Source organism: Molossus molossus, unplaced genomic scaffold, assembly GCF_014108415.1.
Source record: "Molossus molossus isolate mMolMol1 unplaced genomic scaffold, mMolMol1.p scaffold_m16_p_19, whole genome shotgun sequence".
NCBI lineage: Eukaryota > Metazoa > Chordata > Mammalia > Chiroptera > Molossidae > Molossus > Molossus molossus.
The window spans coordinates 9,868,930-10,134,903 of NW_023425354.1; the positions used below are offsets into that span (position 1 = coordinate 9,868,930).

Here is a 265,974-nt window from a genome sequence, read left to right on the forward strand (position 1 = left end):
TCCTGGGAGGGGAAACGAGAGATTTAGACAAACCTTGGAGGGTGGCATCTGACTGGCCAGTCTTGCCTCTAGTCCCACCCCAACCCCATCCGCACTTATTACCTGACTTCCACACAGTTTTCCCCTTGACCTTGAGAGGACAGGGGAAATGTGTTTAGATAACCTCCTTTTGAGTTAGGAATACTGTTCCCTGAATTGAACCCAGACAAAGAGTGCACTCGGGGAGCATGACCCCAGCGATCGGGGAGAATGGAAGTCACAAGACTTGTGGTGGCTTCATGCCCAAGTCCTTTGCCAGGCCAGAAAAATGCAGATCAGTTCACCACATAATTATTGCACATGTAACACTGTTCAACGTCTGACTTCTTCATCCACTGGCCATGACATGGCAGAAGCCAAAAAGTTTCTCTGAAACTGGAGGCCAGTTAAAATTTAATTCCAGAGGAAAAGAAGGAGGTGGTTCCAGAAACCCTACAAATGCTGTCACCGTACCCAGCTGAATAAAGCAGCTGCAGTTGCAGTCTCACCGTCCTGAAAACAGTCCCCTTCTGGTATTTTCCTTCTCCGTGCTTTGCTGTTTTTGTCCCGCGCATGAACAATCTCTAACCCATCCCAGTGTGCTACAGAAACCAAGAAGTAAGCATATTTCTTGCAAAAACATTTCACGCTGTTCTGGGGCTGGCTGTTCTAAGCAAGTTTAATTTATTTAAGCCATACAATAACCCAATGGAGAAGGTTCTATTGCTATCTTCATTTATAGATGAGGGCCCGGCAAAGGCCACAAGAATCACCCCCTGAACCACACACAGGTGGGAAGAACTCTGGTCTGAACCCACCCGTCACAGTTTATCTGAGGGTCTGGACTCCAGCCATGGGAGGAGGTGAAGAGGACTGACATGCGTGGGAAGCTGGACAAGCAGCTTAAGGCAAAGATGTATTTTCCTGAACACCCAGGAGGGTGGGGCTGCCTCCTCAGTCCAACTGAGGAGCCAGGAGGTCACACTCCCCCTCCCTCTCTCTCAAAAGGAAAATGGGGTGGGGAGTATACATTACCTCACAGTATAGGGAGAGAACCCAACTTGCGACCTCCGGTGATTCATTTGGGCGGACCACTTGCACACTATGCTCAATGCAAAAGTTCAGAGTGGGGTCATCAGGGGGGCCCCTCCCTCCTCCAGGGCAAGAAAAATTTCCTCTTTGTAAAGCGCAGGCACCGCTGGAATCAAACTCCAACCAAACAGGAAGTCACCAATATTCTAGGTAAAACTGGTGCCTGATTCTTCAAGGTCAAACTTTTTCATCCACTAAGTGGGAGTTTCCTAAGCGCCTAGTTCGTGCAGCGCACGCACGTGGCACCTAGTTGGATGTTCTGGATCTAGTGTGTGCCCTGTGGGAAGAAACAGAGAGAAAAGACCACACACACACACACACACACACACACTGGCCAACCTTACAGGAGAAAGGCTTTAAGGGAGCTTTTTTAAAATAAATAAATAAATAAATAGATAAATAAATAGATAAATAAATAAATAAAGGAAGAAAGGAAAAGGGGGAAAGGTTTTATACACGCACACAGCTTGAGTCCCCCAAAGCGACTGGGCTGAACCCTGGGCAGGGAACGGGGGAAGCCTGGGGCGAGGGGGGATGGGCGCGAGGGGAGGGTTGGGCGACAAGGTGGAAGGGCAGAGCCGGCAGGGGAGTCGGAGTTGGCTGGCCAGCCGCGCCAGAGGCAGGTGCCAGCAGAGAGGGCGGGGTGCGGGCGCCCGGCCAGGCGCGGGAGGCCGGCGCTACCTCTGCCTCTGGGAGTCGGGCGCAGACGAGCTCGGCCGGACGAGCTGGGGGCACGGGCGTCCCCCGCCGCCCGCAGAAGGAGCCGCGGGAACAGTCGCAGCAGCCGCCCGAAGACAGCATCCTCCGGAGACGCCCCAGGCTGGGCGGTCGCCGTGCTCCTCCTAGAGGCGAGCACCGCCGCCCGCGCCTGGCGCTCCTGCCCGCTTGGCCCGCCGCCGCCCGCCGCAGGGACAGCCACACCAGCGCCCCCAGCCCTTCACCTGCCGCAGGCTCCCGGCGGGAGGGCGAGGGGAGAAGGTGCCAGGAACAGGGGCCCGGAAGACACCACCCCCTGGTCTCCACTCTGCACAGAGAAGGAACGTCCGCCAGCACCGCGAGACCCCGCGGTCCCTGCACCCTGCTCCCAAGTTCGAGAGCGACACCCCTCCAAAGCGGAGCCATCCCGTGCGGTGAGCACTCAGGCCCCATCGACCCCGCCGGCCCCGGGAACTGCAGGCGGCCTCTGCGCCCAGTGTCCCCCGTGCCCCGGAGTCGCCGGCGCGCCCGGCGGGGCCATGCCCGGGCTGCGCCGGGACCGCCTGCTGACCCTGCTGCTGCTGGGCGCGCTGCTCTCCGCCGACCTCTACTTCCACCTCTGGCCCCAGGTGCAGCGCCAGCTGCGGCCCCGGGAGCGCCCGCGGAGCTGCCCGTGCGCCCGCCGCGCCTCCCTGCCGGCCCCGGACTCCGCAGCCGCCTCGGACCCCCGCACGGCCGCGCACAACTTTTCCCGAGCCCGGCCGGGGACGGAGCGGGATCCCGGCGGCCGCAGGGCCCCCAGCTCCAAGCTGCAGGCCCTCTTCGCCCACCCTCTGTACAACGTCCCGGAAGAGCCGCCCGTCCTCGGGCCAGAAGACTTGCTCTTGACCGGCCAGGAGGCGCTGCGGTACTACCGGAGGAAGGTGGCCCGCTGGAACAGGTGAGGACCCCGCCGGGCCTCCCCGCACCCCTCCCCCAGCCTTGGCCCTGGGCTCTGTATGTGTTCCCCACCCAGACCCCACCAGCTGCTGCGGACCTCAGCGTTCAGCCCCCAGTAGATCTCAGTGCAAAAAAAGAAAAAAAAAGTTTCTATGCAGCCGCACAGCCAAGAAACATTCCCAGCCCCTCCCCCTTGAGCTGCCTCTGGCTCGCTCCTTAGCCCAACGTCGGTCCCCTGGGCCATTTCCGCCCTCTTTCTTCTTGTCCTGTTGTGGAAAGTCGCTGTTGGACTTCGGTTTTCCAGAATGAGGTTTCCAAAGAGCATTCCAGGGCGGGTTCGAATTCAGCACTCCGCTCTTTGGGCGGCCGGAGTGCAAGGCTACTCCCTGCAAACCCAGCTCTAACCTCTCCCGACTCTGCCCCTGAGAGGTCAGCCGGGGCAGGAAGCAGGCCGTCAGTCCCCTGAAAAGGTCGCCGCTCTGTTTCATTGAAAACCGGGTTTGTCCCTTCCTGGTGATTTGGGTTGACTTCGATCTGAGGCTTGATGCTTTCACAGAGGAAATAAAAATCTACCTGGGAGGTTTTTTGTAACCCAAAGCAAAACGTAGAGGAGAAAGACACCAAACATATTTAGGACACATGTAAGAAGGATGTTTCCGTAAAAGGGCCAAGGGGAGGGGTGGTGTCGGAGAAGGGGACACCGTCAATGCTGAGACCCCCAGCGCATGGCCGAAAGCTGTCATGTGAGTGAGGACTCTGTCTTGAAGTATAGACTTGTCTAAATATCACTCACATCCACAGTTCACTTTTACACCACACCCATCAATTTTCTTAATACAAGAGATTTCAAAATGAGATGTCATCGGGTAAACAGTCCCCCGGGAGCACGGGAGAACATAAATTGTAGTGCTAGCCCAGTCTCACTGTTTGCTCATTATTCTGGCGTGCTAAGACTGGCTGGGGGAGAAAAACCTCCAGAAATTAAAAAGGGCATTATTAGCTGAAATCACTGTGGTGGATTTCAACTGCAACTCTATGGCTGTTGATTTTCTATTACTAAGACAGTGGTTCTCAATTCCATCCCCAATTGTGTGGGGAAAAAAAATGGCAACTTGTGATGGCTTCTTGGACGTTGCCACTTTCAACATTACCTTTACTGCATCAGTAACACGGGAGTCTGGATCCGGGAACTAGGAACTACCGCCCTTAGAAGATTATCAATGTGTCTATTGCAGGTTTAAGAATGAGGGACTATGGGCAGAGTCCCTTGCTTTTGAAAATGTAGATCAGGTCCTGGTTGGTTTGGCTCAATGGTTAGAGTGTCGGCCCGCGGACCTGAGAGACCTGGGTTCGGTTCCCGCTAAGGGCACGTACCTCGGTTGTGGTTTGTCCCAGCCCTGGTTGAAGTCGTGTGGGTGGCATGACACATCACATCACTGTGTCTCTCTCACATCGATGTTTCTCTTTCTCTTCTTCTCGCTCTCTTCCTCCCACTCTGAAGATGAATGCAAAAATGTCCTCGGGTAAGGATAAAAAGAAAAAGTAGATGAGCATTCACTTAGTCCTGTTGCTGGGCCTGAAACTTCCCCATGTTGCTTTGGTCCTGAAGAAATCCTAGAGGAATATTTTGGCGGAATATTTTGGCAGCAAAGCAAAACTCTTTCTCAGCAACCTGTCCTGCCCTCGCTACTGAGCTTGGTTTCTGCACCATGAGATGTCACCAAAGCACATTTCCTGATCAGAAATTATCTTGAGCATTTCAACGCCGGGGGGGGGGGGGGCTGTAATAAGAGGGAATGGAGTCGTTTTGTGTGGTTGGTTGAATGTGTCACTGTTGTGATATTTAGTCATGACTTCCTTCTAATGTTTGAGGTCACAAGGGAGATTTGTGGGCAGTAACAGAGTGGTCAGCGGCAGGAGGGTCCAGTGAAGCTGGGTGTCAAAGGCAGAGGATGTTCTCCCGGCTCCCGACCCAGAAGGGATATTCGAAAGCACACGCCTTTCACAAAGGGAGCCCAGAGGACTCATTAGGCGGGTGAGCCTGAATCACCCTCGGAGCTCTATTGTGAGCCAGCGCCCTGACCGTAGGCGGCCTGTGGGGACGCTGGCCAGTGCAGCCTCCAGACCTCGGCGCAGACAAATGATGAGACCAGACAGCGGAGGAAGGAACGGGAACGGCCTTGCTAATTGTTTAGCTCTTACAGACACGGCCTCCTCATTGGAGCCGCAACCCAGCCAGTACTTAAACACCGGGGATTGATAGACATATGTGGGTGCCACCGTGCCAATAATTACCTAACGTTAACTGCTATCCAAAACAATCGTATCAGCAAACCGCCTGCCAACCAGGAGAGGCGCAGGTAGTGAAATAAGCCAAATCAGCATTCTTCTCCACTTACAGAAGAGACCATTAGTCTGAGTGTTTTTTTGTTTTTTTTTTTTCCTTAACCATCACACTAATAACTAATGGTATGAAGCCGGAAATTACCTTTCTATAACTTGAGCTCATCACCTGTGGGAGATAGGTAATTTCCTGTCTTTGGCCTCCAGACATTCCTTTTGGATTTCACACCATGGAAGGTGGAGCTTATACATTGTTTTGAATATTTTAGGTTCTCAATCAATATTTGCCTTCGGCCGCCAATAATTAGTGAGGTTGGAAGGGAAAAGTCACACGATGTGTGGGGCGGGCTATCCACGTGCTGTCTGACCCTCGGGCTTTGGAAAAACCTCCTCAACCCCCTGTCCTTCCTTCCTTCCTCTGTTTCCTCCTGAAAATGTAACTAAACTCTGCACAATGTAGGTTAAAAATGTAATCGGGGGAAGTGTTTCTGCCAAGTCATCGGCCACTGATCACAGGGAGAGAGCCAGCGCCGGGCTCCACCAGGCGTGGTGACACCTGTCTGGAATAGTGAAGAGGAGAGGGGCTCAGGGAGCGAGGGAAGCGTAGTCCTCACCGTTTCAGGCCATAAACCAACCAGCCGATGAAGCCTCTTCCTTTCAGAGTCATGATCGGAGGCAGGGTAACCTGGAGCGCCGGTAACCGTTCATGTTGTTACTGTCCTTGCATCTTTAGAGGCTGAGCTTTGGATTTCTTCCCTGCCCACAAACTGCCCAAGCCAGAAGACATTTGTCCTTTGACATGTCAAAGCTGGTTGGCTCGGCCTGGCCTTCTGCCCACATATCTTTGGTTGGTTTCTCTGGTCTTGACAGGCAAGACCAGACCGGGTCACGCCTCACTGGTGTAGAGACTCCAGCAGCTACAACAGAAACAAGAGTTTCCTACTCTCTGCCTTTCTTTCTCGACATCTTCCTTGGACACCAGGAAAGTGACACGTCCCACAGTTATAGACTCGGCATCTCTCAGAAGTGTGTGCCCATGGCTGTTTCCCCAGCCTCGGAGGCTCCTGACATCCCCCTCCCCCCAGCTCCTTGCTGTCACCATCTCATCCTGAGTCTGTCTTTGAAAATCACAGCAAACAGACTGGGCAGCTTTTCAAAAGAGATGTTTGTTCAAGGGGAGTAAGTTGGTCCGAGTTTTTCTGGGTGGTGGGGAGCTCGGAGAAGATCCAGAGGTTGAGGCAGATACAAGAGAGGGGGACAAAGAGCCAGGAGAGAGGAAGGAGCACTCAGCTAGAAATGAGAATGGCCTCGTCTAGGTGTTTTTGAAAGAAAAGCTTCTTCCCATCGTGGCACCCACGGGATGAAAAATACAATCTTTTTATTCTCACCCCCACTTTTTTTTTTTATCTCTTTCCTGTTTACCTCATGCTGGCCCCAGCCCGTTTAGAACATGGATTTATTGGGAGCCGGTAGTTCAACCCACAGAAAGGATAAACGTCCAGGTGCTTACTGATGGGGGTGGCCACTGGCCTTTCCCCAGAGTCAGCAGGGCCTTGGCCCCGTAGTCTGATTCTTCCGCAAGTGACGTCAGGCTCAGACAGGGAACAGCCTCTTCAGCCTGAGATGGACCCCGCCAGGACCTATGTGCGGTTGGCAGAGGGAGCGGGGTCCTGACGCCCATCTCTCACTCCCCTCAATTAGCTCTTTCTTGGCTGGCTCAGGAAAAGCTATTCTTTCAGTGGTTTCTGAATCCCTGCACCTGTAGCTGGAGGAAACTTCTTCACTCTTCCTAAGTCTCTGAGCAAATGGTTTCTAAGAGAGCCAGTCCAGACACCCCTGCTCCGTCACCCTGAAGCCCAGCCTCACCACCATTGCCACAGCAAAATCAAGAAGGGTGTCAGTGCAGCCCTGGCCGGTTTGGCTCAGCGGTTAGAGCATCGGCCTGTGGTCCAGAGAGACCCGCGTTCGGTTCCCACTAAGGGCACGTACCTCGGTTGCAGTTTGTCCCCGGCCCTGGTTGGTCGTGCGGGTGGCAGCCACTCGATGTGTCCCTTTCACGTCAATGTTTCTCTCTCTCTCTTCCTCTCTCTCCCTCACACTCTATCTAAACAAAAAAATGGAAAAATGTCCTCAGGTGAGGATAAAATAAAAAAAAGAAGGGTGTCAGTGTTGTTCATCCAAGGAAGACAGGCACTTCCTGTTTCCAGTTATATAGTGAAGAAGCCCCTCAGCCGAGAACTGAGGGTGTGCTTTAGCTGATTCGTTGTTCCCAACCCCTCACTCTCTCCTCTCACCCCAGCAAGTTCTCATCAATCCTGAAAACTCAACCGCCTAACTCTCTGCATGCAAATCTCTACTCAAAACATGCTGAGGATGTGCTAAGTACTTTATTTCACCTCCGTTTGCTAACTTAGGCCGCACTACTTCCCTAGAAGTAGGTGGGAGGGGTGGACAGAATTCCAGGATGGTCCCCTGGACCCCGGCGTACACACACCTTCTCCTGAGTCTTCAGTCAAATGCCCATCCGGGTACTGCCGTAAAGGGCAGCTGACCTTGGGACAGGGAGACTGTCCAGATGCGCATGACCTAGCCACATGAGCCCATTAGAGGCAGAGTTCTCTCCAGATGATTGAGGAAGAGGACCTCAAAGATTCAAAGCACAATAAGGATTTGCTGACTTCAAGGTCAAGGGGGCCACATGACAAGGGAGACGAGTGACCTTTAGGGGCTAAGATTGGCCTCCAGCTGACAGGCAGCAAGGAAACAGGGACCCCAGCCCCTCACCCACAAGGAGCTGAATTCTGCCAACCACAGGAATGGGCTTGGGAGCAGACGGTGCCCCCGAGCCTCGAACTCCTAGCTGGCAGCTTCACGGCAGCCTCAGCCTGCACAGAGGACGGAGCCACACCGCTGGCCTCCTGACCTACGACTCTGAGCTGCTGCGTGGGTGCTGTTTTAAGCCACTAGGTTTGTGGCGATTTGTTACACAGCAATCGAAAACAAACACAGTACTGATGTTTACTTCATTTTATAGAGGAAACTCGGGACACGGAGGTTATATAACTTGCCTTCTAAAGTCAGGCAGCAAGCAAACCACAGGCAGGCTTTGTACCCAGAAGGTCTGGCTCCGAAATCCATGCTGTAACCAGCGGCTCCACCACCCAGCCTCCTTTGATATCCACAGGCCCTCACTCTTCCTCTCTGGACCGGCTGTTCCGACGTCCTCCACCCACCCTCGCCCCTCCCTGACGGGACGCACCCTCTCCATATAAAACCATATTGCTTTTTATGACTGTGCACTGTCCGGCTTTATGGCAGCTGTCTGGAGCCTCAGGTGACAATAAATAGCCACTTCTCCCAGCATGAAAATCCCCAGCTCGCCTGTGGTCCCACTAATACATCTGTTTCATGCTTTCCCATAGGGGAGAGCCAGAGTAAATATCTGCGGAACACGTAATCGGGGACAGATGACATCAGGATTTTGGGGGGCTGTGAGTCAATGGCCTGTTACCTCCTATGACAAAAAGTCTTGAATAAAAACAGTCCCAGCTATAAAATCACCCCACCTATAACTTGTCTGCTCCTCCCTATAAACGTCTAAGGCAAAACCGCCTTCCTGAGCTGGTCTAACATCTGAATCTGCGGTTCTCTCCCTATTGCAATAGTCTAAAAAAAATACCCCGAAGGAAAGTTGAGAAGGTGCCGTTTGCCAACACGAGGGAATTTCCTCAGCTTCCTGAGCTTTCGGAGAAAGGGCAGCCAAGATGTCTCGCCTTCAAGAAAAGTGGGAACGCAGAGCCCCTGACTTAGCCAGAGCAATCCCTGCCCTGCCCATGGGCAGGTGCTGACCCGGGTGTCTCTTGAGATTATTCATCAAGCTGGAGGCGGGCGAGCCCAGTGGATTCTGCTGCGGCAGGGTTGCCGCTGGCCGAAAGCCGAGCGGGGATAGCGTTTTCAAGAGCCGCGGCGGCGGTGAGGCAGAAGTCACCGGGCAGAAGAGCATCTGTGTTCCTGCTATTACAGGCGGGCACACACACAGGAGCCTCATGAAAACCACAGTACGGGGGCGAAAAGCCGAGTTCTTTCTGTGGCCTGTCGCTTGGCAGGCTGTCCTAGGTGGACATGTGACGTCAGGACAGATGCAGATGCTGGCATCCAGAACGCTCAACCCCCGGAGCCCGACCTTGGAGGCCAAGCACTGGAGACAGCCAACATAATTTGGCTTGAGCAAGACGCAGAGTTAAACAGCAAAGGGCCTCTTTGATTGGATTCACTAGCAACAAACCACATAAATTTGGGAAGCCACAGGAAACAGCAAATAGTAGAGGGCCGTAGCTCTTCAGAAGCCAAGAACCTGCAATAAAATTCAGCAAAATATGGAGAGTTAAAGAGAAACCTAAGGAGTGTTGGCACAAGGGCACGTGGCCTGGAAGCCAGGCCGTCGAGTACAAGGCGGCCGGGGAAGGGATGGGATTTGAGAACACTTGGGCGAGGTCGGCAGGTTAGAGAAGAGTGCTGCGGCAGAAGGAAGTCAGAGTTGTTCGCCCTGGGAAGTCAAGCGCAACTCTCCCCAAGGAAGCTTGTCTTCGCGTGGGCGCCCGGGTCAAGCTCCGCAGGACGGGAGTAAACACTGTTGATGGTGGGAACCAAAGTGGAGTCCGTAGGGAGGGACAGACCTTCTCTCCTGGCCCGTTCAAGTGTCCCACCGGGTCTCATTTGCATTCAAATGGGATTTTTATTTCTCTGATTCACTTTCTTCCGTGGCTGAATAGTTACCAATCCTGTAGGGAAGGTGCATGTATCCGCACACCCAGCTCAGCTCATGTTTTTTCACTGAGTGAAGAGTTCTGCACAACCCATAGCCATGTATTTATACCTTCTGTGCTCCTCTGAGCACTCAGAGATACTAGAGAAAGTCATATCAACCAAGCACAAGTCCAGAAGCCAATCAAGCCCTGTTGTTTCATTGCAGGGTGTGTGTGTGTGTGTGTGTTTATCCTCACCCGAGGACATTTTTGCATCTGTCTTCAGAGAGAGCATCTTCAAATAGAGCGGGGAGGGAGAGAGTGAGGAAGAGAGAGGGAGAAACATCGATGTGAAAGAGACACATCAAGTGGTTGCCACCCACATGACCCCAACCGGGGCTGGGAACAAGCCGCAACCAAGGTACATGCCCTTAGCAGAACAGAAGCCTGGACTCTCCCCGGTCCATGGGCGGACACTCTAACCACTGAGCCAAACCAGCCAGGGCTCATTGTAGGGTTTTTTTTAAATGGGGTCATTGGAAAAAAATGGGCAGAGGAACTAAATAGACACCTCTCCAAACAGGACATACAAATGGCTAAGAAACATGAAGAAATGCTCAACATCACTAATCATCAGAGAGATGCAAATTAAAACAACAATGAGGTATCACCTCACACCTGTCAGAATGGCCGCCATCAACAAATCATCAAACAACAAGTGTTGGCGAGGGTGTAGAGAAAAGGGGACTCTAGTACACTGCTGGTGGAAATGCAGACTGGTGCAGCCACTATGGAAAACAATATGGTGTTACCTCAAAAAATTAAAAATTGATCTTCCATTTGACCCAGTGATCCCACTTCTAGGAATATACCCTAAGAAGCCTAAAACACCAATCAGGAAGAATATATGTACCCCCATGTTCATAGCAGCACTATTTACAATAGTTAAGATCTGGAAACAGCCCAAGTGTCTATCAGTAGATGAATGGATAAGAAAGCAGTGGTACATATACACAATGGAGTACTACGCAGCTGTAAGAAAGAAAGATCTCTTATCCTTTGAGACTACATGTAGGGACCTGGAAAGTATCCTCCTAAGTGAAACAAGCCAAACAGAGAAAGACAAGTTTCATATGATCTCACTTATTTGTGGAATATAATGAACATAACAGTCTGAGGAATGGGGTAGTCCCAGAGACGTGGAAGTGGGGTACAGACTGACAATCCCCTAAAGAGGGGGGTGGTCGGGGAGAGATAAACCACAGAACTTATATGCATGTGTGCATGAACAGTGGACATGGACTACAAACTGGGGAAAGGGCAGGGAGGGAGGGGGAGGGGGGAATCAGTGGGGGAAAAAGGAGAAACATCTGTAACAAAAATTAATTAATTAAAAAAATATAATAAAAAAAACAAATAAATAAATGGGGTCATTGGAGCCCACTTAGTTCAAATGATGAGGTCTCTATTTCCCTTAAATTTCATGCAAAGTTTGCATCCTGCACCTGTCTGTTTTCCTAGACATAGTTCATTATTTTTGCAAAATGTTGCCCACATTCATCAGGATACTTTGGTTTCACGTGACAGAAACCCAAGTCAAACTTGAACACAAGCGGGAAGAGGAAATGTAGAGACTCGAGAAACCGAAACTCAGTAAGGGCAGCTGTGTCTACCCTCCTTCGTTCCTGGGCCTTAATCCCCTCCTGCGGTTTCAAATCCAACAGCCCTGGGACCACAGCCCTTAAAGGGCTTCTCTGATTTCCAAAAAGAAAGACGCTTTACAAAGATGCTGATTGGCCGGGTCTGGGAACACAGCCAGGCTATAGAGGGCTATGATTGGCCCAGCTTGAGGCCGATGCCAACACCTCAACCAATCACTGACACCAAGGAGGCATAGTCATGGGAAACTCACCGGTCAGTTCTCCAGTCAGACCACGTGGCTCAGTGTGGAGAGCAGCAGGTCCCCCAAAACCTGACTGAATGCCCAAAACTGCTGTGACCAGAGAGATGCTGGCAAGTTTCTCAATGTATGCTTGTCACAGTGTCTCCTATAGCTACTGTTCTAAAGTTTTAATAAGACTTTTTCTAAACATGTTCATTCATAACAAATTCCTAACGCGCAGATTTTTTTATACCGACCATTAAAACCCTCCCGAGACGATAAGAATATTTATTTGGGCTTTCTCTGAAACCCACCTTACTTTCTTTGTGGGAGCTTAAAGAAGAAATTGATGTAAACCCAGCTCACTCATGGCCTCATGTCTCTCTCTCCTGAAAAGAGATTCCTGTTGCAGCCACAATGCCTGCGTTTTAATCCCGAGCATCGCACTTACCTCCTTCAGGACTGTGTTCTCCTTCCTGAAATTAAGGGGCGGGTCTGTGGTCCCGGAAGCCCTCGGACGCTCTGGTTTTCAAGCCTTGCCCATCTTCAACCAGAATTTCTTCTTCAAAGCCTGTTGGAGTGAAAATGCAGGACATTTGCCAAGTGGGCTTCGTGGATTTACAGGGTTCTGGGAGGTGCGTCATGTGTTGTGCAAATGGTTGACTATTTTCATCATGAAAAGTGTACCCTAAGGTTGTGCTGTACATGGTAGCACAATGAGCCTACCACGTATAACTGATGTGGACAGACGGCTGCTCCTCCTGCCCTTGTTTAATTGAAGAGCATCCTGGGATTGCAATCCCAAACGCTTATGTGTGCTTATCAGGATTGTTTATACTATGCCACCAAAACAATGCAGAAATTAATTAGGAACAGAAATAAAACCATTCCTGTCTTCCCTAACCCCTGGTTTGAAATGCTTGAGTGCACGGCCTGGCCACTTTGGCTCAGTAGTTGGAGTGTTGGCCTGTGGACCAGAGAGTCTTGGGTTCGGTTCCCAAGGGGCATGTACTAAAAAAAAAAAAAAAAAAAAAAAAAAAAAATGCTTGAGTTCATAATCCTAATATCCCTCTTGTTCTTATTGATTAGCTTTTAAAAAATGATTTTATGTATTTTACCATCTAAATGAGATTTATAGGAATAAATTACAAATTTTACCTATTTTATACATTGGGATTCTGTGTAAGATTTCTTTTGAAAAGAAGATTCCACTTCTGGGGGGGGTACTAATTTGGAATATATGGAAATAGAGTAAAATCCTTTTATTTCTTTCTTTCTTTAAAATTGATGTACCTGGCCCTGGCCTGTTTGGCTCAGCGGTTAGAGTGTCAGCCCGCGGACCAAAGAGTCTTGGGTTCAATTCCAGACATGGGCACGTACCTCATTTGCAGTTCAGTCCCTGGCCCTGGTCGAGGTCATGCAGAAGGCAACCAATCGATGTGTCTCTCTCACATCAGTGTTTTTCTCTCTCTCTCCCTCTCCCTCCCACTCTATCTGAAGATAAATGGAAAAGTATCCTCGGGTGAGGATTTAAAAAATAATAAAATAAAACTAAAAAATAATAAAATAAAACTGACGTGCCTACAACCCAAGCCTCCTTCTTCCCTTTCCCCCCACCCCCGGCTTTATCAGCAGCGAGAGCATGGCGACCACCTGCTCTGCTCCCATCCCGTGGCTTTATCAGTCTGGCCCATTGAGCACAAGAGAACATCATTTAGGCCCTGAGTACCGTTTACATTTGCTGCTTAACAAATCACTCCCAAACTTGATGACTTAAAACAAGAACCATCTACTTCGCCCGTGATTCTGCAGGTCAGCAACTTGGGCTGGGCTCAGCTGAGCGGTTCTTCTGGTGACTGATGGGCTCATTCAGGCAACTGGTCAGCTGTGGCCTGAGCTCTGCTGATCTGGGCTGTACTCCCTCCCGTGGGCTCCCAATATATGGGTTTAAGGCCTTGGCTGAGATGATGACCTCAGCTCCACCTGGTCTCTCATCCCCCAGTTGGCTAATCTGTTGTGTTCATATGGTGGCGGCAGGTTACAAAGAAAGAGTGGAAGTGTGCACAGCCCCTTGAGGTCCTGGCCAGAACCTGCTTAATGTCACTTCTGCCACACTATTGGCCAAAATAGATCAAAGGCCATCTGGGGAGATTCAGGTATTATGGCGAGTGAAGAGGAGTGGTTTGCACAACTTAGCGCTATTCTACCAAACAGAAGCTAGGGAAGTCCCTTATGCTGGTGAGTTGTTGGGCAGGGGGCAAGCAGCCGTTAGTGGTAAGAGCCCTCCCTATCGGCCAATGAGAACAAATCTAATGTAATCCTTCACAGGTCTAACAAAGCTGTTATGGACTGAATTGTGTTCCCACAAAATTCCTACACTGAAATTCTAACCCACAGTACATCTCAGATTGTGTCTGTATTTGGACAAAGGGCCTTTAGAGAGGGAATTAAGATAATGAGGTCATAAGGATGGGGCCCTAATCCAACAGGACTGGTGTGTTTATAAGGAGAAGGAGAGACACCAGGGATGTGTATGCCACGTGAGGACGGAGTGGGAAGACAGCCACCTGCAAGCCACGGAGAGAGACTTCGAACTTACCAACAGCTTGATCTTGGACTTTCAGCCTCTAGAACTGTGAGAAACAAACTTCTGTTGTTTAGCCGCTCAGTCGGAGGTGTTTTGTTATGGCAGCCCGAGCAGACTAATACAGAGGCAAAGCTGTCTCTGACTGTCTCCCTCCTCCCGATGTGGTCCTTCCCGTTCCAAGAAGGCTCTGGCGCTCCTGCATCAAGCTTCCTCGGCCTCCCTAATTCCCAGACAGGACAGCCCCAATCCCCTCGGAGGGCCAAGGATTTAGCTCTTCATGTATTCTCTTTTTAATCTGTTTGCGGATAGACTTTAAGCTACTCCCTTCTTCTGGAGATGCTCTCTGAGGTCAAAAGGTGAAGATTGGTTCTTTGCCTCTCGTTGCATTCCTCCTGGAAGAGCCCACACCCGAATCCATGTGCCACTCTCTGACTAGGTCTTACTCAACTCTGGGCCACAGCGGTGACTCTGTGAGGTCAGGATGGGGTAGGGACTCGGTTAGCCCGGAGTGAACACAAGTCGTCTATTGCAACATGGCATGAGAGCCGTTCCGGGAGGAGGAAGTGATTGTATTTCAACCAGAAGGGAAATGAGTTTGTGTCGGGAAATCAGCCCATTTGGCAAAATCTCACTGACATCTTGGTCCAGGCCCCGCTTTCTCAACAGCAGACAGATGCGCTGTTCGGGCTCCACCGCACCACCACTCTGGTCTTCGAGGAGGCTCCGCAATCATCTGAACAAGCCTTTGGCAGAGCATCACTTGCTGCGCAGCCTCTGTGGGAAAGCAGGGAAGATCCAGGTCGGAAACTCCGGCTGGTAGTTCCTCCCGTTCACTTACTACATCGCCACCCCCGCCTCGTGGGCCTCCACCTCCTCCCCTGGGGGTCCGAGGGACGATCTACTCCCAGGCCTTGAGGGGACTCCAGTAAGATCATACGTGGAAAGAATCCCCCAAATAATGAGCTCTACACAAATGCAAGGCATTCGTAGCATTAAAAAGACAGATCCTACATTCAATGAGTATCGCAGAGCTGTGTGTCCCTGCCCGTCGCTGCTGGTTGGGGCCATGTGACCAGCTCTAGTCAAGGGGATGTTTGAAGTGACCTACGTCACCTCCTGGCCGAAGCATGAGAGAGCCAGCACTTCACCAGTGTCTCCCTTTTCTGCTCTGGTGACTATGCTGGGCTCTGGGTATGTCCCTCGAGCTGAGACCCTGAGCTGCTCAGCAGGACCCTACTGACCTTCACGGACAGGTGGCGTGAATGAGAGAGAAAAGGCCGTGGTTGTGGTAAGCCATTGAGATTTCAGGATTAAGTTGTTACTCTAGCAGGACCCGAATTCACTCCGCCAGCTCAAGTGTAGAAGAAATATGACATTGATTTTTATTTCTAAAATTAAACCCAATGAGATGTACGCCCCTTTTCCGTGAGGAGGGTTGGGAATTGATCTCAGTCATCGCTGGGGCTCCTTTCCCCAAATCCCTTAGTGTTGGGGGAGTGTCCTTAGGGTCTTGGGTAGCAGAACATTTTAGGAGGACCCTCTCTCGACCTGCCGTCACCTGGTCTCGTGCAGGTGGTGGCACTGTTGTTTCTATGCCAACCTCGAGCTCAGGATTAGGATTATGGCTGAAATACACCTTCCCAGAAACAGCTCAGCCATTTCCCGCCACCGTGGCTCACCTCCAGGCCAGACACACGCCCTCAAACCAACTTTCCTCTCCTAGTCTGAGGGTATTTGCATACTTCCCCCAAAGTTTGTGCTTCCGTAGGCACTTCCTACTGTCTGTCAAACCCTTAGCTTTCCAGAAATGATAAAAATAAAAGAAAGCCAGAGAAGGAGCAGGATGACCTGTCTAAACGTCTGCTTGGTCCGGGATCCTGAACACCCTCAGAGACAAAGACACAAACGCCCACTACCTCCTTAGAAGAGGGGTGCGTGAAATTCTGCAGGAACAGAAAACACATTCATATCTCCATAAATTATCCTGCCCCATGGGTGACTGCACACGCCGAGGAGGAAAACAGGCCAAGATCTGCAGTCCTTCCATTTGCAAATCAGATGGCAAAATCACACCATGCAAATGAGCACTAACTCATGCGCCAAGGACTTGAAAGAATTTCATCTATGGGTGGGCCACCAGGAAATTGGCCTGCGGACCATGAAAACATGTGCCCCCCGCCTAACGACCTGTTGTAACCCCATACTCTCAGCTCAGATCTCCTTCAGATGTCCCTGCCTCTGCAACAGGCAGTAGGGCAAAGTTCAAACACTTTCAAAAATAAATTCTGGTAAACCCTTGATTATTAAAGGACCCAGGGTGTAGGTTTTTAAAGCTCCTCCTTTTTCTTGGTCCACTCTGAGTACTGCTGTTTTCTGCACTTGGGAAAATGATATAAGAGAAAGAGGACACACATGGTCAGTGTCATTTGCTAACAGTGTGTGTGTGTGTGTATGTGTGTGTGTGTGTGTGTGTGTGTGTGTATTTCACGACTGCACAGTTGGAGGATGAAAAGAACCAAAATTATGGCATTTAAGTGGATCGATATCACATCATTTGCAAGTAACATGTGTGTTTTAGATTTTATCAAGATGCTTGTTAGGTTGTTCTGACAATGAAATGCGTGTGACTCACATTTGTTTTTTCAAACAATTAAACAACATTTACAATGTTTGCTGTGCTGAAGATATAGAAAGAGCTTAGGAGGCCCCGGGGAAGGCGCTATGCTATCTATGGACAATATTAACTTGCTCCGATTCCAGAACCCATCGTAGCCACCTTTCAGGTCAGCCATCAGAGCATCAGTTACTTTATTTGCTCCCGGTCCTGTGGCTCCAGCCCCGGGTTTCTGTGCCTCAGCAGACGCGGGCCAGATACTTTTCCGTTGTGCGAGGCTCTCCTGTACAGAGGGGGGTGTTTAGCGGAATCTCTTAGTACTCCCCCCACTGACGATGACGCAAAAATGTCTCTAAATGTCGTGACCCCTGAGGGGTGAAGTTGCCCTAAATTGAGTACCTCTGGCTACACCAGGGAGGCAGTTGTCCTGGGGGAAAAAATAGTCTGCAGCTGTGGGACCCGTACTGTATGAATCATCACATCACAATTAGGTTGAGGGGCTTCTTGGTCCAGGGCTAGTATTTAGTGTTTCCCAAAATGTATTGTATATGACACAGAATCTAGGGTGTGTCGACAGGGGCTATGTAAAAGGAGGGTTTACAAATGCTCTCTGAGCAAGAGGCCTGACTGCAGGACTTCTCAGAGCCTTTACTGCCATTACGTAACTGTGAGTCTCCAAGAGGGTCTACCGTTGGCAGCTCTTTCCAGATTTATTTGTGTACAACCAGTGATGATTGTTAATCGTCTTTGGTGCTCAGCTCTATGCCCAGGAATGGAACTGGGAAACTTGGCCCAGCTAGAAGGTATCTGCTAATTCCCTGCCTTAACTCTGGGGGACCCGTCGACCAAGAGCGTTCTTGTCTTCTTCTCCAAGTGTCCAAGCTACTCACGTCTTCAGCTATTGATCTGGAAGTTGTTTTGAAGATACAGAAGCAGGTGTCTCAGAGGTCAGTCCCAGCTCTTGGGATGTCTCTCCTCGCTTGCAGTAGGTCTCTAGCTCATTCTGTCAGGACATCCAACATCAACAAGGTCTGCAAAATGGGCACGTCTAGCCATTTGGATAAGACCATGAAAAAAAGATCACACATTTTGGGTCACGGGGATCTAAGGTTTCCCATTTTGTCTCACATTTCTGTGTCAGGTAAGCAAATCACTTTATCCCCAAAGCCCCAACTACGCGTGCTAACGTCTTCTGTGCTACCCCCCACCCAGTGTCTGAAAGATGTCTACGACGATGCTCTCCCTACCCGGATCAAGCTTCCTGGTTGCATTTATGGGCTTGCAGATCCCTTGCTGGGGTGGGGGTGGGGTGGAGCCTGGGACATCATGGGGGAGCCTCGGCTCAGGGCTGCAGTGTGAGGAGCCAGAGCGTGGTAAAGGGACCACTGATGAAGAGCTGGGCCTCAGAAGCCAATTGGCCAAATTCAAGTCACTGTTCTGCAGCTGCGACTCACCAGCCAGGTGACCTTGATCTAGCTCGAGACAGTTTCCTAACTGTGTCAGTCTGCCCATCTGTACAATGGGGCTGGCATTCAGGGCTCACCCAGATAATCCAGGACCATCACGCCATCTCCGGATCCCTAACATATTCCTTCAGCAAGTTCCTTTGCTCATCTAAGGAAACAGCCACATTTCCAGGATTAGGGTGTGGGTATCTGAGGCCCTTACTCGGTCTGCCGCAGGGCCGTCCTGAGGAATGCAGTCTCGAGCTCTTGCTTCTACCCTGGAAAACAGACTCGGGTGACGAGGAAATTAAACAGTAGTTGCAAATAATTCTTCACAGTCCTCCTTCCCCACCCGCATTAGGCACAGAAACGCCAATATAAATGGAATCCCAGAAATCATGGTGATAATACTAATTCACATAAACAACTATTACATTCATTTAATCCACCAAAACCCCATAAGGTGGGCACATTTATTATCCCTGCCTTTCCGATGGAGTGGAGCACAGAGTGGTTAGATACCTTGCCTGAGGTCACACAGCTGTAAGGGGCAGAGCCAGGATTCAGGATGAGGGAACTGTCTCTCCTCCCTCCTCTCTCTCTGGATTTGCAAACTCATCACTGAGAGTGACTCTGAGTTGCTGACACAGCAGCCTTGCCTCTTACCCCTAAAAGTCGAGCTCTGGTCCTGGAGCTGACGAAGCAGAGACTCCTTTAGGGCTGAAAGATGGACTTCAGAGGGTGAACTTCTGTCTTAGGAAGTGAAATGAGGAGCAATTAGGGCCCTCACTTTGGGGTCTTCCAGATCCCAGGGCACGGAGATAAAAGCAGACGAGGAGGCAGGTGGCAGGAAGGGGTGGCACAGGGGACATGCCCTTTGAGGCCTTGGGATGGAGGGGCAGGGGACGTCGTCAGCATTCTGTGGCCTGTTTATGATGAGCCACAGGATTTTAGTGGTGAGCCAGCCAGTTTGCTGAAGGTGCATTTGGGGGAGAGTTGGTCACCCCACATAATTCTGCAGTGAGCACACGCCACCAGCAGACACTCAGAGCTTGGTCTTGGAAATAAAGTACAATGGGATGGTGAACAGAAAATCCACGTGCAATAGCCCGTGTCGTTGTTGGCCTCAGTCACGTCCACACGGTCTGTCGTTCCGACATTCTCATACTCGGGTGCTGGCCAGGGGAGCCAAGAGGGTCCCCTAGATAAAGCTAAAACAGTGGGCCTGTAGGTGACAACCTGGTACTCAGTAGGTATTTCTGGGCTGTGGATTGCACAACCCACAGGCATATTCATCATGAAACTGGTGAGGCTTCAGCCCAGGGTCCGTCCCTTCCCCTGTGGGTGCAGAGAGCTGTAGGGTGGGGTCAGGGGGAGTAGCTGGGGCAGGGGCTGCAGGGAAGGGCTGGGCAGGTCACAGTCAAGACGTCCATGCACATTAAGTAGGAAATCTCAGCCGAGACGGGCCTAAATCGTCAAGGCACTAGTAATCTGTTAACGTGTTTTCTCATTCTAAATAAATAGTCACACTCATGCCTAATTCTGTATTCATAGCTTTGTACTCCTTTTCTTAAAAATGGCTCCCCAAATTGTGTAAGCACCGTGCCCCACAAAACCTGGATCCTTCTTGGTCACAGGAGAAATAAGACATTGCAAGGGGGGATTATCCCGTCTGGCCGGTGCGGCTCAGTGGTTGAGCGTCGACCTAGCACCAAGAGGTCACTGGTTTGATTCTCGGTCAGGACACATGCGCAGGTTGTGGGCCCGATCCTCAGTGGGGGGCATGCAGGAGGCGGCCAGTTGATGTTCTCTCTCATCGATGTTTCTATCTCCCTCTCCCTCTCCCTTCTTCTCTCTCTATAATCAATGAAGGAAAAAAAAAGTTATAACAAAAAAACAAAAACAAAGGGGGATTATTCCAAACACATCACCACCATGATAAAAACAACGCAGAAATATTCTCTCTGAGACGAATGCCAGAGAAAGAATGTTGAAACGGACCAAATGGATGCACAGATTTCCTTCGAAAGCCCGTCCCATAGAAGTGCACTAGCTTGTTTTTGAATTTTCTTTATAACAGAGTGCTTTTGACCAGCCTTATGAGTTCCAGTGATCAGGAGCACGGGGCCCAAACCTCCCCGAACCCTCTGAGTCACAGTGGTCCCCCCTCTCCGCTATGCTTATTTGCTAAGCCTAGCTAATTAACACCGCACCCCCGTGGCTCCGCCCTGGGAGCCCAGAAGGAACTGGGGCGCGGGTTGTCCATCTCCACATGCCCTCAGCTCCCCACGTCCCAGGACGAGGATCCAAGCCCCCACGTAGCCCACCAGGAGCCGCCGAGGCTTCCCACGCCTCCCCGGGCCAGCAGACACCCCTCCTATGTCCCAAGGCCAAGCCTGAACATTCAGAGGGTGGAAAACAGCACTTCTCTCTAACGCCTCGACTATAACTTGGTTCCCGCTTAGTTGGCACATGGGGAGACCGCAGACAAGCTACAGCAGGACCCCAGGCCCCTTGGGTGATCCTGCACCTTGCAGACAAGCGAAGCCATGACAGTGGTGGTGTCTAACGCAATAGCGTGACATGGATGTCATGTCCTTGCTTATTGGACTTTCCAAGGGGCTTTGCTCTGGCCTGCAAAGCTGGTTGTTCCTGGTTACCCACTACAACCATGTTTTTGGAAACCTATCCTCCACCCAGTCTCTGGTCTTCATAAACACTAATAATAATAACTAACAGCAGTAACCATGCTTGGATGCCTACTTTGTGGTTGGGTGTTTCTACACTTAGTTCCTGTGACACAATGAGGCAGCTGTCAGTATCCCCATTTTCCACACAGGTAAACTGAGGCTCAGGGGGTCAAATTACTTTTTTGATGGCCATGCCCTGTCCTCAGTCCTCTCGTCTGCAAATTGGAGATAAGATGTAGCTCGTGGGGTGGTTGTAGGCTCCCATGAGGTATGTGTACGGCCCGATGCCCAAGGTCATGCTGCTGGTAAGAGGCAGGACCGGGCCTTTGGAACGCCAAGGTCCGTGTCCTTACCCACTGCCCACGCCCGATGAGCTCTCGCTCCACTTCATGGAGCTCAGTCACACCTGGGTGCTGCTCACCTCACTTCCTCAGGGATAGGGCTTGGTCACCGCCATCACTGGCACCCAAAACAGGCCTCGTGTTCTGCTGCTGTATTTATTCTTTATCTGGGAGAGTCAGTAAGATAGTCATGCTGGGGATGGGGCATTTGAGATGGCCCTTGTAGGAGTTCTGTAGGTGAAGGCTGAAGACCTAGACACATCCTAAGAAAAATAGTAGGGCTGTCTAGAAATGGAACAAACAAACTAGTAGCGCGTCTAGTTTAGTCTGGAACTGAAACAAGGGTTCGAGTGGGCACTGAATGATAATGACGATTATTGAGAGAGACATCTGTCATGTGGACTCACGTGGGCCTAGGAAGTGGTTTTGTTTGTTTACGGAAAAAGAAGTCCCTAACGATTGTGGACGAAGTCCAGGGTCCTGATGGAACCCAGGGGACAGATGAGATGGCCGGGCTTCGTGCCTCCGTGGTGTGTGGGCCGTGTCCAGCGGGATGTGACACATGTCCCCAAACCGGTTCACATGTGAGACAGATCAGAAATGGGAGGGAGGCCATGACACCACCCCCCCAGTTTGTGACAGGCTCTGGGAAGGGCAGAAGAACAAACCACGTGTCCTCACCCAACAGTAAACGTGACCCCTGAAAGAGCAACTTGTCCTCATCCAGAAGTGACCCCCAACTCGCCACATTTGTTTTTAGATTTGGATGCAGTGACCCCAACCGCTGCCGTAGCTGGGCTCCGTCAACAATCAGCCGCACTCAGGGGACCGCTGCCCCCCCCTCCCCTTCTCCCCTGAACAGCGGTTTCTCTTTCTCCTGCCGCTCTGTGCAGGGCGAGGAACTTAGCCCAGGACTTGGCCATCTTTCCATGAGACTCCCCAGAGTTCAGCAATCACAGTTGCAGCCTCAAAGCAGCCTCGGGAACTAGAGCCTGGCTCGACTATTTTTTCAAATAAAAATAAATGTTAATCTAGTTTTGTTTTTTTAAATCTGGCAGGAGGCCTACTGACCTAGTCAACCATTCGCCCTTTCCCTTGATTGTCATAAAGCCCCAGTCCTGAAGCAGTCGAAAATGTGTCACTTTAAATAAGTGTATCCATTATTCAAGCCTCCCCCACCCCAAGCCGAAGGCTGCAGGGGCCTCCGCTCCCGGGAGGGAAGTCTCAGCTCTTAAAACGCCCCAAGACCTGAACAAAGGAAAGGTATTGGCTCAAAAATGAAAACTCCCAAATCAAAATAAATTAATATGTACTTCAGTGTTTACAAGACCATGAGTCAGTGTTGACTCATTTATAGTACCACATTTTTTTTTTAAAGTTGTCTTCGCCCTGGCCAGTTTGGCTCAGCGGTTAGAGCGTCGGCCTGCGGTCCGGAGAGACCCGGGTTCGGTTCCTGCTAAGGCACGTACTTCGGTTGCAGTTTGTCCCCGGCCCTGGTTGGTCGTGCGGGTGGCAGCCACACGATGTGTCCCTTCACGTCGATGTTTCTCTCTCTCTCTCTCCCTTCCTCTCTCTCCCTCCCACTCTATCTGTACAAAAAATGGAAAAATATCCTCGGGTGAGGATAAAAAAAAAAAAAAAAAAGTTGTCTTCTATTGATTTTTTTAGGGAGAGAGAGAGATAGAAACATCAATGTGAGAGAGAAACATCGATCGGCTGCCTCCTGCACACCCCCTACTAGGGATGGAGCCTGCACCCTGGCATGTGCCCTGACCGGGAATCAAACCAGGACCTCTCAGTCCATGGGACGACGCTCATCCACTGAGCCACACCGGCCGGGCTTACTGAGGGATCCTCACTCCGTTTTCTTCATTCTCACCAGTGACCTCCTCTCCCCTATCTCCTGACTCCTCAGGGCAGAAAATAGTGGGAAATACAGACACGGGCTTTTTCGAGGGAAGTGCACACAGGAAGCCTCCTGAGGTCCCAGATTATGTGAGGCCTCTGATTTCGCTTCTAACCATCTGCCCTTTTCCTTCACAAGATTTGCCACGGTTGGCCGGCCGGTGTGGCTCAGTGGTTGAGCATCGACCCCTGCACCAAGAGGTCACCGGCTCAATTCCTGGTCGGGACACCTGCCCAGGTCGTGGGCCCGATCCCCAGAGGGGGCATGCAGGAGGCGGCCAATCGATGTTCTCTCTCAACTATGCTTCTATCTCTCCCTCTCCCTTCCTCTCTCTCTCAAATCAATAAAGAAAATTTAAAATAAATAAATAAATGACTTCTTCCCCATTCAAGTTTAAAAAAAAAAAAGCTTTGCCACGGTTTGTATTAGGCGTGGTGTCTGGTGTACGGTATTGTGTTCATTGCTGGGAGCTCCGTTCACCAGACGGTAAGCTCTCTGAGGGCAAGGAAGGCCCAGCTCCTGTTGGATGAATGGGGAGACCCGGCCAGGTATTTTGGGGGGTCTTTGCATTCTTGTTTCTCTGATTTTAACAACAGCAGTCCCCTGCTCTTTCAGACGACACAAGATGTACAAAGAGCAGCTGAACCTCACGTCCCTGGACCCCCCGCTGCAGCTCCGACTCGAGGCCAGCTGGGTCCAGTTCCACCTGGGCATCAGCCGCCACGGGCTGTACCCCCGGTCCAGCGGCGTCGTCAGCAAGCTCCTCCGCGACATGCGCCACTTCCCCACCATCAGCGCCGGTGAGGCTCCTGCAGGCAGGCCGGGCACCCCGCCCCGGGCTCTGGGTGAGACAGGGAAGGGCCCTCTGACTCCTGACACACAGAAGGCGAACCGAGAAAAAGGTCGCGGACATTGACCTTTGCCCTTTGAAAGCGCTCTTACAACCGTGCTCTTATCGCAACCGTGCAGGGGGGTGTGGGGGGCTCTGTCCGCCTCCGGAGAGACCCCCAGCCGTTGGCGAGTGCTGCCTTTCAGCCCACCGACTCTCCTCCACGATGACTTTGTGACGTGGACATCACCACTGTCGTTTTACTGATGGGGGGGCTGAGACGCAGAGAGGTTGACCAACTTGGCCAGGGACCAGTGCTGGCGCTGGGATCCGAGCACAGGCCTGCTGTCTCCAGCTCTGTGCTGCCAAGCACTGCGACAGTCTCAGCGACAAGTGTCCATTGAAGGGCCAGCGAGCATGGGGCCGGGGATGGGGCAGGGCAAGAGACCACCACCACCCGGGGCGCCAGGAGATGCCCCATTGAATGGGCCAGGGCCCCAGGCTGCCTCGCTGTCGCCTCTCGCGGTGGAACCAGAGTTCGGGGCCCCAGTTGTTGGCTGCCCAAGGCCCGGCTGAACGTTCTCCCTGCCCTTCTCCTCCACAGATTACAGTCAGGACGAGAAAGCCTTGCTTGGGGCGTGTGACTGCTCCCAGAGTAAGTGACCCGGCCCTGCCTCCACCCAGCCTCCAGGGTCACAGCTGTGTGAACCCCAGGACCTGGCAGCAATGGGAGGGGCCCACCAGCCCCTCCACGGGGTCCCGGTTGGGAGGAAGGGGCACGACTCTCTCTGCCTAATCTCTGAAGACTCGGCATTTCTCCCCACCCACCCACGCGACAGCAAAGTCCTCTGCTGGTCAGCGTGTGGCCCAGGACAGCACCATGGCATTATTGAGGAGCCTGTTAGAAATGCAGAACCTCAGCCCCCCTCTGATTTCCTGAATCAGAATCTGAATTTTAACAAAATCCTCAAGGGATTGGAGCGCGTTTCAAATTTAAGGAGCCGTCGAAGGGACAGTGGCTGTCTACCCCGGCTCACGTCAGGGCCTCCCGGGGAGCACCCGAAGGTGCAGAGGCCCAGCCCCACCCCAGGTGTCCAATCTGCTGCATAGGATGAGGCCTGAGCACCAGCATTTTCAAACTGTTCCCGGTGATTCTCATGCAGCCGAGGTTGAGACCCCCTCTCTGGGGTCAGCGATTAATAGAATCAAAATAACAGGCATGAGACGCAGCACAGGCCCCTCCCGGGATGTCACAAATTACGTGCAGTGGTGCCTGGACCTTACACAGCCCTCAGAGTGGCCAGGCTTGGCCTGGACACCAAAGCCCCCAGACCAGTCACCGCCGGCCACAAGCAGCCCCATCCGGTCACCTCAATACCGAAATACACATCAGACACATTCACGTGTGTCAGGATGTGTTAAAAGGTTTGAAAGACGAAGGTTTGCGGGGCCCGGGACCTCTCTTTCCTTGAACGCCTGCCCTTTGCCGTGTCATAGAGCATCGTGGTGAGGGAGACATTGTCCCCACCCTCACAGGCTCACAGCAGGGCCAGGACACCCCGCGTCAGGGTCCCGGGAGGCACCTAGGGGCCGTGTCACGGGCCCTGTCCCGGGCCCGGCGCAGCCTTCACCAGGAAGACGCGGAGATAAACTACTAATGCGAGGCAGCAGACGGCAGAGTCAGAACCGTAAGGTGGCGGAGCACCGAGCAGGCCGTTCTGCGGAGGGAGACATCCCTGGGCTGTCCCGTGTGCCTTTTCCCATCGGCAGACGAGGTCTGGCCCTGGACCCCGCTCCACGGCCCGCGGGCTCTGAAAAGCAAATTCGAGTCTTGAGGGAAAGAAGAGAAGAAATGGGTCGGGTTCCGTGCATGAGCAAAGGCTCCAGCCCTGAGCTCCGACCCAGAAGCCTGGTTAACTCAGCCTGTTCCCCCCACAGTTGTGAAACCGAGTGGGGTCCACCTCAAGCTGGTGCTGCGGTTCTCCGACTTCGGGAAGGCCATGTTCAAACCCATGAGGTAAGTGCTGCCTCCCTGACCTCCGTACCCAGCCTCGGCACCCGGGGGTTCTCACCCCAAATCAGTCAGAGGGGTCTACCACCTCCAAGCCGTTATCTGACTGTTTCGGGCAATCTGCCCAAACATGGAACTGGTTTTGGTGATAATAATTAAAAATAGTAAGAGCTAGTCCTTACCAGGTCTCTGCTAGGATCTATGCTACACAGGTTATTTACATGACTGTCTTTGGATCATCAATAATCTTATAAGCCAGGTACCGTGAAAATATCCATTTTATAAAGGACAACACTGGGGTTTGGAGAAGCCAGCTCGCCCCAACCTCCCAGCTGCCGACAGTGGGGCAGGATTCAAACCCTGCAGCTGGGCTGCTCAGTTCGCACCCTACCGCTAGGATCGATCCCCACCTGTCTCCAGGCCCTCAAAGCCATCCCAGAGCCCTACATACTGAGAATTCTCTCGGTTGAAAGACTAGGCAGCGAAAAGGGCCACTGTGAAGTCAGCGATACTTTTAAATCAGTTTCTATTTTATTTATAACAGCAGCAAAGACATGCCTTTAACGTTCTGTAGCACGTGGGTGAAATAATATGTATCCAGCTCTAGCCGCTGTTGCTCAGTGGTTAGAGCATCAAAGGGTCACAGGTTCGATTCCCGGTCAAAGGCATGAACTTGGGTTGCAGAGTCGATCCCCAGTCCTGGTCGGGGTTCATGCAGGAGGCAACCAATCTTTCTTCCTCTCTTTCTCTCCCTATCCCTCCTTCCCTTCCACTCTATCTAAAATCAATGGAAAAATATCCTCCAGTGGGGATTAACAACAACAAAAAAGAAATGCATTCGAGTTAAAGACATATATAGGCCCATATCCTCTACCCCAGTCTCTCCCTCAGCCCCCTGGCTGGCCCACTCTTATGACCCAGCTCAGGTTCCTGTGAGGAGACTAGGCACTTCGGTTATTCCTCCCTGTCACCTTAAGACCCAGAACCTTTCTGTCCCTCAAAGCTCGGTCATGTAAATTGCTAGAGCGCTTTTGCTTTAACAAAGTCCTGTCTTGCATCCTGTCTCTCTTCATCCTTGGCATCTGGGTCTCTGCCACCCTGGTTTTGCTGGCCAGAACCCTCTCGTCTGTTTATATCTGTGCAAGTTTATATCCATTTATATCTGTGTTTCTTCCCTCTCAACTACTGGGTTTTGTAAAGAATCAGTCGCTATCACCAAAGCTTCTTAAGTAGACTTGGTGTTGGGGGTGCCAACAAGACGGTGTCTTGCAAGAAGCTTGGTTCCTCTCCCCGTGCCGGTCTCCCAGCCACCGGCCATTCCCGACACGCACTCACTGACATCACAGAAGCTGTTTTCCCTTCCCTCTGGCCATACTCACCAGCTGTCTTCTCAGGCTCGCCCCGACGTCCGCATCCAGGGCACGGTTCCTTCCTTCTTTTCAGACAGCAGCGGGATGAGGAGACGCCCGAGGACTTCTTCTACTTCATTGACTTCCAGAGGCACAATGCTGAGATCGCGGCTTTCCACCTGGACAGGTAGGGTCTGGCCCCGTGGAGCTGGACGGCTGGGGCCACTCCCAAGAGGGGAAGCTGGGCAGACACTCAGCTGGGACCTCCCAGGAATGTCTTCCTTCTGGCTCTTTATCTTCTTCATGAACCTCAGTGATGCCTTCAAACACTTCAAACAAGTGATGCCTTCAAACACAAGTTCACCCGGCCCCATGGATTGAGAAACCAACCTTGCCAGGCTGCCCACGCTGCCATCTTGGGCATGACATGGCCCTTTGCTCTAGCTTCTGGGTCTGAAAACGGGGAGAATACACCCACTCCCACTTATCCACGGAGCCTTCAGGTTGTGACATTAAAAGGTGAAAGCCACTCCTGAACTTCCTAGCTCCTGGTCCTTGCGACTCACACGCTCCTCCGGGGAGCTCGTCAGAAACGCAGAATCTCAGCCTCGCCCTGGACCGCCTGACACAGAGCCCGCGTTGGAAAAAGATCCCGGGCAACTCATCGCACATTGAAATATGAGAAGCTCTGACCTAGAACCCAGCTAGGATGGTGGACGGTTTGCCCAGGAGGCTTGGTAGAATGAGGATTCCTGTTCCACCCCCCTTCCCCCACCCCTTCGGTTTGCCCTGGGCACCGTCAGCTCAGCACTGCAGACCCCCCGCCGCTGGGAGTGGTCAGAAATACCAGCCCACTTCTAACGGGCTAACTCCCCGACCGTCCCTCAGATCTGAGCAGGGCTCCCTCTCTTGCAGGATCCTGGACTTCCGACGTGTGCCACCAACAGTGGGGAGGCTAGTCAACGTCACCAAGGAAATCCTAGAGGTCACCAAGAATGAAATCCTGCAGAGCGTTTTCTTCGTCTCTCCAGGTAGAGGACTGGCCAAAGCTATCTTCTGGGTCTCAGAACACGGGAGGCCAGCGTGGCCGCCGTTACAATCAGCGGTGGTCTGTCCTACCAGTAGCCACATCTGTGACTGGGATGGGTGTACACCGCCATCCGACACTCCCACCCTGGTCCACCCGAGCGCCACACAAAAGGAACTAGGGATGAGGAAAGGTCATACATGAGACGCTAACTAGCCTAGGTGGGTACCCAACTACAACGCCAGCCTCCCTGGAATCAGGTGTTGTCCAGACACTGAACACTAACCACGTGGATACGAGGTGGTGGGGCTGGGTCCCACACCTTCTGTGCTCCGAGACATTTGAAGGTCGGTGCTCAGGACGCTCGGTTCGACAGCATTCAGCACCTAGAAAAGGCACATTTCCTTCTCCTGCCTTTCCCCCAGCTGCGCTCCCTCCCAGGGGGTTTCTTGGGGCAGGAAGTCTGCTCCAAAGCCCTTCTCTTAACCTCCTCCCCCACCCATCCTCAGCCAGCAACGTGTGCTTCTTCGCCAAGTGCCCGTACATGTGCAAGACCGAGTACGCTGTCTGCGGCAACCCCCACCTGCTGGAGGGCTCCCTCTCCGCCTTCCTGCCGTCCCTCAACCTGGCCCCCAGGCTGTCGGTGCCCAACCCCTGGATCCGCTCCTACTCGCTGGCGGGAAGAGAGGAGTGAGTTGCCTCCCTGGCCACATGGCTGTGTACGTTCGTCCCTGAGCGTGACCGCAGTCCTACACCAAGGGCTTGTGTCTGTCCTGACCCCAGAAGCTACCCGTCTCCCTTGGCTGCATCTCATATAGATCCTGAGACCAGCTGGCTTGTGTCCATTCCCTCCCCTTAGTTGTCTCTTCAGTTATAAAGAGGCTACTACCCAATGCTAGGTGTTAGGGTTACAGACGTGAAGGACGCAGGCCCCCCTGGAGAAGCTCCGCGGTCTAGCTGGGTGGTCAGAGAAGTGGCCAGATTATGAAAACGCAGTACGGCACCTGCTGTGACTGAGCAGCCCAGGAGCCCGCAGGAGACACGGCCCCCAGCAAGCCGTGCAGGGCCCGTTGTCGATTCCCGGGCTCAGGCACACTCCCTGCACGCAGTAGGTCCGCAGTCCGTGTTAGCTGACGGAAGGGTGGGGGTGAGCCGCAGGGCCCAGGGGCTTGGTGAGAGGAGCTGCAGAGGGGGCAGGGCAGGGACACGGCCAGGCTTCCCCTCTGCCTGTCACCTCTGCCTGGTGTGGTGTCCTGGCCGGCAGCACGGTGCCCAGCACAGCGATGCTCAGGAAACACCCTGAAAGGACCCAGAACCTTCTCGCCCATGGCATCTGCATCCTTCCATGTCTTTGCCCGGGGTCCACCTGCAGGCACCCGGCTACCATCTGCATGCCCAGGGCAGGATCAGGGAGGCAGGGACTTGGGAGGAGGGGAGAGGTGTGAGGAGGGCCCCCAACACCTTGCCATCTTGGCTCTTCCAGCCCCAGGACTGGTTCTCCCCCTCAGGTGGGAGGTCAATCCTCTTTACTGCGACACGGTGAAGCAGATCTACCCCTACAACAGCAGCACGCGGCTGCTCAATGTCATCGACATGGCCATCTTCGACTTCCTGATCGGTAGGTGGCACGCCCAGGGCTCCTGGCAGAGGCCCTGCTGCTGGTCCGGGATTCCCCCACCTCGGGCACCCCCACCCCGCCCAGGGCCTCAGAAGCAGCGGAGGCCCCAAAGGGACCTCCCTCCTGAGGGGGACATCACTGCGAAGGCAGGGATAAGCCTGCAAGCCAGGCCCCAGTGGGCCTCAGGCTTGAGGCCATTGATCCCCTTGACTCCGTGAGGGAAACCAGGCAGGAAAGGAGGTGCACACTGAATGGGTAGAAGAAAGGCCTTGGGAAGGGGCTGGTCATCCACCTTCACGTCCCTTGGGGACGTGAGTTATGAAGGCGGCCAGCACACACGTGCGCAGACCTGAAGGCCTGCAGCCCCCCCCCCCCCCCTTGGAGAAGCTGATCCGTGCTGGCTTACTACAGCGGGCCCCAGTTGAGGAGCTCAGGCAAGGAAAGCCAACATCGGGGTGGTGCTCACGTCCCAGGCCTGGGGTGCGGGGAGAAACAGCGAAAGCCTTAGATTTGCAGAGTCCACACTAGGGTCTGGTGGCTAGTTTAGCTTCCTTATCCCTCGGCAAAGTCCCTAATTACCCTGGGGAAATGACAGCTTGGGGCCTTGGGTTCAGACTGATGTCTTAACAGCTAACAGGCCTCCAGACACTGGAGAGAAAACAGGTCAGGAGCACTGCCTCCTGGCCTGTGGGCTCTGGCTCCAGTGCCTCCCTCCTTTACAGGAAATATGGACCGTCACCATTATGAGATGTTCACCAAATTTGGGGATGATGGGTTCCTCATTCACCTTGACAACGCCAGAGGGTAAGTGTCACACCGCTCTCCCCACCCAGCCGTACCCCTTGCAGCTGCTCAGGGGAACCCCGAGAAATGAGGGGCTCTGTGGTCACGTTCCCTGTCTCCTTGCCCTACTTGTTTTGCTCCTTTTTTCTCTTGATCTTTGCTAAGTCCCTTTGTTTCTCTTCTACCCGAAGAGCACCAGTGAAATAGACTGGAGTTTTCCCTACTTTTCACTGGAGGACTCACTCCTAGAGGCAGAGTGCGTGCCTCATCCCCCTCTGCAGTCGGTGAACAAATGAATGGATGAATGACTGCTTGGTTTTGACATTTTTGGACAGAGGTTTTTCTGATGTGATTGAGGACAGGGGCTGGGAGGGCAGCTGCCATGATCCCGGGCATTTTACCCCAAGCTGTGCTTCAGTTCAGAAAGCTGAGACAGAAGAGGGCACACACTGGGAGGGAGCTGCTGCTTGCCACCCACGGCCTGTTTACTCCCCTAGGTTTGGACGACACTCCCATGACGAGATGTCCATCCTCTCTCCACTCTCCCAGTGCTGCAGGTGAGCTCGCACTTCAAGGGCAGGTCACAACCGTGACACCTCATCCTGCCTGCAGCCAAGTTCTGAGGCACTTACTCCGCTTCCATGGGTCTAGGACATGCGTGGGTAGAAAGACAGGTATTACCGATGACAGAATTTCCCCCAGCGACATCTCAGATCCTTTCATCTTTCAGCAAGGGATGAATTAGGGTATCCCCCTTTTTTTTTTTTTTTTAAATCTTTCAATCACTAACTTTAATCTTTAGCCCACTCAGATAATCATCACCCTTTGTCAGAGCCTGTCTCTGATATGACTAACCAGACTCATAAAAGCTCATAAATATTACTACTTGATCTCCATCTAAGGAAAGTACTGACTCCAGTCCCATGAACCCAAGTCAGATGGGAAGGAAGTACAGTGATACCTCGGTTCTCGAACATAATTCGTTCCAGGAGGACGGTCGAGAACCGAATTGTTCGAGAACCGAAGCAATGAAACCAATAGGAAAGCGTGACTCCACAAAGCGTGACTCTCTCTCTGCACTCACACTGATGACGCAAGCAAGGCGCGCTGGGCCGAATGAACGCCATTCGGCTCATCTCGGAAGTTCGAGTTCCAAATATTTGTTCGGATTCCGAGACAAAAGTTTCTCGAATCTCCATTTGGTCGAAAACCGAGGCGTTCGAGAACCGAGGTATCACTGTACTAACACCTCTGCCTGGCCACCATTTCTCGAGAGAATCTCTAACCTACTCCCGCTCCTCTCTGGTCTCCCAGGCTTGTGAAAGGGTCAGCTGCTCCGCTGCAGCTAGAGTTTGTTAGAAATACGGGACCCACCCCTAGGAAAGTCATCTCCTTCATTTTCAGCCGGAAAACTCAAAATGACGCCTCCGTTTTCCCCGGCCGCCTCTTGGGTTAGTTTAGACAATTCCCTTCCCCTCCTCCTGACACGGGCAAGCAGTTTACGAGAAAAGGTGGACAGTCGGGCTGCTTCTGAGTCCAAGTCAGATTCCATGTGAACTAAAAATCCTACAGTCAGGTCACAAGGTCGGTCCATCCCTCCATTTGAGAATCTCACATCGAGAAGTACTGTCAAGGTGCCAAGAAACAGCTTGGAGGCCAGCAGTACCCAGAGCTTGTGAGATGGCAAACGTCATCATTTCACTACTAGAAACCTCACGTGGCTTTAGGTCTCCTCGCAGTCAGGAGCACTTGATTCCAGCGTCGCTCTGTGGCGTTAGTCACTGGAGTAAACAGCTCAGCAGGCCTTTGACCAAAAGGACTGAAAACCATTGGGTCATCTTTTCTCCGTTCCTTTTTTGCCTGGTTTTCATTAAAAAGTGCTCGAGAAGACCCTGGGGGAGAGGCTAAACACATCAGCTACAGCAGCCTTTTGTGGGGAAGTTAGTTCAGCAAAGTTCTTTCCACATTTTCTTATTTGGTTCCTGTGACTGTGTTCTTCCAGGATAAAGAAGAAAACACTTCTACACCTGCAGCTGCTGGCCCAGGCCGACTACAGACTCAGCGACGTGATGCGGGAGTCCCTGCGGGAGGACCAGCTCACCCCGATCCTCACCGAGCCCCACCTCCTTGCCCTGGATCGGAGACTCCAAATCATCCTAAGGACAGTGGAGGGGTGCATAGAGGCCCACGGGGAGCAGAGTGTCATAGCCAATGGCCCCGCCGAACGGTCGGCCCCGGACTCTGGCCAGGCTAACTTGCCAAGGTAGGGGCGGGACGAGTCCAACGGCAGGAACGACACCTGGCGCCAGCGGCGGCCTCGGGCGCGGCCCTCTGCGTCCTCACGCAAAACAGATGGGCATCGGGAAGGTTCAAAGGAGCCGAAAAAGTGGGGTCCACGGCCTTTCCCCCTCGGCGCCGCCTCGCGAGTGGACTGCCTCGCGCCCCTCGCCCAGCATCACGGCTTCATCAAAGCCACGGACCACCTCCTGAGCCGACTGGGAAATCTGGATAAATCTGGGCCCAGGTCAGGCTTGACAGGTTTGGAGCCTTGATCCCGGAGAAGTATTAATTGTTACAGAAAAAATAAAGGACATCGAGTGGACACCTACCTGACTTCCAGATCTTTATTGTATCTACAGGGGAATCCCCGATCCACATAAAACATCTGGCACAGCACAGGCAAACAAAAAATCTAAAACTGGTAACTCAAATTGGCCCAAAGTAGACCTCCCGCTTTCTACTTATATTCCCGTCACTGCGGCCCAATCCGAGGACAGTGATTACCACTGACCGGTCCTCTGAAGTAATTTCTAAGAAACGTTACTACATGAGGTGAAAATAGCAGGGGTCTGCCCAGGATATCAGAAAAGGGATGTTTCAACCTCAAGACTATTTAAATATCCACTGAAATACCACCAAGCATGCCCAAATGAGCCTCCAACAACAGGAGGAATTTCCATGAAGGGCAACAAGGGTGGTCTCGGAGGGGGACGACCCAGGGCTGGGCCCAGCAGGTGCCCGAGGCAGGAGAGAGCCGGGGCCGAGCACTCACCAACCACCACCTTCCCCAAGATCGAGGCACTGTCCCCCCGTCCCAAGCGTAGCTAGGCCACCTGGAGAGGCCGGCACACTAGATGCCCTTCTCCTCCGCGGCTTCTCAAAAAGGGCTATGTCTGAAGTTCCCTTTGCAAACCTCCCTCAAAGGTGGGTGTATCGGGGATTCCGTCTCCCCTGCCTCCTCCTCACTGGCTTGCTGACATCTGAAACTCCTGGAATAGGAGGCTGATTCTTACCCGTAAGTCATGAGTGAAAACACAGGCCAGGAGAGGGTTCATGCTCTAGTGATTAGTCAGCAAGGAAAAACTCCCAAGTACACCAACTCACAGACAAAGGCCACAAGAGCCCAAATATAATACGAGTGTGAGAAGGGTAGAGAATACTGGTCATTAAGAGGGTTGCAAGGGCAAGACGGGAGATGTCATCCAAGACTTTCGCAATGTGTCCAAAGACAACCCCTAACACAAACAACAAGGGCTTTTCTGACCCAGCCTGACCCCCCGCCCGAGCCTGGTCTCCGTCACTGGCACCCCGAGCTCGCACCATGTGAGAGAAGGCACACCCGTTCCCCACCCTCCTGACCACGGTGGAACCCCTACTCCCAATGCACAGAAGAAAATTATGCTGAGATTAACAAAAATCACACAACTCAATGATTTAAATCGATCCCAAAGTGTTCTTCCTACTGTAATACAGAAACCCAACAGAATCTCACCCAATTTATAAAATTGTATTTACTTTAAAAAAAAAAACAACTCAGCTCTTTACTAGAGGAACCTTAATCGGTCTTGTGCAGCCCAGGGCTTCCCACTTCATGAACCGTTTGCCGCGCAGGCCAGTAATCCCTCTCGGAGGCGGGACCAAGGAGTTACACGCGCAACGGAGAGGACTGCTCAAGCCAAGACACTCGAGTCACCCGGTGGCCAGGACTTGAAGGTGGCAAGTGACCCCCGCTGGTTTGCCAACAGAGAGAGAACTGAATTTGACCACAATGTGGAGAGAACCTACATACCTAGTTATTCCCATATCTTAAGCATCCCGTGTTTGCAGTAACAACAAAATCAAGACTCTATCCTTCAACAGAAATAGCAGAAACAAGACTGTCTTAGAGCTATCAAGTTCTCCTAACATGCTCATTCTGGACCATTGTTCAACTTCCCGAGACATGAAACTCCTGCCTCTACATAAAAGCAGTTCTTGTCACCGACAGCGGACTTGAAAGTGGAAGGGAATTCTACCCCCGTCCCTTGGCGGAGAAAGGGCGTTTGGAGGTGGACACTGTATCCTTCCCAAAAGTCAGGAGGACATTTGAAGACTAAAAAATAGGGTTGATTCCCTTCCTTGGGGTAGTTTTATGGTCTAGGGCAGCGGTTCTCAACCTGTGGGTCGCGACCCCTTTGGGGGTCGAAAGACCCTTTCACAGGGGTCGCCTAAGACGTAACAGTAGCAAAATTAGTTATGAAGTAGCAACGAAAATAATTTTATGGTTGGGGGTCACCACCACATGAGGACCTGTATTAAAGGGTGGCGGCATCAGGAAGGTTGAGAAGCACTGGTCTAGGGGAAGTCACCACAAGTTCTAAACTAACGGTCACTGAGCCATTTGCTCCCAGAGGAAATACGAGGGTTCAGGTTCCATTTTTGGCAACCAGTCAACACATAACATTGCTCTGTGTGTTCAGGTGCGTTAAAGAAACCTCAGGATACATGGTTGATTCGTGAACGTTGAACACCAACAGCACTGTCTGTAACTCCTGCCCGAAAGCGGCTTATCTGATACTTATGTTCTCCCTCCGGCACACCACACATCCTGCTTGCCCTCAGAAATGCTGGCCAGCACTTTAGTACTACACTTGGGGGCCACTTTAAATAGTGAAATCACCAACAGAAAGCACAAAAATGCACAAAAAAGGTAGAATTAAACAGACCACGGGAAGGACATCCCATTATAGTACGAGAGCCAAACAAAAGGCAGAGCGCCGCCCGGTTCCCCCTGCCCTGGGCACACCCATCCTGGGAGACTCACCCTTCACCACCTACGTCTGGAGATGACTGAAAGGCTGTGAGCACTGATTCTGGGGGTTACAAATACATCTTAACAAGTAGGCAAATACGCAAAATTCGCAAATACAGTATCGCTGAGCATCAACCGTGACTCACTTGGAGATTAACAAAGATGACAAAAATGCTCTCCATCTAGTGGTGACTGTTAACATCACACCATGAGCTAAATTGGCAGAACTTGCACAAAACGAAAAAATTATCCTCTGGCTGGGGTCAACTCACGATGGAAGAGTCAAGTCACAGCCCTGACTTATGTCAGTAAGCAAATTCTAACTTTATCGATACACAACACTGATTTCTACGTAAAAGTTCCACAGGGTAAGAAGAGAGATTTATGACGCCCCCTTTTAAATTCTTTTTCCAGCCTTTACGAATAACTGTCACGACAGCTACTTGGGGGATGTATTAAATGGTGACCTAGCCACTGCTGCTCAAGGTTGTTTTACAAAAAGGGTTCAGCTACTGTAGTTTGTGGTTGGAGATACAACAGTATTAAGAAAACTGACATGCTACTTCAATTTTAAAATGTTGGTATTTAAGTCATTAAAAAATAATTGCGCATGAGCTGATGTTTTAGAGAATTAAACTATAACCATCAGTTAATCTAGGAACATTTTTTAAAATTTTGTTTTTATTGATTTTAGAGAGGAAGGTGAGGGAGAAACCTGGGTTGGCTGCCCCCTGCACACCCCCGAGGATCGAGCCAGCAACCCAGGCATAGCTCCTGACCAGGAATCAAACCAGCATTTGGTGCACAGGGCAACGCTCAGCAGAGCCACACCAGCTGGGGCAACCTAGAAACATTTTTAGTTGTATTCTGTTGTAATTCTAAAGCTTCCGACACCAGGGAGCTGAGGGAAGGGGTTACTCAATATGGACGAGATGTTACAGAACCGTGCAAATTAAAGGGTGGTCTGCAATACAACCATCTCCACCTCATTGGACATAAAGAAATACTGATATACAATGAGAACAACTTAATTCTCTCACTCCTCAGAAATCTGCCAAGTAGACATGAGAAATAAGACTTTATATATGCAAAATATATAAACATACCTCAATATCTAAGTGTTTATTACATTTAAACCAAAGAGTATGCTGATCCAGAAATAATGTTTCCCTGCTAAGTCTGGGAAAGTTCTAAAGCCAGAGAACCAGTCCTCAATAAAAAGAAAATCTTCAGCTTCTGATTTAATCTTTTCCTTCCACTACTCTGTGAACAGATCTGCTATATCTCAATTACCCTTTAAGCAAGGTTTTCAGATTCATTCTTTGACAAACTAACTTGGGAACCATTAAGATCAAACATATGCCTCTTTCCAAACACTCATCCCGTAATTCACTTTTGATTTTCATTCTTGCCCACCAGGGAGAGAGGGGCAGGGAGAAAAGAAGAAAAGGACAAAGAGAAGAAAAACGGATTCATTTAAGAATTTAAATTATTTAATCTTTTTTTATTACTTGACCTACCGTTAAGACAATCTACAACAAAAAGAATAGAGTATATTAGCACACACAGTATAATCAGACTAGTAACCAGGAAACAATACAAAATGGTCCTTTGGCCATCTATGCTTTCTAGAGCAACAGATCTGAGAAATTCATTTACCAAGCCCAGAAGTGACTTCTAAAGTCCTGATTATCAACTAAGACAAATTACGCCAATCATGATATCTCACATATACTCAGATTGCACAAAGATAAAGCTTTAAATGTGATAATTCTTAAATTTAGACTTAAAATTCCTTAGATTAAAAACTACAAAAGGGAGTAAACAGCAAGCCAAATGATTTAAGAGCAAAACTCATTTAGGAAGCATTATATGTATCTAAATATACACGAACATGAGTATACACATACATGAAACTGCAATTTATGGCATTGTAAATACAGTTTTGGCATTTAAACAAAGATCAAATCAAGCTTTATGCTAATAAGAACATAATTTTTATTTTTAATTTTTTAAATATAAAAAGAGTAGCTAAACACAATGTATAGATCAGAAAATCCTCATTTAATATAGATTATTTTGAAACATAAAAAATTTGTAATAAGGTAGCTTTCTATCCCACACTAAAATGTAAATAAAACCTCTTTCCCAGATTTATACTCCAAACTTAGTAACAACCTAAAAACTGTTCAAATCTATGAAAAAAAATCTACCATGACCAATTTAAATGACCTGGGAAAGGATAGGAGAGGGGATTAATAATCAGAGTCAGTTGCATACAAATGGAAAAATGCTTGCAGTCACTCCCAAATATAACCCTACATTACATATAAATCACAATAAAAATAAAAGTGCCTACATTACAGAACTGTGAGATTTTGTTTTAAAAAAATAACATAATAAAAATAAACTGTTGGGTATCATTGGTGCACATGGAATAATGTAACACATAAGGTTGATAAGGCTGGAAAATACTGAAATACAGTTAAGACTCAAACACAAGCTTACTTTAAAAAAACAAGCACGTCTGCCAGAGAAACAAATGCTAGATGGGACAGCAGCACTTTTCAGCAGGATGGCCTTTTAGACCAGTTTGAAGCAACACAGACACATCCTACCCACCCCTAACCCACCATAAACTCTAGTTTGATGTAAAAAGGAGGGGAAAAGGTCAAACCAAAGTAAAAAACTTCTTCCCAAATCTCTTGCCCCAATGAATTTAGTGGGGCAAAGTTCCCAACAATGAACTCGGTCCAACTGGCGTTTCTCCCTTTAGCAACATCACCTCCATTTTTCGGTTATGATGTTTGCTCCATATATTCTATCTATTCCCAGCAAATCCAATCTCCTGGAATCAGTGTTTAATGAGCATAGGAGATTATCCTGGAGTCATTGAAAGATGTGTACTAACCAAAAGCTCTAAGTTAACAACCAAGAGTGTCGACCTCAAATTCTCACTCTCACGTCAGCATCTGATGATGAATATTTGGCACTGGCTGGATAAAGGTTTATTCAGAATTTGTGAGCTGAGGCAGATGTAGTTAAATCATAATCCATATTTGCACTCTACGATTTTGTTTCCAACTCAAAAGGCAGGTATGGAGAGCCACACCTAAATGTATTTCAGAACCGGAAACAGTAACAAGATATAAGCAATACCAAACAAATTAGCTTTGACAAACAAAAATTCTGATTAAAAAAAAAAAAATTACCATAACAGATCTTACCCTTCTGATAAGTAGCAAAAATGGGCATTTTCCCACCCTTAACCTAGTGTAAATACAGGCAGATATCTTGTCTAAGATTCTTCTATATCCATTTCTCCTAATCCTTAGAGCTTAATGAGAAATCATTTATTCTGTAAAGAAATACAGCAAATATGGCCACAGTCTACAATATGCTTATGATAACTGGGAAATTATGTCACTTAAAAAAAAAAATCTTGCACTGTTACATCATTACTTTGTGGTAATTCATTTGGTGCAGGGATCTGCCCTCACCAAAATGCACGGCACGTACTGCCCAGGTTGAATGCTAACACCGCACAAAGAGAAGCAGTAACAGCAAAGTCTCCATAGAACTCTCTATTTTACTGTGTATCGGCATTCAGTTAATGCTCCAAATTAAAAACGGTGCAATAAAAGCAACTTTAATATAAACAGACAAGAAGCTGCGATGCCAGTGGCCACGTGGTGTTGCAAACAGGGAAAATAAAGCAGTGTGCAAGAGTGAGGCATGGACTGGGGAGGGGAGAGAAGGGAGGCACAGGAGGCAGAGTTCAGACAGACAGTGACACGAAACTGTTGTACTGCTGGATGTTCCGTTTGAGGATATCTGAGCACGGGCCAAGAACACGTTCAAATCTAGGTCGGTCCAGCTTAACGCACTTCAAAGGGCCACGAGCCACCACGGTGGCCGCACGGGGACGATTCATCAGTAGTGCTATTTCACCTGGAGAAGGAAGAAACAGGAATAAGAGGAGGCTAGCTTCTATGGGAAACATTTTCTCAGAGGTATGCTTCTGGGAAAGAGAAAACATATATGTATTTCTCTTAATAACCTAGTACAGGCCACATCTGTACTTAAAAAACCAACTGATAGATCAGACGATCAATAACTTCATTATTAACTGAGTAAAGGTCAAAATCTCACACTAGTTCTCTGAAAGGCAAATAAGATTGCAATTAAAAAATAAAATTCAGCCCTGGCCGGTTTGGCACAGCGGTTGGAGCGTCGGCCTGCGGTACTGAGAGACCCGGGTTCGGTTCCCGCTAAGGGCATGTACCTCGGTTGCAGTTTGTCCCCGGCCCTGGTTGGTCGTGCGGGTGGCAGCCACTCGATGTGTCCCTTCACATCGATGTTTCTCTCTCTCTCTCTTCCTCTCTCTCCCTCACGCTCTATCTGAACAAAAAATGGAAAAATGTCCTCGGGTGAGGATAAAAAAATAAAATAAAATAAAATAAAATTCAGAAGAAAAGACAAATCATGAGACTGCAATGTCACACCTTTAAAGGTGACTTAAAGAAACTTTGTATTTATTGCAAGGAATTCTACATACCAAAATAATCAGAAGGCCCCAATCTTCCAACTTCAACAAACTCTTCCTTTTCTGACCTACGTTGTAGCACAGCAGCTGACCCCTATAAGAAAAGCACCAAAAAGCCAAACAAATACTTTCAAATGTAGGGTGGCATTTTGATAAAATATGCAATTTTTGCTACTCTGGGGGGAAAAAAAGGATTGCACAGTTATTTCAAATCCTCTGTGTTCATATGATAAAAGCTGACTTAAAAGAGTAACTGGATGAGCTTAATTCCTATTTACCCAGCAGCACACTAGTATAGGAGGCCCTTCTCATCAAGCTAAGGTACTTGGGTAACTTGAAGGGTTCACACAGGTTAGCAAGCTTGGGGTGGGGGGGCAGAATCCAAGCTTGCTACCTATTTTCATAGCTAAATTTCATAGGAATAACACACCAATTCATTCAGTGTCCACGGCTGCTTTCGCACTATGACAATCAAGTTGAGTCTTCATGACAGAAACTCTAAGGCTCACAAAGCTAAAGCACTTACCATATGGCCCTTCACAGAAAGAGTCCCTTGATCCCCCCCCACACACACACTACATCCCCAGATTAAATAAAACCAAATAGCATCTACTGAGCACATTTATAGAAAATCTGCCTTTTGGATCTAATTGTCAGTCAAGAGTATCTGCTATATATTTCATGGACTATGAAGATATAAAACAGTAACTTTTAGCATTGAAACCCTTGCCTTTGATCCTTGGTTGCCAAATAGCTCAAACACATGATTTTAATAAAAATGGTGCAGAACCTTTAGAGTTTGTTATGCTAAATAGTTTGTTTGGTCGCATAAGTAGGATTAATTTCAGTAGGTCAGAATTTGGCTATTACTTCATGAATAACCCTTCTAAATTCTGACTCAAATACATTTCAAATGTGGTGGTCTGACAGAAAACCAACAACAGCGTTTCAAAGTAAAAGGTAATTTTTAAGTAAAACCGTCAGGTATTCTGAAATCTCAGGGTGTGAATCAGAACGACCCTGTCTCCGAGAGTGCCCACCTCCCTCAGTGTCAGTGCAGAGCTCTCACCTCCAGAATAATGAAGAACTCATCCCCTGGCTCTCCCTGCACCACGATCTTCTGCCCGTCTTCAAACTGGACCGGTTCCAGTGCATCGGCTACCGTGAGACGTTCCCACTTGTCCAAAGATTCTGAAAAGCAAGAATCAAAAGAATTTCTCCACATTATTTGGTGTTGCTAAAAATTTCAAAACAAAAAATATAAAGAAAATCAACCACAGAACCATGCCTATTCAATTATTTGAGTAGCATCTCAGATTAAACATAGAGTGTGTCTTCAATTACCTCTAGTCTCAGCAAGACCCTCCTGTTACTCACAGATACCCCTACAGCCTTACTTCAGCAACCCAGTGGCCAGGTTAATTTAGACCAACTACCCAATGGTAAAGAAATAAAAAATGTAATCATTACATATTCCTAAAAGCTTCCACCAATGCAAATCAAACCTGCAATTACAGACCCCAAAAGAGTGTCCCTCTACATTATTCCAGAGGTTCATAGAAATAATTTCTCTATTTAAGTCCTCAGTTGCATTAATTTATCAAACAAGTAAGAACTAGAAAATAGTTTCGCCTTTGGAAAAAAAGTTAACACCCAACATACTAAGCAAATGTAACCATTTCAGAGAGGACAAATTAGAGGGGGGAAATCAACTGACTGTAACATAAGAAGAGAAGACATCTCCCTTACAAACACTGCCATTTACCTTCTCTGTGAAGAACAGGCTCAACAATACATACACATAGCTCCAAAATGTCAACAAAACTTCCAGCATTTTTTCACAGAAAGCAAATGACACCTCATCTTTCTAGAGGAAATGCACTCTTGGAAATACTCACTTTCCTTAACCAATAAACTCACTGATGGAGTAAAAGACATAAGTCACAGGAGGAATGACTGTAAATGTCCACAGTCAGGACACCTTTAGCCTTTCTGTCTCTCTCTCCAGGAGAAGATGAGTAGCACATTAATTCCAGAAAGCCTTCCCTGATTCAATAATTTCGAATGGAGAGGTTTGGCACATACTAGTAAATTAAACACACTTTGAAATCACTTCTAACTTAGTCAAACTTGAACTCTGTATTCCATGTTTTACATTACTATTGGCAAAAACAGAACTGACAACTACAGTTTTTATGAAATACAACAAATTCTGTTTAAGTACTGCTAACACTTCAGTTTAATAATTCTCCATACAATCTTTCAAAACTCACCTAAAATAGACACTTTACTAAGAAACTCCTCATACATCTTCCGCTTTCTCAGAGTGCTTCCCTAAAAAAAAAAAAAAAAAAGTAATAAACATGATATGTCAAAAAAAAATGTGTAATTGCCAAATAATGCTGTGGAACAATAAATATTAAGTTTCAAGTAAATTAAAAAAGAGAAAGAAATCGCAGCTTATTGCTGCTGCTTCTTGATACATGATTATTTTTCTTCGTGTTGAAGCTGGTAAGCCCCTCTCCCTCTTTAGCTCAACAAAAAGCTCTTGGCAACTTGTCCCTAAAAGGAACACCAAGTAAATGGCCAAAGACAGTTCCTCACACCACCAATTAGTGACAAGCAAAAAAAGCAAATGATCAATTCTCAAAAACAAAAACAAAAAAACCCAACCAATATATGTGACTATAGCGGAATATATTTCCAGTTCAGGGTCTTTCCCCATAACCCCACCCTCCACGGAAGAAAATAAACTGCTACCACTTACAGCCCATCCACCCCAAAAACTGCCATAGCCCCAAACTTAACCAAGTTATCTTATCTGCAAAGTTTGTTAATTATATGTAGGGGGGGAAGGGGGAACACATAGTCCCCTATAATAGACATTCCTTACACAATAGCCTTGGCAATTTATGTACTTATAAATATTGACATACATACATACATATCCATCCCCCTAATACAGAAAATTTTCAAAGTATATCTAACTGTACATAGTCAATAGCCAGACAGGCACTACACAGATTTAGAAAACCATTCAAGATGACTAATGCCATCAGTTGGGACTTAAACATCCAAAGATACTCCATAACTTTGTTACAAAGTTCTCAAAAAGTCTGACAATGTCAGCAGAATGTTCCAATGATTTTATTATTTTGTTTATTCCTTTAGTGAGCAGGAACATGACATCTGCATTACCGATAACCCACTTTCAGTTTAGGAAAGCTAATTACTTCAAAATGTCCTTAAAAAAAACACTATGCACTTAGAAGCAGCACCTATCAGACTATCTGTGATGTGTAAAGATTAGGTAAGTAAAGATGTGCCTATCAGCAAATAGAGTTCCAAACATGCACTGACCATTATGTATATACATTTGTTTCCCATGTTATTCCTGGCCAAATTTTTGTTCTAAAAGATCACTGTCTCAAATGGTACAATGAATAATGCTATAGTGAGCTTAATGCAAAGCATTCAATCATTAAAAGTAACATTCTCATTTTAATTTGGTGATATTATTCCATTTAAACATTAGTTACATAGACAGGTAATCTAAATCACACTCCAAAAACCATGGTATTACCATAAGGATTCTTCTATAGCTGTCTCGGTCAATACCCCACAATTTCACATTTGTCTTAGCTTTGACAGTGGCTGCTCGAGGTGTTCCATAAATCAAAGCAAGTTCTCCAAAACTTCCTCCTTCCCCAACACTGGTTGCCCATTCATTGTTGACATAGACCTAAAATGCAAATGACAAAGAATTATTTTTTCTACATACACAAACACCAAAGTATTAAAAACCCACAAACCTTTTTCAGGGGTCAGAATCCTGAACTTTGTTTTAAAATAGGATACACTATGTTTTCAGTATACAGCATAGCAAAATACTTAATTTCTAACAACGAGGTAAGTTCAGAGTGTCTGTAATTTACCTGGTTTAATCGTAAGTAAAGGTACTCTGTACTGATGATCAGGGCAAAAAGGTGAACTAGCATTAATAAAAACCATACATATTACAGAGTAGTGTGCTAAGCACTGTACTAAGAGGTATCTTACTTGCCTAAGGCACTGAATTTTCTAATAATCCTATGAGAACAATGCCATTAGTATTCCCATTTCGTTTGTAAACAAAATTTACAGATCAAGAAAGTTGTACCACATCTCATAACTAATGACTGGGTCCAGAATCTCCCTTACACTCATCTTACTCCAGCACCCAGCACGGCTTAACCATCACTCCAGCAAAAGTTCTGAACTGCATGTCTATCTAAGGAAAATTATCTTTAAAAAGTTTCTCTGTCATTAAAATATTTGGCAAAGGTACTGACGGAATTTGGCATACAGGGCTCTAACAGCCCTTCAAAAACTCTCAGAAGCAATATATAGCAATACATTGACTCTTAAGATTATCAACATATTTTTGCTCTTATTAAATCTTACATCCATCTCTCCTTGATCAATCACATAGAAGTTATCCCCTTCATCACCTAGAGGAGAGAAGAGTAAAAAAATTAGAAGAATTTTACAAATTATAAAAACACAAAAGAAACTATCAAATTAATGTAAAATAATAAACTTATTTATAGTGCTGCTATTAGAGAAAACTGTATGTTATAAATTAACACAATTTTTCAGGGGAAAAAAGTCCAGCAATATATTTTTAAAATCATAAAATTGATCAAATTTTCAGTCATCTCATGATAGAAAAAACCTCTAAAAAACAACTTAAAAAGCAACCATATATGTGTACAAAAACATTAACTGCCTATCATTCTATACCAACAACAAAACAAGCACCAAACCAAATACTAAGTAACAAAACATCAGATTATCACAAATGGGAAAATACATGGATTATAAAGACCCATGAAAAGATCGAGAGTAGGTAAGAAAGGCAAAGGAGATGGAGCGACTCAAAAGATTAGATCCATGTTAGTATATGTGGGCAAAAAAAGTAAGAATCAATGAAGGTATAAAATCTCATGAATAGATGAGCTACATGACGAAGAATATAGTTTTGCTTACTATCTACTTTATTTTATTTTACAAGTGGTTAGTAATATAAAGGATATATGAGATGCATGAGATATGTAATTCTGAAATTTCATACATTCAAATTAAAATGCAGAAATACCCTTTAACAGTTACTATAAATAAAATTGTATCAGGTGGTAGGGAAATATTAGTCCCTTAGGGAAAGTGTGCCTTTTAGCTCAGCTGATTTTAATTCTCAAAAGAAACAGAAAAATTCAGTAGTGTAACACAAGGAAATTGGCTAGCTAAAAGAGGAAAACAAACTTCAATATTAAAAAATCCTAGCCTCATCTCCTCCCCCAGAATAATACTGCACGCCACAAAGCACCAGCCCTTACCTTGCTGAATAACAGTCTCTCCAGCAATAAAGGAAAGTGGAAACATGGCATCAAAAATGTCACTGCAAGGGACAAAAGGCCTCGTATTACATTTCATGTACCTCTTCTATGGATTTCAAATATTAACCTTAAAATTCAAGCGCCTATATTTTCAGCAGGGATTGTCATCAGGTGAGCAATGAGCATTAAAATGTGCAACAATGATGACTAGTTTGGGACCACAGTTGTACAGGAAAACTGTAACGAAGAACTTGTACGTACCTTCTCTCATTATCATCAAGATGTGAAAACAGCACATTCTTTTCAATGGCCTTGGCTAAAGCAGCCATTGTCTTGTAATCTTTTGGTATGACCTAGAAAAAGAACAGGTCAAATGACGATTGCATAAACCAAAAACATTTCATGCTTGCAACCCGCATGTCAATAAAATGACAAGCTACATTATGGTATTTAAACAAGACTGCTTTGAGTTAAATATTTTCACCATAACACACATATACTACCTTTGATCAACAAAGTACTCAACAAATATTGACTCATTAATCCCCTTGCCTACAGCCAGACTGGTATTTAAAGGCTGGTATTTGGTTCCCAGTGACCAACTAAAGAAACAAACCAAAAAACACCTTGACCAAGGTCACTATTCTAAGGCAAAATGAACGTTATAGTCATTATTTATTTATTTTTTTAATTTTTTATCCTCACCCGAGGACATTTTTGCATTTATCTTCAGATAAGAGCAGGAGGGGGGGAGAACATCGATGTGAGAGAAACACATCAACTGGTTGTCACCCACACGACCCCAACCAGGTCCAGGGATAAACTGCAACCGAGGTACGTGCCCTTAGTGGGAATCAAACCCGAAACTCTCTGGTCCACAGGTCGACGCTCTAATCGCTGAGCCTAACCGGCCAGGGCTATGACAGTAATTTTTTAAACTGTGATTGTGTACTATTAGTTCCACAAGCCTCTTGCCAGGAAAATTCTCTTCCCCCTTCAAGCTAATAGTATAACCTGAAATGGCAGCTGGCTTTTAAGGAAGACTCAATTAGGATGAAGCTTATGCGGTAAAAGGTTAAAAGCCACAACATGAACTAAAGGATGTCAAAAAATTAACACCATGATTCAAGAGAAAAAGTAGTACCACCTCCTTCTACTGCAAGACAACATCAGGGAAAAGAAAGCTCCCAAAATGCAATTATTCACTGTTTTATAATGACTCTTAGTCACTGTCTCTGATGCATGTTATCCCAGAAATCTATTCCCCAGTACCCAAGAACTATACAGGATGGAGCACAATCTACCATACTTGTGGTTTACTATTCAAAACCATGCACACATTCATCAAAGGAAACTAGAAAACTACCATGTGGGTCCTGAAATCACTGCCCCAAATATTGAGACCTCAAAACTACCTACCTTTCTAACATATGATGCAGCATCTTCCTCCGTGTAGACTTCAGCACTGATAGCACCTCGTCGCCTCCGGCCTTTAACCACTGGGTTGGGTGGAGGAGGAGAGATTTCATCCTCCCTTGAATCTCCACGAGTGTTTGCTTTCTGCATATTCTGAATCTGTTTGGCCTCCTCCTGAAAAAAATTATACATTTATATATATATATTTATTTATATTTTTATCCTCACTCGACATTTTTCCATCTTTTTTTTGTTCAAGTAGAGTGGGAGGGAGAGAGAGGGAGAGAGAGAGAGAGAGAAACATCGACGTGAAAGGGACACATCGAGTGGCTGCCACCCACACAACCAACCAGGGCTGAGGACAAACTGCAACCGAGGTACGTGCCCTTAGCAGGAACCGAACCTGGGTCTCTCTGGACCTTAGGCCGACTCTCTAATCGCTGAGCCAAACCGGCAAGGGCAAAATTATACATTTATAAAATGCGACCTTTCAGGATGTCAAGTCGGTATTCTCATATTTCAGTAAGTTACTTCAAATCTCTTCCTCTATTCCCAATGTAAAAGTTAAGGGGAAAAAACCAATTCCAAACGGGAAAAAAATGCACTAGAGTTTGAAAAGAAATATTCTGAAAGGACTGTTTCTCAGATAATAAATGATTAATTAACAAAAGCCATCAGTACAAGGACACATAACATGCAAGTAAAAAATCAGACACTCGCTCTGGCCGGTTTGGCTCAGCGGTTACAGCATCGGCCTGCGGTCCTGAGAGGCCCAGGTTCGGTTCCCGCTGGGGGCACGTACCTCGGTTGCAGTTTGTCCCCGGCCCTGGTCGGTTGTGCGGGTGGCAGCCACTCGATGTGTTCCTTTCACATCGATGTTTCTCTCTCTCTCTCTCTGTTCCTCTCTCTCCCTCCCACTCTACCTGAACAAAAAAATGGGAGAGTGTTCTCGGGTGAGGATTAAAAAAAAAAAAAATCAGACACTCATTATAATAACACTGACATGGATTTGTCACACACACACAACAGCAATAAACTGCAAAACAAAATCCTGGGGAATTAGGTTTTTAGAATGTTATTGCAGATAGCAGGAGACTTTCCCCTCTCCCCAAAAGAAATGTACTCAGGAACAGCAAAGTGATCCAAGAATGTCTAGATTACTGAGTTACTTCATACATTCAATAAGCATTCTCTAGATCTGCACGGCAAGTGTAAGTTAGGCAAGAGAAATATAAAAACCAACAGAGGAGGGTCCTGAGCCCATGGAATTCATTTCTAACTGGAGTCTCAGAAAAAAAAACAAGTAATAAAATGATGTGATGGTAGTCCTGGCCCGTTTGGCTCAACAGTTAGAGCGTCGGCCCGCGGACCAGAGAGTCCTGGGTTCGGTTCCCACTAAGGGCGGCACGTACCTCGGTTGCAGTCTGTCCCCGGCCCTGGTTGGAGTCGTGTGGGTGGCAGCTACTCGATGTGTCTCTCTCACGTCAATGTTTCTCTCTCTCTCTTCCTCCTTATCTCCCTCCCACTCTATCTGAAGATACATGCAAAAATATCCTCAGGTAAGGATGAAAAAAAAAAAGATGTGATGAAACCAAGAATTTAAATTAGATCAGCTCTAACAATCTCCCAGTAGAGCTACAAGCATTCTTTATTATCACCAGTGTTTATACTTGAAGTTAAATTTTTAAAAAGTTTACCTTTTAAAAAATCTTGTTAAACTAATTCATATAAAAACTGAGATGAACTATTTAACATTCTTATTTATCAAACCTAGAGCCTTAAAAAGAAATTCCTCAGGTCTGCAGCAAAGAATGAGTTTATTATTATGCCTGATATAAACTGAGAATGAAAAAACAAGAATGTGTTATCCACTATTTTTTCATTGGACTCATTCTCTATTATTTTTGTATACCATCTTTCAAATTCAAAATGAAATTATTAGCATTTACTGATTTCAGAAAATTTTTTGATAAAAATGAAATTGAGATGCCTACTTTTCTGTTTTCTTGTATGGTACTTGGCCCTGATTTTGGCATCAAGACAAATGTGAGATATATAAACTCAACAAAAAAGTCCAGAACAATGACCACCAAGGTAGTAATAATGTTCATTTCTATTAGCAGAATTATGCCTTATTTTTATATTTTCTTTTTTGGAGGGATGGGGTTTATTTTTCTCATTTCTCTGGATTTTCTAATCTCAACTAAGAAAACACAAAATAGGAATAACATATAACAAAGATTTAATTCATTCGTATATTTGATTACAAATGTGTTTACTTCTTAACCAAATAACCCAGTCACTCTATTGCTATAAATTTATTCTAAGATATGCATATATGTGAAATGACATATATAAAGTTATTTATTGTACCATTGTTTTTAGTAGTAAAACACTGGAAACAACCAAATGGTCACTAATGGAATGATTTTACATAAATTATAGTACATCAACACAATGAAATACCACACATGTGTTTGAAAAGAATAAGCAGCTCTTTTACATATGAATTTGTCTATTAATGTCCACATGCCTATGGAACAATGGCTGCATTCAAGGAAGACAACAGAGAGAAGACTTTTTATTGTTACACCCTTTTGTACCTGCAGAATTTTGAATCACGCAAATATGTAACCAATTGTTTAAAAATACATTTTTTGAAAACTCATTTCATTTTCATTCTGGTAACTGCAATAACCAGTAAGGTTTTCCAATTCCCTATTAACACAGAACTATAAAACTCAAGTCTCCCCAAAGTTTAAAGTTTAAGAGTATAAATAAAAGCACAAATTCCACCCCTTAAATTTGTCACTGGAATTTTACAAAAACTTCACAAATAACATCTCATTTGCAATTGTAGTCTAACTGAATTTTAAAGATAATTTTGAGGTACCAAAAGCATTTTGATTTTAACCATGTTTCATGGGTTCTCATCTTTAATAGCAATCAGATACAACCGAATCTTGATGACTCAGAGCCATTATCACAATCGATTTCTAATTATCCTTGTTCCTGCTATTGTCATTCTGTCGGTCTCTTGGAGCTTCACTTTTTTCATATATTAAAACAACACTCCCCACTCCCCAATACTCCCAGACTACTTACTGGTTAATACCATTACATTCTACTGTTTTATGATCATATTCTGTCCCGACCACTTAACGTTTTCACAATTGTTTGTTCCTTCCTTCCCTTGCCAGTCCATTCTTCCCTGTAGGTAAAGCAGCCACCCCACTGACTCGGGGCTTGACCCTATGACTTGCTTTGATATGTCATACCACGTCCGCTTGTATGGTCTGGCTCTGCCCCCTCGAGCTTCTGCCCCCTCTCTGCCTTGAAAGCAGCATACTCTAATAATGGCTGCTTCTTCCACTCAGCCCCAGAGTAAGACATGTGGAATCAAGAAGACAAGATGTGCTGAGCCCAGGAAGAGCTGCATATGACGGAGAAATAGAAAAGGTTGTTTGTATAAACCACTAAAATTTGAGGGTTATATTGCTGCTGCAACAAAAACTATTACACTGTATAATCATAACCAAGTGACTTAATCACTTAGTTTTACCGGCTACCTCTGTAAAATGGTGATAATCACCTACCTCACACATCTGAAATGAGCATGTATATATGTAAAGTGCTTGACATAGTATTTGGCACACAGGAGACACTCAATGGTCATAGCTATTAAAATTCCTCTGATCAGCGTCGGCCTGCGGTCTGGAGAGACCCGGGTTCGGTTCCCGCTAAGGGCACGTACTTCGGTTGCAGTTTGTCCCCGGCCCTGGTTGGTCGTGCGGGTGGCAGCCACTCGATGTGTCCCTTCACGTCGATGTTTCTCTCTCTCTGTTCCCCTCTCTCCCTCCCACTCTACCTGAACAAAAAATGGAAAAATGTCCTCGGGTGAGGATAAAAATAAATAAATAAATAAATAAAATAAAATAAAATAAAATTCCTCTGATCAGGCAGGCAAGGTTCCAATATGTACATAAAAGGGGACTCAAATTCCAGATGATGGTCTGAAGTAAAACACAGAAGCTTTCGATGGACCGTCTGTGCAAGTTTTTGGCGCACTGAATAGTTGAGGTTTCCAGAAACATGATCCTTAGTTAACAATGGGAAGATTTTCAGACATATAAACCTAACACCCAATGTATACAATAATTGATCTGTTATAAAATTTAAAATATACTTACTTAAATGTCCTGGCTAAAGAAATGTATGCAAGTGAACAAAGACCCTTGCATTAGAGGAAAAGTTTATTAAGCTGCAACCTTCATTAAGAGGTAAAGAAGCCAACATATATTAAATCTAAAAATCACATCAGCAAAGAAACTAATAGTGATTTTTGTGCCTTCCCCCTTGATAGTGCTTAATCAGTGCTATGGTGTGTACAGGCTGTGAAACTAGCACCACACATTCGACACCCTATAAAAATACGTAATGTCTCACCAACTTCACCCCTCATTTGATGGTTTCTATTGATGTACAAAGAAAAGAGGAATCACACTTTACAGTGACCCATTTCAGAACCAGATCTCCAGGAATGCACTTTACTGCAAAACAGAAACACCCATTCGCAGCCTGGCTCTAAAGTATTTCACTATTTGAAAACAGCTTTAAAAAGAGAAAAGCATGCCCTGGCGGTGGCTCAGTTGGCTGGAGCGCCATCCCATACACCAAAAGGTTCCAGGTTTGATTCCTGGTCAGAACACATACCTAGGTTTCGGGTTCAATCCCCGGTCAAGGCACATACAGGAAGCAACCAACTGATGTTTCTCTCTCACATTGACGTCTCCCTCTCTCTTTCCCTCTCCCTCACTCTCCAAAACAAAAAATCAATAAAAATATATCTTCAAGTGAAGATTTAAAAAAACCAGCCCGTGCCCTGGCCGGTTTGGCTCAGCGGTTAGAGTGTCCGCCTGTGGTCCAGAGAGACCTGGGTTTTGTTCCCGCTAAGGGCACATACCTCGGTTGCAGTTTGTCCCCAGCCCTGGTTGGTGGTGCGGGTGGCAGCCACTCGATGTGTCCTTTTCACAGCAATGTTTCTCTCTCTCTTCCTCTCTCTCCCTCCCATTCTACCTGAACAAAAAAATGGGAAAATGTCCTCAGGTGAGGAGGAAAAAAAAAAAACCAGCCCGGCCGGTGTAAAGGTCACCGGTTCAATTCCCAGTCAGGGCATATACCCAGGTTGTGGGCCCAACGCCCAGTGAGGGTCATGCAGGAGGCTGCCAATAGATGTTCTCTCTCACTGATGTTTCTATCTCTCTCTCCCTCTCTAAAAAGAAAAAAAAATTAATAAAGAAAAAAAAAAAAACAACAGACTTTCTACTACAATTCTAATTCATAGGGACTGTTGTTATTTTTAATTGTTCTAAATATGGTACTAAACACCACCTTTTACAAACAGTTTTTGGTTTTTTTTTGCATTTTATCTTGAGATATAGAGTGGGAGGGAGAGAAGGAGAAAGAGAGAGATAGAAACATCAATGTGATAGAGACACATCAAGTGGTTGCCCACCCGCACGACCCCAACCGGGGCCAGGGACAAAGTGCAACTGAGGCACATGCCCTTAGCGGGAACCGAACCTGGGTCTCTCAGGTTCCCGGGCTGATACTCTAACCGCTGAGCCAAATAGGCCAGGGCAACAAACAGCTTTTAAGAAAACAGTAGAAGATGCCTGCGCACTGAACCACCCAAACATTTTTAAAATCTTAATGTAAACAGATTCTTTTTTTTTTAATCTTACCCGACGACATTTTTCCATTTTTTGTTCAGATGAGGGGGGGGGAGAGAGAAACATCGATGTGAAAGGGATACATCGAGTGGCTGCCTACCGCACAACCCAACCAGGACTGGGGACAAACTGCAACCAAGGTACGTGCCCTTAGCGGAAACCGAACCCGTGTCTCTCTAGACCGCAGGTCGAAGTTCTAATAGACGCTCTAACCACTGAGCAAACCAGCCAGGGCTAAACAGATTCTTTTACTAACAAATTATGCTAATTAAGAAACTGTCCAAATCAATGGGATATATTACAAATATTTCCATTATACAATTTAGATAATAATCATATACCTAAGATGCCTCTTAATTTGTTCATAATCATTATCAAGCATATCAAAACTTCAAAATGCATAACCTGTAAATTTATCTCACAAATTTACAGCAGCAAATCAAACTACTCAAAACATTTAGCAATCCAAACTTTCTCATTCATCATTTCTTGAGGGAAATGATTAAAGCATTGTCTTTGATGCAAAATTATCATTTTGCTTAGGGATTATGCTTTGGTCACAGGTATACACACAGTGAGGATGAAAAACAAAGAATAAAATCTAGTTTAACTTTTTTAAAGAGGAAATGAATCTTGACCAAAACTGCAAATAAAATACAATTTTGGCAACCATCAACCTTGATCTCTGCTCCAGACAAATTCATCTGAGACATATTCTATAAAAAAATGGACTTCACTAATTCTTAAGTTCTGCTACATCATCACAAGCTAGACTCCAAAGTTTCATTACCTTGGTTTTAAAAAGTGGGATAAGGCTTATTAAGTTTACTTGCTTTGCCGAGGAAGAGAAAAACATGAACTGCTTTCAAGTACTTTAGAATTCCTCATTCTCATCAACTGTCTCTAGCCAGTTATTTTATTTAGCCAGTTTTCTGTATTAATTAAAATAGTAACAAGCTTGGAAACCCTATGCCAAATAAACAGCACACAGGTTTGTTTTCTGATAAAGCCCACTGATTGCAAAGTTAAAAATTACAAATGCCTTAACTGCATTTCTCTTTTGAAATTCTATTTTAGACTTATTTGGTCAGAATTCCTTTTCTTCCAAAAGATACAAATTGGCGACATTCTACAGCATGACATGTAACAATTGTCAGGGTCATCTCATCATCTCCCCACATTTATTTTTACCTTCTCCAACCTCTCGAAGTATTCCCTGAGGAATGCCATGGGTCTCTCGGGTCGAGCAGTGCACAACTGCACAATGGAATCCTTCAGCAGGGCCTGAATGTTGTGCTTCTGCACGTAGAGCTCACATTCCCGGAGGCTACGCTCCTCCTCAGTGGCCGCAGAGCTGCCAGATGCCATGGTTCTCGTTTTCTACAAGGCGAAAAACATACATATGCTGTGTAAACTATAAAGAGCAAATGTCAGTTTGGCCTCTAACTTAACATATTCATTAGGACTGATTCACAGGGGTTTTTTTTCTCCTTCTCCCTAAGTACATTTCTTATTTAAGGAAGGAGGGAGCTAATGGATAAGATGTGTAGAGAAATAGCATTCTTCCAAAGAAGTGTTTCATTGGGCTTCTGCTACAGGTTCTAGACTCTTCAGGTAGCAACAGAAAGAGGCCATAACCTCAGCTCCAGGGAAGAAGTTATGAGCCACTATCCCCTGCTGAGGAGTCAGGCCCTAAGGGAATTTCATTCAGTTCTCCCCCTGCAAAAAAAAAATCATGATGACGTGGGTAGTGGGTAAATGGTAAACAGGACAGAGAATTACAAAGGCACACAAATAGGCTCTAAGTAAAAGCAAGTAAGCACAATGAACAGCTGACATTCCCTATGGAAACTCCTATCCCAAGGGTCTGTCCTAATGTCACCCAGCAAACCACTGGGGCAAAGGATCTGATTAGCCAACTACTAGTGTAATAAAAAAAAATTTAAAAGAACCCCAGATGAGTTTCATAAGCAAACTTTTATTCCAAATTCTTTTACCAAATTCCAGCCCTAAATGATAACACATTTAAACCCATTGGTAAGAGGGAATATCCTTAATAGAAAAAAGAAAAAAATCTTACCAAGTAAACTATAAAAGATTTGGACAGGAAAATGTCAAAACATTTTCTTTATCTGGTCAGGAAAATATTAAAATACATTAAATTTTAAATTTACATGAAAATTCAATAAATAAATTGCATTTAAAGGATTTTAGAGGATTCAGACGATCTCAATGTGAAGTAAAATAGAGCTATAACAGGCAGCTAACCCTACTTTGGAATTAAAAGCTTAGTAATTTAACAAGAGTCATAAACTGGTTTCCTTCTAATTCCGAATTACTAAATAATTAAGATTAGAAGATAAGTGGTCTGCTCTGAAAATAAAATCAATACTAATCAGACTTCTCCAAATATAATACACACAAAACTAATGAGATAAAACTGTACGTGTAAAAGCAGAAAGAAATACTAGAATAAAGAGCTGAAGTGCTACACTCTTATTCGTGTTGCTTTGGCAACTTTCCTACGGGTCAATAAAAAGCAGACTAATTATTAGACTGAGAAAAAGTATGCAGCTCCCTGACAACATACATTAAAGGCCCAAGATAAAGAATCAAGCTGCTACTTTAGAAATAAAGTTAAAAAAAAAAAAGATAATTTTCTTGAGGATGGATTTATATCACTTTTTCAGGTCAATCATTTGAACTGAGAATACCCTTCAGCAGAATTTTATGCACTTCTGATAATACCGAAGGCTACCAAGAACAATGATAAATCAGGTAATTTATGCTTCAAAACATTCAGACATTTTTTTCAGGAATATCAATACAGGTATTCAACTGACCAAAGAAATCATTCAAAGATTAAAGAGAACTGGGTCTAAGGCATGAAACCGCTTTTTGTGGGAAACAAAGTAATGTATTAAAAAGACAGAAAGCAGACGCTGGTAATAAGGTAGCGCATTAACCAAAATGCCCCAAGATAATGTAGTCACCACGTGAACCCCTGAATATCTGAATTTCATGGCCTTACTATTTCTAATCGAACATACTTAGATTGATTCTGTACTTGTACTTAGTCTGAAGAGCCCAACAATTTAACTTCTCCCTCCAAAAATTATTTACTGTCTTAAATGGTTCCCTGCATTGTCTCTACACTCAGGTTCTTTCGTTTGGACACCCAGTTTCAAAGGGGATGACAGGCTAGGAAATATTTCGGACGCTTGGAGAAGCTCTTGCTGATTCAGGCTGCACCCCCTCGGACCCCGGAGCCGGCTGGAGAAAGTGCTAGCTCCCTTCCCTCTGCTGAAAAGACCGGTCCTCTGGGGATCGCTCGAGTCCTTAGGTCGTTTGGCACCACACCTACACAGAGCTGCAGAGGTTAATAGGAAACGCGTATTTTCGAGAGAAAGGGCAGGAGAGTGCCCTTCACTGCACTTAGGCCACAGTCCTGGCCACGAAGTGAAGAGAGGCGGCAGATCCTTCATCCCGCTCTAGTCGGAGGCCACCGTGGTGGCGAGGCGGCCGCGGGGGGGGGGGGGGGCGGGAAAGGGAGGGAGGTGAAAGGGGACAAAAGGAAATTTAGAAGCCAGGCTAAAATCGTGAGGTGGGGGGGTGGGGGGGTGCTCCTGGCAAGGAGGAAAAGCTGGAGAAAACCGGGAGACAGTAAGGAGGAAAAGAACTACCGGGTCCCCGAGATCAGCCAGAAACGCCGATGCCGGTAAAAACCGCGCTGTTGTCCTTCAGGAAACGAGGGAAGGCCAGGGTGGAGGCCGCGGCGCGCGGGGGCGGCGGCAGCGGGGCGCGAGGGAGGCGCAGGGCCGGTGAAGGCCGCGGAGGGCCGGGGGCCTGGGCAAGGCGAGTGGGGGGAGCGCGCGGCCGGGGGTGGGGGGCGGGGCGGCCGGGCAGCCCGGCCCCGGAGCGGACGTTCCCGCGGCCGGCGGCCCCGGAGCTGCAGCACTGGGGTCGGAGACGCGGCCCCGGGCGTGAGGCCTGCGGGAAGGTGCCCGCCTGGGCCGGGGAGGGGCAGGGGGTGCGGCCGTCCCCCTGCAGGTCGCTCCCCGTGACGCCATCTTGGATCGGTCCAGCGCCCCCAGACGGGCGGCGGGGCGGCGAAGCTCGCCGCCCCGGGGCCCCTCGCCGACCGCACTCACCTGGGGACGGCAGGAGGCGAGCGCCGGACTGCGGCTGCGAGTCTGCGACCTGCTGAGCTCTCTCCGCGCTTCCCTCCCAGCCCGGATCCACTCTGCGATAGCGGCTCCGCGGCGGCTCCACCGGAAACGACCCGGCCGCAGCCAATCACCGCTCGGCTGCTGACGTCAATGCGCCTCGCTCTGGCCAGAGCCGTCGCCTTGACAACCGTAAAGGCGCAGCGGCCCCACTTTTTCTGCCGCCCCTCCCTGAAGGACCCCGGCCCTTCCTCACCCTCGAATCGTCCTCCTTCTACTCTTCTTGCCATCTTACCTCCTCCTATCCGCAGCCCTTCCTAACTCCCGCCTCCTCTCCTTTTCCCACTCTTTCCGGCCCGCCGCTCTCCTCCTGTTCACCTGGCCCTCCTTACCTGCTCCCCTCTGGATGCCTCGGGTCCCCTTTCCTCTTCCTTCCGCGCTTCACTCCCTCTCCGCGAGGCTTTCGGGGCTCCCTTCTCTCCTCCTCTTCTCTCTCTCCTCCCCACTCTCACTCCGGTCTCCCGCGCCGCCTCGGCCTTTTCTCCCTCCACTCACCCCCACCCCCAACCCCCGGCCCACGTGGGCGTCTCGGATGACAGGTGGGCGACTCCGCCCCGTGGCCCCTGCAGGGGGAGCACGCGGGGCCCTGGCGGGTAGATTCGTGCGGTTTCCAGGCCCGGAGGAGGCGGTGGCCCCCGCGGATGTGCGGCAGCTGCACCGCAGGCCGAGCGCGAGCGGATGCCCGGGATGCGCACGCCCGACCGCGCATCCTGTGCCCCGCCAGTGCGTGCGGGCCTCCGGGCCCCGGCCCGCCATCCGGTCCAGGAAACCTGAGCCCTGCCTAGTGTCTGCTTGGCAGATCGGGCTGCTCTCCCCTCCGGGGGTGCTGTCGTCAGTGGAGGCCACACCGTCCCCATGGGCACAAGACACTGGAAAGGATTTTGTCAGGGTCCAAGATTGGCCGGAGTCCTTCTAGAACCTGAAATACCCCCCATCATCACGCCCAAGCCTGCATGGTGAGAAGAACAAAGCGTGCAGATTGGCACAAACGTTCTGTGACCACACAGACAATCTCAGCTCTCCGCAAAAACTGCACTAATGGAGGATGATTGGGGGAGGAGGAATGATTTGACTCCTTTTGCCACTTATTTTTCTATCAGAGTATCTGCCCGTGGAGGAAGGGCGAACAGGGGACAGTTTCAGGTATATACAGTCGGTACATGAATACAGAAGGCCCTTGAGGTACACATATCCTTGTGTCTGACTGGTACCTGTACTAGCATGGTATATGGCTCAAGGACTGTATGTGCAAATATAATGGATTTGAAACGTAATACATAAACTATCTCGCTAATATCTTTATATTACTCCAAGTTGAAATGGTAATATTTTGAATCTATTAGGTTCAATATGATTAAAATTAACTGCACCTTTCCCTTTGCTTTTTTAATGTAGCTGTTAGAAAACTTTAATTGCATATATGGCTGGTTATACTTCTGTTGGACAGCACTGATCTGGGAGGCCAACTGCTCCCCTAACTCCACACGGCTATAATAAGAGTCCTGCTCGTCCGGATATTTTATTTAGTTATGATTCTCCCCTGCTTTCTGATGCAGGAAGCATAGAAACATCAGAAAAACCGATTATGCCTATAGGGGGGCACTTGTAAGAGGGACATTCCTCCCCCCACAACCCCATACCCCCCACATGTAGACCATTGGCCTTTCGCCAAGGGTAGGCGGAATGGGGGATTAAAGACAGAACCTCAGTCATATAGGATTTCACCCTTGTCAGTACAAAGAAGAGCTAATAAACTGAACCCTGAGCTGGCAAGCAGGAGAGGGAATTCGATAGCATTGAGCAGGCCTGGTCCTGTTCTGAGAAGAAAACAGTTTGGTCAGATAAATCTGAGTTTGGTTTTAGGCTCTGCCATCTCCGGTAATTGACTTAATCTCCATGAGCCTCAGTTTCCTCAATCTTAAAAGGATAAGCAGGGCTGTGTTACAATTAACTAGTCAGGAAAATAATGGCCAACACGTACATAGCACTTACTATGTTGCTGGCACTGTTCTAAGTGCTTCACACATAATAATTAATTTAATCCTCATAATAACTGTGACGTAGGCATTATCATTACTGTTATTGTTGCAGAAGGAAAAGGAGGCATGGAAGAGTTGTGACGTGCCCAAGGCTGCACAGGCAGTGGGCTTAGTCACACTCCTTTGCAGCATATATATAAATAAAGTGCCAGCACAGTGTGGGGTACATAAATAAATGTTAGGTTGCTTCCCACATTTCCTCCCCCTTCCCATAGAACTACGCCAACCACAAGGTTGAGACAGAGCGGTACTGTGTCCCACCATTTGCATTACCTTCCTAAGACAGTCAAGACACTTAGAATAAGGAAACACACAGCTGATGACATTGAACTGAGTAGGTTGAGTGACAGCTGCTTCCTTGCTAAGGCCCCATGTGTGTCCCCACTCAGCTGCATTCAGGCGCCAGTCCAGCCACGGGCCATTTCCTGTGTCCATCGTGCTCAGCCTTGTTCTAGCTGCCAAATCCTCATATGCTGAGGCTTTAGAAGCCAGAGAGGGACATGGGCAGTCAATAGCTGAGCCGGGGAAGAGTTCATGGAGACAGCTGTTCTGAAACACCAAACAGCCTCGGTGGCTCCCAAATGGTGCGAACGCTCCCTCAGTGCCACTGTCGTGAGAGTAAGAACTTGTAAGTTGCATTTCAGAAGGGATCATTGTTCCACTGTCGTTTCTGTGGCCTCCCCTTCTCCAGAGGCCTCCTGCCCTTGACTCCAAGGTCTGTCGGCCTGTCCTTTGGCATGTGTCCTTGGAAAGCTCAACAAAGTAAGTTTCTAGAGTATTGGGGGTGTAAGTACATTTTTCTCTTTAAAACAAAATTCCTTAATTGCTGTCACAATGTTTGTGAAACAATAGCAAACAATTTGAATAACAAACAAACGCATTTAATAAGAAGTAGAACTAAGAAACAAAACACTAAAGGAGGGAATACTTTGGTGGCCTCTTTTCTTAGTGTTTCTTTCTTTTTTAAAAAAAAATCCTCACCCAAGGATAGTTTTCCATTTATCTTCAAATAGAGTGGGAGGGAGGGAGAGAGAGAATCATTGATGTGAGAGAGGCACATCGATTGGCTGCCTCCTGCATGACCCTGACCAGGGTCGGGGACTGAATCGAAATCTAGGTACATCCCGTTGACCAGAATCAGACCCACAACTCTTCGGTCTGAGGGCTGACACTCTAACCACTGAGCCAAACCGGACAGAGCTCTTAGTGTTTCCTATGCTTAAAGTTTCCATTGGCCAGGGACAGGTCCACATGTTTGACATTTCCAAGGGGAACTTTTCAGACTCTCAGCACCTATTTGTGGTGTTCAGTGGAGCTGAGGATTTATGCTTCCGCTGGAACCCAAGGTGTGGCTTCAAACTTAACTCCATTCCAGCGAGGATGCAAATGCCAACAGTCTTTCTCCTTTTCTCCCTGGCAAATGCTTATCTAAACAGAGAATGGGTGTTTATCTTGAGCGTAATTGAAAATACCAACCACAAAACCCGAAGAATGGCCATCCTGAGTCTAATAGTAAAGAGATTTCCAAGTAAAAATATCTTCATCCAAAACATGTCTTCATCCAAAATAGCATATGTAAATCCACAATGTTCAACAAGAGAGACAGAGAGTACTCTTAATGTTGCAGAGCAACATAACCAATGGAGTGTGTGTGTGTGTGTGTGTGTGTATACAAGAAAGAAAGAAACTGATGTTAAGAAATTGGCTCCTATGACTAGGGACCCTGGCGAGGCTGAATCTGCAGGGCACACCAGCCAACTAGAAACCCAGGGAAGAGTTGATGTTGCTACTTTGAGTCCTAATGAGGTCTAGAGGCAGAGCCCTTCCTCAGGGAACCTCAGTCTTTTCTTAAGGCCTTCACCTGATTGGGGGAGACCTATCCACATCATGGAGGGCACTCTGCTTTACCCAAAGTCTACTGATTAAAGGTTAATCACATCTAAAAAATACCTTCTCAACAACATCTAGACTAGTGTCTGACCAAAAACTGGGGACCATGACCTAGCCAAGTTGACACAGAAAAGTAGTTAACACTACCATGAATCAAGTTGAGCCCAGATATTTGTATGAATCTCCTCTAGAGATTCTTCCTCTGAATATCAATTTTCTATGCCTATACGATTTCCAAGTATACTACGGCTTTAAAAAATAGTGATTGGTCTGTCACCCGTACAGACCTTTTGAGTGTGTTGACTAAGGTCAGGAACTTTCTTTGATTCTGTCAAATTGACAAAGTCAACAAATCTTATTAATGTACCTCTGTTAGCACTTAACTGGCCATGTATCTAGACTTATTCCAGGAAATCAATCCTCTCTCTCTCTCTCTCTCTCTCTCTCTCTCTCTCTCTCTCTTCCCTCACAGATCTTGAAGCCCATACACGCATAGACACCAGGTTCAAAAGCCTTTAAAGATGTTTCCCGAGCCTCTCCCCAGCAGGTGCTAGGTGTCAGGGGTGCTGACATGAAGAGCTGTGTCCCTACCCTCAAAAACTCACAGTTTCAAAGGGTATGTTTTTATTGATTTTACAGAGAGAAAGGGAGAGAGAGAGAAACATTGATATGAGAGAGAAACATCAATTGCTTGCCTCTCATACATGCCCTGACCAGAAATTGAAACCACAACCTTTTTGGTGTACGGGACGACACTCCAACCAACCAAGTCACCCAGCCAGGGCTCTCATAGACCCTTCCTATCCTTGAATCTCCTTGATACAGTCCAATTCCCTGTCCCAGCATTCCCCTGCTCCTCCTCATTTTCCTGCCACCCATCAAATCTTCAGCCCTCATCAGGTATATAAGGTGTTAGCACCTTAGGCAAAGCACAGATTCCTGAAACACTCCCATAATGTGAGACTGTCCTGAGACAGGAGGGTGTGTATTGTTGGTTACCAGCTAAAGTGGCATCACCAAGTGGGAAATAGTAGAAACACCCTAAGAGTCACTCCAGCTTTGAAATTATGCGGTTGGAAATGATGTCATCTTATTTCAGATCTGCATCATTCTAATGCACACATGTTTGGTCTACAGTGTTCCTTGAGTTGACTAGGGCAGTCATCCATCCATTAAATAACAGTTTAATGGTGACCTACTTCACCAGGAACTGTAATCGTTCCTACAAGAGAGCCGCACACAGTCCCAGGTCTCTAGAGGAACACAGAACAATATATACATGGGGGAGGGAGAGTGGAGAGTAGTCAGGGATGACTTCCCAGAGGAGGTGGCATCTCGGCTGAGATAAGAATGAGGAAGAGCTGGGGGTATGAGTGGGGATGGACACTTTTCAGAGAGAAGAAACTATGCAAAACACCCAGAGGTAACCGGGAACAGGCTGCAGGCAGGGCATTTGGGAAACTGCAAATAATTCAGCCATGTGGAACCAGATACTGGGTGAGGAACTAGCAGAAGATGAGTCTGGAGAGCTGGTGACGATAAGGCTAACACACATGTGAAGTGCTTACTCTGTGCCAAGGACTGTTCTCCTGTGTTACATGTTAACTCAGTTTTATACATTAACTCACCAGAACCTTCTGAGGTAAGTGCTAGTGTTATTCCCATTTTACAGATGAGGAGTCTGAGGCATAGAGAAGTTTGATAACTTGCCCAAGGCAGCCCAGCTGGTGTGGTTCAGTGGTTGAGCATCGACTCATGCACCAAGAGGTCACCGGTTTGATTCCTGGTCAGGGCACATGCCCAGGTTGTGGGCCCGATCCCCAGTGGGGGGCATGGAGGAGGCAGCCAATCGATGTTCTCTCTCATCGTTGTTTATATCTCTCTCTCCCTCTCCCTTCCTCTCTCTCTAAAATTAATAAAGAAAAAAAATTTTTTAAATAAATAGATAACTTGCCCAAGTCATATAGCTAGGAAGAGGCAGATCTAGGGTGTCAACCAGGCCCTTGAACCCAGCTAATGATCTTGAGCTTCCATCTGAGAACAGGTGAAACCCTTCAAGGAGGGGAGCGACCTGATCCGGGTGTGCTTTAGAAAGATTATAGGGTGCCAACGTGTTCTCCGATGCCAACAACAAGACAGAAACCAAGGATGTTTGGGGTTAACACTCAGAGTTGACACCAACAGACATCAGAGCCAGTCCCGGAAGCAAGGGGGCAGCCGCAGGGGATGGAACTAGGGTCGTTGCCAGGTTTCCAAGAACTGCATGGGGAGCTGCCAGGACCCCCACTGAGGCTGCAGGAGCAAGGGGTACCGAGAGTGCACCTGCTGGCCCAGGGCTGTGTCTTCAGGGCAGAAACAGCCACCAGCCTGCGGAGACTCCCTGCCCAGTGCCTGACACCGACTTATCTTTTCAGACTTATCTTCTTGCTTTCATCCCAGATCCTCACCCAACTTGAACCTGTTTTGTTATTTATACCCACACATGTTCTCAAAGGGACTGAAGTAGCATTACAATAAATGAGCCTATAATACAACTATATTAAGCCCTGGCTGGTTAGTGGTTAGAGTGTCTGCCCATGGATCAAAGGGTCACGGGTTTGATTCCTAATCAAGGGCACATACTTGGGTTGCAGGTTCAATCCTTGACCCCGGGGTCAGGGTCGTGTGGGAGGCAACCAATCGATATGTCTCTCTCACATCAGTATTTCTCTCTCTCTCTCTCTCTCCTTTCTTTCCACTCTATCTAAAAATCAGTGGAAAAATCCTCAGGTGAGGATGAACAACAACAAAAAACTATATTAAAATGTGAATGAGGATAAACATTAAGATCAGAAAAAACATAAATGAGAGCGGAAATCAGGCGAGCTCTGCAGGGGGAGGACGTGGAAACACACACTGCCGGAGCTAAGCTCCAGTTTTACTCCCAGCTTCCAGTGCAAGCGGAAGGGGGACGCAGTCACTGACGTTGTTGTTATTGATAGCGCTCATCTGTCGAGAAAACGTCGGTGGCCCTTGGTGAGTCAAGCTCACAGGTTTTCAAACTGGACTGCTCTCCAGTCCCTGAACCGCCTCCACTTCCCCAACACCACACCTTGGTCTAGGACACTATGTCCTCCTCGCTTACACGCATGTAGCTATCCGTCAAAATCCTGCCCAAATGTCCAAGTCCAGCCTAGGAAATTTGGCACCCGTGAAGATGTCTCTTTCCTCCCTGATCAGATGCTCTTCCCCCACCTAGTTGCCTGCCTTGTTTTTACTTCTTTTCTAGCGCCCTTCACATTCTGATACGTGTTGTCATTCGGTGTGTATATGTGTCATCTCACTGAGGCAGGACAGCCTCGTGGTTGCCGTGACAGCTCTGGAGTCGGTCTACCTGGCTCCCACCTTTGGCACTCACTAGCTGCGTGACCCTAGGTGAGTCAATCTCTCTCAGCCTCGGTTTTCTCTTCTGTAAAATGGGAGCGGTAGGAGCATCACCCTTGTTCCCGGCACAGTTCCTGGCACATGGTACAATGATCACATCCCTCTCAGTCTCTCCCAGTCAGCTTCTCTTCTCCTCGCACGGAGCTGCCCAGTGAGGGAGCCACTGGTCACAGGTAGCCCTTTCAATGGAAATCAATGATAAGTACATAAAGCGTAAGTCAGTTCCCCAGTGGCAGTGGCTCATTTCAAGTGCCACACGTGGCTAGTGGCTACCCTCTCAGATAGCTCAGCTAGGAAGCGTTTCCATGACCACAAACGCTCTATGAGTCTAGAGCAAGAATCAGCACACCTTGTCTGTCAAGGGCCAAGTAGTAATAATTTTAGATTTTGCAGCCATATGGGAAAATGCAAAAGAGAAAATTAAAATCACCCACAGTCCCACCACCCAGAAACTATCACATCACATGGTGGAAAAAGTCCTTTGAGTATTTCTGATGCTCGGTCTTTTCAGACTCTCCATGTATTTTTGTACTTTTCCACCAACGGGCTTGAAATAGGAAATCGACATTGTTCATGCCGACTGCATGTTGACGCGGTGCCATGGAGTCCGTGCAGACAGTTCGGCGGGGAGACAGACTGGGCTGCTCTTGCTGTGATGGAGGCAGCGACCCCTTCGAGGGGAGCAGGGAAGGGAGGGCTCGCCTATTCCAGGAGCTTCCCCCTCACTTCCTTTTTCAGTATGGACAACCCAACTTTTAAAAACATTATAGCCCTGGCCGGTTTGGCTCAGCAGTTGGAGCGTCAGCCCACGGACCAGAGAGTCCGGGGTTCGGTTCCCACTAAGGGCACGTACCTCAGTTGCAGTCTGTCCCCGGCCCCAGTTGGGGTCGTGTGGGAGGCAGCCACTCGATGTGTCTCTCTCACATCGATGTTTCTCTCTCTCTCTTCCCCCCTCTCTCCCTCCCACTCTATCTGAAGATAAATGCAAAAATGTCCTCAGGTAGGATTAAAAAGAAAAGAAAAGAAAAAAAAAAACATTATAAAGCCCTGGCCAGGTTCCGTGCTGTCTGCGCACCAGGCCTCACGTTTAAGGGTGACACTTTTGCACTCGCTTCAGCAGCATACTAAGGTTGGAACGATACAGAGATTAGCATGGCCCCTGCGCAAGGATGACTCGCAAATTCGTGAAGCGTTCCAGATTTTTCTCTCCCTCCCTCCCGCTCTGTCTGAACAAAGAGTGGAAAAATGTCCTCGAGTGAGGATAAAAAAAAAAAAGAAAAAAGGAGTGACACTTTCTAGAACACTGCCGGAGAGGGCGACGATGTTGGAGCAGCACAAGCCGGCTCCTCGAGCTTCTGCTGAGGAAGGACCGGCATGCGCTCCTCTTGAACTTCATGGTCCGAGCGGAGCACAGGCGACCAGGCTGTGATGGGGCAGAGAAGCCTGGAAGCGGCCGATGAGCCCGTGACGTGGCCACGGTCAGACGCGCATCTCAGCCCTTCTACTCTCCGCTCACTCATTTCCACAGCTACACCGACACTCTTTTTTTTAATCCTCACCCGAGGACACTTTTCCATTTTTTTGTTCAGATAGAGTGGAAGGGAGAGACAGGGAGAGAGAGAGAGAGAGAGAGAGAGAGAGAGGAGGGAGAGAGAGAGAGAGAGAAACATCAACGTGAAAGGGACACACCGAGTGGCTGCCACCCACACAACCCAACCAGGGCTGGGGACAAACTGCACTCGAGGTACGTGCCCTCAGCGGGAGCCGAACCCGGGTCTCTCCGGACCGCAGGCCGACGCTCCAACCGCTGAGCCAAACCAGCCAGGGCTACACTGACATTCTTTTTTCTGTTGTTCAGATAGAGCGGGAGGGAGAGAGAGAGAGAGACAGAGACAAAGAGAGAGACAGAGACAGAGAGAAACATCGACGTGAAAGGGACACATCGAGTGGTTGCCACCCACATGACCCCAACTGGGGCCGGGGACAAACTGCAACCGAGCTACGTGCCCCCAGCAGGAACCGAACCCTGGTCTCTCTGGACCACAGGCTGATGCTCCAACCGCTGAACCAAACTGGTCAGGGCCACACCGACATTCTTGCTGGTGCTTGAGCAACCCAGGGCCGCCTCGCACTCAGGATACGCTGTTCCCTTTGCCTGAAACACTCACTGCCTTCCCCAGACAGCCTCCAATAGTACCCACCATGCTCCCACGTACCACATATTCTAATTCTTTTACTAGTTCATTCTCTCTCTCTGACACACACACACACATACACAAATATAAGCTTCATGAGAGCAAGGTTTTCCTTTTGCTCACTGCTGTGCCTCCAACACCTAGAACAGTGTCTGGCACACACACACAAAAAAGGTGTAAAAATGATCTCTGAATGAGTCAGCAATGAATGAGTAAACGCTAGAAAGAGGATTAGCCAGTAGAAAGTCACGAAATGTTGACGAAAACAAACTATACGCCTCTCACTATTTAGCACAGTGTGTGGCTATATACATTTTGATCGACTAATTGGGTAGCTTTCATTTGAAAACTCCAGAATGGAAAAATGTACCTGAAGGCAAAGTTTATTTCCCAGCCTCGAATTATAGGTAGTTTTAGTTACTTACATTTTTCTGATTTGTATTAATAAAACGATATTTTGAGCTCTCACCTCGTGCCAGCCACAACCATATGTCTGCGAATGTCTGCGAAAGCATCCGCCCTGGGAGGTAAGTAGCATCAGGAGAGCCATTAGCTCAGGTGACTGAGGTGCATTCGATGGGTGAGTTTTGCAAGGTAACAGCTAGACAGCAATGGAGCCAGATTCCAAAGTCAAGGTTCCAGAACAAAAGGTCAGCTCATTCCAGAGGGAGCATTATTTATTTCTACAACATTACGAGGAAAGGATAAAGCTTACTTAACAGAAGAAAAAAAGAAGGAGAAGAAAGAGGAAGAGGGAGAAGGGGAGGGGGAGGAAGAGAAGGGGAGGAAGAGAAGGGGAGAAGGAGGAGAGGAAGAGAAATAAAAATCTCCCGGTACTCGAGAACTGGAATCCCCTGACACTGTAACAGACTCCAGCCCATTGGTTTTCATCAGACAATCCCTCAGAAAGCCATTGTGCTCTCAGGATGCCATAATCGCGCAGGCATTCAAAATAAATCTCTTGGGGTCCCCTCTGCCTGGTCTGATGTCAGTCTGACTAAGGTGAAACTGATGCCAAGTTGGCTGCTTCCTGACAGACCCCTTCTTTCCTTGTGATCGATCAACAGGTCACTGAACCCTCAAATGTGGTACAGACCGTCGGACTTGATCACTGAGTTTAAAGTATGTTTCTTTAGAATCAATGGAATCAATACAATTTTTTTTTTTAATGAAGAAAATATCATTCTTCAGCCTTGGCAAGATTAATCAGAATGTTTCTTCCTTTATTCACCACAACCCCTTGTCTCCAAAAAGCATTGGCTGCAAAAATGAAGTTTCTACTTCTGTGATTCGGCATCAGCAGCATTTTGCAAACACGGGGAGAGAGGTAGGAGAGTTTGGAAGGTCCTCTTTCCAGAATAGAAGATCAAAGTGTCGAAATAACAAGCAGTCGCTAAAAGAGAAATATTTTTAGAAGCCTTACCTAACTACAAATAACAGATGCTTCCCTGGCTGGTTTGGCTTAGCAGTTAAGAGCGCCGGCCCTCGGATCAAACAGTCACGGGTTCGATTTGGGTCAAGGGCACATATCTGGTTGGGGTCATGCAGGAAGCAGCCAATCAATGTGTCTCTCTCACATCAGTGTTTCTCTCTCTCTCTTTCTCTCCTTTTCTCTCTCTCTCATTCTCTCTCCCTCCCTTCCTCCTTCCCACTCTGTCTGAAAATAAATGGAAAAATATCCCTGGGTGAGAATTTAAAAAAAAAAAAAAAAAGAACAGATGCCTTCTCCTTTTTGCCTTGCCCTCTCCTGTTTGCAAAGCAAACCTACAGCTGTGTTATTACAATCCAATCCAAGGACTTGGATTAACTCCAAGGTCTAAGATAATTCCTTGTATGGCAACAGCCGGTGTATAGGTCACTCAGCATCCAACCCGTCGTTGAATGGTCTCCCACTCTCCGTCTCTGTTGAGCTTAATTTAATTCTAGACAGATAGTCCTGTGTGCACAAACCACTGCTTTTTTTAAGGATTTTTCCAAGATGATTTGATGGGTGAAATCATCTAATTAGCAGAAAGGCAGTCCACAATCTGCTCTTGAATTCAGCAAATCCTAGAAGTCCAGGGTGTTCTTTGAGTCCTTGGTAAAACACACGTCTGTGATGTCTTTATGTATTTCTAGGTATTCCAATAGACTGCTAATTTGTTAGCGTCTTGCTCTCGGGGTTGAAAATGAATTTATTTTAAAGTAAATGGAGCAAATATAACTTTGACTTGAACAACGAAAGTTAACACTGTCCAGTGAATCACCACATTGATCTTCATGACAAATCCATTGTCTGAATGTGCATGGTCCCCAGGATCTAAGACTTCACCTGGGCCCTCCTTGCTTTCCCCATCATAATGAAGGACACTGTTCTGTCTGTCAGCCCTTTCTGGCTAAGTTGATGAGTTTCCGAAACTGACCTCAGTCTGATAAAGGGCGTCTATGAAAAAACCTATAGTAAATGCTCAATAAACATCAACCATTATTATATTTGTACAGAAGTTCTGAATTGTACGCAGTCAAAACTGTCAGCCTGTTTCCTCAGGGCATCGTCTTGCTGACTGCCACACATCTTTCAACATGAGGCTCAAACATCTGCTCCTTGAAGACCTCTCTGCTCCCCTGGCAGGCTGTACCTCACCCGTCGGAGCACACAGCACCTGCTACACTGCTGTGAACCGCTTCCTGGTCTGTCTCTGCCTCTCCACGCCATCGTAAACCCTAACGGTCCAGTTTTCCCTCCTCAACACCCAGAGCGGAGCCGAGCACACGCTGAACACTCAATACACTTCCGTCTCCTTTGCCTTAATCTGCATGGCTCAGCTTAAGTTCTACCCGTCCAAGAAGCTTTTCTTGTTAACACAACCCTCCCCCTGGGTTTTCCTCCCAGCTTTCTTGAGATATGATTGACAAATGAAAAATTGTATATAGTTAAGTTATACAAGGTGGTGTTTGGATAGGAGTATACCTTAGGCAATAATTACCGCAGGCAAGCTAATTAACATAGCCATCACTTCACATAGTTACCGTGTGTGTGTATGTGTGTGTGCGCACGTTGCCATTGGTTTTAAATGTCCAGTCATCTTTGATCGCAGTATCTAGCACATATTAGGTGCTTACGTAATAGAACGTGAATAAATGAATGCATGACTGGGTGGATGGGTAGCTGTCATGCTGGAGTTCCAGTCAAAATTACAGCTAAATGATAGAACAATCGACCTGGGGAACCACCTGAAGACCAGCTGAACAGAACTCCTACAACTAAGGATAGAAGGACAAGGTCACATGGAAACTGAATCTCACCTTAAAAAAAAAAAAAAAACAAGAGGGAAATTCCTGGCTATCATCACCTGGAAATTTGGTTTTAATGTAACAGTGCTTTTCATGCGTATCTGAGCTTTCAAGGAGGAGAAGGGAACCTTAGCAGCCAAAAGCGCTGCACAGGCAAACAGGGCAGATAAAAGCACAAACGAAGGGGGTGGGAAACCAGACTTGCAAGGGGGCGAGCCCACGCTGGAACTGGGTGGGGGCGGCGTGGCTCTGGGGCCTGGTGGGTGAGGGAGGCTTGGATGTTATTGCCACATAGACGGGACGGACCTACGAGATGGGGGTCAAAGCTAAGACCCGCATAAAGCCAAGATCTTTGAAGCGGCACCAGCATGGTAACCCCGAGTCCTGGGCAGAGTAGAAACTCTCCCCTGAGAAACTGGAACCCTGTAGAGCAAGTGGGTTTAAGCTTCAAATGTATAGCTGCTGGGTCGTCTGGGAACCCTTGAACTGATAACTCAACCTTTTAATAGCCCAGGATGCTGACATCTCTGCGGGACAAACTGGTACAGCCACTGTGGAAAGGAGCAGGGAGGGTCCTTGAAAAATTAAAAATAGAACCACACTATGATCCAGCAATTCCACTTCTGGGTATTTATCTGAAGAAAACAAAATCACTAACTCAGGATATCTGCACTTTCGTGTTCCACTGCAACATTATTCACAATAGCCAAGACGCAAAAGCAACCTAGTGTCCATCCATGGATGAATGAATAAAGAAAATGTGAGACACACACACACACACACACACACACACACACGAATATGATTCAGCCATAAAAAGGGAAATTGTGCCATTTGCAATGATACAGAGGGACCTTGAGGGCACTATGCTAAGTGAAATAGACAGAGAAAGACAAATATCCTATAAACCTCGCTTATATGTGGAATCTTAAAAAAAGAAAGAAAAAGAAAAATCAATGAATTAATGAATACAGAGAACAGGTTGGTGGTTGCCAGAGGCAGAGGGTGAAATGGGTGAAGGGGGAAAAGGTATAACCTTCCAGTTATAAAATCAGCCCTGGCACATAATATAAGACAGCAGGGTGAGTATAGTTAATAACACTATATCGCGTATTTGAAAGTTGATAAGAGATTAGATCTTAAAAGTTCGCATCACACGTGAAACTATGTGGAGTTGGATGTTAACTAGACTTATTGTGGTGGTAATTTTGCATACAAATAACACATCTTTATGGTGTATACCTAAAGCTAACATAATGTTATCTGTCAATTATATCTCAAAAGAAAAAAAAAAGGTACTGTACACCTGAAATGACACTGAAAAGTTGAAAGCAAAAAATGGGAGAAGATGCCCGTTTGGGCTCAGCGGTTGGACTCTAACCGTTAGAGCGTCGGCCTGCGGACCAGAGAGGCCCAGGTTCGGTTCCCACTAAGACACGAACCTTGGTTGTAGCTTGTCCCTGGCCCCAGTTGGGGTCGTGTGGGTGGCAACCAGTCAATGTGTCTCTCTCACATCGATGTTTCTCTCTCTCTCTTCCCCACTCTCTCCCTCTCACTCTATCTGAAGATAAGTGCAAAAAAAAATGTCCTTGGGTGAGGATAAAAGAAAAAAAGGGAGAAGATACATTAGGTAAACACCAGCCAAAGGAAAGCTAGAGCTGGGCAGTGCCCTCAGCAGCCCCCCAGATCTGTCTTTTGCTTCCCCAATGTTTGGACAGAACAGACATGGGGTCACCCGTTTTCCCAGCCTCCGGCCCAACTTCCTGTCCAGCCGCCGCCTGTGGAACCATCCCAGCCATCCTCAGCCTCCGAGGCCAGCCAACCCGTTTTGAGCTTAACTGCTTATTGCCAAGCAACCGTGAGCTCCCAGATTCGTCAGAACTGTTCCCCCCAGGTGGAGGCCGCTGTCAACTGCCTGGTCACCCTGCATCTGCGGCCTCCCGCACCGGCCTCTCTCGGGCTTCTGTTTCCCCCACGTGCTGCAGCTCTGCAGGCCGCTTCTTCCGAGAGTTGCAGAGAAGCTGGAGCACAGAGCATCTCTTGAAGATGCAAGACCAGCGTGCGGCCGCGCCCTCCCCAGGCTGTGCGGAAGCCATCCCCCATGGGTGGGGTAAAACTCAGGACACCTCGGAAGCCTCCTGGTCCCAGAGAAGAACGTGAGCCAGGCCCTTTGGCACCTGCGTGCCCTGGGTTCTGCCCACACAGGTCCCCATCTCTGTGACTTCCTGGATTGCCGCTTCCTGGACGAGTGGGTGAAACCCATCAAGAAGATGGGCCACCACCTGACCCCCTCCGCAGGCTGGGCTGGGTGAGCATCTCTTTGAAAGGCTCACCCTCAAGCACCACTGGGAGCCTTTGGAGCCCAGAGGCCTTTGATCCCCCCTTCGTGTCCCCCTGGTGTCCGGCTTCTGCCTGAGCCTCTCCCCCAAACCACTAGGCAGCCTTTTTACCACCCTGGAGCCCTTTCTCATGCCTGGGACCAAATGGAAACAATAATGCTTTTTGCAGCAAGAGAGAGAGAGAGAGACAGCTCTAGCAATATTAATGTTGGACATAAAACAGTATTTAAGACAAAAGAGTATTAGGAATAAAGAGAGCTATTATATAACAATAAAAGAGCAATATCCTGGGAGACATAAAATCTCTGTACTCGTACAACCACATGGCCTGAAAATACACGATGCAGTGTGACAAAGACCCAAATAAATAAACTGGCAAGAAGCACATCAGATGCACACGGGGCAACCAGAAACGCCACTGAAGGGCCCAGAAGATCTGGACAATGGAAAGTCATATCATTGTTCAGGGACATCCTAACAGTGCTGATGTCCCCTAAGAAAATCTACAAATTGAGCTCGTAACAGACACACCGTTTTGTATTTTTGTATTATGCTTTGTCTGAGTTTGTTCTTGCCGTGTTTCTGCAATACATAGGCTATTTACCAGAAGTTTTGAGTAGATGCTTCCCATGAAGTGAAGGACGTTCCTTTCTATCCCCAGCTGGCTGAGGATTTTTATCATGAATGAATTTGAAATTCATCAATCCATTAATGTGTTAAAATTGCATTCAATATATTCATTTGCCAATGCTAACCCATCCTTTTATAATGGAAATCAAGCCCATTTATATTTCATATATCTTTTTTAAAAGACATTTTTAAATGTTTTATTTACTTACTTAAGCAGATAGGAAAACTCGGTTTCCTGATCTCGAAAGTTGGTGTTCTGTGGTTTTTATTCGATGAGCTGATGGAGAAACCCCGCTGGGGAGCTGCACGCAGGCGGCCACCTGACTTCCTGACCATTCATCACAGGACCGGAGGCGGCCCTGCCCGCTGCCAGCCTTCTCACTATGTGTGACATCAGGCAGCCGGAGATCAGACAGGCCCTGGGGCACGGCTGTCCGAGTCACCCGGCCCTCGGGTCCTTCTGCACACGCACGGGATGTCCAGCGCAGGAAATAGCCTTCCGTTGGCATCCTCTTCGTGCGTGAGGAGGCATGCCTCGTCTTTTTAAAGACGACCACAAACATGACAGCTGACTCCCTACCTCTCCAAACCTTTAGCCCAGCAAAAAAAGCAGAGTGGATCTAGCTTCATGCTCCAAGTTGGGAACTTTACCAGGCTTCACTTTTTTCCGCCGAATTGAAGATGCTAAACTATAAAGAGCTATGCATAATATAAAACAAATATAAAAATATAGTTGATGGTTTTGGAAAGATGAGCGAGAATCAAAACATCGCCAATGAACAACTGAGTGCTGAAACTGTAAGGCAGCGTGCGTTTCTTTCCCAAAGTGTTCCTTTTCTTGTTAACAGATGTGTAATTGAACAAGTAATACATGCCCGTGTTTAAAACACCAAACAGTGGCAAATTATGCAAATAAAGAGTAAGCTCCCTCCCACTCCATTCCCCCTCATCTCCAAGCCTTTGGGAATGACAAGAAACCTGGAAATCACTATTTGCGGTTTCTCCCCATCTTTCCAGAATCAACAGTGCACATCCAAGAGACACTTGATTGGTGTATTGATAGATCGGCAGCTAAATCAATAATTCTGTCTCTTCATACTAAGCAGTTCTGTGTAACTGCAAATTTAAGTTTAAATGTACATCCGTACAGTTGTATCCTCAAAATAATCCTTCTGGAAATTAGAGATGATTTATAGTCTGGCATTTGCTGGGAGGAGCCGACGCCTTCTATCATGTTGATTAAGAATAAAGTTACTGCCCTGGCCGGTTTGGCTCAGCGGTTGGAGTGTCCGCCTGAGGTCTGGAGAGACCCGGGTTTGGTTCCCGCTAAGGGCACGTACCTCGGTTGCAGTTTGTCCCCGGCCCTGGTTGGTCGTGCAGGTGGCAGCCACTCGATGTGTCCCTTCACATCGATGTTTCCCTCTCTCTCTCTTCCTCTCTCTCCCTCCCACTCTATCTGTACAAAAAATGGAAAAAAGTCCTCGGGTGAGGATAAAAAAAAAAAAAAAAGAATAAAGTTACTGCCCAGCCGTTGTGGTTCAGCAGTTGAGTGTCAACCCATGCACCAAACAGGTTGCTGGTTCAATTCCCAGTTAAGGCACATGCCCAGGTTGTGGGCCAGATCCGCAGTAGGGGCATACAGGAGGCGGCCAATTGATGTTCTCTCTCATCAATGTTTCTCTCTCTCTCTCTCTCTCCCCTCCCCCTTTCTCTCTAAAATCAATAAAGAAAATTTTTTTTAACAGAATAAAGTTACTACGAGTATAAAATTGAATGACCTCATAAATGTATCTGTAGAAAAGTGAACTAGAACAACCCAATGATCAATCAAGATATCACATCCACAAATTATTGTTATATAAATTATGATCTCTAAGTGGTGTGTGTATTTTGTTTTTTTGATTTTTGCAGTGTGTACATTTATGCTGATACTTGTGTATTCCTCTCATCCCCATTGGGTTATATAGTAATAAACGGTTTTTAAGGAACATAGCTTTACATTTGAGTGCCTTGAACAGCACGCTTTCCTGCTTTTGCAACGAAGGGCCCCGCACTTCCGTTTGGACTGGACCCTGCTTTGCTAGGTTTACCTGCAAATTACGTCGCAGGGCCTGGTGGGAAGATTTGTTGGGCAGGAAGACTCACAGGCTCCCGATGGGCCTGGGCAGAGACAGCAGTAAAGTTCCTGGCAGTCTGGCTGCGTCCCCTAGCATGTGGGCAGGAAAGATGTGAACACAGAGCCTAGTGCCTGCTTCTTCCCCGCAGGTAGCAGGGGGCAAGGTGAGGATCCCGAGCGCGGGAGGGGCAGGAGTCAGTGGGAGCCATCTCCAAGGGGCGCCGCCACCTCCAGTGCTGCAGAGGGAAGAGGCCGTGGGCGGGCCCCGGGGGAGGACGCTGAGCAGCAGCCACAAGAGGTCACCCGCATCAAGAACCGGGCAGGGCGGCGGGCCCATGGGAGACCACAGATGGGACCCAGGAGAGTGGCAGTCTTTGCAGACACTTGGGGAGCTGCCCTACTGGGACCCTGTGAGGGAAGAAAGAACTGCAAGTGGGATCCCATCTCCGGGCCCCAACTCAGGAGAAGACAGGATGGAGGGGGCGGGGGAGGAGTGGGAAGAAGGGCTCAGAGGTGTTGAATTGGCTTTGAGAGGGATGTTTTCTACTCTCCAGGACTTGGAAGCGTAGGGGATGTGCCCATACCATAATCTCTGTGACGACGCTTACAGGAAAATAAGCAGTCTCCTGTTAGCCTCTGCACTGAGTTCATGTAAGAAACCAGTCCACACCCACACCTTCTAATAGAGAGCACCAACGGAGCTGCCTCGTGTTTCAGTGACTGAGCAGTGTCACTTCTACAGAGGTTCCACGACGAATGTGACCTGTCCTCTATCGATGTTTTGTTCCTTGTCAATCTTTTGCTGTCGGTGTGTTGCTTTCTGAATCGGGGCGGGGAGGGAGAAGCATTGATTTGTTCTGTTTGTTTGCTTTTAATTTTCATAAGTTTATTTGAGCCAAACTGAGGACATACGCTGGGGAGCCAGATCACAAATGCTCCAGAGAATGTCCCCCTTTTCCCTCCACTGACTCCCTCCACCTTCCCCTCCCCCCCCCAGGCCTCCAAGGCACTATTGTCTGTGTCCATTGGTTGTGCATATATACACATGAATTCTTTACTTTATCTCTTCCCACCCCACCCCCATTCATCAGTCCATTGTTTTTTTTAAGTACACAACACTGAGAGAAAATAAAAAGGAACTACATTTTTTTTTTTTGATTCCTTGATTTGTAAGAAACAACAAGGTTAATTTGTAGAGTGCACTCTCCATTGTTTCTAGCGTCCCGCCCTCCATTGTGTCGTGGTAATCTAGCATTTGATGGTAAAATACACCTGTCTTGGCAGTCACAGACACTTGAGTATGGCAGTCACCAGTTATCACTGATGGCGCTTTGGTGACCTTGGATACATTAGGTTTTCTGAGCTTCCATTTCTTTGTCTATGACATGAGGTTAAAAATTCTTACCTGGGAGTGTTATAAAGAGTAGAGATAATCTTTGGAAAATATGGAGCATACAGAACGTGCTTAGTAAATGCTTTTATCATTGATGTTTTTGTGTGTGACTGTGTCTGAATGCAACAAATCACTAACGTTTGGGTTGCTTCCCCATCGCCTGCTCAGCACTCACTATGCCTCTGACAACGTAAAGCCACGAGGAATGCAAAAGTATCTTAATGCTGAGCTAAGGAAAGGACCCTGAAGAGGAAGATAGTGTTTAAAGGCAATGTAGTTCCAAGGCAAGAAAAGTATCCTTCTCCATTAATATCGATCATTTGTTCTCAAACTGTGCTTCGAGGATGCCTGGAGCCACCCAACCATCTCTCGGGTCATCTGTGAAGACAAAACTATTTTCAAAATAATACAAAGATGCGATTTGCCTGTTTCAGGCCCATTCTTTTCCAGAGGCACAGTGGGGTTTTCTGAGGCCTGTATGGACGTGGTACCAGACTGAATGCAGCTCCGAGGATCGAGCTGTCTTCTATCAAGCCAGACGCTGGAAGAGATTTGAAAAAATGTAAAACGATGCCTCTCCTCAAGAGCCACTGATACCATACAGTTCATGGACATTGGGTGATAATGCTAATTAAATCTGGGCCACATTATTTTTCAAGCGAGGCCAAAAAAAAAGGACACATGATGAGTTCATGGAAAGATAACTTCAGTGTGATTTTTATTTTTAATTTTTTTTTTTATCCTCACTCAAGGACATTTTTCCATTTTTTGTTCAGATAGAGTGGGAGGAGGGGAGAGAGAAACATCGTCGTGAAAGGGACACATCGAGTGGCTGCCACCCACAAGACCCAACCAGGGCCGGGGACAAACTGCAACCGAGGTACGTGCCCTTAGCGGGAACTGAACCCGGGTCTCTCCGGACCGCAGGCCGACGCTCCAACCGCTGAGCCAAACTGGCCAGGGCTACAGTGTGATTTTTAATTGATTGTTTCTGTGAGTCAGTCAGTCGGCAGATATTTCACGAGCCCTGTGATGTGGTCAAGCGTTGCTCGATGCTGGGAGAAGACACACAAGACCCTGCCCCCATGGGCTTATCTTCAAAACGGAGGAAATAGACTGTAAATACAGAAACAAGTAAACAAACAAGACAGTTTCAGGTTGTGGTAACTGCTCTGAAGGAAATGCATAGGATAATGTGATAAGAGTCCCTGGTGGGGGTGGGGGGAAAGGAATTGGGCTATATGATCATCAGAAATTAAATATCTAGGTCAAGAGGAACTAAGAATCTATACTATGTTCATGGATTGGAATGAAAGGAAAATGGCACCCTGGCCGGTGTGGCTCAGCAGTTAGAGCCTCGACCCTTGGATGGAAGAGTCTCAGGTTTGATTCCTGGTCAAGGGCACATACCTGGGTGGCAGGTTCAATCCCCGGCCTCTATCAGGGTCCTGTGGGAGGCAACCAATTGACATGTCTCTCTCACATCACTGTTTTTCTCTCTCTCCCTTCTTCCCTCCCACTCTATCTAAAAATCCATTGGAAAATATCCTTGGGTAAGGATTTTTTTTTTTTTTTTTTTTAAGAAGAATGGAAAATAACAACGGTCAATGCGTAAAATGGTGCAAAATAAGTGATTCCCGTCCTTGGTGTGGGATAAATCTCTTTTTAAAAAACAACCCTCTTAGATTCCCTGGGAGTTGCTGAAGCAGGATTCTTTCAAGAGCACAGTAAAAAGAGATCCTATCAGACATGCAGGCAGAAGTGTTGATGTGCTCTGCGAGGAAAGTCAGAGGCAGGCAGAACATTCCAGAGAGTGAGGTCAGACGTGGGTCATCTGTAGATAGAGACTGACTGAAACCCCATGTGTGGGAACAGATCCCTGGGAGAAAGCAGAGGGAGAACAGAGGGCCCAGAAACAGCCACATCAGATATTTTAAGACCTGTCTTGTCCACCTGATATCTCTCCTAAAGGCTCTGGAACCAAATTTCCATTAAAGATTAGAAACCCACCAAAGGGCGTTTCCAACCTCAGAGAAATAACAATAATAATAATAAAAACCTCTAAATCACACTCCCTTCCGCTATGCAGCAGTGAAAACTCTTAGTTGCTTTTCGGGAAGACACACCAGCATTTTATTCCTCGGGTGCATTTGCAATCAATAAGGAATGTAGGCGATCATGGAGATAATAGGCACCAAAATAAACCGGCGCTTGTGAGTTTCACCGACCGGTGCCAGTCTGCGTTTCCATTTATAACGGGTCCTCACTCATCAGCTCCAAGCTGCTGCAGCCGCTCCGGCAGCCTCTTTCTGACGGTGTTCCTGAGATGAAAGGAACACCCAGAACACCCCACCAGGACGTTTCACTCCAGTTCCTCAGCCTCTGACACAAGCTCGTGACCTCTGCCCTCCTCCCCTGGCTGCAGCTACACCCTCTTCGCCAGTGTCTCTCTCAGTCCCAAGTCCACCCTGTGCCCGGGATATAGATATCTACCAACTGCCACATTAACAGAAGATTGGAGAAAACAAAAGTGGTCGTTTCAATCAAAGCAGAAAAAGCCTTGGGCAAAACACACTTTGGTGTTGTCCTAACGGATCACAGTCCTGACAGTAATGAGGTGACAAACTCAAGGGTCACACCCAATAAGGCAGGTCCCTGCGTGTGAGACCTTTCCAGGGACTCTGAGGTAGAGGCAAGAGCCAGTGACATGGGAGTAACCAATGGCACAGCCTCATTTTACTAGGAAGCCAGTGAGGCCCAAGGAAACCCAGGTTACACTGGCCACTCCGCATGCTGACTTGTCTCTCCGGAGTCCCATGTCTAATAGGCCACCGAGTCCCATAGTTTCTACCTCCATCCCCCAGCTGTCACTGGGGTTCACATATGAGCATCTCTAACCTGGGCAGATGCACCAGCTTCCCACCTGGTCTCTGCCTCTACTTCCCCATCCATCCATCAGCCCCCACTTCTGCGGCTACATGAGTTTTGAAGACGCCACGCTCGACTTGGTGGACCACCCTTGCTTACACGCTCACACAACAGGGGCGTGCTAAACGAGTGTACACTGCTCAGCCTGGAACCAATCCCGTCTTTCTCTGGACATCTGTGTATTGCCCGAGAAAGTCCAGGGAGGCCCAGGGCAGAAGGGACGGGTATGGAGCCCTGATCAAGCCCAGAAGGCCCACAGCACAAATGTTCAGCCAGAAAGGTTAAAATCAGGAGGGGCCGGACAGACGAGAGGCAACTTATAAAAATAACACATACTTCCTATTTTAAAAATATTTGACAATACAGTCCTCCCCCCTTTCGCTCACCAGACACTATTTTCCACTTGGCACACAAGACCTTCTCAGCAGGGCGCAGTGTCTTTGCTACAGACTTACAGGCTTGTATGGTAGGAGGTCATCACTCGCCCAGCTTTTCTTAAACTCTGTGCTGTGAAGTGCTGGGGGCCGATCACACCAGCAGGGAAAGACCACCAGGCTCACCCCGTGTCCGTTTCGCTAAATGACTGCAGCAAGGAGCCAGAGGGTGTCCCAGGAGCAGGCTGTGGGCGGGGGTTTGGGTATGGCTGGGGTCTGTGCTAAGCGGTTCTAAGCTGGGAAGGGAAGAAGAAACAGAAATTCAGGTCAGGTCGGATCTGGTCAGGAAGCTGGCGTTTTAAAAACTGGGTCTCTTACACCTTTGTTTCCAAGCAGGAGGGATGGAGTGAGTCGGACGGTCCAGATAAGAAGGAGTGAGTTACTCGGTGTTAGTCATTCTGCAGCTGCTGCGTGGCCTGGAAACAGCACTGTTTCCTGTTGGCCTCGCCCCGGCCTTGTTTCTGACTGTCCAGTGGGGACACCACGGATCGGGACTGCTGTCCACTTTCCCAGGTCCCAAGTCGGTGGAGGTTCCATGAAGGAAGAGATCTAAATAAGCCTGGGAAGCGCTTGCTAAACGATGTTAAAGAAACACGCGCTGGGCTTTCCGGCACTTCATGTGCCGCAGTGAACTGGGGATTTCCCAGGACGCCTTCAGTTTATTCTCAGCACAGCTGCCTGAGTGATTCTGTTCAAACATGTCGAAATGTCCAGTGGTTTTGCATCTCTTCCCTCCTCCCCAGCATTACCAGTCTGACCTCTTTTCCTGTTTACTGTGCCCCCTCCGCCAGCCCCCCTGCATTCCTCCGTGTATCCCCAGCACTTCCGTTCCTTCTGCCTAGAATGCTTTTCCCCCACAGGGCTGCATAACCTGTGCCCTTCCCTCCCTCAGGTCTTTGTTCAAATGAAACCTAGTGAGGTCTTCCCCGCCCACACTATATAAAACCTGCCCCTCCCCAATACCTCCAAGCCCTCCCATGGCTTTATTTTTCTTGTGGTCACTCATCGACATGTAAGATACTGTCCATTTCATTTAATTTTTTGTTATGGTGTCTCTGCCCACGTGGGCAAGCATTTTTATTTATTTTGTCCCCTGGTGCACTTCATTAAAAAAAATTGTCAAATGATTGCCCTGGCTGGTTTGGCTCAGCGGGTGGAGTGTCGGCCTGCAGACCAGAGAGTCCCGGGTTCAGTTCCCGCTAGAGGCATGTACCAAAAAAAAAAAAAATTGTCAAATGAATGCACCTGAAACTCCTCCCAAACTTCTCCTTTGGAGAGGAAGTGGCGAGGCCCCTACGTTTTCCAGGTATAAACAGGGAAGAGGTTTTGGAAGAACACACGAGGAGTCTCGAGGCCTCCTCTTCCAGGGTTTACCAGCAGCTCTATCTTACAACTCAGTCTTCCCTTCAAGGCCCATTGGCCCGCCTGGAAGTAAATACCGCGCGTCACTAGATGGCGCTGCTCGCCAAGCTCGTGAGATTCTCAGCCCTCTCCCAGGTTCCCTGAGGCCTTCACAGTCACCTTCTCAGTGTGAAGGACTCTGAGAAATGGATACCACTCCCTCCATCATTTCTCTAGACTAAGAAGAAACCCGGTCACACAGAACCACTTATTAACTAGCTGAACCTGCCATGAGCTCAGGTTAACCCTTTGCTTGGGAGCAAAAGATGTTTTAAATACCTCTAGTAATATTTGTGGCAAATGTAAGCAAAGCTTCAATCCCCTGTGACAAGCTGCAGGACTCCATAGCCTCCCCTGTGACTTGGCCTGTGGCCGGACCTCTTGGCACATGCTGTCTCTTTCTCTCCACCCCTGGCCTCTCTGTCTCTGTATAGGATGAAGTACAGGTTAAGATGCCAATTCTATTTCTAGCCTTGAGCCACAGTGGTCTGAGAGGCAGCAGGAATGGTGACCTTGTACTTGGGGACTGAGTGCAAACTACATGTCCATCACAAACTGCCCTGGCCCTTTAGCAACTTACCCAACATCTCTCAAATTCCGTCCATGCACCTGCGTGGTGGGGATAAAATCCGCAGAACATTACAGATGTAGCGAGCACGCGATGAGAAGGTGTATGAGGCTTCAAGCTGTGCTTTTTGTAAAACTTAATTTTCTACTTTCAGATATCACCCGCAGTTATACGCTAAAACTTAAGACAGGATAACCTGCTAAATCCTTTTCTGTAACCTCGGCTGATCTTAAGATGTTCCAGAGAACCAAAAGCTCCATGACTGAACCTCTCTACATTGTCCTGAATAATAAACAGACCCTTAGGTCAAGGTATATCTGCAAATGCACCGTTGGAAGCTACTGTTTTCACGAGTATCGGCTGATCAGCAAGTATTTATGGAGAACTTATGGTTTGCCTTGGGGGTTTAGCAAGATTATTCGGGAAGCAAAAATAAGACAGATGTAGGAAGAAAATGAAGACAGAGACACCAGTTCACTCTTCAGTGAAATGTCATTGTTTCTTACTCCTGAGAGGAAATGTGCAAGTCAAGGAATGTTGGAATGGTTGTTGGTTTTGCTCTCTGCTCCCCACCCCTTTAAATCAATAAAACCAGAAATAATGGTTCTACTTTGGGAAACTTTGCATATAATTGGACTGTTCCTTCCCTGCAACCATGTTCTCCCACATGGACTGTGCCTGTGATTAGAAACAAAACGTTCAAATGTGCCTGCTGCTCAGCCATACCATACTTCCAACTGGGGACTTCCTGTTTGCCAATCCCAGGGGATCATCACCTTTCAGAGGAGTCACCCCACAGTCAGCCTCTCCCCTCCTACTCTACAACTGTTGGGCTGATTCCTTGAGCTTCCTTCACATTGTGATACATCATCTGTCCCCCAGCCCCAAGGCTCACATATTCTGTCCTGTCCCCAGGCCCTTCCTCCTGGGCTCTTTTCTCTAAGTCCTTCTGTACACTTGTCCATGATGGTTTGACTCTTTCTCAGCACAAGTTCTGAGTGCAGAAACACATCAGAAAAGCAAAAGGAGATTATCTCCTGTGACCTGATTTTGTAAAAATAGATTTTATAAAAAGATGAGGACAGGAGTGGCATTTGCTCACCTAGTAGTTACTCTAATTATAGGCAGTTGGGTGTGATGGGCAACCATATTGGGTGACAGCAGAGTTGCGTCAGACAGGATGTCTCCTTCCCAACTTCCTTTGGTAATGCCCGGTGCGTGTGCCAATCGGCATTTTTAAATTACAGCCTGGTTGTTACGCAAATAGGAAGTCTTTCCATTAGCTGAATTGGGGCCTCTGAATTTTTTTATTCCCCAGGATGCTTGAGTCCCAGAGCCCAGCTTTATTCTCCCAGGATTTTTCTGACTTACTGTTTCCCTAGGAATAATGAATGAATATCTTGTCTGGGGAAGGAGAGACACTTAGGAATTTTCATTTGGAAAAAGGAGAAAAAGTCTTGTTTCCATTGAGGTAAAGTGTTGTGTTCACCTGCTCCCTCCAATATTTCTTGCTTCTGTTATTTAGCAGTGAAAGTTCTGTTCCAAGAATGTGGAAGGATCAGGATACCATAAGCCTAACATTCAAATTAGGAGCTCCACTCCTACAGAACCTAGAATTAGCGAGAGGACTTAAAAAAAAAACCAAAAAAAAACTCAGCCTGACATAAAATAAATTCAGCACCTCTGAGTTTAGTTATAACCTTTCCTTCAGCTTTTTATATGAATGGACATCTGGGAATTTTTTTGAGGGTGGAGCCCTTCAAAGAAGCTGCTTATGTCTTTAACAGAGGTCACAAACTGGCCCTCCACAAACCACATCCAGCCAGCTGATGTATTTAGTTTGGCCCACGCAGTGTTTTGTTTTTTAAAGAATTAGTTGTCAACATTTTAAATTTTTAATAGAACTATAGGTGGATATAAAATATTTATATTTATATAAATATAAATTTATGTAAAAATATAAATTTATGTAAAAATATAGATTTATGTATTGTCCTGGGGAAAAAATAAAACCAGATGAGGCAGCCCTGAGTGGGTGGTGGACCATGAAACCAGTAGGAGACATACAGGGGGGAATCATTCACAGGAAGGGTAGGGCTGGGAAGAAGACCCATTTTCTTCCATATCAACATCTCTAGGCTTGAACTTCAATTCCAATGAACATTCAGTTCTGCTGTCTCAACATATCTGAAATTAAATACCTCTTCCTAAATACCTCCCCAAATATATAAACTAACTGATTAGTAATTTTACATTGATTACCTATTAAAATGATATTTTTCACATTTTGGTTTTTTGCCCTTTTTAATGTGGCTTCAAGAAAATTTAAAATTACATATAAGGGTCACATCAGTGGCTCATATCTTTCTATTGGACAGCGCTGCCTCAAAATATCTCTTGGTGTAGAGGTGTTAATTATCAATACATGGCTATCATACTACAGTATATAAATGTATCAAATTACATTAGTCGCCTTAAATTTATACAATGTTACCTGTCAAATATATTTCAATTAAAAATATCTCTTGCCCTGGCTGGTTTGGCTCAGCGGTTAGAGCAACGGTTCTCAACCTGTGGGTCGCCACCACTTTGGGGGTCAAACAACCCTTTCACAGGGGTTGTCTAAGACCATCAGAAAACACATATTTCCGATAGTCTTAGAAACCAAGACACTGCTCCTCTATCCGTCTCCAGGTGGGTCCGCCCACATGCAGATACGCCCACATACAACAGAGGAACTGCATTAAAGAGTTGTGGCATTAGGAAGGTTGAGAACCACTGGGTTAGAGCATCAGCCCACAGACCAGAGAGTCTCAGGTTCAGTTCCCACTAGGGGCACGTACCTCGGTTGCAGTTTGTCCTCAGCCCCGGTTGGGGTTGTGTGGGTGAAGACCAGTCGACGTGTCTCTCTCACATTGATGTTTCTCTCTCTTCCTCCCTCTCTCTCTCCTGCTCTATCTGAAGATAAATGCAAAAATGTCCTTGGGTGAGATATAGATAGATAGATAGGTAGATAGGTAGATAGATAGATAGATATCACATTTATCTTGAGTTTGTACTAACCTATCCAACCCTGCTGCCATCCAATAGCCTAGTAGTCTCTCACATCCCCTTCACTCCTAGAGTATCACATTAATCTAGGCTTCCCCCCTCCCCTTTTATCTGTTTTACACACCCTGGCTGAGTTTATCTGCCTAAAACACTGTTTTTTATCATGAAACAGTCCTGCTCAAAAACTAACACCAGCTCCCAATTCTACCCCATAAAGTCCAAACTCTTGGTAATAACAACTTCAACTTTAAAAACCTACTGGACACCTCATGTCATTCTCCCAGCAACCTAGCACCCAGTATGCCAGACACTTGGTTTTCTAAATAGATTAGAAGGGAAGTTTTTGCCAGAGCTGGGAGGGAGAGGGAAAGTGCTTTTGATCTGAGAGATTACAAAGATGATGCAGTTAAAGCATCCAAACAGCAGCTCTTTCACTTAGGATGGCCATATAACACCACACAATCAACTAAGGAGCAACCACACACATTGTGAATCTATGAGATGAACTATTTTTACATCAGTTGAGAGAAGAAACTGCTACATTTGCATTTCAGAAAGACAAAACCGGAAATCCAACCAGAAAAGCTTAAGTAAAATATAGTCCTCTTCTGTCATCCAGTCTATGTCCAAGTTTTTATATATCTCTGTCACAAAAGAGATCAATTTGAATTATACCAATTTGAAGTGCTGTGATATAACAATAATTAAAACACCATTTCATCTCAAAAGTTGAAAAGCTTGAATTAAAAATTTTTCAAGAATTAAATAAATTCAAATCTAGCAGAGCTAATGATTCATAAACTGCGCTGGTAATTCTACAGGGCAACATGTGTTCATTTAGCTTTCATCACCTCGAATTGCCTGAGTTTTGAATTGTGTATTCAAGAATTCATAACTTTAATATAATACACTCTCCTATACACATTTTCTTTCCTTTTTTAGCTACAGACCAAATACGATTTGTCAAGTACTGCCTAGCAGAGCCGTCTGGTGTATGGATCTTGAAATCAGATAAACCCACCTTCTACCATTTATTGTGTTACTTTGAACAGATGGTTTAGCAGTTCTGGGCTTCAGTTGCCGCTTCTTTAAATTGGCTATAATTACACTTTCCTCACAAAGGTTTATAAGAATTCAACGAGATAATACACATTAATATCGTGTTTGTCATGTAGCAATTCTCAACGGCCGTGCAATGGTAAGATAACTTATCTGTCTGGCCTTAGCATCCTCACTTAGAAACGTTTCTCAAAGCAGCTTGGAGACTCCACACAGGGTGGGGCTTCGGCGTCTAACGCTCTCTACTAAACTCTATAAATTTAATAGACGAAGAGCTACACAGGGCCGGGGATTTGGGTGGGGTACCAACGAGAGCGTCCGCCTGTCCGCTCTGCCGCAGCCGCGACGAAGATGACAGACTGGAGCCAGCAGGTCAGGACCCAGCTGCACCCGTTCTTTCTTTCTCTCGGCCGGCCAGCGGCTCTGGCAATGAAAACACCACCACGTGTCCTGCAGATCGGCATCACGCGCCTTCACCCAATGGCGAGCGGCGTCACGGAGTTGGGGGCGGGTGTCCAACAAGGTGGGTCCGCCCACAGCCGTCACCAATTGGTCAAGGGTGAGCGGCGGCATGGACTCGTGGCCAATAGAGACCGAAAGTTAGGATCCCCGCCCTCTTAGTTGCTCTGTTCCGCCGAACTGGCAGAAGGGGCGGGGCGAGGCGAGAAGGGGCGGAGCTGAGGGGAGAGGGGCGGGGCCAGGGCCGAGAAGGGCTGGCGACCCGGCCCGCAGAGCGGGCGCCAGCGGGCTGCTGAGGTGGCTGTCGCCGGCTCGGAACTGCGGCTTCCCCGGGTCGAGCCCCCGATGGAGGCCGAGGCCGCGGACGGCCCCCCGGGCGGGATCGAAGGGACGCTCAGCTGCTTCTCTTTCAACCAGGACTGCACGTAAGCCGCGGAGCCTGCCTGGCCGGGAAGTGGGGGACAGAAGGTCTAGACCCGGGGTGTTGTCCTGTCCGCAACTTGTAGCCATAGAGGGGCGGGCCTACGCCCCAAGAGGCCGTCGGCGGGAAGGCCGGTGGCTGCCCCCGACCGGTTCGGGTCTAGGTAGCCCCCCCATTCTCCCTCTTCCCCCAGCAGGGCGTTTGGGCGCCCCCAACCCTTGCTCGGGCTGAGAGCCAGGAGGGGCTGGCGGGGATGAAAGGGGAGGGTTAGCAAAGGGAGTTGGGCTGGAAAGAAGCTAAGGAGTGGGGGTGGGGTGGTGACCAAAGTGGGGGTCTGGGGAAGGAGGGACAGAGGCCAAAACAAAAGAGATGGGAGGGGAGGGGCAGGTTGCAAGTTGACCCAAGGCGTGATAGCTGGGGCCCAGGAAGATGGGAGTCCAGGAAAAACTTTCCCATTTGTCCTTGAGCATCTCAACGTGGCATCTGGGCAGGGCCTCGGACAGAGGCAGCCTATCCCTGCGGTCAGGCCAGCCACCGTCCCTGCCCCGGCGCTGGGCATCAGGCCGGCCCACTCTGGATGTCAGAAACCTTTCCTTCCTCTCACTGTTTCCACACAGCCCACTCAGCGAGGCCGAGCCGCCTTCTCCGAGTCCACGAGACCGTTCTCGGCCCCAGGCTGCTTTCTCCGGGCAGCACGGGCTCCACTCTGGGGCTTTGTTGAGTGGATTTTTAATGTTTCACCTTGATGTTCACGTTTGGACTTTGGCCAGAGAGCTGGGATTTACCGAATTGTATTTCAGGCATCTGGAGGATTCTGTCCCTTGGAAGCATGCATCTTTTTCCTTCCCTCTTTTCATGGATTTGTTAGACGCCAGCCCTGGGGACCATATGGAATAATCTCTTTGGAATGTGCACCCAGTGCATCAGGCAGGGATGACCTCTTCCCAGTTTCCCACTTCCTGCTGTACCAGTTTCTGTTGTGTTCTTGTTGGGAGTCAGATTCAGGCTTGTGCTTTTGGCCTGAGACTGGGCTATGCTAATATGGAACATTCAGTGGTAATTAAGGCCATCATGTACCATAAGCAACTCTGGCTTTCATTCCCTTTGTGTTTCTGTTTAAAAACACCCTATGCCAAACAGTATGCCTTTGTTCAGAAAACTGTATGTGTAATTGGGTATTCTGGTTGCTGGACAGCTTGGTTAGATGTGGGGCTTTGAAGCTTTCCTTGACCACCACCCACAATAAGAAATATATATTACAGCCCTGGCTGGTTTGGCTCAGCGGTTAGAGCGCCCGCCTGCGGTCCAGAGAGACCCAGGTTCGGTTCCTGCTAAGGGCGCGTACCTCGGTTGCAGTTTGTCCCCCCCTGGTTGGTCGTGCTGGTGGCAGCCACTTCATGTTGATGTTTCTCTCTCTCTCTCTCTCTCTCTCTCTCTCTCTCCCCCTCCCTCCCTCCCTCCCTCCCACTCTATCTGAACAAAAAATGGAAAAACGCCCTCGGGTGAGGATAAAAAAAGAAATATATATTACAACATTACCCAGCACCCATATACAAATACTATCACTAAAAAGTGAATCACAAAATGGTGTTTACCCTTAATGGGTGATACCTTCTCTTATTTTCTATTTCCTTTTTATTTTTATTTATTTATTTTTAAATAATATTTTTTCTTTGTTGTTTTAGAGAGAGGAAGGGAGAGGGAGAAAGAGAAACATCCATAATTTAGAACATGGATTGGCTGCCTCCTGCATGCCCCCCACTGGGGATCCTGCCCACAACCTGGGCCTGGGCCCTAACCAGTAATCTAACCAGTGACCTCTTGGTGCATGGGTTAATGCTCAACCACTGAGCCACATCAGCCAGACTTATCTATTTCCTTCTTAAAAGCCATTTATGACTCCTTGAATTGTTTTTAGGATTGGCTCACTGTTGAGACCCACAGTTTACAAAAATGATAGTCTAGATAAAATTCTGATGTTTTGTAAGAAACATTTTGCAAGAGGAGATGATTGTTGAAATGCCTGGGTGTTTTCCTTCCCAACTGAACACAGGTTAAGGAGGGGAGTTAGTTTGCTTATTAGTAAATGTTCTAATTTCTGCTTTGTAGCATTGTTGATTAGATTATTTTAAAGTAATGTTAATCTTTATTCTAGTTAAGTCCAGGCCTTCATAACTTTTGGATATGAATGTTATTTTCAAAACTGTAGGGTGCTTGGAAAATTAATTTCCTTAGTCCCTACTGTCGGTTCCATTTTCTTGGATGAAGGCTCTGCTGGGCAGTTCTATCTCGCCTATAAATAAAAGTTTTTGTCACAGTCAGTTGTGTTGAGCCACAGAGGGTATGACATTGAATTTTAAAATAAGTCAAGCCCCTTACCGGATACATTTTGGAGTATCAGTGTGTCTTTTTCCCTGAGTGTAGTCTGAGCTTGAGATCTAACATTTCACTCACACTTCATGCTTGGTACTGTGCTAGACACTTGGGTACATTTCTTCATTTGATCGGGGATACATATTTGTCCCCAACCCTATGTCCATGAGAGGTGATGAAAAAAAATTTTTCCCCTACAAAACAGCTTTCTGGATAAAATAGGTTTTAGTCTGAATTCCTTGATTCAGAGACTTTTGTAGCCATTGCTTCATCGTTTAAAACATAAGAATGACCACACTGCCATTTTCTCATATATAAAATCCTTCTGTTCCAGGAGCAGGGCATATGTTTAAAAATTATTTAAAATGGCCAGATCTTTTGGTTAATATTATAAGACTCTAGTTACATACATATTTTTCTTATTTGCAAGCTTTAGACACCACTGTTTACAACTAAGCGTGTCTATTATTTATGTGGAAACGTTTATGTGAAAAAATTAAAAGCAGTCAACACTGCAGAGTCCACTGTGAAGGTTTAAGATGCTGCTGGCTTGCCTCTCCAGGAGCTGTCTGTCATCACCATCACCACGGCCGCAGTTACAGATGCCCACCCCCCGCTGCTCTTAAGCAAAGGTCTGACACACCTGTGTAGCCACTGGGCGGGTTGAGCTAAGGAGCAGAAGCCTCGACCTCGCTGATTACAAGTTGACTGTGGTCACCTATCCCTTGTCCCAGAACAAATGTTTGGGGAGGGAAAAAAATATATTCCCCGGGAAAATCACGTGACCTTCTCTTTTTTAGGCAAGTGAAACAAGAGCCGCGCTGGTAGCACTGAGCTGCTTATTTTAGTATATGCTTCTCTGTGAAGAGCGACTCTCACCTTTTCATGTATTTGTTTTAAATGAGGAAGTTGGACTAATTTTTAGGTCCCCTGAGGACCCACTTTAAGGTCCCTTTCAACTCAAACACCCCCCCCCCCCCATGGAAGTGCTCAGGGCCAGACTGCATATGCCCGTGTCTTATGTGTCAGATTCGGTTCATCGCTCAGGCCTGAGGGCCCAGCTGGAGAGCTGGGAGGGGGCTCCAGCTGCTGCACAAAGCGGACCCGTTGGCTTTCATCCTGAGGCCAAGGAAGCCCGCTTCACACTCTGTCTGTATCTATGGGCTGAGAAGTGAGATGTTTAAAAAACAAGATTTTTTTTTAGCCCACAGTGCCCCAGATAAGCATTTAGTTTTTATTTGGTTTGTGGAACATAGTATAAAGCAGAATTCTCAACAGTGTCTGCACAGTAAAGTTCTTGAACTAAAAAAAAAAAGCCAATAAATAAAAAGCAAAGAGTTGGGAGAGCAGCAGGAAACAGTCCCCAGTATTTTTTATTTTTTTTTGGTAAATTTCCCAAGTGAGTTTAATGTCCATCCAGGGATGAGAGTGTCTGGGAATGTTTCATGGAAAGTGATAAAAGGAAGCATCTATTAAATTTTGCCTACTAATGACCTACTATGCCAACCAGGAATGTGTATTTTCTTTTTAAGCAAAAAAAAAAAAAAAAAAGGCATCAAGGGGATAAAAAATTATTTACCTCTTGGTAAAGTGCCTCTCAAACAGCCATAAGACCCCTAATTGTGTTGGGGGTAGTACTATGATGAATATTCTTTATTGTTATTTTTTTAATCCTCACCCAAGGATATTTTCCTATTATCTTCAGATAGAGTGGGGGGGGAGGGGGGAGAGAGAGAGAGAGACATCCATGTGGGAAAAATACACCGATCGTCCACCTCCTGCACAACCCCAACTAGGGCCATAGATGGAACCGCAACTAAGGTCGGTGCTGTTGACCGGAATCAACCTGAAACTCTTTGGTCCACGAGCCAACACTCTAACCGCTGAGCCAAACCAGCCAGGGCTATGGTGAATATTCTTAAACACCCCATTTCTCCTATTTCAGCTCAGCCGGGAAAGCGTGGTCTCTGGTAGGTTTGACATCTCATCTGATGGCAGAGCCCATGAAGTTTCAGGTCTCGTGGCCATTTCACGTGTCTGTGTGGTTGTCTTTGACCTTGCCCCGCTGACCATGCCTGCCCACAGGTGTGCCTCACCAGCTAGCGAGTTATCAAATAGCAAAGCCCTGAGGATGCAAGTTCATGTGGCCCCTGTGAGGTTAGAGGGAACAGAGGCGTGGGTCTTCAGGCAGGTCTGTGGTTGGAACGCAGTCCCTGTTGTCATTCCCAGGCTGTCATTATCTCCCACAGATCCCTAGCAATTGGAACCAAAGCCGGCTATAAGCTGTTTTCTTTGAGTTCGGTGGAGCGACTGGACCAGGTCCACGGAAGCAGTAAGTGTGTGTGCGTGAGATCTCAGAGACGCTGCATCTGCCCGCTGCACCTTAATCCTGCCCCTCCTGAGCTATCTGCATGCCCCCTTCATCATCCTCCAGTCAGCATTTCTCAGGTTTAAATATAAATCATTGTCTCCGCTTGCTTTAAAAACAAAACAAAACATAATGAAGCACTTAGTGAGATGTAGCAATAGCTTAGGTCACATTTTAGATGAAGAAATCCTTTGTGTAAAGCCATACTGCTGACCACTTTTCACATACATATATGCAGTCATCATTTTTAGGGTTGTCATACCAAAAGGTCATGTAGGATATCTTTCCCCTTATATTGGCGCAGTACAATATTGGTAACATTCATTCAGTCGTGGAAGTACGTCCTTTGCTTTAACACAGCAGTACAATCCCATTTACATAGTCCATTCGGAAGATGGACTTCTAGTGAATATTAAAAAAACAATCAGCTTAGGAATATGACTCTCTTATAGTTTATGCCATCCTAATAGTGAAGAATATACAGTCTTTGGATTTCCTGGACAGAAAGTGGTTTGGTAAATGATATATTGGGCTCCTAATCTATTTGCAAGATGTTACTCTTATTATGCCGTTGTCACGAATATTTTTTGCTCTGTATCTGGCCTGTGTCGCTCCTTTGGGACTTGCCCAAGAACAGAAAAGGCATGGGCACGAAAAGAATGTTCTCCAGCTCTGGGCACTCAGGAAGCTCACGAATGTACCTTCCTCCTGAGTACAGAGGTACCTCCCTGGTTATCACACGGACATCCAGATGGTTTTCAACAGGAAAGGGATTCCGGAAAGGATCCGGGAGCACAGCAAGATGGGGAGGGAGTACAGATTTTTCTGTCACTGTCCCCCATGGCGGTCCCCCTCTTAGCAACAGGGACCAGAAGAATTCGGACAGCCAAGGCTCCCAGCGGAGCAGTCACTTCTTGGAAACCTCTCAATGAGAAAAGGGTAGATGAATTGCCCAAACTTATTATATTTCATAGAGCAAACAGTGGCCCCCCAGGGTCCTGGAGGGGAGGCTGTGGAAATTCTGACTCTGCGTCTGGTCACTGGCATCTTTAGATGTTTGAAAAGGCTTTGGAACTGTTACATTTTGGCTTGTATTTTTTTTTTTTTATCCTCACCCGAGGACATTTTTCCATTTTTTGTTCAGATAGAGCAGGAGGGAGAGAGAGGAAGAGAGAGAGAGAGAAACATCGAAGCGAAGGGACACATCGAGTGGCTGCCACCCACACGACCAACCAGGGCCGGGGACAAACTGCAACCGAGGTATGTGCCCTTAGCGGGAACCGAACCCAGGTCTCTCTGTACCGCTGGCCGATGCTCCAACCACTGAGCCAAACCGGCCAGAGCGGAACTGTTACATTTTGGAAACAGTTAAAGCTTCCCTGTGGGGAAAAATCATTGCAAATGCATGCTAATGGAAGGTGCCCAGGCAGCAGGACCTAGAGAACACTGGCTGACTGGCCTAGTTCAGGGGCGGCTGAAACCCGGGCAACCTTGGCTGCTTTCCTTCCCAGATGAAATCCCGGATGTCTACATCGTGGAGCGCCTCTTCTCCAGCAGCCTGGTGGTGGTGGTCAGCCGCACCAAGCCACGGCAGATGAACGTCTATCACTTCAAGAAAGGCACAGAGATCTGTAATTACAGCTACTCCAGCAATATCTTATCCATAAGGCTGAACCGGCAGGTAAGTGGGGAGATCCCTCCGGATGGCAAGGCTTCTGCTCATTGGCACCGAAGGAAAAGATGGGTTTTTCTCGAGATGAATGTCTCTAAAACAAGCATCAAATTCTAAAAGGGATTTTCATACTCAGGTCTCAATTTATGGGGCTCCTGTGAAGAGAGTCTACTCTGTGTCCTTGTTTTAGCGGAGGGTCCTCCCTGGTCCTTCTGTCTCTTGTTCTTTCTCGAACATTGGCTACTGGCTAGGTGAACCCTCCCCTGGGTGCAGGCTGGGCGGACCTCTGGCTCTGAAACTCTCCCTGAGCTACTGCAAGGGACACCTCAACAGAGGGACGCCTGTCTGGTTTGGGTCCCTAATGGTGACATTTGTTGCAGACTGGTGGTAATGCCTCGGGACAAAGTGGCTCTGAAGCTGGTCAGTAAAACTGCCAAGTGGGCCGGGGACTTGGGCTTCCACTTTTGTTCCTCCCAGCTGACCCTTGGAGATTTTTCTTGTAGTGTTTTCTTTGTTGAAGGGAAGGGTTAGTCTTATCTCAAATATGCAGCACCTTCTCTTGAAAAATATTAGTCCTTGTTAAATAAGTGTTTGAGGTCTTAGCAGAGTTTCCGTTGAATTATTAGGTTTTGAACCCCAGAGGAGGGCGGGGGCCATAGCTGTTCTGTTCACTGTTGTAAGTCCTGGTGGAAGAGACGGGAATGCTTGGTAGAAACACACAAACTGCCTATGAAACAAACAAACAGATACATTCCCCACGCCCAGCTCTGTGTATCCAAGTCAGGACTCCCGGAGGGTGGAGGTCGTGAGGTCGTCGCATTCTCCGAGGACAGTGTTTTCTTCTGTCTTTGTACCCAAACTGTCAGTGCTGATTAATTCTTTTTTTTAAACAAATGAGACAAAGTGCTTTCTTAAGTTTATAGTAAGGAAGAGATTATTTCTTTGAGTCGATCAAATATCTTGATTGACTATCCACTTAAGCCTGTATAAAGCTGAGAACAGCCCAAGAAATAGGATATGGGGATTTTTTTTTTTAAGCAAAGAGGAGCTGGAGTAAAGAAAATAAACCTGGGTTCTTGGCAAAAGAGGGCAAGGCAGCTCGAGAGTTTTCAGCTCGAAGGCTTTGAAGCACCTTCTCGGCTCCAGCGCTCCGTCTGAAGTCTGTTGGGAACACGTGAGATTTTGTTGCAAAACGTGTTTTTTTTGTTTGTTTTTCTTTGCATATAGTAGTAGCCAGTAAGGGAACATTACCTATCCTTTCTCGATAGCTGATTGTCTTTTTAAGATTGTTTAGGCAAATGTCCAGTAAAGATCAGAACCTTCAAATCATATCAATGGCATTTATTTGTAAAATTTCTCTCTTATATTTTCATTAGCAAATGGGACAAGGAAGGGTTATTCAAGTGTCCGAGTCTGTTAGCCTTTAGATGTCACCCCCTTCAATAGACACTAACTTTAAGGCTCTCCTCCCCCACCTTCCAAAGGACACGAATGACTGCAACTACTCGGCTCCTAATGGCCACGCTAATCCGAACCCAGATTGAACAGGTCTCTCTTCCTTTAACATTTCTGCTCCTGAGAAGATGATTTGGAACAGGTCTGGAAAGTGTTTGGGGTTTGCTTTTCTTAAAACCTTCACAACTTCTGGTCTAGGTAACTCCTACAGCCTCTTCCTGCCAGGTCGAGGTGAGGGGGAGGACTCCAACATTCAGAAAGGAAGAATATTTTGTAATTGTGATTGTTTTTCACTTTTGGTGGATGTGATTCCCCTGGGACTTAATTGAGGAAATCTGTTCAGCAGAATAAAGGCAGTAACCCAGAAGCATTTCGATCCTTGAGCTTTTACTGTAATTTGGTTATCTGTTCCCAACCTCCGTCTGAGCGACAAGGACCCTAGAACAGAGGTAGCATCTGCGTCCAGACGTCGAAGCTGAGAGCAAGTCTGCCGTACTCTAGGGCACACGTTACACGTATTTTCTGACAGAGGGAGTCGTTACATTGTACAACCTGGGAGAGTCGATGAGAACCAAGGTGACAGGGAAGGAGCTGCGTCAAAGGCCAGCCCCTGGTTCTGCTGAGTCTGAAAACTGACGGGTGAAGGAAGCAAGTTCCCAGGCTCATGCCCATCCCAGAAGCGTGCTCTCACGGGAACGGGAGACACAGTACCTCCTCTTTCCCTCCGAGTGTTTTCTGTCTGTTCTCCTCCCACTTAATTCTTGTCTGCAGCCCACATGGGGTGACCTGAAATTCGGCCAAGTGGGCCACAGTGCAGATGGTGCTGTTCGAGCTGGTGGAGAGAGATGCAGACAAGGACAGACGAGCGAGCAGTAGGTGCCGTTTCTGCAAGAAGCGTGCGTTGAGGACCTCATATGCCGGGGACTGGGTGTGGGGCTGGAGAGGAATGCATGACAATATCAGAAATCTAAGAACATAAACAAGCCCAGAGTAATATAACCCAAACCGTAGTAAGTGCTGACAAAAGACAAAGGCCCGGGGCAAGCAGGGAAGGTGTTCCGTGGAGAAGCACTCGCTTGCCGTCAGTGTCGAGATCCTGTTAGAATTTTGTTGCTCCTCGGCACCCAGCCTCAGACCTGTGATTACAGAGCCTTAATTAAAATTAAGATGTTGAGCCCTGGCCGGTTTGGCTCAGCGGTTGGAGCGTCAACCTGCGGTACAGAGAGACCCGGGTTCGGTTCCCGCTAAGGGCACGTACCTCGGTTGCAGTTTGTCCCCGGCCCTGGTTGGTCGTGCGGGTGGCAGCCACTCGATGTGTCCCTTCCATCGATGTTTCTCTCCCTCTCTGTTCCTCTCTCTCCCTCCCGTTCTATCTGAACAAAAAATGGAAAAATGTCCTCGGGTGAGGATAAACAAACAAACAAACAAACAAAAAAACAAATAAAATTAAGATGTTGAGCCCTGGCCGGTTTGGCTCAGTGGTTAGAGCGTTGGCCCACGGACCAGAGAGTCCCGGGTTCAGTTCCCGCTAAGGGTACGTATCTTGGTTGCAGTTTGTCCCCGGCCCCAGTTGGGGTCGTGTGGGTGGCAACCACTTGATGAATCTCTTTCACATCCGTGTTTCTCTCTCTTCCTCCCTCTCGCCTTCCTGCTCTATCTGAAGATAAATGCAAAAAATGTCCTCGGGTGAGGATTAAAAAAAAAAAAAAAAAGATGTTGATATTTTATTCTTCTGCTTGGTTCCAGTGTCAGTCTCCACTTTTCTGAGCTTTAAGGAGTCTTACTGGGAAAACGGTAGAGCAGGCTTTTCCCAGGCCGAGAGCCTGCTGCTTTTTTGGTAGCGTTTTATGTCCCTTCCTTTCCAGGTTTTGTTCCCTGGGATAAAAGGGTCTGGCCAGGGAACAGTGGTTCTCAAATACAGGTGTGCATCAGAGTCCCCTGGGGCACTTGTTGAACCACCTCCCAAGCCAGAATCTTGGGGGAGAGCCCAGGCCTTGCCCCTTGGGTGCTCTGATCCTCATCCAAGTCTGACAACCTCTGGCCTCAGGGGCAGCGCGTCAGGCATGCGCAGGGGTAGGACGCAGCTGCTTGGAGTGAGGCCGTAGCTCCCAGACCCCAAATCCCCCCCAACACCTCCCAGCCTCACTCGGCATCTGCTCACCTGTACTGAGCTCTGCATCCTGTTTCTTTACACACGTGCTCGTGAACCCCATGTCCTGTTTCCACTCGGCAGAGAGCACAGCCACGGGAAGAAGCTCCAAACCTGACAAGTCTCACGGGAAGAGGAAGAGAAGGGTCTCTCGGCACTGGGGAGGCAGGCCCCCGGGAGAGGAGCCGAGCACAGGCGCGGGAGGGGGATGGATGTTCCCACGAGGCTGAAGGGCTTCTCGGTTCCCTCTACGAGGGCTGGAGAAGGTGCACAGAAGTAGGTCTGCAGGAGAGTTGGGTGAAGTTGAAAATCTGACCATTCACTGGAGAGGGGTAAAAGGGAAGATTGGGTGATGCAGGGGGAGCAGAGAAACCCACTTCTACACAAGCAGGAGATTTGTTATGAACATTAAAAGGGAGCCTGTCTCCACGTATGACAAATCCACAGCCAACATTATACTCAATGGGCAGAAACTATAAGCATTCTCCTTAAGATCGGGAACAGGAAAGGGATGTCGTCCGCTTTCACCACTCTTATTCAATGTAGTACTGGAAGTCCTAGCCACAGCAATCAGACAAGAAGAAGAAATAAAAGGCATCTAAATGGAAAGGAAGAAGTAAAACTCTCACTGGCAGATGACATGACACTCTATATAGAGAACCCTAAAGATTCCACCAAAAAACTACTAGAACTGATCAATGATTTCAGTCAAGTAGCAGGATACAAAATAAATATCCAGGAATTGTTGCATTTTTATATACAATAATGAACTATCAGAAAGGGAAATTAAGGAAACAGTCCCATTTATAATTGCATCAGAAAATAAAATACATAAGAATAAATTTTTTCTTTTTTTCTTAATACTCACTTGAGGATATTTTTGAATTTATCTGCAGATAGAATGGGAGGGAGAGAGAGAGAAAGAGAGAAACATCATTATGAGAGAGACACATTGGTTGCCTACTGCATGACCCTGACCAGAGCCTGGGACTGAACTGTAACCAAGGTACATGCCCTTGACCAGAATCAAACTGGAGACTCTTTGGTCCTTGGGCTGACGCCCTAACCACTGACCCAAACTGGCCAGGGTCTAAGAATAAATTTAACCAAGGATGCAAAAGACCTGTACTTGGAAAACAAATAAATGGAAGCGTATACCATGTTTATAGATAGGAAGAATTAACACATTAAAATGTCCATACTACCGAAAACAATCTATAGATTCAGTGCAGTTCCTATAAAGATACCAATGGTGCCTGGCCAGTGTGGCCCAGTGGTTGAGCGTTGACTCATGCACCAAGAGATCACAAGTTTGATTCCTGCTCATGGCACATGCCCAGTTTGTGGGCCCAATCCCCAGTGGGGGGCATGCAGGAAGTGGCCAGTTGATGTTCTCTCTCATTGATGTTTCTATCTCTCCTTCTTTCTTCTTATCTCTCTAAAAATCAATAAAGAAAAAAAAAGATACCAATGGCATATTTCACAGAACTACAACAAATATTTCAAAAGAATTTATATGGAACCAAAAACAAAAAAAAAAAAAAGACTCTAAATAGCCACAGCAATCTTGACAAAGAACAAAGTTGGAGGAATCATGCTACCTGGTATCAAACTATACTACAAGGTTATAGTAATCAAAACAGCATGGTACTGGCATAAAAACAGACATAGATCAATGGAACAGAATAGAGAGCCCAGAAATAAACCCACACCATTATGGTCAATTAATATTTGACAAGGGAGGCAAAAATATACAATGGGGTAAAGATAATCTATTCAATAAATGGTGTTGGGAAAATTGGACAGATATAGACTACCTTCTTACACCATACATAAGAATAAACTCAAAATGGATTAAAGGCTTAAATGTTAGACTTGAAACTGTAAAAATCTTAGAAGAAAACATAGGCAATAAAATCTCAGACATTTCTCCTAGCAATATTTTTTTCTAATATATCTCCTTGGGCAAGAGAAACAAAAGAAAAAATAAACAAATGATACTACATCAAACTAAAAAGTTTTTGCACAGCAAAGTAAACCATCAACAAAATAAAAAGACAACCTACTGAATGGGAGAACATATTCACCAATGACACATCTCATAAGGGGTTAATATCCAAAATTTATAAAACTCAACACCAAAAAACCAAACAATCCAATTTAAAAATGGGCAAAGGACCTGAATAGACACTCCTCCAAAGAGTACATACTGATGGCCAATAGACATTTGAAAAGATGCTCAATGTCACTAATCATCAGAGAGATGCAAATTAAAACCACAATGAGATATCACCTCACACCTGTCAGAATGCCCTTCATCAATAAATCAACAAACAACAAATCCTGGCGAGGATGTGGAGAAAAGAGAACCCTTGTGTACTGTTGGTGGGAATGTAGATTGGTGCAGCCACAGTGGAAAACAGTATGGAGTTTATGCAAAAAATTAAAAATAGAACTGCGTGACCCAGAGATTCCACTTTAGGGAATATATCTGAAGAAACCTGACACACTAATTTGAAAGAATATATGCACCCCTATGTTCATAACAGCGTTATTTACAATAGCTAAGATCTGGAAACAGCCCAACTGTCCATCAGTAGACGAGTGGATAAAAAAGCGGTGGTACATGTACACAATGGAATACTACTCAGCCATAAAGAAGGAATTCTTACCTTTTGCAACAGCATGGAAAGTATTGTGCTAAGTGAAATAAACCAGTTTGAGAAAGACAAGTACCATGTGATTTTACTCATATGGAATCTAATGAACAAAAAATAAAAACAGGCTCATAGATAGAGAACAGACTGACAGCTGTTAGAGGGAAGGGGGGTTGTGGCACTGGGTGAAAAAGATGAAGGGAGATTAAGCAAAAAAAAAAAAAAAAAAACCCAAAACCTCACAGACACAGACAATAGTCTGGTGATTACCAGAGAGAAAGGTGGGTGGGAGCAGAAGAGGGTAAAGGGGGATAAATAGTGATGGAAGGAGACTTGACTTGGAGTGAACACACAATATAATGTACAGATGATGTGTTATAGAATTGTACAGTTGAAACCTTAATCTCATTACTGTCACCCAAGTAAATTCAATTTAAAAAGGAGGAGCCTGTCTCATGGAAATAGGAACCCAAAAGTTTACCCCAAATTACCCTAAACAGTAAAAGGAATCTGATCAGAAAGTGTTCAGAAATTCCCATTCTAAGCAGAGGGGAAAGTACCAAAGAAAAGAAAGAAAAAGCAATCTCAATCTCTAAAGGTCTTGTAATTTACGTTTCCGTTCAGGTGGCTGATGATGTATATGTGTGTGTGCATGTGTGCCTACTTCAACATCTTCAAATCCAGCATCCAGCCCGGCCAGTGTGGCTCAGTGGACTGAGCGTCATCCCATGGGCTGAGACGTCCCGGTTGGATTCCGGGTCAGGGCCCATGCCCGGGTTTCGTGCTTGATCCCCAGTAGGGGGCGTGCAGGGGACAGCCGATGGATGTGTCTCTCTCGTATCAGTGTTTCTCTCCCTTCCTTTCTCTCTCTAAAAAAAAAAAATCCAGCATCCAGATTTTTCCTCCTTTTTAGACTTAGGATCAAGTTAGGACTTATAGGAAAGATGAGTGATTTGGTGGGCTCGGTCGGTCCCTTTTCAAGGAACTGCTCGGTCCAGTAGACTGACGAGTCTGTGTGTTACAGAGGCTGCTGGTGTGCCTGGAGGAGTCCATTTACATTCACAACATTAAGGACATGAAGCTGTTGAAGACCATCCTGGATGTTCCTGCGAACCCAACAGGTGAGCTCCCCGAATGAGCCAGGCGCCCCCTCACCTCACGTCCAGGTGCCCCTTTCCCAAGCCGTGTTTTCATCTCTCTTGAGAACCCGCAGCCGTGTTGTTGTTGCTTTGTAAGTGTTCGTGGTGTTTACCTCGAAGCTGCGTGTTAATGGTGGCAGGTTCGGATACATCGGGCTGTACGTCCTGCAAGGGGCTGTGTGGCCCCCTTGGCTGCTGGACAGGAAGTCCTTTCATCTGGGAGCTGTTTTCGGTAAATGTCATTTAAGGTAGACGCGTGGGAGAGTTCATGCATCTGATACTGAAAGGTGTTTACCCCTAATTATTTTCTGTGGTTGCTCAGCACAGAGTAGGCGTAATCATTAAAAGCAGGTTTTGACTTGGTGCGTCTACGTGACGAGGAGAAAGACAAGCCAAACCCTAAAGAATACGTTCCATTGCGTGGACCCCACACACGTCTCCGGACGGAACACCGTTGGACCGGTTTCCCGGAGAAGAAGGGGAAGAGTTTGGATTTGTGAGGTGGAAGCAGCAGATGATGGCATCTGAGGAATTCACTGAGTGAGGAGTCAGCAGGAAAGGCCCTTCCCGGCGGCCGGCAGGGTGGGAGAGATCACGCTGGCACGGTCTGCGTATCTCATGACTCAGTTTACTGCAGGGTTCCAGTTCTTTGATGGCCCCTGGATCACAAGGTCCGTGTGGACCAGCCCGAGTCACGTAGTCTCTGAGCCTCAGTTCCCTTCTCTGTAAAATGGGATAATGATACCCGTCTCACAGGGTCACTGAGGATCAGGTGAGGCAGCGTGTGCGAGAGGGGCCAGCTCGTACACAGCCTGCCACGTGGCAGATACCTCCTCTGCTCATCTCCTCCTCTTCATCTCGATGGTATCGATAGCCCTTTACTGACGACTTCCGTGCCGAAACAGACCAGTCATAACAAAATGATAGTTTTGAAAGGACAAAGCCATTACAGAGTTCTGTGGAATGACTTGAAAGCATGTCACAGACGGAGGATGGTAAGTGGAGGAGCCGTGGGGGTTAAGTTTCATGCTTTAGGAATGAGGGGCTGGACTAGTCTGGTGAGGCCGAACTGTGGGCCCAGGACCACACTAGGCACTGTCAGGTACTGATGTGGCAACCGCACACCCGGAACCCCAAATCCAGCCACAGTGTTCCCTGAGACCATCTGCTCCGTGTGACACATAGGAGTAGGACGTGTAGGGGTGGGACCCAGGGTGGGACTGGGGTGCAGGCAGTCAGTAGGGAGATGTGCTGTCCCAGCAGAGGTGAGCAGAACTCCAGGAAGCCATGGGCCTGAGCCGGACTTGGGCAGGGGACTTTCCTGGTGGGCACAGAGCTCAACGCTGCCTTCAGCTGTCCAGTGTTTGAAGAGGGTCGTGGGCACAGTGAGTGGCCCCTCCAGCAGAGGGCCTGTGGCACCCAGCAGTCCGCTGCCCTCCCTGCTTCCCTCCTTCCCTCACCTCAGGCTGCTCAGACCGGGGGACAGTGCTGCCCACCTCAGGACCGGGCCTGTGCCTCCTGTAAAAAGGGACTTTTCCCCTCATCTACTCTTTGTTTTTATCCTCACCAGAGGACTTTTTTGCATTTATCTTCAGATAGAGTGTGGGGGGGCATCGATGTGAGAGAGACACACCAGGTGGTTGCCACCCACACGACCCCAACCGGGGCCGGGGCCAAACCGCAACCGAGGTACGTGCCCTCAGCGGGAACCGAACCCAGTACTCTCCAGTCCAATGCTCTAACCGCTGAGCCAAACCGGCCAGGGCTCCCCCCCATCTACTCTTCACTTTTAGCAAATATAGCTTTTCCTTAGCTCAGAAAACATTGGTCACCTCAGTTTTTGCAGTTTAAAGAGGGGGGAAGGTTTTTGAAAGCGTGGGGCTGTTTTGAAAATGCATATCTTTTGTAAAGGGAGTAATTTTATCTCAGGAAAAATGAGAGACAGCGGTAGGTGTGTCCTCTGTCTCGGAGAGCACTGTGAGTGGGTTCCGGACAGATCGAGCCCTTCCTGGAAGGCGGGGTCCCGCAGAGCACGGCCTGTCTCCCCGCACCTCCGCGCCCTTGGGAGAGAGCGCCCAGGGGCTTTCCGAGGCCTGAGGGTTGTAACGATCCACTCAACGACCGCCGAGCTCCCTTTCCACTCCAGGAACGCGCAGAGGATAATGAGCACCCCGAGTTACCGAGAGGATGAGCCGAGGGCACGGACGCCCGCTCGGCTCACCCACCAGCCCAGCGCCAGCTGGAGGGCAGCCTGGCACCGCGGTGACCTGACCAGTTCCTCGCTCGAGAGCCATCAGCTGACTCTGCGGTCAGAACCGTGAACGTGAAATCCTGAGGCCCGTGGTGTCCTGTATTTGTTCTCATTCTCACACAGACTTTTGGACGACCATCGAGATGGAAACTGGCTCTGATTCTATAAAGCCTTCGTGAGCACACAAGGGACACAATCACCCGTCTGTCGGCTCGAGCACACGGATTCTGCATACCCTCGGCTCACGTGAACTACGAATGAATGACACGCGGGGTTCTGCCCTGGCTCTGCGCTCAGCATCTACCGCGGCTGTAAATTTCCTTCCTCTTTGTCTGCCTTTGTTCATGCCCGTTCCCGTTGCGTCCGAGATCGCAGGCTGTTTCCTCTGAAGAGCTGGGCCGGACGGGGCCCGGAGCTAATTTCCTGCCCGCACAGGAGTCCACGCTGAGCAGCGGAGGGCAGAAGTCTGCGGCCGGGGTCTGCCAGCGCGGGGCGTGGGTTGCCATCGGTCTCGCAGCCTGCTGCGGGGCACCGAGGGGGCAGTCTATACCACACACGTGTGTACAACAACAACGTCGTGCTTGGTTGTCCAGTGAGACCTGTCTCTGGACATGGTCGTGCGGGTGGGGAACGGCTGTCATTTGCAGAAGCGTGATGCACAATAGTCAAGACACGGAGACGACCTGCGTGTCCAGTGATGGACGCACTGATAAAGAAGAGGTGTACGTGTGCACAGTGGAGTATATTCAGCCATAAAAAGAATGAAACCTTACCATTGTGACAACATGGATGGACACTGTGTGATGCTAAGCGAAATAAGCCAGAGAAGGACAAAGACCACAAATACCATATACGATCTCTTATATGTGGAATTTTTTTTTTTTAAAAATGACTTTATAGACACAAAGAACAAATTAGTGGTTGCCACAGGAGGGAAGGGGGGGAGGCAAAGTGGGTGAAGGGGGTCACAAGGTAGAGACTTCCAGTTATAAAATAAAGATGTCCTGGGAATGTAACGTACCGCATAGTGACTAGTTAATAATACTGTACTGCATATTTGAAAGTTGCTAAGAGACTTGATCTTAAAAGATCTGCTCGCAAGAAAAAATTGTAACTATGTATGTTGACAGATGTTAACTAGACTGGCTTGTGATTATTTTTTTTGCAGTATATACGGAATCATGTCGGCAGATCTGGGTCTTGAACTCGCGTTCTCAGCCTGTCTCTGCCAGACAGATTTTCTTAAAACACTGCCTGTTTTTTTCTAACAGCTTTATTGAGATATAATTGGCATGCCGTATGATTCACCCATTTAAAGTACACAGCTCAGTAGCTTTCAGTATGTTCAAAGAGTTGTGTGACCACCACGACAGTCGATTTTAGAACATTTCACCGCCCCCCCCAAAATTATCATACCTCTTAGCCATCACCCCCTGTACCTCCAGGCCTTGGCAACCCTAATGTACTTTCTGTCTCTCTAGATGTATCTATTCTGGACATTTCCTTTTAGTGGAATGATGACAATACATGGTCTCTTGTGACATACCTCTTTCACTTGGTATACTATTTTCCATGTTCATCCATATTGTATTATATATAAATTAGTACTTCATTTCTCTATATTATCTCATAATATTCCATTGTAAAGATATACCACATTTTATCTATCCATTCACTTGATAGACATTTGGGTGGCTTCTGCTTTTTTACTATTACGAATAACGTTGATGTGAACGTTTCTACACACGTTTTTTTGTGGCTCTGTGTTTTCATTTCTTTTGGACATACACCCAGGAGTGGAATTGTGGGTTAGATGTAACTCTGTGTTTAGCCTTTTAAGGAACTGCCAGGCTGTCTTCCGAGGCTCTGGCCCCTGTTACACGCCCAGCGGCAGTGTGTGAGGGCTCCAATTATCAATCCTTGTGATAATAGCCGCCCTGGTGGGTGTGAAGTGGTATCTCATTGTGGTTTTGATGAACTCTGCTTTTTAAAAACACATGTACTCGGAAACCTTCAGGACTTAGCAGCTGCCTCTGCAAGGTCCTAACTGTTCGATTTGGTACTCAAGTCCTTCTGCCGTTGCCGTGTTCGATCTTCACTCCTCTCCGTAACCACCCCTGGGGGAAGCCCACGTGCAAGCCGACTGGTATCCCGGTCGTGCAAGCCGACTGGTATCCCGGTCGTGCAAGCCGACTGGTATCCCGGTCGTCCTCCCTCCCCCGTGTCATAAGACGGAGTTCCTTCTGCTGGGCAGGCTGTTCTTGAAATTGCATTTTGGATTGCAAAGGAGGAGATGGGGAATTGGGGTCCCCAGAGCAAACTGGGAAGGTCTGAGTGGTCCCCTGTAAGGCCGGGGCCAAGAGTGACCTTGTACAGCTAGAGGCTTGCGGGGAGCCGAAGCAGGTGAGGGTGCCAGACTTAGTCACGTTCTTCCCATAGTTCTGTGACAGGTGATAGTGCACAGCCCTGGCTGTGTCCTCGGCAAAGCCGGAGCAGGGGGTAGGCCCTTGGTTCCAGTTCTCAACGTTTGCTTTTTTTTCTCTATGCTCTTCCCCCCAGCAGATTAGGTGGGGTTCATCTGAGCCTGATCTCAGGTTTTCCTTATGCTTTTATAAGAAACCCATTGAACATACTAACCTGTAACGAAGATGTCAGTTACCTTTTTTATTTAAAAAGATGTCTCTCTTGCCTAATCTCAGAGTTCCTATTCCAGCAATGCTTTCAAATTCACTTTCTATCATGTATACCTCTAATACTCTAAATCATTGTTGTGAAAGTCCTACACTTAAATGCTCCTAGAGTCAACTGTTATCAAAAAATAAAAAATTATTTAAAGTAAAAAAAAAAAAATGCTATTAGGATCCCCCCCACACACACACACCTTGAACCCCCTCATAAATAAAAGTGACTTATGTTGGTTCGATGGTTTGATTGGCTGTGTACCCTTCCAGAATACTGTCAAAACGTCTTCAGTCCCAAATATCCTTTCTTAGTTGGTGTCCACGGCAGACACACCATCCTGAGGGCAGGTGCGGTCCCTGAATAAACTTCCACCTCCGAAGGCACCCTTTCCTAATCAAGGCAGCACATCCCGCCCCGAAATGAGCGCTGTCTAAATAGGTCCTCACCCTCCCCACCTCCCGTTCCCCAACTGGAAACGACTGTATTTAATCACCCGCCGGAAGGCTAGCACATTGTGCCTTTCACAGTAGGAAGTGTTATTTCAGTTATCAGTTAATTCTCCTGTGTGCCCAGAGGGTAGCGGAATCGGAAGAGAAGCCGATGTGATTTCAGAGGCCTGGGGTAAAATGTGAAGAAGAGTGTTTTAAACATTCGAAATCCTGGTTGCTTAGCGGGAAGAAGACATGGCCACTGTCTAACAGGAGGTCTTCCCCTGTACATTTACTTTATTGGATTAAGTTAGGGTCATCATCAACCCCAAGTCAATGTCTGCACAGCCGTTCCTCCCCTCGCCAGTAGGTGGCGGTGTAGGCGCACCGTTTTCAGGGGCCCTTTTCCGGGTTAAGTTCTCTCTCTGGACCCTGGCTTTTCATCTGCCGTTTGTTCTCCCCCAGGTCTTTGCGCCCTTTCTATCAACCATTCCAATTCTTACGTGGCCTATCCTGGAAGCCTGACTACAGGGGAGATTGTGCTTTACGACGGGCACTCCCTGGTGAGTTGACAGGGACCGGGCTGCCCCTGCCCACCTGTTTGGCTCTGCAGGGAGTGGCAGGTGATGAGCAGGCTCTGTCGCAGGGGGGTGGGGTGCAGGGGGCAGCGGTGCAGAGGCGGAAGCAACCTTGGGGAGTTTGTTCTGGCCACAGCGGTTGGGCGTGGAGGAAAAGGTAATGATATTTACCCTCATGCCATCGGTCAACATGGCCAGGAGGCAGTGTGGCAGGCCAAGGCAGACATCTGCAGCGTCATAGAAACCACGGCCCGCTGCTGGCCCGGCGTCGGCCTGACGGTGTCATGCTGCAGCGTGGCCCGGCCCGTGATCACGTGCAGCTCTAGCTTCCTTCCTCTGCTGCCCAGGCTTACAGAGCGGGCAGGTTTGCTGTGGGAGCCCCCCAAAGATGCACGCGGGGAGGGCCCGCGGCTGTGACGGCAGGCACAGTTGGTTGTCCGTCCTCCCGAGGGCAGGAAAAGGGATAGACACGGAGTGGCCCTTGAAGCAGAATCTGGATACACCAGAAAACGGCGTCCAGCTCATATGTACAAGGTCCGCTGCAAAGAGAGAGACAGGGGACCCGGCAAAGGAGGAAGGAGGAAGGAGGAAGGAGGAAGGGGCTCTCGGGAGGGGGAATCCTGCTTCCCTCTTCCCCGGCTTCACTATCCGTTTTCCCTTTTCACCAACAGAAAACAGTCTGCACTATTGCTGCCCACGAGGGGACACTGGCTGCTGTCACCTTCAACGCCTCGGGCTCCAAACTGGCGAGCGCTTCCGAAAAAGTGAGTGCGCTCCGCACCCTCGCGGCGCTCCTCCTGCGGGTCTGCGGGGTGTCCCTCTGCTGAAGCGAGTCTGGGGACGCGCTCAGGACCCATTTCAGGAGAAGAATTTCCAGCGCGTTGTGGTATAGTGATGCATCTATTAATTCAGTAGACCAAAGGCCTGTGCTAGGCAAGACGCAAGATACTTGGCCCAAAAACCTGCCGTCTGACTGAGAGATGTGTGTGCCCATCATCCTAGGCACGACAGACGCTGCCTTTCACGAAGGTGGTCTCCACCGAACGCTTCGCTGTGTAGCAGGACGGATTGATCTCTTCCGATTAGAATGCTCAGGGAATGTGATCAGGTTGAGTTTTCAGATGCCAGGAAGAACAGGTCTATTTTGCCCGGCAGAGACGAGCTGTTCTAGGAAGCCAGAGCAGTTGGGGTGAACACCCGCAGAGCCCTGGGCCAGGGCGGGAGGGAAAGTGGACACAGACACACCCGGGAATCGCTCGAATGGCACACAGACAAACCAAAGAGGCCTCCCCGCCTAACACTTCGAACTTCCTCTTCGGGAACAGATGTTCGACGCCAGTAAGACAAGCTCCTGTCTGAAGGGCCGTGTCTGTGTGAGCCCTTCATGGTTTGAAATGGCCACCTGCTTTCTTTTCCAGGGCACGGTCATCCGGGTGTTCTCTGTGCCTGACGGGCAAAAGCTCTATGAGTTTCGGAGAGGAATGAAAAGGTGCGTGTTCTCTGCAAACCCCTTTTACAGCACCCGCGGAGGTTCTGCAGCGGGTGGCTGGCATCCGTCTAGGGGAGGCCGGGGGGCAGCTCCACCCTCCTCTCTGTGCCCCTGGGGACAGAAGTAAACTTTCACGGGTAACTGACCTAGAGGCCCGCTTACCGCTCAGGACACCTGAGAGCAAAAAGGCCATTTTAACACAGGACTTCAGCCACCAGAGTCCTTTTTTGATGTGGGGGGGGGGGGCGGCGGGGGGTGGGCAGCAAAGGAGAAATGAGACAGCAGGAGTCACCATCCAAAAGTAGCTCCCGAGTCCCTTCTGTGGAGATAAAAAGGGTGGTGGCCCGGGATCCGCGGCTGAGGGTTTGCAGCCAGTCGGTGCAGAGCGGCTGGATAGCCTCCCGTGACAGGCAGGGGCGTGCCTCGTTCCTGCCTGCCTGAGCCCGTGACCCTGCATGAGTCTTTCAACACTCATTTCAAACCAATGACACGATGCCGGGGAGATTTTAGCATGCCCAGACCCTTCAGCCGCCTCAGAAAGCGGACTTCTGCGCGATCAGCAGCCCCCCCCCTTCCCGCTCCCCAGTCCATGCGTTACTGCTTTCCAGGTACGTGACCATCAGCTCCCTCGTCTTCAGCATGGACTCGCAGTTCCTCTGCGCCTCCAGCAACACCGAGACGGTGCACATCTTCAAGCTGGAACACCTCACCAACAGGTGGGCGCCGGGCGTCACACGCTCACTCGGCTAAAGGCGTCAGGCCCTGGTTGCCGTGCTAGGGGCCACCGCCAGCAAATGATTCTTCCTCTGTGAAGGCCATCGCCTCAGCCTTGCTTGTCACGTCCTCACCAGTGTGGCCAGTGTAGGCTGGCTGAGCCTCCGTGGTAACACATGGAGGCAAAGTCTAGGGACACTCACGCTGGGGCAGTAATGTAATCTTTCTGGACTTCGGTATAGATTCATTGTCTACACATCTTAGGCTGTTGTAAGGGTTGACTGGGTTCCTTGACCTAAACGTGTAGTGTAGTACCTGGCATGTACCAAACACTGATAACTATTAGCCGGTGTCGTTCTAAATACAGTGACATATCATTGCATTGCCCTGCCCGGCAGACACTCTGCGTGCCCGTGAGTGTGCCTGTGGCAGGCCTGGGTGGGGTTGGCAGGATAAAAGCATGTGTGTGAATGCAGCCAGGGCCGGGCATGTTCATTTCCTGTTGTTGCTATAACCAATGACCACGACGCAGTGGCTTAAAACAGGCATTACCTCCGTTCCGTGGGTCCGTGGTCCCGGGCGGCCGAGTGCTCCGCTCAGGGTCTGGGGAGGCAGAAACCCCAGGGTCAGCGGCTGCGTTCGCACCTGGAGCTGGAAGTCCCCTTCCAAACTCATCCGCGGTGATTCCTTCCTGGGCTTAGATTTCTCTGATGCCTCCTCCTGCCTTCCTTCCTTGCTAGCAGTCAGAGGGAGCTCTCTGCTGCTCAGGGCTCACAGGATGGGACCAAGCCCCCTGGACGAGCTCCCTGCTAGCAGTCAGAGGGAGCTCTCTGCTGCTCAGGGCTCACAGGATGGGACCAAGCCCCCTGGACGAGCTCCCTGCTAGCAGTCAGAGGGAGCTCTCTGCTGCTCAGGGCTCACAGGATGGGACCAAGCCCCCTGGACGAGCTCCCTGCTAGCAGTCAGAGGGAGCTCTCTGCTGCTCAGGGCTCACAGGATAGGACCAAGGCCCCTGGACGAGCTCCCTGCTAGCAGTCAGAGGGAGCTCTCTGCTGCTCAGGGCTCACAGGATGGGACCAAGCCCCCTGGACGAGCTCCCTGCTTGCAGTCAGAGGGAGCTCTCTGCTGCTCAGGGCTCACAGGATGGGACCAAGCCCCCTGGACGAGCTCCCTGCTTGCAGTCAGAGGGAGCTCTCTGCTGCTCAGGGCTCACAGGATGGGACCAAGGCCCCTGGACGAGCTCCCTGCTAGCAGTCAGAGGGAGCTCTCTGCTGCTCAGGGCTCACAGGATGGGACCAAGGCCCCTGGACGAGCTCCCTGCTTGCAGTCAGAGGGAGCTCTCTGCTGCTCAGAGCTCACAGGATGGGACCAAGCCTCCTGGACGAGCTCCCTGCTAGCCGTCAGAGGGAACTCTCTGCTGCTCAGGGCTCACAGGATGGGACCAAGGCCCCTGGACGAGCTCCCTGCTTATAGTCAGCTGGGTATAGTTACTGCTATCCCATCGCGGTCACGGTGCAGGCACCGGGCCAGGGAATCCAGGGCCCATTCGTAGAAACTCTGCCTGCTGTCGTGTGTGAGCATGAATTTACAGTGCTAAGTACATGCTACCTGCGTGCCCGTGTCCTCTCCTGGGGACATTTTGCACTCAGAAGCCGGAGAGCCTCGACGAGGTCTCCTCCCACCCAGCCCTCCACCCACGGTCAAGACCTGCCTCTAGTTGCACGGTAGATGGCTGACACCGCCCTCGGGGGGTTCAGGCCCCTCGTGTCTCCTGACACTTCTCTCCAGTGTGACAGGACATGGAACGAGGTGTTGGCTCGAGCACACGCAGAAAGCAGGTGGTGCAGTCAGCGGTCATGGCGCTGCCACACCGACGGGGCATTCCATGGTTCCTGGGGCGTCACCACGGGTTCCCGGGGTCCCCACCGTGTTCCGGGAAGGCAGGCAGGCAGGGAGTTTCATCCCCGAGGAAACAGGTTCGGAGAAGTCCCATGTCTTGCTCAGAGCCGGCCTCTGCTCCAAGTCCAGGGTCACATGTAAGCGCCACCTTTTACAGCCCCGCCAGGCTTCCAGAGGGGAACCTCCAAAGTGTCTCGAGTACATGTCCCCAGTACTGAGTCCTCCCTGCTGGGGTTCACAGCTGTCCCAAGAGAAACCTTTCTTCTGTGACGGAAAGAAAGGCATCTCATGTTATCAGTGTGGGTCTGTGTGCCCCATCCAAGGGCACCAGCCAGGCCCTGCGCCGTGGACTTCCAGGCTGGCTGCTGTCACCCCTTCTCTGGGCCCTTCTCACGGCTCAGCCTGCCCGCAGCCCTGGGGAGCCGCCCCGTGTGCATCCCAAGGCCCACTGTGCCCTGCAGTTCTTACTCTGCATGTTTCTCGCAAAGATTACATCCATCTTCTAGACGTTTCTGTCCCTTTCCTCAAACGTAAGCCCTGTTCTCTCCCGGAGGTTTGATCATCGCCTGCAGTAGCAGGTTGGAGCACTGGCACGTGGCTGAGCTGTTAGGCTCCCCTTCAGGCCCTGGCCGGTGTGGCTCAGCGGTTAGAGCGTCGGCCCACGGACCAAAGAGTCGTGGGTTCGATTCCGGTCAAGGGCACATACTTCGGTTGTGGTTCGTCCCCGGCCCTGGTGGGGGTCGTGTGAGAGGCAACCAATCAATGTGTTTCTCTCACATTGATGTCTCTCTCTCTCTCTCCTTCCCTCTCACTCTACCTGAAAATCAGTGGGAAAATATCCTTGGGTGAGGATTGAAACAAAAAGATCCCCTTCAGTCGTGAGGGGCGTGACTGGGCGCCCCCTGACCGCTGCTTCAGCCGTGTCTACCTGGGGTCATTACCTGTGCTTAAGACAGGAAGTGGCCATTCGACCTCATTTCCCCCCCGGGCTGTCCGGTGTCTGCCTGTGATCTCAGGTGACCAGGAACAGAACCTTCCAGTCCCTCCTGACTGCCCGCCTCAGCCATCCGCGGAGCATTAACACGTCCTGTGCAAGGTGGCTCACGTCTCGGTCCCCTTTCTCTGGCCACGGCCCTACCCCCGTCTTCAACATCTCATGACTCAGGCCCTCCTTCCAGCCTCTTCTGACCGGTCCACCCTGCATCTCAGTGGACTGGTCTCCTGCCTACGCCCCTTGGAACGTGACCCTCCTCAGACAGCTCTGTTCCCAGGGGCCGCCACCCAGCACCTCTTCCATCACGCCGCCTCGGAACACCATCGTATACGATAGCATTTGCCGTGTGCCAAGCTTGGCGCTGGGCCCTGGGCGTGTTACCTGGGTAGCGGTCACAGCTCAGCGCCCGGCATTTGTTGTGCAAATGAGGAAAACGGGAACCGGGAGGTGGAGGAACTCGGTCCGCCTCTCTGTCCTCTGTGGTCCTGGGGTAGCTACTGCCTGCCCTTTACGGGGCCCGTGGTATTAACTGCTCCTTTTTCTTCTCGCTCTCCGGGGCCGTGTCTCTGCCTGGGACGCAGGGCCTGGATATGGTACCTCTGGGCCATCCCGCCCTGCGCGCTGAGCTCAGGGAGGACAGTGAGAGTAGAGGACGGGAGCGGCACATCTAGAAGGGTCCGCCGTTTCCTGGGAACACGGGGCCCAGGAGGTCTGTCCACACACCAGCCAGCAGCTGGTAACAGCGTGAGAAGTAACCGGCAGAGCTTGAGCTGTGGTGTGTGTTCCCCGCCGGGACCTGGTCCCCAGACAAGCAGCCTCGCGGCAGGTGTGGCCACCTGGTCCCTGCCACGCTGCTCACGGAGCAGCAGCAGGGCAGTCACCCCGTTGGTGGAGGCCCCGGGGTGAGGTCGGATGACCGCAGGGGGTGCCCAGGTCCCTCTGAACGCTCTCCGCCGGCAGGAATGGCCCTGTACCTGTGCTCCTGGCTGTAACCAGACACCGCCCCAGCGTCTGGCCCGGAGGTTTGCTTCCCACTCCGTCTGGCCCGAAGGCCTTCACACTGAGCTCGGTGTGTTCCCTCAACGCAGGGCAGGCCCGAACCTACTTCACAGAGTCCAGAGCGCAGTCCGTCCCACTCCCCCCAGCCTCCTTGCAGAGACCTAGAAATCAGGCCACCCGGCAGGTGTAACTTGTCTAACGCGGGACAGCGCTAACACCTCTTGGGAGCTCTGTAACGGCTGTGCGGACGGACGAGCAGGCCCGTGCCCTCGTGTCCTGAGCGGTTCAGGTGGACAGGGCTTCACGCAAGGCCTCCTTCCCCCGTGGGGAGCGCGGCTCAGAACGTTTGGGTGTGGGGGTTCCCGCAGCTCAGGCTCACCCTCGCCTGTGCGTTGCTCCCCCAGTCGACCCGAAGAGCCTTCGACCTGGAGTGGCTACATGGGGAAGATGTTCATGGCTGCTTCCAACTACCTCCCCGCCCAGGTGTCGGACATGATGAACCAGGACAGGGCCTTTGCCACCGGGCGTTTGAATTTCTCCGGACAGAGGAACATCTGCACCCTCTCAACGTACGTATCGCACCACCCACTCTCAACACGGTACACACTGATTTCCGCAAAGCACAAACTCCCCAGACACGGGCGGAGGGAAAAAGAAAGAGGAAAAGATGGCCAAGAGGCGGGTGAGCAAAACGGAAGCCCCGCAGTCCCCCTCGCTGCCTTGCCTGCCCGGTTAGTTTCCCGGGGGGCAGCTGGAAGCTGGCGTAGGAATCCACCTGCAGGTTATGGGGACACTGTCTTGAGGACGATTTCTGTTTTTACATAATTACGTCAAAACGCTCTCATTCCACTGTCTGGGTTCAGACACCTGTGGGGTTGACAGATGCTTTATCTACGGAGTTTAAAAGGAGTTAAACATTTAAAAATTTTTGTGACACCAGCCAGCAAAGATGTCGAGCCAGTCTTCCACGTTTTTTTTTCCTTTTTGTCACTGTTAAGGGCGGAGATAAGGTAGAGACAGCGTCTCATGCAGGTAAGCTAATGTCTTCGTTGGCACAGCTCTTCGGGGAGTAACTGTGTGTACGTAGGTCATTCTGTCTCTGCCACAGGCCTAGGTCAGACGCAGAGGAGGAGGCAGACACCCAGCTCCGGGGTCAGGGGCTAAGGGTCGCGATGGCAGAGGTGGGGGACGGTCGGGGCAGTGGGCTTTCGCCAGTGAAGCCTGTTGTAATCGCGGCACCTTCCGCTCGCTCTCAGGATCCAGAAACTGCCGAGGCTGTTAGTTGCTTCATTGGACGGAAACCTTTACATCTACAACCTGGACCCTCAGGACGGAGGAGAGTGTGTCCTAATCAAGACTCACAGGTGGTTACTGGTGCCCACAGGCGGCCCGTCTGCAGCCGGTTGCGTCGAGTTGCCTAGAGAGCAGGGACGAGCGCCGGGCCTCCGGCCCTTCTTCCTTTACCGGCAGCCTCGGCGCCAAGCCTCTAGCGGGCACCTGCTCTGGGTGGGGCTCAGGGCCAGGTGCCCTCACCATGCCGCACGCTCCTGGGAGGGTGCCAGGGTGAATCGCATGCAGATCAAAACATAACGGGTGCTCAGAAACACAGGCCGTCCCCAAAACACGTATGCACTTTGGATAAGTATGAAGCCAGTGTTGACTAAAATACAGTTCATCTTCACAATGCAGTAGACTCTACAGACACCCTGCATACATTTTGGGGGGACACCCTGCATATTTACTGAATGGAATTGAAAAGTCATCTTGACCTCTGTGATCCAGTACGGGATGACCTCTCCCGCCTGTGGGCAGGACGCAGCTGCCCCTGCCCCACGGAGCAGCCCTGCGAGCTGTCTCAGCGTCCCTGCCTGGGTGTACCCTGAAAAGCCCCGGGCCAGTCGTCCTTTATTCAGCCTAAGGGAAAGGGGTCCTCGTGACGTTGCATGGTTGGCCCCGGGAGCTTAGGGTCCCTCCAGCTCGCACACCGGCAGGGCCCGGGGAGGGCTATCCGGGAACTCCAGTGCCCAGCGTGAGCGACCTGGTGCCTCTCCCTCTTCATTGCCCCGATTAGGTTGCTTGGCTCAGGAACAACAGAAGAGAACAAGGAAAATGACCTCAGACCTTCCTTACCTCAGTCCTACGCCGCCACTGTGGCCAGACCAAGCTCCTCGTCCGCCTCCACGGTGCCAGGTGAGCGGCCGTGGGGGCGTGCCGACTGCGCCCCTTCTCCCCTCCGCGCGCCCTGACCCACAGAGGCCACGGGAAGAGCCTCTGAACTCGACCGTGGCCCCCCAGGCCCCACACGACAGGCCCCTTTCCCTAACACGCCCCTCTGCCTCCGAGGACGGTGGAAAGGGTAGGCACCTGGGTGGACGGTGGGTGAGGCCCGGCTGCCCATCTCGCAAAGGCTCGGAGACCATCACGTGGTGGGGAGCTGGACTCACCTGCAAGGCAGAGGCGGCCTCCGGGGCTTCCCTGGACGCTCCCTTTCTCCGAGGTCCTGCGCGGGGTCGTGGCCCAGGAAGAGGCCCTGTGGCCTCTCTCACGTCCCCTTCTTGGTCTGCAGGTTATTCTGAGGACGGCGGGGCGCTCCGAGGAGAGGTTATTCCTGAACACGAGTTTGCGACGGGACCAGTGTGTCTGGATGATGAGAATGAGTTCCCCCCTGTGAGCATTAGGAACCCTTAAGAGAGCAGCTCAGTCTGTGTGCTTCCAGGGCAGCCTCCGCCTCCTGCAGGCGGCCAGGGCACTCCCGCCACCTAGCCTAGAACTAACCCTCGCTGCCACCGCACACTCGCCTTGGGTGTCGCGCTCCCCCCCACAGCAGAGGACCGGGCACTAACCCAGGGAGTCTCGGTGGCCTGGCTCGCTGCCCCCCGGGGCCTGGAGGCCGTGACTTCACTTCCTTAGCACTGTCGTGGCTGCCCCCCAAGGCAGGAACCTTTGCCTGTGTTCACTCTTACTTCCGTGAGGCTCCTAGGGGTGCTTGTGCAGAACGCTGCCGTCTTTGCACTAAAGACGACCCTCTAACGGCTGGGCCAGTGTGCCCCGCGGCCAGCTGGAGCCTCCTCCAGCTCCGACAGGGCGGACCCCAGCCCTTGTTCACTAAGCCGTGTGGAGAGCTCCCGGGGCGCTCCTGCTGGGTTCCCAGCTTCCCGCTTCAGCTGTTCTGGGCTGGCCCTGGGCTTGGCTTCTTCCAGCAGCCCTGTCTGAACAGAAGATGCTCTCCCTGGGTGGCTGCCATGGCCGCCTTAGCTTCTGATTCTTCAAGCTTCCACGTAGAGCAACCCATAGACGCCTCTTGGGAGTTCCGGTCAGAGAACGGCCGGAGAGTTGTGCTTAGGACAGGAGCAGTGTCTGGGCTGAGACCTGGAGAGTCGGCGGAGCCACCTTCCTGGAGGCAGACAGCCGCTGGGCGTTGCTTCAGTGGGTGCCGTCTGGCCAGCACTCCGTGTCGGTGGAGCTGTCTCTGCACAGGGATGGAGGGCAGGTCTGGCTCCTTGCTTGCACAGATCCCTAGGACAACCTAGGAAGCACAGTCAGCTTTTTTAAGGGTGGTTTGGAGCACGTCGTGCATGGCTCGGGCTGTGAGTTCCACAAAGTCTCTGGATTGCAGCTTGAGATTTTCACTGTGGCTCTTAGCAGACAGATCACCAAGTACGTTGCCAACCAGGAAAGTTTATACTTTAGGAGTGGAGAGCAGTGGTTCTTAAAAAGTACTAATTACAAATTTAAGAACATCTGTTGGCTCACTGCTTCCCAGTCGACCAGTTGTTCTGCCTTTGGGTTCTCAGGCCCGACCATCCGTACAGGGGGGTTTCTGTCACCAGAAGTTGGTGGTGGTTGACCTGAAGTGGCATCTTCCAGGAGCCAGAGCAAGTCAGAAGCAGTTGGGGAGGAAGGTGACTGTTAGGTTCCCTTTCAGTCATTTTGGTAAAAGTCTGTGACCACTGTAGAAGGTCATGGTTCTTAACTGTACTCAGAGCAGACCGTGCAACCTCTCACATTTACGAACTCTGAGCACTCGGACAGGGCGAGCGGGAGGTGGTCCCCTGCCCAAGTGTAAGGGAACAGGTGCAGCGTGTGGGCATGCGTGTGCAGTCAGGAGACCTGGGGATGCTTAAGGCCCAGTGCCGAGGCCTGCACACGCCAGGAAGCTGGGCTCTGGCCCGGTGTCCTGTCTCCCTCTCAAGGACCAGAGGAGTGCAAGTCGGTTTACACTGTGTCAGGGATTTTTATTTCTATACGAGGAAGGCCTCCTGCCGGCAGGGTCACGGAATGAGGTCTCCTAGAACAGTGGCCAGACCTGAGCAAGAGTTGGGCAGCTTGTGTGCAGAGCTGGTGGCCATCAGACCCCAGCCTGGCCTCGAGCCTGCAGGTGACGGTGGGAAGGGGCCATGCTCCTATGAGACACGGACACAGGAGCAGGCAGGTGTCTCCGCCTCACTGCACAAGGATCAGAAACGCGAGTGCTCCTGGGATGCTCACGCAACGTGGGCCGTCTCGGCCACGCCCTTACTGGCTAGAGACTCAACTGGAGATGCTAGACAGCTTCCTCTCTCTGCTTTGATTCTCCTGTGCCTGCTACAGACACATCTGTCCAGAATCCACATCTCTGTCCACATTTCTTAAAGGCTTCCAGGGCTGTGCAGGAACCCTGAAGTCTCAGCGTGGTTAACATCACTTCCATAGACACAACCGTGGGCTCCGGGGGCCTTTGCCTTGACAACATGGCGCATCACTAGGGGGCTTTAAAAAATATACTGACACCTCCCTGGGTTGGTCCCTCTTAGCTCCTTGGGGTTTACTTTGCTCCTAGAGCAATGACAGAAAAGAGACCTGATGGTCTCTGGTACCTTAAAAGTTGCAGAATTCAGGAGGGTGGGCAGCTCGTTTCAGTAATAAGCCAACCTTTCCGTATCTGCATGTTTTCTGACACTAGTCTTACTCTCGTGAACAAGAATAGGGGGACAGGGACCGAGGCTATTTACTGACATTTTAATAGTGGTTTAGCAGTCTGTGTTTACAAGAGGAGCCTTTAAACATATATATACACACATACAGATATTTCATACATAGTATCTTCTGAAACTGTGCCATACTCATCCTCACCTGAATAAGACAGGTGGACCTTCTGTGGCCACGTATGCCCAGCCTCCCTGCTGACCCTGGTGGGCACAGACCTGCTGATGATGCAGCCTGCTTACTAGACTTCCCGGAAAGAGTAAGGCCCTTCTGTTTTGATTTCGGTAGATAATCTTGTGCCGTGGAAGTCAGAAGGGCAAAGCGAAGCAGTCATGATGAGAAGCGTGCCTCAGAAATCAGGACACCCCTGTCAGGTGGTTTTGGAGAGAACGAGGAAGGTGGAAGAATGGCGTGCGATGGTGGGCGCAGAATGGGGGGCAGGAATCCCAGGCGCCGCCCACTTAAGCCGCAGGACATGGTCCACCGCTCACCAAGCCCTCAGCCCTGGCTGCCGGTGGGCACGGGAGACACGGTATACACATCCCGCCCTTTCAATATATTACAGCCACTGTCGATACTAACTCACCATATTGGTCTATACCCGGACTTTTATATTAAAAAGGGCATCCTTTAAAACGTATGCTGTGTAAAAATGTACTTACAGGAAAATGTCTTCGAATTGTATTTCTTGTATATTACATACATGGAAGAGACTATTTTAGCCAGACCGAGTTTTTTTTTTGTTTGTTTGTTTTTTGCAGTGATTGGAATAAATCACTTATACCTTTGAGCCCCAGTTAGGACACTAAGAATAAAATCACAGCAATGCATTTTGGAGGCTTTAAACATTTATTTCTTCGTGGTTTTAAGAAGCAGGAAAAACTAAAATCGTTAAAATACGGCCATTTGACCTCAAAAGGGGTGGGTGGGGGTGGCGGGTAGGGCCATGGACGTGTCTGTGGGCTCTTCTGCGTGGAGACCTGGAAACGCCTGACTGTGCCTAGTCACCATCCACGCCCCCCAAGCACCCCCAGGGGCGTCCCGGACACGGAGGAGCTCGGGCCCCAGCCCAGACCCACCCCGTCAGAATCGGAGCCGTCATGGGCTCCCAGGTGATCTGCGTGTGTATTAAAGATGGAGAAACCTCACTAGATGCCAGTTGGCACAGGTCTCTACTATGATGACCAGGGAAACTGGGTGCATTCAAAACAAAACACTAAAACACACCGAGTGCCTGCCTCAGGAGTCAGGACACGTGCCGGGCGCTTTCCTGTCCTGCCTTGTCGAATCCTCGAATCAGTGTGCAGGTCGGTGAAGCTGTGGCCCACGCTCAGAAGCTGGGGCCTGACCTGGTCCGCCGCTGAGCCCATCCCAGCTCTGCGCCGCTGTCCTCTCGAGCCAGCGTGCAGAGGGACCATGGGGACGCAACGGGGGGCCTCCTGACAACACAGCCTTCCTTCCAAAGCGCGCACAACAGTAACGGGCGACCGCGAACCTGCCCGTCTCATTTCCTGGTGGCTCTGCTGGTGGGAGCGGCCGTCTGGGAGGCGGTGTGGCAGCGGCAGGCAGTGTGGTGGGGGTCGCAGCAGGGGGTCACCAAGGGGTCCTGAGTGTAGTCGGCGCTGGAGACGCTGTCCTCAGCAATGTCGCGGAGGACGTCTGTAAGCGCCCCTCGGACCTCGGGCAGCACGCGCTGGTACTCGGCGCTGCCTGTTCCCAGAGGTGCAGCCTCTGCAACATCATCTTCCAGGTTAAAAATAAGGGGGGGCTCATGATACCGCTCAGGCCCCACACTCCCATCACAGGCTTCGGCTCCACCTAGAGAGAGGGTGACAAATACCCGTCAGACCCAGCTCGAGACCCACGCCGCGAGAGGGGACACACCAGGACTTGACTGTTCAAATGACTGCTCTCCTGTCACAGAAATGACCTTGGGGGTCTCTGCTCGTCCGCAGTGCTCCTGCGTCCAGATGACCCGGAACCTCCCCGGGACTTGCCGCACCGCCGGCAGAACATTCACTCACATCTTTCATCTCCGCCCTTTGGGAGTGGATATTTTTTAACTGATCTCTGGGAGAGCAAATAACATGCAAATTGGTACATCGGGCAAGCGGACAGGGTGACTGATTTCACCCGGGGTTGACGTTGAGGGTCTTGTATGAATCCGAGTCTGGCTGCCCAGGCCGTCCCAAAGAGGGGTGCTAAATGTTTGGCATGATGGCAGCATCCCTGGTTGTTGATGACTCAGGTGACTTCTTTTTTTTTTTTTTGTATTCCTCACCCGAGGATATTTTTCCACTTATTATCAGATAGAGTGGGAGGGAGAGACAGAGAGACAGAGAGACAGAGAGAAGCATCGATGTGACAGAGCCACATCAATTGGTTGCCTCCTGCACAACCCAACCAGGGCTGGGGACAAACTGCAGCCGAGGTACATGCCCTTGATCAGATTCGAACCCGCGACTCATTGGTCCTCAGGCCTACCCTCCAGCCGGCCAGGGCCAGGTGACTTCTTTTCTGCTTGCCTTTTCCATGCAGAAAAGTAGTTAAGGTCTCTGACAAGAATGAATCAACGAAGGAATGAAGGCAAGGCTAGTCCTGGGACCTACAGGAGGTCCTAACGACCTCCCCCGACTCCGGGCTTCTCAGCGCTCACACGTCCCTAAACCAGAAACTGAGATCCAGTCGCTCGGGGGACACAGAGCTCCCTCCGGCACTGATGTGTGGAGAACTTTTCCCAGCGGCTCCTCGGACACTCAGAGACACAGCTGTGTGGCTGGGGTGGGCCGCGGATGGCTTCTTATCACGCCCTGGATCCGCACGACGACGGCGTGGCACCCAGAGCCGTTCGGGGAAGGCAGGCCTGCGGGCCCACGCCACGCGACCGAGCTTGCGGCTTGCCCTCTGGGCCACTGCGGACAGGGATGAGATCTGAAGGTGAGTGACAAGAGGGAGGAGATCGCATGGCCTGGAGGGAGCTGTCCTTGATGGTGGTCCTCCTGTGACGGGGATCCCGACTGTTCTGTGCCTTGAGTTTGGGGTCAAGGTTAGCTCTTCACTGACACTAAGGAGCGGCCACGTGAGGTTCGGCAGTCAATCAAGTGAAGGTTGGGATGGGCTCCTGTTACAAAAATTAAAGGCTTCCAAAGGAGGGAATACAGGGTTGTCTGCATATAACTAACCCTATAGACAACAACCGTGCCTTCTAGGCAACACATCAGAAAAAACCGAAGACACCGAACGTAACCGATGCAGGCAGAAATCAAAAGGGATGCGATCCTTGAAAGAAGGAAGCCATGTGGGGTTGGGTGTGTGTTTAAAAGTGTTCTTCCCCCTCGCCCTGGCCGGTTTGGCTCAGCGGTTAGAGCATTGGCCTGCAGTCCAGAGAGACCCAGGTTCGGTTCCCAATAAGGGCGCGTACCTCGGTTGCAGTTTGTCCCCAGCCCTGGTTGGATTGTGTGGGTGGCAGCCACCCGATGTGTCCCTTTCATGTCGATGTTTCTCTCTCTCTCTCCCTCCCTCCCTCCCACTCTATCTGAACAAAATATCGAAAAATGTCCTCGAGTGAGGATAAAAAAAAAAATTTTTTTTTTAATTTAAAAAAATAAAAGTGTTTTCCCCTGGGAAGACCGCACCCCCACCCCGTCTATGTAGCACAGAGCAGCTTGACCCCAGAAGGTTGTGGTCTCTTTGGCTCGAGGTGTCAGGGGACAGAGTTCGGGGCTAACACGACAGATGACAATGAGTGAGCGAAATCCTGGGTAGGAGAGAACCCACGAGGGGAAGCCGCCTCAAAGTCTGCAAATAAAGTCCCTCCACATCCTTGGCTGAGCCCCAAACTGTGCACGGGGGACCCCAGTTCCGGCGGCAGCTGCAAGTCTGAAGTGCTCAGCAGACTCTTCTGTGCTAGGGCACAGTTCCGAGTGTGAGTCCTGTGAAGTCACAAAGGCCTCGTAAATCCTCCCCATTTTCCACCCATGTCCCCAAAGGTCAGTGCTAGGATTAAGGACCAAGTCCCAGGACGAGGCTCGTGGCCAAGATCAAGGACCAAATCTCAAAGAGCCGGTTCCAACAAGGGGAAAAACCAAGCCTGCACATGTTTAAGAGGATTAGATAGTAATTAACTGCCCATGAGAACAAAACAGAAAAAATCAACACTCCTTGAGTAACAGAAGTCTGACTCTCTACGATGCATGATCCACAATGTCCAGTTTTTGGACAACTTCCCGTGTCTAGCCCAGCGTGGAGGGAGCTTAGCAGCCGTCACTCCATCCTAACAGGGAGAAAGCAGAGCAAACGGAAGGAGCAGCGACGCTTCTTAGATCTGCAGAGAAGTGAGGTCACAGGGCCAATCAGCGCCCCCCAAATTGAAGACACAGGCGAATAAAGAGAACAACACCATGTCAGAGCAGCGCCCCGGGAAGCAGCGCAGGGCAGGGGAACCTCAGGTAACTGATGGGTTGCCGGAGCCTCAGCCTGCACAGGTCTGAGAGTGCAAACCCCCATGGGGGCCCGTCCTTTCTCAGACGGGGAGTCTAAGAAGGGCAGACATAGGAGGACGCCTGTGATGGTCCACTAGACGGGACATGGCTAAGGAAAGAATCTCTGGGTTTGAGGATATCTCAAAAGAAGCTTCCAGAATTGAAAAGCAAAGACAAAACAACAACAACAAAACAAAACCCAGGACAGAATACCAAGACCTGTGGGACAACTACGGAACTTACAACAAATGCATAATGGAAACACCAGAAGGAGAAGAGACAAAGGAGCAAACAAATATATGAAGAGATCATGACTAAGATTTCCCCCAAATTAAGGTCAGATACCAAACCTCAGACCAAGGAAGCTCAGAGAGCACCGAGCAGAACAAATGCCTGTGAAAGCCAATGTCAAGAGAATGAGACAAGTCACAGACGGGAAGAAAGTATTTGCAAATATATATATATATTTCTGATATATATATATATACACACACATATATATTTATTTGTTTGTTTGTTTATATATCTGATAAAAGACTTACACAAAGAATTTGTAAAAGCCAACAATAAGAGCATTAACAAGCCAATTAAAAAGTGGGCCAAAGACCTGAACAGTTAGTTAATAAGCCTATGAAAGGTTGTTCAGCATCATATGATCAGGTAACTGCAAACAACGGTGAGATACCACTCCACACCTGTGGGAATGGCCGAACTTGAAAACACTAGTAACACCAAGTGCGCATGTGCGGAGGGACAGAACTTTCACTCACCGCTAGTGGGCATCCAAAATAATACATTCATGTTGGAAGATGGTTTGGTAGCTTCTTAACAGAACAAAAGAGATTCTTAACAGATGATCTAGCAATCACCTTCCTTGGTATTTACTCAATGGAGTTAAAAATGTATGTGCAGCCCTGGCCGGTTTGGCTCAGCGGTTAGAGCGTTGGCCTGCAGACCAATGAGTCGTGGGTCCGATTCCGGCCAAGGGCACGTACCTCGGTTGCGGTTCGTGCTGGCCCCGGTCAGGGTCGTGTGGGAGGCAACCAGTCAATGTGTCTCTCTCACGTAGATGTTTCTCTCCCTCCCACTCTATCTGAAGATAAATAGAAAAATATCTTCGGGTGAGGATTTAAAAAAAAAAATGTATGGCCCTGGCCGGTTTGGCTCAGTGGTTCAAGCATCGGCCTGTGGTCCAGAGAGACGCGGGTTCGGTTCCCGCTAAGGGCACGTACCTCGTTTGCAGTTTGTCCCCGGCCCTGGTTGGTCGTGCAGGTGGCAGCCACTCGATGTGTCCCTTCACATCGATGTTTCTCTCTCTCTCTTCCTCTCTCTCCCTCCCGCTCTATCTGAACAAAAAAAATGGAAAAATGTCCTCGGGTGAGGATAAAAAAAAAAAATGTATGTCCACACAAAGACCTGCACATGTATATTTATAGCAAAATTGTCAAAACAATTCACAATGGCAAAAACTTGAAAGCAACTGCGATGTCCTTCAGCAGGTGAATGGGTAAATAAATTGTGGTACGTCCACACAACAGAATGTTACTTAGCACTAAAATAAATGTTATCCAGCCATGAGAAGATGTGAAGATACCATAAATGCTGTATTAGTCAGCACAGGCTGCCATAACAAAATCCATAAAACTGCAGACCAGTATCCCTTATGGATATACGTGCTAAAAAGACCTCAACACATGCTAACAGAATCCAGCAGAATATTTAAAAAGTTATACACCGTGACCAAGTGAGATTTATCCCAGGGATGCAAGATTTGTTCAACATACAATGGAAAACAATGTATGTTAATAGAATAATGGACCCAAAAATGAGCATCTCAACAGATGCAGAAATGGTTAACAAAAGGATAATAAGGAAATATTAGGAGTTTTATGCCAATAAATTGGACAACGCAGAAGAAATGAACAAATTATTTGAAAGACATAACTTACCAAAGCTGATACAAGAAGAAATATAAAATATGAATAGCCTTGTATCTATTAAAGAAATGAAATCTACAACCAAGAATTCTTCTATCAAGAAACCTCCGGGTCCAAATAGTTTCCCAGTTATATATAGTCACACATAAAAGAAATAATACCAGTCTTACACAGAGCCTTCTGGAACACAGAGGAGAAGGAAACACTTCCCGACTTATTTTATGGGGTCGACAAAACCTTGATACCAAACTCTGACACAGACTTTCTAAGAAAGGAAAATCATAAACAAAATCTTAGCAAATCAAATCCAGCTAAGTGGGCTTGGTGCAGGAATTCCAAGTTGACGTAACACTTAAAAATTGGTGTAATTCACAGCATTAAGAGGGTACTTATACAAGTATACACATTGATTAAAAACTCATCAGATTGTACCATTTATATCTGTGCCTTTTACTGTGTGTAAAGTTTGCCTCGATTACCTTTTTTAAAATGGAAAAACAGTAAGACACTTCAGTTCTAGGCCACACGTCAAAATGGACCGGCTGCCTTTCCAAGGCCACGCCTAGTTGATGCCCGTCAAATCGTGTCCTCATCCCAGGACACACATCTTTCTCTAATCTAACGCAGTGGATGCCAGTCCATCAAGCTTCTCCAAAACCAGCTGTAAGTCACGGATGCAGACTTTCAGGGGGCGCAGGGGGAGGAATCAGTCTATTCCGTGTCATCCCACCTGCTGAGATTTCGGTCCTCCCCTCCCTGAATCTCCCTGGAGTCTGGTGACGCCTCAGAACAGATGTCCCCTGGGTATGATCATTCCTATCTGATTGCGATCACTTAGAACAGTCCTGTTACTTCATGGTAACATGTATGATTCCAAGACTATGCCGAGGGCTTCCTGGCAGGGCTGTTACTTCTGAAATGAACTCAGCCTGGGCAAACCATACCTCTTAGACCTATGTAATGTAAGGGCTGTCATCTAGCAAATTTCCATCTGAGAGTGTAACAATTATCTGACCGGTTTGCGTTTGAGGGTTTGGAGGATCAAAGACGGCTGTGGCATTTTTAATATCCTCCAAGGGATGAACTCATAGGAGTGGATTTGTTTTTATGCCACATTCTCTTCAGGGTTACTTATTTACACTCAGAGAAAATCATTTCTGTTCTGGATTATATAATCCTTGGGAAAGTTCTGACATTAAATAACTGAATCAAACTGGAGTCCCCATCAGGTCCCAGATTTTGGCGCGGTTTGTTTGTTTCTCATTCATTTAAAAAAAAAAATGTTAGAAGTTAGGTATAAGATATGGTGCCGTGCACTTCAAGAATCAGAGATGACGCCCTGGCCAGTTGGGCTCAGCAGTTAGAGCGTCGGCCTGCGGTCCGGAGAGACCTGGGTTCAGTTCCCACTAAGGGCATGTACCTCGGTTGCAGTTTGTCCCCAACCCTGGTTGGTCGTGTGGGTGGCGACCACTCGATGTGTCCCTTTCACATCGATGTTTCTCTCTCTCTCTTCCTCTCTCTCCCTCCCGCTCTATCTGTACAAAAAATGGAAAAATGTCCTCGGGTGAGGATAAAAAAAAAAAGAAAGAAAGAAACAGAGATGCAAGAGCTTAGAGAGCTGAGCTTAGACAGCTTAAAGCCGGCACGGGAAAGAAAACAAGCACCTCAGGGGCTGGCACAGATGTGAGAAGGAGTGAAAATAGGGAGTGTATAAAATGGAGTCACTTGGACGAAGCCGCTGAAATTAACATTCCGAAGGCGGAGGCCTGAAGAAAGGATCCTGTTCGTGTAAGAGCCAGGAATGTACACTTTTTGAACTTTCCAGGCCTGCAGCAACGCCTGGCGGCGCTCCTGGACATACGTACCCGAGCTGCAGATGACCCCCTGATCACCCCGAAGGACGCACGGCTGCATCCACCAGACACCTGACTGACTGTCCCGGGCGAATCCTAGGAATGCAGGACTCATAATTCTCAAGAACGGACTGTTTGCTACAAGGATGCTTAGCGTTTCTTTTTTCTTTGGAACACTTCAGGGTCTCTGCCGAGCTGTATTCCCAGCACGCAAACTCTAAGACCCTTAAATAAATCTTTATCATGTATTTCTGACAAAGCCTCCAGTCTCTTTTTAAGTTTGTTCGACGTACAGCAGAATGTGATAAATATGCGATTTCTTCAGATCCTATAGGCCTGGGAAGATGGGAGGGGGTTTTATGATGAAGGTGGCGTTGGGTTTGAGGTCTGACATGCTGATTGCAATACGGAGAAGACTGGCAAGGGGAGGGACCCAGGACACAGGAAGCCTGAATGTAACTGGCAGTTTCTTTTTAATCCTCAACAGAGGATATTTTTCCATGTATTTTCAGATAGAGTAGGAGGGGAAGAGAGAGAGAGAGAGAGAGAGAGAGAGAATCGATGTGAGGGAGACACATCGATTGGTTGCCTCCACTGGACCCCAATCAGGGCCAGGGACTGAACCACAGCTGAGGTACATGCCCTTGACTGGAGTCGAACCCACGACTCCTTTGGTCTGGGCCGACACTCTAACCACTGAGCCAAACAGGCCAGGGCCTGTATCACATCCCTAACACACACATTTAAGACACTCACTGAATGAACCCAGAAGCAGAGACTTCTGTCGGTTTCCTAAATAGAGCTCTGAATTCTATTTTCTGAAACCGTCTATTGTTGAGTAAATTACACTTTCAAATACTTCTAAGCTTCCACTTAATGTCGGTCCTAACTGGCATTGAAAGCATAACAGTGAAATATGTTAAAAGAAAGAAAGAAAACAATAGGCCAAAATGGAGTCACTTGTGCTAACCCAAAACTCACTAACCTGACTGCAGTTTCAGCATCTCCCGGGAGTGGAATTTTAAACCAATCAGCCGGGAACTTCCTGATCAACACTAGTGAGGTGATCTGCAGGATAAAACCCCTGCCATTCCTGTCCCCTAAAAGAAGATAACTACCCTAAAAGGAATCCTTTCTGTTTTTTCTAATAAATCCCCTGCCAAGCCCTTCTGCCTATAAAAACCGTCTATTCTGTACACCCACCCAGTGCACCCCTTCTAGCTGCTAGATGGCCAGCTGCCAGTTCGTGAAGCACTTAATAAAGCCAATCAGATCTCCAAATGCACTCACTCGGTTGCATTTCATTAACAAATAAAATGTTCTTCAAGTGAAAAGGAATGATACCAATGTGCTTGACTAGCTCTGAGCTTGCTGGAAATGTAACAGTAGGAAGACCTGGTTTGCCGCATATTATGGGTGTAGAGGGCCTGTGCCGGGCCCGTGGGGCCTGGGACCTTCTGCTGGGCCAGGCTTTGAGGGGGGGGGGGGTGCACTGTCAGAGGTGCTGAGGGCTCCCCAAAGGAGGGCCACCCACACTCATTCCTGGAGGCCCGAGTGAGAGTCCAGATGGAGTAGGGGCAGGGGCCAGCACCTCACGAACTCACCAGTAACGTAGAAGGCCTTGTAGCGCTGCAGGCGGACGGTCTGGAGGGCTCCGTACACCCCGGCTGCCCCACTGTTGGGGTGAAACAGCGCCTGAGGAAGGGTGGCAGGGTTACCCCGGGAAGCACTCCTTCCTTTGCCGTGGTCCCTCCTTCCCACCACCCCATGTCCTCGCCCACCCCATCCCAGACACCGACACTCGGGCCTACATCCACACCGGCCCGCTCCCGGGAGCTCTGTGCCCTGACCGGAACGGGTACAGCTGTGCTGACAGTACCAGCTGTACAAGCTCCAGGGTCCATCACAACACGAGAATGAAAGAAACCCTGTGCCAACACTGAGCCTTCAAGAGGACCCAGCAGGAGGACCCAGACCGGGTCCTTCTCAGTGCGGGGCTCCGGTGAGGGCGCCGGCCACATGCCCAGGAGGCGGCCCCGCCCCGGCTCCACCCTCCAGGTTCGAGATGGGGCCCGGGGACCTGCGTGTTCCCGAGACTCCCGGGGACTCTGGAACGTGATCCTCAGCTCTCTTTGCGAACTGGCTGCTTCAGCAGCCGGTCGACTTTCTGGCTCTCACGTGAGCAAGGCCCTAAGGAGGCACCTGGAGAGGGCCTCTCGGTGTGATCTGGCCAGAAATGGGCAACACCTGAAACAGAGGTCTCCACCTTTGACTCAGTTCTACCCCACTGGGCCGAGGGGACTTTCCTCGGCAGGTCCCAGATGACAGGATCCCTACAGAACGGAAACACGGAATTCAGGGATCCCGAGGGCAGAGGTCGGCAGGAAATCAGTGACCGGTGTCCTCGGTCAGTTGGTGGGTTTGGGTTGGAAGTGGGAGGCCACCCTGTATGAATCATGACCGACCTATATCACTGGAGAGGCGCTTATATGATTCAAAGTTTCCACGGGGCTAAAAAAAAAAAATGAGAAACATCTGTTGGAGCAGTAAACAGCTGTCCCCTCAAGTTCCCGGCTCGGAGAGGGTGCGAGGGTGGGGCCCTCCCACACCTGCTCCTTCCGCGCTCTCGTGACAGCCCTCGAGTTCCCCAGCCAGCGTGATGACAGCAGGCTCCTTCCAAACAGGAAAAGAAGTCGTAACTCAAAACCCTCCCTTCTTCCAAGCCTGCAGGAAGCCAAGCCTCTCACCGCAGGAGGCTGTTTGGTTTCCTTCTGGAGAACGCAGGAAGTGGGACTTGGAAAACCTCTTGTCAACTGATCTCGGATGCACCCCGCGTCCAGAAGATGGGGGTCGAGGTCCGCTGGTTCGGATCATCGCCTCCGCGGCTCAGCAACAGAAATGGCCCAGTGCGGCCGGAATGTTTACCCGACGTTACCAGCGGCAACGCCCGCAGTCCGTTTGGGGAAGGCTCGCGCTCAGAATCCGGACGGGTTCCCGAGGACGAGTGTGCATGCCTTTCTGTGCCCCTTTCGGCGGGCTGACGCTGGCGTTCTTGTTTGTAGGACATAGGAAGGAGGCTGGCAAACCCACCCCTGAGTCACAGCTGGAGAGGTTTCCTCTCCGAGGTCGCCCAGTCCAAATTCCAAAGATGAAACGACCTCCCGGAAACGCCTTGTGCTTCTTGGTGGCCTTTCTTTTGTTATTGTATTTTTTTTGTCCTCACTTGAGGACATTTTTGCATTCATCTTCAGATAGAGCGAAGGGAGAGCGGGAGGGAGAGAGAGAAACATCGATGTGAGAGACACATCGAGTGGTTGCCACCCGCACGACCCCAACCGGGGCTGGGGACGAACCTCAACCGAGGTACGTGCCCTCAGCAGGAACCGAACCCAGGACTCTCTGGTCCGCGGGCCGACGCTCCAACTGCTGAGCCAAACCGGCCAGGGCGTGGTGGCCGTTCCTGCCCGTGTGCCTCGTGTTACCGCTGTGTTTACGCACGGAAGCGCCACCTCGCCTTTGGTCCTGAAGGCCAGTGCCCAGGTCACATCCCCAGGAGGTGGCCCGTCCATCCCCCCCACGGGGTGGGGGTGCACAGCTCGCCTTCTCCAAAAGGTCAGCCCTCCCCCAGCCCCTCGGGATGGTGTCTTCCACCACTGGGGCCTCCCGGGGAGAAGGGATCGCGTTCCAGAGATGACATCCAGCTCCCTTTCCTTCCGTGTCTGGCCTCCAGGGATGTTCCAAGCATTTCACAGCCCACAGCAGCTCCCGCCGGCTGGGCAGCAGCGAGCCCTCCCTCTGTTGACAATGTTCGGACCTGGGCAGGGCAACCTGGGGCTGAGATATGGCTCGAGCAGTGGGGACCTCAGGCTCCCACTTCATCTGGGAGACAGGTGAGTACAGATAAGAGCTGGGTGCCAGGCTCTGCACCCTCCCCGCCTTGGGGTGCCCTCTTTGCCAGACCTGGGCCTGTCAAGATCGGAAGCAGAAGGCTCAGCAAATGCAGGAACACGCAGCACGGTGTCAGCTGCTTTGGGCTTTGAACATCACATCACACGCTGTCCCCAGCTGCCGATGGAGTGGCTAGTGAGTGGACCATTCAGCGGGAAAACCAATAGCCCATTAATCTGCCTTTAAACCTCTCAACAAAGGCCTTGGAGAGGGTACCGAAAAGTTAAGTGGCTCCGGATGACTTAATGTGCAAAATGGGGAAGACCCAATGCTGAGATCTATTTGCATATTGTACTGAGATGAGCAGTTACTTTGAGCTTCCGGGACCCAGAGCAGTTTTCTTCTCAACCAATCAGGGTCAGAACCCTTGTAAGCCCAGGACACATCTAAGGGTGAGCACAATCAAACGGTGCTTATGCCAAAAGTCACGTATGTACATGTGTGTACACACACGTATATCTATATAATCACTCACAGTTTTATCTCCTGGCCTTCCTTCAGCAAACTAGAGATGATTTATTGTGGTCTCTTTAGTAGCTTGACCAGAGAAGTCCAAGGCCAAATTCAGACCAAGGCCAGTGACTAGCTCTGTGCCCCAGGGTTCGGAGGGGCATGGCCCCCAGGTGCTGCTCCCATGCGCTTTTGCGGGAAGACAACATCCTGGGGGTTCCTTCCGGGCCGCGGGTGTGGTTGGGAGATCAGCCCGACGGCAGCTGTGCTACCACAGGTACGTTCCCAAGAGAAGCCCAAACGGTGTGTCTGGTCCTCGGCTGGGCACGGGCCACCGGCCGCTGAGCCCTGCGGATGGCCCGGGAGTCTGCAGGCGCGAGCGCGTGTCCTGCCCTGAGAACGGAAGTCAGTGTGAGGAGCTGCCTCCACAGGCGACCGGACGACATCTAGGAGGCCACAGTCCCTGAAGCACTTCCTGGTGACTCCAGTGATCCTGCCAGTGGCCACGGTGACACCCCCTCTGGAGCCCCTCGCCGATGGCCTGGACACGCCGCGGGGCCACCTTCTGCACACCTGCAGCCTAGAGGAGGAAGCCACCTTCCTGCTTCACGGCTGCTCAGGAGTGGGGCTCGGCCGGGGGGCGTGCGGCTCAGAGGGTCCGATACCCCGGAGCGAAGCGGTCCTCGGGGGGACACGCCAGGCCTCATCTGACACCTGGACACGAGCGTGCGCTCACAGAAGCACAGTGACGCCCACAGGCCCAGTGTGCGGCTCGCCAGGCCGCCGAGTGCGAGGGGCTGTGTCAGTGGCTGCCACGGTCCATCTGAGCAGCGTCTGAGTCACTTCCGTGTGACCCTCAGTAAAGACATAACTATAAATAAACCCTTGACGTGTGGTCCCTGAGAAGCCCGCGCTCACAGAGCCGTACACGGGGCCGGTTCCTCCATCCTCTCCCGCCTCCCGCTTCCTCTTCCCCGCTGGCGAAAGGAAAGCACAGGGAAGTGACAGGTTCCGTCAGGCCCGGCACTTCCCGCTCCGCTTCAGGGACCCGAGAGAGGACCCCGGGGCCCCAGAGCTAGTGTGGGGGCTGCAGGGCCTCATGCTGGGCCCTCCAGGAGCCCAGGGACTGTCCCTGACACCCCAAGTTCTCTCGGGGGGAATAAGCACCCGGTGCACCCACCCCCAGCCAAACGGGGAGACCTGCCTCTGGGGTGACACGCTGGGCTGACGACGGAGGAAGAGGGGCAGGAGTGGAAGAGGTTCTCTCGGGACTCACCCTCAGGCTTTCTTTTTTTAAAATTTTTTTCTTTATTTATTTTAGAGAGAGGAAGGGAGAGGGAGAGAGAAACATTGATGAGAGAGAACATCGACTGGCCGCCTCCGGCATGCCCCCCACTGGGGATCCGGCCCACACCCTGGGCATGTGCCCCGACCGGGAATCGAACCGGCGACCTCTTGGTGCTGGGCCGATGCTCAGCCACTGAGCCACACCGGCCGGGCTAACCCAGGATTTCTTAACCTGAGTCTGGAGCAGCCACCTGCGGGCACCTCTGCGGATGGCTCTGTCTGCACGAAGGTGAGAGGCAGCAGACCAACCCCCTGAAGGGCCTGGTGGGTACAGATCTCCTCCACTTACCCTGTGCCCAGTCTGCGACCCGCCGAACAGCACGTCCGAGGCATCCAGACCGTCGAAGTGGCGGCCTCGGGGCAGGCTGGCCCCGGCCAGGGCAACCACGGTCGGGAAGATGTCCAGCACGCTGCAGGAAGAAGACAACGACCTTGGGCCCAGCTGGTCCCTCTCTCTCCTGGCCATGCTGTGGTCAAGACCCACTGGACCAGCCCAAGCCCAGCACTGACAGCCTCCTGGGAGGCCCGCCCCCTCCACCTGCCTGTCCTTCCGTCAGGTTCTGCTCCTGCAAGAGGCAGATGGCCTCCTGGTTCAGCCCCCAGGATCTGCGGCCAGGTGTCACCCAGGCGCGAATCCCAGCACCACCACCTGTCTAGCTCCCCAGGACTTCAGTTTTCCGTTCTCTAAAATGGGCATGATGACAGCACTCGTAAAGGCACGGGGAAGAGCTGGCCCTCGGGAAGCGCTCACTGGGTGTTTGTGCTACAAGCATTCACAGGGGCACTGCTGGGGACCTATCTACGCGGTTCCGTCCATCACCAGCCAGGCCACGGCCACAGCCGAGAGAGAACAGCACGGGACAGGTGTCTGCAAGGGAATGTGCACTTCGTTTTCCCTTCCCAGGTCTCTGTACCGCAAATCTAGTGTTCACTCCGAATCCCGTGACGTGTGACAGCCCGCCTCCGTCCACATAGCTCCTTCCCCCAGGACAGGATAGCAAGTGTTTATGACAGCAGAGCACATCCAGACACCGACAGAAGAAAACGACGCACAAACAGTCCACCACCCACAGGCAGCCATCGTTGACATGGTGGATTTTGTGAACGTGATTTTTTTTAACTCGTGTGACTCTGGGATGGGGCACATCTCCGTCCACGTCGGAATAATTTTTTGCGCGAACAGATGGGCGGCCCTTGCCACAGAGCTGCTGATCTGAGGGCCAGGCCCTTGGAGCTCGCTGGAGCCCAAAGGGCAGGGTCCCGTGAGGCTGGACCTCCCCAGGAAAGGGCTCTGGCTGGCCTGAGGCCAGGCTCGGCAGCAAACTGCAGACTCATTCATGGGGAGGCCTGAAGGGCCACCCCTGCCACTTTGCCCACGGGCGGGCGGGCGTCTGGCAGGGGGAGCTCTTCCCTCCAAAAGGGGCTGCAGGAAGACCTGCCCCAAGCTCGTCCCCCCCCCCCCCGCCGGCCCCCCACAGCCCCAGGTGGAGTCTCTCCTCTGACTCTGGTACAAGTGCCTCTGGTTTGCCTTCTGTCACAGTCACGGAGAGCTCGTGGCTTATCTCCTGAGATACATGCCCCAGGCGCTGGCATCTCGCGCGAAGCAGCGTCAGGAGGGGGAGACGGCACAGTCCAGAAACCTGTCGGGAGTCCAAGGTCCCCCACAAACGGGCAGCCCTGAGGCCGCAGGTGGCGGGGGCTCCGTCGCAGCTTTCTCTCATTTGCGCCCCTAAGAGAAGTCTGCGTCACAGGCAGGTCAAATCAGGGAGCAAGAGAAACAGGATCTGTGTTAGCTTTTGGAATGCGTAGTCCACTTCCTTTTCCCATCTTATCCCTCCCCCTGTGTCATGAGGCACAGCATCCTAATTACACAGCACCGAGTCTGATGTTCTCGGAATCCCGTGTCTGACTCGACCGGGAACCGCCGAGGATCCCAGCCCACCCACAGCACAAAGAAAACCTCTGGCCCACAAGAAACGCGTCGGTGTCTCCGGTGACTCGCCAATCCCAGCGCCGCTTGGCAAGCTCGGGCTGTCTGTCAGAAGTCCTTGCTGGTTTGTGGAGGAAGCCCAGCCCGAGGCTCCCCCTGGAAGAGCAAGATGCCCCCGGGGAAAAAGGCCAGCACCTCCCCAGCCAGAGTGAACGCGGAGAAGCTGTCGGCTCTGCAGAGGCCGCCGGAGGGACCTCCGCCGCTCCGCACTTCAGACCTCACCAACGCATTGGTCATGGAGTCCTAAGACCTTGAAGGAAGAGGGGAAAACCCTGACATTTTCAGGTTTCTGCAGTTGAGTGTGGCACTTGGGGTGGGGCTTTGGGCAGGGGCACGTCCCGACTTCGGTGGGACCTGGGTCCTTTCCTCCATACAAAACATCAGCACTTCAGTTCACCACTGCGTGGACATTGCCACTGCGTGGACACGGAGATCAGTATACAAACCGTGTACATTAAACCATTTTCTTCAACCTAACAGCTCTTTTTGTTTCTTCTGGTTTCAAAAGAAAATAGAAATTCCAAGTGCCCCTGGCACTGTGCCTCCTGGGCCTGGCGGAGAAGGCAGCCCAGACTTTCGAAGGGAGAAAACCCCACTTCCATGGTCTCCTGGTGACGGGCGGGCCTCCAGGAGCCTGTGCACGCGCAGGAGGCGAAGCCGAGGTCACCCCACACGACCACAGGCTGCCATCAGAGCGGGCAGGGGACACCTTTGCAGGTTCTTCTGCCCGTGTGAAAATATTCCCCTTTTCTCTCACTGGCTTCGGCCAGCCCAGGGCACCGCAGACGGTCCAGAGGAAGTGTGCGCATTAGTGTCCTTCCAAGGAGCTGCAGAGGAATCTGGGTGTGGGACCGGGTGATGGAGAGGGCGCGGGGGCCCTGCCGCTGCAGGCGGGGGCTGAAGGGCTGCGAGCAAGAGCAGCCTGGGCCTCAGGACCCCAGCTGCCGGGAACTGGGGGGCTGGGCCGGGCCGGGTGGAGTGCATCCGGGGGCAAAGGCGGCGGGTGGGAAGGGCCAGGGTTTCCTAGGAGCTGGGGACAGTGGATCTGGGGAAACAGCGGATGCGACCTGAAGACGGGACGTGAGAAGGGTGAGGAGGCTGCTCAGGGAAGGATGAGGGGAGCACGGGACTGGACATGGGGGGCAGAGCTTCCTCCGGACCATGGCCGAGTGGGGAGTGTCCCGAGGACGCGGGAGCAGTGTTTTTAGTGTTGGGTTGTAAGTTTCTTTCTGCACTGTGATTCCCTCTCCTTGCCCCTAGGAAAACTAGAGCCCCCTGCAGAGGTTTGAGGGGCTGCAGCCCCCCTCCCCCAGCACCAGCAGGGCCCAACGGCAAAGGTGTGTGCGTTTTCATTACAGAGCCCAGCGTGGCCAGGTGGGGTGAGGCCACCTCCTCTGAGCCCCCTGCTGCTCACTGCCAGGGAAGGATGGGTGTGTGTGTGTGTGTGTGTGTGTGTGTGTGTGGACATGTGGCTTCTCCCTACCTAGGGTGACACCTAACCACAGGACAGTGACATGAACATCTTCTCCTTGTAGCTCCTCCTGCCAGGACTTGGTTCTGTGGCTCCAGACAGATAGCACCGGGGAATCTCCCTGGGCCTTTCGGAGGCCGGAGGTCAGAAGAGGGCCACAGGGTTCCCCAGGGGAGTCCTGGAGGCCTTCACGCGTGCGGGGCCCCTCGTGCTTGGCCCGGGAATCTCTGAAGGAGAGGTCCTGTGCTCTGAGCGGCCGGGGCGCCCAGCTGGGGCACAGAGTGGAGGCTCCCGCTTTTATACGCAAAGCTCTGGTACCCAGGGGACACCAGCAGCTGCCTGGAGACATTTTGGTCGTCACAACTGGGGGTGGGGGAGTGACTGGCATCGGGGTGGGGCAGCCAGGGATGCTGCTAAACATCCGACAACGCATGGGGCAGCCCCACGATTGACCCAGCCCTGAATGTCAGCGGGGTGAGGGTGAGAGAGACACCTGCCTTCCGGTTTCAGGCTGGAATCGCCGCAGACCCCGTCCTGGGGCAGCCCCAGCCCCGCCCTCCTGGAGGGAGGTGGGCTCCTCGACATCAGGATGGTCTGTCCCTGAGCAAGGCCTGAGCCCCAGCTGGACACAACAACAAACACTTGCTGAGCCAGCGAATCCTCCTCCAGTCGGTGTCTCTGGGCTTCTCGGTCAGGGCATGACCATTACTCCATCAGGGGGGTGCACCCCAAGTGCAAGATTGGTTATCTCTAAAAGGGAGCAATGGCATTAGTGGGGACCCCTGCCCCCCTCACACTTTGTACTTTTCTATATTCATGTGAACACTTGTCAACTCATCTGCTCTCTGGTGTTCATGGTTCCTCGGGGAACCAGAACAGAGAAGTGGCCTCATGTGAGGATCTGTATGCCCTGAGCTGTGACGTTCTGCACGGTGTGAGCCCTCGGGGCGGGCGTGCAGGGCCCCCAAGAGCAGGAAGTGTTAGCACCAGCGTCTCCTCCGAGCTGACCCCGAGGGAACCAGGGAGACGCCCGCAGGCTCCACCCAGTGTGTGTGGATGCACCTGGGCAAACGGCCAGAGCGGCTTCTGTGGAAGTCAGCTGTCCCACTACGATCGACACTCGTTTAACACCAGAAACGGTCCTTCGAGGGGCTGGCGGAGCAGATGGGCCATCCTGGTAAAAATTCCAGGTGCCCTCCAGCCAATGTCACCTTGTCCTGACTCACTTCCTCCAGCCCCTGAACTATCCCCTAAGTCGGCTGTCACCTCCGAGGCCCTGATCAGGGGTGGGGCACGTCCAGTCCTCGGGCTGTCTAAGGCCCATGAAATCAATTCCAGCTGACATCACACGCCTCACCAAGTGAGCCTGACCAAACAGAGCAGGCTCTTTTTTAAGGCGATCATTTTGTCTGGCCCTCGAATGATGTTATAAATATCCCCATGGCCCTGGCAGAAAAAAGGTCCCCCGCCCCTGCCCTGGATGAGCGACAGGATGATGCGATTTCATCACTTGCCGTGGCTGAGTGAAGGTGTCAACACTTCTCCCGTGAGAAGCACGGCCCGAGAGACGGCCGGGTTATCTGTGCGTGTGCAGCCCAGCCTGGGAACACTTGGCCTGGCTGCAGGCACCAAGCCGGTCCCATAAAAAGCAGCCGACCTGGCCCTCTTCCCGGTCAGCCTGACATCACAAGACTCCAGCCCGCTCCTGACTGTACAGGGCTGACCTGGAGTCCGGGGGCCCGCGGGCTGCTGGGGCGACGCCTTCCCCCTCCCTACTTTGGCCCGCAGAGCTGTTTACCCTTCCTTTCCCCCGGGCTTCTCCTCCGACCCCCCCAAGTCTGGGGGTGCTGCAGGGCCCCCGTGAAGCTTGCCTTCCTTCCTCAGCTGTGTTCTCTAGCCAGTGCCCGTTCGGCCAATGATGCAGAAACGGCGGAAATAGTAAGTCAGTGTTCAAACGGACCAGAACCTCGGAGCACACGAGCAGACTCTGGCTTCGACAGAGGGGCCCCCGTCGGCGAACACAGGTCAGACCACGTCTGTGGGAGCGAGAAGCCCCCATCGGGGTTCCAGAGGGCATGACACTGCTCTCAGAATGGTGCCCCTCAGACTGCCTGGCCCTGGTGCCACCTCCCTCCTCCGTCCCCTCCGGGACAAGTGGACATCGACATTCCTTTCTTGGGGCCATGTGACTGCTGGCTTCACACAGCCACCCCGGGACACCTGCTCTACCTCCAAGGATGGAATCACTGCGGCTCAAACGATGGTTCCTCCGGGCAGCGTGGGCCAGGGCACGCGGCAGATGCGGGGCAGGCCTCTCGGCCCAGCCGTCTCTGCACAGACCCACCCGCCCGTCTCCACCCAGACACGGACTAGCTGTGGCCGGCACATGGAATCGCAGAGCGGCAGGTCCCTGTGCCCCGGTCAGAGCTTTGGACCTGAGAACACGGGAAAGGCAGGAGGCGGAGGAGGTCTCCCCCCCCCACCCCAGGTCTCTAACCACCCAGCACCCATGCCGTAACCCCAACGTGTCAAGGGAGTTTGGGTCTCATACCTTAACAGGGCAGTGCTGGTGACATTGGAGGGGATCCTGCCCGGCCAGTACGCCACGGCGGGGACGCGGTGCCCTCCTTCCCAGGTGGTCTGCTTGGCTGCACTTCCCCCTGTGAACGCAGGAGAGGCGGTGGGTTCTGGGACAGTGGTAACTGCGGTCTGCTACCTCAGGGCTGCCCTCTGGGACCACCGTCCCCCTCTGCGGGGACCCTCCAAGAGCACCTGATCATTACAAGAGTGACCAGCTATTTTGGTTCAACTCGCTCATATCTTTTTTTTTTTATCCTCACCCGACATTTTTCCATTTTTTGTTCAGGTAGAGTGGGAGGGAGAGAGAGGAACAGAGAGAGAGAGAAGCATCGATGTGAAAGGGACACATCGAGTGGCTGCCACCCGCACAACCGACCAGGTTCGGGGACAAACTGCAACCGAGGTACATGCCCTTAGCGGGAACTGAACCCGGGTCTCTCAGGACCGTAGGTCGACGCTCTAACCGCTGAACCAAACCGGCCAGGGCTCGCTCATATCTTTTCATACATGCTTTTATCTTCCTGGACTCCACCTCTGTAAGCAGTTGCCTCAGTCACTCTTTATTGTGGAATCACGTCACTTCATTTTTCTCACGACGCTTTGCACACTTCGAGTCGCCTGGTTTATGGATTTGCTTGTCGTGTGTCTCCACACCGTGAGACGTGTGCACCCAAGACACAGGTACTTAGCAAAGGGTCACTAAATCAATAAACGTGTCTTCCTAACGGTCGTCATGTGACTGTCTGTTTAGAATGAAAAGAGACGGAGTTTTGAGGAGAGAGAAAGGCAGAAAGTCCCCCGGCTATTTGATCTGCCCAACAACGGATCCGACATGTTGCCTTTTGTTTTGCTTTGCTTTGTTTTTCCTTGAATTAACGAGTTGTTCTGATGTTGTGGAGACAGCATTAGTAATAGTTCCCGACCTCTTGCCTGTCAGGGGGAGGCAAGAACAATCTATGTGCAATCTATGAATTTCCACTTTGGTAACGACAGGAATTCTTTTTGTAACCGCAAAGTCAGAAGTGACCACCAGTCTAATGATGACCAGCGGGCTGGAAGAGATGAGGTCATGTTTTATGGAAACATCCCGAATGCATGCTGCCTTGAATTAACCATGACCACCCGCACCCCTCCCACACACCCCACCCTCAGCCTCGTGGAGCCAAGGATTCCACAAAGTTCGCGTGTAGAGAGTCCTGCGTGTGTGGGGCTCCCACAGATCAGGGTCATGCAACTTCCCCGCTCGGCTGGGACGAGGAGGGGCAGGGAGACCGAGGCTTCTGCCCTTCTGCCCTCACCCCAAACCTTGGAGGTCCCTGGCACACCACACTGGAAATGCTCGGCATTTTTGAGGTTTTCTCATGACCCGCTTTGAAGTCCACCGAGGGTTGAAGTGAGAATCAGAACACAAAACAACTCCCGCCTACGGGCCGTTCATGTTCAGGAGTGTGGGGCTCTCGGAACCAAGTGGAGTAGTGCAGGCTGAATGGAAGCTCTCTGGCCTGGCCCAAGACATCTCGTGTTCTTTACGACGAGAGACCCACAGTCCACCAACGCACACGAGCCCGCCCCCAAGTGCCGACGCACAGGGACGAGAGACTCGGAACCACAGACAGCACGAAACGCACTCCCACGTGGCTTGGGGTGCAGGGGTTACACCACAGCTAAGGCCAAAGGTGGGCAGGCAGGAAGTGCCCACGCAGTAGGGGCAGGGTTCTGCAGAGAATCCCACCCCCACGAGGAGGATTTATGCGGGAGCTAGGGGGCAGGTGGGTGAAATATAGAACCTGTTTGTTTGCACATCCACGGTGCGCTACACTCAGACAGGTTTGCTCAGACGTTAAGGTAGATGCTGAGCGAAGTGGAGGCCCCGGTTCCAAGAAATCAGCCGACAGTTCTGACGGTCACCCAGCGGGCCGGGGTGCGCGCCACGCAGTGGCCGGTAAGGGGCGCCAGGGCGGGCCCAGGACTTGGTTTCTGCCTCCAGGATGTCTCTAGAATGCTGCGCTGACCCTGAATGAATCTGCTCATTGGTCTTCACCACTAAGGACTCTGCTCGTTTGCCACAAGGTTTTATGTTGCTGTTTTCAGGCAAGGGACTTCCTTAGGTCGTTTTGCGGAGAAAAATATTTCAATATGTTTGCCTTTTTTTTTTTTTTTTTTCCCAGCAGAGGGTTGAATGCTGGAGGGATTAGAAGGAATTCAATCAGTTATAAAATGTGTATATGTCAACCAAGAGAACAGTCCCCAGGCAAAGATTCAGGATTAGGAGAAAGAGAGAAAAGGCTGGCTGAGCGAAGCCCCTCAGTGGGTACACTTGAGGGTCCATCCCCCCCTAAGTTGGCAAGACCGACCAGCTAGTGCTGGCTGCCCCTGGGTTCTGGCTTTGACAGAGAGACACGATTAGATACCCCAGCCATGCCCAGAGACCTCATTCTCAGAAGCAATTTAACTGCAAAGTGCCAGGGTGTGCGTAAGCAGTTATGAAAATATATATCCCTCACTGCGTGGACACCACCGTGCTCTGACTCCCAGCATCTGAGTGGCCCTGCTGGGGGTGGACAGCCTTAAAACTCTGACATGTTCTCTGTTCCCCTGCACTGTGGCGTCTGATGATCAGAATCACCGTGCTCACTGTGGTTTCTCTGCACCAACAGAGACCAAATCCCAGGAGAGCTGCTTCCGGCCCCCCAGTGATCTCCAGTGATCACGCTCCTACGTGTGGAAACTCATTTCCAGTGAAACACAATAACAACAGCGACACTATTCACTGCTGTTGACTGAGCATAAGCACCAAGTTAAGCTCTCCTGAGCACAATGCTGACAGCTTCCTTGCATGAGCACATTTAATCCTTATGATAACCATGAGAGCCAGGTACTTCTTATACCCATTTTTCAGATGAAGAAAATCAGAGAGGTTATGTAATTTGCCCAAGGTCACACAGCTAGCAAATGCTAGAGCTAGGATTTGAATCCAGGTCTAACTAAGCAGCCAGTACAACCACCCATTAAATCTTCTAGGACAGTCTCCCCACTCACCCCTAAATGCGTGTTAGAATCACGAGGGGCGTATAAAAAATACCCACGCCAAGGTCTCTTTCCCAGAAACTGTGATTCAGCTGGGCTGGATGCACGCCAGGTGATTGAAGGTGAAGAGCAACCATTCCAGAAGTCGTGGGCAGGAGCACCCTCAGCAAGTGGACGTAATGCATTTCAAAGTTCAATGTAGCCTGACGCTTTTACTCACAGGCTTGCCTGTTGCCCACACCTGTATACCTTCAAGAAGAATACGCAAGTCCATAGATGAAGTTTCTCTGTGCTTTTTGATCCCCAAAGCTACTTGCCAGTTGAGATAAACCCCAACTCTCTGACCAGTGGCACTAGCCCGTGCCAAGTGTTAGTTGCACATGGCTTTCCGTTGAGAAGAGCGTGCCCCACGGTCATGAGAATATGTTTCAATGCGCTTGTGGTTAGTTATGACTCTAATTAAGGCAGAACCTCTTACTTAAAGCAATAAATATTTAGCCTCGGCAACCAAAATATAAACAGAACCGTGATTCATGACTTTGCCTTCTTGTTCTTCCCTGGCGATGGACTGGAGTGGCATTCCGTGACGCGTGGATTCCTGGCCCGCCCCAGAGGGCCCACGGGGCCACCCTGAGGAATAGAAGTCTCTCCCAGAAGGGACGCAGTGCCATGTCACCCCGAGTCACAAAGACAGCGTCCGCAACTTCTCGGCAGAGTGGGACCACCAGGAGAACCCCGAGCCTCCAAGTCCGGGGGGACTCTGTCCTAGGTGGTTCTGATGGGCTGAGGGCCGGAGTCTGAGGAAGGCTAGCAAGGTGAGAAGGAGGCACTGTGGGACGCAGGCAGAATTCCGGTCTGGCTCCAGGGCCACCCGTCCTCCTTGTGTGGCTGTGTGTGGGCAGAACTCTTTTTTTTCATCCTCCACCGAGGATATTTTTCCATTTATCTTCTGATAGAGTGGGAGGGGGAGAGAGAGAAACATCCAGGTGAGAGAGATACATCGATTGTTTGCCTCCCTCACGACCCCGACCAGGGCCAGGGACCGAACCGCAACCGAGGTTACGTGCCCTTGAACGGAATCAAACCCACGACTCTGGTCCGTGAGCCGACGCTCTAACCACTGAGCCAAATGGCCAGGGCAGGTGGGTAGAGCCCCCCCCGCCCCCTGTCAGACCCAGCCTCCCCAGCCACGAAGGGAAAACACGGTGTACGCTCTCACGGGGCTGGGGAAAGTCACCGAAGAGGATGTATATGTGCAGTTCAAAGCAGGTTCCTTCGGCCCATGCCTGCCATGGAAATGCCCAGCAAAATGCCATCCGAAAATAACGCAGAAAACGACAGACAGAGACTAGCAGAAGCGGCAGCCCGCCAGCTCACACGCTGCGCTTGGCTTGGCCAGGACGGCTTTTGTTTGTTTAGACGGATTTGGAGCATCGTGACAGGACGTGGGCTCCGTCCACTGACCCGGGCTGGCCCGCCTGATGAGACGGACACGGCCCGGCCGCAGCACCTGCCTGGCCCACGGAGGGCCCGCGTCCGTGCCGTGGGGAGGACACGCCCGTCCTGAGGCGTGCCCGTCCTGAGGCGTGCCCGCTCCCTCACCTTCTAACCAGTAGCCTCCTTTCTAAATATGCACGCGTGTCCTTGCCAGGGATGCCCGATGTGCACGGTTCCTAGACAAAGGGCAGCCAGGCCTCTGCTGGGACGGGCGGTTCTGGCTGGCCTAGCTGGCCTCAAGTGTGGTTGCAGGGACATTGCAAGCCTCGTGGCCAAAGGCCCAAAGGACACACAATTCAACCTCCACTGGGTCCCCACCCGCTGGCCCTGGTTGGGGACCAATATCCCTTGTCCTGTGCTCCCTCTCCCTGCCCACCTCTGGCCTTTCGCCCCCTGCTCCTACCCATGCCCGAGAGAAGGTCCCGGATGCAGAGTGTGCTTCCCAGTGGGGAAGGTTATGCAACAACCTGATAGCATCAGATTACAAACAGCCAAGGTCTCCGAGAAGCCAAGGTGCCAAGTTCAACAGAATGTTTCCTCATCACCAAGGGGGAGGAAGGAACAGCTCAGCTCTTCAAATAAAACAAAAGAGTTTCCAGACAGAGGCGCAGTCTGTTCGGGGACAAACAAGGTGTTGGTCTGTCGGTCTGGAGTGGGAAAGGGGGGGACAGCTGCGCTGAGCAGGCCTGAGGGGGGCCGTGGGCTTGGGGTCAGCCATGGGCGGGTGCCCCATGTCCTCTGCCCCCCAGTTCGGGTTCTCCTCACCCCTGCAGGGCGCACGCCAAGCGCAGGGAGCACCTCACCCTGCACGGGGTAAGGATGACTCCTGGAGACGCTGCCTCATCCCATCAGCTGAGCAGGCGGCTGGGCCAGGAAAGGGGAGAGAGGGGGGGGTCGGGGCCTGAGAACAGGGGAAGTCAGCGTGAGCCCTGGCGAGCGGCCGGCTGCAGAGCGGGAAAGCAGGCTCTGTCGCAGACACCTTGACCGTCTGCTCGTCTTCTCTTTCCTCTGCTCTGGAGGCGGGCCCCTCACCGCAGGGTGTGCAGGCAGCCCACTGACAGGAGCCTGGGTGAGGAGGAGCAGGGGGTCTGGAAGGACCCCCAGCAGCTTTCTGGGCAGAGAGGAGGGGGACGGCCTGGAGGGGCTGATAGGAAGCTGGTCCGGAGAAGGAAGAAGAGGAAGTCTTACCCCGAGGCAGTGTGCCCTCGGGTCCTCTGGAGAGAAGGAGAAAATGCACCCAGCCCCAGCCCCAGCCCCAGCCCCAGCCCCACCCCGAATGCAGGCGCCATGCCTGCCACTCAGATACCACTTCACGCCTCAGCATTGGGCAAGTCCTTGGCCAAAACAGAGTGTTCTCTTGAGAAAACGGACTCCCGGCTTCTGAGGAAAATTTCCCAAGACAGAGGCCCAGAACACTCGGAAAGTTATCCATACACTCTTTCCGTTGTCCATGTACTTTAACGAGAAAACCTCTTTCAGGGCATTTTCTGATCCCCTTGCGGTTCTTCCCTTTGTGGGGTACCACGGTGTTTCCGGGAAGAAATGAGTCTGTGGGGACTGGTGAAGGCCAAGCACAAGGCTGAGCACCTGCCAGGCCACTGCCCGGCAGACCCCCACAGCAGGGGAGCGGGTCGTTCACCCCATCACCCAGGACAGCGGGCGCAGCAGACCCTAAGCTCAGTGGGGATCCAAGCCCAACCTGGGCTCCTCCCACCTGGGCAGTCTGCCGCCCACGGACTTAGAAAGATTCAGTGTCTGAAGACCTTGTCCCTGACCACCACGGGGTCCAGAGAAGCAGGGCAGGTTTCCAGACGGCCGAGCTGTCAGCCGGGTAGAACAGAGCGTGAGTAACGACCACCATGTGGATGAGGGATTGGGGGTGGCGGGGGGGAGGAGGCAAACAATGTGACCTTGATCGATGGCCTTGGAAAAGCTCTCCACCCTGCTGGGCCTCAGTTTCCTCCTTTGGCCAACAGGGTGGTTGGAGTAAAGATCGCAGAGGTCGCCCCTGCCCCTGGCGTCCTTTGAATGTGGGGTGTTCCTGGAGATTCCGTCACTCGCTTCTCTCGTTCAGCATCTCGGGCCCACAGGGCACAGGCCTGCCCTTGCTGCTCAACCTCACTGACACGAGAGGGCCTTAAAAATACTGAACATCGCCCTGGGCGGTGTTCTCAGTGGTTAGACCGTCAGCCCGAGGACTGAAGTGGATTTGATTCCTGGTCAAGGACACGTACCTAGGTTGCGGATTCAATCCCCGGCCCAGGCCAAGGTCCTGCGGGAGGCAGCCAATCAATGTCTCTGTCACATCAATGTCTCTCTCTCTCTGTCCCTTGCTTTCACTCAATCTAAAAAAACCAGTGGAAAGGTGCCCTTGGGTGAGGATTAACAAAAACACAAAAGACTGAGCACTGTGCCAGGCGGAGTGGGGGCAAGCATTAACGTGTCGAGTGTCCAAGATATTAGGATCTCGGCAGAGGTGACAGTCACACGACCTGTGAACATGCTAAATACCACGGAACCGTACAGGTTAGAATGGGTAATGTCACGTAGATCTCACCTCCATCTTCAACACTGAATCATGCCACTCTCTCTTAAAATCCTTGCACAGTTCCTCCTGTAGAGTGAAGGCCAGAAGTGTTCGCCTGAATGAAAAGGCCTGTGAACACGGCCGGCCTGGCCTCTCTCTGCTCCCTCAGCTCCAGACGCAGACAGCTGGGCAGCTCCCACCCTCTGGGGCCCCCCCTCCTCCCCTCCCCCACTCTAGCCCAGGCCACCCAAACCTCTTCCCTCACAAATCCCTGGCTGTCTCCTCATTCTTCCAAACTAACCCCTCGGGAAAGCCTTCCTGCCCCCCACCACCAGGGGTAAGAGGCCCCCGGGCTCCCTGCTGTCATGGAGTCCTTACCCTGGAGCAGAAAGACCTGCTGATGTGCTGGCTCCCAGCCCCGTCCCACAGAACTCCCTGTCACCATGCAAATGTTTTCTATTTGCACGATCTAATCGGGTAGCCCCCAGCCACCTGTGGCTTCTGAGCCCTCGAAGTGGTTAAAATGACTAAGAAACCGAGTTTGAGTTTAAACAGTCCTGTGTGGCTACTGGCACCGATTTCTGGGCTCCACCCCAGAGTTCCTGACTCGGCAGGTCTGGGGCGAGGCCCTAGGATGTGCCAACAAGTTCTCAGGTGGTGCCAATGCTGCTGGTCCCGAGACCATGCCTTGATGAACTTCAGGTTGGCAGCCGGAAGTTCGAAACTTGAGTGGCTCTAGAACCAAGAGGGTCTAGATGAGGATATTCTACACTGCTCGCCTCTGAGTGTGGCTCTGGACTAGGGGCATCCGCGTCACCGAGGAGCTCACTGGAGATGTACAACATCTCCATCGCCATCCCAGACCCACTGGGTGGGAACCGAGCCTTCGCAGGATCCCCAGGGGACTGTCTGCACATACGAGTCTGAGAAACACTAGTCCAGACTGCCATCCCTTCAAGCCAGGGACTTTGTCAATCTTTGTGTCCCCAGCACTGAGTTGCTGGTCCATAACAGGTGCTCAACAAATAGAAGGAAAAGAGAGATGTAGGTTGCCCAGCTAGTGATTATGTTTCTCCCAGGGTAAGGTTCAAAGAATGAGCCCCAGCCCACATCCTTAAACTGGAGTCACTATTTCAAGACTGCCTCATTGCGAGGGAAGGGACGATGAGGCGGGTCCTCAGATAGGAGACCAGAGGTCAACTTTGGGGGAACAGAGAGCTCCCCACAGAGGAGCCACTTACTGAGAGACCCTGCTCCCCTCATCCTTGGTTCCCATGCTTCCTGGCTTTTTTACCCATGGCTTCTCCAGGCCTTCCAACTAAGCTGCAAGAGGCAGCCTGAGGTGTCCCAGCTACAGAGAGGACAAAGTGTAATCAGCTAATGCAAATAACCACGCCCAGCTCACACCTGTTACTGTTGCATGCACCAAACACATTTCCACCCTCCTCCAGTTTCGGCATCTTTGCCTGGTCCAGCTCTCCATGAACCAGAACTAAATTACTGCCTTCTTGCACTGGAGAGAACCGGAGAGATCGACAGAGAGGGAAACACCAACCCTGACACCAAGGTGGCTGCTCACCGTGCAGGAAGGGAGGTCGCACCCACTGCCCTGACTGCTAACCCAGCTCTCCTGACACGAGAGGAGGCCACAGCCCCGGCAGCCACTCCATCACAAAGTTCTCTCGGAATCCGAAGCAGGAACACCAGGTCAAAGTTGACACATGACAAGGATTGATCAGCACGTCCCTCTCACCCCAGCCATGAGGACCACACAGGTTCCCGTCGGCGGGAGCTACAAATATTCTGCCAGACTCATATGAAAGGGATTTCCACCCTTTGACCTGGAGGGGGGGGGGGGGCACGGCCCACGGCTGAGCTGAACAGCACGAAACCCCAGGCCCAGGGGTGATGTCCCCACATCCACCTCTGAACCCCTTGGATAGAAGCACCTTCCAAAAAAACGTATTTCCATTTTTTCAGATATAAATACCCGTTTGTTGTGGGAAAAAATCGCACTTCAACCCTCCCTCTAACACCCAGAGGCAACTTCTGCTACTTTTCTGTTACCTTTTGTTGCCTCTTTTTCCCCAGAATACCTAGGTTTATTTTCACACAATAAACGTATCCTTTACATATTGTTTTGCAACCTGCTTTGTTCCCTGACAAGTATTGAATGTACATGTTTCCAGGTCAATGCTGTGCAGCATTTCAGGGGTTCCTTCGTATCTCTTTAAATGGATGCATCATCATTTCTTTAACACAATTTCTTTCTATTGCTGGACACCTGGGTTGTGTCCAACTATTTTTACATACATCATTTTACATACATTATTGTGCACTCGGCTACTTGTCTCTTTAGAACGAGTTCTAGAGGAGAAACGGGAGCATCCACAGGCCTGCGCGTTTTTCAAACGGTCCCCGCACAGCTGCTCCCTCAGGAGTACAGTCCTTGTGAGGACAGCTTCCAGAGCAGGTGGCGCCGAGCCGGGCGCTGGAGGATGTTTAGACAGGGCAGGGCGGTGCGAGATCCCCACTTTAACTTCGCCGCGAGCCTGGCTGCCTCCTCAGACGCGGCGCGGCCGTGGGGAGGTTGCCTGGCCTCTCTGGGCCTCCCTCTGCACGTGGAAATGAACCATCCTTCCATGACGGTAAGGGTTAGAGACCATGGACACACAAACCCTCCGTAGCCGGGCACGAAATGTTTCTTGAGCGAGTGAATGAAAGGTTGGGTGGATGCAGGGATGACTTCTCAAGAAGGAAAGAAAGACGGAAAGAGCCTGAGGAAGCAGCGTGGAAGAATGGGGAGGCGGATGTGGGGAGGCCCGGGGGCTGGCTGGTCAGGAGGGCTGGGCCCCTGAGAGTCTAGGGGGAAAGCGGAGATGAAGATGCTCCGGGTGGAACAGAAACGCTCTCTGTCCCTAGTAGTGACAGGTGAGGAACTGGTCCCTGCTCCACAGTGACGCCCTAAGGCCTGGCCAGGAGTTGGTCCCTCCCGAGTCAGAACCCTACGTCCCACCCACAGTGGGACCCACCGACCCCAGCTGAGCCCCCTACCTCGATGAGCTTGCCACAGTCCAGCGAAGGGACCCACGCTGCCCGCCAGCTCACACTTCTGAGCCCACGGGCCGTTGTCTCCTAGAAGCCAAAAGAAGCAACATGCAAAGGTCAACAGGCTGGGGGCGCTTTGGCTGATTCTCTCTGGTCCTACGTCCCTGGGCACAGCAGGGACTGGGTACAAGAGGGCCCGGAAAATCAAACCTCCCTGCCCCGGAAGGGCTCCCCTCCTGATGAAGCCCTGCTGGGCTTGCGGAGGGGTGGCTGTCCTGCCCCCTAGCCAGTCCCCTGAGGCTCTTGCCTTGTGGACGTGTATGTGCCTGTTGTGTAGCTTTAGCAACTCACTGGCACTGTCGTCAGCCCAGCGACTGCTTCCTGAGCACCTACGATGTGCCCAGGGCTCACAGACCCCACCTGGTGACCCTCCTACATGCTGTGGACTAGACTGCATGGTTAGCTTAACTTTGCAGGTGAAGGAACCCAGGCTCGGAGGAAGTAACTTTCTCAGCAGAAGCACAGAGATTCAAACCGGGTGCCTGTGTGACCCACGGGCAGTGCTTTGAACCACTGCCCCCGTCCTGAGACCCACGAGGCCCAGGTGGGCCCTCTAAACAGCTCGCCCGTTCAGTTCCACTCGGCCAAGAGACGTGGCCGGGTGATCTGGTGACCAGTGGCAACCAGAGTCCCTGGGACTGGGAAGAGAGGGAAGAGGGGCAGTCTGAGGACTACATAGGGTCACAGTGTCAGTCACTCACTAACCATTCAGAGCAGTGCCCAGATGGCCCTGATCCATACTGAAGGGGCCAGCAGACACCCGCTCTCTCTGTGCAAACCTTTCCAGGGGCTCGGCCTTGGAGGCCCCAGATGCACAGGCACTCAGCATTCCCATCAACCAACACTAGTGGGGCCCCAAGTTCAGAGCAAGCCCCCAGCCGGTTAAAGATGATCCCTTGACCAGGCTCAGGTCCGGGGTACCCCTGCAGAGTTAGCCATCGGATCTCAGTTAGGTGCCGGGGTTTAGCACTTTACCTGTAAACCAGAGCAACGTATTTTCTCGTGCCGTGTGGTCCACTTCCTCTTTGATCTGGCCCACGAGGCTGTCCATCTCGCGGAGGCCCGCAGCATAGGGCGCGCGGCCCCCCGGGTATGCTGACAGCTGGGTCCTGGTTAGGGGCACGTGCATGTGGGCCAGGCCCACGTAGAGCAGGAACGGTCTTCTGCTGGTGCTGGAACGGAAGAGGCAAGGGATCACTCTCCAAAGGCTCTCTCCCCACCTCAGAGCAAACCTCCAGAACGCCCCACGTGCTCAGGGAGTACCCGTCTTTCTGGAACCTTCCTAGGATGTGTGGAGATAATCTGGTCAGCCCATTCAGACCGAGAGTCGTTGCAATAATGGCCACTGTCCTTTAACACTGGCCGAGAGCCTAGTGAGTGGGACTCACACTAGGTTCCCTCTCATGATCGACCCAAGCTCCGTGTCGCAGGCGAAGCATCAGACAGAGACTTGGGGAGACGAAAGAACCATCCAAGGCCACACACTGGTGAGGAACCGAGTCTGGATTCCTACGCACATCTGGCTGAGAGCAAAGCCCTTGCTCTCAACTGCTGCATTCTCGAGTTCAACGCCCTTGCTCTCAACTGCTGCATTCTCGAGTTCAACGCAAATACGTTTTCAAATGTATCTGTTTTTTTGCAGCACCCAGGCCACGTCCGTTCCCAGACACGGCCCTTTCTAAGAGATGAATGGATGACTCGCGTTGACCTCTGGGAACACCAAACATGCACACGACTGCCCGGAACATGACGGTAGTTAGAGACCCGGGTGCTCGGCCACCCCTCTCCAACCCCGAGAATTCCTATGGGGGCGTGTCGGGGGCCAGGGTGGCCTCTGCCTCCTGTCCGCCTCCCACCCCCTTTCCCAGGCGAGGGGCAGGATGAAAGGCAGCTGCAGGACCCCAGCCCTTCCCCTGCGGCAGCAGCAAGAACCCTCCTGGAGCTCCCTATGAGGGACCCAGGGTGAGGGCGGAGCTCAGTCAGGTTCATGCCACGTGCTGAGAGATTGGCTCTTCTCACCCCAGTTCACCGAGAGATCTGACTTGCAAACTGGCCCCCGTGTTCTCAGCTTACCCTAATTCACAGCACCCCACATCAAGTTCTCCAAGTGCCCTCAGCTCTGCATCAATCCAAGCCCTGGAGAGTCCCCCACATCCAACTCCCAGGGCCCCCTACCTGGGGACCCAGCTCTCTTTCACAGACTTAAAACCCGGGACCCAAGCCCCAGACCCGGGCCTGCCCGTCCCGTCAGTCAGCGGTTTCTCAGCAGCATTTCTGCAGCTGTGTTGTCCGGCGCAGTCGTCACGAGTCCCGTGTGGCTGTTTAGATCTCAATCCGTGAACACTGAACAGAACGAACTCCCTGTCACATGCTGCAACACAGACGACGTCTCCCAGAAGACGGCACGCCACCTGAAATAAGCCAGTCACCGAAGGACAAAGCTTGCTGGCCCCACTTCGAGGAGGTCCCTGGAGGGGAGAGACAGAAGGTGGAGTTGGGTGGCCAGGGACCGGAGGGAAGTGAAGATGCGGAGTTGGTGTTTCATGGGGACAGTTCAGTGGGGAAGACGAAGAAGTTCTGGAGACGGACGGTGGTGACGGTCGTAGAACAGTGTGAATGTTCTTAAAGCCACAGAACTGAACACTTAGGAAGGTGAATTTCACATGTGTTTGACCACTACTTCTCTACCAACTCAGGTCTTCAGTTGCCCTACCCATGTTTCACCTGCCCGGCAGTCACAGGGGGCTCCTGGCACCATCTGGGGCAGCAGAGACGGAGCCCACTCCCGTCCTCACACGGTTCCGTTTACGGCCCTGATGTAGACGGCCCGGCATCTGCTCTCCCGAGGGCGACCCTGGGCAGCTGTGCAGGTCGTGTCCTGCATGAGCACAGCCTGCCGAGCAAGTGAACGGGGCTGAGCTCCCCTCACCATCCCTGGCCCAGCAGGCGCCCTGGCGCGGATCAGCACTCGCCCAGAGGGTGCCTCCTGCTAATCTGCAGGTAGATGCCCCACTGCAGTGGCCGGAACACCTGGCTCCAAGCTCAGGAATTCTGCACGTTTTAAACGTGACCGACATCTAAAATTAAATGAAATCAGCTCGCCTGGCTGGTGTGGCTCACACCAAGAGGTGGCCTGTCCAATTCCTGGTCAGGGCATGTGCTCAGGTTGTGGGCCTGATCCCCAGTGAGGGGCATGCAGGAGGCAGCCAATCGATGTTCTCTTTCATCCATATTTCTATCTTTCTCTCCCTCTCCCATCCTCTCTCTCTAAAAATCAATAAGGTAAAAAAAATATTTTTTAAAAAAACACCTCATTCTTTATATATATATACGTTTTTTAAAATTGATTTTTTAGAGAGAGAGGAAGAGAGAGATAGAAACATCAATCGGCTGCCTCCTGCATGCCCCCTGCTGGGGATCCAGCCCACCACCTGGGCATGTGCCCTGACTGGAATCAAACCAGGACCTCTCAGTCCATGGGTCCACACTCAATCCACTGAGCCACACTGGCCGGGCAAAACACCTCATTCTTCAAGTCCAGCTCAAATGTCACCAACACTCCGCTGATTGCAGCTCATGGACGGCTTCCCCCTCCTTACTCCTGTGTCCCCCTGCCCCTCACAGCATTGATCAGCACTGATAAAATGCCCTTGCTGAAGTCCACCTTGTGGGGATCGGGCCCACAACCTGGGCATGTGCCCTGACCGGGAATCGAACTGGCGACCTCTTGGTGCATGGGTCGATGCTCAACCACTGAGCCACGCCAGCCGGGCGAGCTGATGTTTCCCCACCAGCCTGGGAGCTACTCCAAAGCAAGGGCAGGTCTAGCTCACGCTGTGCGCCTAGCACAGCCTCAGCACCTTCGGGGTCAGAGCAGCACCGCGCCCACTATTCACTCACCGGTGACTATTTATTAAGTGCTCCAGACAGGCCGCTGGGACCACAGACAGAGTGATAAACATGAGAGACATGATTTCCACCTTCTTGGAGCTTAACACGCAACTGGAAACAGGCGGAAAAAATGCAAGTAAAAAGTTAGAGAATGATTTACAAATGAGAGGCGTGATGGAGGCGAAATACAGGGTGCCGTGCGAGGGCCTCACCGGGAACCAGCCTGGGTTTGGGGGGTGTCCCGAGACGGCGAGGCCTGGTGGCCCTGCAGGGCAGACAGAGCAGCACTGGGAGACGCTGTGGCAGGAAGGCCTGAGGTCTCTGGCTGCTCATTCGTTCGTTCATTTCCTCCCCGTGATTCACCCAAATACTCAAACAGGAGAAAGAGGAAAGAGGGGATCGGGCAGAATGACCTTGGAGCTGGACCGGAGCCCTGAAGAGGGTGGCACGGTGGGGGGCGCTAGTGGGGAGCTGAGTGGGAGAAAGATGAGGGCAGCACCACAGGGGGAGACACAGACCCAACCCTGAGGGAGAGACCTCCGGGCGCGCCCAGCCAGTAGGGGGGGAATCAAGACCTGGATGGGGTCCTAGGCTCCGCCCAGGAAGGCGGGGCGTGTTCTTCACCTGTGCACCTCCAGGACCCACTGCCAAGTGGTACATATTCTGGGATCTTGACCATTCACTCTGATTTCAAATATGCTTACGACTCCTCCTAGCTGTGCCCGATACTGTCGTGCGGGTCAAGCCCTTCCCCCCGCAGTTAGCTTCAGTGCCCAGTCCCAGACCCTGACAGAGCAGGGGCCCCACCACCTGCTCCTTCCCTTTTTGTCAACTCAGAGCTTCACCTGCTGCTTTAGAAAAACCAAGCCAAGGATTAGCTTTCAGCATTGCGGCTAGATGAACGGTCTGAATTCAAGTAAAGATCCAAGAAAAACTTTCGAAGAAGTCCTAGGGCTGGCCCCTCGCCGAGGAGAACAGGACCCCACACTCTGGGGCCCCTGGCCATTCTGACACACAGGTCCTGGTGAGGGGAGGGGCCACAGGGGGAGGGGAGGGGCGGGGTGGGCACAGAAGAGGGAGGAGCACAGGCTTGGGGGCCTTTCCTGCTGATGTTCTAAAAATCACGATGGATCAGCAAGTCAAGTCCTAAAAATCAGCATGCCTGGGGGGTGTTTTCTGTTCCGTTAAAAGCCAATAGGATTCATGTGATTTTTTTCACTTAATAACTGAAGAATAAATTAGCAAACTCTTCACCTTTTTCACGATAAGTAGCATGTTTGTTGATCTGTGTGTCTTTTAACTGATTCATGAACTGGTGACAAACGGGATCACACGCTCTTCAGAGCAAGTGGTGCACCGACCCTAGTCCCCGGCCAGCTGCGACCCTCCGCCTGAGAAAGCAGGAGAGGCCAGTCTACCCCCACCCCCAGCCAGGAAGCCTCCACCTGTGACAGGCCACAGGGCCCGAACAGTCTCAGGGTTCCAGGGAGCACAGAGATGCCCACCCTCCAGAAGGGAGGAGGGTCTTTCGCCTTTTCCTGGGGCCATCGGAACAAAAGGCAGAGTTTCTCAAAGCCCCGAGAAACTGGTTAGCCGCAATCTCTGCAGCCCCAAGGGGCTGCTCTAGAGACTTAGGCCTGAAGTAGGTTCTATTATCAAGAAAACGGTAAGTGGTCCGGCCAGTGTGGCTCAGTGGTTGAACATCAACCCATGCACCAACCAAGAGGTCACCAGCTCGATTCCCCGTCAGGGCACATGCCCAGGTTGTGGGCCCGATCCCCAGTGGGGGCATGCAGGAGGGGGCTGATCGATGTTCTCTCTCATCGATGTTTCTATCTCTCTCTCCCTCTCCCTTCCCCTCTCTCTAAAACCAATAAAGAAAAAAAATGTTTTTAAATAAAAAAAAGAAAACGGTCAAAGGATCTACTACATGGCTGCCTGTGCCCTCCCTCCTGCCCTTCTCTCTAGAAAAGTCCAACAAGGTGCGAGGGGCTGGGAGATCCTCGCACACTCGGGGAGCTGGGCGGCCAGTTATCCACAGGTGGAGTCCGTCGTGACCCGCACAGGTGGCAAGGCACGCGGCACGTTTTCTCCTGCCCACTTAGCCAGGCTGTGGGAACTCTTCGCGGACTCCTGGAGACATTCCCTGCCCGGGGGGAGTCTGCAGTCTTGGGAGAGAGATGAGAGGAACACACACACCGGCCATTAGAAGGACAGCGCCGGGGGCTGGGGAGGGTCAGGACAAGGGCAGGGAGACAGTGTGCGTGCACATGGGCAACGTTGGCACCCCTCAGTCTGTGTCTGTGCCCCCACGGTGAGTGTGCGCTGCTGGGAAAACCCCCTCTCTGCCCTGGCCGGACCGAGGCTGCAAAGTAGCAGCCCTCACACACACACCCCTTGCTGGAGACACACTGTGCTCCGGTTCTGCTGTTCCGCATTTCTGTTATTTTTAATGCATTGTTTCTAACACTCAAAGATCAGGAGATGTTGCAGAAGGGCCTGGCACCCCATCTACCTTGTGAAATGGGAAACTCTGGCCATCCAGGCTCCTGATCTCACGAAGAAGCAACGGGCGCTGGAGCCAGGCAGTGGCTGCCCCCTTAGGTGGGAACCACAGGCACCACCCTCCCCTGACGCCGGGCAGTCAGCCTGCCTCCTCCTTGAAGGCTGCCTCCCTGGGCCCAGCAGATGCTGGCATGTGTAAGCCCTGTGGGTGACACTGAATACCGGCCCCCAAAGACATCCAGGGTGTGAGCCCTGGAATCTGTGTCGCCTTGCTTGGCAAAAGGGACAATGAACAAAGATCTTGAGGTGGGACGAGTCTCCTGGATTCTCCTGGTAGACCCCAAATGGAATCACAGGTGTCCTTACAGAGGAGAGATGCTGGAGGGATATCCGACTACAGCGAAGGAGAAGGCAAAGGGACAGCAGCAATCGAGATCAGAGTGATGTGGCCACAAGCCAAGGACGCCAGCAGCCACCAGAAGCTGCCAGGGTCAAGGAAGATTTCGCCCTGGAGCCTCGGAAGCAAACAGCCCTGAAGCCAGGGCGGCGCTAGCCCCCAAGACACTTCGGACGCCTGGCCTCCAGGCCCACGGGAGAACAGATTCTGTCTGTGACAGGAGCAGTAAGAAAGGAAGACACCCTGCTAGCTGAGGAACTCGAGGAATGCCTGGGGTGCCCAGGAGGCGCTGCTCAGACCCTAGACCCTGCCTGAGGAGCAGAGGACAAGCGAGGCCAACGGTAGAGCAGGATCTCGGCAGGAGCTCGGGGACCCCCAGGAAGAGGAGCATCTGCCAGGCCCGGGGAACAGGGGAGTCAGCCAGGCTTTGCGGAGCGCTGAGCGAGGCCAGGGCGCGTGGCGGCGGGGGCGGGGTGGCGGGGCCCAGGCTGCTCACCTGGCCTGCTGGATGAACTGCGTGGCCTTCTCCGCGTACCTCCGCGCCAGGCCGCTCAGGTTCACCGGCTGCTCCACGATGCGCAGGTTCTCGTACAGAGGAAGAGCCACGTCCAAGTAACAGTTCCTGTCGGGGCTCCTGTGTGGAAACCACAGGCAGCAGAGTGTTTGACTCCATGACCTAAGTCGTCACAAGGCAGAACAGGACGCTTTTACGCAGCAAAGCACATAAATACAAAACACTCGGTAGCTGGCGTCAGGGGAGTTGTCCAGCCGGCCAGCTCCTCCGAGTGTAAACCCAATGCAACACCTCCCTGCACGCCCTTGAACAGTTAGGCCTTTGTGAGCTAGAAGCATCACTGGTCCCATTTTCTGGGAGAGGAGCGGAGGGCCAAACAGACTACATTACTCCAGCAGAGTCACGCAGCCCCGTGCCTGGCTTTTCCTGCAGTCCCCCCTAAATGATGACTTGTCCGTGGGGTGCAACAACTTCCTGCGGCGTAGTATCTGACAACAGAACAGATGGCCGGGGACAACTTTATTTTATTTTATTATTTTTGTTGTCGTTAATCCTCACCCAAGGATATTTTCCCATTGATTTTTAGATAGAGTGGAAGGGAGGGAGAGAGAGAAACATCGATGGGAGAGAGAAGCATCAATCAGCTGTCTCCCGCACATGCCCCAACCAGGACCGGGGATCAAACCTGCAACCCAGGTACATGCCCTTGACCGGGAATCAAACCTGCGACCCTTCAGTCCGAGGGCCGATGCTCTAACTGCTGAGCCAAAGAGGCAGGGCAATAATTTTAAAATTTCAAACCATGTTGAGAGAATCTGGAGAAACTTTAGCCATTGGAAAAAAGTGGAGGTCAAACCAATACTATTCTGGAAAAAACCAAACTCAGCCCTTGGTCTTAGGGATCAAACGAACGAGATGCCAGGTGGCTGAGGAACGACTGTGGCCATGACCTTGGGATGTCCCCTCAGCGCCCAGAGCCCGACTGTCCTTATCTGAAGCAGGGGTGGCCTGCGGCCCCTGGCGGAGGTACTGGGGGACTGACTGAGTGAGATCAATGGTGAGTGCTCCGATCAGTATTTCAGAAACTCAGTGAACACTCGAGCGCTCTGTCCTGGCTGACACAGGGAAGTGGGGAAGCTGACCACAGCGCGGAGAGACGGGGGTAACAGGAGGCCTCTCCAGCAGAGACATAGTCCCCATGGTTCCGCGGAGGACTTGAGAAAAAACATCATACCTGTATGCAAACATACCCATTGGGACACTAGGGAGACAAGGTCAGGCTGGGGTACATAATCACCCAGGACCACAAGTTTTTAAAAAGAAAAAAGAGCCCTGGCTGATTTGGCTCAACAGTAGAGTGTCAGCCCAAGGACCAAAGAGTCGCAGGTTCGATTCCAGTCAAGGGCACGTACCTCAGTTGCTGTTCAATCCCCAGCCCTGGGCGGGGTCGTTTGGGAGGCAGCCAATCGATGTGTCTCTCTCACATCGATTTCTCTCTCTCTCTCCCTCCCTCCCTCCCTCCCTCCCTCCCACACTATCTGAAAATCAATGGAAAAATATCCTCGGGTGAGAATTAAAAATAAATAAATTAAAAGAAAAAAGAGCTATCACTTTACGGGGCATCATAGTGCTAATCTCAACATTTGTGTTGAAATTTTTCAGCATTTTATGATGTTGTTACAACAACATCATTGACTCTCTCCCTTCCTCCCACCCAAGCCAGTCCTTTTTTCTATTTGATTTAATGTTCAATTATTTTTATTTGTATTGAATTTATTGGGGTGAGACTGGTTAATAAAATTATATAAGTTTCAGGTATATAATACATCATCTGTTTATTGGGTTATGTGTTCACCACCCCAAGTCGTCTCCTTCCATCACCATTACCTCCCTTTTACCCCCTTCTTCCTCCCCCACCCCGATTTGATTTATCATGGGTTTAAATGAGAGCGGATGACATATGTCATACCTGTTATGGCCACCTGTGACCCCCAGATAAGAAGGGCAGTGAGATGTTCCTCAGCCTCCCTTCTCACACCTTAGTGTACACATGAATCACCTGTCTTGTTAAGTGCAGGCCTCAGGGTGGGGTCTGAATTGCAATTCCGACAGGCGCCCAGGTGACATCCAGGCTGCCGGTCCAGTGGCCACACCTTGAGATGTGAGGATCTAGAGGACATGGGCTCTGGTCTCGGACCCCAGACCGAGTCTCCGTCCCTCCCTCTCATGGCTCCAGGGTGGCCCGGGCACAAGGTACGCTTCCTTCCCTGAACACCCCAGATAAATCCCTGCCTCACACAGCCGATTGCAGGTAAGTAGATTGAGCGCCCAGAAGGTAACTTCTCGATGAATGGCCATTATTATATTAACTGTTGTGCTGGTAATGAGCCAACGAGACTGCTTTCCCCAAGCAGCCGACACACCTGCGACCTTGCAAGTAACCACAGCGTGGTGCGTGCGGCTTCATTACCTGAAGGAGGTTTGTCGCCTTTTTCTGGTAATTAATGCACTGCACGCTCATTACCGAATTTTGAAAAACGCAATGAGAAAGAAGAAAAAGAAAAGAAATCCCTCAGTCCCACAACCAGAGGGAATAACCCACTGTTACCATGTTGCCTTCCCGGGAGTCTCTTGCAAGGGCTATAAAGACATAAATACAGGCCGGTTTGGCTCAGCGGTTAGAGCGTCGGCCTGCGGTCCCGAGAGACCCGGGTTCGGTTCCCGCTAAGGGCATGTACCTTGGTTGCATGTTTGTCCCCAGCCCTGGTTGGGTCGTGCAGGTGGCAGCCGCTCGATGTGTCTCTTTCACATCGATGTTTCTCTCTCTTTCTCTCTCTCTCTCCCCTTCCCATTCTATCTGAACAACAACAAAAAAATGGAAAAATGTCCTCGGGTGAGGATTAAAAAAAAAAAAGATAAAGACATAAATACAGACAGTTACAATGACACTGATGAGGATTTGTTTCCTGCTTTCTTCACTTACTGTTGTCCCGGGAGCATTTCCCCAGCTCACTGGCCATGTTTTGAAACCAGTGCCGCATGGCGTTCCAACGTCGGAGCGCAGGCTTATTTGTAGGGTGCAGAGCGGGGTGAAGCCTGTAAGGAGCCCTGTGCGCTCTCTCTGTCCCTCCGCGTGCCCCGTGTCTGGGCCAGGTGAGTGGCCCAGGACCAAAGCCAGCAGGCAGAGACCATGGCAATACCAGGCTCAGCCACCTCTGAGACCATGGCAATACTAGGCTCTGCTCAGCAGAACTAAACAGGCCAGGGAACCTGGAAAGTTGCCATAAGGAAATTCTGTTGACCTCACCTCTGCTAGAGGTTTCCTTCCCTGTCTTAACTGTCCCCTCTCTCCTACTCCTGATGGGCCACACCCTCGGGACTTCTTGCTCTGGAACCCGCAGCCGATTACCTTGATGCTCGGCCACCCTGTGGGCATGCCGGACAGGGAGGGCGGTCGTAGCCCGGGGTATCTGTGCAGCCCATGTCATGGCTGTACGGGATCCCAAAGTAGTAATCGAAGCCTGGAAGAGAAGCGCTGGTTAGCACCCCGACTTGGCCGCGGCTCCAGGAGCCTGCCTTGTTACACCCAGAACAAAAATTCAATTTTCCACGATTTAATACTGCAGTGCCATTGGGTATGTGATTAAAAGAGGATTTGATGAATATCCCTTTGTCATATGCAGAGAGAACATTTGGCTGGGTTCTGGCTGGAAGACCAGATTTACAAAACATCTTGTGATTAGTTGACCCAGAGTGGGAGGAAGTGGAGAGAATTATTAAACACCTACTATTTGCTGTGCAATTACTGACACATTCAGGAAGTATTTGGTGAAAATCTACTACACACGTGATACTTTAAGGGATAAAAGAATGAATTCGGCCCTTAAAAAAGCTTCCCATTGGAAGGTTTACAGATGAAGCAGTAGGAGGTGGATAGTCAGTAAGCCGACAAGAGTGATCAGAGGAAGACGGAGCCCCTGTGCTGGGGCAGAAATCTCAAGGTGCTTCTAGGAAGAGATGGCATTTCAGGTAGAACTCAGAAGGCTGGCAGGATTGGGCTAGGGAAACCGGGGTGGGGTGGGGGAGGGTGTGAGACCTGAAAACCCTGTGTGGGCTTTTTCCTGAGATTCTTCCCTCCTCCTGTCCCTTCTCCAATCCAAGCTTTAGTGTGAAGTTTCCCACAGGATTTCGCTACCCCTCCCTCGAGTCCCATGTGGCCAGTGTCCCTGGTGAACCCATCGGACAATTTTTACTTCTAATCACACTAGATGTGTCTGGACCTCACCGCCCAGTCAGGACCTAGGCCAGGAGGAACACTGGAGCTCGGGATGGGGAGCCACGGGGCAGACAGAAACCAAGGAGAGACGACAGGACAGGTGCCAGGGGAGAGGGATGTGAGATCCAGGAGGGCCCGGGCACCCCGAATGCACCCAAGTGATGCTAGGAGTGAAGCTATCCTAGCTCAGAGAGACATCCAGAGGAGCAGGATGGCCTAAACAGTACTGTAGTCCTTTTACACGAGGTCTTCATTTTCTGTTTCCCGGTAACAAATCCCCCGAAGAATTCTTACCACGAAAGTTGGGGTGGAAAGAGCTGTGATGCCCAAGGTGCCATTTGCCTGTAGGGAAAGAGAGAGGCTTTCAGAGGATCCCCCTGGGGCTCTCAGCTCTCCATCAGCATCGCCCTTTCCGGGGGACCAGGGGAGAGCGGCTGCAAACACAGCGGGAGAGCCAAGCCTTCTCCGTGGGACCCAGAGGGAGTCCCCAGGGAGACAAGATGCAAGCAAGGATGACTCAGCACCTACACAGTGAAGGGGGAAGACGAGCCGTTGCAAAGGCAGCTGGCTGCGCTCCTTCCCCTCAAGAGGTTTCCGTGCCCACAGCAACCCCACAGAGCTCACTGCACCCTCCACTCTGCCCTCCTGGCTGGGGCCCTGCAAAGGTACAGGTGCATGCCCCCCACAGCCTCAGTCACACCCAGGTCCCACTGGTTTCATGATCTTTTCCTCTGGCCCACACCCACAGCCTGCAATGAACAGGAAGCTGACCCCCACCCCCACTCCTCCACACACACCCCCCCCTGCAGTTCAAGTGCAGAGACACCCACCGGGCCACAAATGAGGAAACAGAGACCTCTGCTCCTCACTCTGTAAACGCCCAGGCCCGGGGAGGGGGGAGGGTCACTGGGGATTGTATGCCAAGAGCTCTGATCATGCTGGAACACTGACCTGCTAATTCCGCTGAGTCAACACCCCAGGGAAATCACCCACAGGCGAAGGGGCACAGAAATGAATGTGGTACAAAGGTATAAACTGCGGGACCCTCGCTACAGGCCTGTTGTCAGCACACCCTCCCACGGGGTGCAAGGAGCGGGATCCCACTGGACCCAGCTCTTGGAGAGTCAGAATAACAAGCACAGGCAGCCTGAGGATGCTGTTGGGACGGCTGGGTTGCCTCCCTCCCTGGAGGGGAGACCAGCAGTGAAGCAAAGCATGAGAACAAGTTGGACCAGACACACCTGTCTGTATCTACCTGCGCCAGGCCAGGCTGAACAAGTCTCGGCTGCCTGACTTTTCTCACCCAGACGGTGGGGGAAATCCTACTCCCAGAAGGCACACCATCCCCTCGTGCAAATAAACACTGAGCCCACGCCTGGTACAGAGCAAATACTACGAGGTGCTTTATTGGAAAGAAAAGAAGGCTGCTGGACAGCAGGGCAGACGCTGCTGCGTGCCTGCCCGACACCCTGTCCGCTCTCCCGCTCGCAGACGGTGGTTTCGCTCGGGGAGGGGGCGGGGCAGAAACCACCGTGATACGCTTGACCCCGTTCCCAGCCTTCCTTGCAAGGAGTGGCCACGTGACCCAGCTCCGCCAATCAGATCTCGGTGCACTTCTGGGGCGGGCGGGGGGGAAGACCTGTGCCCCTGATCAAGGAGAGCGGATGGGGCAGGCCCCGCCTCGCCTCTTGTTCTCCTTCCTTGAAGCCAAGTTATGGTGAAGATGCTGAAGCCTCTCCACCGCAGCCAGGGCGGCGGCAGGAGGACAAACAGAGAAGGACAGCAGAGCAGAAAGAAAGGACGCCTTGGAGCGGCTGAGCCGATGAAAGCCACCCCTCACCTCGGACCCGTGTAGCCCGGCGGGGGCTTGGCCTGACTTACAGCCGAAAGCATTCCTGACTCACAGCGAGGACCCAGGAAAACGCAGACCTGAGCAGGCGAGGGGCAGCACGTTAGGGCTGCACAAACACGAAGAGCCGTGGCCCCAGGGTTACCTATCATCCCGGTGACGTAGCCAGCCTGCTGCAGCACCTCGGCCAAGGTGGTCTCGTTGAGCGGAAGGCCCCCCACAGAGGTCACGGCAAAGTTGTGGGTGACTCCGTTGCGAAGGCCCAGCCGGCCAGTGAGCAGGGAAGCCCGGGAGGGCGAGCAGGTGGAGGCGGCCGCGTGGAAATCCACAAACCTGCACAGAAAGGAAAGTGATGGACATCTCTCCAACCACAGGAAGCCAAACCCCGAGAAAACTCGATTCCCACTCAGTTCCAGGGACTCCAGTGTCACCCAGCCACAGAACAGATAAGGAAAATGAAGCCCAGAGAGGTGATGTGACGAATCCAAGGTCCCACAGGTCATTCCAATTGATGTGACCCAACATGCATAGCTGATCCTCTTTTTCAAAGATTCCATATCTCCTAAGTTGATTTGTAACCCCAAAGTCAATACTTGCTGGCTCTTAAGTGGTTATGCAGAGACATGTGCAGACCTTTGAAAAATCTGAGCCACCCAGTGAACACGTTCCTAGCTGAGGGCTCTCCTCTTGCAATCAAGTGTCCTCCTTTTCAGAGTCTGGTCAGTACCGTGGTTCTGGCATTTTTGTTCTTTGTGTTGTTGATCTCACTGTTTAAAATGGCCCTTAAGCCTGGCTGGTGTGACTCAGTGGCTGAGCATCGGCCCATGCACCAAGAGGTCACTGGTTCAATCCCGGTCAGGGCACATGCCCAGGTTGTGGCCCAATCCCCAGTAGGGGGCACGCAGAAGGCAGCCAATGGATGTTCTCTCTCATCGATGTTTCTATCTCTCTCCCTTTCTCTCTAAAATCAATAAAGAAAAAAGCATTTTTAAATAAATAAATAAAATGGCCCTCAAGCATAATGCTACAGTGCTGACCACAGGTCCGAAGCTCAAGACTGTGACGCGCCCTTATGGAGGAGAAATTACCTGCGTTCCATACGCTGCCTTAGGGAATGTGTTACAGTACTGTTGCTATGAGTTCAAGGCTAATGAATCAGAAACGTAGACATTAAATCAGGTTCCTTTCAGCAGAAACACACATAAAACATGTTTCTGACCCATTGATGAAGATGTGGCCAGAAGTATACAGGAACCTGGTCCCGAGTGTCCCCCAGAAGCAGTGGCTCAGCATTCCCTGACTTGGTGTTCACGGTGACTCCGTAGAACAAAGTACTGCCAACGGCAAGGACTGACCGTATCTGTCACAGCCTACCATATGCCCAGCCCCTTTTCAGACATGATGGAGAAATACAACAGTCTAGCCATTTTCCTACCCTCAAGGAACATGACTAAACTCAATGTCAGGAATAATGAGGCAACCCAACCTCGCGTGTCTCCTGGTGGGAAGCGATGTGAAGTCCCTAACAGCACGGGCTCCTGCCAAACATGTTTGACTTGAATCTCATCAGACCTCTGGGCCTAATTTCCAGGCTTCAGAGGATATCACTAATGGGAGAACGAATGTTTGACACCGCAGTAAAATAATTTCACAAACCGGTCTCTAGACGTTCCACCAGACAACCGGTGGATCGCTTTAAAAAGTCAATAGCCGAGCCCTGGCCGGTTTGGCTCAGCGGTTAAAGCGTTGGCCCGACTGAAGGGTCATGGATTTAATTCCCGGTCAAGGGCATGTACCTGGGTTGCAGGTTTGATCCCCAAGGTCATGCAGGAGGCGACCAAGTGATGTGTCTCACATCAATGTTTCTCTCTCTCTCTCTCTCTCTCTCTCTCTCTCTCTCCACCGCTCTTTTCTTCCTTCCCTTCCATTCTATCTAAAAATCAGTGGAAACTATCCTCGGGTAAGGACTAATAACAACAAAAGGTCAATATTCATGGGACATTTGGATAGAAGGGGATACTGTACATTAAAAGAGACTAAAGAGGTGTAAACAAATGAAATACATGGCCCTTGATTGGATCCCAGTTCAAACAAGCTAACTTACCACACATTTGGGGGCTAATTAGAGAAATTTAATATTGACTGGTTGTGAGATGCTGTTAGGGATTATTGTTCACTTTCTTGATTATGGCCATGTGGGGAGATGTGATTCTTTTTTCCCAGTTTTATTGAGATACAATTGACATAAAACATAGTATTCATTCAAGGTGTGTGACGTAATGGTTTGCCGTGTATACGTCTTGTGAAATGATCACCACAGTACATTTAGTTAACACCCAGCACCTCACATACAACATTTCTCTCTTGTGATGAGAACTTTTAAAATCTACCCTCTTGTCCGGCCTGGGTGGCTCAGTGGTTGAGCATCGACCTATACACCAAGAGGTCGCCAGTTCGATTCCTGGTCAGAACACATGCCCAGGTTGTGGGCCCGGTCCCCAGTGGGGGGTGTGCAGGAGGCGACCAATCAATGTTCTCTTTCATTGATGTTTCTATCTCTCTCTCACTTCCTCTCTCTCTAAAAAATTAATAAAGGGGGGGGAAGTACCCATTGTCACGGCCTCGACAGAGGTCCTTAGGAATTAGAGTCTAAATTACGTGAAGAGGCAGGTCTTCCTGCCACCCCAACCCATCCCTGTATTCATGCAAAGGTCTCTCCACAGTGCAAATCAATTTCTTATTAAAAAACGTGGTCTCTAGCCCTGGCTGGTTTGGTTCAGTAGTTAGAGCGCCAGCCTGCGGTCCACAGAGACCCAGGTTCGGTTCCCGCTAAGGGCATGTACCTTGGCTGCAGTTTGTCCCCGGCCCTGGTTGGGTCGTGCGGGTGGCGGCCACTCGATGTGTCCCTTTCACGTCAATGTTTCTCTCTTTCTCTTCCTCTCTCTCCCTCCCGCTCTATCTGAATAAAAAATGGAAAAATGTCCTCAGGTGAGAATAAAAAATTTAAAAAAAAGAAACATGGTCTCTCTCTGCCTGCTTCCTCGGGCTCATCTGCTCCTCCAGTCTGCCACACCCTGTGCCCCTTACCTCTGTGCCTTTGCACGTGCTCTTCCCAGCCCTGGGAAGGCCTCCCTCCCACTCCCCTGCCTCATCCTGATTGACAAGTCCCAGCTGTCTTCATGACCTAGCTCAAATGGCACCACCTCTACGCCATCGTCCCCGACTCTCCCCTCTGTCCCCAAGCTATCTGTACTCTTTCTGCCCCCCGATGCCCGCACAGAAGCAGCCCCCTCTTCCCTATGTAGTCACATTGCTGCTGGCACATCCTTTCTAACACCCCTGTTCAGAGCGTAAAGATGGCCACAGACTCTTTGCCGAGCCTCCCAGTGACAGGCGAGGTCTGAGCCCCGCCCTCAGCCTGTGGCTGCGGTGACCCGAGGGTGACCTGGAAGTGACGCCGTGCCAGTTCCGTGCCCGGAAATGCCCTGGGAGCTGCCGGAGGGCCGGTGGCATCCTCGAGTCACACGTGCGAGTGAGGCCCTCTGGGACCCCTCCCGTCCGCCTGCTGGGTTCCATGGACCGCCCTTCTCTGCGTGATGTGAAGAGATGGAACTAGCCAACCTGAACTCCCGTGCCTGGATTCCTCCCACAACATGGGGAGAGACAGTAAAACAGCCGTTGTTTCCAGCTACGGACGTGGGGGCAGGCTGTTACTCAGCAGTGCCCACCCAGAGCAAGGTGCCGCTCTCACGGAGCGGGCACGGTGGACGGCGCCACTGTTCTCTCGGCTTTTGCACAACGTGATGTCTGCTAAAGGGACCTGGGCCTCCGTCCCGGAACACGGCTAATCCCCTCGCACCGCCTTTCACGGTGACAAGCAGCAAGGCAGGGACAGCGCTGGCCCTGCAGTGGGACCCGTCTGGTCACACTGGCCCCGGAGCCCCACTCCCAGAGACAGGCTGTGTGGTGTCCCCATCTGAGGAGCACAGGGACAGCGTGTGCTCCCCACACCCTGCTGAGTTCAAGGGCTGGGCCAACCCCCTCCAGACCTCAGTGGCTCTGGGGCCCGCAGCTCGGGCTCCCCACCCTCGCCGGCACCCCCTTCCTGTCCCCAGGTCCTCTGGGACTGAAAGAGACAATCGCCACCTTCCTTCCCTAGAGCCCGGGCACCTGGAGCAATTGCCCAGACACAGGCTTCTCTCGAAGGGTCCCCGCCAGACTCACGGGGCCATACGGGGAGAGGGTCCAACACCTTCGGCTCCTGCCATTCCCAGTGATGCCATCAACAGGGCCGCTGTCCCACACCTAAATCACTTCGGTGACCTTCCAAGATGCCAGGCTAACTCTCTCAAACCCGTGACTGCACTGATGAGCCGCGCCATCCCTCAACCCCAGGTTCTGGTTGGCCACCATCACCTCCCATGCTGGGGTTCACCCTACCTCGTCAGCCTGAGTCACTGCCGCTGGCTCTGGGTTGAACTGTGTCCCCCAAAAGCATATATTGCAATCCTAACCCCCATACCTCAGAACGTGACCTTATTTCGAAATAGCCACTGCAGAGATAATTAGTCAAGTTGAGGTTCTACTGGAGGAGGGTGAGCCCTTACCCGGTGTAGCTGGCGTGCGTGCGAGAGAAACCGGAGAGGGGCGCCACTGCACACACAGACGCAGCCAGCGTGGGAGTCGTCCTGCCTCAGGCTGACCAGTGCCGGAGGCCATGAAGCTGGAAGAGGAGGGAGAATCTTCCGCGAGACCCTCCGAGGGACCAGACTGCCAACACCTTGACTTGCCTTCCAGCCTCGAGAATGGAGAGAATACATTTCTGTTCTCAGCCACTCAGTCTGTGGTCCTTGGTTACACCACCCTCTGCAGGCCCAGGGCCCAGCCCAGCAGGCTCTCCTCCTGGGACAGTCCACACCCACGCACGACTCTCCAGCTCCACACCTCGCCTCGGCCAGGGTGCTCTAACCCTCACCGCCCCCCAGATTCCTGCCTGTCCTCCGAGACCTACCCCTGACACCATCTTTCCTTGTCCCTGGGAGGCTGGCCTTGACTTTGACTTCGGGAGCTTGTGAATCTTCTGTGGCTTTTCCGCGTCTGTATGGAGACTCATCTGACAACATCGGGGGGTCTTCCTGTGATGCTCCCACCCCTTCCACGTGACTCTCGTGGGGCTGCTGATGCTTGTTGCCTGCCCCACGCTCTCTGGTCTCAGGCTGAGGAGGTCCCGAGACGACCCTTGGTGTCAGCCCAAAGTCGAACCCGTGTCCATGCTACCCAGGGGTGACCAGAGAGATGCCAGAATGCCCCTTTCCCAACTGACATCCAGGGCTGGGCACGGGAACCAGAGTGTCAGTGGTCAGCGTGTTTGCTTCCTGCTCACGGATTGCCCAGGAAATCAGACTCCGAAGTCCACCTTGGCGAGGGGGCGTTAACTAATGCTGAGGGCATTCAGATGGAGCAAAGAAGTCCTTCCGTCGCTCGGCTTAAGGGACTTTTGTCCGCCGTGGGCTGAGTTTTGCCAGTGGGTCTGGGATGCTCAAAGGTTGTTGACCATACTTCTTCGCCCCTGGTGGTACAGAATGCATGTCTGTGTCCCCCTAAAGACATGTTAAAACCCTAACCCAAAAGCGATGGTCTCTAGAGGTGGGGCTTTGGGAGGTGTTTAGGGTTAGATGAGGTCATGAGGGCAGAGCCCCCATGATGGGATTAGCATCCTGATGAGAAGAGGAAGAGACCAGAGGGGTCTCTCCACCCTCCACGCAGGGCACAGTGAGAAGTCGGCCACCTGCCACCCAGGACAAGGACGTCAGCACACCCTGACCGTGCTGGCCAGCTGGCCCTGGACTTCCCAGCCTCCAACACTGTAAAAAGTAAATGATGTCGTTGAAGCTACCTGCTCTATTACATGTTACAGAGGGCCCAGCGTACACACCTGCGCAGCGCCAGAAGCAGGAGGCAACCCTGAGCCGGCGTGCCCGTCTCGCGTGCCTCTCCTGAGTGTGGCCTCTCCTGGGCCATGTTGATGCCATCACCCTGGAAACAGACAGCACCGTTTCCACAGCAGGATGTGGCTTCGCGTTCCCTCCCGGACTGTGGGTTCTGCGAGGATAGGGCGTCCTGTCGCAACCCCCGCCCCAAGCAGGGCGCCTCGCTGGGATGGAGCCGCTCCAGCAATCTGGTGCATGAACACACAGGACGGGAAGAGACAACGGCCCGTGGCGTTGCATTGGAAAAAACACTTAGTCCGCTTTCCACATAATCGCTTAAGCTGATGTTTCTAGGGCTCAGTTCCTTCCCCACCGTGTGATCAAGTTTGTAGCTTAACCCTCAGAAACAATCTTACTTCCTTTATTTCCAAGTCTTTGGAGAGGCCCGACTGTACCCCTCAAACAAGAGCCTAGCAACAGCCCACGCAGCCCCACGCACGGCCCGGCGCGTCTCCTTTCCCCCTCTCCGCCGCCGTCTCCGCTTGGCAGGGACTAATTAATAAGTAATAAAATGGTCTTGCTTTTTGGAAGGCGTCTTTTGTTTTTCCCCAGATCTATCTGGGCAGGCTCGGGCCAGTTCGCCAACAGGGGTCCTAATTAAAGTCTGAAAATGCACTGCAAAGCTGGAAGCACGCAGCCAGACATTACAGCAGCCTGTTAACGGGAAAATCAGCTCAAATTAAACCTCTGCCAGACGGAAACCAAAGCAACTCGCGTTGCATAAATTACGTGGATTAGAACCAGGGAGCGTTAACGCTGGACACGCCACCACGAGAGCCCTGGAGGGACGTAACGTCGCACAGTCAAGCGTGTCCAGCCTTCATTGATAGGGAATATGAAATAGATGATGAGACCTTCCGTGGCAACGCTCTAAATTGCTATGTGACTAGAATAAAAACTATCTTGGCTCCATTCGCAATTTAAAGGTTTGGAGGTGGAAGGAGGTTAAGACGATTTGCTGTGGCCTGCTGGCGGGCAGAGGAACAGGGTGGGAGGGGAGAACTAGAAAAACGATGGAGGAGGACCTAGACACACCAGCCACCTCAGCTCCCATGTTTCCTTCTGTTCAATGGGAGGGTAGCCGAGTCACCCTTCAGAAGGTTAAGTGGGATCATTGAGATATCCAGTATGGCCCTGGTCAGTTTGGCTCAGCAGTTAGAGCATCGGCCCGCGGACCAGAGACCCCCGGGTTCGGTTCCCGCTGGGGTTGTGTGGGTGGCAGCCAGTTGATGTGTCTCTCTCACATGAATGTTTCTCTCTCTCTCTTCCTCCCTTTCTCCATCCCGCTCTATCTGAATATAAATGCAAAAATCTCCTCGGGGGAGGATAAAAAAAAAAAAATCCAGTATGCAGGCCATTTGTGAACTACAAGCAAATGTGGCAACACATAGCAAAGTTTGTGTGTTTTGTTCATTCATTCAAAGATCTACTCATATTCTTGATCTTTTCCGAAAGAGTCCTGACAGCTGGTATGATCCTTGGCAATTTTTTCCTTCCCACTTCACATTTTCCTTGTGGATACGCACATATTCACACTCAGTAGAGGACACACACACGGTACATGAAAACGAGATGCACACACATGCATCTCAGGGCCTCCTAGACTAGACACTTCTTCCCCCATTGCCACCACCTTGAGCCCAGCCATCCCGGAGGTGCCTGCAATGGGCCCCCGCCCTGCGAGCCACCAGAGCAGACCACCCTGAGTAGACTGGAACAGTCCATCTGAAACGCAGGTCAATGACCTCAGTGCTCAGGGCTCCACACTGCCTTCCGGGTCAAGTCCAAACACTCGGTGCCCTTCGCCAGCTGCCTGTGTCCAATAGTTCAGTCTCGTGCTTCCTGTCCCAGCCCTACTCAACCACTGCAACGCAAGCCGGTCCCCGGAGAGTGAGGGCTTTCTATTGTTCGGAGCAGATGTGTTCCCAGCACCTAGGACAGTGCCTGGGGGAGCCTGGGGGAGTTGTTGAGCGATGAGCAGTTGTGTGTCTCTGTTCATGCTTTTCCTCTGCCTACAACACTCTTTCCTCCCCTTGACCCGGCTCATTCCTCCTGGCCTTGAAGGTCTCAGTATTCACTTCCCAACAGACACGCTTTACTGACCGCCTCTCAGCTGCCCGCGGGGAAAACGGCCTTTCTGTTCCTGCAGACCCACAGCGCTATCTTGAACGTGATTTTGGCTCTGAGTGAAGATCTGAGAAGCCCAGCACGGACTGTTCTCATCCCTAACTGTGACCAGTATGTAAATAATGTGCTATTTCCATCCCCGAGGATGTCAACTCAGGTTGCTAAGGGTGGGTCATATGTCAGGAATCCCTACTCCGACAGCACATGGCCCTTCTGCATTCTGAATGCTGGTTTTCTTGTCTTCAGTCACCCGAGTCCGTAAGCCCCTGCAGGGCGGGGCTGGCCGGGGTTCCCCGCCTTCATCTCGTGACCTGCTCTTAGTCGGATCCCTTGTTGAATGAACGTAGTTGGGAGGCTTGAAGGGGGAAGGAATGACAGCCACGGGACAGGCGGTTTTGAAGTCGCAGCTGTGAAACCAGCTGGCACCAAGGCCTGGCCGGCTGATATTTCAGTTCCTTTTCTTTCAGATTAGCTGCCACCTAGATCGTGTTCCTGGACCGTCCCCAGGAGGTGACACCCACAGCACCAGTTCCACAGGCTCCACCTCCAGGGGGCACTACGTCATGTCTCTGTCCATCCGACCTCCTTGGCCAAGGGCGAAGACCTAAAACCGCCTGCCCCATGATGCTGAGAGCCTACAAGGAAAAGATAGACGGGGACCGCCCAAAGCAACCATCTCAGAGGTCAAGGTGAAGGTCACAGGACAAGAAGATGTCTGCCTGATGAGGGTCCTCACCCTGAATCTTGAATCTGAATTACCGTGGGGAAGAAGAGGGACAGAGCTGGGGGGAGTTACATGGTGGTAGGGGGGCGGTAGGGGCGGGAGGGTCTTTGTCTCGCTAAGTCTCCTTCAGAAAGTTCTTTCTGCCCTAGCTCCCATGGTGTCCACCAGACCTCCAGAGCTCATCACAACCCCCTGCGGTTCTGAGCCCCAGGCTGGCTCTCTCTTTCCCTTCGGTTACTGCAAAATCCCAAGGGCGGTAGGACAGCCGAGACAGTCCTGAAAGGTGACGGGATGGACGAATTTCTGCAAAAGCCATTGCTGAAAACAGAAATAAAATCGGGCGTTTGACTGAACCGACAGCTCAACTCATTCCATGCTGGGGCCCTTTTCAGGAACAGCCTCAAGCCCCACGAGCCTCTGACCTTCCACTGGTGACCTTCGATGGCCAGCTAAGCCACCGCCCATGACTCTCAGTGACAGCACCGACTTCCAGCAGAGTTACACTGTGGGCAGAGGAGAGGGGAAGCAGGAAGGGAGATCATTCAAGGTGCAAAGTTAGCATAGCGCTAGTCGGTTCGCCTGTGTAGACGTGTTTACCACGTACAGTCAAGAGCACGTCTGGGCCAGCCTCGCAGACCACTGAAGTGAGAGGGCAGGATGTGGGCTCTGCTGGCGGGGACCACTGCTCTGTGTCCCTGGTCATCCTTCTTCTCTCTCCCCAAGACACCTGTGGGTCGCGGCGGCTCAGGTGCTCCAACCCCAGTCTGCACACCTAAGCCATTGCCGGAGTCCAGCACCCAGCCAGCAGGCTTCTGCAAGTTGTTGTTTTACTTTTTTAAATTGCCTCTTTATTTATTTTTATCCTCACCTGAGGACATTTTGCCATTTTTTTGTTCAGATAGTGAGGGAGGAAGAGAGAGGGAGAGAGAAACACCGACGTGACAGGGACACATCGAGTGGCTGCCACCCGCATGACCAACCAGGGCCGGGGACAAACTGCAACCGAGGTACATGCCCTTAGCCAGAACCCAATCCGGGTCTCTCCGGACCACAGGCCGACGCTCTCACCGCTGAGCTAAACTAGCCAGGGCTGCAAATTCCTTCATAACCTGAGAATTTTCAAGAGCTCGTCACTTGCTCACACGAGGTGAAACCAGCCTTCCCCGGACGTGCTGCTCACAAGCTCCAAACTAGTACTGACTTATCAAGATGACTCTCTGGGTTCCCCTAATGGGCTGGATGATTTGCATATTTTCCAGACCGCTTGAAGAGCTGGAAGGCAGGCCAGTGACAGGCGTCTGTCCTTTTCCTAAAGGCACAAGCAGTCCATTCCTCTCCCCTGTACTGACAGGCACGGTCTCTGCTGGCTTGGAAAGTTTAACTTGTCCTGGATGACTAAGTCCCCAGCCTTTTCATTCAAACTCCAACGTTTTTGTTTGCTTCTGGTTAGTGTATCTTTAAACGTTCAACTGTTCCCCAGCGACGCCCAGCTCAGATGGGCTCAGGACACTGCCAAAATGCCAGCCCATGGGGTCAAGGGCAAAACGTTGGTTGTTGGACCTACTGACGAGTGCAAGGGGACTGCCACTGCCCAGGGCACACGTGGGCAGACACAGACACGAGGGAGCCCCGAGCAATGACGCCCTCCGATGAACAGATGTGTGCTGCTTTGTGGTGGCTTTCATGTTTTTCACAAATAAATTATTTGTCATACTCTTGAATGGGGTGAATCTGCAAACTAGATGACCTGCCCCACCTGTTAGAGAGCTGACATCACAGTAAACACTTCATTTCTCCGAGCCTCAGTTTCCCCTATGTGACGCGTGATGTGGATGCTCTTAAACCTGGGGTACCGTGGACGGCTCAAGGCCCTGGGGTGCTAGACCACACCCCCTGTTCTGGCTCCATGTACGTGGGGTCAGGCATTCTGAAATGGGACACCGGCATCGAGACGCTGAAGATTCTTTCCTTCTGCAAGGGTTCCTTCCTTCTGCCACAACGATGACATCACAATTACGTGCCTGCGGGATCCCCACAACTGGCAGATCGCACCTGTCGTGACCAGGTTAAGAAAAACAAGGACACTACAGAGTGTGGTGGCGGAATGAAGCGGATTCAGGGACAGCAGCCTGGGAAAGGACGGGGGCCCAGACGGAGGAGGTGCCGCGGGAACCAAGGTAAGCTGAGGAAATGAGCAGACCCTCTGGCCAGGGAGGGGGTGTGGCGGAGAGCAGGGCAGCAGAGCCGATGGTACAGGGGACACAGGAGCTGATACCCACCACACACCAATACACGGCAGGGACTCTTCTGCTGCCTTATATAACCTAACTCACTTCCTCCTCAAAATGACCCTGTGAGGTAGGTCATTACTGTCCCATTTTAGAGACAAGCAAACTGAGGCCCAGCAAAGTTCAGCATATGAGCCCAGGGTCTCAGAGCCAGTAAGACCTGGACAGCCTGGTCCCAGACTGTGCTGTGGAGAACTCATCTATGCATGCCCAGAAAGTGAGATCCAGGAGTCCAAATACATGAACAAATATTCAGGAGGGGGGGGGGCTACCATAGGCTAGGCATTGCTCCTAACATAGCAGGTGCCCAAAAGTGTGCTGCTTTGGAGGCTCAATTACATGTAGTGCAGCTCTTCGTACTGGGTGGGACAGTGCCTCCCTCCCCAAATGTCACAGCTCTCCAGAACCTGTGATCTTATTTGGAAAGAGGGTCTTTGCCGATGTCATCAAGTTGAGATGATGTCATCCTGGATTAGGATGGGTCTCCAATCCAGTGACTGGTGTCCTCATGAGAGTGTTTAGACACATGCAGGGAGAGCGGAGGGAGACGGCACACTCTGTCCACACCCCAGGAAGGCCAAGGGTGGCCTGGCCCGGCAGGAACTAGCACAGGCAGGGGATCGATCCCCTCGGAGCTTCCAGAAGGAAATCAACCCTGCAGACACCTTCTTTTCTTTTTTTTGCAATTTTATAACTTTTTTGACAATCAAGTTAGTTCTCATCCACATCAACTATAGATTTTTGAAAGTGGTAACAGGTACACAGGTGACCCATGTACAGAGCTTGTTTGGCGAATCCTCATCCTCATTACGTTTTCCGGACACCCGCACCCGGATACGGTGCGGCACCTTCCTGGTTCCTTTGGCCCAGGCAGCTCTGTTCCGCCCGGTGCCCACGTGCAAATCCGGGGCTCCCATCCCCTTCACGGCACGTTTCCGGGTCCCCTTCGTGCTCAGGGGCTTGCTCCTCGGAACCCACTCCGTGGCTGCCCTTGTGAACGTTGAGGAGCGCGCTCAGGTCGCGCCCCGCTGATGGCAGAACGGCCCTTCTCCCCACCCCTCTTTGCGGGCGCCGGGTTGGAAAGAGAGAGCCAGGCGCCTTGATTTGGGGCTTCGAGGCTTTGGAACTGCGCGAGGATGCGGCGGCGGCGGCTCTTGAAGCCACCCGGCTTGCTGGGAAACGAAGCTGCTCGGTTTTGAAAAGAATAGGAAAGAGAGGTTCTCAAGTCACCCCGTTTGGCAATAAGAGTCCCTGTCGGAAAGTCATGGCTCCCCACTGGCAGGGGTCAGCGGCGGGAGAAGCCAGGGATAAATTAATCCAAGGCCTCACAGGAAGCCCGCCTTCCTGTCAACAAGGCCCCGAGTGAAAAGCCCAGGACCTCGGGCCAGAGGGCCGGCTGCCTGGCCCGTTGCAAGGCTCAGATGGAGAAAATATTTCCACTCGCGGGAGAAAAGGTCGGAGAGCCCACCAAGCCGCGCCTGCGTCTGGTCCCCGAGGCCCCTCTGCTCAGGACAGGGTGCAGGCGGGGCGGCGCCCAGATGGCCGGCCCCGAACACCGCCCGCTCCTGCCCCGCTGACCCACTCCACACCGAAAGCAGAAGTTCCTGCGCTTTCGGCAGCCCGTGTTCCTTGGAAGGTCTGGTCGACCGCACGGATGAACTTTCCCTGGAAAGACTCCTACGTGGACAAGATGGACCAGGCGTCTGTCTTCCTGACGCCCCGAGCTGGAAACGAGGTGCGGGAAATCCCCGGGGCTGCCCCGACAGAAATGTCTTCTCGCCCAGGTCAGGGGGTGAGGGTCCGACAGCCAGATGTCCACAAGGTCGGTTCCTTCTGGAAGCCCAGAGGGAGCCTTGGCTGCGCGCCCCTCCCCCAGCTAGGCCTTGGTGTTCTTGGCTGGCGAACGCATCGCTCAATCCCTGTCTGCTCGTTCACACCATCTCCTCCTCTGGGGGTCTCTCCTTCCCTTTAATTTTTTTTCCCTTTATTGATTTGAGAGAGAGAGGAAGTGAGAGGGAGAGAGAGATGGAAACATCGATGAGAAAAAACATCGATTGGCCGCCTCCTGCATGCCCCTCAGTGGGGACCGGGCCCACAACCTGGGCATGTACCCTGACCAGGAATGGAACCGGTGACCTCTTGGTGCGTGGGATGATGCTCAACCACTGAGCCACACTGGCTGGACACTCCTTTTCTTTTCTTTTCTTTTTTTTTATCCTCACCAGAGGACATTTTTCCATTTTTTTTGGTTCAGGTAGAGTGGGAGGGAGAGAGAGGAACAGAGAGAGAGAGAGAAACATCGATGTGAAAGGAACACATCAAGTGGCTGCCACCCGCACAACCAACCAGGGCCGGGTACAAACTGCAACCGAGGTACGTGCCCTTAGCGGAAACCGAACCCGGGTCTCTCAGGACCACAGGCCAACGCTCTAACCGCTGAGCCAAACCGGCCAGGGCTGGACACTCTTTTTCTTATAAGGACACTAGTCATTGGATTTAGGACTCACCCTAAATCCTCTACGATGCCATCAAAATCCTTAACTCATGCCGTTTGCACAGACCCTGTTATCAAATAAGGCCATGTTCTGAGGTTCGGGGTGGACATGAATTTGGGGAGGATGCTATTCAAGCCAGTATAGGTGTCCAGATGATGGAACGATCACCATGGAGAGCTGCCTGGACCCCCAGAGCACACCGGAGACACCCTTGCAGGCTCTCCTGAGGGCCGCATGTGCACTGGGACCAAACGCTGAGCGGAAACTGATCGGACAGAGGGGCCACGCAGGTCGGGGTGGAGCCCGGGCGGGCCTTGCGCACTGCCACTGAGAGCTTGGGCTTATCCTCAGGGACACAACATGTCTCTGAACGACCGGAAGCAGAGGAGTGTTCCTAGAAAGGTCACCTTGGCTGAGATGAGGAAGATGGACGGGGACGGTGAGACCCCACGCAGGGACCCCAGGGGTCACAGGTCAGGGAAAAGCTCCGGCTCCAGGGTGCAAGTGGCCGATGGTCCACGGAGACGCCGTGGCGCTGTCCCACACGGCGCGCTGGGGTGACACCGAGCAGGATGCAGGAGTCGACCCAGGCCAGACAGGATCTGAGCCGGCCAGTGGGGTCAAGGTCAGGCCGAGAAGAAAGCCCAAAGGGTCCAAAGCTGATACTTGTATTCCCTCTCTGTGGGGAGGAGGCCCAGGTGTTTGAACAAGAAAATGTACGAACACTTCGATCCGTTCAGATGCACACCCCTCGCCCTCGCAGACCCTTTGGGGTAAGTGTGCCTGGTAACTAGTTACCTCACAAGTCAGCCCTCTTGCCCTCTGTGCCTCCCTGAGCCTCAGTTTCTCAAAGGTCACCTTCCCCCTTGAACCCCCAGACTGGGTTCCAAACGCTCTCCAGGGACTCCAAAAATCCCTGACGGAGAGTCACAAACTAGAGCCTAACCTTACTGTCCGCCGAGCCTGTCTGCACTCCCGAACAATACATACCACGAGGGCAAGGATTTTTATCTTGTTTGGCTGGCATTCAGATTTCCTCACACACAGACTCTGAATGTCATCAGATGGAAGGACGGATGGAAGGATGGAAGGATGGAAGGATGGAAGGATGGATGGATGGATGGATGGATGGAGGATTAATGGATTTCTGGCTTCATACCAAATTAATCAACCACATAATTAAATCAACATGGACCCATTCGTTGCTCTTTAAATGCTTTATGCTGCCTCCTCCCCCCAAACAGGCAAGTAACACACCCAAAACGAAGCTGCTGTAGCACCCTCCACTCACCTCATTCCTTGGGCGGCCATCTGGTCAAGGTTGGCCGTGTCCTTCGTCTCTGCCCAGTTTGCTCCCAGGTCACCCCACCCCATGTCATCTGCCAAGATGATCACGAAGTTCGGTTTCCGGCCTCTCGTTTCCCCGCTAAAGCAGAAATCCACCAGAGGATAAAGACACCCCAGGAAACTCACCCCCACCAGTAACACCTTCAGAACAAGGCAGGCCATGGCGCTAAGGGGAGGACTCCGGTTATAGGGATGACGGCGGGCCACCGCCAGAGACTTTTCCGAGAGTCCCCTGCTCACTCAGTACAGAGTCTCCGGAGATCAGTATTTTGCAAGAAGACCGTGCAACAAGCCCACTGTGAAGATGAGACTACTGAGGCCCACTGGTCTGCTGGTGGCGGTGGGAGCTGCAGAAACGAGGCCCCATCTAGAATCCTACTTCAAGAGCCTCAGGAAGCTTGCACCCCCTCATCTGGCTTTCCCCACTACAGCTCCCCAAGATGACTGGCTGTGGCAGCGATCAGACATCAGCGTCCACCAGTGCCCTCTGGCCGATTACAAAGTGACCCGTCTGCGCCTGGGGACGCGAGAGCCGAAGCGCAGGCCTTGCATCTGGTCGGGACTCCAGCTGCTGCGTGCAGGAGCAGACCTCACATCTGCAGAACACCTGGCGCTCCAGAAGCCGCAGTCAGTCCCCAGGGAGGTTCTGAGCTCCAGGTGGCTGAGGGCTTCATGTTTCTGTAAGGTTTCCTGAAAGAACAAAACTTGACATGAAAACTGCCAGCACAGCTGTGTTTCGCTCGGTAGCTTAGGAAATAATCGCTTTTCCACACCGACACATGTTTTCCTTATTATTCTAATATTTAACTGCTTCATCAGTTTCTCCACCTGCGAAATAGTGATGCTAATAATATTGGCAACGAGCCGATAATCACGGGGCTAAGAGTAGCATCAGAGGGACCTCTCCCTTCCACTCACTGCAGACACGAGCACGCTGACCCAGGGCTGGGGGGGGGGCAGTTCCCAGCGCTTCCCACTGCCACCGCCGTGCTTCCTGGATTTGCAAGAGGTTCCCACACTGGCTGTGATGCTACCAAACCCACTGAGGATTCTAGAAGAAAGGGTGAGCCCCTCATTACTAAGATACAAGCCTTTCTCACAGTCATGCTGCAAACAGATAATTCTATACAAAATTCTTGACAGAAATGAATTGGGGGAAAAGGAAATGTAAAGAAATAAGTTCACGGTAGAATCTAAGAAGAGAGTCTCTGGGAGCTCATTGTAGACTCTTACTTCTGCTGTATCTTTGGAATGTTTCATAATAGAATGGTGGAAAACACTTTTTATTTCTTTTGTTGTTGTTGTTTTTATCTTCAACCGAGGACATTTTTGCATTTATCTTCAGATAGAGCAGGAGGAAGAGAGGAAGGAAGAGAGAGAGAGAGAAACATTGATGTGAGAGAGACACATCAACTGGTTGCCACCCACATGACCTAAACGGGGCTGGGGACGAACCACAACCGAGGTACGTGCCCTTGGCAGGAACCGAACCCAGGACTCTCTGGTCCATGGGCCGATGCTCTAACCACTGAGCCAAACTGGCCAGGGCCATTTTTTATTTCTTAATGGAACTGCATCCCTTGACATCCTGACAATGTCATTTTTGACAAGAAAATCTACAGACATGCTCAACCACTGCTCTCACACTTTGATGTACATACGACTCATCTGGGAATTTTATCAAAATGCCAGTTCAGTAGGTAGGGCTGGGACCTAGGTTCTGTTCCTCTAACAAGCTCCCAAAAAAAGTCCTACACTGCTGGCCTTTGACTCACACATCATTAGCAAGATATTCAGAAAAGAACAACATCCTGATTCTAGGCCTAAAAGAAAATGAACCTAACTGGAGATGACTAACCTACCTGATGCTTAACTGAACCGGGGGCGACTCCGCTCCAGTGGACAGACACAGGAGCAATAAATTATGTTCGGTTTTGAAAGACAGGAGTTGAAAGTTATGCTTTCCACACCGGTTGCAAAAGGGAACCATGAAAATACACCCCCACCCCCACCCCCGCCAAGTTCACTTAAAAGACCTACATTTACAAAGTTAGTAAGGAGTGAAAGACTTGAATCTCTGCAGCTCGGCTGAACACCCCACCTGTGGAGGAGATTAAAGGAGAACTAAATCGTCATACATAAAGGTGTTGCTGGGGCTGGGTTATGGCTGCTCTACCTGTGATCCCTGCCTTGGGAAGGACCCAGCTCGCAAAACCAACCCAGTGGCCAACTCGAGTGATGGGGCTAGCTGGAGGTATGTAAATTCGGGAAGACTTAGATAAACTCAGAAAGATGAGCAGATACACACTGAAGCATAAAAAGAAAGTCCAAGCACAAGGTCACGGTCATCGGGAGGCCAATGAATAAACTGTTCAGAAATGCGAATGTTTCTGTTTTCCAAAAGGAGAGTTATGATTTCAAAGTCAATTAGATTCAACTGGTATTTGTTGATCTTGAGGCCCCAAAGACGTCTCCCTTTCTAGAAGAAAGAGCCCTTGCACAGAGAGGGCGCCCAGCAAACACTGGGCCTGCCGCTGACGCCCAGCCTCATTCCGCTGGCTTCTGACCACGAGCAACAATCACAGGAGGGCTGTCCTCCTCCAAGCTCCTTAGCGAGGGTCACTGCAGCGGCCCCATTCCTGGCCGATAACCCATTTCAGGAGGACCCAACACAGAAAGACTTCCAAAACAATTTATTTAAGAAAGAAGCTAAAATTAAGGTGGGAATGTACATTGTTTTGTTAAAGAGTTCCATGATAAAACATTCCAAAGAGAATCATTAAATACTTAACACTTCCGTGGAACAGAAATAAGTTACTTCAGGCAGGGCACCACTGCCTTGTCCTCTGTGCCCACACTTCTGGGGGGACATTTACTCCTTTCCCCCTTTATTATTTTAAACGACCATGAAAAGGCAAACCAATGTGCTAAGAAAGGACTCCAAGCCACAGACTTTAAGATCCAAGCTGGGGGGAAAAAAAGATCCAAGCTGAAATTTGGGAAACAGTATGGAGGTCCCTCAAAATATTAAAAATAGAACAACCCTATGAATCCAGCAATCCCACTTCTGGGTATTTATCCAAAGGAAATAAAATCAGTATCTTGAAGGAGATATCTGGATCCCGTGTTTATTGCAGTGTTTTTCACAACAGCCAAAACAGGAAAACAACCTAAGTGTCCGTCGATGGGTGGATGAATGAATGAAATGTGCTGTGTATATAATATATAAACAAAGGAATAGTATTCAGCCTTTAAAAAGAAGGAAGGCCTGTCATTTACAACCGCCTGGGTGGACTTAGAAAACATTGTGCTAAGTGAAATAAGCCAGGCACAGAAAGACAAACACTGTACCACGGCACAGTGGAATCTGAAGAAGGTGAACTGGCAGCCGCAGAGGGAAAGAAGATGCTTGCCAGGGGCCGGAGCGGGTGGGGAGTGTTGGTCAAAGGTCACGAGCGTTCAGTTAAGCAGGATGAATAACTACCAGAGAGCCAATGAATGTGCAGCCTGGTGACTCCAGTGAAGAGAGCAGATCTTAAATGTGTTCACCACAAAACAATATAAATGGTGATACTCAGCGGGATGGGCGTGTTAATTAGCTTCACTGTGGACATCATTTCAAAATCAAATGACATACATTATACCTCAGTAAAGCCGGGGCGGGGTACATTTAAAAGATCCAAACTGAGTCCTGGCTGGTTTGGCTCAGCGGTCAGAGCGCCAGCCCGCAGACCAGAAAGTCCTGGGTTCGGTTCCTGTTAAGGCACATACCTCAGTTGCCATTTGTCCCCAGCCCCACTTGGGGTCGTGTGGGTGGCAGCCAGTCAATGTGCCTCTCTTACATCAATGTTTCTCTCTCTCCCCCCCTCTCTCCCTCCCACTCTATCTGAACATACATGCAAAAATGTCCTGGGGTGAGGATAAAAATAAATAAATAAATATATAAAAGATCCAAGCTGAGACTGAGCTCAGGGCCTTTTATGGGGTTCCTTGATCCATGAACCTCTCCTTCTCAGAAGGGAAAGTGGATGCAAACAAGGTGCACTCCTGTGGGCTAAGGGAGAAAGGGGGAGTCTCTGGCAAAGAGAGCATTCACCCCTCCTTGCACTGGGCTGGAAGGAGCGTGACCAGCTGACTCAGCAAACTGCACAGGGCAGGCCCCTTCCGGGGGAGCCGGGTGCAGGGACAGCGCCTTGCTGAGCGCCAGAGGGAGCCGCTGCCCGGTCTCCCTGCCCGCACACAGCATCAGAGTGCACGTGCGTTTTCGCTCTGTCGGCAAGGACTCCTGTGCTTTTCCACGACCCCCACTTTAAAGCAGGAACGCTGGGGCTGCTCAAGTTTGGCCTCCCTTCGGGTTCTGGGCTTGTTTATAGATCAAGTCGCACAGACGTGGCGTGACCCACGGGCGGGCTGTTGTCTAGAAGGGCCGGGAAGCCAGCGGGGTGAGGCAACCTGGTGGTGCGCTCGGCAGTGTCCATCACCTGACTCGGGCTCCCTGGGGGCCGCCCTGGGGCCAGGCAGCCTGCTGGAGAGCCTTGAAAACAGCTGAAATAACCAGAAGGTCCGGCGGACCTTTCTGGCAGAGGGCTCTCTGTTGGTTTTCCAGAGACAAAGCTTCTAATGAGCTGAGGCCAAAAAAGACACAGGCCTGGGGGAGTGTGGTCCCTGGGTGCGGTCACTGTTGTTTGACCGGCAGATCAGAGCCCGCTCGCGGCACCTGCTGGGCCAGGGGTCACTGGGGCTGCAGGGAGGGGCCGGGGCACCAGCTGCCCCAGTGCAGTCTGAAATGACCCCCATGCACTGTCTTCCACCCAGCCAGTGACCGAGGGACAGGTGTCGCCCCGCACTGCGCACACAGCAGTGAATGACCCGCTGCCCTCGGGGCACTTTCTGGCTGGGTGGGGGTGGGGTGGCAGGGTAAACAGATGTGGCAGGAGCAAATCAAAGCAGGAAGAGGATCAGGAGCGTGGGGCGAGCAGGTGCAACCTGAAACAGGGAGGGCAGGGACACCAGAGAAGGTGATCTTTCTGGAAGGATCTGTAGAAGGCAAGGGAGGAAGCTGGGAGGTGGCCACACAAAGGGTGGACACTGGCAAGTGTCAGAGGGAGTCCGGGGGAAGGCAGGCTGGCTGCGCAAGGGGGAGGCTGGCAGGTTTGGGCCGGGCAGCGAGTTCTGACTACATCCTAACAGACCCTGGCGGCCCTGCCGAGAAGGACCACGTGTGTTGCAACAGGCCAGACGAGAGAAGCCACGAGACCACAGCCTCAAGGAAGTGACACTGTGCTAGACGCAAGCCAACTGCCCGGGCACAGCTAAGGGCGTGGCACTCCCTGCCCTGCATGCCCCTCCCGGTGAGCTCCTGCTGCATGCCCTCACCCTGATCCAAGCCCAAGGGGAAAATCTTCCCCTCGCAGCCAGACGAGCGGCTGAGTGGTGGAGGTCTAAGTGTAACCAGCATCCTCGTGGCCCCTAACTTTGCCCCTGGACTCTCACATGTGACTTGGGGGCTGGCCCAGCTCAGAAAGATGGCTTTCTTAGGGCACATCTCGGGGGACCCCTGTCTTAGCTCAACCAGAAAAATGCAAAGAAAATATCTTTCTCCTGTTCTATTTTTTAATTTCAGTTTTATTGACATAATGGCTACACAACACGGTGTAAATAAGGGTTGAAGCATAATGACTTGCCTTACATGTACCATGAAATGAATACCACAGTGTAGTCAACATCCATCATTCCATACAGACACAGTTAAAAAAAAAAGAGGAAACAGTGTTCTTGTCCTCATGATGAGAACTTTTAGGATCTACTCTTAGAAATTTTCTGTTTTCTTTTTTTATCCTTACCCTAGGACATTTTTCAATATTTTGTTCAGATAGAATGGGAGGGGGAGAGAGAGAGAGAAACATCAACGTGAAAGGGACACATCGAGTGGCTGCCACCCACACGACCCAACCAGGGCCGGGAACCAACTGCAACTGAGGTACATGCCCTTAGCGGGAACCGAACCCGGGTCTCTCTGGACCGCAGGCCGACGCTCTAACCGCTGAGCCAAACCGGCCAGGACTGTTTCCCAAATCTTTAAGAATTATTTTACAAAGCAGTATTTACTTATTATTTATTAAATATTCCATTACGGAAGTTGTCAAGCATACAAAAGTTGAAACTCACGCGTGCCCACCCAATACGTAGGTTCAACAATGACCAACACGGCCCATCTGGCCGTCTTCTGTCTCTTTCTCCTCTTATCCTCCACAAACATGGGGTTATTTCAAAGCACCCCCCAGATATCATGTAATATCATTCCTAAACATTTCTATATGGTTCTCTAAAAGATAAGGATGCTTTTAAAATATAACTATAATTCTATTAATAGCCCGTTTTAAAAATTAACAATACTTTTTAATATAAAAAACCCAATCCATGTTGAAATGTCCTTCCTTGCCTAATCAATGATTCTTTTACAGTCGCTTTGATCTGATCAGGATCCAAAGCCCACCCCAGCTTTGGCCAGTTTGGCTCAGCGGTTGGAGTGCGGACCAGAGAGTCCCGGGTTTGGTTCCCACTAGGGGCACGTACCAAAAAATAAATAAATGAAATAAAAGCCTGGCTAGCCTTTAAAAAAATAAATAAATAAAGTCCACCCCACATTGCATTTGGTTCATGTGACTTTTCCCTTTTCTTCTGTAAGTTCCTCCCCTCTCTTCCCTACAATATACTTACCAATTTGGTTGTTGTCCTATAAAAGTTCTTAAATTTTGGATCCGGCTGACTGCACCCCAGGATGTCATTTACAATGTTCCCTACTCCCCTATTTTCCCTGTGAACTGAGTTGTGGATCTAGAGGTAAGATCAGGCTCAGGTTTGATTCTGGGGGGCAGGTCCACCTCATAACATCTTATCTTTCTCCATGTCTTACCAACACCGATCCGAGGTGCATGTGGCAAAGTTTCATCTTTCAAGAGAATGGGGAACGTTCTCTTAAATGCTGCACACGAACTTTTCTGCTTTGTCAGATTAATCCTTTTCCCAGATCTGACCCCCTCTACAATGAAATATGTTGGATTCTGTCATGGTCTGAATGTTTGTATGCTCCCCAAATTCGTAAGTTCATTCCTAACCCCCGAAGTAATAGTATTGGAGATGGAGTCTCTGGGAGGTAATCAGGGTTGGATGAGGTCCTCGTGATGGGGTTAGCGCCCTTCCGTGAAGAAAGAGGAGACAGCATGCTCTTTCCAAGATGATGCAGTGAGGATGCAGTGAGAAGGGGCAGTCTGGGAGCCAGGAAGGGGGCCCTCCCAGGACCCCAGTCAGCCAGGGCACTGATCTTAGACTTCGCAGTGAGAAATAAATGTCTGTTGCTTAAGCCCATCTCCGGTATTTTATTATGGCAGCCCAAGCTGACGCAGACAGACTCCAGATAAGTCTTTATCTCAGAACCTCTGAGGGCGAGGCAGGTGAAGAAGGGATGAGACCAAAACTTGGGGGGTGGCGGGATGCTCCATCCAGTGAAGTGATTACTTGGAAAATTTGCCTTTTGGGGAACTGATTTTTGGGCTATGTCGGCCTGAGCAGAATGTGTGTCTAGGATTCAGCAGAGTCGTTTGCTGGCTGTGTGACCTTGGATAAGTTACTGAATCACTCTGTACCTCAGTTTCCCACTCACCCAAAAAGCAGAGCCAAAGTAAACTTCCTCCACCCCAAACAAAACACGAGCGTGAAATAACCCAACACACAGATCAGCTCACGGCAAGTGCTCAGAAATGTTGGCTCCTATGATTCCACCTCTTGGCCGTTTCAGGCACAAAGAGACACTTTGCCAACAGGACACTTTGGAAAAGTACTATGCAAGCCCAAAGCGTTACTACAATTAATACGAGGCAAAACAAATGGTGAAGCCCGGACTCCCCGCAGCCACGGGCCGCCTCTGTGACAGCGGTTGGGCAGCATGCTGTGCCGATGGATCCTGAACCCAGGGGAGGTAGGCGCTCCAAGCATCCCAAAGGGGAAGGGAAACGGCATTCGGTTTGCAGTTTAAGCCTCCACGCTGCAGTTCCTCGTCACACAGCCCCACGGCTGTCTGTGCCATTTGGGGAAGACGGGAGCCAGGTGGCTGCCCAGGCAGGCCCCGGTGACCGCGGACACGGTCCTTGGAGTACACTGCCGACCAGCGACTCTGGTTTTTGGCTAATTTAACAGGTCAAGCAGAGATGTAGAGAGGGTGTGGGGGAACTCTCCCTTCACTGATGTGAACTGAAAGGGGAAATTACATTTTTTTTTTTTTTTTTTTTTATCCTCACCCGAGGACACTTTTTCATTCTTTGTTCAGATAGAGCAGGAGGGAGAGAGAGAGAGAAACATCGATGTGAAAGGGACACATCGAGTGGCTGCCACCCGCACGACCAACCAGGGCCGGGGACAAACTGCAACCGAGGTACATGCCCTTAGCGGGAACCGAACCCGGGTCTCTCCGGACCGCAGGCCAACGCTCTAACCGCTGAGCCAAACCGGCCAGGGCGGAAATTACATTTTAATATCAGAAACGTCCAATGCCAATGACATGGCGAGGGCTCCAGTAAGAGTCCAGGACTGGAGGATGTCAATTCCTTAGGCGTGTCTGTCTGTTTCACGCACTGCATGATCGCGGTACCAGCACAGAGGGTGTTCAACGGCCCAACGGGTGCATCTAACAAGAACCACTATGGCCAGGCCTGCTCCACCCAGCCCGAAAGCCCAGCTTCCTCTCCTCACTTCCCAGACCTCAGATGACCTTGCCAAGTTCCCCTTTTTCTGAGATGCTCACTTGCACAATGCAGTTGTGGAGATGCTGTGCTGTCTGGGGTATCACGTACGCGGCCTGTCTTCCGACCTAGACAGGCATCACTTTGCGAGGAGGGACCACTTCCTCTGGGCTGTGTGGTCTGGGAGATGACCGTGCCCACCAGTCCAGCTCCTGAGTACACTGTGATGAGCAGACACTGCCCAGACAGAGCAGCAATGGGCACGGGGTGGAAGGATGGGTGCTTCCTACACTCAGTCCTGCCACATACCCTTACAAGCATTCAGAGACTCGCCTCGGGAGCCCACAGCTCTCCACCAACCATGGCAGGGAAGCGTCCCCCTGGCCTCCTGTCCACAGCACAGTCCTGGAGCGCCCTTCCCAGGTCTCTGTGTCACCACCCCATTCATCTGGAAATGAGACTGAACTGCTCCAAGAGTCCAAGGAGAAACCTCACGCTGTGTATCGTCCCAGGAACAGCAGGGCAGGCTGCGTGTTCGGACACGATGGGCAAGCCAGCATCTCCCTTTGGCAAGGGACACGGCTGGAGAGCAGGTTTCTAACTCCTGGGCCTTGAGGGACATGATGGGTGGGGCAACGCCAAACATTACCCCAAAAAGCCTGATGGAATCGGGGCCAAACCCGATAGTCACACGCACAGCACTTCCCAGTATTCCCAGTGAGTTCGCAACCTGCCACTGCGCATGGAAGTTGAGTATGACGTGTATTTGTCCTAAAACCAGTGCGATGCATACCACTCGGCTCTGAAAATTTCGATGTTTGCTTGGTTTGTGTTGAGGACTTCTCTGACAGGTGCGGGAGAGTTTATAGATGCCTCCTCAAGGAATGTTCTTTTTTTTCTTTTTTTCTTTTTAAGTAGTGAGAGGAGCAGTCAACTCTGAGTACTGAGATGTCTGGGAACAAATATCAGTGTTGAAATCAAACAAAACTTAACTGCAGAGTGAACGACACACACCCAGGTGTAACAGAAGCCAGATCGCCACCCTCTCCTCCCTGTCCCCAAATCCAGCATGCTCTCTTACCCCCTGCCTGCCTCTCGCCTGGTTCACCCCCCACTCCTCCCCCTGGCCACCCCTTGCAAGTTCTTCCCTGCCTTTCTAGGTTCCACTGATCTCCGCCCTCCTCAACCTCCCAGCCAAGAGTTCCCGAGCCTCAGTGATCCAAGCACAGGGCTAAGCTGCTAAACTCCTTACACAGGCACATTAACTCAGTCAGCCACCCAGGGTTCAGCTCCCCCCGTTCCCGCCCATGCAGCAGGTATTATCTCTGAGAGCGGAGGTGACCTGGCTGGTGAGGGTAGAACTGGGATTCAAGGTCAGGTTCATCTTTCTTATCTTCATATTAATAATGGACCATACTCGGTGACCTGCAGTTTTTTGCTTAAGTATGCTCTAAAAGAATTTGGAGCCCTGCCGATGTGGCTCAGTGGTTGAGAGTCGACCCATGCATCAAGAGGTCACCGGTTCAATTCCCGGCCAGGGCACATGCCCAGTTGTGGGCCTGATCCCCAGTGGGGGGCATGCAGGAGGCAGCCAATCCATGTTCTCTCTCATCAACGTTTCTCTCTCTCTCTCTCTCCCTCTCCCTTCCTCTCTCTCTGAAATCAATAAAGAAAAAAAAGGAAAAAGAATGTGGAAAGACATGAAACACCCTCTGTATTCCTCAGCTCAGGCTGCGGTAACAAAGTAACACAGGCTGGGTGGCTTAAACAACAGACTTCTTCACAGTTCTGAGGCCGGAAGTCTGAAATCAGGATGCCAGTATGGAGAGGTTCTGGGGAGGGCTCTCCTCCTGGCTTGCAGACAGCTGCCTTCTGGCTGTGTCCTCACATGACCTTGCCCCCCCACCCCCCGTGTGTGCTCAGAAAAAGGGATTTCTTCCTTCCTCTTCTTATAAAGGCACAGATCTAAGCATAAGGGCCCCAACCTCATGACCTCATCTAATCCTCATTCCTCCCCAAAGCCTCATTTACAAATACCATCACATTGGGGGTTAGGGCTTCAACCTATGGATTTGGAGATGGGGGGGGGGGGGGCGGAGCGAGAGCCAATATTCAGCCCACACTACCCTCATACAATTTCTAAGTTATCTTCAGTGTTTCATCCTAACTTAAATAGCTGCAAAATATCTCCTTTCAATTGCATTTGTAAATGTTACATTTCTAGTAAAATTCTTTTTTTTCCTTTCCTTTATTGATGTTAGAGAGGAAGGGAGAAGAAGAGAGAAACATTGATGAGAGAGAACATCGACTGGCCGCCTCTTGCATGCCCCCCACTAAGGATCAGGCCCACAACCTGGGCACGTGCCATGACTGGGAATCGAACCAGCGACCTCTTGGTGCATAGGTCGATGCTCAACCACCGAGCCCCACCAACCGGGTCTAGTAGAATTCTTAACTCACTCTTTTAAATGTATCAAGGGTAATATGAACACCAGAGGAATTTGAAAACCACCAACATCCATTTAGAAATTACATGACAACACTTCCCATTAGTTCAAAAATTTTAGATCATTTTTCCTTTTTTCAAAACTCTACTTCCATTCTATCTCAATACAATGTACTTTTATGTTCAAAAGTATTTAATTACCTTATCCTGTTCCTCTGAAACAGATACTGTATATAAGTTGAAATTTAATATTTTACTTTACTCCAAGTATTTTTTTTAAATCCCTTCTGAAGTGAGTTAGTATCACAATTATTACTGTACTAATTGAAACTAAAACATAATTCTTATAAATTAGTAAGCATAAGACAGGTTTATTGGAAATGCATCTTTAACAAGATGGATGGGGGGGGGGTACATCTTGAGTTGAGGAAAGGCGGTTTCCCTGACATACTACTTCAGTGTTCTCCCCAAGGCCTCACAGGTGGAGCAGGTCACCCGGATGCCCTCCTGGCTCTGGTCAAGCAGGGAAGGCCCGTAGCTGTGCCAGGCTAATGGCGCACCAGGCCCGAGCCACTGTGCATTCTGACAGTCAGTCAAGTTCAAGAAAGAGGTGATGTTCAGGGCAGTCAAGTACTCCTGCTGAAGGCCCCTCAAACGCTCCCCCTCTTCAGTGGCTGCTCTGAACACCCAGCCCTCCAAAACAGGCTTGCTCCCCCTCTGAGCTCCAGACAAGATTCCTTTCAATCTACTTACCCAAAGTTGAAGTTCTCACGGGCTGGTAAATGCAGTGAGCTTATTTGCAAGCCAGGGTCATATCTGCCTGGCAATCCAACATGAAGACCAGAAGTTCTATAAATGTTGACAGAGAACAGGCAGGCCAGCTTTGTACAAAGAATCTGTTTTCATGCAAATGCCCCTAAGTGAGACGACTAGGAAAGAGAACAGTAGGGATGGCTCTCCGAGCCCGTTGATTTCCAGAGAAGATGCGGAGGGACTTTTTCAGGGCATCATTTCAGCCCTGCCCACTGCAAGTACAGGGCCAAGGGGCTCAGCTGCCACAGACACAATAGAAGAGGCTAAGCGGGGAGAGGAACCCCTGACTTAATTTCATGATTTTTCTGGTTCTCTACTCCAGACTCCAAAGGTTCTTTTGTTCGGATTTAGAACTAAACAGAGGTAGTTTTGTTTGGGGAGGTGATCACCATGGCAATGCAATGTTTTTCCTCTCTTCGCTGTCCCTGGAGGAGCGGAATAAGCAGGGGTTTTCATGCTTGGTCTCACTAGGACTGAGGGAACAAGGTGAAGGCAGCCCCTGACCAGGCACAAGTCATTGGCTTGTGGCCGGCAGGGCCGAGTCTTTCAGCCAACGCTGCGCTACCCAACACGGGTGGCACACGTAATCTCTAGATGAGCTCTGTTTGCAAAGTGGGCCAGCACGTGTAAATGCTGAGAAACCTGGGGCAAGTCCCTCCGGAGCTCCCCGCCTCGACAGTTCTCATCTAGGAAATGGGGATGCGTGTCAGCTGCCTAAGTCTGAGGATGGGGTCAAAACTGGGTCACATGTAAGGCACTTAATAAAATGTTGGGGGGAAAGCAAACCTGTGAAAGTTACTTATAACATTAGGAAAAATAATAGTGAGCATGCATGATTATTATTGTATTATTACAGTTCTGTCCCCCCAACAGCCAGCTGGTCAAGTACTCAGACGTGACTTTCCCAGTCATGCATTCCCCTCAGCCACCTTTCTTCTGTTTAAAATCCAGAAGCTGATGCGCCAAGACCTCTCCTGACTTGCTTGGACTCACTCAGTTGTAACTGCTGGGCTGCACCACTAGGCTCATAAGCAAGACTCAGACGTACTGGATGCTGTGTCATAGTAAACACGACATTTCCACACTGAATACAGTGGCAGGACCCAATGCTCAGTAAGATCCTAAATATCAAAGATTACACTTGCAGTCTGTCCCACTTTGGCACGAAGGGTTTTCATTTTAGGGACTGCAATCAGTTCCCACATGCTGTGGGAACAGGGTGTGTGAGGAGTCATTGGACTTGGTGAGCCATAAAAAAATAAAACAATGAGAACTAATGGGTACGGCAGGCTAGCCAGATGCCAGTCACTTTGATCTGAACTTTACAGGCATCATAAATTCAAGTTTTCAATTCTGGGAGCACCACCAACCATTGTCCCCATTTTATAGATTTGGAAGTTGACGCTCTAAGAAGTTTAGTTACTCCCACAAGGTTGAAAAGATAATCCGCAGCCCCTAGCTTATGGCTCCACCAGCATTCTACACCAGCACACCTGCCCCCACCTAACCCTCTCCGGAGTTACTGACAGCACAGAAAGGCATTTAACCTTGTACACACTTCCCCCAAATCATGAGGAAAAGCAGACAGCGAGCAAAGAGGCGTTTTTATCAAAATTCACCGGGCCCATCCCTCCTGGTGGAGACCCTCCATGCGCGCATTCGCTGAGTAGGGTCTCTGGAGTTGGACATCACAGCCACAATATCCGAACCCCAAGGAAGAGAGCAGCCCGTACCAAGACGGCAGGGAAATGCGGGGAATAAGGCCTCTGCCTCCCCCCCCCCCAAGCAGGTGCCAAATGGGCCCTGGGGATCTGAGGTGGGCACCAGGAAACACGGTCTGCGCCCCCGCGGGCTCCGAAACGCCTGAGACCCGACCTCTGCTTTGTCCCTAGGAGGGTTCGTGACTGAGGTTTCCAGTGCAGTATCTGCTGAATTCACGGTGCCTTTGGGGTCGGGAACTTCGGGATGAGGGGCACGGACTCCCTAAACGCCCGGGTCCCTCTGCTCCGGGGGCGCCCCGCAGGCTAGGCAGCCGTGCACCTGTGTGAACTTCGGCTCCCGCCGGAGACCGTACGCGTGCGCCCCCGGCCGGGGATGCTGACTCAGCCGGGCTGCTCGCATCCCTTCGCTCAACGCGGATGCCGCCGCTGCTGCTGCTGCAGGAAAGGGGGACAGCGGGACACCCGCGGCCGCCGGGGCCACTGCGGCACTCCTTACCCCCTTCCGGAACGGGAATTGTCGTGTGCACGAGTTGACGAAATTGGGGAAGTTGGCCCTGGAGAAGGAACTTGGGGGCTGTGGCGCGGCGCGCGCAGCTCACGCTCAAACTGGAAAGAACCTGTTCTGCCCGCGGAACCGCTACGGCCGCCGGAGACCATCGCCGGCGACCCTCATCCCACACCCCAAATCCTCAGGACGCGGGTGGGACTGGAAGTGCGGAGGAGCTGGGAGGAGGAAGACGGTCAGGGAGTGCTGGCAGAAAGGGTGCAGACGCCCCCAAACAAGTCCGCGGTCCCCACTAACGGTGCGGCGAGGCGCTGGGGTCTGCTCGGGCCAGGCGCGCAAAGCCGCGCGGGGTTTTGGCGGCGCGCCCAGGACCCCGGCGGCGTTGGCGGGAGTGGCCGGGCGCGGGACAGCAATGCCGTTACCTTCCGTGACCCCCGGCTTGGCTCAGGACGGGCGCGCGCCCGGTGCGGACCGGGTACACGTGGGCCGGCGCGCGCGCTCCAGGCAGGCCCCCTCCTCCGCGGCGCTCGCAGCACATGGTCGGCGGCGGCGCGCCCCCGAGGCCGGCAGAGACCGGCTGCAGCCGGTATAGGATCAGAGAGAGGCAGCGACGCGGGGACGGGAGGCGGGCAGCAGCACGCAAACCCGGGTGCCGGCGGGTGGGGGGCGGGGGGGAGGATGCGGCCGGGGTGCCCCAAGCGCGGGAGTAGGTGGGTCGCCGGGGCGGGGCGCTGCGGGCGGGCGCCGGTGACACTCTCCTGAACCAACTTGCCATAGGCTCGGGCCCACGCCCTAAGGAGTTAAACCTTTCTCATGTTACCCAGCGGCTTATAAGGAGGGGAGGCCAAGCCTACGCCTTATTGGGAGCCTGTGGGGTTTATTCTCTGCCCTTCTAACTTGGTGAGTTGGTTTTATTATTTTACATGTTTCAAACTTTGATTACGGGGTGTGGGTTTTTATTTTAATGTGTTAGAAGCTTTTTTTTTTTTTTTTTTTTGCCGGGTGGGTGGTGGGAGGCAGAGGCGAGCGGTGAACATCTTAACATTTTGGAGAGGTTATTCCGAAAAATATTCTCTGACAGTTGCGAATGCTCAGGGCCACCGGGATGAAGCGCTCTCGCCGGTGTGGGTAGCTGAGAGTTGAATGATCTTGGCCCTAATACGATTGGGTCCGGAAAACACCTAAAGGCACGCTTGGCCTTTGAGTGTGCCCAGCCCCGGATTAGGGGCTCTAGACCGCGGGGCAAATCCGGGGCGCCGGGTTAAGCGCCTGCTTGGATTTTCTGCATGAAGCTGCCTGCGCGCCCCAGGTGCCAAATGTCAGCGGTACCTTCCCTAGGCTCGAGTGCGCACGCGGGGCAGCCCCTGAGGCAGCGCGAGGGAAAGTGGGTTCCATGCCTCTCCCACCCACAGCTCACTCCGGGGCGTCAGCGTGACCCCCACCCCCCTGGGGGAAGGCAGGCATTTCCCTGCAGAGCACAGGTCCCCCACCTTGATGGTCGGACCTGTCAGTGGCTGAAGCCAGCTCCGCTCAACTTCCAAGGTTCCCTGAGCTGCCAACCACAGAAAAGCGCCCCTGAAGCTGAAGTTCTGTAGCGAGGGAGGATGATTTCACAGAGGAAATGGGTTATTTCCTTCTCGGTTTCTTTTCTTCTTTTAAATTAAAAACAAACAGAAAACGAAACCCCCACCAACCCCAAAGACAGGTGATAGAAGTTTGTGAGGTGGCATATAAAATGTCACCCAACACGGAGTGTTAGAAAAAGCTCCCCCAGAGCCAACTGCGGAAGAGCAACTGCAACTTGTCAGGAAGCTGGTTGTGTGTGCACTGCCGGGCACGCGTGCCAGCTCTCCCCAAAGAGGGCTTCTCTCTTGGAGAGTGACATTTCCCAGCAATCTTACTGTTTTGCAAATCATAATAAAATGAGTGATTTGTTTGCCCAAAAATACCAAGTGCTTATGCTGAAATCTCTAAGTGATGCACCTCCCCATGTCCCAAGCACCATTAAGTGACATTTTTGGGGTCAACAATACATCCTGTCTGGCGGATACAGAAATACCTCTTCTCATAACTACGAGAAGGGCGGCCAAGGTAGAGAGTTACAGTATGTAAATAAACAATGCAGCCAAGTGGAAAAGCTCCCTCTATCTTAATGAGTACCACTAACCCTGAGCTTTCCCTCTGTGGTTTCCCAAAGAGGACTTTCCTCAGTGGAACTCCGGAGGAGGACACTTAAATTAGGGGCTCGGGTTTCAACATCATGATCTTGTAAAATGGGTGAATCGGTTGTATCCGGTGATTCTGCTGAGGCAGCCCTACAGGTTAGGTTTGGTGGTGGCGTTGTTTTTAACAGAGAATTCAAATGCGCTTCACCTAAAGACAGACTGATTTTGACAACTGGGGAGAGAAACTGGTCGAAAGCTGTTATTCCAGGCTATGCCTTGAAGAAGAATGGATGGTGGCAGTGCTTTGCTTATACCAGCGGCCACGCCATTTCCACCCAAAACTTGCATTTTGAACTTGACTCTGAACTGACCCTGGACTGTCACTCTGATGGTTTATTATAATCCAGTGTTTTGCATTCTTCATGCCCTTGGGGTCAAGTCTTTTCTCAACAAATCAAATCACAGTGAAATCCCCGGGCATAGCAGCCTAACAAGCCTGGGCAGAATATTCATTTATTCATTTATTTACGTTTAAGACAACCAAATGGCCATAGGAGATACTCCAAACGGCCCAGAGTACTTTGTTATCCTTCCTCTGGAAGACCATTAGGGTGGAGACAAGATGATAGCCAGGAACCTGGTTCAGAATCACAGAGTTTGACGGTTGAGGGGATCTTAGACTGCCATGTCTGACCCCCCACTTTCACAGATAATGGAGTTTAGAGACCAAGTGATTTCCCCAAGATTGTAAACAATTTCACAAATAATGCATGCCCATGGGCCTCAAAAAGACACCCGTGGGTTTTGCGTCAAAGGACTCAACATAGGTTGAAAACAAATTAAAGGGTGGCTTAGAGCAAATCAGGGTCAAAGACGACCATGGAATTACAGGTTTTCAGGGCAGGAAGAGATCTGAGATCATTGGAATCTCGTTCATCTGTATTGTTCACCTATGAGGACACTGACCATCCAGGAGCAGAGTAATTCACCCCAAACCGCAGTCATTCAACTGGCCGCACGGGTTAGATCCCCACACAGTACACTAATATTCCTTCTCATCAGGAAGACTTGCATGACCATAAAACCGAAGTGGACAGGTATTTCCCTATTCTGGAAGCATCTAGAGAGGCTTCTGAGTAACTGAGTTCAGAAGTCAGGCCTTGGTTTCTTGGCTTGTCGAGGCTGACAGGTTGGTAACCCAGGGGGCTGCCGAATGGGTGGGAGAAAGCCCAGAGCAGGAAAGCGCGGAGTTCTGCCAGCAGGGACCTCCTCACTTGACTTGGTTTTCTAAGGACAGAGCGGTGCGTTGCTCAGGAGCACCCCAAGACTCAAACGTGTGCCAGGCACTTGGTCTGGAACAAGCCGCTGACTACCCTGTAGGTGCCTGTCCTGTGTAATCCTGCGTGCAAAATACAGAAGTTATGATGCAGTATGTTTTAGAAATCAGGTTACTCTGTTATTCTATTCTGTGGTCTTGTCTTCAAAGCTAAATTTAGTAGGACACATAACATGCTTTAGGATGATAAAGTCATAAACTTGAAAGTAGGACTGGGTTCTGGGGGGGGGTCATCTGTTTTTTGTGGTATCCCCGTAGTAACAAGAAGGTTTCTGTCCTCCAAAAACCTAAGAATGCAGGTGAAATTTACATCTGGATCTAGCTTCAGGACAGTAGCACAGATGTAAAGCAAATTTTTAAAAATTAAAGGAATCAAACACCCTGAAGGGGCTCAGAAAGCACAGGAGTCGAGCAGTCAAAATGCTGCCATCTTCTAACTAGCTGATCAGGTCCCTCCAAGGTCCGGCTGCGTTTCACCCACATTTCCAAGAGCATCTAGCATGTGCCCCTTCTTCCTAGCTCCCGGTTTCCTTGAGCCCCAGCTTTGGCCTGAGGAATCAGGCTTGTAATAAAACTCAGTGCTGAATCCCAAAATGTTCCTTAAGATTCTCCAGGAAATCTCTGACTAAAGATTTGACTAATGAGGAGCTCAGGCCCAGAGAGGTGCAGTGACTTTGCAAGGTCACACAGTGAACTGGCGCATCAGGTCACAGACCTCTCCCTTGACACACAGAAGTCAAGGGAGCTTTTATTTTTGAGGAAAAAGAAAATGTTTTTTCACAATCTCTATATAAAACACCCCCTCTTGGCCTTTAAAATGCTGTTCTGGTTGCTGATACAGCCGGGCCCAGGCAGCAGATTTCATTCCGGACCATGTTGGTCAAGTCCCTTCACCTCTCTGGGGCTCAGTTTTCCCATTTTGCAAAATGAACAGCATTATACAACAAGGAGATTGACAGGATGAGATCCAAATTCCCTTCCAGCTTTCACATTCTGGAAGTCCAACTCCATTCTGGGACTACCAGCTAATCCTAATGCCCCCCCCCCCCCCAGGTGTGCACAAGCAAACCACTGATCATGACAGGCACAGAGAGGAATGTACACCCATCGCCAGAACTGAAATGTTGGCCGGACGCAGAAGCTTCTGGCGATGGGTAGATAAACTCATCCTCGTACAGAAAGTGCGGTGAGTCCTAGCGGTCTAAATGCACTCCAACAAAAAGATCCTGCCTTCCTCCTGAGTCGTTTTAGGCCGTGAGATTCAGTTTGTCTCTTTGGGCCCTCATCAATGTTGTTCCAACATGTTTTGTTTTATTATCCCACTGTGTTTATGTCCAGGTGAGTCCTAAGCCCTCTAAGATGACTCTTAAGATCTTCCAGGTTAGAACGATCGAAGCTGTGGATAGTTCTGTGTGTCTGAGTGTGTTGAACTCTGGGAGGATGTGGCTGAATGGTTTCACACATGCACTTCAGTCTCCAGTCTCCTCCTCCTCCTCCTCATCAGCAAACATTTTAGTCCATGGAGGCAGAGACCCCTCTGTCTTTTCACTACAGAATTCCCGAGGCCTAGCGTTGGGCTTGGCACTAGTAGGTACTTTTTGGAAAACAATAAGTAAAAGTTATGTGCAAGGTGCTTGGGAATGGAGGAGGACGTGACCTACAGAGACAGAGAACCCAGATTTTGTTTTCTGGGAGCTTAAAATGCAATTGACCAAATAAGAGACTCATTAAAGGAAACCATACCCAATTACTAAATGATATCTGTCACATGAAGAAAGCCCTTTAGACTGAGTCAGAGGAAGCACCGAGGAAGATGGATTCTGATGGCACCGGGCCTGGAAGGAGCTAGCTGTAGAGGGGCACCCAGCCTGGGGAAAGGGCGTGGCCACAGGCAAGGTGGTTAGAGCCTGGAGGGCAAGGAGGTGTGCACTTTGGCCACGGCAGCTGGGTCAAGTCTTAGAACAGACAGAAATAAGGCTTCAACAGGCTGGGGTTCAATTCTGAAAGACAATGAAAGTCAGGTTCATTAGTGAGAAAAAAAAAAGTTGCAACAATGCAACGTTCCAGAAAGATGAACCATAGGGGAGGGGAGGAACCAGTAAGAGGCCAGTAAAGGAGGCTCTTCCTAAGGAAGAGCCCAGACCAGGCCTGGGAGGGGGCTGAAGGGGAGGGAGTGAAGGCGGAGGACTGGGCTGTGGCTTCCTCCCGCCCTCCTCCCCAGGGATGACGGCTCTCTTCTAGATCTTAAGTCTAGTGCTGCCCTTGCTCCTGCTCCAGCTGCCTCACCCTGGGAGTGGGTCTGGAAGTCTGAAGAGGGAGGGGTACAGCGAGAACCGCATTTGCTGAAGGGCCCAGGTCAGGGCTCCATCCCGAAGCAGGAGCTTCCCAGGATGGGAAACAGGAATGACCAGTGCTCTGGAGCTTCCCAGCAACATCTGGAGCTGTTTCCCTGCCCTCCCGGCTTCCCACTGCTCTCAGGAATGACACGCGCACGCGTGGAAGCGCGAAGGCCTTTGCCGTGGAGCGTAAGGCTTCGTAAAGCTTCTTAAAGCATTGTATGCTCTGTGTGATGCAGCCAGATACTTAGCAGCAACAGGGTAAAAGCGAGCAGGTAGTCCTTTCAAAGTAGTAGGCTGCTGGGGGAATGGTGCTGTCAGTAGGGGGAACCGTGTTAACTTGGGCCGGAGGTGCTGCTTTCTGACATTTACAGAATGAACTCAGACTGTTAGATCCTAACACCAGAAATTGGCAGATCCACTGGATGATGAGGTTGTGTCCTGTTATTTTTCAATGGCTTTCCATTTATCGATAAAACCTGCCTTTGTGCTTAACACAACTTTATGGCTACGGAAAGGATACAACCCCCCGCCCCCACCAAAATTCACTTAATGTTACGTTATCCCTGACCTCACTGGGCTTTCCATTCAAACTGCAGCGAAACGTCAGAACAAGCAGACCTGTACCCTGACACCCCTAAGTAATTGTAGAGCATTATTCAACGCAAGGTGGGTTAGCATTAAGACCTTAAAACCATGGACTCATTATTTTAGACACTAGTTTTTAGTTGGGCTAAAACCACACGTCACTGTTGCAAAGTATGTGCAGAGTCTTTGGAATCCAGTGTTCGTGTGAGCGCCCAGCAGAGAGCCCAGAGCAGAACTGAAGCTACGCTCCCTCCAGTGTTAAATACAATGTTTCCTCTCACTTAGTGGTGTCAGCGTACAGGTCCGCTTGTTGGCTGCAGTTTGAATGGCAAGCCCAGTGAGCTCAGGGATAATACAAGGTTAAGTGAACTGGCTGCCTGGGCCCCACAAGTTGGCAGTGCCTTAGTTGGCCACTGTCTTCTACAGCAGCCTTGTGGTGTGCATGGAAAATCAATGGCTAATGTACCAACTGCTGATCAGCTTTCTAACTTACTCATGCCAAACTCCCAGCAGTCAGTTACCACATCTGGATTTGTAGTTACATTCTGTCCATGTCTGTCCATCCACATGGGGCGCCGATCATTGTCATCAAGTTGCAGACTGAGTGGGAAATGGGATCAAGGAGAGGTAGCTGGGTAATCCGGTCAGAGGCATTGAGCACAGGATGTAGCCCTGGCCAGTTTGGTTCAGTGGTTAGAGCGCCGGCCTGCAGACCAGAGAGACCCCGGTTCGGTTCCCGCTGTACCTTGGTTACAGTTTGTCCTTGGTCCCAATTGGGGTCGTGTGTGTGGCAGCCAATGTGTCTCTCTCACATCGATGTTTTCTCCCTCCCTTTCTCCCTCCCACTCTATCTGAAGATACATGTAAAAATGTCCTCGGGTGAGGATAAAAAACAAACAGACATATAGGGTATCTCGAGCGCCTATTCCCGTGGAAGGTGGTACATGTTTGCCTCCTAGCCTGCCTTTTTCTAGGTTTCATTTCTGATCAGCAGTCCTTTGGTGACTGCCATTTTCCTTTACCTAACTTGTCAAGGTCAAGGTCATCATGATGCTTGGGCAGTTGGCTGTTCTCTGACCTTCACACTGCCTCCACATATCTTCCCTGGTGCTTTTGTTGGTCCCATTTAATTGTCACAGCTTGGAAGTCTTACTTCCAAATTCTTTGGGGGCTCCATTATATCTTTTATTATCCAAAGACTTTTGTACTAACTGCACATGATTTACATATTCATCAAGCTAAGAAGTGTAGTAAGTAGTTCTTATCTGGTGTTTGCTAAAGAGTATTACAATCGCCAACCCTCCTGCTGTTGCTGTTCTGATTTTTTGAACTTTTCATTTCAGATTAAGAATGACTGAGAAGAAATCACAGCTTTGTTCCAGAGCCAATGTATATACCCAAGTGCCTGATGGAGGATGGGGCTGGGCAGTAGCTGTGTCTTTTTTCTTCATTGAAGTCTTTACCTATGGTGTCATCAAGTCATTTGGTGTCTTCTTTAATGACTTAATGGACAGTTTTGAGGAATCTAATAGTAGGATCTCATGGATAATATCGATATGTGTGTTTTTCTTAACATTTACAGGTTAGTGCGTCTTTCGCCTTCCACACTATTTATTTTAATTTGCCTAACCACGTCATGGGATCCCTTGTGTTTGTAATGCATTTCCTCTGTGACCTCTTGGCACTCCCTGGCCTCAAGCAGTAGTTTTAAAGGGGTTGAGGATGGCAAGAGAAAGAGGAGCTGAAGGAGGAAGGGGAGCCTTAATTGCCAGCCTGGACAGCCTTCAATTTAACAGACACCTGTAGACACCTACCGTATGCAGAGTCTTAGGATGCCGTCAATTACTTTAAGGACAGCAGTAACCCCCCAGTTCCGTGGGGAATGTAATTGTTTTTTGAAAAGCAGCATCAGAAGTGCTTGGCCTCCTGGCCCTGGTCTCACAAAAACATGCTTAGGTTGGAAACATGAAAATGTGGCTACGTGAAGAGGCCCGGTTCGGTTCTCACTAAGGGCATGTACCTTGGTTGCAGTTTGTCCCTGGCTTCAGTTGGGGTCGTGTGGGTGGCAGCCACTCGATGTGTCTCTCTCACATCGATGTTTCTGTCTCTCTCTCCCTTCCTCTCCCTAAAAAGTCAATAAAAATAAATAAATGAATAAAATGGCACAGAGCAGCGCACATGGTCAGCCCCCCACATGCGTGGACTCCCAAGGGCAGACTGAAAATACTGTTAGTGATCTGAAGTTACTTACATCTGCAGATGCAAAAACCCAGGGATAAAGAGGACCAACTGTACATTTATTTTGAAAAATTCGAATGTAAGTGGACCTGCCCTGTGCAAACCCATGTTGTTCAAGGGTCGACTGTAACCCTGAACTGACTTCTGTAACCACTGCGTAAAATGTGTTACACAGTGTACATGTCTCTTCGTGCTCAAGACACATGAGAGGGAATCTTATTGAAGCGAATGCTTATGTGTTAGATATTATATGTTGTCTTTCCACGGTCAAGACTTGAAAGAAGGAACTGTACTAACACACCTACCCCTCTGGGAGCTACAGTGTCCTGTTCCGCTTTTCCAATGCAGCTCCCCTGTCCACTGTCCTGAGCAGTCGTTTCGGACACCGCCTGGTGGTGATGGCCGGAGGGCTGCTTGTCAGCACGGGGATGGTGGTGGCCTCCTTTTCCCGCCAGGTGTACCACATGTACATCTCAATTGGCATCATCTCTGGTAAGTATTTTTCTGTGCTCAGAGGTTTTCCAGACTGAGTTTGAAGGGCCAGGAAGGGAAGCAGGGACTCACTCCAAAGTAGTATTTCTTTCTCTCATTCCCTTTCTTCTTTCAAATAAATAGTGTCCCAGGCCAGGGGTTTTGAACGGGGCTGTGTGGACTCCAGGGGCTATGAGAATCTGTTCTCAATGCCCAAGAATTTGTGTCTCATTTTGAATATTTACCAGTGAGAAAGAAAACCTCTTTGGTAATACAGGGGTAGGCAAAAGGAGGTTTACAGTTGTTCATATGGAAAATAATTAATAAATAATGATATAAGAATAAATTCTGTTTTGTGTACTCACAACTGTAAATGCACTTTTGCCAACTCCTGTAGCTTGTCACCAAAAGACATCATTGGCCCTGGCCAGTTTGGCTCCGCGGTTGGAGCATCAGCCTGCAGACCAGAGAGTCCCGGGTTTGGTTCCCACTAGGGGCACGTGCCAAAAAAAAAAAAAAAAAATTAAATAAAAAAGACATCATTGTCACAAAGTAAGATTTTAATTTCTTTATCCAGTCTTTCCCACATCAGGGTCTGAGGATGCCGAGCTATGGGGTTATTCTTGGGGGTCTGAGAAACGTCTTTTCACTTTAAAAGGAGTTCATACATTTCTGGAAATATGTATACACATATATATATAACATAGATAGATATGAAATGTTTATATATATGTGTGTATATAGCTATTTTGCACACTTAAAATTTTTTATATATTTCTTCACATATCAAAACTCAGTTATTTCCAAATAGAAGTCTTATATCTAAAAACTATATTCATTATGAGTTATGTCCACTGTGAATTGTATATATGTGAAAAAAAAATGCAAAACAGAAAACAGTGTTTATACTCCTAGCATCCAAAACAACGGTTGCACCTTCTCTAGCCCTCGGATGAAATCCAATTTTCTCTGCTATAACACCTTTTCCAGAATTAATGACTGGGCTCCCAGAACTTATGATTTAAAAAATAAGCACAAAAACCCCAGGTCTTTGACTCCATCTTTCCGGTGTCAGTAGCTGTGTGGTTCTCACTGTTCTCTTTGACTTTTGCAGGTTTGGGATACTGCTTTAGCTTCCTCCCATCTCTCACTATTCTGTCACAGTACTTTGACAAAAGACGTTCGATGGTCACTGCAGTTGCTTCTACAGGAGAATGTTTTGCTATGTTTGCTTTTGCACCAGGTAGGTGGGTCACAACAGTCTGTATATTCATGGGAAATGGGAAGCCACTCAGCGATTCTTGCTGCACTAACCTGGCCGTAGCTGGCCACTGGACGGCTGTAACTGTGCGCAGAATACAAGGGTATTTTCTTCTCCGGCACAGTTTTTGGGATCTAGCCACCCTCACCCTTATGTTAGGAATTCAAACATTTTCATCCCAGTCCAAGTTTACACCAATAGGAAGTACAGGGCACATATCCATTCCAAAATAAATGATTTAACAATTTGAGGTTGTCCCTCCTATTTCTCTCCTATGCTAAAAGAGCCAGATTCGACAAGCATTTCATTGTGCCCATGAAGTCGGTTTTATCTTTGTATGGGTCACCTCACAGTGGACGTTTTATCCCTGGTTTAATTCCCTATCTTAAGGTTAACTTGTGAATTACTGACAAGTGATAGGTAACCTTGGAGACCCAGCTTCATTCCTTACTCTGCTGTTTCCGATGGATGTGTCCGTGGATTGCACTTTCTTCAAAGGAGATACATGTAGAAGTATTCGGGGGTAGCATGTCATAATGTCTGAAGATTTTCCGATAGTTCATAAAAATGAAAATATGAGTGCATTAAAGAGAGAGACACAGGGGAAAATATTAACTGTTGAATTTAGGTAGAGGACCAGCAGACATTTGGTGTCATTCTTTTCACTTTTCTGCCTGTTTTCACTGTTTCAAAATCAAATGTTGAGGGTTCAATCAGTAGCCCGAGTGCTCAAAAGATAGACAACGGCGTGTTGGTCAGCTTTGGTCCCTAGCTCTGGGCATACCCCTGGCACCTGACAGGACTCAAGAAACATCGGAGAAAGGAAAAGTAGACCCGTTATTGCCGTCTGAATGTAAAGCACCTGAAATACCCTTGCCAAAAATATTTTACAATTCTAGCCTTTTCATATTAATGGGGAAACAGCAAGTGTGAGCACTACATACACTACAAAGGCAAGTGGAGCCCCGGGAATGTGGGGCGTCCTACAAAGCTTGTCTTCTGGGGAATCGTCCCCATGTCTCTCATACCTGACTGTCAGTGCTCAAGGAATTAGACTGTAGAAAAATGAAGTTCTAATGAACATCATTTCACCTTTGGGGATGATTATGAAGGTCCTTTAAGATTCTGTGGGGCCTGAATTGGCCTATTGTGGCTGTGCGCCCTTTGGCCTCCCTCCCCTCCCCGCCCCCCTCACATTCTGGTGTCCAGCCCACCCTCCAGGCTGCCTCTGGTCAGTAGCGTAGGACCCACCCAACTGACCGCAGGAAGGAGGACGACTCAGGTGCTTAGGGACATTCCACAAAGTATCACTTCATTCTGAGATAACCACTGAGTGTTCAGATTCTTCATTTACTTTGTGCTTAATGCACTACCACTAAGGACTGAATGACTGGAAGGATAATGCTCCGGCTCTGAGGTTGGGCGTTCTATTTTTAAAAGGCCGGAGAGGAAATATCTCGGCTTCATGAACCAGAAGTCCCTGTCAGAACTACTCAGTGGTCACAGCAGAGGCAGCCCCAGACTAGGTACACGAACGAGCATGGCTGTGCTCTGGTCGGGCTTCATTGTCGAGCAGAGGCACACGATGAGATGTAGTCGCCGTGTCCTGAACTTTGCTGTAGGTCAAAAACGTATTCCACCTCTGTGCCCCTCCCCGGAAAACTGTACCCTCCGGAGCTCTTCTGGAGACCGGGGTTGAAAACTGCTGTGTTATATATAGTCATTATGCACATTTTCTCCTAGAAGCACCAAAACGTAAAGGATAGGACAGGTCGACTGTTTACTCCTGAGTAAACTGTTTCAAACATTCACTCTAAATCGACATCCATATTTCTACTCAGTATTTCCTCCTGGGTCTTGAGTCGGTGTCTGACCTTGCTCTCCCCTCTGCTTGCCCCCTGCCCACCCCAGCATTCACGGCTCTGAAGGAGAACATCGGCTGGAGATCCAGTCTCCTCCTCGTGGGCCTACTACAGTTGAACATTGTCATCTGCGGGGCGTTGCTGAGGCCAATTATAATCAGAAGACCAGGGTCACCGAAAGTAACGGGACACGAAAATCCAAAAGAAGTACATTACATGCTTGAAAACGAGAAAACGCGCACCTCAATCGATTCCATTGACTCAGGAGTAGAGCTAACTACCTCACCTAGAAACGTGCCTAGTCACACGAACGTGGAACTGGACCCGAAGGCCGACGTGGAGCAGCGGATCCTGGAAGAGACCGGCTCCGAGCACAGCGACGACAAAGGCCCCTTGTTGGACTTCTCAGTCTTGAAAGAGAGAAGTTTCATCTGTTACGCGTTATTTGGTCTCTTTGCAACATTGGGATTCTTCGCCCCTTCCTTATACATCATTCCCTTGGGCATCAGTCTGAACATCGAAGAGGACCGAGCTGCTTTTCTGTTATCGACCATGGCAATCGCGGAGGTTTTTGGGAGAACTGGAGCTGGTCTGGTCCTCAACAGCCAGCCCATCCGTAAGATCTACATTGAACTCATCTTCGTCGTCTTGTTGACTGTGTCCCTCTTTGCCTTTACTTTTGCTACTGAATTCTGGGGTTTAATGTCCTGTAGCGTGTTTTTCGGCGTTATGATCGGAACGGTCGCGGGCACCCACATTCCACTGCTCGCTGAAGATGATGTTGTGGGGATCGAGAAGATGTCTTCTGCTGCTGGAGTCTATGTCTTCATCCAGAGCTTAGCAGCACTAGCTGGACCACCCCTTGCCGGTAATTTAAATACACAATCCAAACCCTTGTCTACTGTCCTCTCCCCCCCTTTTAAAATGTCGAGCTGGACAGGTGGGACACCTGTAGCCTTTCTGCACCTGACTGGAGATCGTTTCCCAGGCTATAAAGGGAGGTCATATTATATTATAAAGTGGGCGCTGTACTACAGATTATATAATCTGTAATGTTTACTATTCCCTTATCAATTGAGCTGTGTAAGTCTAGTTTTAACATCTACTGATTTTACTACTTCCATACAGTTACAGAGCTGGTAGAATTAGAGATGACCTGAGCAACTCTCTTGACTTAAATATGAGGAAACTGAAGATCGAAGATTGTGAGCCGATGGTCAGAGGGTAAACCAGTGACCAGGTCACTTTGCAGCCCAAGCTGCCTGGGCCGTTCCCACCACCTTGCCTTGTAAATAAATGCTACAGGGGACCCATGGATGTATGACTTCATTACCCTCTGACTTTTGGAACAACAGAACTAAGGGACTCCTGACACCTTCCCTCCTTAGGAAGGTGTCAGAGCACAGAGCAACACTCTGCTAAATGCTGATTGCTATAGACTATTTCCTTGTAGGACGGACATGGGTATGTTTCATGTCTTAGACCTGAAATATCCTTAAAGTTATTGTGCCTGGAAATCTTACCCCTTGTTAAAAGACACCTGAAATGAGCCCAGGTGGAAATAATGGAGCTCTTTCCTCCCTTAAGAATATTACCTTTTCAAAGAAGCATGTATCTAACAGTCCCATGTTTTAGATTCTCTCTAAGGACCAATTAGCCCACGAAGACATTTTAGCGACACCATGATCTCAGCTGCTAATAAGCATGCTGTACGTTAGACTGATTTCTCCACCCCGCCCCAAGCCTAGAAAAGACTCCTACCTTCAACACCCTTTTTTCTTTTCTTTAGAGACACAAGATAAGACCACGAAGGCAAGGGGAGCGAGGGGCTCTGGATGCGCGGGGAGCCCGGGTGAGCAGGTGTGCCCACGTGCTAACATGTGAATGCTTCCTCCCAGGTCTGCTGGTGGACCACAGTAGGATGTACAGCAGAGCCTTCTACTCCTGTGCGGCAGGCATGGCCGTGGCTGCCGTGTGCCTCGCGTTCGTGCGACCGTGTAAAAGGGGACTGTGCCGGCACCCTCGTGCCGGTGAAGGGAAGGCCGAGAGTTACCACGGGAGAGCTGTACAGGACACACCTGAGGACTTCCTTGAAATGGACCTTGGGAAAAACGAGCATAAAGTTCCTATGAAAACGGAGCCAGAATGACGGCTTTCCTCTAACAGCAGCCACCCTGCTGGCTGGCTGGGCGGGGCTGTCTGGGGGACACAGTGGTGCAGAGGAGCTAACCACGGCACCCATCTTCAAAACGACATTTCAGAGGGAATGTACATACGAACACCACTACCAACATCCTCTTCTCGATGTTTAAGTTTTCCTTTTCGCTTGTTCTTTAAGCCAAAACAAAAACAACCAAATATTCTTCCATACCTAAATCCGGCTGTATTCCGTAGCAATACAAAGACACACAGAAGGACTGTGGTTCACATTCCGATTTGAAAATAGTGACATAAACGGAGAAGTGGTTTTAAGAGCTCTCACATATATAAACTGCTGTACTGTCAAACAATAGCGAGCCCAGGTCATTGAAATTGGCCATTCAAAAAAAAAATCTTAAATCACTCGTAAAATTCCTCAGTTTCAGAGATATGAGCACATTCTTTAAAACCCTTTGAAAAATACAGAGGTTTGCATTAAAAACGTATAGCCTCTTCATTTCCCAAATATTCAGTGGAATGACGTACACTTTAAGACCAAACATTTGGCTAATATGTGGGAATCTATATATCTACATATAAACTTGAAACTCATGAATGTGAAGATCCCCACTTCTTTTTATAGCCAGTCATTACCAGAAGTATTTCACACAGAATATAAAGAATAGCATTCAAAAATGCATTTCCTGTTGCTTTTAATTATTCAGAAATATGTGATTGTAGTGTCTTTAATTTAAACCACTATTTATTATTAAGTTATTCTAGGATGATTAAAGTAGTCAAAAGAAATATAATCTGGGACATAAACATCATTTTTACCTCCCTTCTGTAATCCTTTAAAGGCCTCAAAGAATTACTACTTCTCTAGTAAAGTTACTCCATAAGGCCAAGTTGTAATGATTCTTCAATTTGATTAAAGGCAACATGCTATTTATGGTGGGAAAAGAATGAATAGCAAATTGCCTTAGCATTTTAAAATAATGTTTTATTACCTAAGAATACTTGAGGATCTTCTTTGATCAGAATTATATTTCATCGAATTGTTGAAGCATTTCTGATTTTAACAAGAAAACCATCTAACTGCTGAAGCATTTCTGTATTGCACATGGGGCAGCAGGGACTTTATTTTACCATCATGAGTAACAGGTTGCAATTTACATCTTGTATAAACTTTGATTGCTCTAAGTTGCCAGAGTTTTCAGGTTAACTTATCATTGGGTTGATTTTTTTTTTTTTCAGTTACACTATATGTAGAGTATTTCTCATTTTAGCCATTTTCTGTAAAGAAGGCACGTGTGAGGATAACAAGTGGGTTACTACTCCTGTGTACTGAATCTCACTCTACAGGTGATGGTCATTGCTCGCTGCTCCATCCTTATTCATCTTCACTGTTAATTTATGACAACTCAGGGGGAAACAATATAACAAGCCTAGTTTGGTTACAGGTACACAAAGCTTGAATATTTCTCTGCACTGAAATGGAAGTGGCATAGTTCAACACCACCTGCTATATTTTGTACAGAATTTTATCAGCCATAGAAATAGGACAATCTGTAAATCTTTGGGGGGGGTGGCACAGGAAGTGACACAGTGTCCATCAAAAAAAGACACACCTAAAACAAGGTGGATGTAACAGATCGCTGTCACTGCTTGAAAAGGACTGAGCTTGTGACAGTGTTGCAGACTTACATGACTTCAGCACTTTATAACGATTTTTACTATGAATGTTAAATATAGTTTAATATTTATAACTGACTTCTGAGCTGTGTGCTCTCTGTCCATTCTGTTAACCGCATGAGAAACATGTATGCCGATTTCAGTTTGTCAATAATCAAGGTTTTAAATGTTTGGAAGAAGATTTAAAACAGGATTGCTAATTTGTTCTGTACTAGGGACATTCTGGTACTTCTAGATTTGCAATAAATGTATGGCTTTTTTATTTAAAGAGACTGATTCATTTTTTTTGTTGATTCACCAGCATTCAGTGTTTGATCCCATTAAACTTAGGAAAACAACTTATTTTCTGAAAAATATGTTAACTCTACTAGAGACACATAAACACTTCCAAGAAGTGTTTGTTGAGTTTATTTCTTGGCTGAAAAATACATGAATGAAATGATATTGAGGTAGCCACAGAGTAACAGCTAAGCCTATCAACTGTAATGACTAGAAATAGTTAGGACTATTTAGTTACAGAATAACCCTAAGAACAGTTTCACCTCTAAGTAAACAGCACAGACTATCAGGCCAGGGGTTGGTGAACTTTTTCTGTACAGATCCAGAGCCCATGAGGGCTGTCCCAGCTATTCACTCTGCTCCCGTGGTGGGAAACTATCCCCAGACAATATATACATGAAGTATCTCGGCTGTTTCAATGCAAGTTTATGGATACTGAATTTTGATTTTCCTAAAACTCGATTTATACAATGATTGATCTTATGCAATGCCATAAAAATGTAATAACCATTAATAGCTCATAGGCCGTAGAGAGAAATCGGCAGTGGATTCGGACCGAGATGGCGGTGTAGGTGGAAGCTGCATTCACTTCCCTTGACCACATCAAAATTACAACCGAATTACAGAAGACCGAGATAGCCATCTGAGGACTAGCCGAACAGCAGTCATAGCTAAAGCGCTGCACAAGGAGCCAGGAGACTGGTGGGAGGGGTGCAGATGTGAGCTGGTCTGGCCCCACACCCACACGCAGCCACTGAGAGTCCACACCCACACCTTTCCCATCCCCCTACTTCCCCCAGGTGCGTTGCCTTTACCTTCCTCTCACCTAAGCTCCAAGGTGCCTCTGGAACTTAATAAACTTGCTCTAGCAGTTTGAAAACCCCTGTTCGGAGGGTATCTCAGCTGCAGAGGCCCCCACTGTAGAACAAGGGGTCTCAAACCCACACGGGGCTGCCAGCCCAGAGCACCAGTGCCAAGTAGAGGGGCCCACAAAGTATCTGTCTACGCAAATCAGCCCGGGGGAGGCTGCTGGAAACCCAGGCATCCTCTTAAAGAGACAGTGCACACAAGCCCTTGCATGCAGGCACCCGCCCTGGGCTCCAGTGGAGGAACTGCAGCTCAGGGGGTGCCAGAGTCACACGGGGAGAGGCTAAGTTGTGTGGCTTCCGGGAGAGGGCTGGAGGAACAGCTGCCAACGTCCCTGTGTTGAGTCCTGCTCCCACACTGCCCAAGGATGCCATCTTTCCTGGGTCAAGCACTCCCCCCACAAAGCATTAGCCTCTGGAGCTACACTAGCTTCCACCCTGAGCACTCCTTGAGGCCCCGCCCCCCAAGCTCACTACTGGGGGAGGCTCTGCCACAACCACCAGCCTGGGCCCGCATTGCAGTCTTGCTTAGAAAACTCCCAAAGAATTCCAGGCAGGCTTGGGGAATTCCAGAAACACACAGGGAGAAGCCAAGTTTTGTGGCTCTGGGGTGAGGGCGGTCTTCCCGCATGCCCAAGAGGGGCCACCATTCCCCTCCCTCCGCATGTTCAGATCTTCACCTGCTTTAGCCCGCGGAACTCTACTAGGCCCACTCTGACGACGCCCTGAGACGCGGCCGAGGTCCACAGGCCCCCGGCAGGTGGGGGTGGCCTTAGTGTGCCGTGAGACTTCTGCCGAGTGGCCTCAGACCCGGCATAGGCACAAAGTTTAAATCTATACTAACCACCCCCCTTTCCTGTCGAATCCCTGAGAACCCGCCTCATGCAACTCACATTCGCTCGAGACTCTTTCAGTGGCTGAGCCTAACGGGCAGTCAGCAGGTGGCAGCGAGTCTGGGTGCTTTGGGCCTTTTTCTGACCTGCCGCAGACCAGGACTGGTGACAGCCGGCCCCTCCCGTGCACACCCAGGCCCAGCACAGGCAGCTACTAGCTATGTAACCACTTTGTAACTCCTAATAGGTAGTCCAGGGCTGACCATAGGCAGGTATGTCACTGACCTGACCTGCAGTCCCTCCCCAAAGGCCCCAGAACCAGTGGCTGGCTTTAGACCGCAACAGAGAACAAACTGAGTAGCTCCACAGGCATCACACCCAAAGGGAGATATCGGCAGGCCCCAGACCCTGCTCGGGCTGGTTCTGCTTCGTGCGGTCAGCCCCTGCACAGCGGCTCCCACACCGCGGTGTGGCCAGTCCTCACACCCAGCCAGCCTGAGAACCAACCCCACCCACGGATGTGCCAATAGCAATCGAGGCTCAATTACAACAAGAGGGCACACAACACACACACGGGACACCCCTGGAGTACCGGTTCAGGGGATCAGGGAGACTGTGCCACTGGGCCCCACAGGATACCAACTACCTAACACCACCCTGCCAAGGCTGGGAGACAGAGCAGATGTACCGGATACACAGACACACACACCGAGAGGCAGCCACCATGCACAGCCACCTAAGGAGGTGGTAAAAAGGAAGCTCTTGTGCCCTGTTAGTGGGAATGCCAACTGGTGCAGCCACCATGGAAAACAGTATGGAGGGTCCTCAAAAAACTAAAAATAGAACTGCCTAATGACCCAGCGATTCCACATCTGGTTATATATCCGAAGGAACCAAAACACTAATTTGAAAAGATATAGGCACACCCCTATGTTCACTGCAGCATTATTTACAATAACCAAGATATGGAAGCAACCCAAGTGACTATCAAAACATAGTGGATAAAAAAGTGGTGGTACATTTATTTGATGGAATATTACTTGACCATAAAAAGAATAAAATCTTACCATTTGTGGCAGCATGGATGGAACTAGAGAGGGTATCATGCTAAGTGAAACTGGTCAGACAAAGACAGACAGATACCATATGATTTCGCTTATATGCAGAATCTAAAGAACATAAAGGAACAAACAAAACAGAAAGAGACAGATACAGAGAACAAACTGATGATTTCCAGAGGGGAGAGGGGTTGGGGCACTGGGTGAAAAGGGAGGAGGGATAAAGAAGTACAAATTGGGCCCTGGCCAGTTTGGCTCAGCGGTGAGAGCATCGGCCTGCGGTCAAGAAAGACTGGGGTTCAGTTCCCGCTAAGGGCACGTACCTCGGTTGCAGTTTGTCCCCGGCCCTGGTTGGGTCGTGTGGGAGGCAGCCACTCGATGTGTCCCTTTCATGTCGATGTTTCTCTCTCTCTTTCTCTCTCTCTCTCTCTCTTCCTCTCTCTCCCTTCCATTCTATCTGAACAAAAAGTGGAAAAATGTCCTCGGGTGAGAATAAAAAAAAAAAAAGAAGTACAAATTGGTGGTTACAAAACAGTCACAGGGATGCAAAGTACAGCATAAAGAATATAGTCAATAGCCCTGGCCGGTTTGGCTCAGCGGTTAGAGCGTCGGCCTGCGGTCCGGAGAGACCCGGGTTCAGTTCCCGCTGAGGGCACGTACTTCGGTTGCAGTTTGTCCCCGGCCCTGGTTGGTCGTGCGGGTGGCGGCCACTCGATGTGTCCCTTCACATCGATGTTTCTCTCTCTCTCTCTTCCTCTTTCTCCCTCCCACTCTATCTGTACAAAAAATGGAAAAATATCCTCGGGTGAGGATAAAAAAAAAATAAAAAAAAGAATATAGTCAATAATGAAATAACTGACTATGGCATCAGGTGGGTACTTAAAATAATGGGAGGGGGATCACTGTAAATTATATATATGATTATCTAACCCCTATGCTGTACACCTGAAGCTAATAAAAATAGTACTGAATGTCAAATGTAATTGAAAAATAAAAGAAAACAAGGCAGTGGACTGGCTGTGACCCGTGGACTGCAGCCTCTGGCCCTGCCCCGTGTACCTGTGACACGGGAATGGGCAGGTATCAGCAGTGGCATGGCTCTGTAAGTTAGCAGTACTCCATGACAGGAAAGAATCACTGTGGTCAAAGTGATTCTTAGATCACAGACACCAGAGATAGAAGAGATCAAACCGCTGAGAGCGCATGAATTATCAGTCTTCAGTTCCTGTGACTAAAGAGAATCTGCTTTAATCTTGCCGACTTAATGTTTGCGTGACAAACCAGGAGCTGAGACTTGCCCCCAGCAGCATCAGCAGTCACTGATCAGGGGCTGGGCCCCACCAGGCGGCAGTGGTACCTGAGGACCCACACACTCCAGCAGCACCTACCACGACAGTCCAACACTCGCCACCAGTTGTCAACCCTTCAGACCCACAGCAGACAAGAGGCGCCATGCCCCAGAATAGTCTGGGAGGCACTGCAGTCTTATCTGATACATACCGACCTGCCTACACATCCCAACATGCCTCACCTGGCCTGGAGCTACCAGCCTGCTACAAGGGTGAGGAAAAGAAACAACCCCCAAACGAAAGAAAAGGAAGAATCACCAGAAAAGGAACTACATGAATTGGAAGCAAGCGATTTGTCAGATAAAGAATTCAAAGCAATGGTTTTAAGGGTGTTCAAACAACTTCGTAAGAACTACAAGAAACAAGAAAAATTTCTAGTAAACTATCCCTACAACTTAAAGATTTAGAAAGAGAACACAAAGAAAAACCCAGAGTTAGTAGAAGGATGGAAATAATAAAGATCAGATGTGTAGGCAGCTCACTGTATATCAAATAAGGCTACTGTGCCTCCCAGACTGTTTTGTTGCGTGTCGCCTCTTGCCTGCTGTGGATCCTGGAGGACTGACTACTGGGGCCTGGTACTGGTGTGTCCTGGTAGGTGCTGCTGCTGGGTCACGTGGGCCCCTCTGGAGCTGTGTTCCCAGCTGGTGGCTGGTGCCCCCTGTAGCTGTATAGCGCAGGCCCTGTTGGAGTCACGCTCCCTGCCCGTGCCGTGGGCAGCTGTGTTGCACAGGCCTCGCTGGAGCCCTGGCTCCCCTCTGGTGTTGTGGGCAGCTGGGTTGTACGGGCCCCGTGGGAGCCCCTGCTTCCCGCTGATCCCATGGGGGCTGGATCACACAGTCCCTTCTGGAGACCCGGCTCCACGCCTATCTTGGGGCAGCTGGGTCGCACAGGCCTCTCTGGTGCCCCAAATTAATAAAATCAGAAATGAAAGAGGTAGAGTAACAACAGACACCAGAGAAATACAAAGGATTGTAAGAAAATACTATGAACAATAATATGCCGACAAATTCGACAACCTAGGCAAAATGGACAAATTCTTAGAATCATACAGTCTTCCAAAATTCAACTGGGAAGAGTCAGAAAACCTGAACAGACCAATAACAATGAAGGAAATAGAAGCAGAATCAGCAAACTCCCAGCAAACTAAAGCCCTGGTCCGGATGGCTTCACAGGGGAGTTTTACCAAACATTCACAGAACTATCACCTATTTTCCTCAAACTATTCCAAAAAATTCAAGAGGAAGACTTCCAAGCTCTTTTTATGAGGCCAGCATAATCCTAATCCCAAAACAAGATAAAGACACTACAAAGAACGTTATCCCTGATGAACAGAAATCTTCATCAAAATCTTAGCAAATCAGATCCAGCAATATATATTTTAAATTATATACCACAACCAAGCGGAATTTATCCAAAGGATGCAAGGTTGGTACAATAGTCATAAATCAATAAATGTGATACACCACATAAACAAAAAGAAAGATAAAATCATAGGATTATATCAATAGATGCCGAGAAAGCATTTAACAAAATCCAGCACCCATTTTTGATAAAAACTCTCAGCAAAGTGGCAATAGAAGGATCATATCTCAACATAATAAAGGCCATATATGACAAACCTACAGCCAACATCATACTCAATGGGCAAAAACTAAACATATATCCCTTAAGAACAGGAACAAGACAGGGATGCCCACTTTTGCCACTCTTATTTAACATAGTACTGGAAGTCTTAGCCACAGCAATCAGGCAAGAAGAAAAAAATAAAAAGGATCCAAAATGAAAAGGAAGAAGGGAAACTGTCATTATTCGTGGGTGACATATCATACACAGAAAACCCTAAAGACTCCATAAAAAATACTACTAGATGCAATAAATGAATTCAGCAAAGTAGCAGGATACAAAATTAACATCCAGAAATTGTTGGCATTTTTATACACCAATAATGAATACACAGAAAAAAAAAATCCCATTTATCATTGCAACAAAAAAAATTAAGATACCAGGAATAAACTTAACCAAAGAAGTAAAGAACCTGTTTGCAGAAAACTACAGGACATTGAAAAAAGAAACAGAGGAAGATATAAAAAAAAGTGGGAGCATATAACTTGTTAATGATTTGGAAGAATTAACATCATTAAAATGTCCATACTACCCAAAGCAATCTATACATTCAATGCAATCCCCATCAAAATACCAACGACATATTTCACAGAACTAGAACAAATACTCCAAAAGTTTATATGGAACCAAAAAAAGATCCCGCATAGCCACAGAAATCTTGAAAAAGAAGAACAAAGTAGGAAGGATCATAATACCAGATATCAGGTTATACTACCAAGCCATAATACCAGATATCAGGTTATACTACCAAGCCATTGTAATCAAAACAGCCTGGTACTGGCACAAGAACAGGCATATAGATCAATGGAACAGAACAGAGAACCCAGAAATTGACCCAAGACATTATGCTCAACTAATATTTGACAAAGATGGCAAGAGCATACAGTGGAGTAAAGACAGTCTCTTTAACAAATGGTATTGGGAAAATTGGACAGCTACATGCAAAAAAAAAAAGGAAGGAAGGAAGGAACGAATGAATGAACGAACAAACTAGACCACCAACTTACACCATACCCAAGAATAAAGTCAAAATGGATAAAAGACTTAAATGTGAATCATGAATCCATAAAAACCCTAGAAGAAAATACAGGCAGCGAAATCTCAGACATTACACACAGCAGAATTTGCACTGATACAATGCCTACAGCAAGAGAAACAAAGGAAAGAATTAATAAATGGGATTACATCAAACTAAAAAGCTTCTGCACAGCAAAAGAAACAAGCATCAAAATGAAAGGGAACCCACTGAGGTCCCAGCATTTTGGAAGATCCCGGGGCTTCCCTGGGAGGAGGCAGTAGGAGCGGCTAGGGCCCAGCAACCCAGCTGAGCCCACCAGTGCACCTGGCACCATGGGACCAGGGAACACCCTGTGTCAACACAGACCTGTGCACAGCAGTGGGGCTGCCAAGGTGCCAGTTGCAGAAGCTGCAAACAGCCGGGAGCACAGCACCATCCCTCGCAGTAGCAGCCTGATCACAGTAGAGATATACCCCCAGCAACAGAGGCTGGGGAGCAGACATCCATCCCCAGGCAACAGAAGCACAGACCAGCAGCAGAGAACCATCCCCAAAAACTACAGCAAAGGCTGAGCAGGAGTTGAGCCCCATGGGGCAGCAGCACTCCCCAGCCGCCAGCAGCAGGACCTGGGGCTCCACAGAGGCCTGTGCGACCCAGCTACCCACAAGAGCGGTGGGAAGCCGGGGTTCAAGAGGGCCCGGTGCCATCCAGCTTCCCCTGGGACCTGTGGGGTGCTGGAGCACCAGAGAGGCCTGTGTGACCCAGCTACCCACAAGATAGGCATGGAGTCGGGTCTCCAAAAGAACTGTGCAACCCAGCTGCCCACAAGATAGATGTGGAGCCGGGTCTCCAGAAGGGACTGAGAGACCCAGCTCCCCACGGGATCAGCGGGAAGCAGGGGCTCCCACGAGGCCTGTACAACCCAGCTGCCCACAACATCAGAGGGGAGCCAGGGCTCCAGTGAGGCCTGTGCAACACAGCTGCCCACAGTATACAGCTACAGGGGCACCAGCGACCAGCTGGGAACACAGCTCCAGAGGGGCCCACATGATCCAGCAATGCAACAAAACAGTCTGGGAGGCACAGTAGCCTTATTTAATATACAGTGAGCTGCCTACACATCCGAACATCCCTCACCAGGTTGAGAGCTACCAGACGGCTAAAATGGGGAGACAAAGAGACAACACCCAAAGGAAAGAAAAAGAGGAATCACCAGAAAAGGAACTATAGGAATAGAAGACAGCAACTTGTCAGATAAAGAATTCAAAGCAATGATTTTTAAGGGTGCTCAAACAATTTGGTGAGAACTACAAACAATACGAATTATGAAGAGCTCACTGAGAACTACTTCAGCTTAAAAAAAGAGGTAGAAGCCATGCATAAAAATCAGGAGGAAATAAAGAATGACATAGAGGGTATGAAAAATACCTTAGAAGGGTTCAATAGTAGATTAGAAGAAGCTGAAGACCAAATCAGCAACTTAGAAGACAAGGTAGAGAAAAACACCCAAATAGAGCAGCAAATGAAAAAAAAAAAAAAAAAAATTAAAAGCAGGAGGAAAATTTAAGCAAGCTGTGGGACAGTACAAAACATAACAACATTCACATTATAGGGATACCAGAAGGAAAGGAATCAGAGAAAGGAATAGAGAACCTGTTTGAAGAAATAATGACAGAAATCTTCCCTAAACTGGTGAAGGAAAAAGTCACACAAGTCCAGGAAACACAGAGAGTCCCAAGCAAGATGAACCTCAGAAAACCCACAGCTAAACACATCATAATAAAAATGGCAAACATTAAAGACAAAGAATCTTAAAGGAAGCAAGAGAGAGAGAGAAAGTTACCTACAAAGGAGTTCCCATGAGACTATAAGCTGATTTCTCAATAGAAACGATGAAGGCCAGAAGGGAGTGGCATGAAGTGTACAAAGTAATGCAAGGCAAGGGTCTGAATCCAAGACTACTCTATCCAGCAAGGCTATCATTCAAAATTGAAGGAGAAATAAAGAGCTTCACAGATTTAAAAAAAAAAAGCTAAAGGAATTTACCACCACCAAACCAGCACTGCAAGAAATGCTGAAGGGACTGTTGTAAGAAGAAGAAACAGAGAGAGAGAGGAACACAGGGATAAAATTAAAATGGCAACTAATAACTATCTATCAATAATTACCTTAAATGGCCCTGGCCAGTTTGGCTCAGCGGTTAGAGCGTCGGCCTGCGGTCTGGAGAGACCCGGGTTCGGTTCCCGCTAAGGGCACGTACTTCGGTTGCAGTTTGTCCCCGGCCCTGGTTGGGGCCCTGGTTGGTCGTGCGGGTGGCAGCCATTCGATGTGTCCCTTCACATCGATGTTTCTCTCTCTCTCTCCCTTCCTCTCTCTCCCTCCCACTCTATCTGTACAAAAAATGGAAAAATATCCTCGGGTGAGGATAAAAAAATAAAAAAATAATTACCTTAAATGTAAATGGCTTATATGCACCAATCAAAATACATAGGGTAGCTGATTGGATAAGAAAACATGACCCATATATATGCTGTCTACAAGAGACCCACCTCACAACAAAAGACTCACACAGGATGAAAGTGAAGGGATGGAAAAAATTTTTCCAAGCAAATGGAAATGGAAAAAAAGCTGGTGTAGCAATACTCATATCTGAAAAGATAGACTTCAAAACAAGGGCCATAATAAGAGATAAAGAAGGTCTCTACATAATATCAAAAGGATCAATCCAACAAGAGGATATAACCCTGATAAACATATACGCACCAAATACGAGAGCACCAAAATATATTTAAAAACTTCTGGAGGACTTCAAGGGAGAAATCAATAGCAACACGATCATAGTGGGTGACGTTAACACACCACTGACACCACTGGATAGATCTTCTAGACAAAAAATTAACAAGGACATAGAGTTCTTACAAGACAAACTAGATCAGTTGGACTTCATTGATATTTACAGAACATTTCACTTCAAAGCTGCAGAATATACATTCTTCTCAAGTGCACATGGGTAATTCTCAAAGATAAACCACATGTTAGGACACAAAGCAAGTCTCTACAAATTCAAGAAAAATCAAACCATATCAAGCATCTTCTCAGATAACAGTGGCATGAAACTAGAACTCAATTACAATAAAAACACACAAAAATATTCAAACACTTGGAGGCTAAATAGCATGTTATTAAACAACGAATGGGTTACTAACGAGATCAAGGAAGAAATTAAAAACTTCCTGGAAACCAATGAAAACAAACACACAACAACACAAAATCTATGGGACACAGCGAAAGCAGTCCTGAGAGGGAAGTTCATAGTGCTACAAGCCTACCTCAAGAAATAAAAAAAAATTCCTAATTGACTTTCTAACTCTACAACTTAAAGAAGTAGAAAGTAAACAAAAAGAAAAACCCAGAGCTAGTAGGAGGAAGGAAATAGTAAAGGTCAGAGCAGAAATAAACAACAGAGACTAAAAAAACAATTCAAAACAGCAATGAAACAAAAAACTGGTTCTTTGCAAAGATAAACAAGATCGATGGACCTTTAACCAGACTATTCAAGAAACAAGAAACCAAATAAACAAAATAAGAAATGAAAGAGAAGTAACAACTGACACCACAGAAATACAAAGGATCATCAAAACATACTATGAACAATTATCCGCCAACAAATTGGACAACCTAGGAGAAATTGACAAATTTCTAGAAACACACAGCCTCCCAAAACTGAACCAGAAAGAGATAGAAAACTTAGACCAAGCCCTGGCCGGTTTGGCTCAGCGGTTAGAGCATCGGCCTGCGGTCCGGAGAGACCCGGGTTCGGTTCCCGCTAAGGGCACGTACTTCAGTTGCAGTTTGTCCCCGGCCCTGGTTGGTCGTGCGGGTGGCAGCCACTCGATGTGTCCCTTTCACGTCGATGTTTCTCTCTCTCTCTCTCTCTCTTCCTCTCTCTCCCTCCCACTCTATCTGTACAAAAAATGGAAAAATGTCCTCGGGTGAGGATAAAAAAAAAAAGAAAACTTAGACCAATAACAGCCAAGGAAATTGAAGATGTAATTAAGAAACTCCCAGCAAACAAAAGCCCAGGCTCAGATGGCTTCACGGGAGAGTTTTACCAAACATTCAAAGAAGATCCGATACCCATTCTCCTCAAACTATTCCAAAAAATCCAAGAAGATGGAACACTTTCAAACTCGTTTTATGAGACCAGCATAATCTTAATTCCAAAACCAGATAAAGACACTACAAAGAAAGAAAACTACAGGCCAATATCCCTGATGAACACAGATGCCAAAATCCTTAACAAAATATTAGCAAATCGAATCCAGCAATACATCAAAAAAAATTATTCATCATGACCAAGTGGGTTTTATCCCAGGCATTCAAGGATGGTCCAATATTCACAAATCAATAAATGTGATACATCACATAAACAAAAGGAAAGATAAAAACCATATGATCATATCAATAGATGCTGAAAAAGCATTCGACAAAATCCAGCACTCACTTCTGATAAAAATGCTGAGCAAGGTAAGAATAGAACCCTCAGCAAGGGATCATATCTCAACATAATAAAGGCCATGTATGAAAAACCTACAGCCAATATCATACTCAATGGGCAAAAACTAAAAGCATTCCCCTTAAGAATGGGAACAAGACAGGGATGCCCACTTTTGCCCCTCTTATTTAACATAGTACTGGAAGTCTTAGCCACAGCAATTAGACATGAAGGAAAAATAAAGGGGATCCAAATTGGAAAGGAGGACATGATATTGTACATAGAAAACCCTAAAGACTCCATCAAAAATCTACTAGACTTAATAAATGAATTTGGCAAAGTAGCAAGATACAAAATTAATGTCAAGAAATCGATGGCATTCTTATACAGCAATGATGAAATTGCAGAAAGAGAAACTAAAAAAAAATCCCATTTACCATTGCGGCAAAAAAATTAAGATACCTAGGAATAAACTTAACCAAAAAAGTAAAAGACCTCTTCACAGAAAACTACAGGTCGTTGGAAAAAGAAATAGAGGAATACATAAAAAAGTGGAAATATATACCTTGTTCATGGATTGGAAGAATTACATGATTAAAATGTCCATACTATCCAAAGAAATCTATACATTCAATGCAATCCCCATCAAAATACCAACAACATATTTCACAGAACTAGAACAAATACTCCAAAAGTTTATATGGAACCAAAAAAGACCCCGAATAGCCACAGCAATCTTGAAAAAGAAGAACAAAGTAGGAGGAATCACATTACCAGATTTCAGGTTATACTACAAAGCACTGTAATCAAAACAGCCTGGTACTGGCACAAGAACAGGCAGATAGATCAATGGAACAGAATAGAGAACCCAAAAATTGACCCAAGAAAATATGCTCAATTGATATTTGACAAAGGTGGCAAGCGCATACAGTGGAGTCAAGACAGTCTCTTCAATAAATGTTGTTGGAAAAATTGGACAGCTACTTGCAAAAAAAATGAAGCTAGACCACTAACTTACACCATACACAAGAATAAACTCAAAATGGATAAAAGAACTTAAATGTAACTCATGAATCCATAAAAATTCTAGAAAAAAATGCAGGCAACAAAATTTCAGACATCATACACAGCAGAATTTTCACTGATACAACACCTAAGGCAAGAGTAACAAAGGAAAAAATGAACATATGGGACTACATCAACCTAAAAAGCTTCTGCACAGCAAAAGAAATAATCAACAAAATGAAAAAGGATCTCACGATTATGGGAGACCATAATCACCAATAATGCATCAGATAAGGGGTTAATTTCCAAAATGTATAGAGTGCTCATACAACTCAACAAAAGGAAGACAAAGAACCTAATTAAAAAATGGGTAGAAGAGCTAAATAGACACCTCTCCAAAAAGGACATACAAATGGCCAAGAGACATATAAAGAAATGCTCAACGTCACTAATCATCAGATATGCAAATTAAAACAACTATGAGCTATCACCTCACACCTGTCAGAATGGCTATCAACAAATCATCAAACAACAAGTGTTGGCGAGTGCGTGGAGAAAAGGGGGATCTAGTACACTGCTGGTGGGGATGCAGACTGGTACAACCACTGTGGCAAACACTATGGTGCTATCTCAAAAAGTTAAAAATTGAACTGCCATTTGACCCAGTGATCCCACTTCTAGGAATATACCCTATAAACCTGAAACACCAATCAGAATATATGTACCCCCATGTTTGTAGCAGCACTATTTACAATCGCTAAGATCTGGAAACAGCCCAAGTGCCCATCAATAGATGAATGGATAAAAAAGCTGTGGTACATTCACACATTGGAATACTATGCAGCTGTAAGAAAGAAAGATCTCTTATCCTTTGAGACGACATGAAGGGACCTGGAGAGTATTATGCTAAGCGAAATAAGCCATCAGAGAAAGACAAGTATCACATGATCTCATTTATTTGTGGAATTAATGAACAAAATAAGCTGATGAACAAAATAGACCCAGAGACATGGAAGTGGGGATCAGACCGACAAACCTCAGAGGAGGGGGGCAGAGGTGGTGGTCAGAAAGCGATAAACCAAAGAACTTAAATGCATGTATGCATAACCAATGAACATAAATAACAATACTGTGAAGGGGGACAGGAGCGGGGAGGAGGGTGTCAATGGGGGGAAAAGGAGAAACATCTGTAACAAAAATAAATTAATTTTACAAAGAATATAAAAAATAATAAAATTAAAATATAATGTTTTTGTAAGCATAAATGTAGATGGTTTCTGTCCCAGTTTAAAGTTACTGGACCTGGAGAGTATTATGCTCAGTGAAATAAGCCAATCAGAGAAAGACAAATACCACATGATCTCACTTATTTGTGGAATATAATGAACAAAATAAGCTGATGAACAAAATAGGCCCAGAGACATGGAAAGGAGACATGACAAAGCTAAGAGGAGGGGGACAAGGGAAAGGGATAAGATAAACCAAACTTATATGCATATATGCATAACCATTGGACATAGACAACAACCCGGGGGGGGGGGGAGGAGTCTAGGAGGGAAAAAGGAGAAACATCTGTAACAAAAATAATTTAATTAATAAAAATAAAGTTATTCCTCCTTGAAAAATGAATTGAAATTATGTGCTCTTTGCCCTGGCCACTGTTGCTTAGAGGTTAGAGTGTTGGCCCATGCACCAAAGGGTCTTAGGTTCGATTTCCAGTCAGGTAACTGGGTGGCAGGTTCGATCCCTGGCTCTGGTCAAGATGCGTGCAAGAGGCAATCAATGTGTCTCTCTCACATCCATGTTTCTCTCTCCCCCCACCCCCACCTCCCTCCTTCCCTTCTACTCTCTCTCCAAATCAATCGGGAAAATATCCTTGGGTGAGGATTTTAAAAAATTATTTTTTGTAACGTGCTCTTTTAAGACAGATGCAACCTTAACTGATATAATGTTCCCAAAACTTTTAACAAAGTTATCCGTTATATACTGCAATAGTGTATAATGTAGCCTTTGCTCATTTTAGCTTAAACCTGATGATAATTAGAAAATGATTATTAAGTCAGGGTTCCCATGGTCCAGGTCACCATTAAAGTCAATGGGAAGTATTTATTATATTTACATTTCTGTACTCCTCAAATATTCTAAAATTCATGAAGAAATTATCATGAATCCTAATTTCTAAAAGCTCCCAGATAAGAGGCTCACTAATAGAGATCTAGAGTTTAGAAGCCATTTCCTTTAAACTCTTAAATCGTAATGAAGATTACTTCAAATGGCCAATTTAAATTCACTTGAGGCATGTCACATGCTTAAAGGTCACTCCTACAAGTATACATTGTACTGAGAAAAGAGATGCTGTTCTTGTTTTTGGATTTGCCTTTCATACAGATGTTAATAGAAGTGAGGGCTACAATCTCCAACAGGTGGGCCAGCCAGTCTTATAAGTAAGGGACCTAGTGCCCCCTGGTGTTCTATTTCTGTATTGACTGCCTCAGAGTGCAGAACAAGAAAAGTGACAAGAAACTTGCAACTTCACTTTTCATGTAAAATAACCTCTCATATCCAAATAAAATTACTTCAGTGTCTATGAATTTCTTAAGGGGAAATTTAATACCAAAACTGATATCCAAAACCTCTATCTATAAAAGTTTTTTAAATATAACTCACCAAAATTATTGAGAGAAAATGGAAACTGTGACTATGTAATTATATTATTTATATACCCTTCCAGCAACTCAAGAAAACAAACAAACAAACAACACACTAACTATCCTAGCAACTTATGCTTCTATAAATCGGCCAAAACTTTCAATACTTTCTCCACACTCAACTCCTGCACTAAATCCAGACTGTCACCGAGCTCTGGACTTACAGGTCCATGTGAAAGCAAATGGGTGCCAACTAGGCATTTCCAATCTAACAGGTCCTCAGCAGAACTCTTGAACCTGCTCTCCAAACCTGTTCCTCCACAAATCCTGTGGGCTCTACTTCCTAAATATATCCAGAAACTGACTGCTTTTGCCAAGCTACCAGTACCCCTGATCCAAGCCTCTCAGCTGGATTATTGCAATAATCTTCTAGCCGTCTTACCTGCTTCCACTCTTCCTACACGTCCACCCACTGCACCCCGGTCTCTGTGTTCCAGATAGTAGCCCTGCAATATCCTTTTAAAGCACAAGTCAGACATGATCCCATTTAAAACCCAGTCCTTAACAATAGGCTCTGATGGAGGCTATGACTCGCCCACCCCTTGATTTTGCTGCTCTAGCTGTACTGGCCTTCCTACTGTTCCTTGAAATCACAAGAGTAAGGCCCTGGCATCTTGCCTTGCACCCTTTGCCTGGTGCACCCTTTTCTTAATGTGCACACAATGTGACCCTTCAATGTGGTGACCCCCAAAGGTCACCCATGAGGAGGCATGCCTGACTATCCTATCTGAAACAGCACTTGTTTCTGTCCCTTTAGCCTGACACTGTTATAAAAGGATCTGTTTACTTGTTTATCATCTGTCTCTTCCACTGGGACATTAGGGAACCAGTTTTTTATTCACTGCCACATGCTGGAGGCTCTGAGCAGGGCCTGGCACATAGCAGGTGATGCTCCAAAAACATTGTTGAATGAATGAGTTCTTTGTTGCTCATTGACTTTTTTTTTTTGGTACGTTCCCCTAGCGGGAACCGAATCTGGGACTCTGTGGTCCACAGGCCGATGCTCCCACCGCTGAGCCAAACCGGCCCGGGCTCATTGACTTTTATAACAGAAAAAAGCTGGTATCTATTCATGATCACAGCTCGAGTACCTGTGCTCCATGAAGCATCTGGACCACCTGGGCACAGGACACAGATCAGTGCGCAAAGCCTACAGGTCCAACATCTGAGATGGGTCTCCGAGTAAAAATGTCCTGTATATGCGGCTCAGGTGTAAGGAAGGAAACAGATCCATGGGAGCCTACACAGTGGGAAGAAATGACCAGGAGGGTGGTATGCAAATGAGGGCTCTGAGTTTTAACATCATGCTAGAGCAGACTTTGTCTTCACTTAACCTATTTCCAGTAGACGTTTTTCCATGCTTTTTTTTTAATGCCTCAACGGGCAGCAAATGCTTTCCTGGATATTGAAATTTTTTTTTTTATGTTAAAGCAAAGTATTCTGATTTTTCTCATTTTGAGCAACCCCAGTGGCCCTACTTGAACAGGAAAGAGGTCAGAAAAGAGTTTAATCTTATAACCCCTTCTATAAACAACTGGAAGAAAATGGTAGGTTTCTAGCTTGTGGTACTTGGCTTCTTATGAGGCCATGCAGCACAGTGAAAACCAGGCGGACCTGGTAACCGGGGAGACTGGGGATCTGAACCTGCCATGGGTGCTGCTGCACACCTTTAATGCAGCTACCCCAGGCTTGCTTCCTCGATCTGCGAAATGGACTCGGCAACATTCACATCATTCACACTTGGCAATTCTGCTTTCCCAGAGTGAAAATGCATTTGGAAATACCAAGTCTTTGGCAACAGGAGAGAGGTGAGGATAAAAAATAACCTGCCATGGAGAAGTGACAGCAAGATCCAAAAGGGAATCAGGGCCGACTCCAGAGGCTCCGCTGGTGTCACACCCTGTCCACAGGTTTTCTCTCACTAATTCAACTTCGTAGGCACATCTTCCCATGTAGACCTCAAAATGGTACTGACCTAGGGCTGGCCTGTCCAGTATAGTAGCCGTGAGCCTCCTGGGGTTGTTGAGCATTTGAAATGTGCCCAGTTGGAATTCAGTTGTGCTGTATGTATAAAATACAGCCAGAATTTGAAGACTTAGTACGAAAAGAGAATATAAAACATCTCAATAGTTTGCATATTTATTACACGTTGAAATAATATATTGTTTATGCAGAATTAAATAAAATATATCATTGAAATTAATTTCACCTGCTTCCTTTTCTTTTTTTTTTTTTTTATCCTCACCCGAGGATATTTTTCCATTTTTTTTTGTACAGATAGAGTGGGAGGAAGAGAGAGGAAGGGAGAAAGAGAGAGAAACATCGACGTGAAGGGACACATCGAGTGGCTGCCACCCGCACAACCAACCAGGGCCGGGGACAAGCTGCAACCGAAGTACGTGCCCTTAGCGGGAACCGAACCCGGGTCTCTCCGGACCGCAGGCAGACGCTCTAACCGCTGAGCCAAACTGGCCAGGGCTGCTTCCTTTTCTTAAATATATGTTATTTATTTAGAGAGAGAGGAAGGGAGAGATAGAAACATCCATGTGAGAAACATCGATCAGCTGCCTCCTGCACGCCCCCTACTGGAATCGAGCCAGCAACCCGGGCATGGGCCCTGACCAGGAGTCCAACCAGTACCTCTCAGTCCATGGGACAGCGCTCAATCTACGGAGCCACACCTGGCTGGGTTCACCAGCTTCCTTTTGCATTTGCTAATGTGGCCACTGGAAAATTTTAAATTACGTATGTGGTTTATTACATTCGTATGGGGCAGTTCTGCCCTAGATTATCGATCAGAACGGAGGAAGTGACTAAGATTCAAACTCTTTCAGAAGGCACCGTTTACATGCTCAACCCAAGACGTGATTCCACTTACTGCTCTGTTGCAAGGCCACACTGATTGTCCAAGGCCTCCCCTGGGGTGCAGCCGGCGGGAGCGGGGTGTGGCCAAGTGCGCCCCCCGTGGTGGCGGAGGTCCCAGCCCCAGGGGAGGTGGAGTCACAGGCCGGCGCTCTGGGCAGGCAAGGGGAGGACGTCCGCGTCAGGAGGAGGGGACAAACTGGGACGCGGGCTCGCAGCTGCTGGCCTGGGGCTCCTGCTCGCTCGGCACGGCTCGCACAGCTCCGCTGCTTCCTGAGGGGGAAGGGAGTGTGCAGGGCGGGCCAGAGGGCCAGCGCAGGCCCGCTCCCAGAGGAACAACTCCGCCCTCGGGCCCGCCTAGGGTTACAAAGTTAAAAGTATTCAGATTAGGTGAATTTTCGGCCCTAAGAACAAACTGGACAAGAATCTATGCCACCTTCTTCTGTTCAAACCACCCCCACCCCCCACTCGTCCCCTTAACAGTCTTGGCAGAATGAAACGTTAACACTTAATCCTTCCCTTGACCTGAGAGATACTACTAATTCCTTGGGCGCCAAAGTAAATAGCATTTCAGATTCACTCAATTTCCTTCACTCTTAAATATCTTGTTCATTCAGTATTTGCATAGCAAAATTTGCATGCACTCCTTTAACAATCACAAAGATTACTTATAGGACATAAATTTAGTTGCAGTAAACAAATTCTACTTTAAATCTTAACCCGAAGAAATTGCCCCAAAGTACATACAACCAGTTAATTAGTTATACATAATACTGGTGGTTACTAAATAAAAATGCCTGTTACATAAAACTTATGTTTTTTCAACTTTTAACCAGACTAAATTATTTGTTTCTTTTTTGTTTGTTTGTTTTCCTTACCCGAGGACATATTTCCATTTTTTGTTCAGAGAGAGAGAAACATGGACATGAAAGGGACACATTGAGTGGCTGCCAACCAGGGCCGGGGACAAACTGCAACCGAGGTTCGCACCCTTAGCGGGAACCCAACCCGGGTCTCTCTGGACCGCAGGCCAACGCTCTAACCGCTGAACCAAACCAGCCAGGGCTATTTGTTTCTTTAATAGATTATCTGTTCCCTGGTCTCACAGTGCAGAGTAGGTACAAATGGGCATTACATCTTGTCTAAATAATTGTAACTCCCACTATACACACCTCTGCCAAATCTGAGTTCATGTAGCATTGTAACTGCAGGTACACTGACCTGGGTCCCGAGGCTAAGGCTTCTAGATTTCATTCTTATGTAGGCCTTGGCTAAGGCAACTAAATAACTCCATTTTTATCATCAATGGACCTTCCTCAATATTTTTCCAATAATAGGTTAATTACCCCTGGAAGTAAAGAGGCCTTGGCTAAGGCAACTAAATAACTCCATTTTTATCATCAATGGACCTTCCTCAATATTTTTCCAATAATAGGTTAATTACCCCTGGAAGTAAAGGAATTTTACCTAAGATTATAGTTGCCCCACGTGTTGGAAGGCATCTGCAGTACCGGTAACTGCAGGCATTTGCAGTACTCCTGAGCCCGGTGAATGATGCTAATTCTGGCTTCTGTAATTGCTGCCACGCCCACTATTGTACCAGTCCTCAGGGGAGAGGGGGAGGAGGATGGGGCTTCTGTCTTTAAAATCAGACTAGCAAGAAGAATCAGGGCTGCTGATCTGAGGGGAGACTATGCCCTCCGCAGCCCACAGGTGAGAACAAAGCACTCCTTTACAATTTGGCTGTGCGTCTCTGGTTATCTCGCTGACACATTATAACAACACCCTGGAGATATTGGGGGTTTGGTTCCAAACCACAGCAATTAAAGGAATATCCAAATAAAGTGACATGAAATAGTTTGGGTTCCCAGTACCTATAAAAGTTATGTTTACACTATACTGTAGTCTATTATAAAGTGTGCATTTGCATTATATCTAAGATACCTTAATTAAAACATACTTTATTGCTAAAAAAAAAAAATGCTAACCATCATTTGCTATCAATAGACTTGCTACACAGGTTGCCACAAACCTTCAATTCATTTTTTAAAATGAAATATATGGAAAGCACAATAAAGCAAATCACAGTAACACTGAGAATGAACAATAATACAAAGTATGTTCTTGGAGAAAAATACATTATCTGGGAAATAAAATCCATAACAGTCCATAAAAGTCCATGCTTCATGAGTTTTCTTCCCAGTATTAAATGACCAAGCATTCATCTTCCAATTGGACTTAATGGCAAACCACCCATTGCTAAACAACCCAGAGGTTCAACCAAGTAGGGGAGTGCGAGGATTCCAACCTGGCGGCGGAGTGAGTGGAGGCTGCACAGACCGTCTCCCAGGACCAAACTGGAATTACAACTATAACACAGACAAAGCAATGGGAAAAAGCAACAGAGAAGCAGCTTGCGAGGACCATATAACCAGGGACACTGACTCGATCCTGGTAGGCTTGCGAAGGCACGAGACGGGGCTGGGAGCCCACGGTCGGCAGCTCGGCAGCGGCCTCAGCTGGGAGCAGCGCCCTCAGGTCACACTCCCAGGCGGCCCCACAGCGCAGAGCCGGGACAGAGGCTAAAACAGCCACAGCCACTCACCTTGGGCTCCAGCAAAGGGGGGCAGACTGGACTGGAGCTGTGTGGGGACACTTGGGATTTGGAGGGCGCTCAGAGCTTTTGCTGAGTGGCTGCCATGCAGGACGGTGGCCATATTGCTCCTTCCCAGGGCTCTGGGGAGAGGCAGCAGCCCCTCCCTCGGAGATCCAGCCCTACCCTGTGGGCCATTGAAATGCTAATTGAGGCTCATTAACAACCAGCATCTGCCCCACCCTCGGGAAATCCCCTTATGCTGAGCACCTGAGGGAGTTTTTCAATCAATTAACAACTCAAAACTCTTCAAGTAACCTGGACTGCTAGCCTCCAGGCAAAAAGCTAGAGGATAACAGTACCATTCCTGGGCTAGCAACTCTAACCAGGAAAGTAAGGCTCGACAGTGGTGTTTAACGTGGGTCCTCCCTCGCTCATCTAAACCCAGGAGAGGGAGCCACAAAGAGCAGAACACCAATACTCACAGGGAAAACTTGGCAGGCTCCAAAGCCCACTGTGATAGCCAAAAGGGTGAAACACAGAAACAAAAGCCAAATGAAAGAACAAGAGACCTCCACCAAAGATGATATCAATGTGGAGCAGTTAAGCAAGATAACAGAGCTAGAATTCAGAGCCCTGATCTTGAGGAAGCTCAACAGCATGAGTAAGGACATAGAGATGCTGAAAATAAGCCAACTGGAAATTAAAAACCACCAAGAAGAGATCAAGAGTGACATTTTAGAAATAAAGAACACATTGGAAGATCTAAAGAGCAGAGTAGAGGAAGCTGAGGACTGGATCAGTGAATTAGAAGACAGGGCAGAAAAAATCAACCAATCAGAAATCCAAAAGGAAAAAACCATTAAAAAACAGGAAGACAGCTTAAGAGAACTGTGGGACAACTGGAAACGTAATAATATTCGCATCATAGGAATCCCCGAAGAAGAAGAAAAGGAGCAAGGGTTAGAGAATATATTCAAAGAAATAGTAACAGAAAACTTTCCTAATTTGGTGAAGGAAGAAGGCATTCAAGTTCAAGATGCACAAAGAGCCCCAAGTAAGAAGAACCCAAACAGGCCCACACCAAGACACATAGTAATCAAACTGCCAAAAATTAAAGACAAAGAGAGAATCCTAAAAGCAGCAAGAGATAAGCAACAGGTTACCTACAAAGGAAACCCCATAAGGCTCTCAGCTGACTTCTCACAAGAAACACTACAGGCCAGAAGGGAATGGCATGAAGTAAGCAAGGTCATGAAAAACAAGGATCTGAATCCAAGACTACTCTACCCAGCAAGGCTGTCATTCAAAATGGAAGGTCAAATAAAGAGCTTCCCAGACAAAAAAAGGCTAAGGGAATACATATATTAATAATCTTCTGGAGGACTTCAAAGGAGAAATTGATAGCAATACAATCATAGCAGGGGACTTCAACACCCCGCTGACACCACTGGATAGATCCTCTAGACAAAAAAATTAGCAAGGAAACAGAGACTCTAAATGAAGCACTAGACCAAATGGATTTAGTAGATATCTATAGAGAATTACACCCCAAAACTGCAGAATTCACATTCTTCTCAAGTGCACATGGGACATTCTCAAAGATAGACCACATGATAGGACACAAACTAAATCTCTACAAGTTCAAGAAGATTGAAATCATATCAAGCATCTTCTCAGATCACAATGGCATGAAACTAGAAATCAACTGCAACAAGAACACGCAAAGACATTTGAACACATGTAAGCTAAATAGCATGTTATTAAACAATGAATGGGTTACCGAGGAGATCAAGGAAGAAATTATAAACTTCCTGGAAACCAATGAAAATGAACACACAACAACACAAAATCTATGGGATGCAGCAAAAGCAGTTCTGAGAGGGAAGTTCATAGCACTACAGGCCTACCTCAAGAAACAAGAAAAATTTCTAATTGACTGTCTAACCTCACAACTTAAAGAATTAGAAAGCAAACAAAAAGAAAACCCCAGAGCAAGTAGAAGGAAGAAAATAGTAAAGATCAGAGCAGAAATAAATGACACAGAGACAAAAAAAACAATTCAAAGGATCAATGAAACAAAGAGCTGGTTTTTCAAAAAGATAAACAATATTGATGGACCCTTAGCTAGACTCACCAAGAAACAAAGAGAGAGAACCCAAACGCACAAAATCAGAAATGAAAGAGGAGAATAACTGACACCACAGAAATACAAAAGATCGTTAACAGCTACTATGAACAATTATATGGCAACAGATTCAACAATCTAAGCGAAATGGACAAATTTCTAGAAACACACAGTCTCCCAAAACTGAACCTGGAAGAGATAGAAAACTTGAACAGACCAATAACAACTAAGGAATTTAAGATGGATTCAAGACTCTCCCAGCAAACAAAAGCCCAGGCCCAGAAGGCTTCACGGGGGAGTTTTACCGAACATTCAAAAAAGAACTAACACCCATTCTCCTCAAACTATTTCAAAAAATTCAAGAAGAAGGAAGACTTCCGAACTAGTTCTATGATGCCAGCATAATTCTAATTCCAAAACCAGAAAAAGACACTACAAAGAAAGAAAACTACAGGCCAATATCCCTAATGAACATAGACGCCAAAATCCTGAACAAAATACTAGCTAATCAAATCCAGCAAGACATCAAAAAAATTATTCACCATGACCAAGTGGGATTCATCCCAGGGATGCAAGGCTGGTACAATATTCTCAAATCAATAAATGTGATACACCACATAAACAAAATGAATAAAAACCACATGATCATATCAATAGATGCTGAAAAAGTAGTCGACAAAATCCAGCATCCATTTCTGGTAAAAACACTCAACAATGTGGGAATAGAGGGATCATATCTCAACATAATAAAGGCCATATATGAAAGACCTACAGCCAACATCATACTCAATGGACAGAAACTAAAAACATTTCCCTTAAGAACAGGAACAAGACAGGGATGTCCACTTTCGTCACTCTTATTTAACATTGTACTGGAAGTCTTAGCCACAGCAATCAGACAGGAAGAAAAAATAAAAGGGATCCAAATTGGAAAGAAGGAAGTGAAATTGTCATTATTTGCAGATGACATGATATTATACATAGAAAACCCTAAAGACTCCATCAAAAATCTATTAGACTTAATAAATGAATTTGGCAAAGTATCAGGATACAAAATTAATGTCAAGAAATCGATGGCATTCTTATACACCAATAATGAACTCAGAGAGAAACTGAAAAAACAATCCCATTTACCATTGCAGCAAAAAAAATTAAGATACCTAGGAATAAACTTAACCAAAGAAGTAAAGGACCTATTTGCAGAAAACTACAGGACATTGAAAAAAGAAATAGAGGAAGATGTAAAAAGTGGAAGCACATACCTTGTTCATGGATTGGAAGAATTAACATCATTAAAATGTCCATATTACCCAAAGCAATCTATAGATTCAGTGCAGTCCCCATCAAAATACCAACGACATATTTCATAGAACTAGAACAAATACTTCAAAAGTTCATAAGGAACCAAAAAAGACCTGGAATAGCCACAGCAGTTTTGAAAAAGAAGAACAAAGTAGGTGGGATCACAATACCAGGTATCAGATTATACTACAAAGTGACGGTAATCAAAACAGCCTGGTACTGGCACAAGAACAGGCATATAGACCAGTGGAACAGAATAGAGAACCCAGAAATGGATCCAAGGCAATATGCTCAATTAATATTTGACAAAGGTGGCAAGAGCATACAGTGGAGTAAAGACAGCCTCTTTAATAAATGGTGTTGGGAAAATTGGACAGCTACATGCAAAAAAAATGAAACTAGACCATCAACTTACACCATACACAAAAATAAACTCAAAATGGATAAAAGACTTAAATGTGACCCGTGAATCCATAAAAATTCTAGAAGAAAATGTAGGCAACAAAATTTTCAACATCATACGCAGCAGAATTATCACTGATAAATCACCTAAGGCAACAGAAACAAAGGAAAAAATGAACACATGAGACTACATTAAACTAAAAAGCTTCTGCACAGCAAAAGAAACCACCATCAAAATGGAAAGACAACCCACTCTATGGGAGAACATCATTGCCAATGATACATCAGATAAGGGGTTAATTTCCAAAATATATAGAGTACTCATATAACTCAACAAAAGGAAGACAAAGAACCCAATTAAAAAATGGGCTGAGGAGCTGAATAGACACCTCTCCAAACAGGACATACAAATGGCCAAGAGACATATGAAGAAATGCTCAACATCACTAATCATCAGAGAGATACAAATTAAAACAACAATGAGGTATCACCTCACACCTGTCAGAATGGCCGCCATCAACAAATCATCAAACAAGTGTTGGCGAGGGTGTGGAGAAAAGGGGACTCTAGTGCACTGCTGGTGGGAATGCAGACTGGTGCAGCCACTGTGGAAAACAATATGGTGTTACCTCAAAAAATTAAAAATTGAACTTCCATTTGACCCAGTGATCTCGCTTCTAGGAATATACCCTAAGAAGCCTGAAACACCAATCAGAAAGAATATATGTACCCCCATGTTCATAGCAGCACTATTTACAATCGCTAAGATCTGGAAACAGCCCAAGTGTCCACCAGTAGACAAATGGATAAAAAAGCAGTGGTACATATACACAATGGAGTACTATGCAGCTGTAAGAAAGATCTCTTATCCTTTGAGACGACATGGAAGGATCTGGAAAGTATTATCCTAAGTGAAACAAGCCAAGCAGAAAAAGACAAATACCACATGATCTCACTTACATATGGAATATAATGAATATAAGTCTAAGGAATAGGGTAGACCCAGAAACACGGAAATAGAGTTGAGACACAACCCTCAGAAGAGAGGGTGGTGGGGGATGGGAAGAGATAAACCACAAAATTTATATGCATGTATGCATCACCAATGGACATGGACAACAAAGCCTGGGACGGGGCGGGTGTCAATGGGTAAAAAAGGAGAAACATCTGTAACAAAAATAAAATTTAAAAAAAAGGGGGGGGGGGGAGTGCATGTATGGGAAATCACGGATTCCATTATAAAATGTGCTTTAAATGATATTGCATAAATAATAACAAATAAAAATTTAGGTTTCAAAGTTCAAAATAAAAATTACCTATAGGTTTTACCCTCCAAGATGGGAAAGTGGGGAATGCTCTGCTCACCAGCACCAGTTCGCTCATGTGCTCTAGCGTCTTGTCTCCGTTCCCAGGACACACTGACCTAGCAGAGGTGGTGTCACATCTGAGGATTTCAACCTGTTCCCAACCATGGAAATACGGCTGACATTCCCAACCTGACAGGCCATCCTGGGCATTCTTGGCACACAGACAAGTAATCCCACACACTCTCTCCCCCACTCAAGTAAACACTGAAGAAAACACTGAGTGCAAAGTAAGAAAGATACTACTGTAGGAATAAACCCAACAGCTGCTCTAAGTCCACAGAAAAAGTGTAACACTCACAAACATGAGGACAATTGTAATTATTTGCAAGAACCCTCACAAATGACTGTCAATTAAAGCTGACTACTGTAATCCACCCACCCACCCACCACCACCACCACAGGTTGGTATAGTGCAAGTACCACTCTTATTTTCACTTGCAAATACCCTAGAGAGGAGGTCACATTTTAAGCTGCTGAAATCAGAAGCAAGCTGTTGTTTCTTTCAGGTGGAAACTGACAAGCAAAGAAAAACAGGAGGTGAGGCAGCCTAGAGGACAGAGAAAACCACAGAAAAGGGAAAGGGATGTGAATGGAGAAAGTCTAACAGAGAGGGAGTCCCTTTCAAAAACCTGAAGCACAAATCACCCCCTGGAAAGTAGGGTCCTTAAACGTCTTTTCTTGGGACATATAAAACTATGTTTACACTATTTATTTACTTACTAGTTACTGCTGGTCCTAGCTCTCTCAGGAGTCATAAACATGTTTCGATGGAAATGATGTACTCACTAACACAGACCAGGCTACTAAGACAGAAGAAAGAGACTAGAGTTTTTATCATTCAAAGTGGGTCTCAATTCAAGTGCAGGTGCTTTAAAGGTGCTTCTATTATGTTACTTTTATACAGGGCAGAATCAGTAAACAGTTTATTCCAATAAAACACTCCATTCAAAAGAAAGCACACTGTGCAAGTATTTATTTTAATTACTCCTATTTGAAGGTTCTTATTTCTGGACAACGGCAAGGCATTTCATTATCCACTCTTTCCACTCCTTAAAGGCTTCCACCGGTTTGGGCAAATTCACACTGTCCTCATGACTATGTTTCGGAGTGACTCGAGGTGCTTCAGTGGACTCATCATCAATCCACCTCACCAGGGCCTTGAAAGGAAGAAAAGAGATTAATATTTTAATGGAACACGGCAGAAGAGTTTTAGGCAAGAGAAAAACACTGGCTTCTAAATCAGGTTCTCTAAATCAATGACTTAGGTTACCCATGAAGATGTTCCATCTGATAAAGATGGTTATGAATCTGAAAAAAGCACTTAGACTGACATACTGAGTGAAAGAACATATACCCAAAATATGCAAACTATGATTATAAGTGACAGCCACAAGTATGCATAGGAGAAAAGATTTAAAATAAGTACACTAATCCTCACAGCTTTTTTGGGTGAGAGAATTACTGTTTTCTCAACTTGTTAAATGTTCCACCAGGCATTAAACTGTGCTTTTTGTTTGATGTGCATGTGTACACATATGTAAGTGTACACACAGCTAAGGGTAGACATGTATATGAAGGTACATGTAGATATGTATTGCGGTCACCTGAATGAGTGGTTGTTCCCATGAGCAGTTAACTAATATATATTGATGTTTCTGGACACATATACATTCACACATACTGAGATTTATGTACTTTCCCTCTTCCTTCTTAAAATCATCTTTTCCTCCTAATGAATATCGTAACTCCCCATATTTGGTAAGGTAAACGATCTCCATATATTTATATATATTTGTTTTGTTTTTTATCCTCACCCGAGGACATTTTTGCATTTATCTTCAGATAGAACAGGAGAGAGAGGAAGAGAGAGAGAGAAACATCAATGTGACAGGGACATATTGACTGGTTGCCACCCACACAACCCCAACCAGGGCCGGGGACAAACTGCAACTGAGGTACATGCCCTTAGCAGGAACCGAACCCAGGTCTCTCTGGTCTGCAGGCTGATGCTCTAACTGCTGAGCCAAACTGGCCAGGGCATTTATATCATTTTTAGAAGTGAACTTTGCCTACATATCAATATTCATTCTGTTCTGAAAATTCAGACTCTCTTATAATATAGAAACCTCTTCCATTTCTCACTGAGCTACAAGTGTAAGGCTCTCAGAGGCAAGTCAAAGTTTTTAAGGAGGATATTTCTTTGCATGTTGTTTTTTTTAACCACAGCTTCCTGCTTATCTTTGCACTAATTTCCCCTGATAAATGGCAGCTCCAGAAATCTTAGTTTGCTACTTATATAACCACTTCCCCCTATTTGACTACCCCTCCCCCTAATTTACTTTGTATCTTTCTACAATGTTGAAGCCAATAGCACACTGCAACTTGCGTAAACAGATCGGGCACAGATTTAGGGGGCGCCGGTCAGCTTCTTCCAAGTGGTTGGAGCCTTGCATCAGGCATGCAAGCCACTGGCAGTGCCGAAGTCCAAATATGTGTCCAATCTCGTGGGTTAAAGTCTGCAAGACATTCACATGGAGGCTCTAGAGCACCACGATTATCAACAGTAAGTTACACACCCCTTTTTCTTACTTTTCCAAGCAACAAATTTGCAGGAATCAATTCCCTTACCGTCATCACCAAAACGTCAACCTGCCCAAAGACTTAACCCCTCATTTTCTTAACTGTCTTACTGCTTTCCTCACTATACTTAAACCACTTCATTACCCCTGGACCAGGGTTTCTCAGTCTCGACATCACTGACCGGGTGGGATCCTTCTTTGGAGGAAGGAGGCTCTCCTGTACCTTGTAGGATGCTCAGCAGCATCCCTGGTCTCTCTCTACTCGATGCCAGGACCATCCCCTCTCCAACTGTGACAACCAGAAATTTTCCCCACAGTGCCAAATGACTCCTGGGTGGCAAAACTGTCGCTGGTTGAAAGCCAGTGCTCTAGAGCAATGGAGTCCATGCAACCATTTAAAAATTCTGGGGCCCTTCCCCCGGAGATTCTGTGTCAGTAGCTTAATAAGCATTCGAGGTGATGCCGATGCAGGGAGTGTACACTGGAAACACTGCTCTTTGAGGTGTAGTTCTCAAACCCCACAAACAGTATTGGTGAAAGCACAAAAGCCTATGTCCCTGGCTGTGGAAAATGGAAGAAACGAGGAAACAGGCTTTCCTAAGTCAGTGGTGGGGCAGACATCGGGAACTGTCCGTGGCGCTGACTGCGTAGAAGGTAGTCTGGAGACCAAGAGGCAGGCCAGCCTCCTTGAGGCCAGAGAGCACAGGTCTTCCAGGCCTTGGGAAGGCAGCTTTCCTTGATGACCACAGCGGTCTGAAAGGGCAGGTTACCTACTCCTACCAGAATTCTGGACTTAAACTAATGGTGAGGGTGTGGGTACAGCCAAGGCTGTGTATTACTAATAGGACAGAAAAGTGGCACAGATACTGAAAATTTCAACATTAAGGTAACATTTAAACTGTTTCATTGATAATTTCAGTGAAGCAATAGCCACCAAAAGTACACAAATGATACAAACTCATTTATATACCTTCAGGAGTGTTGATGTACAGTTGAGGGAATTAAGATGTCTTTAATAACAGTCCTGTTGGATTTTACAAACAACTCACCTTACAGGACCGAAGCAGCAAAATACTAGTCACTTCAGGAACGTAGTAGTTATCAAAAACCGAATAGTCATTCGAAGACTTTTTCTGCAATGCCTTCCCTTTGCTTTCATAGCTTGAGTTGTAAAAATCACTTCCATACCTGGCAAAGCTGAATATCCCCACACCTACAAACAGAGGACAAACAACAACAGAGAGTAAGGTTCCTGAAGGAAAGACCAAGAGACAGCCTGCTAGGGTGTCTGGTCAGGGAAGGCATGTCTGTACTCCTGTGTTCAGAGTCCAATATGCTAGGACAAAGGAAGATTCTGCTCCGGATTTCCCTATCAAAACCTTCTTCTACTATCCATTTTGTCCGGCCCTGTAAAACACAACCGTCTCAAGGTCAAATTCCTGAAAACTTTTGAAAGTTCCAGAGGATTTCGTTTTCTCACAAAAAGAAGTCTTTTTCTCAAACAGTCAAATCAACTACTCCAGGGGGAGCCATGAAAATAATCACGTGAACCACACATGCTTGTTTCCCTTTAAGAACACAATAAAAAGGTCTCTATGACATTTACGACAGTGAGGGTGCCTGTACTTCCCTCATGCCATGCTACTGAGGAAAACCGCCCCACCACTGCCCCCCATGCCTTGGAGGTCACGTTCTCGTCCATGCCTTTAGACGGAAGACAGAACCTCTTCCCTTCCTCCCCCTTTTTAAGCACAGCACAATTCTATCATGTGGCTGGAGTCCAGTGACCAGAATAAACCCTCTTGTAACTGACTTCCTGTGTTAGGTGTGAGGCTTGTCTTACCCATCTTTATACACATGGAGGACAGAGTGTGACTTCTAATTCATTCCGACGAGGATCACTTTACAATTTGACTTGTTTACAGTATCACTTTTACTTATGCCTCTTTCCTTTCTTATTTGAGTCATAAGGAACTTTTTGGGATAGAAATGACTTCATAGTAAGTTTATCCAATCCAACTTGATTCAAAACAAATCTTCCTTGTCCCACCCATCCACTGGTATTTGAATAGGGAGAGAACACATTCTGGAAGTTAACAAAAAACTGAATCTACTCACGTGTCACAAGTAACCACCACTCGCCATAGAAGTGTGGGCATATTTTACTACAATACCTTTAGTAAGAACTTTTTTTCCCTAATAATTCTACAAATAAAAGGTTATTTTCTTTATAACTAAGTATTTCTCCATTTTAAAACATAAATCTTTGTGAATTTGGAGAGAACAAAGTCACTTGTAAGATACTGTCTCACTGCTTGGCAGATCAATGCTGCTGGCTTACTACTACTTCTCCTGTGTGGTGCAATATTTAAGACACTTTAAAAAATTCAGGTAGAAACATTATGGAGGAATGCATCCTGACTGACCTCCTAGAATGTACAAGATAAATTAGCTAGCAATAGCGACACAGTTTTAATTTTTAAAAATGGTTCTCTCTCTACCAGGTTAAAAACAAAAGGGGAGATAAAAATTTAGTTCATACAGATTTAGTGCTAATAGAAAGGTAGCTCATAGAGAACTCAGGAACACAGCAGTGACCTAAGTCTCCAAGAGAGTGTATTGGCAGAGTCATGGGGGGGCTATAAGAATGTAATAGAGAATTGAGGATGAAGGGGTAGTGCCCTGGGCCCCCTCTGATAAATGGGTAAGAGAAGAAAATATCTAATAGAAACGTTCGTCAGAGAGAGGCTAATGTGTCATCCAGACAGTCCATAAACTTGGTACTCATAAATTACAGTCCCTGGTACTCACTCACCACCCCGGGACACTAATGAACAACCACTCCCTAGTTCCCTGACCTTTCCCCTTCAAACAGGTCTCAGACCCTTGGGATAAGGGTAAAGAAATAAAGCAAAAATGGACATGTGGGCCCTGGCTGGGTGGCTGTTGGTTGGAGCTTCATCCCATACACCAAAAGGTTGCAGGGTCGATTCCTAAGCAGGGCACATACCTAGGTTGCAGGTTTGATCCCCAGTCAAGGTGTGTATGGGAGGCTACCGATCAGTGTTTTGTTCTCTCTCTCTAAAAGCATTAAGTATATCAAGTGAGCATTTAAAAAAAAAATGGACATATGGAAGAACAGAAGTGAAGGCAAAAAGAAAAAAAAATAGGCAAAAATATGATTTTCTTCTGGATCCTTTCCCATTCCCAATATTACCATGCAGGATTCCTAGTGAGTCAAAGTCCATTCTATCTCAAATCAAAGACTGAAGTTTACTTTTTTTTTTTACCCTCACCCGAGGACATTTTTTTCTATTTTCTGTTCAGATAGAGGGGGAGGGAGAGAGAGAGAGAAACATCGATGTGAAAGGGACACACTGAGTGGCCGCCACTTGCAGGACCAACCAGGGCCGGGGACAAACTGCAACTGAGGCACGTGTCCTTAGCAGGAACCATACCCGGGTCTCTCCGGACCGCAGGCCGATGCTCTAACCGCTGAGCCAAACTGGCCAGGGCGAAGTTTACTTTTTTAAAAGAAAATAAAGTATTTTGGCAGATCAATCCTGCTAGCTTACTACTACTTCTTGTGTGTGGTGCAATATTTAAGACACTTTAAAAAACATACCTATATAAAGTACTTTCTTTTAAAATAAAATATGATGTAGGATAAGCATACACTTATACAGCAATCTGTTGCTATTCTATCTATGCAAGATAACTACAAAAAGAGTTAAAAAAACAATTAGCAAGACTTTCACTCATATTACTGACAGTTCACATATCCTGAATTTATATAATCCACCTTGCTACCGAATTACTTATATTTCCTGTCTGCTGCTCTGAGTGCCTGTACCTATGCCAGGCATATATATATATATATACACACACACACACACACACACACACACACTTTATAAGCACTGGCACTTCCATGCAAATTATCTCAAAATGACCTATGAAATAGGTATTAGCTTCAAGGTCATATAGAGAATGGCCAACCTCGGGAGGAACCCAGATCATCAGAACATATCGACAGTACATGTCCCAATACAGCATGATGCTGCATCAGAAACACAGTTTTAAGCATCAAAATTATAATGGAATTTTCCCCTTTTTCAACATCTTCAAATATTCTCATGTTGAGAAAGTTTCTATAAACAATGTCAAAAAGGAATACCATCTGACAAAGAGGCCTGTCCAAAGACAAAATTCCAGGAGTCTCTTGGGTAAAGATCAATCATGGTTATTCCCACAACACAGAAGGCATCTTCGGGTTTCTTCCTTTTTAAGAACTTCAGGATGTGCCCTATTCAGAAAGATATGTACATGTGTTTTAGTATATCTCTACATCCTTTACTCAATTAAAATTGTCAAGTTGTTTAATATACCTGCGTGTATTTGTAGCTTCTGTGTGCTATCATTGACCCTAAAGGAACACCTCGTTGCGGAGACAGGGACCGGTTCCAGAAGTCTTACTGTCAAGCCATAGAAAAATGCTTCACAGTAGCCCTTGAGCCATTTAATATATTCTTCACTGATAATTCTGGTGTTTCCTAGCAATCCTATTATGTAGAAGAAAATTTAAAGACAGACTTTAGGATGATTAAAATATTCAGTCTTTACCTCAGCCTATAAATTTGGAATTAGAAACAAACCAACTCAAAATTTCCAAAACACTTTTATCATTCATTAATATGAACTAGAAAGAAACAAAATGTCCTCTTTTAAGGCAGTTTGGCTAAAAACTTCCACCACCGGATGAGATCAACAGTCCAAACTATCCCTAGCAACAGCACCACTACACAAACCAACCAAATCCAGCATATTACAATATATACCAATGCACTGTATATAAATACTGCGCTTCTCCGGAGAGGGTGTCTTTCTGGAAGGAGCATTGAAAAACTCTTCGAAGTCTTGGGGAGGCTCAGGATGGGAGGTGATCCAATCTGACTGAGAATGCAAGGTAATGGGTCCAAAGAGATCACTGGCTGGTTGGAAGGCTTCGTTCATCAAACGCCGTTCTGCAGCATTAAACTTCTCATACTGGGACACAAGCACTGGGTTCTTTGAGATGAGAGCTGTTCTAAGTGTCTGTTCCGAGTGCCTTACTGTTTGCATCTGCCAAGAAGATACAGCTAAGTGAAATATAAAATGTAGATCCATGCTGGAGACGAATCTACCTATCCTCCACAGACATCTTTCATTTCTCCCGAAATGGACTGTCTATTTATGCCTTAGAAGGGCCACACCAAACTAGTTTGCCTTTCCCATTTCCAATCAATTTCTTGGGGAGGGTACCTGAAAAAGTTTTAAAAAGTCATGAAATGCATTCCTCCATCTCTCATGGAACCTGATCCCATTATAAAACCTAGTGGTAACCAATAAGAGCATGACTTGATTTCCAATTTCCTTGTTATTTGGATAATAATAGCGATACTATGAATTGACTCATTAAAGCCACAAGAGAAATACCCATCATTCTCAATGTGACTCAAAGGTGTCCAAGACCATTTAACTGCAGCCACTTAGGCCTATCATGGCCAGGTCATCGGGGGGGGTTTGGGGGGCACAACACAACAGTGGCTAATCAAAAGCCAGACTCACAATGACAGGTCTCTTCCAGTCACATCGTGTTTTTAGGTAGAGCTTTCATCCCGTCGTTTCAATGGGTCCAACAGCTGTTCCACCCGGAGGCTTTTTGAGTTAGAAAAGGAAAAAATTGGACATCTCTGTCTGGACCTTATCGTATTATCTAGTTATCTAGATTCTTCCAGCTTAATGATAGACAACTGATGGGAAAATTGAAGCTAATGGCTGTTCTGGTTGGATAGCTGCATCCTTGGGGTCCAGAGTGTGGGAGAAATCCCACTGCTCCACAACTGGGCTGAAATTTTACTTCTACAAGACAAAACTGCAATAAGATGTGCCCTTCTGTAGTCTCCCTGCCTTAGGAAGGAAGACTCCCGATGAAGTTTTACCTCTCAAGGGCAGGCATGTCAGGGCCCAGTCAGGAAGGTGTTGTGTGCGGTGCCTTCCCCCTAGTAGTAGACAGGTAGTGTTAAAAATTTTAAAAGCCTATTAAGAAGTCTCCCAGACCCCGTCTGGGAGGAGCCTCAGGGGAAGAATCGGGTCACCTCCGTGGGCTGTGTGCTTGCAATCCCGTGGGCGCTAAAATCAGCACACACCCGGCAACCAGGACAAGTTGGTCACCAGAGCTGGTTGCCTATAGCAACTGGCGTCTGGGGCTCGATCCCGTGTAGGCGCGACCGGGTCCCCGACCGGGGGTGGGGGATTCCCCAGGGAACTCTCGCCCCGTCTTTTCTCCCAGAGGAGCCTCCTCACTGGCCCGTCCTTCCTCCCCGGAGACACCACCGCCCCCGCTGTCCTCCCTGCTTCCGCCGCGGCTGCCCCTCCCACATCCTCATCCCTCAACCCCGACCGCGACCGTCCCACCCTCTACAACCGGCGGCGCATCCCAGGCGGCCCCAGCCGGGTTGTGACGCTCCCACCGCACCACCTGCACCCCTGCCGTCTGCACGTCTCCAGACCGCCCGCCTCCTGCGGCGGCCCCCTGCACGCATGCGCACTGCGCCCTGCGCGCTGCCACGCCCCTCGTGCAACGCCTCGCCCACACAACCCCGCTCATCGCGCCCCGCCCCTTTGAGCCCGCCACGCCCTTGCCACGCCCCTCCGCGTACAGCTGTCCCTCAGCGCAGCGTCCAAGTCCTAACCGCAAGCGCTGCCCTCGTCTCCCGGAGCACAGGAGGGTCGCCAGGGGGCGACAAGGCGCCGGAATCAGCCCCCGCGGTCGCCTTGCCTGCCCTGGCCCTGGCGGGGGCGCCACCAGTAGTCAGTCGAGGGCGGCCCTCCGGCGGAGCTGGGCCAGGGGGAAGCTGCCGCCAGGCGCCCTGCGCCGGAGGCCGCGGTTTCCCCTGGGGCCGCGCCAGCGTCCCCCGTTTTGCATGCTCGTGAATGTGCTCGGAGGGCCGTGGATTTGAAAAGTGACTAATTTAACCATCCTGGTCCAAAATAAGCCAGCCGTGGCCGGAGGCTGACGCACAGCCTCGGCACGCGCTCCCGGTGCCGTCACCCGCTGTACTTTCCCTTCTTTATTTGGTTACAGCACTGCAACGGCCGGGGCGCGGGGAGGCGCCGGCCGCTACCGCCAGGCGCAGGTGCAGGTGCAGCGCGCGAGGCGCGGGCGCAGAGGGGTCCCCGCCAGAGGACGCGGGCGGGCTTCCTCTTCGCCCAGGAGCGCGCCCCTGGGCGTCTCTCTCGTCCGGCAGAGCGAGGCCGCGAAGTAGAACGGGTCCCCGGGGGCATCAGGACTGAAGCAGCTCTGTGGCCTTGGGTAGGCCACTTAACCTTCCTGGGCCTCGCGGTTCGCATGCGAAAGATGCCAGGAGGGAGGTCTGATCTCTAAGGCCCCCCTGGGAAATTAAGTGTATCAACGCAGAGGACCCCCTGACCCACCTCTCTACGACCCCTCAGGCATCCTAATGCCCATCAGACATTAGGACATGGGGGATGGTCAGGCTGGCTAATGCCACTGAGGACTGCCAAGAACAAATCGCGACCCAATGGGCATCCCCTCTCCCAGCCAACCTCCAAACAAGCCCACCTCCCCCCATACCCTCCTTGCTATATCCAGCTCAGTCCATTCTTCCCCAGGTTTGTCTCCTGCTCCCCACAATTCCTCCTGGAACTTCCTGCAAAAGGAACCCTGGGGAAGTCCTACTGCATTATAAACCTGTTTTTCAACCTCCACCTTTTTCCGCCGGTTCTCTTCCAAGCCCTTCACCTTAAGGGACACCCAACTTTCCTCCCTTGTCACTTCTTACCTCTCAATCTTCACTCAAACATACTCCTAAACCCTGTTTCTCGTTTCCAAGTCATTGTCCTACCACTACAAAGTAACCTCTACTCTTTTGAAGTTCAGGACATTGTACCCCACTCATGTTTCATCCAAATTCCTCTTTCCAGTCTCCAGGAGGGAAACACACACACACACACACACACACACACACAATCTTGATGACCTCAGCACTTGTCTAATTATCTTCACCCTTAACCCCTTAAATATTTGATCTTTGAAACTCCATTGATTGCCTCAGCCTGGATCTTGAAATCTCAACATTCATTCTTTGACCACAGTGCTCATATGCACCCTTACCAAAATGTGTTCATACCATGCCTGTTCTCAAATTTCAAACTGAATATTGATGCATCAGTCTGGCCATGTCTGAGAGGTAGGGGCTTTCTTGGACGTTCTGCCTTTGGATTGAATGCCTATCTCGGGGTATCCCAAGAGTCAGTGTAGCACAGGGAGCCAAGATGATGGTCTGTGTTTGAACCCTAGAACCTCCACTTCTTAGTATGTGACCTGCATCAGTTATTTTACCTCTTATGAATCTCTTCCTTGGTTTGTACAACAGAGATAATAACAGCACCAACTTGACAGAGGTTTAGGGATTAAAAGAGTAACTTTGGATTCTCTGCCTTTCAGTTGAATGGCCTTCAGACACCCTGAGAGGCTTTTTCGAGAAAGCTCTCCCCAAGCAAACCTCCCTCAGGATAAAACTCCCTTCTCTGCAAGGCTCATCCTCTTGTGTGTGTCTGCTGTCATTGTCCTTATCACAGGAGTGCAACCAAGTTCTTCAAATGTCTCCCTTTCCAGACTGTGAGATACTTGAGGGTTAAAACTTTCACTCAAGTTGTCTGGATCATAAAGAATATTCATTAGGTTTTCATTCAATTAATTGTATTCATTATCAGAAATTCTTCATTTTGCATTTAAACTGCTTAAATTCATTTTCTGCATTAAAAAACTTTGTGATTGCTTAAAAATCTCAGAAGGATACCATATTTCTGCATAAAGTATTTAATATTTATTTTTCAAAATAGTGCTGTGTTAATTTTTTTAAAATATAAAGATATTTTCTATTACCAATAATGCCAGGATAATAGGGGGTTTGGAGAAAAAGTATACATAATCAAGGGAACGGGTCAGGGTTAACAATGCTAAATTGGGGATGGAATTAAGGTTTTTTTGGGGGGGGAGGTTGGCCTATTAACTAATATGTAGTTGCAGAACGAACCACAGAATATCCACATTTCTAAGATAACTATAGGTTCTGTTTTGGAAATGTATGTATATGCCAGTTGTCCAAGGTTAAAAAAGAAAATTTGAAACAAAATTACAAGGTTACAGAAAACAGGAGAACTGCAATATGTTTATGGCAGATGAAGGATTTTTAAATGGCTCTACAAATCAATAGGGAAGAGCAAAGAACATAAACAGAGCATTCGAATGATCCATTAACATGTGTTCAGTGTTACTAATAATCACAATAAAATGAAAACCACTTTTTCTTACCTATTAAATTGACAAAACTACTTATTTCAAGCTTACAGAAAAGCAGCAAGAATAGTATAAATAATTACTATATAATCTTCACCCAGATTCCCCAACTGTTAACATTTTACCTTATTTGTGCTCTCTCTCCATATATATATATATATATATATATATATATACACACACACACACACACACATATATACACATACACACACATTTCCCCCCTGAACCATTTGAGGGTGAGTTACAGGAATGATGTCCTTTTACTCCTAAATACTTTAGTGCATATTTTCTAAAACCCAGTACATTTTCATAAACAACCACAATATAATCAAAACATATCAAAACTCGTGTTTTATTGTGTCCTTTCAACCTCCTCTAATCCATTTTCTGTACAGTTTTACTCAATTTTACTCATCGTGTCATTCCACTAACTAGAGATTCGCTAGGATTAATAACCAATCTATTATTCCTTTTCCTAGTTCTTTGGTTTTATTTAAAAATTACTAAATATATAAAAATATTATAAGGATATTGTTGTTGTTGTTATTTTATCCTCACCCGAGGACATTTTTGCATTTATCTTCAGATAGAGTGGGAGGGAGAGAGGTAGGAAGAGAGAAAAAGACATATCGAGTGGCTGCCACCCACATGACCACAACCAGGGCCGGGGACAAACTGCAACCGAGGTACGTGCCCTTAGCGGGAACCGAACCCAGGACTGTCCGGTTCACAGGCCGATGCTCTAACTGCTGAGCCAAACCAGCCAGGGCATAAGGATATGTTTTTAAAAGCTAAATAGTAAGTACTAAAGGGTTGTAATGAAAGCAACAGTCCCCAACCCCACAGGCCCACAACTTCCAAGAGGCTTCTGATTTCAGCTCCTTAACTGTTTCACTGGTTTTCTCTATATTTCTAAACAATGTGTGTGTGATGAGATTTCTTGATCTGTTGATTTAAGGTAGAATCTATTGATTTATTGCCATGATAGATGGGAACTGAACTCCCTCATACATCGTTCTAGTTCCCACCTCTCATTCCTCTCAATGTACTTATATCACATATTTGATTGACTGTAGAGTCAGTGTATACATGATGATGATTGTGTAAACATTGTTCTCTGCAGAGCCGAGGAGTACACCATGACATTGCCCTCTTTCTTGTAGAACTCTTTATTTTTGCCCAGAGTTCATAATCATTCCATTTCTGTTATTTATTTTCTTTTCTAAATTATAAGATTCATTTGCTCTGTGTCTTATGACCTCCTCTCTTAATTCTTTTTTTGTTTTTAATGCTTCATCGTCTTTTGTACAGACTTGTCAGTGATATTTTCTACATAGCCCAAGCACACTGGTTACGTTTTTTTCTTTTTCTGAGAAACTTTGGGAGCTCTCCATTCCCGGCTCCGGTCTGAGCTGGTGCCCGCTAGACCTGCTGCAGGGCCACCTCCTGGACTGCAACACTCCACTCCGTTGGATCCCGTTTCTTACATCTTGTGTCTTTCTGGGTTTTTGGTTTTTGTTTTGTTTTGGATTTTGGTTTTCGCTTTTGATGGCACCAGCACATCCCGCAGAACCTTTGGGGATAAAGGTACAGAGAGACAGATATTTTGAAATTTTGCATATCTGAAAATAATTTTATTCTACCCTCGTACATGACTGAGAGTTTCCCTGGAGTGGTGTGGAATTTTAGGTTGATCATCATTTTCCCTCAAAATTGTGAGGCGTTTGTTTCATTTTCTTCTGACTTCCAATAATGCCATTTTGATTCCTAATCCTTCCTGCTTTTTCAGGAAGATCTTAGGGTCTTCCCTTTATCCCTAGTGTTCTGAAGAACTCTGAGTTTTTAAAGTTGATAAGTGTTTTTTGTTTTTTTTTTAAGACGTGCCCCAGTCTGAGCCTTCTTCCCATTCATTTTGTTGCTCACTCAGTGGGCCCTTTAATCTTGAGACATTTCTGCCAAAATAATCTGTGAGTGGGACTAAACTCTTCCCTTCTAAGACATCATCTTAGAATATTTCTTTACAACTTCCTCCACTCCAGTTTCTGCTGGATGTGGGACTTTCCTCTATTTTTTTTATCTTTTCTTTCATATTTCCCATCTATCATTGAGTACTGTTTTCTGAAGTTTTCATCAACTATTTTCTTTTGAATATTTATCTTCAAACATTGTCTTCTTCTTTTTTTTTTTTTTTTGGTACATGCCCCTAGCGGGAACCGAACCTGGGACTGTCTGGTCCGTAGGCCAATGCTCCCTGGGACTGTCTGGTCCGCAGGCCAACGCTCCAACTGCTGAGCCAAACCGGCCAGGGGTAAACATTGTCTTCTTTAACAACCCAAAGCCCTTTCTTGTTCTGATGGTGTAGTTTGCAGCTTTTGTCCTCTGATGGGTAAGACATCTCTCTCTGGATATTAACTATACTAATTTAAAGTTTGTTCTGCTGTTTCCTCTGCTTTTTGTTTTGTTTTGTTTTTCTCTTCATGTTAGAACTTGCCACAAACATCTGGCGGTCCTTGGCTGTCTGTTGAGGCTTCATCATGAGGTACAAAAAGCTGGTTGATGGTCCCGTGTGCATGCGTGTGGCTTATCCATGGGGGGTTCTTCCCAGAGGTGGCCAGAGAGCCAGCTGACTCACTGAGGAGATATTGATCACCCAGAGTCGGAACCCGGGACCGTCCCATTTTGTCCAAGGACAGATTCTTTCCTCACTGACAGCCTGTGTGCAGGAAGCAGGTGCGGTCAGTAGCCTGAGACTCCCACTCATGAGTGTGCAGATCTGAACTTTTTTTTTATCCTCACCCAAGGACATTTTTCCATTTTTTGTTCAGATAGAGTGGGAGGGAGAGAGAGAGAGAAACATCGACGTGAAAGGGACACATCGAGTGGCTGCCACCCGCACGACCCAACCAGGGTTGGGGACAAACTGCAACCGAGGTACGTGCCCTTAGCGGGAACCGAACCCGGGTCTCTCTGGATCACAGGCTGACACTCTAACCGCTGAGCCAAACTGGCCAGGGCCAGATTCTGAACTTTTAACCCCCCTTTTCTCATCTCCTATACCTCATTGCCCACAGTGACTCTCAAGGGTCACAGCCAACCCGTCTCAACGTGAGAATGCATTAAGAAGGTTTCAGTCATTCATCTGCCGGTCTGCATTCATATCCGCTCAGCTGACTTTTCCTCGGGCCCTGCGCTGGTATCAGCTGCACTGAGGAAACGGTAGTCTAATTGGTAAGGAAGTGGGGACAGGTGGGTAATTTGTGATCCAGACTACCCCAGCAGGAGGGCCACCCAGGGGTTGGGAAGGGTGCTGCGATCCAGGGGCTTAGGGGACAGGGACTTGCGGGCCACACAGGATTTGGGAAGATGGAAAAGAATGTTAAGTTGCATTTAAATCGTGCTCAGGGCCAGGGCTGTACGTGGACAGTGAGAGTTGATCTGTTTTCTTCCTCCTGCCCTTCAGACAACCTGCCCTCAGAGACCCAGAGCCTGGGCACAGCAGGGGTTAAACAGCACTGTGCAGTTCACCCGAGTGCTGCTCACCCTGGAAAGACGTTTCCAGGGAAAACACGTTCTGCCTTCCAAACAGCCACCTTATAGATGGTCTGCTGGACCATGTCCCATTGCCAACCGAGGCTTGATTCGCCTGTAATGGGCCAGCTCCGGTAGTGCCCGGAGAGAGAGGCCATTAGCCACAGTACAAAGCAAGAAATCATTTTGGTCCATTAGGTTAAAAGAGGATTTTTCTGTCTTTCATTATGTATGATTTGTGACTTCAGTTACTGTTTCCCGGAATGAACAGCTAAGTTCTACTTCAACTTGCTGGTGCAAATAGATGCTTATCATCAATCATGCTACAAATTGCTAACCAGTCACTCAGGCCTCTGGCGCTGTGGCCTCTTTGTAGTTCTTTGATGTCTTGTCAGGCAAGCTATTTTTTGTGCCAACAGTTTCCAAAAGCTCCCACAATCTGGTGTGTGTGTGTGTGTATGTGTGTATACCTAGGTATATGTGTGTATCTCTATGTTTATCTTGCAAATGCATACAATAAACTCGACAAAATGAGTAAAAGCAGACTTTCGCTTTCCCTTTAAGAAGGTCACTCCCTGAAAAACAGGAATTGGGATCCCCAGAATCTTCTGCAGCATTTTGGACAACTTGGGTGGGAGCTAAGACAGTTGGCTGGAGGGGCGGAAGAAAGGGCAGGTCAAATGGCCTCTGACCTCTGGGGGATGACGTGATCTCCAGGGTGACTTTCCAGCCACTGAATGATGCAGGTAGGGGCTCCCATGTTGTAGCTGCATCTGAAATTGTGCGTTTTTCTTTCACCTTCCCCTTTTTCAGTCTCCCCGACGACGGCGGGGGCAGGGTGGATTTGAATGAGACACTTACGAAAGAGGAAGTGTCTCAGCACTAACCAAACACAATAGAGCCCAATCAGTCGGTGACCTCTATGGAAAAACTGAAGACATCCTCTGCGTCCTTTTAGACCTTCTGGGGGAGGGGACAGCTGCCGCCCAGGCCCAGAGGCAGCAAGCTTCCCAGGCCGGTCTCAGCTGGGAGCTGAGGACAGGTGGCGGCCTGCCTGGAGACAGACAGAAAGCGCAGCCCGGCTTCTGATGTGCCTGAGGCAAGACAGTCCTCCTTGTCCTGTGAGACCCTCAGGCTTCTTTCTCACACGCTGGAAACTCCCACTCGGAGGTGCCCAGGCTGTGTAAGCAGAGGCGCCATCGCAGGAGGCTGCCCTCCAAGTGGGTCAGCAGTGCCCCCTGAACACCTGTGGGGCCCAGCTGTGCTGACGTGGGGACAGAAGGGGGTGTGAAGACGTGGCCAGTGATGGAACCATGTGTGGTGCAGAGCAGACAGGAAAGAGAGTGTCGCCAGCAGTGACATGAGTGATTTAAAAACCCACATATCTTGTGCAGTGTAAAAAATACATTTCTGCTTGCGTCAATGTAACAAAGACTGTAGTGAGACAGACTTATCATAGGAAAATCTGGAAGGACAGTAGAGTAGACAAAAGAACAAAATCACTCCTGGTCCTTCTGCCCCAAAATAACCCGTGTGAACACTGGCTGTACTTTTAGACATTTCTGGGGGGCGCATTTTTTTTTAACACAAGTGTGATCATATGGGGCCTCCAGACTCGTACGGGCTGATTCTTCCACATACTTCGTTCCTAGTTCAGAAAGAATACTCTGCATAAAGGATGTTCATCATAGCATGGTCTCCAACCCCAGACACCAACAATGAATGTTCGTCCTTCGCTGTTTACTCAAATAAATCTCACAACGATATATTAGATAGTCACTTCAAAGATGGATCCCATGCTGTATTTATTAACATGGATGTCGTCAAGATCTTGCTGAATTTTTTTGAAGGTTTTCAAAACAGTATATATAATTTGAGCCTATTTATAGAATTACCTGGGTGTGTGTATGTGTAAAGAAGATATTTGTCAAAATAGTGACTGATTCTCAAAGGAGGGATTTCTGAGTTGTTCACTTCCTTTATATATTTTAGTACTATTTTTTTTTTTATCCTCACCCGAGGACTTGTTTGCATTTATCTTCAGGTAGAGCAGGAAGGAGAGAGGGAGAGAGAGAAACATCGACGTGAGAGTGAGACACACACCAAGTGGCTGCCACCCACATGACCCAAACTGGGCTGGGGACAAACTGCAACCGAGGTACATGCCCTTAGGGGGAACCGAACCTGCGTCTCTCTGGTCTGCGGGCTGATGCTCTAACCACGGAACCAAACTGGCCAGGGCTTTTTTAGTACTATTAAAAAAAATTTTTTTTGCAATTTACTAGTTTTATATATTTTTTAACTTTATTTTTAAAATGTATTTAAATCTATACTATTGGCATAAAATATATCTATTATATAGTGAGTGAAAAAGAGTTTCCAAACTATACATAGTATGATACAATTTTGGCATTTTACATTTTTATATGCAAATGTACATGTTTTATATCTAAAATAATAAACACAGCCCTGGCGGGTTTGACTCAGCTGTTAGAGCGTCAGCCCATGCACCAATGAGTCATGGGTTTGATTCCAGTCAAGGGCACGTACCTCAGTTGCGATTCATCCCAGGCCCTGGTTGGGGTCATGCGAAAGGCAACCACTCAATGTGTCCCTCTCACACCGATATTTCTCTCTTCCTCTCTCTCCCCTCCTATCTGAACAAAAATGGAAAAATACCCTCGGGCGAGGATTAAAAAAAATAATAATAAAAAATAAATAAAATAACAAACACAAAGACATGTCAATTATAAACATTAGGTATACAATTTACACATACGCACGCGTAGAACTCGTTTAAAAACTTCTCTTGTATTTTTTTAAAAATGACGATCCTGTGTCGCACGTGAAGCAGTAATGCACGTCTGCTGTGGGGAAAACACGGGGCTGCGGCTGGGCGCTGAGGTACACACTGGCCAGGACAGGGCCGGCCAGGCTGGGGGAGCAGCGCATGCCAAAGGCACAACGTGACAACAAAGCGTGGCGTTTGTCAGCCGTATCGCCCCCGGCATCTGACACCACGGAGCACTCCCCGTCCTGAAACTCTCCTTCTCGCCTTTCTGGGTCACGGATCTCTCTGCGCTGCTCAGTGGCACCGGTCAGCCAAGCAGGCGCTGGGGGGCCGGAGGGGACGAGACATGGGCCGATGACCTTGGTTTCCTAAGGGGGGGACTCCGTAGAGATCATGAGGATTAAACCGACCTAGTTCATAATGTTCCTAGAGGCTCAGGCCCCCACAGGAGAGAGGGAAAGAATCCATGGTCCACAGACCTGGGTTCAAGTTGAGGCACTACCAACACCCCCTCGGCAGCTAGTCCCAGACACCATTCTCTACCTCCCACACGTGTGTCTTTATCCACAAACGGGGCACTAAGAACCTCGTGGGGTTATTGAGAGGATTAAATCAGGCCCCGGAAAAGCCCCTTCCAACTACCCATTTCCTAGCAGAGCAGCCGGCCACAGCCCTAACAGCCGGCCAGGCCCAGGGGCAGAAACGCCGAGCCCTGACATTTAGCCGGGTCGTTTTTGGCTAAGAAACCACCTCGCTCACGACAAGTACTTGTGATATATCCTCGTGGTTGGACAAGTCTGTCACAAGTTCTAATTATGGAAGTAAACGCTCTCTGACAAACGGCCTGTGGACGTGAGTCACTGCCGTGGTTTAAGTCCCTGGGCCAGGAGCTCTCCCTGGAGTGAATGGTTTGGAGAGACGAACATTCTAATGAACAGAAAGCTGCGAGCGATCATCACCCTCACCCAGAAGGGTCCGTTTACAGTCCCCGGCTTCCGAAACAGCAGGTGATAAATATAACTCAGCGCGGGTCTCTCTGCCCTGCCTTCCCTGCGGCCCCTCCTCTTGAATTTTCTCCTAGTTAAAGTCTTTCCTTTTACACACACACCTCTGTTGATTCAGGATCGGCTGGGTAAAATATTCTAAATGGAAACTCAAGTAACTGCAGTCTGCTCGTAAAACAAATTCAAGGTCCTACTTCATGGGGGTGACGATCAAGTAGTTTCAAACTGATTAGGCTTTTACTGACACCCCCGACTGTAAGAGGAGGTGATGACGTCACCTTCCTTTCAAGGTGAATATTTCTTCCTCCTCGATATTTGGATTTCTTATCTGGAGTCTTCTTGAGCGTGTTTTCTGAATTCTCCAGGTGTTTGTTGACATGCAAAGCTCTGCGGGGGTGACTTCACGACATGGCAGCCAGGAGCACATGCATGGAAGCATGTCCCCGGGATCTTCAATGTTTTCAAAAAGGCTTCAAAACAGTACATATAACTTGAGCCTCTTTACACAAAAGCATGGGTGTATTTGTGGGTAAAGATATTTGTCCACATGTTAGTAATGGACAATAATATGGGAAGAAGCCATGGGTTTGAGTCCCAGCTTTGCCGGGGTGTGTGACCCAGGACAAGTAGGCTCTGTAAACCTCTGTAAGTGTGTGTCTTTATCTCTGAAACGGGAATGGAGAGTGGTTCTAAGGATTCCATAAGACAGAGTAAGCACTTAGTGATGCTACTCACTATGACTCTCCACTTAGACCCTGAAGAAATGGTTCTGCCATTTGTTGTAGCAGAGGCCCAGAGAAAGAGTGACGCAATAGTCGAAACTAAACACAGCTTACCGACACTAGGTGTCTCCCGGGGTGACCCAGTACAGCAAGGGTGGATCAGGCCCCTGTCACCACGTCCACAGGGAGAATAGGGTAGAAGGAGCACCAGTGCTATTCAGTGGCCACCGTCAGAGGCTGAACACGTGGGAAGCCAAATTCTAACACGTTTTCCTGGTAAACGTGGGGAGTTCGTGGGATGACCCCAGTGGCCCCGCTACTCCAAGGCCTGGTAAGTATCTCCACATGATATCAGAGCTACCCACACCTGGACGACTGCTGCTCCTGGACAACGTTAACGAAAATGGCCCGAGTTTGTCTCTTTGACCCTCCATTTTCTTTTCTTTTCTTTTTTTCTTTCTTTCTTTCTTTTTTTTTTTTATCAATCTTTGTTTTTAATTTTTTTTTCTTTATTAGTTTTAGAGAAAGAGGAAGGGAGAAGGAGAGAGAGATAGAAACATAGATGAGAGAGAACATCGACTAGCCGCCTCCTGCATGCCCCCAACTGGGGATCAGGCCCACAACCCGGGCATGTGCCCTGACTAGGAATCGAACCAGCGACCTCTTGGTGAATGGGTTGATGCTCAACCACTGAGCCACACCAGCTGGGGTGACCCTCCATTTTCTATTGTTGACCAACCCCCTTTCTGACTGGCACATTTCTAAGCTATGTTACAAGAGAAAGTTTGAAGTGTTTTTGTAAAAATACTTTTCTTACATTATCTAATTCCAATCAAGTGTTGCTGAAGGACCCGTTGTGACGTCTTAAAGTGACATTACATTTCTTTATTCTAATCCACATATGTTAGTTTTACACTTTAACTCTCCAAGTAGGGCTGCCACATATATGACAGGGTGCCCAGTTAAGCTGAATTCCAGATAAACAATGAATATTTGGGGGGGGTGGGGTATAAGTATGTCCCATGCAATAATTGCAACATATTCATACTAAAAACATATTCATCGTTTATCTGAAATTCAAATTAACTGGGCATCCTGTCTTTTTAGTTGCTAATCTGGAAGCCCTATTTTCAAGGGAAATCTTGAAATTTCCAAATGCTTGGAGGTGGCGGTGCCCTCGCGGTTGCTTATATAGTCTATACACAGTTCTGGAAAGGTAAGAAAGGTAAGTCTATTTACACAGAGAGAGACACATTGCACACAAATAGCAAATATCTCCCGCGCAAGGCACAGCACGGGGTGAGCCTGGGAGAGTCGAGTCTGGTAAAACACAAGTCCTGCCCTCGGGTAGCGAGCCGTGGAGAGTGTGCAGATAACCTGACACACGGGAACGCGAGCGCCAGGCCGAAGGTGCTCCAAGCCTGCCCGGCCACAGGTGGAGATCACAGTGCTTGAAGGGGCTGGATGAAGAAAGCCTCCTTGTAAGGGTTGTATTTGGACGCCTTCTAAAAATATATCAGCAAGCCCTGGCCGGTTTGGCCCAGTGGTTCGAGCCATCGGCCCGTGGAGAAGGGTTGTGGGTTTGATTCCTAGTCAAGGGCATGTACCTGGGTTTCAGGTTTGACCCCCAGCCCCAGTTGGGGTCGTGTGGGAGGCAACCAATCAATGTGTGTGCCTCTCTCCCCCTCCCTCCCTTCCATTCTATCTGGAAATCAGTGGCAGGGGGGGATGGGCCGGGCTGGCACACCTGGTGGGGGTAGTGAGCCGGGCACAGGTGAAGTGGGGAGAGAAAGAGGCAGGCTTGTGTCTTCCTTGCACAGAGCTCGGAAGACATTAAGAGGCCATGAAGGGGATGAGGCTGGGAAAAGTTACATTCAATTCACATGCGAGTAAAACACAAGCCAGAAAAGAGACCCGGGGTCACCGAAACTTTTTGTGAATATAATTTTCAAATACTGCAATGTTCCCAGATGCTAGCTTGCGAGAGGAGGTTACTTTGTCCTTCAAGGAACTGGCTTGTTCACATCGTAAGTCACATTCACAGTTGGTTGCCACCACCTTTAATTCATGCTTGGGTTCAAGCAAAGGGTACGAGATATAGTCGGGAGTGAGCCAAGCATGCCGGGGCGAAGGCGGCCTGTGGAAGCAAAACGTGACCGTCTCTTGCTCTGCAGATTAGGAGCAGTCCAGACAAGTTGGCCAGGGAATACATTTCTGAAAAGTAAATTTATTTCCCTAGTTTTCAATAAAAATGAGAGTCCTGAGTTCTCAAACCTAATCTGCTCATTTATTACATGACCTGTAGCAAGTGTATAAGCTAAAAACTCAGATGAGACTCAGTGTTCTCATCTGTAACACGAGAAGGTAGCCCAAGTTGCTACATTCTCCTCCAACCAGTGCAAAGGAAACCTCCTGGGGACAAAGGGGTCAGCAGTGTGGCAGTCTCGTGCAGATGGCCCCGCGGTACCCTGGTCTGAATAGTCCCTTCTCCATAGATGAAAGTAGGTTAAGCAACCCCCAGGAGTCAGCCACTGTGAAGGTGCTGAGGGGTGGGACCATCCTGCCTCCCTTGAACAATGAGATGCCACCTGCACGACAGGACATGTAGAGCAGTTACAGAAGAGGCACAGGGACCCACACCTCCTGGTACTCGAGGTGTTCGTCCTTGAGCCTGGGCTGCTTCAAACAGCGGAATGTGATGGAGGGGACGCTGCCCACTCTGGGTCTGTGCTGCGGGACAGCTCGGTGGGGTCTGCGTTTGCACCCTGGGGAGCCCCGAGCTACCATGTGGCAATCCGACTATCCCGTGGACAGGCCGCGTGGAGGGACAGGCCCTGAGACTCCGTGGAGACCTGGGGGACTCAGTCAATGTGCCCCTGTTGGGGCGGATTCAGCCACTGCCAGGCTTCAGAGCCAGACCAGCTGAGACACCTGACGGGGGTGGTGACACCATTTTGGAGTCCCCCCCTGCCAGAGACCAGCCACCCCGCTGTGCCCTGTTGAAATTCTGGATGGGCTTCGCTGTTAAGCCGCTGAGTTCGGGGCAGGCTTTACGCAACACCAGGTAAGGAAACCTCATCCTCACGGAAAAGGCAAATGCCCGCAGAGATGTCGGCAATCTGTGCCACCTGGCTGGTCATGTTTCTCAGCGTCAAAAAAAGGATGTGCCCAGTTTAACAGAGGCAATTACTCTTGGGGACCAAACGGGAATCCCCTAAGGTCCTCAGTTTTCTGGACTCAGGCGGGAATGGGTGACAGGCACCCGGGGGTTTCTCAGCTCATGCTCAGAGCACCCCGACTTTGTTCAGCCACAGCTGTGTTCCCCAGAGAGGCCATGGCAGAGAGAGCTGTGTTCAGGGGTTCGGGAGGTGACTCTGCTGGACAGACAGGCGCTCCCCACCTTCCGTAGCAAACACCGAAAAGATAAAGGGAGTGGAGGGGGATGGAGGCAAAAATCCACCCCCTGGGGCAGCAAAGGCGGCTGCCGGGGGCTTCTTCAGTTCATCCAGGACCCAGGGTCTCAGGAGGGTTCACGCTGGGGAGGGGTCTCGTTCAGGGCACAGGACTGGCATGCAGGCTCCCCAGGAGGGACAGGTGCTGGGCTATGACGACTGCGCTTCCACGGGGGCAGGAAGGGACGGGAGTTCTGCACACGGGGACAACCCCCCGAACCTGCAGAGCAGGAGCCCGGGCATCCCAGCCGCGGAGGTGGGCTGCTCGGGGCCAGGGAGGCTCTGGGGACGAGGGCAGGAGGCAGGTGAGAAGTGTGGACGCCAGGCCAAGGCAGCAGACAGACCACACTGTGACCGAAGGCTGGGCTGGGGTCTGGTTTGTCATGGACCATCCACCCAGCCACCCCCAGCAGCTAACACATAATAGATGCTCAATAAATATTTGCTGAATAGAAGGACTTTGCTTCTAGGTCAAGGGGAGACCCAAGTGAATGCAGTGAAATGGATGCGGGCTGAAGAGGGCCCGTGAGCTTCTGCAGTGTCTCAGGAGAAGAGACAAGGGCAGAGCCGAGGAGGGGGCAGCAGAGATAGAGATGGGGGGGGGGGGGCATTGCAACCAGCCAGAATTTACAGGATGGACAGCCATGGCAGACGTGGGTCTGGGGCCCTGGGCCCAGTCCAGCCTTGCCATGAAATCGCCCTGTGATGTCACCACCTCGCTCCAGGGCTCAGCTTTATCTCTGAATAAAGGTGTTAGAAGATTGGTTTCCCTTCCGCTCCAAGATGTCTGATTCTGAGACTGGGTGTCTGATCCAGAGCGTGGGTAGGGGTGTTGGGGAAGGGGAGGAACCGGGAAGGGTCAAAGACAGTTCTGATGTGTCTGTGGCCAGAAACAGGAAGTCGGAAGGGAGAGCGGGCCGGGCGGGAGGGATGACGCGTCTGCAGTTGGGGAAGTTAGAGGGGACGAGGGATGTCTCCAGAGCAAGTGGACACACAGCCACATCCACCTGGAACAGTCCTTCTGTCACCCCCACAAAAATATCCCCTGGAGGCCGTGGATGTTACCTTATATGGCAAAAAGTTCTCGGCAGGTGTGGGTAAACGAAGGTCTTGAGATGGGGACGTGTTCCCGGATGACCAGGGTGGGCCTAGGTGCCATCATGCGCATCCTTCCTAGGGAGGCAAAAGGAGACAACCCACGGGGAGGAGGCGCGGAGGCAGCAGAGGGAGGAGCGGCCGCTGCGGTGCCCACCAGCCCAGGCCTGCCGGCCGCCCCAGGGGTCAAAGCCAGGCTGCCCCGCAGCTGCCGGAGGGGGTGCAGCCCAGCGGTATATCGTTTTCAGACATCTGGCCTCCAGCACTGTGAGGGGAAAGATTTGGGCTGTTTTAAGCCACCCCGGGTTTGCGGTCATTTGTTACAGGAGTCACAGGAAATGAATCCCGGGCCCATTCCCTGAATCAGAGGCTCTTACCCCGAGCCCGGCCCCCTCACCTGGGCCCAGGTTAGCACGTGTCATCTCCTACTCCCGAAGAGCCTGCGAGGCAGAAGATGGGAGTCTCCCCACTTCCCCAAGGAGGAAAACGGGGTGGAGAGAGGTTAGATAAGCTTCCAAAGGCCACAGAGGCCACACCATGTTCCCCTGTTCCATGCGCTAAGGGCCAAAGTGAAATGGGGGTTGGGGCCGGACAACCTGGGACCCATTTGTCTATGTCAACCTTGCCGGAAATGAAATGGTTTGAAAATCAATATCCAACCCTTCACCCACCGAGGAATGTTTGCTTTCTGCCTGAGCACAATGCTAACGTAAAAACCCTCGCAACCTATTTTGTGTTGTCCCATAGTGAAAATAGACCAGAGCTGAGCTCCGTTAGCCCCTGCCGTTGATTTAGTCATTTGTCCCTGTGGTACTCGGCCCATCACAAGACGGGGGTGTACATGTATTTTGCCTAAAGATCTTACTAATTGCCCTGGCCGGTTTGGCTCAGCGGTTAGAGCATCAGCCCGCGGACCAATGAGTAGCGGGTTCGATTCCAGCCAAAGACATGTACCTCGGTTGCAGTTTGTCCCCGGCCCTGGTCAAGTCGTGCAGAAGGGCAGCCAGTCAATGTGGCTCTATCGCATCAGTGTTTCTCTCTGTCTCTTTCTCTCTCTCTCCCTCCCACTCTATCTGATAATAAGTAGAAAAACATCCTCTGGTGAGAAATAAAAAAAAGATCCTATTAATATAAGGCTGAATATTAACTATACCCTCTCCCCCAAACCACCAATATCAACACAACTGCTTTCTCAGGAGACTTTTAGCTGAAGTATCACTTCTGGGCGGTTAGGGTGATAGTACAGCCTGAGAATTTCACACATTGGTTTCTGTTTCTTTTTGGGGGTGGGAGGTGGACAGAGGAAACAAAGAGGAGGATGGGAGGGAAGAAGGAAGACAAAGAAAGCAAAGGGAGTGAAAACGATTATAATTTAAAAAGACAAAAATAACAGTAGCTCCCCCCCCAATCCTATCCCCTGCCTAGCACTGTAGCAGTTTCTGCATTTAATGTTTAATAACAAACTTACCACATAGGTATTATAGATGAGGCGATCAATGCCCAGAAAGGCTAAGCCATTTGCCTGAAGCCACACAGTTTAGCAAGAAGAGAAGCCTGGATCTCAGTCCAAGTTGATTTTACCTGAAAGCTCATGTTCTTGTTTATCAACCATGGAAGCACCCTGTAGCCATTTTTTGAAGAACCTTACAACACAAAAGAAAAACGGAGCACAGGAATCCTCTGGAAAGTCATACTATACACTTGAAAGCTTGGGTGAAAAAAAAAAAAAATGTCCTGAGCTAAGTCTTGCACTGGAATTGGCCATTTGGGCCTCTTAATACTGTTGAGCAAAGAGGCCATTAAAGAAATGGATCACCCAAAGGCTGGTGAGAAAGTGCAGCCTCTGGGGCTTTGTGGTCACGGGACCATGTGAGGACTGTGGCTGAGATGAAAGCATCTTGATGCCGTGGATTTGCCACAGCTCAGCCCTGCATGCCTTCTGGTAGGGACCCCACTCCAGCCAAGGCTTTGAAGCTGTTTTTACACTTACACCACCACCCCCGTGAGGCCATGACCACTTTCCGAACTATGAAAAATTTCAAACATACACACAATATGGCAGAGCATAATGAACAACGAATATTCTGCTATTTGCTTTCTCTCTCTGTCTGTCTCTGGCTATCCCTCAGGGGCTGTTCTTGTTGCTACCCCCACTTGTAAGTTCCGCCATGCCTCAGTGCCTTTGCACATGCCGTCACCTCTGCCTAGAACTCCCTATGCTGTAGTATACCTTTTAGCACAGCCTTCCATACGTTTGTTTCCCCCACTGGAGAGTGAACTTCTTGAGGTGGGGGCAGGGGAGCTGTTTCTCCTCTTCTGGTGCCTTTTAGAAGACTGCCCTGGTTAAGGTGCTTTCTCATTTCTGTGCTGTGCTATCTATCGGGCAAGCAGCCTCATGCCCAGGTATATTTAAGTCATCTTCAAAGGCCCAGCCCAAATGCCTTCTCCTCCACACAAGTGTTTCTGATCCTATCTAGACGGAGGTAATGGATTGCCTTTCTCTGAAGGCCCGCAGCACTTTATCTAGTCCCCTGGAGTGGCCTTTATTACTGTATATCTTGGTTTAATTATTTATGCACACATATTTTCTCCCCCACTAGACTGTGAGCATCTTGCATTCAGTCCCATAAGTGGATCATTTCTTATCACCCGTCTCTAGCACCCGGGTGACAAGGTTGACATTTAATCAATTCAGTCACATTCTGCAAATGTTTTCTGAGCACGTAACGTATCCAGCAAGCTGCTGAGCTGTGGGCAGAGAGAGGTGAATGAGACAGGCACAGTCTCTTCTGCCTTCCGTGAGCTTCTGGTCTACTCTGGAAGTCAGACTGGAAAACAAGTCATGACGCACGTGATGATTGAGACAGGACGCGAGAGAGGAGGGTTGTGACGGCAGCGCAGAGGTTTGTCCTTGGCCGGTCCAAGGCAGGGCTGTGCTTTAAAATGTTGATTGATTTGTTTTCTTAATATAAAAAGAACAGACGCTCTTTGTAGGAAATTCAGAAAACAGAAAAGTGCAAAGAAGATAAAATGTCTTGTGATTACCATCACTCCAAAAAAAAAAAAAAAACCCACAAAAAGTTAGCATTTGGGTGTCTATTTTCAGTCTTTTTTGCAAACTGTGTGGGGAGATTGAAGGCTCAAGTTCTTTTTTTTTTGGTTGAAAAAAAGCATTATTGTTTATATAATTCATATACTATAAAATTAACCAATTTAAAGGGTGCAATTCAGTGGCTTTTAGTGTAGTCCGAGTTATGCAACCAGCACTACAATCTAATTTGAAAATGGTATTATCATTCCCCCAAATGCCTGTTCCCATTAGCGCTCACTTCCCATGTCCCCCACCACCAGCCTCAGGCAACCACTAATCCATGTTCTGTCTATAGATTCTCCAGCTCTGAACACTTCACATAAAGGGCATCACATGAATGTAAAGATGAAGCCTTTTGTGTGTGGCTTCTTTCACTTAGCATACTGTTTGGAGGTCCTGTAGCATGAATCAGGTCTCCATTCTTTTTACTGATACATAATATTCCATTGTATAGATACACCGCCTTTTGTTTAGCTATTCATCAGTTAACTGACATTTGAATTGTTTCCACTTTTTGGCTATTATGTATAATGCTGCAATGAACATTCATGTCTACATTTTTGTATGGATGTGATTTCAGTTCTCTTGGGCTTATACCTAGGACTCAAATTGTTGAATCACAATTTCAAATGTTAAGCTCTGTTTAACGTTTTGAGGAACTGCTGAACTTTCCCAAAGGGCCTGTATTTCTTGACAAACTTAACCAGCGATGGACGAGGTTTCCAATTTCTTCACATCCTCACCAATACCTATTATTGTGCATTGGTTCTTTGGTTGCAGACATCCTGTTAGATGTGAAGTGGTACCTCATTGTGGTTTCGATTTGCATGTCCCTGATGGCTAATCACATTGAGCATCTTTTTGTGTGTTATCAAAAACTCAAATTCTTATTTGCACACTGCTACAAAAGTCTTGGTTACTTGAGGACTATGCTAATAAAAAGGCCTGAGGTTTGATGGCCAACTGCCCCATCTGGGCGTGGCTCACGGAGAGTTCTGAGCTGCCTTTTGTAAACAAGTATGCAGACATTCTTAGCCATAAGCCCTATGCTTCCAAGAATGTCCCTGGACACACAAAACTAACAAACAACAAAAAAGCACCCAAAATCTAGGTATATAGAAATAAAACAAAAATAAAGCTTAATCATACAATGCAGAAATAAAATCATTTTCATTACTTTTCTTACTAAATGGGCACAATTATTTACTACCAAACTGAGAATTATTCATGCAATCCTACCAACCCACAAAACGCAAGATCAGTTTCTAAAATTTTCTGTTCTGGTCTGTGGCGCCACAGGGAGTGTTTCCTATGAACACATGGGAGGCTGTTGGGATGCTGGGGCTTTGAGAACATGGGAGAGTATCAGAACCAAACTTACTGGTGTCTGGAAGGAAAAGCCAGGCTCAGAAGTAATTCGATTTGCAGGAATTTGAAAACAAAGGAAGTATCATCACTTTTGCTACTGCAAGAATAGTTCACATCACCAAGTTTGGGCAAGAGGTTCAAGTAGAAATACAGATAGGCACCAAACGAAATACGCAACTATTAAAAACAACTGTTCTTGGGGCTTACGCTAATGACATGTTAATGAAAATACATAGGAGAACTGACTAGACAGAAACATCAAAATTATTTATGGTGTTTGTGGTAGAGTAGTAAGATTAGGAGTGTCAGTTTCAGGGTAGCGTATAGAGAACATGGAGAAAATTTATACCAAAAAAGGTATTAAACAGAAGATGTTTCAGGAGTTTTCGAGTTCTTATCTCTGCACGGATCACTGAAGAAAAAGTTTTTCTTGGAGAAAAAAGAAAAAATCAAGCAGGATTCAAGTCAATCCTGATGACGTTTCGGTGGCTGTTATGGTCTGAATGTTTGTGTCCTCCGTTCCTTCCCCAACCCCCCACCAAATCCCTACATTGAAACCCCAATCCCAATGCGGCGGGTTCTGGAGGTGAGGCCGTTGGGAGGTGGTTAGGTCATGATGAATGGATTAGTGCACTTAGAAGAGGCCAGCTAACTCCCCTTCTGCCCTGTGAGGACGCGCGAAGTTGGCAGACTGCAAACCCAGGAGGTCCCTTTGCAGAACCCCTTTATCTCAGATGTTCGGTCTGTAAGCCACCCCGTCTGTGGTCCTTTTTTTTTTTTTTTAATCCTCACCTGAGGACATTTTTCGATATTTTGTTCAGATAGAGTGGGAGGGAGAGAGAGAGAGAGAGAGAAACATTGATGTGAAAGGGACACATGGAGTGGCTGCCACCCACACGACCCAACCAGGGCTGGGGACAAACTGCAACCGAGGTACGTGCCCTTAGTGGGAACCGAACCTGGGTCTGTCCAGACCACAGGCCGACACTCTAACCGCTGAGCAAAACCGGCCAGGGCTGTGGTCTTTTTTATAGCAGGCCCAACTGAGACGGTGATCATAAAACGAATGAATCTGAAGGCTCCAATACGTTTTTGAAGTTATCAGATTCTAACTTTTAGACTTCAGAGAGACAAATGCGATCTTGAATATCTATGGCTGGATATAAAGAAATTCCCATGAGGAAGACTACAGGGTGGATTTAAAAAAAAAAACAAACCTATTGAGTGACCCTTAGTGTCCTCAAAGATACTTTTAATTTTCCCCATGAAGTCCCTCCCTCCCTCTCTTTCTTTCTTTCCTCAGGAAAAACAGAACATCTTATCATAGGAACTTTGTATGATTGACTATAATTCTATATTATGCTATAAGCCAATTTTGTTCCAAGTTGGAATATTCTAAAAGGCTTCCAAGAATCTGAATGTGGTCAAGGACACGGAGGTCACCTAGCTCAATCTCAGTGTTCAGATCATCGGTCCAATCAGCCCACTCGAGCTAGTTGACAGTCAACTGGAAAGCCACAACTTGGCAGGGTGGAGTTCTCACCCCCACCCTCCAGTCTGGTTTCATCAGGCTCCATCATTAACTCCCTGAGTCTCCTCAGAAGCAGGGGCTCGCCCTGGCTGGGCGGTGCGGTTACCTGGAGCATCGTCCCACGCACCAAAAGGCTGTGGGTTTGATCCCCAGTCGGGGGTGTGCACAAGAGGCACCTGATTGATGTTTCCGTCCCTCCCTTCCTCTCTCTCTCAAATCAACAAACATATCCTTGCGTGAAGATATAAGAAGTAGAGGCTGTGTGGTTATTCTCAGGAAAATCCGGTGTGTCAGGCACTCGGGGAACATAGGAAGAGCACCTGTGTGACATGGTGAAGGTCACATCACAATCAAGTGAAGGAGCCCAAACAGGAACCTAGATGGCTCAAGCAAGGCAGAACCTTTTAAGTGGCCAGAGAAATGACACGGGATAGTGCTCACAGGAAGAAGACTGCCCCTAGCCTCGGGTCGGTGGGGATCAGGAAATCTCGGGGCAGGCTGGAAGGAAGCATAGTACTGGCCGGGAGCAGAGCCACAGGGGGGGGGGGGGCACAGTGGTCTAGCTGAGTTGGCGTGCTGGTTGGAGAAGGTTACTCCTCTGTGCCCTAAATGTGCAGACTTTGAACGTCACTGTCTCACTTAGAAAGGGTTGTGCTGTCCAGTATACCTGACTTAAATCGACGCTCCTTCTTGCCGTAAGGCTGGACATCCAATCCTTCCTCTGTAATCCCTTTATGCTTTAGAGCGAGCACCTTTGCCCAAACGGTGACACACCTGCCAGGATGGAATGTCCGAAATTCGCTTTACTGTCATTTCATCAACACTGCCGAGCCTTGGATGCCGTGATGTTCTTCTCCTCAAGATCAAGTTTCAATGAAACCAGCTAGTTAAATCCCACAGAGTTGATAAGAACTGGGATTTTCCATATAGAATAAAAGAAAAATTAAAAATCAAAAAACTACACTTCTCTCCCAAGGCCAGCGTGTTTGGCCTTCAATTTCATCTTCTAAGCGTGTTCTCTCTTCAACACTTGACATCAAGCCTAAGTAAGTCTAAAGCCGCAGTGTAGTTACAAAAGAATGGCCAATTTTTATTTTTAATTAAAAAAATATACTTTTTTTTCCTTATTGATTTTAAAGAGAGTAAGGGAGAGGGAGAGAGATAGAAACATCAATGAGAGAGAACATCGATTAGCCGCCTCCTGCATGTACCCCTCTGAGTATCTGGTCCACAACCTGGGCATGTGCCCTGACCAGGTATTGAACCAGTGACCTCGTGGTGCACGGTCCACACTCAACCACTGAATCCCAGTCAGGACATTGGACTGGTTTGACTCCTGGTCAGGACACTTGCCCAGGTTGTGGGCCTGATCCCCAGTGAGGGGCATGCAACAGGTGGCCAATCCATGTTCTCCGTCATCGATGTTTCTCTCTCTCTTTGCCTCTTACTTCCTCTGTAAAATCAATAAAGGAAAATTTTTTTAAAAAATTAAAACAAAAAAAACCCCACTTTGTTCCTTATGTTATTCTGTCATGCACCTTCATGGGGAAAAAAAAAATCAGTACCCTCCTCCACCCAGTATAAATATTCATTGTGGACACAGCTTCCCTTGTGGCCGGCAGAGCAGCTCACACAGATGTCGTGGATCCGTCTGCATGAGATGCTTGTGTGGGCCTCTGTCTTGATGTACTTGGAAAAGGGACACTTGTCAAATACAGCAGCAGTGTCCGGACACCACACGGCTGTATTTCAGGTAGCCCGCCAGTTCCAGGGAAATGTACAGTGTGAATTTTACAACACCGCCGTGGGTCATTCGTTTTTTGAGGATCTGCCAAATTTCCTGTTGCCAACACAAAACTCATTTAACCTATAAACTCTTGAGTTTCCTGCATTCTTGAGACCAAATTTTCTCTTTTCTTTCCAACAACCCACATCAGGGGCAGTGGAACAGGTTATTTTGAGACAACATCCTGTGTTGATGAGATTGTGCCAATGGATCGAGAGTGTGCCAAAGACTTTTACTAGAGAACCGTTTTGAGTTTTAACGATTTCCTTCGACAATGGGGAACATTCCTTTGTTCCAGCAATAACATAAGAAGACTTCTTGGTTTGTTTTGGGGGATCCAGATGTTCAGTTTAGAATTAATGTAAAAGATCTGAAATCTCTAGAATTAGTGACCTGTTTCCAATCTACAGATTTGTAGGTATTTCTAGTCTGAACTCTTCTCAGTTTCTCTTGGGACCAACAGTGAAACAATGTTAATGCTGAGACCTGGGAATAGAATTTTTAATTTGCCAGAAAGGCCTGCAGCCAACCAGTCTGGAGCCCAGCCATTGCCACCCAACATTTCTTCACACCTGCTTTGCAATTCCAGCTGGGAAGAAGGGCCCTTCCTTCTGCTTTGAGGAGTACATGCTCAGCTTTCCACAAATGCCAGCGAAGAAAAGGTATAAACACGACAGAACATATTTAACACCTTCTAATTTAGCTGAAGTTGTCCAGGGAAGAGATGAGCTGTATGCCTGATAGATTTCATGAGAATGCTACTTTCCCTCTGTGGTCCCCAAACATGTAACCCAGTCTAATCACGAGGAAAAAAACCAGACAGATCCCAATAGAGGGATAATGTAGAAGCCACGGGCATACCTCAGGGATACTGTGGGCTTTGTTCCAGATCACCACAGTACAGCGAGTGATCATCTTCTTGCTGGTGGAGGGCCTTGCCTTCAATTTGTAAAAAAATCTGTAAAGTGCAATAAAGATATGCCTGTCCGTGATCAGTATTCCTCTTCCTCAAAACTGCCACAGTCATCAAAACAAGGAAATTCTGGGAGGCTGTAATAGCCAGAGCTTGGAGGTGTGACAATAAGCAAAACACGCCAACCTGGATGGATTCTGGAACAGAATGG

At 49.1% G+C, this 265,974-nt stretch overlaps 6 protein-coding genes and 1 pseudogene across 15 annotated transcripts; 4 read left to right on the forward strand and 3 right to left on the reverse strand.

Annotated features, from left to right (window-relative positions):
- Positions 1-2,086: 2,086 nt before the first annotated feature.
- FAM20A (FAM20A golgi associated secretory pathway pseudokinase) lies at positions 2,087-33,347 on the forward strand. Its single transcript, XM_036268724.1, has 11 exons — positions 2,087-2,746; positions 23,914-24,098; positions 24,732-24,782; positions 26,066-26,144; positions 27,582-27,674; positions 28,403-28,518; positions 29,024-29,204; positions 30,023-30,132; positions 30,855-30,936; positions 31,413-31,472; positions 32,918-33,347. The coding sequence occupies exons 1-11, from the start codon at positions 2,346-2,348 to the stop codon at positions 33,180-33,182; spliced, it is 1,623 nt and encodes a 540-aa protein (XP_036124617.1). The 5' UTR covers positions 2,087-2,345; the 3' UTR covers positions 33,183-33,347.
- A 4,122-nt stretch (positions 33,348-37,469) lies between these two features.
- PRKAR1A (protein kinase cAMP-dependent type I regulatory subunit alpha) lies at positions 37,470-57,735 on the reverse strand. Of its 2 annotated transcripts, none has more exons than XM_036268817.1 (11): positions 57,614-57,735; positions 54,247-54,435; positions 47,327-47,497; positions 46,169-46,260; positions 45,908-45,969; positions 44,976-45,022; positions 44,116-44,274; positions 42,806-42,866; positions 41,602-41,723; positions 40,545-40,626; positions 37,470-39,937 (listed from the first exon to the last, which is right to left on the reverse strand). In XM_036268817.1, the coding sequence occupies exons 2-11, from the start codon at positions 54,421-54,423 to the stop codon at positions 39,765-39,767; spliced, it is 1,146 nt and encodes a 381-aa protein (XP_036124710.1). In that variant the 5' UTR covers positions 54,424-54,435; positions 57,614-57,735; the 3' UTR covers positions 37,470-39,764. The 2 variants fall into 2 exon arrangements, with proteins under 2 accessions (XP_036124710.1, XP_036124709.1); XM_036268816.1 differs by lacking the exon at positions 57,614-57,735 and adding an exon at positions 57,207-57,348.
- Positions 57,736-65,736: 8,001 nt separating this feature from the next.
- On the forward strand, positions 65,737-65,837 carry LOC118635100 (annotated as a pseudogene).
- A 20,920-nt stretch (positions 65,838-86,757) lies between these two features.
- Positions 86,758-118,542, forward strand: WIPI1 (WD repeat domain, phosphoinositide interacting 1). Of its 2 annotated transcripts, none has more exons than XM_036268730.1 (13): positions 86,758-86,904; positions 91,523-91,605; positions 93,153-93,322; positions 100,599-100,695; positions 106,540-106,637; positions 107,324-107,416; positions 108,071-108,141; positions 108,750-108,857; positions 113,152-113,316; positions 114,004-114,111; positions 114,819-114,937; positions 115,314-115,414; positions 118,001-118,542. In XM_036268730.1, the coding sequence occupies exons 1-13, from the start codon at positions 86,825-86,827 to the stop codon at positions 118,046-118,048; spliced, it is 1,341 nt and encodes a 446-aa protein (XP_036124623.1). In that variant the 5' UTR covers positions 86,758-86,824; the 3' UTR covers positions 118,049-118,542. The 2 variants fall into 2 exon arrangements, with proteins under 2 accessions (XP_036124623.1, XP_036124624.1); XM_036268731.1 differs by lacking the exon at positions 86,758-86,904 and adding an exon at positions 91,411-91,425.
- Positions 118,543-118,963: 421 nt separating this feature from the next.
- On the reverse strand, positions 118,964-224,962 carry ARSG (arylsulfatase G). Of its 2 annotated transcripts, none has more exons than XM_036268097.1 (12): positions 224,761-224,962; positions 176,276-177,021; positions 161,506-161,693; positions 159,806-159,853; positions 158,645-158,756; positions 155,218-155,355; positions 148,904-149,100; positions 147,875-147,955; positions 137,741-137,849; positions 132,018-132,138; positions 127,588-127,678; positions 118,964-119,530 (listed from the first exon to the last, which is right to left on the reverse strand). In XM_036268097.1, exons 2-12 carry the CDS (start codon positions 176,491-176,493, stop codon positions 119,217-119,219), a joined length of 1,617 nt encoding a protein of 538 aa, XP_036123990.1. In that variant the 5' UTR covers positions 176,494-177,021; positions 224,761-224,962; the 3' UTR covers positions 118,964-119,216. The 2 variants fall into 2 exon arrangements, with proteins under 2 accessions (XP_036123990.1, XP_036123991.1); XM_036268098.1 differs by lacking the exon at positions 224,761-224,962 and adding an exon at positions 222,974-223,017.
- Positions 190,504-206,894, forward strand: SLC16A6 (solute carrier family 16 member 6). Of its 3 annotated transcripts, XM_036268099.1 has the most exons (7): positions 190,505-190,852; positions 191,332-191,454; positions 198,323-198,561; positions 199,566-199,709; positions 200,803-200,931; positions 202,861-203,679; positions 204,710-206,894. In XM_036268099.1, exons 3-7 carry the CDS (start codon positions 198,330-198,332, stop codon positions 204,958-204,960), a joined length of 1,575 nt encoding a protein of 524 aa, XP_036123992.1. In that variant the 5' UTR covers positions 190,505-190,852; positions 191,332-191,454; positions 198,323-198,329; the 3' UTR covers positions 204,961-206,894. The 3 variants fall into 3 exon arrangements, with proteins under 3 accessions (XP_036123994.1, XP_036123992.1, XP_036123993.1); XM_036268101.1 differs by lacking the exon at positions 191,332-191,454 and having other exon boundaries at positions 190,504-190,852; XM_036268100.1 differs by lacking the exon at positions 190,505-190,852 and having other exon boundaries at positions 191,314-191,454.
- Positions 224,963-233,351: 8,389 nt separating the features above from the next.
- Positions 233,352-241,690, reverse strand: AMZ2 (archaelysin family metallopeptidase 2). Of its 5 annotated transcripts, none has more exons than XM_036268649.1 (9): positions 241,636-241,690; positions 241,097-241,156; positions 240,723-240,812; positions 239,954-240,236; positions 239,504-239,677; positions 239,293-239,421; positions 236,165-236,328; positions 234,876-235,052; positions 233,353-233,693 (listed from the first exon to the last, which is right to left on the reverse strand). In XM_036268649.1, exons 4-9 carry the CDS (start codon positions 240,234-240,236, stop codon positions 233,538-233,540), a joined length of 1,083 nt encoding a protein of 360 aa, XP_036124542.1. In that variant the 5' UTR covers positions 240,723-240,812; positions 241,097-241,156; positions 241,636-241,690; the 3' UTR covers positions 233,353-233,537. The 5 variants fall into 5 exon arrangements, with proteins under 5 accessions (XP_036124545.1, XP_036124542.1, XP_036124541.1 ...); XM_036268648.1 differs by having other exon boundaries at positions 241,572-241,672; XM_036268651.1 differs by lacking the exon at positions 241,636-241,690 and adding an exon at positions 241,582-241,627.
- Between the last annotated feature and the right edge of the window lie 24,284 nt (positions 241,691-265,974).

Bases quoted from the DNA above. Each gene is read 5' to 3' on its own strand.
- SLC16A6 (XM_036268101.1), top strand. From the start codon at position 198,330: ATGACTGAGAAGAAATCACAGCTTTGTTCCAGAGCCAATGTATATACC. The intron at 198,562-199,565 runs GTTAGTGCGTCT...TTTCCAATGCAG, and splicing joins GTTTTTCTTAACATTTACAG to CTCCCCTGTCCACTGTCCTG. The intron at 200,932-202,860 runs GTAGGTGGGTCA...TGCCCACCCCAG, and splicing joins TATGTTTGCTTTTGCACCAG to CATTCACGGCTCTGAAGGAG.
- FAM20A (XM_036268724.1), top strand. From the start codon at position 2,346: ATGCCCGGGCTGCGCCGGGACCGCCTGCTGACCCTGCTGCTGCTGGGC. The intron at 24,099-24,731 runs GTGAGGCTCCTG...TCTCCTCCACAG, and splicing joins CTTCCCCACCATCAGCGCCG to ATTACAGTCAGGACGAGAAA. The intron at 29,205-30,022 runs GTGAGTTGCCTC...TCTCCCCCTCAG, and splicing joins TCGCTGGCGGGAAGAGAGGA to GTGGGAGGTCAATCCTCTTT.
- WIPI1 (XM_036268730.1), top strand. From the start codon at position 86,825: ATGGAGGCCGAGGCCGCGGACGGCCCCCCGGGCGGGATCGAAGGGACG. The intron at 91,606-93,152 runs GTAAGTGTGTGT...TTTCCTTCCCAG, and splicing joins GGACCAGGTCCACGGAAGCA to ATGAAATCCCGGATGTCTAC. The intron at 107,417-108,070 runs GTGAGTGCGCTC...TTTCTTTTCCAG, and splicing joins TGGCGAGCGCTTCCGAAAAA to GGCACGGTCATCCGGGTGTT.
- PRKAR1A (XM_036268817.1), bottom strand. From the start codon at position 54,423: ATGGCATCTGGCAGCTCTGCGGCCACTGAGGAGGAGCGTAGCCTCCGG. The intron at 45,970-46,168 runs GTACGTACAAGT...TGTCCCTTGCAG, and splicing joins CTTGATGATAATGAGAGAAG to TGACATTTTTGATGCCATGT. The intron at 41,724-42,805 runs GTGAGTTTTGAA...CTTGCTTTTCAG, and splicing joins TAGTAAAGTGTCTATTTTAG to AATCTTTGGACAAGTGGGAA.
- AMZ2 (XM_036268652.1), bottom strand. From the start codon at position 240,236: ATGCAAACAGTAAGGCACTCGGAACAGACACTTAGAACAGCTCTCATC. The intron at 236,329-239,292 runs GTATTCCTTTTT...CTCTGTTTGTAG, and splicing joins ACAGGCCTCTTTGTCAGATG to GTGTGGGGATATTCAGCTTT. The intron at 235,053-236,164 runs GTGAGTTGTTTG...AATGTCTTGCAG, and splicing joins TGCTGCTTCGGTCCTGTAAG to ACTTTAACCCACGAGATTGG.
- ARSG (XM_036268097.1), bottom strand. From the start codon at position 176,493: ATGGCCTGCCTTGTTCTGAAGGTGTTACTGGTGGGGGTGAGTTTCCTG. The intron at 137,850-147,874 runs GTAGGGGGCTCA...CTGCGTTCACAG, and splicing joins ACTGTGGCAAGCTCATCGAG to GGGGAAGTGCAGCCAAGCAG. The intron at 119,531-127,587 runs GTGAGTTCGTGA...CCCTCTCTCTAG, and splicing joins CAAGGCCTTCTACGTTACTG to GTGGAGCCGAAGCCTGTGAT.